We start from the raw sequence: 288,358 nt of genomic DNA on the forward strand, positions 1-288,358 counted from the left end.
AACTTTTGAGCCCAGTCCCTAGTTAACAGCAGGAATGCTTGTGGACTGAAAACAAAGCCAGTTAGTAAGCTGTAGCAATGCAAGAGGCCACAGCTACCCTGACCCCAGAGAAAACTCTGGATTCCCCTGTCTGGTGGTCAGACACCAATGTTTGAAGCCTGCCTTGGGTTAGGGTGAGATCCCATCACCCCTTGATGTGGTTATTTACATGCTCTAAGTTGGTTGGTTCTTGTTCTCCCCTCTCTAGTTTTATGTATAAGTTTGTAAATATTCATTCCCCTTAGTTAAATACGTATCAGTTCTAGAAAGTTCTGTGTTACTGGATACCCCCATTGGCTATCTCCTGTAGCCCCTCCTTTAAGTTTTCCCCACTGGTCACCTTATTGTAAATCCCACCTCCTTCACACTATATTGGCTGGATCCCTTATCCCTGTTGGGGTCCCCCCTCCCCGCCATGTGGTCCTGGGAGAAGGGCCCTGGAGGGGAGACACGGGGTTTCCCGAGCCCCTGGTCAGCCTTGTTCCCCATTGTGTTCCCCTGCATGGGCAAGGACCCTTGGGTCCTGTGATTGCCTCAGTTCCTCGGCAGATACTCGGCCATGCAGCTGGAGAAATAAACATCTCTGAAACATCTGTCAGGAATCGGTCCATGTATATTCTTTCCACGGGCCTCATTGTTTGATACGCATGTTGCAGTTTCCCCACTGTAACAAATGGTGGAAATTGCGAGCAGAATGATCCCCGATCCCTAAGGACAGTGACTGATTTGTGAGTAAACTCTGGATTTCTCTTCTTGTTTTTGTTTTGCTGTTCCATCTCTAAATTATGGAGGAACCGTGGAAAGACTCTTGGCTCTCAGAGCTGCATATGGACATTTATCTTTAACTTGAAAAGATTCCTGAACAACAATTTGTAAATTTTAGCTTAATTCAAGCTCAAAAGCAACTGAAACATTTCCTTTCATGGTTGCTTAAGAACTTTTTCTACGTTTCTTGGGATTTAATTTTTACCAAAGGCTTTTTTTTGGAAGACCATTTGGACACAGTTAATCTCTGAGTTAAAATATATGCCGATGGAAGAACATTTTCGTGAATATTATTTAATTACCGAGACTGTTGAGCAATGTCAGCTGTGTCTCGGCGAAGGGAAGCCTGCCTCAGGGACTGTGCAGCCTTGCCCACGTGGGCCGAGAGCTCTCCGAGCAGCAGCAAGGCAGTTCCTGCACACGGGTGGAGCGGCACGAGCTGCAGTGTCGGCAGCAGAATGAGGCGCGGCGGGAGCGATGCGACCTGGAGGTGGCCGCCTGGCCCCACGCAGCATGTGGTGGAGCAAGCCCTGTGAATGCCCGACCGAGAGGGGCGGTGCGCAGGCGGCGGCTGGTGGCGGTGGAGTGGAGCCACGCCCAGCCGAAATGTGTACTGGAGAAGGGCACGGGGGAGTCATTGCTCGGGGGCCTGGCCAAGACATGTGCGGTGCCAGGCAGTGGCAGCGCAGCTGCAAGCAGAGGCGGCAGCGTGCGGGGAGCTGAGCAGTGTGGCCCAGCCCGGCCCGCATGGCCCCAAATGCAAACCTGGGAAGAGCGCACAGGAACGAGCAGCCCCGATGGCCCCGGCAGCACTGACAACCCTGGCAATTCCAACACAGGAGCGAGCGAAAGCAAAAGAGAAAGCAAAAATGCAGTGAGACAGAAAACAGCAACCACTCGATTAAAGGAAAAAATCACTGTAGCTAAGGTTTTAGGAATAGTAAAAGGGTATAATGTTAAACAAAATTATGGTTTTGTAACAAGATGTGACAACCAAGACATATTCATTCACAGAAATGCTATTAAAAAGAATAACCCTGAAAAATGCATCCCAAGTTTAGGAGATAGAGAAGTAGTCGAGTTCAAAATTGTGCAAGGTAGAAAAGGGTTACAAGCAGCAGAGGTCACTGGGCCTGATGGTGTTCCTGTGAAAGGCAGTATATATGCTAAAAATCGTAGTCATGTTCGACAATATCCACATTATAAGCCCCTCCTACAGTCTCCCTTTCCTAATCCCACCTTTCCCTTTTATCCTATATCCTCTTACCCCCAGTGTATTCCCAATCCATTTTTTCACACATGGTTTCCCTCACAAAACCATGCCTTTACCAGTTGTTTCCCCCAAAATCCCTTTCCAATGCCGAGTGGGGGATGAAGAGGGGGAAGGAAGAAATTAACTATTGTTGTTTAGAGTTCCAACAGGTACAAATGGAAGAAAGCCTCTCCTGCCTCAGTTTCCCCACAAACATGCCCGGAGAGTTCTGTCTCCCTTCTGTCAGCCTTAAGATGTTCCAGAGAATCTGTTTGGACATTTAAAGACTCAGGAGGGTGTCTTGTTTTGTTTTGAAACTGTTCTCGTTATGTTTATCCAGTTGTTTTCAATGTTAAGTTTTAAATCTCTTTTTGTTAAAAATAAATGGGTGAAATGTTGGGGTCTCCCCCCCTGCCATGTAGTCCTGGGAGAGGGGCCCTGGGGGGGAGGCACAGGGTTTCCCTGGCCCTGGTCAGCCTCGTTCCCCATTGATTGTTTTGTGTTTCCCTGCGCAGACAAGGACCCTCAGGTCCCGTGATTGCAGCAGCTCCTCAGCAGAGCCCGGCCATGCGGCTGGAGAAATAAACATCTCTGAAACATCTACCAAGAATCGGTCCATGTATATCCTTTCCATGGGCCTCGTTGTTTGATACGCATGTTGCCGTTTCCCCACTGTAACATATCCCCACCTTTCCTGCCCTGAGTATAAAGTCCCTGGACCCTCTCCAAAAACTGGCTCTTTGTCCCTAGTCCATTCACTTGCAATAAACCTGCTCATGGAACCTATATGAAGAGTCCCCTCCTTCCTTCTCTGCCTCCGCCGGCACGCCCCAACAGCTTGCTCAGGACAAGCTCCTTTGGGTGAGGAGCTCACTTTCTCCTTTTGGTGTGTGTGGAGCCACGGACATAAAGGGTGCAGCCAGACCTCTGGGCTTCTTGTTACCTGGCTAGCACGCCCCTCAGTAAGCCTTGAAATAACATTCAGAGCCAACTGCATTGGAATTAGCACTCCTGGACTGAAGTCAATATCTAGTTCCTGAACTGTGCAGTGCCCCAGGAATTCAAATATGGAATAAAAAGCTTGGAGTACTGCCTTACCCAGGAGCACACTCTGCACACGGTAAGGTGAGCCTCACCTCTATTGTCATGGTAACTCTCCAGCCTTTCTTTTTCTTCATGAAGGTCATGAGGAAGGTGGAGTTGGTGGACTGAGGATGAGAATACACATTTTTTTAAACATTGTGAATGTCCTTTCAAGGACCAGGGGTAAGGCCGATAGCCTTTGAATAATCTCTCAAAAATATCTGGCATTTTTTTTTAAAAAAAGAAGATTCTGTGGGATTTTTTTCAGTTTCTGCATTATTAAGCATTTTTTCACCTTTTCCACTTGAGCTTTTCACCTGCCATGAATAGTCAAAATTTTAGGAAATATTTCAGATATCCCATGATGAGCAATAAACTTCAGACCAGTTTACATCACTGCTTCCAACAGCACTACTTCTAAGACCAGCTTTGCCAGCCAGTGGTTGGGCCAGGATTTGAGTCAGGATCAAAAACCCACAAAGCCACACCCTGCACGCAGCACAGTATTCTAGTTCTTCCAGGACAATCCTTTTCATCTATCCTAATCTTCTTGCTGGAAACCCATGGGGTTTGCTGATGCTCTCTGGGATGCCCAAAATAAACTGGCTCAGGAAAACCAAGGTTAGAGGATCACTGTGCTGTGACCACTTCCCTGGAGAACCTCTTCCAGTACCCAACCACCCTCTGGGTGAATAACTTTTCCTGATATCCAACCTGAACCTCCCCTGACTCAGTTTCATGCCATTTCTTTGGGTCCTGTCACTAGTCACCAGTGCAAAGACATCAGTGTCTGCCCCTCCCCTTCCCCTCACACGGAAGTTGTAACTGCAATGAGGTCAGTTCCTCAGTCTCCTCCAGGCTGAAGTGACCTCAGCCACCTGTCATATGGCTTCACCTCTTCACCATTTTTTTGGCCCTTTCTTGGACACTCTCTAGTAGTTTTATGTCCTTTTTACATTGAGGTACCCAAAATCCCACGCAAGACTCAAGGTTAGGCTGTACCAGCTACACTCCAACCACATCTACAGCTTTGGTTAAGTCTGTAGATTTTTGCCTGGGAAGATATGGTCTCCATCATCAAATGAAATTTATATGATCCATCTGTTTCTGTTCAAAGGATTATCTCTCTCTTTCTCTCACTGTGCATATAATGAGTGACCATGGATCCACCCTTCAGATTTTCTTTTCTGAATGAAATTATGATGTTGTAATGAGAGGTCTCAAAGTCCCCTGAAGGAAATAAAATGTAGCATTAAAAAGTACAAACCAAGTCCATCCTCAAAAGTCTGAGTCCCACACATGCAATGCTAGCAAATATTCCATTGGAAGCAATCAGGCCTGCAGCTCTGTTCTGCACAAGGGAACTCCTACTGCAGTGGTTGAGAAGGGATACCTGGCACCTCCTTGGGACACTGCCTTTGTCTTGTAGGAGACAAGTGGCCAGGCACCTCCTTAATTGTCTTCCACTTCCCCATTATCTCTTCCTGCCTTTCAGGGCTAATATGCCCTTATAAATGTGAACCCCTCCCTTCTGCTCCAGGTCATCAGTATCTTTTCACTATCTCTATTCTCTTTCTAATGAGTAAGTTTCTTCCTCAAAAAAAGCAAGGTTATTCTTTGTTCCAGAAACAATTATATGTTTGTTTCTTTCCAATGGTTATTAAAGCCTCAGATTATTTTCATACCATTTATTTAGCAAGATTTAACTACACAGTCCTTCCTAGAGAGGGTGAAGTCATCTTTGGCTGCTTTAACTAGTTACTTTTCTAGAGTAATTGGCCAACTCATTTCAGACACTGGTATTTCCTCTTTCTTTTGTCCTCTGTGCTCTACCTCCAGTTTTCTGAGCACAAACCTTTACATTTTCCCCTTTTCTGCAAAAGGGCAAGATACCAAATTCACTGACCTAAGTAGGTGCAACTTCTAATTAAGTCAATGAATTTACACCTGCTTATGTCAGCAATGAGTTTGGCTCAACATCCCTAGTGAGCAAAATGTCACATTACCTTTGCTGAGCAGGATATTTCAAATAAAACATTAGCAAAAACAATTAACTCTAATCCATTAATCCCACTGAAGCTACTTTCAGCCTCCTAAGGATTGAAGTCAATTCTCAGTAAATGTCTTTGGCTTAATAGATTGTGAAGCTTTGGCATGAAATATATTGTTGAATGACACTGAATTAAGCACCATCATATTGTATTTCTATATATAAATTATATTCTAGAACACATCTGACAACTTTTAACTATAATACTTAAGGAACTATTAACAATGGAGGAGATCATGCAGATCTTTGCATTCTATAACACCTTCGAATTTTTGCAGAAATACATATGACGTTGATAGCAGTATAAGTTTAGTTCCCAGATATGGCACACTTTTGTATTTCATTACCAGCTCATTTTATATCAACAGACATAGAAGATTTATAATAGTATTGTTCCCTAATTAATTCTATTTGGCACAGAACAGGTAGTATCAAATTTGGGTGAGTGAGAGGTAGGAATGAAGTCTTGCTGTGAACACCTTCGTTGCAGCTACAGAAGGGGTCAGCATGTTATCTAAAGAGATTTAAAGCCCAAGTTCAGCTCCGAGCGAGATTTCCCTGAGCAGCACATGACAGCTCACAGCCAGGTACATGTGGACCAGCACCTCCACTATTTGCATACTTGGGTGCGTTTTGCTTTGCAGAGTTAATAAAACCCAGATAGGGTACACAGCCTCCCACATCAGAAAAAGGTTAGAATTACCAATTCTTGTAGGCCAAATCTCACTGTAGGCAGACAGAAGGAAAAACTGGAGATAGAGATGGGTGTCCCTGGGGATGAGGGAAATAAATTTCTGCAGGAACAGAAGATTAACAAAAGACTTCCAAAAATGCAAGTTATCAGTTATATTTGACCCTCAGGTGAAAAATCTCAGCTCCCAAGTCCCTGAAGCGGCGGGGGAAGCCCCCCCAGGCACCCATGCAGCACCACTGCCCAGGTGCCAGGATGAGCAGGTAACAGAGGAGGGAGAGGAGCATGTGGTCTCAGATTGGTCCAGGGGGCCATGGGCAGAGAGACACTCCAAGATGCTGCAGTTTCAGTGCACACTGACAGCACAGGTCTGCCTGGTTAAATCAATGAACACTTTGCAATTGATTTCTGGGGTAGCTGCCGTAGGTTTTATGGTTTCATGCCTTGATTGCTTTAGTACTCACCTCATTTTAAGCACATTAGCAGCTTGATTGAAGTCAATGGTACAGTTCAGGTACTTAAAATTATTTAAGTTCTTAAGTTATTCTGTTGCATTGAGGCCTTAATGAACATTGTTAATGAAGATGGGATCCTCTGAGATTTGGAACATCTTCCAATCTCACAGTTCACACTGCACAGTCACTTGAATTCAGCCGAAGTCCTTGTTGTCACCAGAAGGAATGTCACTCCCTCTTTCCCAGAAGCTGGTCTTCGCCACATTCCTGGTGTTGGGACCTGCAATCATGTGGTTGTGCAGTGTGACAGTCTGGACCTGTTCCCTGCACATGGCTGGGCAGGCAGCGCACAGAAACAAGGTGCTAAGGGTGGCAACAGAGGTGGTAGGTGGTACCACCTCCTCTGGCAGCAGAACAGGTATGTGCTAGTTTGAAAGGATCATATAACCACAGCACCACCAAATCAAGGAATAAAATAGCTTGTCAAACCACTGGAGGGATTATCTGGTAACTAAGTATGCAACAATTACATCAGAGGTTTAACAAGCATATCAAAATTCTGTACCAGGGAAAACTTAGAGACTTCAGCATTTACAGAAACTGTCATGAGTGCATTCAGACCAAAACTTAACTGCAAAGAGTATATACAACTAAGAAACAAAATGTTTTATGTGTGTACCACCTAGTGGCAAAGGTCTGGGATTTCAATGTTTTATTTCTGATTGAAATAATATGCACATTCTGGGAAGAAGATCCTGTTAAGCAGCTGTCCAACTATTTTGGATTTCTCTGGATAAATGTTTAAATCCATTAGCCTTTTTCATGCTGTATGCCTAAAACCTGCACTCACATTGTGAGAACATTTTAATGGTTCTGGACCCCCTGGGTATGGTGCTGATATATGCTACAGTGGGGAAGGAAATTAGGTAGTAAATGTGGCAGAATCAGAGAGAAACATACAAAGTAAGGCAATCAGGTGCATACAACAAGCCCAGTGGTTTTAAGGTCAATGCCATTGCACACCTGTGGTTCATTAGAGGCACGTTTCTGGGTGTCCAGCAGCTCAGATGCAATGGAAGGAAATTAAGGGAGAAAGCACAACTATGTTTTCAGCTGGATCAGGAGAGCTGACAAGGTAGTAAGAGAAATCCTGTTTTCTGTATGGTAGCCCTATGACTGTTTGATTCATGTGTTATCCTGATGATGTCTTAGGTTTTAATTTTTATATTTTTCAAATCCTGTACTGCCTAGTGTGTAACACTGAAGTTTCGTGTGGCCTGTTAACTGCTGTTCTCTCACGCTGGTGAGAGGTAACAAACCTCTCTAGGTTTGCACATCAAGGACATCAGGCCCCAATATGTGCAAACTAAAAAGCCTCTGAAGGGGGGCAAACATGGGGTAATTACACCATGAACTAAAGTTATAATTGGACAATTAACCCTGATATGCAAATGAACCAAACTTACAAAAGTGTGAAGAACTCGTGACCCAGGGCTCCATCTTGGGTGTAGCCTTTGGCCTGCCCAGGGTGTATCTTGAAGGCCCTTCAAATAAAAACCTACTTTTATTCCCTTATTCTTATCTAGTCTGTTTTTAGGTGGCTACCCCAGGCATTACTGAGAACTCAAGGGTGAATGCCATGTTCTTTGGATCCTTTGCAATAAAATGTGAACAGGTTTTCAAGTGGAAAGTGCAAAAAGAAAAAACCTCTGGATGAAAATACCTCCAGACATGGCACATTGTTAGACAGGAAGAGTGAGATCATAACCCAAGAGAAAACAAAACTCATCATATTGCAGACATTTTAGCTGAAAAATGTTCCACTTGAAAATCATTAGACATTAATTTTTATAAGCTGTACAATAAACTTTTCAGTTATAAAAAGCATAAAAATTATGCTTATCCTTCACAACCATCCAGTCACTCTATTCCGAGCAGGTAATCCCATGCCCACACTTTGTGACATTTTCAGTGTCATCAACTAAGTGGAAAAGGGCCCACAGATAGACAAAATGGTGTGGCAACAGACTGTCACTTGGGTCTGGTAATGCGCAGAAGCACAGCAGTTTTCTCTAAACAGGATGAGGAAACCTGCAGGCAGACCAGGCAGTGAGGATCTCCTGGCTCTACTGAGCACCAGTTTCTCACTGCAGATAAATCAGTAAAAAGTTCCTCCTGAGACTAGGCATGAAGTCCAGCCATGCTGAAGTTGATACCAAAACCTCTCTTAACTGCACTTGTGGCACAATTTTACCTGGTGCTTCCAGAGATTTACAGCACTCCTGAATTGGGTTCTGGATTAATATGTTTATTAGTCTCACAAAGCAATTTACAAAGTGAGGCTGCTTGATGGGACTGCAGCATGCATTGTGTGGGGATTATTCCATACCCGTTTCATCATTTCAATCCTGTTGTTCATTATCATGTGAATATTACCTTAACTTCAGCTTTGGAAAGCTACTAATAGTTGCAATTCATGAAGTTGTCAGCTAATTCTATATCAAATCACTTTTTAAAGATCTATACACCAATAGGGGTGGAAAATCCCACAGCTATAGGTGGCATTGTAGCACCCTGGGCCAGGGCATCAATGCAAAGAATTCTTGCACCAAGGAGAGCAGAAATGTAAGAAATTTACTTTCATATTTAGGAAGGACCCATGGGTTTCACCTTAGATTAACAAGAGTCAAGCTCTCTGCTGAGAGCCTGTCTGAAAGAGATTTGTCATTTAATGACAAAAATAATGACCTGCATAAGTTCATTAAATTACAGGTCCACTAGGGATATATGCACTGCAGAACAAGAAAACAGTGTATTTCTTCTGTGACACTGAATTTCAGATCTAAGTGCTAGACAGTAAATAAAAGTTCTTTGAAAAATAAGCTAAATACATCACTCAGAGTCCATCCATCAGATCAGCTTCCTTCACAAGCATCTGCAGCATATCCTGTGGATCCCCACATACCCTCTCACAAGTGAAGCTCTCAGAGAGAAAGAAAGTAGGTGAAATAACAAGGGTACATTTATGAAACTGCAGAACTCTTGGTTGAGAGGATATATGCTCCTGATAAATGAAAACAGTCTTGTTCTATCTTGAGAATAGAGAGTGGATGAAATTAAACACTTTTCTTGTAGGAATCAAGAGTCTGTCTTCATTAGCTGTGTAACAAGAAAACATGAGTTTTGCCTGAGATTCAGAATTACTGAAATCTGTCAAGTTTCACGAAATTCAGTGGGTAAGGCTGCCTTTCAACCATATGATGAGAGACATTTCTGCATTGTTTTTGTCTGAGTTGATTTTCCTAAGCTGGGTCCCTATATAAATATTTCTGCCTTATAGGTAGAACCTCTTCTTGCTCAGCCCTGATACCTCCTGTCAAGGGAGAGTGGATTGAGTTTGTTGTGGAAAAGGGCATGGCTAACACTTGTGCAGGCCCATAAAAGTGATCCCATTGCAGGCTTCTGTGTCACATGTACATTCCTACACATCCTGAAATAAACTGTGTTCGGGTCTCTGTCCTTTTCTACCTGCCCACTTTGTTGTCTTCCTTTTCTGGTATTACAGATATGGTGACCTCAGACCTGATGGCATTTAAGACCTTAATGTCAGACTGAAAAACAGCACCAAGTATTCCATTCATGCAAAGAGGCACAACCAAAGTATGTATTGATTTGAAACCATAACCACGGAGCAGCCATGCAGAGTGTAGTGTTTTCCTGAAAAAAAATACTACATGAATATACTTTATTGAAGCTGCACTGCAAGTGTCAGTAATGGTAGGAAATAGCTGGATTGATAAGTGTGACTTCTGAACTGCTCCCTTCAAGTATAGGAGAAAATTTCCACAGAATCCCACAATTCACCTCACATTCCTGTCCTGGAAAAAAACATTCTTCCAGCAGTAAAGGACTACCTGTTTTGTCTGGACAAGCAAAATTGAAGTGCCAGACCATAAGGTGCCTTCCTACAAATTACCTCGAGTTTAAGGAAGCTTGGAAGCATCTCTCAAGTCAAATGTCAATACTGTCACTTGGCTCTGTCAGTTTAGCAACATGTGCCTTTCCAAATACAAAAGAATGTTTTATAAAGTTTTGCACTCCTCAGTTACATAAATACATTTATTTTGTTTATAACTGATAGCTTGATAATACTCTGGTATTGCTTGGAGAGTGTTCCAACTGGTTAGAGTTTAACACAAAGATGTGAATCAAAACTCGGGCAAAACAATAACTGTCTCTCATACCTTTTACTGATTAACAAATAGTTCTTGGCCTGCTAGTGCCATTCTTAATTGGACTACACTGTGAGTAGCAATTAAGACTAAATGCCCACTTGCTGAGAGCTGGTGAAAAAGAAACTGCAGCTTTAGGCATTCATATTCTCCAGATAAAGTGTAGTTGTCTTACTTTGATGTTAAAGAAAGAAGCTTAATTTTTTAATGGCTTAATATATTAAAAAAGAATTATTCGATTCACAGCAGGGAAATGGATTTTGGGTGGGATTATATTTTTTAAGGTCTTTTTTTCTCTAAGACCACTTTGTAGATTTAAAGGCTCCTGACTGACAGCACTGGAAGTGGGACTCTCCAGTCCTAGAGAGAAGCAGTGACAGCTATAGCTGCAATAATCTTGCCACACTGACTCACCTGTAACTTGACAAATTCATCCCAGAACTGGAAAGAGATTTTCTGATGTAGTCCATGCACTGCTGATCGTCAGGTAAATAATAGATGCATGATTTAGCAGTGCAAATGAAATCTACATAACTATTCACATCTCTAAATAATCCTAAAGGCCCTATCAGCCCATGTAAGATCCTCCCTCTTCACATATAGACCAGTGTGAGCCATACCTCATGCCCTTCCTCTGTGGTGGTTAAAATAAATGCCAGCAGTGAACTAAATTATCTTTGGAGGATCGCAAGTCATTATTTGAGAGAAACATCACATTCACTTCCCTATGGCACCAGAGGAAGGAATTTGCTGCAGTTAAGAGAAAATTTTATATTCCTGAATGGTTAAGCCTGAGGAGGACCACTGACCCTCACACCTGGCACTCTGCTGACTTTCACTCAAGCTAAAGCTGGGATCCTGACAGAGTTTCCCAAACTGCTTCGTCTTCTAACCTCAGTGCCACCCTGCCAACATGCATCCTTCCAACTCTGATGCTAAGCCAGCTGCCTATCACCCAGCTGCTTCCATTCCCAGGGCACTGCTGAAAAGCCAGTGCCTGGACACTTTCTCTGTGGTTTAGCCACCACAGCCCTTATCAGGGCCTTCAGCTGCCGACTTCTCAGCCTGCCTGAAAGGATTTTGTCACTGGAAGCCTTCTGCAGTCCTCTCTAACTGGGAATAAATCCCCTTGTGGGAGACACAATCAGTGCAAACTGGATGGATGGGAACAGTGAAAAAGGCAGCTGTGGTTTCAGATGCTTGGTCTAACCCTAGACAAAAAATACAATCAATAGGATATCAAGTTTTCTGGGAGGGAAGCCTATATTTATAAATGGATAAAGAGTTCAGTCAAGCTATCAGCTGTAACGTCTAAATGTGTTTTTGAACTCTGAATGACAACTTTTCCTCATTGGCTTGAACATAAGGAGATCTGATGGTTTTCTAGGAAATGAAATTGTTTCTCTGACACATCCTTACTGAAGAAAGATCTTTGTGAATCCCAGTGCTCGCATCACTTCCATATGGACTTTAAAAGCCTGAATGCCTAAGGATTTGTCTAAATCAATTTTATGTCACATGCTAGGAATTTTTAGCATGAGTTTTTCTTTGCATAAAACATTTAGAAATAGGTAACATATCAGTTCACAATGTTGTCTGTATGCACATTTACATACCTTTTACTTTCCATATCCATTCTCTCCCTCCACAGAGACCAAGATCTGAATGCACTTTAACCACCACTGCAGGAAGTCTCAATATCATCCTCGTTATTTCATCACAGAGTATTATCTAGCATCACCACTAGATTGACTTAGCCTGATGAGATAACGCTAGCAACATTGGTATTTCATTACTCCGTTCCCCAAAAGGTATTTCTTTACAATTTAGCTACTACTTGGCAAAAATACTGTTGAACACCTGCAGGAAATAAAACAAGCTTAATCCGATTTATTTTGCAGGTGCTAAGTGCAAAGGTTCTCTGACACTCATGCAGCTTAGAGATCAGACTTCGGCACATTTTAAATAAGAATCAGGTTGTTTGCCTTGGTTGTGGTAGTGATGATATAAACAAATGTAGCCTGTCTTTCGATGATGTTGTGTGCCTGGGACAGGTCAGAGCCTATGTGAGGGAGGTGGAAACACAAATGTCTCAAAGAAGCCAGGTATAAATCAGTAGCAATGGAGAAAGAGGCTGCTTCACTGTCTGTTCCTCTGACCACTTGTGCATCTGATGCCAGTCAAGGCAAAACAGAAGGGATCAAACAGAACGCCACTTCTTAGAGCAAATGATGTGCACTGGGAACTAGATTCTGAAATACACTCTATTATCTGCTCTGACTCTGAGACTGGATGCAGCTAATTGGCAGAACTCCTTAATTAGCACAGAGCTGGCATTTCCGCAGACAGTGTGGGAGTGCGTGCAGTGTGCTGCAGTGGAGCACAGCACCTGTCAGTCAGGAACCCTCTCCTCCCACAGGGATGCCCTGGCTGAGAAGGTTGCTCTTGGCTAGAGAGGAAGACTGGAGGCGAAAGAGGAGAAACTATGAAATGGGTCTTCCTTAAGTGCAGGGGCTCATGCAGCTGAGCAGCTGTCATGGTTCTCTCCAAGCTGTACAATAAGGAGGCTGTCCCCGGAGGACTGAAAACAGGAAAGCAATGTGCAGGTGTTTTCTTAGACTTGTTACCTCCTTATTACATAGGAAAAAAGGTGGTGCTTCCTTTGACATGCTTTCACCTACATTCTCTAAATGCATTCAGCAGCACAAACCTTTCATGTCCTGGAATGGGCTGTTGTTTTCACCTTTAACCCATAGATTTCATTGTCACTTCACTACTGCCATATGCAAACAGTTGTTCTGATCACAAACCAAGCACCTTTAACTAAAAGTTTTTACTAAGCAATTCATAAAGTAGTGAGCTACCTCTTCTAAGAATAACAAAATATAATATAGATAAGGCAGCAAATTTTTCCTATCTACCAAAGCAGCCTTAAACAGGCAAAACAGCATTTTTTTCTTTTTTTGGTTTCTTGGAAAGAGGAGAAATTTTGCAGAATACTTCTGAGGTTACATTCGCAGAAGCAGTTACATGTTCTGTTGTCCAAAGGGATCCATCCAAAGTGTTTTCTGCCACCCCTCCTTTTCATGCTTACTACTCCTCCCAGAGCTACTGAGGCAGGGGAGTCTCCTGACACTTATGGTGATGGGTAAGGATGCAGAGCAGTGATGCTTCCAGGGCCTTATTCAGAGCCCAGTCACACTGTGGGAAGGCCACTGGGATAACTCTAGTCTAGTTAGGTTACCCCAAGGCATCTCTCCCTCACAGAAACAAGGCAAAGAGATACAGAGGCACTCACATAACACGTATCTTGCAGGCCAAATTCTTTACACTGTTACCACTTAAAATATCTGCAATAACTCCAGTTGAACCAGGTTTCAATGTTTAGTTACATCTCTCTGCTGGGTTATTCTGAGTTGATGTTGCTGCATGAAAACAGAATTTGGCCCTTATTATAAGCATATTTTTATACAGAGGATGACAAATATCAAACATGCTTTTTTTTTTTTTTTCTGGAAAGAGCTACGCTGTCCTTGAAGGGAAGACCCTAGGAAAGCTTCAGGCTAAAATAAATTTACAATTGTATGAGACCTTCTCCTTCTTTCTCCTGGAAAGAGTCACTACATAAAATTACAGTCCCATATTTTAGGCCCAAATAGCTTCCCATATTTACAAGTCTATGTACCATTGGTAGGAAGTTTTTATACATGAAATGCCAGTCTTTGTAGCTTGTACTGGCATTTCTAAACTGGGACATAAGAGCTATGCTTTCCAGTTTTTATCCAGAAGAGATAATGCTGCCAAGTTAACAATGTGGCTGTAAGCTTTTCATTAATTTTCCAGTGTACTTCATCTTAGTGGGCACTGTAGAGCTGAAGTTCAAAATATTCATGGAAAGAAAAAGCCTGCTAGGAAGTCACCAACTAATGACATAGAGCAACACAGTTAGCCCCAAGTTTTTAGGGCTATAACACAATTACTGTAATTACATGAGCTGTGTGCAAGTATATTTGCACAACAAATCCCAATGGACTGAGATGAGGTAGGCTGTGTTTTGGGTATTTTTTAAATTTGGAACGTTCTTGGTGGAAAAAATTCCTCTCTCTCTTGCTGGAGTCCTTTACACACATACAACTCCCAGACCTTATGTGCTTCATCCCATTTATGCCATTGAGGCTGCCCATGTGCTTAGGGATGGAAGGGCATTTGTGTAAGAATCTCTGCAAATGTAAGCCAAGCAAGCAGGCTTGGTTTGGTTTTCAGGTCCTCCTACTCATGGGCTGGAATGGTAGGTACTGAGAAAATGACCTGTGGCTGCATGAGAGTGTGCATGAGAAAATTCAGCAGGAGTTTTCCATAATTTAAACAGCTTGGTATGCTCTCCCTCATCTTGAAGGGTTCAGGTGATTCTGATGATATCCAGGGAAGGGAAAATAAGGCTTGGGGGAATAGGAAGGACCTGGCTCATCCTTCCTGGTTCCTTCAGATCCAGTACCAGGCTGGCTGTTTCAACATCTCCCAAGTACCTAATTCCTATCTGTGAACCTATCTGTTCAGATGTGTTTTTTCATAGTCTTCTGAAAAGTTCAGGGTACTCCCACACCCTAGACTGTATGGTAAACTCTTTGTGATAAATATACAAAGTCTGCGTTATGTCACTCAAACAGCAATGTCTCAATTCTGATATCAGCAGAGTCACCTGCCATAAAAGCAGTGTGATGGAAGTGAGAAAAATATATTTTTCACTGGCATATTGCTGAGGATTGTGAAGATTGTTTCAGGCTGATGATAATAATATGGCAAAACTAGAGACACGATTTACTGCTTGTTTGAAAACAGTGGAAAATGTAGATTGCCTAGGGAAAAGGTGAACTGTTTCACATAGATTAAATGGAAAAACCACTTTGGGGTCCATTATATCTTCTATCCTTAATGTTTTATGGGTTGTATTCTGCATTTTAAAACATTTAACATCCTGGGGCTGGCTAACTCTACAAATGTCACTTCCTGGGTGGGCTTGTCCTTTTGCAACTAAAAATAAAGCAAAGAACATCCATAGCAGATGGAACTTCCACACAGAACAAAATCTCCTCTATTCTCTCTTTTTCCTACCCAAATTCTGTTTCCAACAGAAGAGACTTGAAGTATGGAAAAAATGAGAGCTAATCAACCACAGCATTTAGTAATTAATAAGAAAACCACATCCCATATGGAATGATGGAATTTGACAACCTATTGCCACGCCTGTGGCTTTTCCACCCATTTATCTGCGTCTAACTCTGTTTTCTATGGAAGAAGAGTAAGTGAGGAATAACTCCACTGAAAGGCATGGAGTTACTCCATATTTATATACTATAGATATAGGTCCAGAGCCTTTTTCTGAGTAGCAGATGCAGATTCAAGACAATTCAGTACTTTGGCAGCCCATTACAATGGACTGTTGGAGGGGCTTTACCCTGCGGTCCAGTCTGTGTCTCCTCTGAGTGCTCCCACTGGTGTCACTGCATCATTCCAGCATCATTAGTTCTGCTGGCCTCCTGCTATGCGAGAGCAACAGGAGTTGAGGATGTAGTAACTCCCTTTGCTAAAGCAAGGTCCCTCTAAAACTCTAGGAAAAAGCATGAAAAATGGAGGAGCTCCCCTTACTCCAAATTTCCCATGTGAGCAGTACCCAGGCTCACTTCCCTCCCAGCAACTACAGAGAATTCTGCTGCAATCCTGAGATAACGGGGTGTCCCAAAACAACACCACCTGTGCTCTGCATCAAGACCTCCTCTGTTAAAAAAAAGAGTAGTTACAATGGGAATCTCCTTTCTAAGAGGAATGGAGGCCAGACCCAACTCACACGAAAATCTTCTGTCTCCCAGGACCTGGGGTAAGGGACATTACTGAAAAACCTCCCAGTCTAGTAAGGCCTTCTGATTACTATCTGTTACTGGTTGTTTAAACTAGCAGCAACGAAATAACAAAGAGAACTCTGAGGTAATCAGAAGAGACTTCAGGGCCCTGGGGTGATTGGTAGAGGAATCAGGAGCACAGGTATTGATTTTCAGAGATGGGAGTGAAAAGTATCTGACAATATTGAGAAATATTAAGGCAGAATCCATCTGATAAATCTCCAGACAGCTGAGTATTCAATTCACATGCACTTTGTTTGTTTATCCTTTTACCTTGCATTGTCCAGACCACCTATTTCTGGATGCATACTGTGCCACTGCATTGCAGAGATTTTCTTCTGGTGCTTTGTTCAGTTTTGACTGTCTTCTAAGCAGAAGCAGATCAGTGGAGATATCATAATGTTTATTTTAAAACAATTTGTTCTTTTATGTAAAACCTTTGGGAATTCCAGTAAACTGGCATTACCTAAGAGCTATCTTAATATTTCTCCCGAGGCTGATAAGTCTAAAACATTCTACCTGAGTTGTTTTGTGACATAGTTGTGGTAATTGCCTGAGCACGAAGACTTAATCCTTTTTTAATTTTTTCTTGTACAGGAATGACACTGCAAAGGACTCTTTAATTTATGGGGAAGTAAAAAAGTATCTGTTGGTAAATCACATCATGTCTTTCAGACATACAAACTGAAAAATAAACTGATGCACAAATGGCTTCATTAATGACAGAATTATTGAACACTTAAACCATATATTGAATGAGACCAAAACTGTAGAAGGCTTTGTCTCTCGCTTATTTCTAAGTTATTTGCTTCCTTACAGAATCATTTTCTCTAAATGAACTTCTGATTTCTAACAGCAAGCATGTCTTCTGTTGGCTCAAAGCAAACAAGAACTAAAAAAAAAAAAAGCCCTATCACATTGGTTTATATTTGAAATGCAACATGTTGTACATAAATATGTACAGAGTCAACAAAGCAGTTGCATTTTACAGAAGAGACATGAGAGAAGTTCCTAGAGAACTGTTGTTCTGAGGTAATAAATTTCTCAGTAGCTTTAGAGTACTTTTCAAATGGATAGAGATATTCCCTCTACTAAAATACTGAACTAATCTAATTAGTGTCCATCATTTTCAGGACTTGTCTTACTCAATTTAATGGGAATGCTAATGGCAGCACTAGTTTTAAAATACTTCCAGGATATCTTTGTTTTTAAAAAACAACATGATCTTTAAATCAAATTTGTTGTTTCTCCAGACGTGTTATGCAGATTTCAGCTGTGTCTACCACCCAGCCACTGTGAAAAGCCCTGTCATTCTCAAGGATGTGCCTGGAATCCCAATGCAGAAAGAAAATGCTATCCAACTGTCAGTTGTATTCTTTTTTGCAAACCCCTTGCCAGAATGCAAATCTATTTATTTGGAATAAAACACACTACTGTGCTCCATAAATTTTAGGATGGGTCATTCTTCTGGGTGTAATTCTACGGCTTTTATAGTGAGATCACTGTTGCTCCATGCGTGGGTTGCTTTCAGCCATTTCAGAAAGGTCAGAGGAACCAAATAATGTCCAGCTATTCCTGCGCTGAGGCTCTCCTGCACAGGCACCCCTACCTCCCTTCAGTACCTCCATCGCCGAGCAAAAAGCCAGAAAGTGAAAAGGAGGTTTAATCATAAAATATCCCGAGTTGAAAAGGACCTACAAGGATCATTGAAGTCCATCTCTTGGCACTACACAGCACAATCCCAGAAATCGCATCATGTTCCTGACAACATTGTTCAAATGCTTCTCAAACTCTGTCAGGCTGGTGCTGTGACCACTTCCCTGGGGAGCCTCTTCCAGTGCCCAATCTCCCTCTGGGTGAAGAACATTTTCCTAACAGGCAACCCACACCTACCCTGTTTCCCTGGGCTCTGTCACAGGTCATCACAGAGAAGAGAGCCCTGTCTCTTTCCCTCACAGGGAAGTTGTCAACTGCAATGAGGTGTCCCCTCAGTCTCCTCCTCCCCAGGCTGAAGAGGCTGGATATTCCTTGTAAGGTTTCACCTCAAGACCCTTCACTCTCTTCATGCCCTCCACTGGACACTTTCTAACAGATCTTTGTCTTTCTTACATTGCCATGACGAAAGCTGCCCCCAGCACTGGCGGTGAGGCCACCCCAGTGCAGAGCAGAGCAGGAAAATCCCCTCTTTTGCCTGGCTGGCGATGCTGTGCCTGATGCCCCCAGGACACGGGTGGCCCTCCTGGCTGCCAGGGCACTGCTGGCTCACGTTCAACTTGCCACTGACCAGGCTTCAGGAGAGTTTTTGACATAAAACTGAACATCCCTGTTTTAGATGTGTAAAACTGGAGATAAATTGGGCTATTAAAACATACCAGTATTAACTTCAGGGAAAACACAGCTGAACCAACCTGAAATCTAGAGACCAAGAAGTTCTGGGTTTTATCTGGATATTTTAGTGACCTGTTTTGAGCTAGGGAGGGGTAGACTTTGGTCCTCTGAGAAATTTTGAGTCTTGTCTCCTGCTCCAATGAACAGAATTTTGGTATTTATCCAAGCAGAAATTGCAAATGTGCAATAATAACATGGGAAAAGACAAAACATGGACAAAAGTATTTACAGATTGAGGACAGAGCTTTTCTTCTGAGAAAAAGCCTTAGAAACAGTTATCTTTAGTTTTGCGCACTCATGGGCCACAAACTATCACCAAAACCACAGAATGATATTCCAGCAACTTAGTGTTTAATGCTGGTTTATTAGGGATGGGAGATAACTTCCTACTCTTCCCATTCAGGACCAGCTCTGCTGAAGACTACAGACATTAATTATAGCTGTAGCTTCATTGTTTTTTATGGCACTGACATACAGCTGAATTTTTGTCGCAGAATGTGACTGCAAGGAAGGCAGCTGCCTTAGAGAAGTGTAGTGGTTTGGCCCAAAATACTCATTACTGTTCATTTTCTGTGAGATAAGAATTAGGAGAAACACAAAGCAGGCACCAAACTTGAAAGAATATAAAGAACTTTATTAACAGACCTAAAAGAGGGAAAAAAAGAAAAAAAAATTATACCATACCTTTAGAACTCTCCTCCTCCCCCCACCTTCCTCCCTTCTCCCACTGACAATGTAAAAAGACAACCCTTAAGATGTTCAGTCTGTTTACCACTTCCATAATAACCTTGTTCAGTCCATTTAGAAAGAGAAGTCTCTTCTTGCTCGTGCTATGAAAACAGTATCACAATGAGACAGCCGCCCACTTCCAAATATTGCTCAGTCCATTTAGGAAGAGGAGTCTCTCTGCTTACAATGTGAGTCCCTTCCCCTGACTTGCAGCTTTTCCCACAACTGCTTTCGAGGGTCCACTCTTGAAGTTTTTTGGGGTACAATTTTAAGGTTGAGCCATTCAGAAACAAAAGTTCTCTTCACCCATCTCTGGGAGCATTTCATCTCTAAGAACAGAGGCCCTTCTCCTTCCCTGAGAGCAAAGGGTCTTCCTCATCTTCATCTTTAGGACTGTCTCTGGGAGCATCTGTAGGAACTGAGGTTTTCTCCTTTCCCATTTGGAGCAAAAGTCCTCATCGCTTCCATCTCTCCCTGTCTAAACTTCTCATGAAATTCCAGCTGCTTCAGCATCTGCCCATCTCAGCGCAGGTGCTTTTGCTCACAAGTTGAACACTCCACCCCCCATATCTTCATGAAATTACAACGGGATACTCTGATATATCATAGCTTCACAACAGAATTTCAGCTTTAAGCATCTCCTCTTTCTCTTCCCTCAGGTTTTCAGCTCTTCACAGCACTAAAAGGGTTAATCTCACCTCAGCCTTGCAGCTGGAATGTGGCTTATCACCTGACCTCAGCGGTGCCGGTGACTTTTGCTGAAATCTTGGCTGCAGTGGGAAGGGGGGGGGAGAAGCAGAGCCGCACTGGCTGCCCATAGCCCTGCTGGGGGGTTCCGCGGATGGTTCCATTGGCTCCAGGATGGCTGTGGCCCGGTCCGGCCTGGCCCTGCTCGGGCCAGGCCCACTGGCCCCCACACAGGGCCTGCAGCCACCTGTCCCAGCACCAGAAACGAGAGAGAGCTGTGGGGGCTTTGTCTATTCTTAAGTGTGTATCACAGAGGCGGTCACAACTTTAAGTGGCTTAAAGAATTGTCCATATTCAAACTGGCCAGCTGATAGGTTCTGTCAGGTCATAGAGGAAGCTGTAAGAAGAACATCGCTTCTGAGACTCAGCTTGCTAACCTATGACAAGAAGCAATTCAGTTTATAAGAACACCACTAGTGGTCTTGCACAGGCATTGAGCAATTCAGGCAGAGTCCTGCAGCTATTTTCACAGACAAAGTTTCTACAGAAATTTTACACAGAAAACACTGTACAGCAGAACTGAGGTAAGTATAAAGATAATGGTAATTATCCAAATATAAACAGAAACTGTTAAAGAAGCATCCCCTGTGATAGATTTTTAGTTGACAAGTATAATCCAATTACTCAGATTTTGTGCTAGCATGATTCCAGAAGATATTACACAAATTAGAGTAATTTTTCCAAGCTGTTATTCCAAAATAGGTGAAGTAATTATACAAGCATCTAAGCTAAACTTCTCCTCTCTGAAACCTGAAAACCTGTATAGGACATGGGTTTTCTTTCATGTGCAGAGAAATGAGAGAGGATGAAGTGAAGAAAGGGTCTGGGTAAATGAGGAGAACCGGGAGAGGAATGACACAGGGATAAAGGCCTGAGACCAGAAGGGAAAACCACAGAGAACAGGAAGGGGTGAAGATAAGCAAGAGGTAAGGCACATCCTCCATGTTTAAAAATTCTGATGAAGATATTTCCTTGAAGAGAGCATGAGCTTAACATGGGACATCAAGAACTATGTTGAATCAGGGCAGTTGTAGATTTGCAGGAAGAAATCAATACCTGGTGCTCTACCTCCCTTGAATCGCTACACCTCATACATTCAAGCTGTCTCAGATTGTCCATGCTTGTGGTGCCCACAGGGAATAAACAAGCTCTTTCTAAACTGTGTCAGACTACCTGACTTGTGTCTCACACCATGCAGGCAATTGTACACCGTCTGCAATTGTACACCTTCTGCCATTTATAAACCTTCTGCTATACAGAATATCCCCAAATCCTTTTTAATAGAAATAATTTCTAAACTGAAGTGGAGTTGAGGAAGGGGTACAAATCGAAATGTGAAGGTAGTGTTCTTGACTTTCAGTTAACAGGAAATAATGTTATTGAAGAAAACAAAATTTCTCCAGTTCTGTACTGGTACAATTGAGGGCAGCCCCTGACCCTGTGCTGTACTCACCTAACATTTAAGAGGGCATTGTGCTCTTCTCCAGCTGTAACTTTCATGATCTTTAAGTCTAACAGAAGAGGCTCGACAACTTTGAAGGATATTTTCTGGTCCAAGATGGAAATTGAGGCAAAGAGAAGGGAGGCAGGCTTGCCTGGAGGTAAGATCACCCAATTTATTAGCTCAGTTCCACTAAGCTTCTGAAGCTAGCTTGAACATTCATACGTAACCTGAAAGAAGAAAGTTAAAACAGCTACTTGCTACTTCAGAAAGGAAAAAAAAAATATTTCTGTATTATGCTGACTAGCTGCACCTGGCAGAGGTCAAAGACAGCATAGCCATGATACTGTTGCTCTCTTCTGAATCTGGAATGAAATCTATTGTATACACTGCATTGCACTCAACAGTGAAATTACTTCCAACTGGGTTGCTGCTATTTTTGCTAATCTCAGTTAGACTTTAGCTGTCTGTTTGCTCCTGAAGAATCAGTGTAAAGAGGGGGAAGATAATACTCTGATTACTGTTTCAGTTCAACATCCTATACTCAACAGTTTTTGCTAGGCTCCTCTAAGTATAGCAGTACGTTTGGTAGTAGATGCCGTACACACTGTTCAGATTCACAGTGCTGCGTGGGAGCAGTGACCTTCTGTTGGGGTGTTGGGAGTTCTCCTTTTGGGTTTTTTTCTCTCTTAAGGAACTTTCCCCCATACATTTTGCTAGGAGACAATAACAACTGGATACTTAAGAGAGACAGAAGACCTGGCCACAGAGAGAGGGGTCCAGCTGGCTACTCTCTTTTATCTGAGGTTTTCTCGTGTAGGGCAGAGATCTTGCAAGATTTGGACTGGGAAAAGGGGGTTGGATGGAGCCCCCAGCTCTCTTGTTCTCTCAGCGTTTGGAGGGGAGAGAAGCTGTGGTTGCTGTGGGGAGACTTCATCACTACTGCGGGGCTCTGCCTTCTGCTGCCTTCCTTCTACTGTGAGCAAAGCTCTGCTTGCTGGAGCAGCTGTTACACTGGGACCCTATTTAACACCCTACCTCACTAAAAGAGGGACCTTTTCACCATCTGCTCAGGTGCCTCAGGGAAAACCCTGGGATTCCCAAGCTGGCCTTTCCCTGCCCTGCTGGGAGCTGGGCTGCAGCTGCCCTGCCCCTGTTGCTGCTTTGAGCCTTTGCTACTCTGTAGCCCTGCACTCCCTGCCTGCCCAGACCTCCCAGGGTTCCCGCCGCAGCTCCGGAGTTTGATACATCTCCTCTGCCACCAGGGATTTGTGCTCATTCCCGCCATTCCAGCCTGCTGTTCCCGAGAGTCCTGCTGGGGCACTGGGATCAGCTGCCCAGGGGTTTGTGAAGCCTTTGTCCCATCCCTCCCCGGGATCCCAGGGCACCGGTGCCGCGTGCTCCCCGAGCTCGCTCCGGAGCGCCCCCTGCAGCCGCGGGGGAACCATCGCACCTGCCCTGCTCACCGGGAGCCGCCAGCGCCCCTGCCGGCTGCGAGCGGAACTGCACCCGAGGGGAAAGGGCCCGACAGCCGAGAGGGCTGGGACTGGGTTTGGGATTGTTTGCTGGTACTGCCATGGTTATTGCTGTTTGTTTGCCCTGTCATACACATATAGATATATAATAGTAAAGAACTGTTGTTCCTGTTCCTCATATCTTTGCCTGAAAGCCCCTTAATTTCAAAATTATAATAACTCGGAGGGAAAGGGGTTGCATTTTCCATTCCAAGGGAGGCTCCTGTCTTCCTTAGCAAACACCTGTCCTTCAAACCAAGACACCTTCCCAAATGCCTTGTGTGCAAATCACTTCCACAGCCTTCCTCATCATCAGCTGCATCAGTTTCTTCTTCTTTAATAGTGAAACAAAATTGCAACAGGGAATTAATTTTTACTGGCTGTGTTCTTCTGTCTCATTCACATATTTTTCAGTTTTAAGCACACAAGTAAATAGGACTCAGACAGACTTGTTATTAAAGTGACTGAAGATCCAAGGATGAGTCAGATGTGTATTGAGGAAAACAATTTCCACCAGAAATGGCAGTTAACTGAACCTAGATGGCTTCCTTCAAAACACCTCAGGATGGTCCTTTTGCTGCCAAATTATGTGCTAGTTTGAAAACAAACCAGTGGGAGGCACCAAGTCAGAATAACAATTTAATGGAAATTAAAGGAAAGGCAAAGAAAGTAAAAGAAAACACTGACAGAGTCAAGATACAACCTGAGTCCCTGTTAGGCAGGGTGGTGGTAGCAGTCCTCTGAAGTGGTGATCCTGTAGTAGAAGGGGTCTGCTCTTCCTCAGAAAGTCCAGTGGTGGCTGTGTAGCTTCTGTCTTCTGGAAATCCAGTGGAGAGAGTGTCTCTGGTACTCAGAGTCCCAGATTATATCCACGATGGGATGCTTGGTTCCTCCCTCTGGGTGGAGCATCTCACAATGGGGTAATGAGTCATGAGGCCAAGTGTTGATTAGGCTCATTAACAGAAGATAGTCTGGAGGGAGTTATCTCTGAGTCATGGGGCAGGACAATGATGGGCCATTAACAGCAAGACAGTCTGGGGGGAGGAGGCAAGGAAACACTGCCCCACCTGATTTCCACTGCTCATGAGGATGGTAATAGAATACACTTCAACCCAGGACACCCAGAAATAGATTTGGTGTTGCTATCAGCTCCTGCGAGGAAACCTGGAGCAGTGTAGGTGCCCCCATGCAGGAGCCAGGCCCCAAGTCCTGCAGTAGGTGCTGCTGGCCTGCCCATCCCCACTGAGGGTTGCTGGATGTGTCCAGTACCTCCTGGCAGCAACTCCCAGTTTTGCCCCAGGGCCACAGCTGATTTCCAGAGCCCGTGTCCACAGCAAAGCTGACAGTGACGGTCATTCCTGTGGCAGGCCGCTGGGTTGAAGGAGCCTCTGGTTCACATGAAATTTGGGTCCGAGAAAGATTTTCTCTCAAAATACATGAAGCAACTACAAATCCATAAAGCTGCTCACTTGGTTTCAGGACAGTTCTTGTGTCCTTCCAAGGTATGAAAATCACACTGTCGGTATCAGCCATAAGCTTTGATTAAGAGACTAAGGGGAATCTTATATCCACATGCAAATCCTCACAGCCCCAATCCTGCAGTTCATAATGCTCAGGCAGACCACTGTGCTCAAGTGGAGCGCTATTAACTTTAATGTGAATTCCAGCCACGCAGTTTAAACTACCAGATCAGAGGCTAAAATTATATGCATACAGGGGCAGGTGTTGTCTACTGCATCTTCTACGGTGTGAAGCACATTGTGAGCATTTAGCAAAGGATAATAAAAATATCATAATAATAACGACTATAAAAATACCTATAGTAATTATGATATTTAAAAAATAGATCACATTGTCTACAATATTCAGGTTAAATTTTCTTTGAGTAAAAAACATACCAATTTTTATTGGAGTAAACTAAGATTTGTGACCCACTATGCATGAAGCTGAGCCCAGTTTGAGAATATTCTTCCTGGAATATGGAATTATTTTGCTGAATAGGAAACGTCTTCGTACAGAGTTGTTTAAATAAGAAACTTTTTATACCTCATGCAGCTTCCAAATTTCAGATTATAGACTAGTGATGGACTTTTTCAGGGCTGGAGGGACTCATCTCAGATTCAGCAGACTCATGGCTCTCTCCTCAGCACCTAGGCCTGGTCCATTCACCCTCCCCAGGGCCTCTGGATCATCTTTCCTCAAACTCCGGAGGCATGCGGGCAGCCCTTGGTCAAATCCCTCCTCTGAACCTCTTGGTCTGTTCAGCCTGGAGGAGACTGAGGGGAGACCTCACTGCAGTTACAACTACCTTGTGAGGGGAAGAGGAGGGACAAACACGGATCTCTTATCTCTGGTGAGCAGTGACAGGATTGAGGGAATGGCCTGAACTTGTGTCGGGGAGGTTTAGGCTGGATATCAGGAGAAGTTTCTTCACCCGTAGGGTCATTGGGCACTGGGACAGGCTCTCCAGGGCAGTGGTCACAGAACTGAGACTGACAGAGCTTGAGAAGTGTCTGGACAACGCTCTTGGACAGACGGTGTAATTTATGGGACTGTCCTGTGCAGGGCCAGGAGTTGGACTTCGGTGATCCTCACGGGTCCCTCCCAACCCAGAATATTCTGTGATTCTATAAAATGTAGAGAAGCAAAATTTTGTAGCCATGCCACTCTGTTGTTGACTCTCCTCACTGTGAAAATCTGAAAGTAATTTGAATCCAATTGGTTTCAAGATAACTGTATCTTTTAACTGGATCTTTCTCTGGGAAACTCAAGCAACTTATAATGTTCTGTATTTTCTCCCCTGTAGGCACTTATATACCAAATAATTTTCAATAATAATTTTGGTAAGATAAATAGCTCAGTCTCCTGAAGTTTGTTCTTTGCAGCATTTCCTCTGTGCTTTTTCTGGACCTATTTCTGTATCTAGGATGCTAATTCTCTTCTCAGAGGAATGCAACCAGCCCCAGCAATGCAACACTGCCAGTTGGGTTTATCCTCTTATCTGATACATTCTCTTATCCTCCTATCTGATACATCTATGCTTGCATATAAGGAACAGCTCACAGTGAGAGACCTCTTTTTGTGTCTGTCCTTTGTGTCTTTTGTGTCTGACAGTTTTATCACTACTTGCTTTGCCTTCCACAGATTATGGATTGTTGTAATGCTACACTTGTCTACAGTTGGTCAAGAGAAAATATTCAATAAAGCAGAAATAATCCTGATTTGTGCACAATTACCCTAGAAACTCCCATGATGTGAAGATCCAGAAACTTGTAAAAATATGCTTGTTTCTGAAATATCCATGTCCTTAAGAAAAGAACAGCTGTTTTTCAAAGCTGGTGTTAAACTAGCTTTGAAACTAGTAGGTGTGTGCATATATATATATATATATATATATATATATATATATATATATATATGTATAAAGATCTTGGAAATTATCTGTAATTTGTGACCTCTAGTCTGGATAGATTCAATGTACTCATTTTCAGGCTTCAGGAGAATATTGCTTAGAAATATAAACTAAGACAAAATAGAGAAATTCCCTTTGGCATGGTCTAGGGTTTAAAACCGGAGAAATTTTCTCTATCTATATAATTTACACGTTTACTGGAATTGCTAAGAGGGATTATATGTTGCCTTGCAGACCAACTAAAATTTGAAATCCTGGAAGATCACTTCCTTAACCACATCCTATCACAGCAGATTGTGACACATTACAAGAGACTCCAGACATGAATTCATCAGGTCTTTCTCAAGTGTGAGATATAAAAGGCTTCATAAATCTTTATTAAATACTAGAAATTACTTGTATCTTTATTATTAGATTACTTATATTACTTAATATTGGACTGGAATTTCTATTTCCTACTTGAGCCCTTGAGGGTGGGCATAAGGACTTATATGGAAATGAATAAGCCAAAATGGAAGAGTAATTTTTAAAAAACCTCAAACAAACAGCAACAACCAAAAAATCCCAAACAAACAAACAAAACAAAAAACTAAACAAACAAAAAATAAACCAAACCTAACCGAACCAACAACAACAAAAAAAGAAACCAAACAGAAAATCCCCCCCAAAAAAGAGTAAACTCAAACAAACAACCAAAAATAAAATCAAACAAACCAACAACCCAAAGCCAAACAAAGAAGAAATTCTGTTAGGCCTTCGTACTCTTGGCAAAGGCCATGACTCAGAAGGCCAATTCCCCAAGAATGTGAGCAGTGCTGGTACTGCTGGCTCCTGGGCAGTCCTGTCCAGTCACTCAAATTTTGCTTTAGACAGCTCTAGACTTGTTTTTGTTCTTGTTCAGAGCTTTAATCTCATTTTGCTCACCAGTCTGTCTTTTTGTAACTTTCAGAAAACCCAGGTATAGTCTGTGAAGCTGTTAATCGCTGACTCATTAGTATTAATGTGTTTACTACAAGCCATTTGTTATAAATGTGAGAAAGAACAAAGTTTTTTCTAACCTATCTCTAAGCAGAGATAGATTGTACTTCATAATTTATCTATAAAACTAAGTTTCTTGCAGACTATTATTTTTTAATAATGTATGGTATTTCTGTAGGAACATGTTGCCCATTACAAGTCCTTCTTAAAAGCCATAATGTAACTAGGTGAAAAAAACCAGCCTAACTTCATCATAGGTCCTAACCTTTGAGAAGAGCAGCATGACCTTGAAGTATTGAAATTATGTCTGTCTCTATTATGTCTTAAAGAGACTTCCATAAAAAAAGCAGGCTTGATAAGTACAAGCTACAAGAAAGAGTGCATTTTTATAAGCACAAAAGCAGCACAATACATAAAAAGAAATTTCAAAAACAGTGAGGCAGTTGAAGAGAAGGCAGACCGTCTTCAGTAAGCTGCTCAGTCCATCTGGTAAATCCTATAGATTTATCTTCATCCCAGTGTTTACTGCATAACTTCCCTGTGAGTAAAGTTAGCTCTAAGTTTTCCCCCTTTACTTAATAGCAGCAGTCATCTACTGAATGCAGGTCCATATTTGGATTACTCCCTTCAAACATTTAGAATCTCTTATCCTTTGAAAAACAGAGTCTCCCTTTCTCTCTACAGACTATGTGTTCTTCCCTCCACATCAGTAATGTAAAAGAAAACAGAATACATGGTCTCATGGGGATGTAATAGTTGTTTGCTAGTAGCAAACCCAACCACATTATCATTTTCTCACTATTTAAAATATTTTTACGTTTTCTGTCTTAAATAACTGTTTGTTGAGGTGTGTAGCCATAGTCCCCTGCAACATGTTGACTTGATGAAGTAGTATATGTTTAGTATTGGGAAAGAGATATCAGTCGCTTCCTCTTAAATGGCTTGCAAATATCTAGTGAAGGATCCTACTCTGTTCAGATTTTTATCCTCAATAGAGTGCCAGTGCACCATCTAGGAACTGATGAAGGAATGGAGCTAACTGTTCAGTGACAGAGGGTTCTTGTTGCATTCTTGACTGGGATGACATTTACTAGCCAAACCATAACTTGTTTGATCTACTGTTGTGATTGTCTAGATTAACTCGTATGTTCTGGCTCCCTGACTACATCATTCAATTCATTCATTCATTAGTTTCAATAATTTCCTGTTTCTGAGCCATTTACAGCATTATATCACATTATTGATTGGGCAGAAAGCCCTAGGTTGCAAAGACTGTCTACTTCACCCCAGGAAATCTGTTTAGCTTTTGATACGATACAGACTGTCAGAAGTCACAATTTCCCTTTTCTGGCTCATTTGGCTCAGGAAAACCTTGACAGCCTGCTGAGATGAAATGGAAGCAGAAACACAATAAAACAGAAGGAAACGATACTGGGCTACCATTATCAGCTCATGGACCAAGCACAGGTTCCCAGCCAGTCATCCCCTTAAGGTAAAGCCATTAGCTGGAAACAGAGTGCCAGGGGCTCTGTGCTGAAAGCTTGTGGTCTAAGACACAGTGAAGATAAGCATCAATGGCCCTGGTGTACTTCACAGAATTTGTTTCCAGCCTCTTAAATAAAAAGGAAATTATAGACAAAGTGAATAACATTTAGATTTGTGAAGTCAAGAGGTGAAACACCTGATTGAAGGTAGTCATGCAGTGCTATCCTTTGAGACAGGTGTTACACAGAGGGCAGACAGTCAGACCATGGCTCTGGGGCAGGCTCTGTGTGTGGTACAGGTGTGCATTGTGAGGTGCATGGTATGTGGTGTCCAGTGTGCAGTGCCCTTTCCAGTAAATTGTTCTTATCTCAACCCAAGATCTTTACTTTTTGTGCCTCCAATTCTCATTTCCAGCCCTCTGCAGAGAGGGGAGAGGAAGAGGAGAAGGGGCAAGGGAATGGCACATGGTTTGGAGAGTCTCAGTGGGAGCACTAAACTGGGGAGTACCATTCCTAAACCACAACAAGGTGCAATGGTGCCAATATGAAGATTTAGATGCATGACCTATAGGGTCAAGATACAAGTATTAAACCTATTTGAGTTACTAAAGATCCTTGGTCTTGTTCATTGTTTTTATCATCAATTCAAGTTACATGCCCAGATACTCATCATGCACAAGGGATATACAGACAGGGGTTTAAAGACCTCAGCACTCTGAATGTTGAGGTTTTTATTTCTTATTAAACTTTGCAAGCAAAGCAAAGGGCACAGAAATGCAGAACAGGTGTGATGATAGCTGTCCTGGTAACCATGGGCTGCGCCTTGCTTAGGCCTCCCTTGTATTAAGGACTGTGCAGCCCTGAAGAGGGATACAGCCTCTGCTTATGAGAAATTCTTAAATATGACTGTCTCAGAGGAAGAAGGGTATGTGAGTGTGATAAAAAGCATGCGAGGAGAAAGAGTCTGAGATAACATTTGAAAGAGCAGTTTTACCCAAATCCATGGTGATATTCCTTCAAATCTTCCCCTGTGATTCACATAGCATGATGACCTTTAAACACAGCTTCCTTATTCTGAATTGGGCAGTGATAAACTAAAATACCTATGTTTAGCATGTTCCTTTGTTTCTGCTAATAACACCATAAAAGCCCTTTATCTGGTATAATCATCAGGCAAACTGGCTGTGTGACTACTAAAGACCTCTGGCTATCCCTTATGTCCTGAGCCTCTTTTGTTTGTTTGAACTGCAACATCTTTTCTTACCTTAAGGTTCTAAACCCTTCAAAGAAGGGGTTGTCTTTCCCTTTTTTATTCTGGTTGTTGCTTCAGTCTATTAGAAGCTAGAAGAGACTGCATTAGAAAACTAGAAGAGGCTTTATTAATGAGAATGAGAATCCTTTTTTACTTGAATGTGTTTATTCAGAAAACACTCACAATATTCTTGGCATACTTTTAACTGTACAGGAACAGAAGGGAAACAACCTAAAACTTAACTAAAGCAGCAGCATTTCATCCTCAGCCCCCATCATTTTGTTACTATCACAGTTTTAACAGTCAAACACAAATAGTGGCACCCTGTTTTAACTTAAAACCCACTTGCAGTAAAATTAACTTCATCAATAGATGGTCACACAGTTGGGTGTGTTGTGAAATGTTTGGAAGTTAAACATGTGAGGGCACATCAGAGAGTGGGAGGATACATGGCCTTTAAAAGGAAGTAATAAAACCTTGATTGCAAAGTCATCATTCTGAATCATTTGAAAGCTCTAAAGTACGTAAACCTTATACCCCTTGGTAAATAAACTAAATAAAGCTTATATCCCCATTCAGGTGACTTTGTTATTCTGTTCTTTTTTCTGGTTTTATTTAGATCTTGGTCCATGTATCTGCCATGCTTTCCTCTTTAATTTAAGGCAGCAGTTTGAGTGCAAGAAGCAGTAGGAAGCAAGAATGTGAAGGGCCTTCGTATTATCGAGAAATGGGATTTTCAAAGCAGTCATCACTAACACAATGAATATAAGGCAGATGTGAAAAAAGGAACTTTAAAAAAGAACTTCCATATGATGGTTAATAGAAGGATAAGGAAAAGATTCACTGCAGCTGAGAAAAATGAGTTTATCTCTTGAGTGCTGTATTATTAAGTGCCAGTGCCACTTGAGTGCCAGTATTATTAAGTTTGGGAAAGGCCAGAAGAAGGGGAGTATATCCAAGATGTATGCAGGTAATGATTTGACTGAAATTGTTGAATAAGAAGAGCAGATAGGCAGGACTACAGTTTATAAAGTACTGGGAGGGTAAACATGGCTGAAGGTAGGTATGCAGAGAAAGTGAGAAAGAAGTGTTAAAAATTGCAGTTCAACTGGGAACCAGAGTAACAGAAAACAATGGTACTGGTGTGATCGGTGCTTAAGAAAAGCATGGAAGTTGGCAAAGGATTAAAAGGAGCTCAGTTTTGACCAAGTTGATTTTAAGCTAATCATTAGCTATCTGAAGAAAAGAAGAGAGAAATATTTTATTTGATCAAAGGAGATTACCTGTGGGTGACAGAATAGTTTAAAATAGTTGTGTGTTTTTTTAAGGTTAGATATAGTAGTTCAAGCATATTAGGCAGAGGATGTCATCAAAAGAAAGGTCATAGAGTCGACAGGACAAAAAAATGTTCTTCAAAGGAGAAAAGGGGGGAATTACCTAAAAGAAATCTTGAACTGGTGTTAGGGAGGATGAATAGACACAAGAGAAGACAGCAGCACAGCAAGGAGGGTCAGCAAGAGCTTCAGGTGTGGAGTGTATTCAGCGACATCAGAAAGGGTAGAGAGATACAGATAGAGGATGAGGTGTTTCTCTGTGAGATGGTCGATACAGACCTTAGTCACAGGCAGGAAGCGCAGAATGAGGGCTAGAGCTGAATATGAGTTGAATCTTTACAGTGCTAGGCAGGGTGCACCCCTTCAGTGACGTGCCAGCTGGTGGCAGGAAGACTGTGAGGCACTGAACGAGCACTTTGTGAAGCTTGCCTTCTGCTGACATCCTACACTTTATGCTTCTCCATTTCTAAGCACTAAGTGCTGCATCCTGGTGCTGCACTCATGCTTTCAAAAAGCCTTCATAAATGCATTTCCAGATGTACCACTACCTGTGCTTTTCATGTTCTTGTTCCTGGTGGTGGAATTGTAGACTGGACCTGCGTGGTCCAGAGCCCTCATGTCCTGATGAGTCCTCCATTGTCCAGCATGGTCATGTAGCAGTGTCTACCATTTCTGCCACTGCTTTCTGTTAAAGTCACTTGGAGACGGATGTGTTTCCCTGGAAGCTTGGTCATATTTTGAAACTTTTTGGGACTCTCACTCACTGACATCATTTAACTAACTGTACATAATTTGACAACTTCAATAAGAAATATTGTAGTCTACATTATTTGAATTCACTCTTTGGCAGAAAGTGTCCTTATTCTTTCAGCTTCTGTAGTATATTTTCAATGGTATGGAACAATTTTGGGTACCATATTTATATATTAAGGAGTGTTTTTACAGATATTCAACCTGTGAAGGTGTCAACATACTGACCATTTGGCAGGTCTTCTACTGAGATGCAGGGTTATAAATTCATGGTTAATTTGCTTAAGCTCTTTCTGTTGCCTCACAGTGCCCTTTTTCTGCTTATTGCCTGTCATCAGCTAGTGCTCTTCCTTACATTCCCCAAAATTTACCCAGCCATAAAAGGAACTGTCAAGTGAATCAGATGTGTCACTTCATAATTCAACAACTTTGTGAACAGGTTACTGTTGCAAAGAACACCCAATATGCAAGATGAAGTGTTCATCTGTGGGTACAGAATCAGTATGTGAAGAGCTAAAGCTGATGATGAAGAGATCCAGCCTTGCCATAAAAGGGACTAAGACTAAACACAGACCAAGCAGTGTTTCTGAAATACTCTGACACTGGGAGGCTCAAGCACTCCAGAAAGTGCCTTATTAAAGCAGGAGGTTGCCCAGTTATATACACATGATTCTGCTTTCTTGATAGTCCCCTGTTCAGAGTAGTAAGTCAGAATAGGAGACATGGACAAGGCAGAGCTAGACAATGGTGCTTGCTGAACTCAACAGCAGAACACCTGTTCATTTACAGAGAAAAGAAACTGCATTTCCAGGCAAATTTATTGCTGACATTGGCAGTGGTATAGGGGAGAAAATATATGTCTTGGAAACTGTTTTCCACTAATTTGCTTTTCTATGGATGGGAGCACTTGTGTGTTGTTTTATGAAAAGAGGCGATGACCTAGAAAGAAATCAGCAGGAAAAAGTAGGAAGTAGCAGAGTTTCTTTTACTCTTAATTACTACTTTCTTGCATTTTCTCCTTCTGTTCAGTCAACAAAGAAATTGCAAAATGATAAGAGTGTATTTGAGATAAAAATTAAGCTGAAGAAGCATTATGGGATAGTAGAAAGGCAAATGTGCCTCACAGTGGAATAAGATTGGAGAACCAGGAAAAAAGTCAGAAAAGACAAGTATTTCGAAGTGTAAATTTTGCCAACAGACATTATTGTTCTTTATTGCAACAAATATTAGCAGGTAAATATTTTATAAAGAAAGAAAGTAATTGACTAACCTATTTTTCCAATTTTAATTCTTGAATGTTTATAATGCTTCTATGGAAAAACATGGTCCACAGTATCAAAAGGACATATATGGCTTGAGCCTACACCTGAGCATTCAGATGACTTATAACAAATTTATTACTTCAAAATTGCTTCCTCTGTTACATAAAAGCCATTGCTATAGGTCAATTAACAGAATAATGATCAGGGAGACAATATCTAATTGGCTTAATTTGTTGCACGGCTGGCCAAATTTCATTGTGTTTATTTGTCTGAATTCAAGCTTTGAGTTTCACAGAATAGAGACTATGACAAGTTATTACTGTGATTCTCTCATACAGTAACCTTCACTTCATTTCAAAACATGAGCATTTTAAAATAAGCCTAACGTTGTGCAAGCTTTCATGCAGCATCAAAATCACACAAAACACACTCACAAATAAGCACTGATTTTTCTGCTACCAAGTTGCTTAATTATTCTGTGAGGTAGGGTGACATTCTTATTCCATGGAAGACATTGTGTCTTGGGGTGACTTTATGATGTTGTATCCCATATCACTGTTCTATGCCCAGAAATTAATTTTTTGCCTTTCTATGCCTTTAAACTGAGCCTGAGAGGGGGAAGAGAGAAAAACTGAGCAGTACTTTCAAAGCAGCGTTTCAAGTACACGCAGAGGCAGAGACGGCTCTGCATTCTGCTGCGGCAAGAGAGAGAGCGGGAGGAAGCACTGCTTGCTTTCTCAGCCAGCTTTCAGCTCTTTTTCTCCAGACAGAGACAGAGTCGAACTTTGCTTTCCTTCAACTTTGGTTTGTTTTTTTTCCCCTTCTTCTTTTTTGGACTGTTTCAACATCAGAACACATCAGGACTTTTTCCACTGAGGTGGAGGCCCTAGAGGAGGGGGCCCCACCCCGTCCCAGCTCTGAGGCGGAGGAGAGAGGCTACCTACAGAAGGACTCTGAAATTTTCCCAGGTTTTTCTCTCCACAGCAAGAGGTTTCATTATTTAGCATTATTATCCTTTTCCTGTGTGTTTGTTAAATAAATAGTTTTTATCTCTTTCACTTTCCTTCGAGGAAAATTTATTTTTTCCCAAACCTGGTGGGGGAGGGCTGGTTGGAACCTGCCTTCTCTCAGAGGATATATTTCCAAATTTGTCCAAACTGGCACACACTGGAAACATTCAAATGGATTTGCAAAACACTGTAGCTTCACTCTGCTATTTCCCTTGCTACACACAAGTTTAGCTGCCTGAAGGATTTACATTGTCACTCACCACCTTTGTTTCCCGGTGACATCCAAATCAAATTTTGAACATCAGTGAAATACCTAAAGGAACCTCTGTTTCAGTAAGAGAAGAAAAAAGTCAAGTATCTGTCTCCAAATGACTCAATCTCACTGCAGAAACACCATGGCTTAGGAGTATTTTTGTCCATGACTCTTATTGTGTTGTAAGACCCCTGGTAAAGTTTATTAGAATGACTTCCAGTTCTCATACATGAGGAAGGAAATAAGCTTCCACTCTCGTTTTCCTCTCCTTTGAGTTCTTTAACCTGCGAAAAAGAAACATATCAAATTAAATTCTCATTGGGTAAAAAATGGTACATTCACATAGTGTTATTTCTAGTTGCTGGATTAGCCAGAGACAGCTGCATGAGATGTCTGTGTCCCTCATCTGGAATTCAGCAACAACATTTCAATCAGTGCAACCAGCTTCCTTCCACTGTCTGCCTTGGAGGTCACTGCCTTAGAAATAAAGCTGGTCATTACTATCCAAAATAAAACATATATAGCAAGAAATACCTTGACCAAAGGCATTTTATTTAGCACGGGGCATTTCATTTAATATTTATCTCCTGTTATCCTCCTTGCTAATCTTATGTGCTTATATTCTGAAAAATATTCTGTTGACACAAACTTGCACTAAAATCCACAAAGGTACAAATGCTGCATGTTTTGTATTTCACTGCTGATCTTTATTATTTAATCCTACCATGGAGTACCATGTTTTCATAGCTTAGCTTTTTGCTGAGCCAAGTTAATGAAAAGATTGCCGTGAATTCAGAATACCTGGAAACAGCACAGGAGAAATTTCATTTGTCAGCATTCATTTCTAGTAAAATTGGTGTGGTTGCACCATTCTGCAGCAGTGATTTTTGAAGAAATTGGTGAGGCTAAATGTACTGAAAATCTGATGCGTTCCCTGAGCAACAAAGGAACTCAAGGCAAATGTTACAGTGTTACTGACAACACCAGTACTGCTTGTTTAACCATTTGCTTCATAAACAGTAAAATGAAGTACTAAAGAAAAAATCATGCAGGCCTCTCTGCCTTTTCTTTCTCCTTGGATCAGTTTTCTTATGCTGTTTCTCTTTATTCTCTTTTTAATTAAAAGCTTGTCTGCAGTAGCTGCTTATGAACTTTGGCGTTCTCTTCAGTGGCACTTCCTGCCAGATGCCCTTGTCCTTGAAGGTTTTCTCCTTGACATGAGGGAGATTTTTATTATTTATTTACTGGCCTTGCAATATCACCTCCTGTTCTCAGTAACTGCGCAATGAACAAACCATAGGGAAGTTTCTGACCTGAAGACAGTGTATTCTGTCCTGTAGCACTGCAGAAAAGGCACATTACTGGCAGGTGAGAGTGTTGGGTTGGTTCATTCATGGGGGTTTGTGCGGTTTTGCATTTTATCCAGTTCACTGGCAAACTCAGGCTAAGGGATCTGAAGTCCCATGGTCAGAGAGACTGGATATACACTTTGCTCGGTGTCAGAAAGCCTGGGAGGGACCTCAGGTACTGTGAGAGACTGGACTACTCATGGTAAATGACTCAAACCTTTGACCACTTGCAGTGACCACACAGGTGCTGTAAGAGACTGGTGCTCTTGGTGCTAATGGTTCAAACAACTGGCTGGGTGCTTTACTAGGGATGCACAGAGTGGCCTCTCAGGTGCAGAAGGGCCTGAGGCTACAAACTGGGTTTCCAGATAAGGGAAAAGGGTGATGAGAGGCAAGTCCTTCAAGGTGAGATAAACCCTTCCTATCATGCCAGTGTTCTCCCTTAAACGACTCAGCTGTGAAAACTCCGCTCCCAAGTACTGGGTCATTCACCGGTGGGATGAAGGATTCACCTAGGCTGATGTGCCATGACTGATTCAACTACACTAACTTAAGAGACAGCAGCAATATCTAGGAAGATATAAATATGCAGGAAGTGTCCTGTGATCCAGTATTACCTCATCCAGGGGAGGTACAGGGCATTCTCACCTTGCCTCAGCATAGTAAACCCCATAGACCTGGTGTTTTGCAGACTTTTTCCCCTCAGCACTAGATGGATACAGTCTACAACCACCATCTCGACAAGATTGCAATCACTGAGAAAACTGGAAGAGGACCAGCAGCATGTTGTTGGAACCTATAGAGTCATGATATTTTTTCTACTTCACCTGTTTCTCTGTCACTCTCTTTTTCTTTCCCCTCCACCCCTTTGCCTATCTCTGCCTCTGCCTCACATTTACTGTTAAAAATAAAGCTGTGCTGTTGGCTTCAGCATATCTCATTTGTACCTTAATTTGGGCAGAAGCATCTCTCTAATAATTGGATCTTAACAGATACCCAAACTCTTTGTCTCTTGGTCTAACTCAAGAGATTTTTTTCAGATAAAATACTTCTCTGATTTCTCCCTTTCCTCACTTTGTGTTGTCTATTTGCTTGCTTGCTTCCGTAAGTTCAATATTTTCACTTTAAGTAGTTGTCCTTCTTCCATATTTTGATAAGAAGTTTCTCTCCGCTTCCATATAAAATCATTACCGGTAACCAGTCCTGGAAGTCCAGCTCTCGGAACCCCCACAGTGAAGTCACAAGACACTGCTCACCTGAATCTCTTGCAATTCCTTTGGTTCTAAATTAGGTTTCCTCTCCATCTTTCTACCTCTTGTCTGCTATCTTTCCTACAATCCTTAAGGGCAACTGAATCATCAAAAGATACAATTTTGACTCAGATACAGCATAAAAAAGACCCCAACCTTCACATTAACTCCTGTTCTGGTGACGTCTGCTTGCAGAGGCCAGGTGAAATCCTCAGGTTTCACAGTGTGATTCTGTAGTAGTTTAACACCAAGTGTTGTGTTACAAGATTATAGTAAAGTGAGAGACTGAGCTTATTTTGCTTTCATTTCCTGTCAGTTCTGTCAATATTCTGTCTTCAGTACCCTCATAGATTTTATCCAGCTGGGATTCATGACAAAGAATGTGGAGGAAAACCTGCTCTCTCCTAAAGAGATGTCAGCTTGGAAAAATCTGGGGAAGTTTCCAAAGAAAATTGACAGGAGAGTTTAGGTCATTATTTGAAGTGACAGGAGGTAGATATACTCATTACAAAGTAGCTGCAGTGGCTAAATCTCTGACTGTCAACATTTTCAAAGGAAAGAATGACTACTTTTTCTCATATGAGTTTTTGAATTTAATAACCAAGAAAAAGCAATGGCAGCCAAGCACCATTTGTGGCAACTGTGTAGCTGCCTATTGGTACCCACAGGAATAATCAGAGTAAACTGGAATGCTAAACATCAAGACTAGGGAGACATGTACAGAATTTCAGTTGAAAATTTTAAAAAACTCTGTTACCATGAAATAGATTTCCAGTGCTCTGAAGGAATCATAATCACAACACACATTTGAGCATATTAGAAGTGGCTGAAATAAAAAAAGAAATGAAACCTTATGTTTTCAAGTTCCAAGAAAATAAGTTGAATGATAAAATATATAATCCTTGAGGTGCTCTGAGGCTCCGGGCTGTAAAGCTGCACAAAGAAGTAGCAAGTCTGGTTGTGGTTGGAGCCATAGTTACACAGAGGAACCATCCAGGGGACACCCAGTGCCAGCACGGCTCAATCCAGACAACGCTCTGTGCCAGAGAAACCTGCAACAGCTCACAGCTGGCAGGAAATGATTTTTGTTCTTTCTACATTTTTTTTAAGGATAAAAGTGAGGGCTTCTTTTCTAGACATTGAGAGAATGTTTGAAGAAAAGGTTTGAAGGGCAGTATTAAAAGTGAAAAAGAAGAAAAAAAGCAAAACACTGACTTCTCCAGTTCTGGAATGTCCTTTCAAAACATCTTTCTTGTATTTCTCTGCCACTGAAGAAGTAGCTACAGCACTAAAGCCAACAGTAATTGGAGTTACAAAGAGAGCAGAAACAAGACCAAACTAGGCATTATCCTCAAAAATTAAACCCTAGAAAATAAGATATCCCACAGGTATAAAAGGCCTAAATCTCAACAGCAAATCACTACCAAGCATGTTGTGTGCACTTAGTGTTAGCAAGTGGCAAAGGAAGGAATAGTTCCCATCACTCCCAGCTGCAGAACTCAAGAGCAAAATCAAGAGGAAGGAGGAAAAAAACAGTTGGAAAGACACCAGTGGCCATGATCACCTGGTGTACTACAAGACCCTCCTGGCCAATCTCAGTTATTTGACTCCTTATTTATTAGGGTTCAGGTACACCAAGGTTATTCTGCTTTTGATAGAAGTGAACATGACTTCACCTCCAAAAAGGTGTCTGGAGTGATGTTCTGGATGACACCCTGCTCACTCTGCAAGCACAGCGCTACCTCTGGCATGTGAGAGGAATTGTCTATTACTGATAGCAGTAACATGTTCCATCAGCTTGTACATCCTATGGGCACAGTTTGCCTTTTGACTGGTGATGTTTGTGTGCATGGTCTCATGCCTTCAGAAAGGAGCCCTACACCCTTTTTCAACAACAATGAGCTAGAAATGCCAGAAATTATGAGAAATTAGGTAGTTGCCCAAGCTGTAATATGGAGCAAAGAGGAATATTTTGTGAATATTTAAATGTAACAATTTCCTTTCTTTTCTTGTGAATATCCAATATGGTGATCTCAGTTTGAAGTGGTAAGTATTTAAAAGTGCATGTATCAATTTGGATAAACAAGTGAAAAACCTACTGGGTATTACAGGATTTGTAAATAACATGATTACAAAAGAAAAAAACTGGTTTAAGTTAGGGCTTTTTTTGTTTATTTTTTATTTTTTTCATAGCATCTTAAAAACTAGAGAAAGATGGGCATAAGTATTATCTTTCTCACTGACCATGAAGATGGGATTGTTCCCTACTGAGACACTGAAGGGTGCCAGTGCAGACTTGGGTACACTGGGCTTCCAGTACATCCTGGTGGACACTGCTGACCAATATTGCACGTTCACAAGTGCAGGGGTCTTTCTACTACTAGCTCAGCTTCCAGTTCTGATTGTCACCACCACTTCTCTATTTACATAAGTATAACATTTCCCAATGACCATACTTTTCACAGGTTTTTGTTTGTAATGATTGCCTAAGCAAACCATACATGTTTACCTCCACTCACCTTGCCTGAAAATCTCCAGCACCTTTGCTTCTGTTTCTTCTCAGGCTAGCCCTAATGATTTCAACTATTTGAGAGCATGCAGTACTATTCTACAAACACATTTCTGGCTGTGGGAGTCCTAGTAATGTAAAATCTGTACTGTTTCTGCTTTTGCATTTGCTTTTGCAGATTGAGAAATGCTTCTCTCAATCTATATCTTTATGTGAATCATGTGCAAGTGGAAGTCCAGATGAGGCTTTGGCAGAAAGGCAGGATTTCTTCAAGTGCTCTACAGCATCATGACATGCTTAATTTGTTTCTTTTTTATTTGTTTCTTTATTAATTTGTTTTTTAATTTGTTTTGTGACCTGCTAAAAGCTGTCGATCCTTATCTGTGGTACTGCTGCCAGTTTTATTGCCCCAGGCCCCTCACAGCACTGCAGTTTATTTTTTCAGTCAGTGGGTAGAGACTTTCATTTATCCTCCTTGAATCACAGCCTATTTATTTCAGTCAATTTAGACTCATTTAGATCTCATTTTCGTTGAGATCCTTTTGAATGCCACTCCTGTTATCTAAAGCATTTGCAATCCTTTCCAGCCTTGACTTATATGAAAATATGTCAGGCATCCTCTCTCATTTTTCAACCAAGTATTTATTCAATGGTAGGTAGCAAAAGATTGAAGCCCATGCCACTCAATATATGTGACCAAGCTGGAGGTGACCCAGTGATTGCTATTCCCTGTGAGTGGTTTTCTCAAGACCTGTGTCATGGTTTTTGGTCGTTTCCCCTTGACAGCACTGCACTAGTCTGCCTATGAGCATGCCATGGGGACAGTGCAAATCAACACACTAAAGCCGAGATATTACATCTCCACTTTCTCCCGTAACCACAAAGCTACTTACAGTGTCACTGAAGGAAATTAGACTGGTCTGACATGGTCTATTCTTCGCAAATCCATGTTGACAGTTACTTACCACTTCATGAACCTCTTGGCACTGCCCCAGAATGTGTACATTAGCAAAATCCTCATAGCACAATTTGGCTGTATCTCAGTGGCAGTAAGTCAAAAAAGGACTTCCAGCATCCTTCTGTTTTTCTATATTTGTCATCTCTATTGATAGCATCACGCAAAAAGCCCCATGACTGCACTGCCTCCCCTCTGTTTGAAGAAGAACAAAGTGATGTGGACAAAAATTTTAGTGTGACTCTTTGCTTCTCTTGGCTGAATGTGCTCACCCACACATGGGTCACTTGTACTACTAAGGGCATCGCTATTCTGTGTGGAGAGACCTTCGTGTGTCACTGGTTCAGAAAAATCACAGCCTACAGTCTGATGTTTTATAGCATTAATAGTTTGCCTGACAGCTTTATTTACTTCATGTTGGCTGGAATTGAACCAGCTGTGTAAACTGTTTTCTGATGGTCTGGGGATAAAGATGGGAAAGAGGGAGTATGAGGAGAAAGGACAGGATAGTAAAATGTTTAGGCACAGGAATGTGCAAAACACATGGGTAATGTGCGTCATTAACAGAGATATCACAAATGCCTATGGAGGGCACATGAGAAGACAAAAATGGCCAGATCTGTGTGTGAACTGCAGAAGTGCAGTGAACACAACCGTAACTCATACTTATGCTCATTTCTTTGTTCATTTAAAAAACGTTGTACCCAAATGTCTGGCCTTTACCAGAGAGGAGAAAATACTTCACGTGAATCCATGTGTTCTTGTGCTTTAACAGTAATGGCAGACAAACCAAAGTGGGTCTGGAGATGCTTGATCTGCCTTCTCCATTTAACAGAGTTGTCATCCCACCAGCATAGATGAGAACATGTGAACAGTGGATTGTATTTATACTGCTTCTAGTCAGAAAGGCCATGGGCACAACTCATGGGGTTCTGAGTTTCCCAGGTACATCTTGTTTTTGTCCAGCTGAGCACAGTATCAGAACCACTGTGGGTGCCAGGACAACAACACGAATAAAATCAGTACTGCCTTCTCCCCACTGTCATTCCCCTCTGTAGAAATTTTGAAAGAGGGAGTTTAAACATGATCCTAGTCCCTTATACAAACATTCTGCCTCTCCTCTTTTTTTTTTTTTTTTTTTTTTTTTTTTTTTTTTGCCATACTACAGTGTTTTGCAATCCTTCCCATCATTAAAACATTTGCATGAAATACTGAACTGATTAATGTGGCATTTTCCACTAAACTGTTTCAGGAAATGCTGCACCTTACCAGTGGGCTGCTTTTGAATAATTTAATCTTCTTAGTATAATTAAAACTACGTTCTGAAGTTAGTACCTATTTTCCCTGGAGGCATTCATCAAAATGTCAAGTGTTCCTTCTAGTGGAACGGCAATCCCATACTACAAACAAATATATTTATCCACTGTTGCTTGCAAGAGCAGGAGACCTTTGCCTCTATTCTCTGTCACTTCATTTTTTAACATAAGCAAATAGTGCATGAAATATTAAACAGTCTTTATGCACAGAATGATAGAATATTTTTAAAAGCCTGAGGAAAAGCAATGAAGTACCATCGTTAACAATGATTAGAAGTCTTTTTTTGTATTTTACTAATGATTTAAGTGTGGCTCTTAAAATGAAGTTTAAATGCTTATTTTAAAATGGAACAAATATTGTGAAACAGAAGATTTGCTTCGCTTAGCCTTTTCAGGGTACTAGTTCGCCTTAGAGAAAAGCAAGGTTGTGGTGCCACCACCTGGAGAGTTGCAGCAATATTGTGTGTAGATTTCAAGTTTCTGACGGTTGTTGGGACTGAATCCACAAATTTACAGCTGAATCTTGGGCAAAACTCCAGTTAAAAGGACAGAAGAATCTATTCAAATTGTGTTTGAGAAACGCCAGTGGCAAGAAGATGCATCTTAAAAATCAATCACATGTATTGTTATATTCACTACAAAAAACCCTGACTGTGTGCATGGCATGCACAGCTGGTCAACTCACTTGCTGTCCTCTCCCCCATCGCTGAGGTGCTCTGAAAGTGAGGACTGGCCTTTTCCTGCAACCCTCAGCCACATGACAGTAATTTTCTATTCTGAAAAAGTACCAGGTAGAATGCATGTCCACAGCCACATTACTTTGTACACTTGGCCAGATTTTACAGAATGTATTTGAGATTCTTTGCACTGTTTTTATTTACTTTTCTTAATTTAAATGAAAACCCAGCTAGGAGTTATGGTATGCATTTAAGGAACTGAATAAATTCCAGCTAGAACTCATATTATATATGAAGGATTTGCACTTGTTCAGCATGTTATCATTATTTATAATTGCTCTTCTTGTTCAATTTGGATATAAAGTACAGTACAGTGTTAGCTAGAGATAAAGATAAGACAGTTAAACATCTGTTGATCATTAACTTCCTCTAAACTGAGCTAGAGATAAAGATAGAACAGTTAAATATCTGTTAATCATTAGCTTCCTCCTCCTAAGCTGTCATATATAAGCCATTGAAGTTATTATAGCAAACAGTGTTTGTTTGTGCAATAAGCAAAACAAGATCAAAGCTTATTATTATCCTATCTAACCAAGGCCACCTAGGAAGTATGCATCTAGTTTAGGCTCATCAGGTAAGATCCTCTATAATCACTGGGGACAGAGAGACGCTGCTGGAATTCTTTCCCCCGCAACAATTTCCTAAACCTCATGCAACAAACTACCCTCTGGAAAAGTCCATCTGTCCCCACCAACCCTAGACACAGCCTACATACCCTTCACACACTACAGAACTCAACTTGCAGACAGCCAAGTGCCTGGTGGTTGTACCTCACCCTGTTTCTAACAACATAAAAGGATTCATATAAGCCTAGTGGAAGCAATTTCTCCGTGTTGTACAAGAGAAACTAAGTGAATGAGAGATTTCAGATACATCTTTGGAAGAAAACAGCTCTCTAACCAAATCTGCAAAGATGTTGCCTTTATTCCCAGTGGTGCCATTTACATACATATGTATTAGTCATAACTACTCTGCGCCTCCTGCAGCTAATCCTCCTGTTTTTCGCTTCGCCTGCAATGCTCCTATTATAAGATCACCAGACACGGGGGGAATAACTGTCTGACAACACTGATTAGTTTAATGCATAACATAACTTCATTAGTATCTCGTAAGTACACTTGATGTTTAAACAGTCCCATTTCATAGTTTGCAAACATTTCAAACTTAGCACATCAATGCCATACAAGGTTAGTTGCTCTTACTAATGCACTAAAGGCAGCCTCTTGCTTTTGTATTTAATGGAAAACCACAACACGTTTCTTTCATTTATTGGTCTATTGTATCAAGCATGCATAGTCTTCAATCTTTTAACAAAATTTTAAGTTGAGCCTCCTTAAACCCTACATGTTCTTATTTTGTATATGTCCATTATCTATTAAGTCTAAAGCCCACAGCATCCAGCAGTTGCCTATTCAGAGGCAGACAGATAGCAGTGCAGCCACTCAGTCATCCCAAGGAGCCTTTGGGAGACTGTGCCACCAGGCATGAGCTTTCTATCTTCTGATAAGTCAAAATTGTCAAGGATCAGTTTGCTGGGGCTTTTTAACCCTTTTTCAAGAAAATAAACCTCTATGGTTTTAGTTGTTTAATAAATCTTGAGAGTGTCAGTCATGTACCATTGTGGTGTCCAAATGCCTGTGTGTGGGATGATTCTGAAGGATGAGTTACATGGTATGGTTCCGGATTCAGAAGTACCACAAAACCTGTTCATCACAGCAGTTATTAGCTGTTACAAGAGCCCCTACAGGGCTTCTGTCATGGGCCAGCCTATACCCTCCTAAAGGGCTCCTGGAGCAGGTTCTGCCATCCCTCCTGTCACTCTCCTGAGTCTCTCAATTAGTCCTGGTCTGTACGTCGCTGTCCCACATCTCTTCCAACCCAGAGTGCAAGATGTGTCTTGGCTGGCACGGCCCAGGACCAGGCAAGCCAGCCTGCCTTCATGGGCAGATCACAAGAGAGCAGCTCCAGGTGAATAGTCCACTTGGGTAGTCTGAACTGCAGGCTCATAATAGCGATTTTTTCATTCCTCAGCTTCATCAGTGGGGTAATTTATTTATTTATTTGATAGCATTTTCTTTATCTGTAGAATGAAGATTACAGTATGTCCTACTTACACAGCTCCTGTGGAGAGCCAGGATGATTAAAATAGTGGATATTTGTGAAGGGATGTGTCATGATTTAACCCCAGCCAGCAACTAAATACTACGCAGCCATTTAGTCCCAGTGGGAAGGAGAAGAGAATCAGAAGACTAAAAGCTACAAAACTCATGTGTTGAGATAAAGACTGTTTAGGTAAAGCAAAAGCCATGCACGCAAGCAAAGTAAAACAAGAAATTAATTCAGCATTTCCCTTGGACAGGCACGTGTTCAGCCTTCGCCAGGAATGCAGGGCCCCATCACATGTATTGATGGCTAGGGAAACAAACAGCATCCCTCTGAATGTACCTTCTTCCTTCTTCTTCCCCCAGCTTTATCTGCTGAGCATGATACTGTATGGAATGGGATATCCTTGTGATCAACCATCCCTGCTGTGTCCCATCCCAGCTTCCTGTGTGCCCCCAGGAAAGGATGGGGCAAGGTGTTTTTAAGATTTATTTTGCTTCATATCCTCCTACTCTGATTTAATTGGTAAAAAATTAAATTAATTTCTCCAAGTCAGGTCTGCTTTCCACATAAGAGTGATCAGTGAGTGACATCTTTCTGTCTTTTTCCCAGCTTGTGAGACTTCCATTATAGTTTCTCTACCCTGTCTGCTTGAGGAGGGCAGTGATACAGTCTCTTTGGTGGACATCTGGCCTCTAGCCAGGGTCAAACCACCACAAGCACAAATCCAAAACACAGTCATATACTAGCCGTTGTGAAAAAAATTAACTCTAGCACAGCCAAAAACAGCACAGTGTGGTATGGAAATGATGGACTTGAACTGTGGGGTAGGGAACATTGAAGTGGAACATTTTCCTCTTTTCATCTTCCAGTAATCAGCAGTACCTGGCAGGAACAGTAATCTGTAATACTGAAAATACCATGCCCTCCTTTAATATAAAATAAATCTTAAATATAGAAAGGCCCAAAATAATAGCATCCAAATTCATAGGGATGTCACTGAATGTGGTGATTCAACTGATGCCTTTTCCTGGTCTTAAAATCAAGAGTCATACATGGTTAGAAGGGGAAAAGGGATTTTACCTTGGTATTTATTTTAAGGATCCTCAGGTGCACACATCCAGGTCATATGCATCGAGATGCACCCCGCCAAGTCTGCCCCCAAAGATCAGGTATAACATTATAGGTTTTACTAATTAGCATATCTATCAAAGATTCCCCAATGAGAGGCTCGAATGAGCCCCCCTCCCCAAGGAACCTTCCCCTGGATGGTTCTATCTTAGTTTACAGAATGTGTTCTGGAGAGGACCTTGGAGTCTGGGGCACACTGATCACTAACTACGAAGCTTCTAAAATGTTTAGTCTCTTAGCTTGACAAACAAGTCCAAGAATGTAGGCAAAAAGCACTAGGAATACAGAAGTTGTAAAAAGGTATAACAGGGGTATAAAAGAAAAGGCAAAAAATCTTCATGGCATCAAACTGTGATGGAAAATAGTCTTTCTCAAGGGATGTGAATGGAAGCATCAATTACCTGCAATAGTTACACCACTTTTTGCAGCAGAGGAGAACTGCAGATACACCTACCATACTAGTGCAAATTTATTTCATCCTTGAGTCTCTGGTGGAGTTTGTAAAAGCTGATTCTGCCTATATTTTTTACCAGACACTACACAAACTGTTAGACTTCTCAGTGTCACACATACAGGCTCACAGTATGAAAGAAAATGGCTCAAATTGCTAAACATAACACCAAAAGATCTAGGGAGAGACAATACACCAAAATAAACTCTCATTAATTTAATAAATGGACTGCATATGAAGTACTCCTTGATGTTCTTAGAACTACCACTGATACATGCTCATAATCTCTGAATTTACAATATAGAATGAAGAATAATATAGAAATGGAAGGAGTTGGAATGAAAAAATGTTGTAGGTAAAAATCACTGCAGGTGCTGTGACCAATATACCTTTAGTTATTGTGTTCTTATCAAGAAGTATGATATGATAATTTTCCTCAGTAAGGACCCAGAGAAAGAGCTAGTCTTGACCTTTAATTTGAGGGAAAGAAAAAAGAAGTATGAATATTTTCATTAGGAATACTGAAATGTATTTCCTCTAGAATGAGGTAAGTGCCTATTTGGCCTTCTGCAAAATTAATTTTAGTATTTTAAAAGATGCTTAGCTTGCATCTGTTGACTTTTGGTTTGGTTTGGGGTATTTTTTTGTCTTACAGGTATTATTAATTTCTAGACTTTCAATCTCTTGAGGCTCCTTAATTGCCAATTTGCAGAGCGTGCTGTAATTAGCCCTGCTGGGTAGCATCGTGGTGATGGCAGTGCTTTTGCAACTAGGAAAAACAATGTCAGGGTGGACATAATCCCACCCATTTCCAGAGAAGGGATCTGGATTACCACAAAATCTCTACTGGCCAGTTAGACAGTCACTTTTTATAGACCCGTCTTCACCATTTTGGCACTCTGCAGTTGATGTGTGGTTTGGAGAATGAGTATTTCTACCTCATCCAGATCTGAGACCTCTCTGATCTGGAGCAATAGATGTTCCAATCTCAGGAAACACTGAATACTTCTTAACTATGATAATGCTCTCATCAGTGCAGTGGATGTCTGTTTTAAACTGGGATCTTTTAAACTGGATAGAGGGATGCAAAGACTTTTACCTCAAAGGAGTTCATACATATAATGTGAAATAGCATTTTATTTTTTCAGCATTTTGTCCCCCCTGGATTCTTATCCTGACTTCATTTTAAAGATGTTTCCTTCCACATCATAGCAGTGTCTGCCATGCTGTTTTTACAACCCCAAACCATCTACTTTGGCTTACTGCTGTGCATGGACAAAAAGTTCAGATGCCAACCCAGCTTGGCCAGCCCCTCTCCACAAGTTGCATCATGTCCTCAGACCTCCTCACACTGTCCCCACTCTCGGCTGCTTCCACGTGCTCTGCGTCACCCACACAATCAGCCACCCACGCAATCAGACTTCCGCCTTTGTTTACTCATTGCTCGGAGCCCTTCAATTTAGCCTGGCTGCACTTTGCACAGATTTACGTGGGCACAGCACAGAGTCACTGCCAAGCAGCCAGGCTCCTGCACTGCACACAGGCAGGATTGCTTGCCTGTCTCTTCTTCAGTCAGTATCTGCCTTTATGTGCATGCAACAGTTTTCCTGTACTGCCTTGCTCACCAGGGAGGACCACAGGCTTCCTGAGATATTAGGTTCTGCATAAGGTTGGTGGTAAAGCTTTGGTTTGTGCAGAAAAAAAATATCATGTGAAGTTCCATGTGGTATAAATCAGTGCTTAGATACTGGGAGGGTGAATGCCATGAAAACATAACCAAATCAGCATTGAATCTGACCCTTTTTTTCTTTCCACGTGGCCTGTTGGAGACTCAAAGCTTAAATCTATACCTTCACTAAAGTAAACATCTGCAGCCTGTTATAGGGCTGGTTTATTATAGCACTGCTCATAAGCATTTAGATTATTAACATTTAAAACATATTTTTATTTTATTAAATTTACTAAATTTGAGAAATGAACCTCTAAAAATGACATTAATTTTGCCCAAACATATTCACATAAATAACATTTCTGGCTTTAACAAATTTAGTTTAATAAGGAATTTAATAAGGACATATATGATTAGGTCATATATCAAGAAAAGAAATCTGAATTACTTAATTGGGCATATTCAGGAGCATATTCTATGATCCTGAAATATTTAAGTTCCCACTGTAGTGGTTTTTTGAGATATAAATAAAGAAATGATTTGAAATGTCTATAAAGCTATCATTCCAAATGTTGAATTCAGCTGTGAAAAACGGCTTATCCTAAAAAAAATATGGAAGAGTTTCTGAGAACTGAAATATGTAGCTCTCTCAGTTCCAGTGTGGAATATCACAAGCAAGCACGTGCTTAACAGCAGCTATCCCTTTCCAAACATAAAGCCAATCCAAGAGAGGTCTGACACCTGCTTTGACACTGGGTTTGTACAAAGCAATTGAAATGGCTCGGAAACACACCCATTTCCACTCACAGTTTTCACTGTTTTGCCACAGCTGTGCATCAGCACAACCAAAAATAGATCTTATCCCTTAAATTCTGTTTTGATTGCAAGTACCTGCCTGTAAGAGGAAGCAACTTGGAACACCTTTGAACCAAATCTTTTGCTCTGCTTTTGAAAAGGTTGAACATCTAGAGTTTAATTGGCATCATTCAATGCCACTTTGGGCCTGTAACTCTTTGGCTTAGAATATATTAACTGGGGGGGAAATGACCAAAGGGTTTATACAACTAGCTCCTGAAGAATTTATTTAAAAATATACGAGAATGCTTAACTTATTGAGCTTGAACTTGCTGGATGGGTTTGAACTGGCAAGCAACATGGGATTATAGAAATGAAAAAGGTTTATTGTGGATACAAAAATGCTGCTAGCAAGAATTTTTCTTGCTATTTTCTAAATCCGTGGGATACTTTTCTCTCTCACAGAAGATATTTGCAGAGTTTATAAACCACGAACACCTGCGACCTTGCTGAGCTTTGTTTATAGTACAGTAGGAAAATATTTTGACAATGGATGTTTTAGGTTTCTAGTCAATCACCCCCAAGGGGTGGCTGATCCTTATCCAATTAGACTATGAAGAAAAAAGTCTATAAAAGAGTTTGTAAAATAATTAAATGAATCAATATTGCTGCACAATTCCTGCCTGCTGGATATCTCTCCTCCTCTATATGGCTGCAGGATGAGGTAATAGTTTATCTCAGTATATTTTCTTTCTAAGGATAAATAGTGATTACGCTAATAGAGACTAAAGTTCCAGAAGAAAATACAACCATAAGGTTAAAAACAAGATGTACAGGTGAATTCTGACATAGTGTCTCCTTTCAGCCTGGGCCAGATATCTTCCTTCTCACAAAGAGGTGTCAACATGGTGAGTGACACTACAAACCCAGTGCCAGTCCATCCTTGTGCTCCTTCTCACCTGACGCCAGCCCTCATCCAGCACCCACCCAGCTGCTGCAGGGTGGGTATGGAGCATGTCTCCAGGCACACACCAGAGCCAGGTGGCGCCTGTGTGATGCACACAGCATCCCCCTAGCACTGTGTGCATCATCACAGCCTGTCACGTGCTGCATGATTTATCTGATGCTGGTGAGAATACTCAGGATCTTGTGAATCCAACTTGAAACCATCACTACAGACATCAGAGCTTCTATGAGGGAAAACCATGTCTGGAACTAGCTGTATTTCCACTGCACAGCAGCAGAGTGCATGATTTATGAGCCTGCATGGCATTAACGTTGTTCCTCTGGATGGGTCTGCTCAGGCCCCCATGTGCATCCTTTTTCAAAATCCATCCTTCTCCCTGGCCTATGTGGTAGTGTGCTCCCCTCAGCACCAACCCCAGCTGGCATTAGAATCACCAGTGGGGGCTGTGATGGCTGCATCCAGCTTACACTAGACTTTGGGGCATGGATGAAACCTGGCAGCCAAGGGCTGTCTGGACCAGTGACCCACACATCTGGCTGCTGTGCAAGTGTGACTGTAAGGCAGTCGCCTCACCCCATAAACAGTGGGCAGCCCAGGGTGTGGGGGCTCTCCTGCAGGGTGCTGGCTGCACATCAGGATCTCCTCCTGGGCAGGAATGCTGTCCAGGTTATGCCTCGAGGCTGAGCCATCCCTTGCAGCAGCACATTCTCAGTAAGTGATTAACTGCATGCTAAACTTTGACATCTGAGCCAAGCGATACAAAGGATTGATTGTGTACCTATGATCCTTCAGACGTAAACCACTGTCCAAGTCTGAGCTGCTAGGATTGGACACAGCCCTACCTAAACTCCTTTCTGAGAAGTCTGGAAAGCAAGGGGGCCCTGTCTGAAACTCATGGCTCAATGAATGGACCTCCCTAACAGCTTTGTCTGACTCTGCCCTCTGTACTGTAAATAAATGAGTGGACCTTGCCATCAAATCTTGTTAAAACACAGTCACATCTATCACTGAAATTTGTTGTATCAACAAAGCATATTGTGTCCTCTCTGTCACAAATGAAGTGCATCACTCCATCTGCAACAGACTACTCAAAAGTACAATTTCACAAATCCACCAGCATTTTCTCTTCTTTCCTATATTTCATGTTACCTGTGTGGTTTCCTACTGTATATCCTGCATCTGGAGTCCTTCAGGAGATAAGACTGACACTGGGGGGAAAAGACCCCAGTAATGTCATGAGGAGCAAGAGGTCACAGATGTTTCTGACAGCACAAATTTATTGATTGCTTCAAGAACATTACAAAACCGACCATTTTTGGTCAGACAATTGCTCTTGACCAAGAGACAAGCAATAAAAAAATTTTGAGGTAAATTGCATGTTACAAGCCATCATGGCAAAGTATTAGCAACAAGATAAGGCCAGAAGACGACAATGACACCCCCTTAGGAAGCCAGGAAACAAACATTTTCTACGTCAATAAGCCCTTTCCCTTTCCATGAGGAGCCCAGGCTACAGATAATATGTTTTCAGGGTTGGAGAGGCCACATATTATCTACTACAGCAGAACAAATCAATAACATGAACTTACATGACTAGTGTGAACTTGCCTCTAATAGGTCAGGTAAGATGTAATAGAGGTTCTTCATTTTACCCAAGACCAAACAAAATCAAACAGAGGTCTCTTGTCCCTTGTTTAAACCCAAAGGACTTAAACAGGACAGATTTCCAGCCTTTTTGAGTTTGCTGATCCCTCTGCAAGTTTCCCATGCTTCTGGATGCTAACGTAAGATGCCTGGCAATATAACTTACCTGCCAAAGATATACAAAAGTTACCCTGAGACCTTGTTATTGGTAGGTCTCATCTCTGTTCAAGTCCAGAAAAATTAAATAGAGGAGTCTCTAGACCAGGATTCTCCTCCAAATTACAATAGCTGTATGTGGCACAAAACTTGACTTTTCCAGTGTTGGAGCAAGGCTCAGTGGGTTGTTGTAATGTTGGGCAAGGTCCATTTTCCTTGATGGTATGCCATCAGCCAGTTCTCTCTTCCCTGGATGTCAGAGATGTCCATAACACATCAGAAAAAGGCCTCTAGCCAGGGAAGGATGATTCAACTCTTCATTTCAGAGTGTATACCTTCATGTTTTCTAGTGTCTTTTAGTGCCCTGGTCAACCAAGCAGCTGACCCTTCAAGAACTAAACAGACATGGCTGAAGGAACTCCCCCATACACCAGGAAGGGTGCCAGAATGTCCCTCTTATGAGAAGACTGTTCTGTATAATGATAAGGTTTTGAGCCCTGAAGTGTGGTCAGTATAGGGGCATACAGGAAGGGAAAAAGTCTAGAAAGCCAAGTTTCCATGGTGAGGGAGTCAGCTGGCTCATGCTGGATGAACTACAAGTGCAGACATGTAAAAAAAACAGTGATAATGGACTAAAGCAGGAGTTTGAAGCAAGTAAAGATGTATTAATTGAAGATTTTGACTAAAACTGTGACATCCCCTAAAAGTAGCTCTGCATGCCAGACACAGCACCAGGAGCATCTCCCAAACCCAAGAGGGTGATTACACATTGAGCATTGAAGAACTTTTGTCATGGGTTCTGAGTGCCTAGCCATGGACTCCTGGCTCATGGATAGAAAAGGATACAGCTTTTATTTTCTTGTTTGGAAGGAAAAGAATTAAGTCATTTCTCTTGAAGAGATCTACCACCATAAATCATAGAATCACAGAATGGGTAAGGCTGGAGGAGACCACGGAGGATTCACAAATGGGGTATTGCCATTTTACTCATAAGCCATACATGTGCCATACATGTGATTTTTTGTCATAGTCGGAAAAGTTATGTCACATGATGGGTTGTCCAAGCAGAGGCAATTTATAAGTGGTGGAGTTGCTTTTAAGTATCCATTAGTGTCAATTGTACTATTCACTATAATTCACAAATGATTTTTCCCCAGCAGCATTAGGATTTAAAGAGCAATGCTTCTATTCAAAGCAAAAGAATACACATGAAGGATGAGATACATGTTATTAAAAAGTTTAAATCAAAACAGAATAGTACATTTTATTTTAAAGGGTATGACTTGAAGAAATCTTATTCTAAGGGGTGATTTTATTTTACTTTTTGTCTCATGAAGAATGTATATATTTTGGAAATGTCCACAGTTCCAACAAAATACAGACATCCCAGGGTCAGGCTCTCTTGTCCCAGAGCTGCTGTGTTCTCTGCTCACCATGGGATGGGAGTAGACTGTGCCTGGCACAGCAACAATCTGGGAGGCTTATTTACTGCCTGCTTAAATGCAAACAACGTTTCTTTCTAAATCCTTTTTTAAACTGTGTCTGATAAGACTGAGCAATAAAAATTCTAGCCCAACCTGTCCAGACTTACACATATTTTATTGACACTGAGCACAGAACACTTCTAGGAATTAACTCCCCCCTGTGTACTTTATTTAAGCAAATTCCTATAAAACCAGCTCAGCCTTCAAGTGCAAAGTGAGTGTTAAGTCTAATACTGACACTCCAATGATTTTTTTTGTATTCACCAGCTCTTTTGAATGAATATTTTGCCAGTGTTTTTCAGATAAAGATCTTTCCTTGTTCATTTAAAAATTCTTGCGTGAATCAAAAGACAAGTGAATTCCAGGATTTTTAGATATCAGCAGTCACCACTATAGGTCCTATCAAAACAACTTAAAAACCAATGGCAAATGACAACAGGGATGATAGCTGAATTAACAGTTCAGTGAAATTGTTGTTTCCTTGTGAGAATTAATACAAACCTACTCATAGAATCAGTTATTTCCTGGAAGTAGGATTGTTCAAAAACATTAGCCTGAAATGTTTCAGCCATCACTGAAAACACAGAGTGCTGAGGAGTGATGGTCTCCTTCACAAGCTAGTTTTACAGAAGGGACTATGAGGTTGAACTAAGCAAGCTACCTAGGAAGAGAACAAAGACTTAGGTTCTAGATTTTGCTGTGTTTAAATCTTTCAGATCAGTGATTTCCAATCTCTTTCAAGTTATGGAGAACTACTAATACTCAAAACCTCTCAGGGAGCTTCAAGCTATTGACAGTAGTCTCCTGGACTTGAAACTGAAGTTCTCTTGTTCTGTTTTCCATGGCCTCCTGCCTGTCACCCTGCAGCAACACATTGAGCCGTGGTAGCCATCACAGGAGTGGCAGAGAGGAGGGAGCTGTTGGTTTTCTGTCAAGCTAGCCAAATGACATCTGCCTCTGTAAGGAATTCACAAAAGAACAAAGCATGCAGCTAAACAAAAAAGCATTCTCATAGATGTATGAAAGGGTAATATATGCTCCTTAGACTGAAGTCGTGATAAACTGAGATAACATTTTCTGAAAAACTTCTTGCTCACATTAATCCACACACATCTGGCCCTCAGTGAGAATAGCACAACATTTCATTTATTTTTAAAAAATTAGTTTAATTACAAAAAAAAGAAAAAAAAAAAAGTATGGGTATATCTGCACTAGTGAGTGCATGGGAAAATGATGGGCACTTTTGAAAGCAATGAAAAGGAAACTGGGCTTGCAGGATTTTCCTGTTAGTCACACATCTGTTTTTACAAATCCCATGATGTTCCCAGGTGTTTGGCTGAGTTATTTGCTTGGCCATACAGATGCCAAACACATGTCAAGTGACCTGATTATTCTTCTTTAAGGAATCCTGCCTACAGAGCCACAGCCACAGCTCCTCGAGCCTTGCTGCTGCTGTGTGGGATTACAGACAGTTCTTTATTACCCGTGACTCACATCATGACGGGCTAATTGTACAAATGCAGCCAGTGTATTGTGCAGCGCCTGTGGATCCAGCTAAGCACTCCTTTGTTCTGTGCTCACTGTTCTGTGCCAGGGCTGTTGTCCCATCTCTTGGGTAGTCAGTGTTGCATACAAATACCTTGCTTTTTGCCACTAACTCTGCAGCTGAATCGCTAAGTATGAGTGCTAAAACCTCAGTTAGCTACAAGTCAATGGGGTTTTGTTACTGCTTCCAGTGGGTTCGGGTGTGTGTGCACTCCTGGATGTTTCTTCCCTATCAGGCCATTGCTGCTGTTAGTCAGATCTTGTTTTCTGGGATTATCAGTTTCTATATTCTCTGTTATTATCACCTTAAGCATAATTTCTCTGTTTCAGAGAGCTGGAGGTTGGTCATTGAGACTTCAGAGCCTTTGAGAGAACAAGAATGAATTCTTCCCAACTGCAGAGCACCTGAGGGGCTTGGCAGGGAATATATGGTCACAGGGAGTGAGAACAGACTTCATTTATTAATGTACAGTATGCTTTGTCCATGGCCTGGTGGCCTTTAACAGAATCTCTGAAGTCACAGACAACCCCTGGAGTAAGATATTTTTTAAAATGATCAGTTTACTTTCAGTAAAGCTACAAAAATGTTGCTGTAGGGTCTCTGAGTCCTTCTTTCCCAGTGACAGTAGTGGTGCTGTCCAGTAAAAGTGGGCAAGTAGCACACTTAAAATTCAAGTCAACTGAGCCTTTTTAGTTTCAAATAAAGCACGTGCTTTATACATATAAAGCTGCAGCAATCCTCTGTGCATACCACCCCATCCCCAGGAAGATGCCCAAGGCCCAGGGAGAGGGCTGCCTTGCTGTCCCCTCATCCTGCCCAGCTCTTTGGCTGTGGAATTGTAGTAAAGGGTGAGAATTGTACAGTGTTGCTTTAAGACAGAGAATTGATGAGACTGATTGAAAAAACATGAGCTGGACCCCTTGTTTATCTTGCACCTGGCTTGAGCGAGGACTATCAACTGAATGCTGTCTGGAGCAAAGCGAGGTCTCACAGACCAAGGTTGTTTCACCTGCCCTCTGTACCAGTCAATGGCCACACTACCTTCACCATGAAAAATAAGCCTTGTTGGAAATCTAGTTCATTAAGAAGAAAATGATAGGTGCAATGACCCTCTGATGAGAAAGCCTTTATTGCCACTTCAGAATGTGGAGCAGGACCAAAGTGTTTTTGTCAACTATAAATCCTCAGTGGAAGTAACTGAGGTACTCATTAAGCCCCATTTAGATATTAATTTACATATCCCTCAAGATGCACTGAAGGAGAACATGGGGCATGTAAAGCACGCACAACATATGTCGCCAAACCCCACCTATAAGATTGTGAGATTGTTCAAAAAGCATTTTTCTGGCCTGTCCCACTCCCCTGAGACAGACCAGAATCTATGGTGTAAAAGGGGAGAACTGAACAGGTTGCAGGGAGAAAACACCTCTGGAGGAGTAAAACATCTCTCCTTGCTTGGGATCTGTCGGTGGGCCGTGTCTCTCCTCCACCTCTGAAGGGGCTCCTTTAGGTGAGCTTTTTGCCGCCAACTGTGTTCGTGTAGATCCATGAATATGCATTTGTGCATATGTATAGATAGTGCTAAAAAATCTCCTTTACTATACTTGCTGTTGTGCCACATGTTAACATTCTTTAATTAATACATGTATCACCAACAGTCCTGAACCTGCTTTCCGCTGCTTCAATAAACCACACTATTTATGAACCTGGATGGAGCAAACCTATGTTGAATGTGATCATACCTATAGTACTAAACTGGTAAATGGGATTATTTGTGCATCTGTGCTCATGCAAACTCTTCTTTTGAGCTCAACCAGACGTACAGCGCTAAACTGGCTATAACCACAAATTTAGCCCAGTCACATCCAGCACTTCTGATATCTGAAGACAAGCAGGAACACAAGGAGGTTTATTTTCTGCTAAATTCCTATACCCTTAATGCAACAGGAGTGAGAGAGTCCTGGCTGTGAAGTCCTGTCTTGCTGCCCTGGGAAATTCCTATGGTCCTGTCCCCGGGGAAGAGGCTAACCCTTACTGTGCCCTGCCATGTATAGGGCACAAGAAACAAAACCCATCTGAAATGCAACTGTTGTTCATCACTGGTCTGTGTCCAGCATCTCCACACCAGCTTTCTATTTTAGCGGGGGGGGGGGGGTGGTCCTGGGTGCAGGAGAGCCAGCTGGAGACACGACACGAACATCGATACGATTTGAGCATCGTGCTCCAGTTTTATTGTTTACCTTCACCAAGTTATACTTTGCAAAGTTCACACTCCTTTCCCATGAGAAAGCCTCTAAGCAGTGGGGGAGCTGACCAGTGTATACCTTTTCCCAAGCCTGTTCAAGGCTGCTGGCTAGCAGGTGCCTTGCAAGCCTATCTTCAGCCTGAGGCCCCGTCAGGGGTACTTCTGCAACAGCCCTGGGATGCCCAAGCTCTTCTGGGGTATCCCATGCCCCCGTTCCACAAGGAATTCCTCTACATTCTATCAGCTGAGGTATGGCAATACCCATATGCAGCTTGGTGACATCAAGCACAGCATAGTGAAAGGAGAAGAGGACTTCACAGATTCACACATTTTTAACCTTGTTTTAAATGGCTGTAACACTCTGATATGGCATTCTGTGAATGCCAAAGAAAACGGATTTGTTAGGCAGGGGAAAAAAACATTTAGCTTTCCTTTGTTTTTACTATCAATCGCAAGAAGAAAGCCCCAAGCATACCACAGACTTACATTATCAAAGCTCAGACAGAAATAAACCTCCATGACAAAATCTCACAAAACTTCAAAAAGATTCCACTTGGGGCATTACAAATCTGAAAACCTACCAGGATCTGCAGTGCACATTTTATTTTTATGGACTATCTCTGAAGTGGTGTTCCACAGCACAGCAGTGAGGCCAGTTTTTGACATCAGTACAAAGGATTAAAGAGAGGCTGATTCCAGTCACTGGCTCCACAAGACTTACATTTCAGAGTGTGACAGTTTACCATTTGCAAAACCACAGAGGATCTCACTGCAGCTTCTCACATGGAATCAGCTCTGAGGAACGTGATGTAGGGGAACATCCTTCTCACTCAACTCCTCATGGCAGTTCAAGAAAGATGGATGTGATCCATCCTACAGCTGTCAAACTCTGGTGCTGACCAGCAGGGATCAAGGCATGGCCCTGCTCTCAAGTCCTTCCTCATTAGGAAGTAGAGAGGTACGCTAATAAAAAATGCTGTCCTGCCATTTCCTGTTTGGACCCTCACAAGAAGGCGTAATCCAGCAGGCAAAGCTTTCTTCCCTGGGTGCCCCAACTCAAAGGCCACTTCAGTTACGGGAGAACGCTTCTGCTAATTGCAGTGAGTGCTGAATCACAGACAAGTGTTCTCAGGCACTCGGACTTCACCTCTTCTGGCTAGGGCTGAAACTGGGAAAGGGAAGCTGAACGCCAACCTTTTAAATGACTTGTTCTCTCCCAGCCAAAGTACAGAACCATGCAGCAGACTTATACTGTTACTGCCAGCAGAGGGAATGCAGCAGTGGACTGGGAAGGAACAACTTAAATCTTTTTAACCATATCGGACTAAGAAGTAAGTTGGTAAACTCCTAGCTTAATCCTCTCTCTACTGCAAAACCAGTCTGTCATCAACAGTTTTGGAGCTTTTACTTTTGTCATGAAACAGCAGTTGTATTTTTTGGCATTTATCAAAAAGGTATTGCTATGCTCAACCCCCTCTTCAAAAATTAAGTCTTCATTTAAAAAAAAAAAAATCTGACTCTGCCGGTGGTACTAAATGATGTTTCTTGCATCATTAATGTCTCCTTCTAGAAGATTGCTTCAGCTATGAGGGAACAACTCAGGCCAAGAGAGGCAACAGTAGTATAGTACTCAAACAGATTAAGTGCTGTAGATTTCCTCTTCGTTCCCTTATATTTATTAAAGTCTGTGGATTCTTTCCATATTAATCCCAGATCTGTCCACATTTTCCATTAAAAAGAAACCCAAAAACCCAAAAACCAGCATATCAGAAAAAGAGCCTGAAAGACATAGGCAAATAATCAGCCTCATTAAATATGTAAAAAAATTAAAAGGGAACAGAGGCAAGCTGGATGTAAAATTGTGTGCTGAACCAAGTTATTTTAAGCGTCCCAAGACAGCCAAAGGTTTTAATTTCACAGCAAATTTTGGTGAATCTAAATAGTAAATAAGCTGTAGATAACACCAATTACGAAGATGCTTCCAATGCTGCTGCTGCAGCTGCCAAAACACTTTCTAAAGCCCTATTCCATGACAATGTTTTTATCAAGAATTTGAAAGAAATAGCATCATTTCAACAGGTTGACTTACATGTTTATATGGCTATATTTAAACAGATACTGCCAAACTTCATTCCTACAAAGCTTCAAGAATACTACAGCCTTCTGAGTGAAAAAAGTGGAACACCTAACGGAAGTCACAATCACAGCAGAAAATAAAGACCTTTTAATTAAAAGATTCCTAGTCAACAAAGATCCACTGAGATATGAGCACACAAGCATATTTTTGTAATCCTTGGCCTAAGAAAATATCTGCCAGTTTTAAGTATTCTAATTGAGTCCACACAAAACAGAAAAGTCATTGCAAACATCCAGCTGCATATCTGGGACCAATTGTGTATTTCATGCACCCAGAAGTTAAATCACATTCCTTCCTACCTCAACAGTATTTCAGCAGCTACAGTGAGGTCCTACTTCTTTTGTGCATAAGATTTAAAGGTTTTATAACTGGTTGAAGGTTTTATAACTACTTTATAACAACAATTATGTTTTTCAAAGTTGAAAGGGATAGAGTAGCATTTTTCAAAAAATGAATGCATTATCAAAAGTGATATATTACTGACATTAATCTGTCATTGTAACTTCTTTCACTAAGCCATTACTTGTATCAAAGCACATTGGAATAACTCAGTAGCCTCTATCATTTACTGCATGGATTCCTGCCACAGTCTATGGGGGACACTCTTGCCTGAAAAGGCTCCAGAATTTTGCAGCAACCCCATCTTTTTCCAGACCATTATCCCCAGATGTATCTCAAAATCTATGGACTGACACTGTGTAACTCCTGATTAGCTCTGGCAAGGGTAAAAGTTAATTTTTTTTCATATTCTACAAAAAGATTGGGTTTTGACTAATATCAGACCTATTGTAACACAGGAAAATCCAAGTCAATCACAGTGATGGTTTTATTACATTGATACTTTGTTTGGGTATTTTTTCATTTGTTGTGAACTTGCTGTGTCCACTAAGTGATCATCTACAGAGTTTTAGAAAAGAAGGGATGGTGAAACTTTCAAGGTGTTCTCCTGTTGCTTTTACAGGCTCCTTGTTTAATTTTCCTAATTTACTCTAAGCAAAGGAAGTAGTAGAAGCAAGCTTCTCAGAAGGTTCTTTATTGCATTTCAACAAGATATAATTAATGAAAAGTACATTTGTGGTATACTGGGGAGATAGTTATTTATTCACAACTATTTTAACTTGTTATTATGGGATATCTATCCAAGGGCAGAAAGCAGGAAATGGAACTTTCCAGGCTCCACTTTGAAGATTTTTTTCCCCATATTGTACAAAACAAAGGAGGTTCATCATAACAGAAGCAAAAATACCCTCTTGACTATAGCAACCTCATTGTGCTGTGTTTTCAGGAGAGCTTGTCAGCAGCTGTCTGATCAGCTCTGATCTTGGTTCCCACTCTAAACATCAAAGATATTTTTTGTGGTTTACCATAAAAAAACCGTCAGACTTCAACAAGGGCTCTTTTGGGTTGTTGTTTTCTGGGGACAACAAACTGCAGAAGTCCTCTCTGCAGAAGCGCCAGAAGATATCCAAACAGTTTCTGCAGCTTCTGCTTTCCCTGTTCCAACAACCTTTGGTTAATTGTCTTGTTTCTCTTACCAAAGTTGCACCATTTAATCTTTTACACAGGCAAATTTATCTCAAAACCTGTATAGTGGCTTAAGTGCCAAACTTGAAATACTTAATAAATATCTGTCCAACTCTCCTTTTACATACAGCAGACCAGATCTTCAACAGACCCTAACAATACAGTGGCTCTATGGATTTTGTGTCAGATTCTGTACTTGGTTACACTGGTAATGTTCACTGGTAAGTGTTAACCTACCAGCACAACAGAGTGGGATTTGTACTGACGAGAACAGAACACAAACTCTCATTTTTAGAATTTATGAAAGCATCACAGCTTCCTTGAATATCTCTATAGAAAAGAATGATCTTAATGCTATGCTTGATTTAGGCAATACTGGCAGTCCCTACTGCTGACATCAATTCATTCCTCAGAGAAGACAATTAGAAATCTATTTCAGCCACAGTAGAATTGTATCTCTGTTGAAAGGTCTATCTGCAAAAAAATTGTCAAGGCTGTGACATCCCCTCTCTGCAGTCAATGTGAAGACACAAATACCCATGACCTGTGTACAGGGCTGTTAGAACACCACATATCTTAGTATCATTAGGCTGTTCTCAAAGTAATAGGAAGGCTCTCAGCATCACAGAATATCAAAGGCTTTCTTAAAACATTAATGGTATATGTACTCCAAAGACATGCTCCAAATCTGTCAAAGATGAGTAAAAAAGGAATTTAGGAAGAGATTACCTTTTTCTTTTACTGAACACTTCTGTGTAATCCATTTATTATTGTGATATAATTGTCACTTGGTTTAAAGAATCACATCCTGTGTTAAACTAATGAAACATCTACTAAATACATTATATATTTTTTATGCAAATTTGTTGAAAAAGTAGCGACTGGAACTTGGATTGTATCTGGTGAGTTGTGATAGTGGCATACAAGCATGACTGCATTTTACATGTGTAATGCATTGGCCAAGTTTGCTTGTATTTTTATAAAACATTGAATAAATAAGAACCATAAATAAATGGTATAGATTTTAGGTATTAGTGACCATAAAGACCTTTAAAATAGACAGCATTCATGCATAAAATAGACAAGATCAGCAGTGCTGGTTTGCATGTATTAAAAGTCAATGCACCTTTTCTAGTTGTCCCAAATGAGTGTACTTGGGATCGCTCAAAAAATCACTAGCAAGGGTGTGAGCAAAAGTCAGATTTAATATTAAACTACAAAGCACAAGAGATTCAATGACAAGATTTACTCTACTTACAAAGAGCAACTTTGTAACTAAGGCACAAGAGGGAAAACAAGCAACAACAAAACCAAACAAAATCCAGGAAATCAAAACAGAAATTAATTGAAACTACCTAGATATGTGTGTGTCTATGTGTAAAGATAGTGTAAACAAGGATGAAAAGCCTAAAGCTTAACAACACTTAAACGTAACAGTACTTTAACTTATACCTTAATTTATATCTTAACCTTAACAATCTAACAGAGAAATAACACTTAACAGCATTTAGCCTAAATTATAACTATAACTTAACTTCCAGATTTGCTATACCATGTGCGCAAAGGGTATGCACGGAGACAGAAAGAGTCAGTGCAACATAAGGTACCTGTGGAAAAATCTCCCTCAGAGGTCAGTGAAAATACTCACTTTGGATGCTTTTGCATCTCCTAATGGGCAAAAAATGGGGTATCAGTGAGGGTATTGGCCCAGGATACGTCGTAGTTCGGGGATCCTCCAGATAGAGCAAACCTGAGGGTTTACTGGCTCTGAGAGGTGTCCCACTCAGAGGGAGATGCTGGTCACAGGCCCACTGCGGTCCAGGAGAGCTCAACAGGCCCCGTTTTGGACTGCTGTTTATAGGGTTGCAATAGAGTGGGCTTCAGTCAGAACAATGTTTCCTCCTGGCTACAGTTTGGGTCCGCACTTTCTTTCAAAGTGTGAGAATAGGAATGTTATGCTATTCAGGCCAGAGAAATATTTTCCAGGGCTGGTCACAAGAAAAACAGAAGCTTGTTAGGAGCTCCTGAGAGCAGACAATGTTTTTTGATAAGCTCAGGAAGAGCTGAGCCCAGGTGGTGTTTCCAAGGACAAGGCCTAACAAGAATTTTCTCAGATCATACTGCAGCCTGGAAAGGAGGGCAGGGGGAGGGGGGGCGGGGGGGCAGAGGATGCACCACCACACTGGTAGAGTGATCATTTTAAATAACATGATCCCCATAGCACCACAAAAATGGGGATGTCCTGAGGGACTCTGGAGTAAGTGTCTCCATGAAGAAGGTTGCCTTGAGACTAGTCTTATCCTGCAGCAAGGGAGCAGTCTAAACACAATCCCTCTGACTCAGAGAGGATAGCTGTGAGCTGAGTTCACTGCCAAACCCTGACGTACTGGGGTTTGCTCTCCCAGGTGCTCACCAGGATGTTCTCCAGTGTGCCTTCTGGAAACACTGCTGGCATAACTGCCCAGCCCAGAAGGCTCCCCACTCACCATGCCATCCTGAGCTGAAAATCTTATGATGACTTTCATAAGAACAGACAGTTAGCACGGGATTCTAGGTGTCACTGCTGGAACAAGTCCCACAGAGGGTCTTATAGCAATGACTAATTTCCAGGTACCAATAATTACACTTTGTATACGCATACCGTTCCTGTAGGGAAGTAAACAAAACTAAGCCTATGTAGGCAGTTATCAGGTGTTGGGGTTTTAGTTTTGTCCTAGTTTTTTTTTCTGTTAGAGGAATTTTCTCCCATATGCATGTTGCTAGGGGACAAATGACTATACTTAAGAAAGACAAAAGCACCCCGTTTTTGGGGGTGGGGTGGGCCTGGCTACTCTTTGTTTCACCTGGGCGTGTTGGGAGTTCGCTCTCAGCGTCTGGAGAGAGAAGCCACTGAGAGAAGAGCTGCTGGTTCCCGTTTTTTCGGCGTCTTTCCTCTCTGCTGGAAACAACACCGGGATCCCAAGGCTGCTTTCCCTGCCCTGCTGGAGGCTGGGCTGTGGCCGCCCTGCACCGCTGCTGTTTCGAGCCTTCGCTACGCTGTAGCCGTGCTCGCCCTGCCTGCCTGGAGCCCCGGGGGGTTCCCCTTTTGGATACATCTCGTCTGCCACCCAGGATTTGTGTTTGTGCCTGCCGCTCTGGCCTTGCCATTTCCAGCCTGCTGTTCCGGGAGTCCAGGACTGGCTGCCCAGGGTTTGTGAAGCCTTTGTTTCACCCTTCCCCGGGATCCCAGGCTGCCAGTGCCGTGTGATCCCCGAGCTCGCTCCGGAGCGCCTCCTGCAGCCGCGGGGGAACCATCGCACCTGCCCTGCTCACCGGGAGCCGCCAGCGCCCCTGCCGGCTGCGAGCGGAACTGCACCTGAGGGGGAGTAGCCTGACAGCCGAGAAGGCTGGGACTGGGTTTGGGATTGCTGTTATTGTCATAGTTGTTGTTGTTTTGTTCGACTGGTTATATATCTATCTATCTATCTATAAATATATATATAGTAAAGAACTGTTATTCCTATTTCCCACATCTTTGCCTAAAGACCCTTGATTTCAAAATCATAATAACTCAGGGGGAAAGGGGTTATATCTGCCACTTCAAGGGGGGCTTCTGCCTTCCTTAGCAGACACCTGTCTTTCAAACCGAGACATCAGGCAAAATGCAAAGGGAAGAAAGGAATCTTTGTCTATACCCTTCATGGTATTTTTTCCTACATCTTTTAATAATTTTAGTGTTTGGAGTGCCAAAGGACTGCTGAAACTCATAGAATTGCATTGTATGAAGTTACTGCAGTTGCATTCATTATTTCTGATTATCAGAAAAAACAACTTTAATCTCAAAACATATACTAAGTGTTGAGGAAAAATCTAGGGCACAAGAGTGTTCAGAATAACTTTAAGCTACAAGGCAATGACAGTTTCTTCTCCATCTATAAAAGAGGATTTCTTTTCATGTATCCAAGATGATACTCTACTTTTCAGCTTTAAAATTCAACAGCTTTTTCTTATGAGAAAGAATAAACCTCTCAAATCTTTTTCTAAAATATTAACTACTAAGTGGATTGTCTTGAGGTTCTCTGAATCATCTCTTGGAAGATGCCATGACTTCCTAAGTTACACTGCTGCCAAATATTTTTGCCAAGTGAAAGGAGAACTGGCATTCACAGTCAGGAGCAGCACAAGAGATAAATCATCCTCAATTACTATGATTTAAGATTTTATAATATTCTGAAGTCAAATCTAATCTAACTAATATAAACACTTCCTTTCAGTGTAAAAAATATGATTCTTAAGGAATGCTTATTTATGAATATGTTACTGTTTTAACCTGGGCAATTGAATACAGCATCAATTTATCCTTCATCTCTCCTTATGCATGGAATTCACTGTTGATTTCAAATATGAACCTATTGGTATGGACTGAGTGTAACTCTATACTGGAGTAAAAAGATGCTATTAAGTTTGCCAAAATTCCATTTATTTTTATATTAAGGGATCTATTTTCTTTTTTTCTTAATTCTGGTAGTTTTTAGCTTTAATAATCCTTAGACTCTGTCTTGCAAATACTATCAAATTCTTAAAAGGACAGAATTAGCACACTTCAAGGATTACGTTTGAATTTAAATATTTAGCACTTCACATAAAAGTGACCCAGTTTCAAAAATATTATCAGGAAAATTCCACATATGGCTGCAAAGCTGGCATTGCTTTCTGTGTATGATTACTTATACCATGAGCAATATCCAGTCTAATTCAAGAGAATCTATGAGAAATACTAGAAGTATGTTTCTTCAAATGCATGTTTTAGGAACCAATTTAGGGTATTTCAGAAATGTGCAATCATAAGGAAACCAGGTTTTAAAATTTTTATTGATCCTGGGGACATCTTCATTTTGAATGTGATATGTGGCTATGGCTTTCATTGTCGTGTTAGTGATTATCCAGGAAGACTCCCAGTCCAAAAAACATATTTGATGGTAGCCTAGCTGAAGCTAATAAAAATAATTTTTGCTTTGAATAGCTAGGTTTGAGATGGAAAAATTCCGAAATGACAGGAAATATAAATCATTGCTCTGGTCTTTATAAAGGAAGTTACTGAAGAACATTATGACATTGCAGTTTTAAGAAAGTATTTATTACAATTATCACAGCGGATTTTGACAAGCATTACCACCAGGATTTTCAAAGGGGCTTGTCTCATCAGTGGCTGGAGCCTCATCGTAGAGGATGCAACATGATGCCGCTCAGAGTGACCTGGAAGAGCTTGAGAAGTGGACCCATGTGAACTTCATGAGGTCCAATAAGAACAAGTGCAAGGTGCTGTACCTGGGTTAGGGCAACCCCTGGTATCAACACAGTCTGGGGTTGAACAGATCAAGAGCAGCCCTGCCCAGAAGGACTTGGGGGTGCTGGTGGGTGAGAGGCTGGACATGACCCAGCCATGGGCACTCAGCCCAGAGAGCCAAACGTGTCCTGGGCTGCATCCAAAGCAGCGCGGCCAGCAGGGCCAGGGAGGGGATTCTGCCCCTCTGCTCTGCTCTGCTGAGACCCCACCTGCAGTGCTGCATCCAGCTCTGGGGTCCCAGCACAGGAAGGACATGGACCTGTTGCAGTTGTTACAGAGCAGGGCTATAAGGATGACCAGAAGGATGGAGCACATCTCCTACGAAGAAAAGCTGAGAGCTGGGGTTGTTCAGCCTGGAGAATAGAAGGTTCTGGGGAGACCTTATTGTCCTAGTACTTAGAGAGGGCAGATTCAGACTAGATATAAGGAAAGATTTTTTTACCATGAGTGTGGTGAAACACTGGAACAGGTTTCTCAGACAGGTGGAAGATACCCCATCCCTCGGGCTTATTCAAGATCAGGCTGGAGCAGGCTCTGAGCAACCTGATCTAATTGAAGATCTCCCTGCTCATTGAAGGGGGGTTGGACTAGTTGACCTTTAAAGGTCCCTCACAACTCGAATATTGTACGATTCTATGAAGAGAGGAGACAGACGGTGCTGCAGCTCCCTCAGAACAAGTTTCACTGTGCACATGCCCATTGTGCAAACAGGGATTCAAAGGCACCCAGTGAGTGTTGGAAAGGGGAGCTCTGCTGCTGAAGTTGAAAACTCTGAGCTGGCCCACAGCAGTATGCACATTATGTACACTGGTCACCCCAGTGGGGCTCCTGGGTAAAGCATGTTTTGTAAGTGACTTTTATTTCCTTAATTAATGTAAAATTGCCTGGAAAGGTGATAAGGTGACACAGTAAGTTATTAAAAGGACAGGTTGCCATATCTCAGTTACAGTTTTTCAGGGAGACAGAAGGCTCTAAATGCATGTGGAATAATTACAGACTATAAAGGAGGGTACAATGAAAATGCAGAGTTGCTCCTCACGGGCATCACAGAAAACGATTGGGTTGACTTCTGGACAGGGTACTTCAGGGCACTTCAGGATGAGGGTGAGCCTGCTGCACTTCACAATGCAAGGGCCTTGTAAGGTGACAGACAAGAAAGTAAGAGCTGAGAATTCATATGTACTGAATTTCTGATCATATGTTTTCATCTGTTACAAGCATACCATTAATCTCTAATAATAATTTTATTATTGGTATTCCATAGAACATTTATTCTCCTGTCCAATACCAGCAGCTTTGTTTGATAAATGTTTGCACTTTTCTTTGGATAGGTATGATTTATAAAAATACTAAGTACAGATCTAAAAGCTGGGGAGCAACATGTCAGAGAATCATATATATCTTTGGCAAGACCAGACGGTTTCTTACAAGGGAGAAATCACATTATTTTTTATCTGGTTGAAATCTACATCTTCTGCAGAAAAGTGTTATCATTTGCATTCCTGTTGACATACTCTAGAAGCAGAGAGAAAAATTAAAGCCACAAAGAAAAAGCTCAGATGAAAATCAAACTGAAGATTTATATCCACAAAGTGGTTAAGAAAGAATGTCCAAAATTACAATCTGATAGAAATATATTTTTTTGGAGAAATCTTTGAAGTGTTGATGGAATTCATTAAAAGGAAGGATCTTATCTTACCTAAATGATATAATATTACTCAGTGCAAACTGCTGAGCTTTGTAAATGGCAAAAGATGAAATAAAAATGTGGAAAAGCTCTCAGGTAATAAACCGCGTCCTTGAGCCAACAGGTACTATGTTTGTCCACTTGGACTAGTGAGATTCCTTAGTAAAGCACTGGACTATGATATGTGAGTATTTATCTCAGCAAATAGTACTCCACTGTACCATATCTATTACTGATTGTGCAGCAATAATAGGCTATATTGTCACTAGGATGATTGGTCTTTAACATACAGCTTCATATGTAGCACCAATTCCACACCAAAAGACATATCAGCTGTTAGGTGGACTGCTATGTTTGTTCAGCCCTTGGAAAAAAAAACAAACAAACAAACCACAGAACAGGGAATATGTGAAATGCTGACCTTCTGCATGTACTTGCATTTTCTTCTTACTCAGTTTATTTGGATTGAAGGACTCCACATGCCTCCAGTTTCCTGGGATACAAGAATCAAATTTGGACCATAGAAACAAATTCAATAATTAGCTTTGTTTTCTTAAATATCAGTGTAGGTTGGAAAGACAAGCTTTTCTAGTAGAAATAGGACATCAGAGATAACACTAGGGTTAATGGTCTTCTCTTTGGCTTCATGGAGGTCTGCTGAATGTTGATGGTCTTGTTTGGGGCAGGGGCATAACTCTGCACATTCCTGGTGTCCTAACACCAGCAAGGGTGTCTAAGTGTCATTGGTCTAAGTAAAAATCAGCTTATAGAGGATGCCTTAATCCCAAGAATGTCTTAATAAAATATTTTAGCCAGGCCTAGTGAGAACTCTTTTTCTAACAGCAACAATATTTAGACTTATCTACTAGGCAGCTTCCTGTGATGCTGTCTTATATTTTGCCTTTTTTCCTTTTATATGTTGGCTGCATTCTTCACACATATATTTGGAGCTCTGTAGCCTATTACTGTATTCTAGCTAGCTTTCCCAGTATTTTTCCTTGCCCTTTCCCTAGGCAGGAAGACAAATTCCAGAGCTCCAAGCCACGGGGTTACAAGGCCCCTATCCTATCTTGATTTTCCTGGGAACCAAGGCTGAGAACAAGGTCTTTGAGACACATTTTCATAAACAAGTACTCCCAGTACCGAGGAGAACAAGACTTAGAAGGGGCTCGACCCAGGGAAGAATTGCCTCATGACTTGTCCTCCTAACTGGGGCTTTTTGCCAATTCTGCTAATTTGCTAAACCTATAAAAACTGTATTCATTCCGTGTGGTTGAGCTTTTGAGGATATCTTTCCATAACTGCCCCTGAAGGCCTTCAATAAAGATCCACTTTTATTTTACCTCTTATACTAAATGCATCTTGAGTTTAATTTCCAGGTTGAAAACAGCAACACCTACATAAGGTACTGCTGAGCTGTCCCTTTCACACAATTTGCTTCAATATGCCATTTTGTTGCTTATTCAAAGTAAGCCTTTCCCACAGTCTTACACAATTATTATCACAGTCTTCCACTGTGGCAGGTATTTTGTAATGATGCAAGTTTTCTTTACCAATTATTCTAATGTGAATACTTTACACTTGCGTGTGCAGTGACACATCACTAAAGAGGATTATGACAAATTAAAAACATTTCTGTGAACACAGTAAAACTTCATGCAAAAAGAGCTGTATGTTGTTCACATTGGGTCTGCTAAGTGCCAGCACCACTCATTCTGTTTGCCTCTTATTTGGTGAACACTGGGAAATTATGGGAAGATGACTTAATAAATATGTGACAATCTATAAGATAGTCACAGAATGAAGTTATGAGATGATCTTTTATCTCTGGGGCACATAAATTGAGCACCTAACTACAATACCTCATTTTTAGAGTGTTTAGTACCTACACTTGTCTCCATAAGACCTATGAATCAAATTCTTCAAAGATATTTAATTAAAATAAGAAATCACAGCTGAGGGGAAAAAAGTTACAGTTTCTATAAATTAGCCACTGTGAATTAAACACCATTCTCTAAAATGTGTGGCAACTTCATGGATTGTAACCTATAGAATGGAAGACTGTATGTCCCCCATTTCAGAGTTTCTCAATATGTTGCAGTATTTCACTAATTTATTTTACTCTGAGGATGAAAAATTTGTGCAAAAATCACCTGTTTGTCTAAACCTCTTTTTATTTCAGAAGGAGATTAATATTAAAAAATTGTAAATTGTGAAGACAGGAAAGTTACAAGACAGGGATTTTTTTCTCATCCTAACTAGGTCTTGTTACTTTTCTATTTGCTTTGTATTGATGGCTGTTGACATCTGAGCAACAGAAACCAACTCGTCTGGGAAGTTTCTGATACAGGTGTACATGTACTGCATATTCTGGAATTGCCTGGGTTTGCCTGGTTTTGTCTGTTGTTTCTGATTTCCTTAGAGGAGATTATAACCTCAGAATCAGAAATGAAAATTGCTAGTAACTCTAACAACCTCAGTAATTACTAAGTAAGTTCATTTTAATGCAACTGAAGGGCACTTAGATGGTTTTGTATGTAATTATACAGAAAAAAAACCCTCCACCTCTTCTGCCAGCATATTGAAAGGCAGGGATTCTTTCTCCAAACTCCTGAGCTGCATGCTCAAGGTACCCAGTAAATCATTTGAGCGGTGGCTGAATACACAGCATTAAACTTGTTGCTAAAATTATAACAGCCATGAAGTTCAAATGAAATCTGTTAATCCAGGTGGGGGAGAAGTTCTAAGCAGGAGAAAAAGGATTTGTCATGATTACAATACAAACGTAAGGTTGCAAGGATCTGAAAGAGGTCATCTAGCCCATCCTCCTGCTCAGAGACAGGGTATATACCGTCTCTAAGAGATACTTAACCTCTTCTTGAATCACCTTCACTGGAGAATTATGACAAACACTTCATATAATCTGATCCAGCGGTTAACTACACTTAAAGAGAAAGGGATTTTTTTAATCTACCATGTACCCCATGCTATTCTTCAAGAACACATCCAGTCTGAACTGACCACTGTTTCTGCAACCTTGACACCAGGTTGTATTAAGCATGGTTATTTTATATATTATGGGAATTTTCAAGGCACTCTTATCACACATTTCAATATTTTACTTCTCATTTATGAGTTTGATATTTTGATTAAGACATTTAATCTTGCTGATATATTAATTTTTGGGAATTGTAACTTTCTTCCACATACCCAATATATCTTCTTAACAGCATGTTAAGTAGAAGAAAAAATGAAAAATGTCTCTTTTAAAATGAAACTTGGAAAAAAAAATCCTGTGAATGAGCTTTTGAGGGCACTCTACAGAGCATCATTGTTAGCAAGTCCAAAGGAGATAAAATGAAACTTGCTTATCTTTCAGAAGCTTTTCTGCCATTTGCCTGGATTTTCATCTGTGCTGCACTAAAAAGGAGAAATTCAGTTATACCTTTGTCAGAGGAAATAAGAAAAATAAGAAAGGATCTTTCTTAGGGTAAGCTTTGTGACTCAGCTGATGCTTTATGTCACTTTAAAAGTACATATCGGAAGTTTAGTAACCAGAACTTAATACTAATATATTTCTTTAAGCTTAAAGAAGAGCACAACTTCAAAACATTTCCTACCCACTTTCAGAGCTAAACATAAAAAGCAGTTTTCTCTGCAGTATATTTTCACTATCTGTATACTACTTAGTACAAGTATAAAAAGCTTAAATATATTTAAAGATATTTCATTAGGTGGACCCAAAAATCTTTTGTCATGCACTTGATGTAGTGAGCTTGGAAACATTTGAACTCAATTATGAATATTTAGGTGAAAAAACTTTACACCAGATTCACAGTGTATTGAGGCATGCTGTTGCTTTCAAATAACTGCTCTCCTGTGCCACCAGCAGCTGTCTGTGACTGTAGCCACATCAGGCCTTTCAGCCACTGGATCTTCTTCGGAGGTGCCTCTGTCCACAGTATGACAGCTGTTATGCCTCCAGCTTGAGAGAGATGGAGACCCTCCACCCCCTCATCCGAGCAGAAAATAAGTTGCCTAAGCACTGACGCCTGCTGGAGTCCTTCCACACAAAAGTGCAGCTTCTCCCCGTTTATGTTTTGATCCTGGGAGGTGTCTGTGCAGCAGAATCCATTTCAGTACCTCTTATTTCTTAAAAAATGCGTAGGATTGCATTGCCACAAAATGTCTGTGTTCTTTCAGAGTCGTCCTCTTACACACTGAACCTAAAGGAATCCTTGATTTCAAATGATCTCAAAGTAGCAGTTCAGCCTCAACTGTACCGAGGTAAACATCTGCTTTGACTGGGAATTTATTACAATAAGTTCTTCAAATCATAACATTTCATTCTCATTGCTTTGGCAAAGCAAGAAGTGGTATGACATTTGCCCAGGGACTGGAAGGCAATAGGGTTGTTCAATTTTATAAGTTTCACCATTTCTGAAACCCAAGAAAAAGGAACACAATTTGACTATAACCCTTCAATATAAAAAATAACACATGGGTTATTGTTGTGGTTTTTTAGGAGTTCTAGCTTTTTTCTCTGTTAAAGGAATTTTCCCCATACTGTTACTAAGACAACAAATCTCTGGATACTTAAGAAAACACCCCTGCGGGTGGGGTGTGCCTGGCTACTCTTTTGTTTCACCTGGGTGTGGGGTCAGTTCGGTCTTGGCGTTCGGAGAGAGAGGAGCTGCTGGTTCTTTTTCGTCCGCTTTTCTTTCTGCTGGGAACAACACCGGGATCCCAAAGCCGCCTTCCCTGCCCCGCTGGAGGCCGGGCCGTGGCCGCCCTGCCCCGCCGCTGCTTTGAGCCTTCGCTACGTTGTAGCCGTGCTCGCCCTGCCTGCCCAGACCTCCGGGGGGGTTCCCCGTTTGGATACCTCTCGCCTGCCACACGGGATTTGTGCTCAGCCTGCTGCTCCAGCCTGCCGTTCCAGCCTGCTGTTCCTGAGGGTCCAGCTGGATACCGGGATCATCTGCCCAGCGGTTTGTGAAGCCTTTGTCCCATCCCTTCCCGGGATCCCAGGGCACCAGAGCAGCCGCGTGCTCCCCGAGCTCGCTCCGGAGCGCCCCCTGCAGCCGCGGGGGAACCATCGCACCTGCCCTGCTCACCGGGAGCCGCCAGCGCCCCTGCCGGCTGCGAGCGGAACTGCACCCGAGGGGAAAGGGCCTGACAGCCGAGAAGGCTGGGACTGGGTTTGGGATTGTTTGCTGTTACTGCCATGGTTATTGCTGTTTGTTTGCCCTGTCATACACATATAGATATATAATAGTAAAGAACTGTTATTCCTATTTCCCACATCTTTGCCTAAAAGCCCCCTGATTTCAAAATTATAATAACTCGGAGGGAAAGGGGTTACATCTGCCATTCCAAGGGAGGCTTCTGCCTTCCTTAGCAGACACCTGTCTTTCAAACCAAGACAGTTATTTTACAAAAAAATGTGGGACATTAATAACTTTCAGCTCTTGTGATTGTTGCAATAAGTAGTTACAATGTCTATTTCTTTTAATCTTTGAGGACAGAAACATTATGCTTGCTGTGCTTATAAATTATAAGACCTCACTAAACACAAATAACGTTTATTACAATACTCCTAAAAGTCTTCATTTTGATACATACATGCAACTTAATTTGTCAAATGCACAATTGATCAGAATAATCTGCACGCATCGCTTCTCTCTAGTTTCCAAGATGCATATATAGGAAATGAAGTGAGATTTGCAACAGTATAAAGTTAATAAATCCTCTCAAATTTATTTTTTCTCTGATATTAATGAGGAAGAAAACATGCATTAATCCACTTACATGTAAATTTATTATTTTATCCAACGAATCTGTCAAATTATTAGACAACAAATGCATTTTAAGAAAATAATTTTATGTAGCAGTGATTTTTTTTAATAAAGCAACTTTCGCTGTTTTTTCTTTTTCTTAGAAGACTTGAAAGTTTGCTATACGAACAAACACAGGGAACAAAATCATGCCTGACTGTTCTGCAGGAAAGTATGGACGAAAATCTTTGGTATTATTACTTTGATTTTAAAAAGAGTTTATCATGATTTTTACTTCATAAAATCATACATCATTATAGTTACAAACGCACTCCAGTTGCACAGTCAGGGTACTAGTAGAAGGATATCTACTGTCAGAGGTCTATGCTAGTGCTTGGAAGAAACCTTGGGATTGCTGTGCCATCATACTCATTTCAATGTTTCTGTCTTCCAGGATTTGTGTAACCAAATCCACTGCCTGTCTTCCTTTAGAATAAATATACTTTTAGCTTGAATTTAGGCCCTGACTATCATATGACTGAGGAACTACAAATAGCCCTTCTTGCACTTTTTTCACTTGAATGTTGAGGAACAGGCATTTTCAGGATAGAGCTCTGAGTCCTCCAGGCATATTACCAAGCCCAGTGTTTGGGTGTTGACACACTATTATGCCATGAAGTTCTAGCTAGTTACACAAATGTTACACTGGATATATGAAAGGACATCAAAAAGGGGTGAAACCACAAAACAAGCACATTGACAACCTACATTAATTCAAATTTCAACATAACAATGTACTAAAGTGCTTTGTGTTCAGATGAAAATACCTCATGTATGAATATGTGGTTTTGCTAACACTGTGTGCTACTAGTACAAAAACTTACAGACAGCTATAGAATAACGTTTAAGGACAAGTAAAGAAATCCCTCAGTTTTTACAAGGCAGGATAGTTGTACATGATTTGTTGCAGAAGCCTTACCGGTGGTGCAAAGATGGGATGAAAATATTAGATTAGGCTGTAAAATAGATGCATACATGTTCAAGTTACTTTCACAGGTAAGATGTAACAGGGTATTTCCTTCTGACAGAAGAGTTAAATTATATAGTAGACGGATGTAAGAAATGTGTGTTTATCACTCACTCAAATTGCCTGACTGGAACACTGTTTTACCACAATCCCTCTGAGATTTCCCATGAAGACCTGGAGGAGAGAGCAAAAGGGAGAAAATGAAAAAGGAAGAGGAGGGTGAAGACTTAATACAAATATCCACAGTATAGTTGTTCTGGGCTAACCTGTAGGCAGCAAGAAGCTTGGACAGATGTTCATCCTCTCCTAAGTTTTTTTCCAAAGCAGTTTGCTACGTAGTAGGAATTCTGCCTGTCTGTAGTACAATCAGTAGGGAAGCATAATGATATATGACCCCAAATGTATAGCTCCCTTGGGCCAAACACTCAGCAGCAGCATATGGAATGAGTAAGAGGATATGCAATGTATGTGCCACAGCCATTATGACAACATTGCTGTCTTCTGCAATAAGTACACCCAGCTTTCTTATCCTTCAGTGCTTCCTCTATTATTCTGTGACTTTTGAACTAGTGTAGTTTTTTCTTGTACTGTCATTTTCACCTTAGGGACATATTATAACTAATCCCACCAAGTGCACAAGTAGCTATGAATACAGGGAAGAGAAAAAGATCTTGCCACCACTACTACAAATGCAGAGCTGGAGTGAAGGGCACGCTAAGAGAGGGAGGTATGCTTTTCCCAAAAGCACTTTTTTCCTCTCATGTCTCTTAGTTTGAAGAGATTGAAATACATTTACACTCTTTTCTCTTCTTGATTCATTTATCTAGTACCCAGCAGTGTTCCGATTTTCTGCATGCAGAAGCTCTTTAGAGTGCAGCTCAATCTGGAATAATAATGCAGTAAGGGAAATAATAATTTTATTTCTATAGTTGCATTTGCTTTGGGGACAACTTTGCTCAGTGTTTACTTTTCTCCACACTTTTGGCTGACCATTCAAACCAGTAGAAGTGTACTAAAACTTGTGGAGTGTTGGTCTTTGCACATGTGGAGTGATGGTGTTTGCAAGAGCAGAGATCAGTGATCTTGGGTAGTTTACTGATAGCTCTGTTAAATTAGACATGTGAGAAGCATGTTTGAGCTTTACAACAATGGTTTCAGCACCTACATTCTCAATGCAGAGAAAGCTATTATGCTTAGAAATATTTGTTTAAATCTGAAAATCTAATCATCTCTGTTGTTTCTAACACATAATTAGTTAATTATAATATCAAAAGCATTGTTACTCAAATGAGTCATTTGTTAACTTGTTGAGGATAACAAGCAGATTTGTAGATGTTTAAAACAATGGAATCTAGAATGCATGTGTGGAAGACAAAAGGAAGTGCTGTGTCCATCAGGGGGTAGTTTTAAACAGTGATACAATACAGATGAAGAGATGCTTAAAAGGAAAAAAGAGCAGGAAGGGATCTGTGAGACAGCTCAGCTGAACTGTTTTCACCAAGGTGAGGAAGTGGACAAGAAGAGTCTAAGTGGGCAACTGGGCAAACTACTTCAGGCTCTTCTTGCATATTTTCCTATCCTTAAGTGGAAGAAATAATCTATTATTATTAAATTTGCAATTTTTTTTTTTAACAGGTTCTCATGATGACCTGAGAAGATACAGTATAGTGTTTCCTTTTAAAATTTGTTTCTATATAATAAATATTTTGACTTATTTTTTTAATCTTACCAGTGACCACACATTCCTTTAACATGACTGTTGTCTGCCCTGCATACACATTTGGTACCAGATGCATTAATGGAAACAGAAAAATATTTTCCGAGTTGAGCTTTAAAAAGAAATAATTTCATATCAATATGATTATAAATGTGTACTGTGATAAATCATATTTGTTCATATGCTCTGAAATAGTTAATATGAAATACTAATAATGAAATACTTAATAATAAATGATTTCTAAGTTATCAAGCAATTTTTATATTGAAATACAGCAAATTAAAAATTTTAATTGTGCCTGTATGAAATGCAAGCAGATGCTAGTGTTTGTTAAAGACTGAAGAATTCCTGCTAACAGTTGAAACATAACTGGTGCATGATCGTTTTCCTCTATTTTGGGTGACTAGTCCAACAGCAGTCAAAGTTTTGAAGTGAATGACAAAGGTTCAGTAATTGTAATATTTTTCTGTATTGGCAAGAGCAGTATGTATTGATGCATAAAAAGTAGATACATATGGCTCTTGGAATTTTGTAAGCATTACTTTAGAAGCCATAAATACGCCTTCTAAAAAATGATTAGAGTAATTCTACGCTGGGGGCCAATAAAATTCTATATTCTATACAATAAAATTTTCCTATACCTCAGTTAAAAATGCATAACTAGATTTTGGAACTCAAAGTTTTCATTCTTCTATCTAACACTGGATTAAATATATATTAATATTAATGGCAAATTGGAAGAGCTATGTATTTAGTATACTAGGTAAGAAAGACCTGGTACTCAGGAGTAAGCTTAGGAAGTTTTTTCTTAAAAAAAATAATAAAAAGAATACATTCTTACAAAACCCCAACCAGTTAGGGATCTTTAATTCCACAGGAAAACTTCCTATAATGCTTTTTCATATATTTAAAATATTTTGAATTTATTCACTATTAGCCCTGTACATTTTCCAGGCACAAACTAGCAGTTTTCTGGACATTGCTGACTTGCTCTATGAAAGCCTCTATGTATATTTCATGACAATAACAAAAAAATCTCAGTTAACACAGCGTATACAGCAAAACAGTAATTGTGGGTTTTCATAAGTCAAATTCAAGTATGTATTTAAAGTTTAGAATATTTTAAAATTATTTGCTGGACTAAGGTCAAAGTGTTTCAGAGATTTCAGGGTTATGTCCAGATCTATGTGTGCTTAAGACCTATTTTATTTTAGAGTAGAACCCAATTTTGTAAACACTTAAAGTTGTGTATCTTTTTCTAGGATACAGCTTTGTTACCTCAATGGGATGATTTGTTTGTAAAAGTAGTCATCTATTTCTGCAATGACAGGAGTCAAATAATTTTCCAGAAAAGCATACATAGTTTACCACTCACATTTTAACATTTATGGAGTAACACAAAGCAAGTAATATGAAAAATAAGGTATTGTTTCATATTTAACTATTTCAAATGAGGCACTTTTCCATTACTCTGCATCTGACCAGATAATCTGAATGGTTTTAATTTCACTTTATATAAAAACATCAGGGAAGGTTTAATCAAACCAATCAGAAATAAAACAGTGCAGGTGAGCACAAATGGTTTCATGACCACTGTGTATAGGGTCACAAGACTGTGAGCTTTAGTCATAGCAATTTTCCATCCCGGCCACAATTCAGGTTCAATGTCAAAAGTGTTGTTTGACGTGGGTTGTTTTTCAGGCAATAAAAATAAGTTTCCAAGCTTATTGATTAAAACACAGGAGCTCATTAGACAAGGTAAGTTCCTGAGGGCAGGCAGTGTTTCTGATAAGCTCAAGAACAGCTTAGCTCAGGTGCTGTTCATCAAGGCCTAATGAGTAGTTCTGAGATCATTGTATGGTGGGGGAAGTTGTACCACCACAGCTGCTACATGAACAAAGGCTGTAGGAATCAGGAGCCCTGATTTCTTGACTCTGACTTTCCAGGTGTCATACTGATTTCAGTATAGAACTGTCAGTGAGGGCTGCGGGAAGAGGTGAGGCAAGGAGTGTGACAGGCTGACTGGGAGGGCATAGCTCTCAGTGGGGTGGCAGGGTGTCAGCTGTCATTTCGTATCACCCTTTGATGTGTGGATTGGGGGATTATTTTTACTAGACTGGCTTTTGCTTGGCAAGTAATTAAGGAGTTTATTGTGATGATGTTCAAGGTCACCAGAAGCTGTGCAGGAAGGACAATTTTAAACTGGAGGCAGAATCATCATATGTGGAACTGCCCTTGGAGGAGAAACCCAAGGGGCAATGTGTAACACAGTGGCTTGCCTGGGATGCAGAAGTCACAATAGGGAAATGTGGAACATGAAGTGTGTTTTATTTTTATTTAAGCTGTATAAAGACACAGGGCATGAGGCAAAGGTCATAGAATTGCAGAATGTTAAGGAGTTGGAATGAACCTTAAAGATCATCTGGTCCCAAATCCTCTTCCATGGGGCAGAGACATCCCACTAGACCAGGTTGCTCAAGGACTTTTTCAACGTGGCCTTGAACACTGACTGGGTTGGGACTTCACCTACAACCTCCCTGGGTAACTGTTCCAATGTCTCACCACTCTCACAAAGAATTTCTTTCTAACATCTAACCTAAATTTCCCCTCTTTCAATTTGTACCCACTATTCGTTGTCCTATCACTACAGTTCCTGACAAAAAGCCCTTCTCCGGCTTCCCTGTAGGCTCCCGAAATGGGTGGAGGCTGTTGACGGGGTGGCCTTCACAGCATCAGAGAGTATTCTGAGTTGGAAGGGATCCACAAGGATCATCGAGTCCAACGCTTAGTCCCGTACAGGACATACCCAGGAACCACGTGCTTTCCTTGGACACAAGAGGTGCTGGCAGGCTGGGGAGCAGGACGTCTGCTCCTAAGCAGCTCTGCTGTGCACACGGGAGCCGCAGGAGCAGGCAGCAGGTAGATAAAGCTATTACACTAGCGCTCCAGAGCAGCTCGGCCACCATCTGGTGCCGCAGGGGCGCGGGTGTGTGTGTGTGCCGCAGGCCCGGGCAGGGCCCCGAGGCGAGGCCGGCACCGCGGCCGGGCCGGGCCCCACAGCACGGCCGGAGCCTCCCGCGGTGCCCGCGCCCTGTGCGCGCGCCCGGGGCGGGGGGCGGAGCCGCGGGGGGCGGGGCGCGCGGGGCGGTGGCTGCGCGGCGTCCCCGCCCCCTCCCGCGAGCCGGTGCTGCCGTGACGCCGCGGCGGCCGCGCAGGCGCAGCAGCGCCCACAGCGCCTGTTGTATCCGGCCGGCGCCTTTTCTCCGCTCCCCCCCTCCTCCTCCCCGGCCGCCCGTCGCGCCCGCCCAGAGCCGCCGCCGCCGCTGCCGCCGTGCACGGCCTCCCCTCCCTGCACCCAGTGTGCCCAGCCGGCAACGCCTCCGATCTCCCCCGTGCGCCCCATGAAGCGATGGCAGCGGCCAACTTCGGCAAGATCCAGATAGGGATCTACGTGGAGATCAAGCGCAGCGATGGTGAGCGGGCCGGGGGGAAAGAGGGGGGGGCGGCGGCCGCGAGCACCCTTCCCCCCGTGCTCCCCGCATCCCGGCCGGGCGGGGCCGCGCGCGCGGGGCGCGGGGGGCGGGCGGGGCCGCGCGCGCCGGGGCCCATTGTGTGCGCGGGGCCGGGGCGGGGCCACGCCCGGCGCGCGCTGCGGTTGTCACGGGGGCACGGGCGGGGCCGGGGGGGCTCGGGGGGACCCGAGGGGGACCCGCCGGTGGGGCGGGCACCGAGACGTGCGGGGTGGCCGGGGGTGGGTGGGTGGGGTGGGGTTTGGGGCGTGGGTCGGTGGGAGGGGAGCCGGGGAGCTTGTGGCAGGAAGGTAGGAGGGCCTTCGGGGGGGGGGGGGGGGCGGGATGAGGTGATGGGGAGAGAGAGAGAGGGAGGGAGGAAGGAAGGAAAAGCCTTTCGTATGAAAAAGGTAACTTCTTGTCTCCTCCGGTGCTCTGAAAATGGACACCGGTAATGCCCTGACAGGAATGCCTTTGGACATTTCCATCACTTGGCAGAAAGCACGATGTTATTATTTTAGATGTTCTTTGTGATTAAAATGTAAGAGTACTTGCTGTTTATGCCCGTGAGTTGTAATTTTTCTGTTGGGGATCCAGTGTTTCTCGTCTTGCCCAGCTTCTCCTGGTGGGAGGATGTGTGATGATATCTGGAAATCCATGTGAATCAAGGAGGCGTGCATGACACATTTAGGGTGCCAGCTCTTCATATTTGTCTCTGGAGATATTCAAAGCCCACCTGGACATGTTCTTGTGTAACCTACTCTAGGTGACCCTGCTTTGGCAGAAGGGTTGGACTAGATGATATGCAGAGGTCCCTTCCAATCCCAACAATTCAGTGGTTCTGTATGTTAGGAGACATCTGAAATGGGAAGTTGACTGAATCAATGGCAGGTCACTCATCACTTCACCTCTTGGATTTGAGTGGGAATGTGTAGTCTTTTCTCAGCCTCTGTGAGGTCTGTGAAACCTGCTAAACTGGGGTGGGGTTCTGAGGGATTTTCTGGAAAATTTTTGTTGTTGTGTTTTTTTGTTTTTTTTTTTGCTGGGATCCAGGAGCTTGGAATAAACAGATGTTTCTAAGGGAAGAGAGATGTGGAAGTCAAAGGCTCTGAAGCTAGCATGTTTTTGTCATGAGGCAGGACAAAAGCAACCAACAAGCCTTATGTGGCTTGTCTTTCTTGTGTCCCGTCTGCAATTCAACCGTACAATAAAATAATGGTTGGTGTTGGCTGGACACTGGATTACACCCAACCCCTCAATTTGTGCTGAATGGCTTGTCTGCCGCGTGAAGAATCTGATTGGTCTGGCAATTATTTGCATAACTCCTGTGGGTCTCTGTCTGGCATTTCAGAAAGCCTCACAGTAGCAACTTGTAAAACTTTTTCTGATGTCTGTCTGAACTCCTAAGAAATGTTGCTGTTTGGTTTGTATGCCTTTGGAAGTTAAGGCACCAAAATGCTTTGTTGCTCTTGTTTTCCCTTCTCTAGGGTTCTACACACTTTTTAATATCAGAAGTGAGTTTGGTAACTCTCGATTGTAAAATATTTATTTTCATTGCTATTAGTGGTTTATGTATTTTGCTGTATCACTGAAAAAGGCAATGCAGCACATTAAGTATATTACACATCAGTAATATATACTAGGGAGATGTCTTCACAGCAGTTACTCAAACTGTAGGGTTTTGAGTGTTTGTGTTAAGTTGGTCCTTGTGTGAACAAGACTGAAGTATCATAACCAAGTGGTGGGTCCTGGTTATTGTGAGGCATCCTTGTTTTATTTTGGGACTGAAGGAGAGGTCCTGTTCTGTCTCAGGCTACTGCAGCTAAGTGTCATTCTCTTCCCATTAAACTGTAGGAGAAACTGTCCTAGGTATGTGGAAGGGAGCATTTTGTGAGAGGTATGGAAGGACAGCCAGCACTAGATTGCATTGCCTCATAGAAGGTAGTTTTCTAACCTCAGCTGTGGTTCCACAGCAGTGGAAATTGATCTTGTTCCTGTTGACAAGGGGAGGGTCTTACTGCCTGTGCCTCTATCAGCTGAGTTGTTCCTACAGGCTTTCTCCCATCCAGTGTGTCTAATGATTTTTTCCTTCTGATTATTTAATATGTTAATTGATGATTTGATTCACTAAACACAGTAGAAAATTTCTGGATGTGCTAGTTTTCTGCACAATTAGTGTGTTCCAGTAGCTTATAGAGGGATCTATGACCCCAGCAGTATGTAGGAAATACGTAGTCAGGATGACATGGAGGTCTTTACATTTGATATTCTGGATCTGGTCTCCCCAGAGCTGTATCCCAGGAAGAATCAGGGCTGTCTATCATATCGGCTGCCCTTGGCTGAGAAAGCACCATTAAAACTGTTTAGGAAACTTTTGGAGAGAGGGATGTGTTCATGTGGGTTTTTCTTTTTACATATTGTCTTGTCTGTAGTGATGTGTCTTTTTTAAAACTAAATATTATTTTGAGAGTTAGATATAGTAATTGTTTTAAGTTTTTCTTACTTACCTGTTTATTTGATGAATCCAGAGAAGAACAGTTTTACTTCGTTAGTGGGGTCAGTGAAAAAGTATGCAGGTTTTTTCATCTATCTACCATCTTAACTTCTGAATACAGAGTTTTATTAATTCCAGAGAACTATTTCTTTAAGTAAAAAGGAAAGCTAAAAGAAATGCATTTGTTTGGTGAATCATGATTGTTACAAGTAAGACCAGAACATTCTGGAAAGAAAAGTCGCATATTCTGTCATTTTGACGAGTTCTAATTAGCCTGAAGTGAGAGATTTATTATAGGACTGAATAGAAAATAAATGTTGTACAAAAGAAAGGCATTGTTAGAAGTTATGGCCAAAAGCACATAAAAACAAGTTTGGATAAACCCCAGCATTTTCAAGGACAGATGTTGCAGAGCTGCTTGCTGTTTTTTCTCAGTGGGTAAACATTGTTATAACTGTTGCCTATATGTACCATAGCTGCAGATAGTATTTCCAGTTACAACTGGAATAACTAGTTATGTTCATGTATTGTAAGAGGTACTAAGTGGTTAGCTAGTTCAGGTTTTTATAGTAACTTCTGATACTGAAATTTACTGCTTGGTTTAATTTATGTATATTGCTTGAATATGCCTTGGTAGTCTGTCTTGGAAATGGGAAAGAACAACTTTGTTTTAGGTTGCAAATTATTAAGGATGGGCTGCATTTCCACATTTGAAAAATGTGCCTTATCACATGGAAGCTTAGGGCAGCGAGGAGGAAACCAGAGGGTACCTGCCAGACTCACTGTAATGATCCTGTCCAGAAGATGTCCCTTGTTGAGGTCTACAGATGGGCATTTGTCAGTTGATGAATTCCCTTTACACAAATAATAATAGCCTGCCACTTTATGTGTGAACTTATACCTGTATCTACACTTTATTGTGCATTATTCCATTAATTATGACAAAGACCAGTATAACTACTTGGAGAAAGAATCTTTCATGTTTTGTTTCCATAAATGCAGTCTTTTGCTGAAATAAGATAAATCACTTCTACTCTGCAGCTCTTTAGTAGGTTGATTAATTTCTTTTTCTTTTTCTGTCCATTTCCTCCTCAGACTGTTCCTGTTCTTTCCATCTTTGCATATCTGAAATACTACCTAGAAAGACAGAGAAATTAATTATATATTTGCTCATTTTGAAAGTAGGGTGGGAAGGAGGGAGGAAGAGGCAAGTAAAATTCTGACATCACTGTGTCAGAAATAATGTAGAGGCATGAGGAGAAGGGACACTCTTGTAATCAAGAGAGTGACTTAAGATCTGACTGAACTTTCAGGAAAGGAAAAATCCTCAATTTCTAAGGATTAACCATCAACTGGTGTAAAAAAGATCATGATTTTATGCCCCTTTTTTTCATAATACAAGAATAGGAGAGCTGTCAATGTTTGAAAATGAAAACTTGAAATTGTTAAAAGGAGAAAGGACTAGGTACAGTTATCACATGGAGCTTGTTACCAGAGGAGATTGAATCTAGAAGCATAGCAGAATTTTAAGAAGGATGATAGGGATATCCAGTTTTGCAATAAAAACAAAAAATACACCAGCAACGGTAAACAGTAGTTTCTGTTTTTCCTGAGTCTGTAGTTTAGATAACGTCTTACTGATGTGACATAGGAAGAAATCTTGCCCGCGGCTGTGTTGTTTTTAACTGCCTACTTAAGAATTTTCTTCATTTGTGTCTAGAGCAGCTGGAACTGGTCATGGTAGAGAATAATCCATTCTGTCCAAAAACTACTGAGAGCTCCTCTCTCCTTAGTCTTGCTAAAACATCATGGTAACTGTTTTCACCTTCAGATACAAATGAGACTACATTTTGGCAACAGTAAGGGCTATACTTTGTTTCTTTAAACCCAGGTTCTGTGAAACTTTTGTTTTTCAGAGTTGAGAGGTCTGTAGCATCCTCTGCCTTCTGGGTAACCCTGTATCTTTATTTATGTACAACTCCCAATAGTAAGAATGATTTTATAGCAGGATAGAAGGTTTAATGATGCTATAAAATTTCTGTTCAGGTTTGGGTAGTCACCCTATTTTACAAGCTCTTGAGGATAGATTTAAATGGTAATGTGCTTTTACTCTTTCCTTTGGTGACGTACATCTATTTGTTCCCTATGATTAAGAGTTTTTTGTTACCACATTTAAATCATTTGACTCAATTACCTAATCCCTATGTAAGCCATACAGACACAATGTATCTTTGTGCTTCCATAATAGCCAGAACACACCAAGGGTTTCAAGTCTGCTGTTGCTGGTCCAGCTAATGGGTTCAACATTTAGGCTTATCCAGTGTAGGTTATCATTGTTACATCCAAAGTTTTTGGGGATTGTTCCCTCTGAAGAGTTGACCAAGGGGATATGTTAAATTTTCTGTGTCCTCTCTGAAATAACTTTTTAAGCGTTCTGCTTTCATTAAGCCATGAATTTTCACTGTAACTCACAGATTCTCAGATGTTTATATAGGCCTTTTGTATTTTGTGGAAATAGCTTTTTTGCAAGATGAATAACAATAGTTGAGTCCTAATCTTAAGAAAATCTTCTCATCTTTGTTCCATAAGTGTTTACTACAGCATTATTTACTGGCAGTAATGTCCTTAGAACTGTACATGGCAACTAGGATCACAGAGCTTGTATTGCATGTTTTTCCCCCAGTAATCATGTTGTGGAGGAATCTGTTCTTTGTTTCTATTTAATAGGTAGAATTATTGTTCTTTGCACCCACACTCTATGGTGGCCTGTTGTCTGGGCCCAGTGCTGCTTGCCTATCACTGAGTCCTGCTGTGGTAGGGAGGAGAAGAGAGATCCAACAGGCAGCAAGATTCTTTCATTTAATTATTTTACAACTCTTTTATAGACTTTTTTCTTCATGGTCTAGTTGGTCAAAGGATCAGCCACGCCTTGGGGGTGATTGGCTAAAATCCTAAAACATCCATTGTCAAAATATTTTTCTACTGTACCATAAACAAAGCTCTGCAAGGTCACAGATGTTCTTGGTTTATAGAACTCCACTAATATCTTCCGTGAGAGAGAAAAGTATCTCACGGGACTGGAAAGAAGCAAGAAAATTCTTGCTAGCAGCAGTATTTTATCCACACTCATCTTTTCTTCTTATGGCTTTATGAATGGAAGATTTTGGTGTGCTGCTGTGGCACCAAGCATCACTTTTCCCCTTGTTGAAGTGGGACGAGACAATAAATCATGAGGAAGAAGTCATGCTTGACTGAAGAGTAATGTCATTGCAGTAGTATCTCTTTCTGTTTGCTGTAGGAGATAAACTAGTCTTTTGAGGTTTTTTTTATACATCCACTTACTGTGGAACAAGGTAGAGAAATGAGTGTGAAGTATTTACCAGGTGAGCTCTTTTCTCAGAGCACAAAATCATAGCATATTTATTGTCTTGACTTGTACTAGGGTGGGGTTTTTTTGATTCAGTTCAGTTTTGTTTTCTTTTTATGTTTTATTTTTTTGTGCTTGAGGAACAAGTAACAGTAAATTGAGTAAATTAACTTCATTGCTCTATTACTGTTTAAGTTCTTTCTTTGTAAACATTTATTTCTCATGAAGGGCGATTTTTTTTCCCCCAACTTTTCTTCCTGTCTTATATTTTGCTGGGTTATCTTTTCTTCCTCACCATACTGTATGACAGGATTTGGGATCAAGAAGAGAATGCTGTGGTCAACCCATGGTGAGCACTAAAATGTGTTCCCTATAATTGTTCACATTATGTCTATTCCAGAGAGGAGAAGAATTCAGTTACTTTTGATACATAAAAGGTTTATGTTAACTTCAGAATTAAGTTAAATTTCTAATGTGATACAAGAAGTAAGATACAGAATTTCACAGTAAGGACTGTTAATCAGTCTTTACATTATCCACTAGTGAGAATGTATATAAAATATAATATATGATCAGGCATGAAGGTGTTTGTAATTTGAAATTGAAGAGTTTTTAAGAAGACATTGGATTTTAATAGTAAATTTCTCGTTATACCTCTGTAGCATAGATAAAGCTATTTGGAGGTGTATATGCTTTCAGTGTGTATTTCCAGATGTAGGATAGAAGATTTTTGTGTAGCTGCAATACATTCTTTGTTATATCTCTTTATCTATTTCTAAAACACAAAAAAGCTTTCAAATATATGAACAGTTCTTTTTCATTGCTTGAAAGCTTACGTATGTTTTCCAGATTTACAACTCATGTCTTTTCAGACGTCTTTTTATGTTTTTGAAATTCCTTCTAACAACCTTTTAAAACATTTGCTTGTAGTCGTATATTCCAAACCTTTAGGTTTTATTGTGACCTGGTATTTGGGGTTTTATTTAAATCATTCTCAGTACTGCACTGAATATAGACATGAAACCAAATATTCCTAGCTATAGTGTTCGGAGTAATTTTTCATGGGTTTGGGCAGATATTTCCTTACTTATGTAAGACTGTTAGACACTTTTCATAATTACATTAGCTACAGTTAGTTTTGACTATTAGGATGTTTAACTTTAGACTGCTTTGCTCTGCCTGCTGCATTGGCTTAGCTTTTTGTTAAATGTGTTGTAAGGAAATGAGGAAAGGAGGGCAGGGAACTAAAACTATGATTTAGATACATTGTTTAGATATAGATTGTCTAAAACTGCTATTAGCTATATCCTCAAACCTGTTCGTATTGTGTATGTACAGGCTCATGTGCTGTTTTCTTTTCCTGCCCTCGTTCCTTTCCTAAAAACATTTACAGTTTTATATTGCTTTTGGATACAATTTTTTTTTATTTTCACTCAAAGAATGAAGCAGTCTGTATTTTTCTATAGTGTTCCAAATGCAGAGATAGATGGGTGATTGACATGACTTTCCTACACCTTTGACTTCTGTAAAGGGATGCTTTGAATTCTGTACTAAGCATTTAGCCATGAGACAGTGTTGACTGTGCTTGATAACCTGAAAACATGCTTTGTTCATAGCCCCAGAAGGTATCATGATAAGGTCAATTGTGACTTTAGAGTGTTCACATACCATTGATTTGCTAGAAGTCAGTGAATTCATCTACCACCATTAAATGCTTTCCTGGCATGCAGTCCCCCATGGAGGTAGAACAGAAGGCTTGATGATTACTTGTGCAGCTCTTCTCCATGCCTGGTAATTGCTCTAGGGAAATCGGGCAGCCACAGGTAGTAGTTCTCAGGGAGGGTGTTAAAAAGATGGCATTGCCATTTCATCATTAAAAAGTTCTGCAAAGCTAATTTTACTGCATTTGAATTTGGTCATTGCTAAATAGGTAAAACTAGGTTTTACGTTTGTTAGACAAAAGGCAATAAAGCTGTGTGTAAAAATACATTAGATTTACCTTTCCTGGAAAAAGTATGAATTTATCAGACTATGCTTATAAGTTTTTTTAAAAATGTGTGTAGTGCACTGAACCATTGAGCAGCACATGCCTAGAAGACTTCTGATAACTCTACTATTACAGTCTAAATTCAGTTATTTCTTGTTGCTAGGAACCCAAGTTAATTTTAGAATTGCTTAAAAGGAGTGGGTAAGGAGTGGCTCTGAAAGACAACTCTGTAAAACTGTGTCTAACCAAAACTTTTGAGGATCGTTTTCAAAAATGGGAATTACCAATTAGATTTAATTTAATTAAGCCACTTGATCAGTTTTTTTCTTTTTTTTTTTTTTAATTGGGTCTTGTTTAGCAACCCTGGATCTGATACTGTATTTTGACTCTTGGAAGAAGAATGGGGGATTTAGTTGCTTCAAAGGCTTGAATGTGGTAGTAGAGTTTTTTATTTTGCTTTATTCAAATAAATATGCTTTCAGAGTAGCTTAGTTTTTATTTAGTGGAAGTTCTTGGTTCCATCAGGCATAAGCTGCTTTTGGGATTCCCAGGCTTGCTAAGGGGCCAGTCTGCTGCATTTTCTGTCACTGATGTAACACCAACACCATGTGAAACTAATTGGCTTATCCCAACCAGTAACAAAGTAACTTGCAGATAACAAAAAGTCTTTTATTTTGTTTTAACTTTTAAGAGTGTGTAGTAATGCTGTTAACTTAGTAGAATGTTACTTACTTTCAAGTTGTTGGAAATCTCATTGCGGCTTTGCCGAGTTTCCTAAGTTTTGATGTTCTCTTGGCTCCCTTCAAGCGCTCAAAGATCTGTATAATTCCAGGTATCAGAAGTGTATTTTTAGTCTTTTCTGTTAATGACAGAATTGTTTATTTAAGAGCTGTCTTCAGTGGATGAGCACACTGAATGTGTGGGTGGAGGCAGGTGGATAGTGGGGTTTGTTTAAAACTTTCTCTTTAGAAGCAAGGTGTGTTGCATCTTGTGCCCTTGCAGAGTTTGGCTCTCGAAATTTTGTTGCACAGGGCTGCACATTTTGTAGTCACTAAAATGTATTTCTTTTATTTTGTGGCTAAACTACATACAGAGTTTGAGGAGTATTTCCAGCTGGTGGAGTTTGCACAACTGATCTGTAGAAGGATTTCATCTATAGAGATGTAGGAATGCATAGTGATGTGCTAATGAGTGTCTCTGGCTCTAGGAAGAGGTCAGTGGAAGTAAAATCAGCTTGAAAAGCATATGAACACTTAGGTTTTTGAATACTCAAAATTTCTAATCCTGCTTTGGGTTATATTTTCTTGTACTTCTGTATTTTTATGATCTGAACTTCAGTGTAAATTTTAGCATTTTAGTACAATAGGAATTCAGGTGGTGATGAATGATGTCAATATTTTAATCACGACCAGATGATTTTTAAGTTACAATAAGCTTTCATCAAGCACAGAAGAATTAAAATACTACTTAAAGTTTTCTTGTTGGTTTGAAGTTTTAGAACCTTGCTAAGATAAAATACAAGCTTTAAATCTGTGTGAGAATAAAGTCTTCTCACTTTTAACCTGGAACAACAGTTGGCAGCTCTGTAATGAAGTAAGTAATGGTACATGTTCTTCCTAAATATAATTTTGTAAAGCAAAGAGAAAAAAAAGCTCCAACAAACCTCTGTCTGACAGGATGGGTCATGAAAAGCAAAGGCTACCCTTTGAAAATATCTGTAGAAGGTGCTGGTAAAAATTTTCTGTGTGATGCAAGAAGCTATTGTTTTTAGACAGGTATGGTCAGCTTCAGAGAAAGTAGAGAAAATCATGAAAAGGATGTCTCTGCCATTTATTCAAACAACAAACAATATGAAAAAGGAGGGAAGGGAGGGAGAAGACTGGCCAAGTCATGTCAATCTTTTGCAGATTATATTCACCACACTATTTGAATCCACCACAATCTTAAATCCTGTTACTAAGCAAATTTCAACAACCACTAAATCCAAATGCTGTTTGAAAGGCTATCACGGTGTCCCGCAGTGGTGGGGAGGAGAAGAGAGATCCAACAGGCAGGCATTTTGCAGCAAGATTGATTTATTTTTAAATTAATTATTTTTAATTATTTTTAATTAAATAATTTTTAATTATTTTAAAAACTCTTTTATCGACTTTTTCCTTCATAGTCTAATTGGTCAAAGGATCAGCCACCCCTTGGGGTGATTGGCTAAAGTCCTAAAACATCTATTATCAAAGTATTTTTCTACTGTACTATAAACAAAGCTCGGCAAGGTTGCAGGTGTTCATAGTTTATAGAACTCTACTTGTATCTTCCATGAGAGAGAAAAATATCTCATGGGACTGGAAAGAAGCAAGAGAAATTCTTGACAGCAGCATATTGTATCCACAAATGACTGTCTAGGTTTAATCCCAGATAGCAACTAAGTATGACAGAGCTGCTTGCTCAGTCCACACACCTCCATCCCTGGTGGGATGGGGAGAAGAATCAGAAAAAAAAAAAAAAAAGGTAAAACTTGGAGGTTGAAAAAAAAACAGTTTAATGATTGAACACTACTACTACCACTACTACTAGTAGTACTAGTGGTAAAAACAGTAGCATACTTGTAATGAAAGGGAGACAGCAGTAGGAGAGAGAGAAGTAAAGCCCTAAAAAGGCAAGTGATGCACAGAACAAGGTCTCACCACCTGCTCACCAATGTCCAGCCTGTCCCCATGCAGCAAGTTGGGCCCTCCCAGCTGACTCACCCTGGTTTATGTACTGGGCATGACATTCTAAATATGGAGTGACAGGATCATAGAATGATTTGGGTTGAAAAGGACCCAAAAAATCATCTGCTTCCCCTACCTCATCACCCCTGCTGTGGGCAAGGATGCCTTCCACTAGACCTAGTTGCTCAGACCTCTATCCAGTCCGACCTTGAAAGCTTCCAGGGATCCACAGCTTCTCTTGATAACCTGTTCCTGTGCCTCACCACCCACACAGCAAAGAATTTTTTCTAGATAGCCAGTCAAACCTACTCTCTGTGAGTCTAAGGCTGTTACCCTAGTCCTGTCACTACATGCCCTTGTAAAAATAAAGAATATCCCTTTGGCTAGTTCTGGTCAACTCTCTTGCTTATGCTTCCTCCCACACTCTTGTGCACCTGCTCACTGGCAGAGCATGGGACACTAAAATGTCCTTGATTTGGGGTAAGCATTAAGTATTAACAACCAAAGCCTAAGTGTGTTTTCAACCCTCTTACTAGACCAAAAATGCAGCAGTATACTGGCTGCTAGGAAGAAAGATAACTCTATCCCAGCCAATACCATATAAGGACATACTTGAGCTGAATCTAATAAATAATAAATCTAATAAATGCAGTGAAATTTATCCTGAACACAGAGGTCCTGGATCTGCAAAAATATGTGAAGAAGTATTCTGAGAGTAATTTTGAGAAGCAGTTTTAGAAGTTTACAGAAGCTGCCTGCAAAGTTGTTCTAAAGGTCTCCAAGGAACTGCTGACTAAATACACAAAAAGATGTCAAATTATATTCAGTTTTACAAACCTATTAAAAAAATATATAAGATACTGAACTATTCCTGAAACTTGTTTACAAGTTATGAACTCATGGGACAGGAGGAAATGTTACCAGGAATTGAATGGAACCTTCACTTATGCTGCATCAGTAAAAGAAAAATTTGCTAAAGGACAGCAAATATGATCATTTTATACATTGATGTCTTGTTCTTATTTGAATAAAGTTTGCATCTCTGATTGCTTAATCTTTCTTAAATACGAGAACTGAAGGAGATTCATATGGGCTGTGGAAGGGACCAGCAGGTGCTGGAAAACCTCACAGGAATTTTGAAAATGGGTAGTTTATTATTGTTTCGTTTTGGGGTTTTTTTTACACTTTAGAAGGGGTATTGCTGTGGGAATATATGACAAAATTTTTACTTTATGAAATACGAATGAAAACGTTTTGCCTACTCTCGTTATAAGACTTTTACTGACATTGGAGAAAATTGGGTTGTTTGGTTTTTTTTTTTTGTTTTTTTTTTTAATCTTCTGAAGTGTTTTTGCTTTTTTTGGAGGTTCCTCAGTCTCCTTACTACTTACAATACTTCAGTAAGATCACCACTTCTGTATAAAGTACCCTAGTGGATCAGATGGGTGGTTCATGTAGCCCAGCAACCTAGAGGCTATTTAGGGGAATCACATCAGCCTCGTCTTTGTCCAAAGTCTTTGTCTTCCCCCACTGTCCAGAATGATATCTAGGATGTTAGAAGTACGACTTTGCCTAGTCCTAGCCATTTATAGACCAGTCGTCTGTGAATTTACTGAATACGTTTGTGACCAAACTTACACTGTCTGCCTCTTGCAGACACAAGATTTAGAAGTTCCTTGCTTTCTGCATACAAGAGGACATTACCACTTTCATCTGTCTGTAACCTGTGCCTTAAGAGACTACTCCCAGCTTTAGTCTTCCAGAATTTCGTCAATAATAGTTTTCACTCATTTTGTCCTTTATGGATGTAAAGTTCAACTAAGTCCACCCTCAGTCTTCTCCTTAACAGTGAACAGTCTTTACCTCCTTAATATCCTCATTCTCTTTGTCTTCTTAGTTGTCTTCTCTTATTCCACTACGTCTTTTTTGAGGTGTGACTTGTGCCGCAGTACTTGAGATGTGGGTGTACCAAAATTTTATTTATAGTTTGAAAAGGATACTGGCTTTTAAGTTTCAACAGCTTTTTTTGTCATTGCGGGTGCATGGTTAGGCAGTGATTTTTTAGAGAGCTGTGTCAACTTAAGGATCTCTTGAGCTGTAAGTTCTAGTTCCAGATTCAGCATTGTAAAGCCATAATTAAGATTCATTTTCTCTGAAGGTGTTATCTTTCCTTTGTTTTAATGTTGAAGCTCATCTGCCACTTTTTTTCTGTACTCCTTTATTTTTGGGAGGCTCTTTTGGTGTCATGACATATAACTACCCAAAAAGCTGTCTTGTCAAAGGATCAGATGGAAAATTCAGTGTAATACAGAGTGTTACTAAACACTAGGCTCAAGATGTTCTGTAAGTTTGTAGCTAATGTTTTGAAAGGCCTATATAATAAAACATGCTTCTCTTTCCCGATGCCCTACTTCATTAGTACTTGTTTGCATGCAATCTTCTCATACAGAGGGTTAAAATATTTCACAATTTGTACTGTTTTGACTGTGAATTTATCTTGCACCTGATTTTAGTCTAGTGTCCTGGTACCATGATAATTCTCAGTGCACATGGGTTAGTTCACTTCTGGGCTCCCATCTGGAGTGAACCAGATGACCTGCCTCCTACAGAAAACCTGAACTCCTGTGACTGGTTCTTGAGGAGAGGCCTGAATCGCATCATTTTGTCTGTCACTTCTTGGACAGTCCTTTATTTTAGTAAGCATCATACTTTCATATTCTTGTGCATGTATGTGGATATGCAGCACATGCGCCTATTCATGCTCTTAAAAGCATCATAGTGGGAGATTGCAATGCAATTTTCTCATTTTTGTTTAGGTCAAGGTGAATTAAGGGGTCTTGATGCTCTAGATGTACCATTTGAGACCACAGGGGTGCATCTGTAATGAGGATTTCAGTTCATATAGAAAATGGACTTTGGACACATGTCTTCTGATCATCACTTAACTTCCTTCTGCTGTGCTTTAGTTTGTTGTTAAAGTAGCCAGGGAGCACACCAAATTGCTTTTGGATGAAATGTAACTGGAGGGTACATTCAAGATAGATGCATGGTGTGCTCTGGCAAAGGGTGTTCAGACTGTGGTGCTAGACCCACCCCAGTGCCCTGCAAAACGTATGGTATGAGACCTCTCTGCGCCTGCTGCAGCAGTGTGCTACTTGCTGCCACAGGCACAGCTGAGGGACCTGGACTGAGCACTAAAGTGCTCATATCCAAGCAATATGCCATGAAAGATGCTGTTGCAGGGCAGTTGTGAACATGAACCAATCCCATACCAGTTGTCTTAGGGTTTCTGTCCATAGTGAGGTCTGAAAAAAAGGCACAGAAGGGATTTCCAGGACATTTTCTGTTACATCCTAGTACTGCCTGATGCTTGAGAATGAAAATGTTGGTCATGGGTTATGCCATGGCTCATGACACAATCTACTTTGTCAGCAAATGCTAGATCCTTGTAAGAGTTCCTTCCCCTCCCCATCACAAAGAGAACAGACTGTTGTGGTACCCCAACAACAAAACCAGCATAAGTGAATAAAAAGATTTTAGGCCATGGAGCAATTTGCCATCACATTAATATTAATTTCAGAGGAGATTACAGCTCATCCTAAAATAAATGGAAAAATAACATCTAATTGCAGCATTCTAGGAATGTGCAGTGCCTTGACTAAAAGTAGTAGCAAACAGTGGAGGACAGATGCTGAAGTGCTTTTAGTCTCTGTGTCCTGAACTAGTGTGATAGAGATGAAGCAAGTTAACATGATATTGAAACCTGGCGCTGAGGTTGGCCATGGCGGGGCATCAGGATGAGAGGGGCTTTGTGCAGTATTGCCAGTGTCAGCCATTTTGTGAAGGTTAGGCTGAAGTTTCTCTGAACTTAATAAACTGTTTTGTAGAGTATGAGAAATGATTCAGATCAAGTTTAACACAAGAAAGGTAATGTGCTTAAGACAGGCGATGATAGTTTACCTAGTAATTTTAACTAACAACATACCTTCTGGAATCAGTTTTGGGACTGGCTGGCTAGTTTTTTCCATTCATTAAAGTTATTAATTCCTGGTCATAACACAAAAGGTAACACTGCTTTTGGGAGACTTCATTACTTTGTTGGAGTGTGATTATCATCTATCTGGAGATGCATGTTGTGCTGAAAGATTAAGAGGTGTGGAGCAAAACAACTGGGGTAAAAGTGGCACAAAGTGAATGTGCTTTTGCTATAGATTAGGAGATCATAAACTGTAAATGACAGGCATAAAACCTTGATATTCTAGCTAGTCACAAAGTGTGGAGAGGGTAAAGTGCCAAGGGGAAAAGTGAGTGCTATTTCAGAATTACTGTTATTTGACAATGAGTGCTCCTGTGGAAAGTGATCTGGAGCTTTTCTGGGATATTTCACCTCCTGGTTGATGGTGTTGGAAAAGCAGATGCTCTTAACGGACTGTAACAAGTAGAGATAATTCTTGTACAGGTGTGTTTGTACAAGCCATAAAGGAGAGCATAGAGTACTAAATTACTGTGAACACATGCAATCTTTTAAAAACTTTGTATTTATTGACAGCAAGGTGCTAGTGCAGCTTTTTGAGTGAATAGCAGAGGCAGACCACTTAATAGCATGAAAGTGAAATATTTTCAGTTTATTGAAAATTTTCAAGGGGACTTACAACAGCATGTATTAGATATGACTAGAAGGTGCTCCCTTCCAAATACTTTTCTCTGTTGGTAAATTAGTAAGTTGAGAGCTCATACACTCGCATGGTACAGTTGAGGTAACTTGCTGGTAAATGTCAAGATATCAGTGCATCTGTTGGCATCACAATGGGACAGTTTGTTATAATTCAGCTGCTTTAGTAACATGTATCCTCTTCTGCTCTGACACTGACACCTCCAGAGGCAATATGTAGCATGAACTTCCCAATGTTACCATGGTGAGATGCTATTGAAAACCTCTTGTGAAGCCAGCGGTATGACTGCCATTGATTACACTGGCAGCTGAAGCTTCTGAAAGCAAATAAAGACAAGATGTTTTAAGCAGAGCTTATTAATGTAAAATAATGCCCTTTGAAATCTGCTTAAAAGGATATTAACACCCCACCCCCAAAGGAGATTGGACCTGCCTTGAAGGGAAGCAAAAAGCAAAGTGTTCCTCCAACTGGGGAAACCACAGAAAACTTGTTTTGAATGTAAAGGGAAATTTTAGAGATCAGCTTGCAAAATGAAACATCAGCAGAAAAACCCACCAAATCACACCATGACAAGACTGGAGATAGAGAATTATTAGAGAAGCAAAAATCACAACAGACAAAAATGTGAGGATGCAGCTCTTAGTAACTTCTTTAGAGAAGGTGCTTCAGTATGGACAGCTAACAAGTTCAGCTAGGCTGAGCACAGTGAGCTGTAATTTCGTAGTTCAGAGTGGAGTGGCTTTTTGGTGTTGGATGGAAGGGGAACCAAAAAGTCACTTACATCCTGTTTGCTGTATGAGGGACATTAAGTGTACTATTTGTATTTTGAAGCTAAATATTGTACACAGCTCAGTGACATGTCTGTGTGTTGTTTATTTCTCCCCTTCTCATTTCTTTGTGGACTGTCAGTAATATATGTGAACTCTATTTTTCTAAAGCACTATGTTTGATTGGTACTTGCACAGAAATTACCTGCATATCTAGCTTGGGATATTTCTGAGTTTGGTAGCTTTTTATGTAGGGGCAAGAGTAGATTAAGTTGGATTTTAGTTCAAAGCTGGAACATACAGGCAGAAATGGGAAACTTGATTTGGGTAATACTGCTTTCTGTTCTCAAAATCCCTGTCTGTTACACTGTAGATCTTTACAGAGATGATAAGATGGGGTTGCAACATATGTGTCATATGAAGGACTTGGGTATTGCTGTGATAATTTTGATAATATAACAAAATGAGTTGGTAGCAGCTAGGGATCATTCACAAAAATAAATATTAAAATATATATTTAATAAATTATATGTTATTTTTAGTATTTAATAACTGTTTTAGAGATATTGGAGGGACTGTGCATGTTTGATGTCCATTTGACAGTGTGATAACACTCTAACTAAGGTAACAGACAAGACAATAGGGCTGGCAAAGCTGAAATAAATATGATTAATTAACAAAAGTTGTGTAACACTGGTAGATACAAGATTAAGTAAAATGAAAGTGGTGTTACAGTGGTAGATACAATGAAAATAAAAGACTATATCCACTGGTTTGTGGATAAATGAAACTTTGAAACAAAATAAAATCAAATACATTTGGTGTTGTGGAGGAAGTAACATCAGTCAGCAGTTACTGCTGTTTTTTCCTTGGAGGATGAGCAGCAGGACTGTCTGTGTAGTGTGGGGAGGACCATGACAAACGATGATTAGTCTGAATAGGGACATCCCCATAGTTGACGCTGAGGGAGACACCAAGCCAGGAGTTCTCTTTTTATTTGGGATTTTTTCCTTAAAGTTCGCTACAGGCATTATTTGGTGATTTTTTTTTTCTACCTCCTTGAGCTCTGTGAGAGCAGGAAAGCCCCAGAACTGCCAGGACTGGAACCTGTAGCACAGAAGGTAATTTTATGGACAGTAATTCTGTCTGGTAAGTGGTGCTTCTGAATTTGCAGCTTCCTGCTTCTCCTAAACATATTTCTTTTTATATATGTAACTTGGAGTTTGTATTACTTAAGAAAGAGTGAAGAAAATAGTGTTCTTCACAATATTAATTTTTGACTATCAGTTGACAGAGGGTGAAGGTCAGTCATGTCCAGGTGTCTCTAGATGAGGTAACATTCACATTAGTCACTCATGAACATGAATAGGAAAATCATGGCTATTTCACAAATGTGTATTATAATCTTCTAGGGCGTGAGTAGCATCTGTTGCAGTGGTCATCCTCAGCAAGACTGTAGTAGGTGTGAAATTGTAGTATATTTTTACATTCACCTAAGAACATGTTGTGTTGATGCCCTTGAAAAAGCTAAGTGTTTGGTTGATGGTCACTGCCAGAGCTAATGTAACACATTTGTGTTGCTGAAGATGTGGCAAGTACAAGGGATGTAACGTGAGCAAGCCATGAGCCAAGGTTAGGTCTGTTAACACTGCCGTAGCCTGGTCCTGCTCAAAATAGTTGCCTGGGTTTGGGCTAACAAGGCTTAAACTGTATGATGGTCATAATGTAACACTGCTGGGTAGGGTCCACCTACTGCTTTGGGTGTGGAATGAGAGGATCATAGTGGAAATTTTAAACCTCTCTTCTCCATAGCCCAATCCAGAGCTTGAGTGTAAATTTTTAATTATTATGGCTCAAAGCTATTTTTAAGATTTCATAAAGCTTTTGCATGAGATGTGTGAGTACTATATCTTTTGGGGCAGGCACACTTCAATTATGTGGAAGGGTGGGGAAGAATGCAGTCCAACTCCATGTCTTGAGTCACTTGGGAGAATTCAAAGGAGTTTGTCACATATCAGCCACTGCTGTAGTCCAGACTGTAATTTAGACACCAACTCGTATTTCACACTGATAAGTTATGTTTCTGAAAAGTAGTAGGAAGATGAAAGGGTCATGGGTTTAGTATTGATCACTGCTTTTGATTGATCACTGCTTTTTTTGACTGATCACTGCTTCAAAATTGTGGCTTGGAGAAGTTTGGCAGGTAGAAAATGTTCTCTTTGCTTACAGGTAAGGATCCAAGTACATTTGGTATTTGCAATGAGCTGGCATTGCTACCTAGGCTAGGGGTTAATTAAAATGTTTGATTAGCCCTGGTTATTTGCTTGCACTGCTGTTCCTGAACCTTTTTGTGCACCACTAGCTGCCCTAAGAACTTTTACAATAGAGGATATTTATATCATATGTCTGCAGATCAGATCAGTATGCTTGCTTCCGTTTGTCAAGTGTTCATCAGATGACTAGAAAAAAAGGGAATGGTGAGTTGATATTGTAACGTCTGTGTATTTAAGGTAATTGTAAAGTGTTGGTGTCACACACTTTTCTCTCGTACTGCTGTATTGGCAGCAGCATTTTTTATGCAGCAGTATTTTCTGGTCAGTAGGAGATTAGTCAGATGTCATGTGCTATATGACAGAACATACTTACTCAAATAATAGCTTTTTCAAATAATTTCTCCATAAGTTTTAGCCCTATAGAATCACAGAATATGCTGAGTTAGAGGGGACCTGTGAGGATCACTAAGTCCAACTCCTGGCCCTGAACAGGACAAGAGTCACAACATGTGCCTGAGAGTGTTGTCCAAACACATCTTGAACTCAGACAGGCTTGGTGCTGTGACTGCTTCTCTGGGAGCCCTACAGAAATGGAACAACTTCTCCAAAAAAAAATGTTGCTTGTGATCTGAATTCTAATCATGTGAGGAGAGGCACTAGAAATTAAGGAAATGCCAAGTGAAGAGTTGTATCAGCTCTACTTCTTCTGGTTTTAAGGTTGTGTGTGAAGATGGTCTTGAATCACTTGTTACTTCTTCAGCTTATAAAGCTGGTTCATGTTTACATGGACATGCTTACATGTCAAATTTTGATACAGCTCTAGAAAGTGCACCAGAAATTAAGGTCATTGCATTGAAACATTCTTGGCAGATTGGCTCTTACACTTTAGCATTTGTAGCTTAGTCTTGCTTTATATGCTAGACGAGGTTTATGCCAGCCTAATTGGTTGCTGGCATTCCTGAATTTCCCAGCTGCTGTATTCAGCTGTGTACTAGAAAAATATAATGGAATACTGTTTCCAGAGAGCAAGAGGCAATTGTAAAGATGTAAATGCTCTATCTGGCACTTCAGTAGCATGTAAACTTCTAGTAACACAAAGAATTTTTAGGAACAAATAGTATGAGTACCTTGCCAGTTTAAACACTGTAATGAACATTTTCTGTTTAAGCTCTGAGTATTTGGATGATGGACATAACTTTTATTTTTGTTAGTATGTGGGATTTTGTGTTTTTTATTCAGCCCTGACTTTCTTGGCCAGGGAAGGGATGAAATCTGGCACAGAGATGGAAGATTTATTGTGATTCTTTTGTTAAGGCATGCTGGCTTACTGTGTTTGTTAGACTGTGGGGTATTTTCTGTTCATTCATCAGCCTGCTTTGATCTCTTTTCACTTGTTATGGCATTGATTAAACCTTTTTTAAATATTACTTGTTCTCTGTCAAAAGTAACAGAGCACAGAAGCAGGTAGTAGGACTTACATGATGGCTCTGTGACTAATATAGTGTCACAGGTTTCAGCTGTGAATAGTGGTTTTCTGCAAAATTTTTAAAATTTGGTAATGAACAAAGTATTATTGTAATATTGTATAGAATATGTTTTACTAAACAGATATTTTCCATTCACTGTTTTTCTCTTGATTCTGAATTGACAGCTGGGCCAAGCCTTAAAACAGCAGCAGAAGATCATACCAATGTAAGCTTAAATTCCCAGTTCCCAGAGCTTTTGTGTCCATGTGGCCTGGTCTCAGCACACTTTGCAGAAGAGGCAGGAGTGACATTGCTACAGGAAGACAGCAGCTTCTGTTGCTACTTTGCTGAAGGACCATATAGCTCATCATACAACAGTGTCCTTGTACAAAATTAAGTCCTGAGAGGTTATTAAATGCTGAAATATTAATGGAGAGGGGTAGTGAGGGTAGCGAGAATGGTGCGCAGGAAGCACAAAGGGAAGGATTTGTTCAGAAAAAGCATGGGTCAGGGAACTAAAAACAAGAGAATGCCAGAGGACAGAAACCAAGTGAAGCAAAAGGGGAGGCTTTTTACTTAGAATGTTAAAAAACTGCTTAACCTTCTTTAGTGTGGGAGCAACTGTTATGCTCTGGGCCCTAAGCGTGGAGGCTGTAAATGCAGCAGCAGGGCGAGTGCGGCGATGCTGCCCAGGGCTGCTGGCTGCTCCGCGAGTTCCCTGAGCACTACGCCTCGCCTAAGCTGCAGCTAGGCTCTTCCTCCACACACCGTGTGACAGTACAGGGATTTGCTGTTATCTTCCATGACACTTCCCCATAGACTCTCTTCTTTCTGAGTCTTAACTAGATGTGAATGTTTAGGCAGTCTTTGTAATAAAAGAAACATTAATGGTATACATTTGTTAGTCTCACTGTTAGCTGAGTTAATCTGGGATATCACTCAAGGTTTTTCTTTCTTTCTGTCCTTCTGCAGGCCCTAGAAAGCTTAGACTGTAAAAATCCTTTTTTGTTTGTTTGTTTGGGGTTTTTTGTTGGTTTTTTTTTGTTGTTGTTGTTTTTGGAAAACTCTCAAATTGTGACTAAAGTGGCTGAAACAAAAAGTTGAAACAATCAGTGGAGCAGAAAACTAAAAGGGATTTGTGGGGCCAATAGCTTTAGAAAAGAAGAGTAAGTACAAGGCAGAGAAGGCCCAGACTGAAGCATGTGTGCTGATTGTGCTGTATTTCACCCTGAGCAGATGCCCAGCAGCAGCATTTGCACAACTGCTCCAGGATGATCACTCATGTTTTGGGAATTGCATGTAGTCCTAGGGGGGCAGCTCGTGGCAGGTGGAGTAAGGGGTTGCTTCTCCATAGTATGGACCCTCATTACAGCAGGGTGTGAGAGGAGAAGTTGTTTTGGACTCGTGTTCTTTAGAAACCTGTTCTTGGTACTTTAGGGCAAAGCATGGATGTGAAATCAGTGTGACACTTGGTTCTTGATCCTTTTGTGTCAGTGCATGGCTATCCTGCTCTTCCAGTTGCTCTTTTCACTGTGCATAGGACACACAAAAATTGCAGTGTACTACATTTTAGAAGAAAAATCCTTATTCCTACTGAAAATTTACTGGTTTTATTTTACTCTGTGGGGGCTTGCTTCCTTTGAGTCTTTCATTGGAGAAGTCAATGCAAAAGCACCTTAACTCAAGCTCAGCAGTCAGTGTAAGTAGCTCTTTCTAAAATAATGGTTTGTGTCATTCCAGGCCGTTTAATTTTAGTTGGACTACCACCTGATTGATGCCTTTAAAAAATATGTATCAGAACACAATTTCAAAGGCCTTAATTTCTGTGTTGAGATGTGTAATGTTGTGTCAGCCTAGAAGGGGGGACAAACAAGACATTGTGAAGTGCACTTCAGGGGCCTTTAGCACCTGTGGGTATCTTCTGGTATTGGAGTTTTCTGCTCTCAAGGAGAGAGAGTCTATGTGGTGTGGCTTTCCTGAGGTGTTCTGTTTACTTACCACTCAATTTTCTGTTCATTGTGCTTTTCGCTTGGATGCTGACTGCCCAATTAGAGCCTCCACTGGTGGGTCAGGTCTGAGCCACTTCACAGTGTGTGACCAATCACCTTCTATTTATCACCTCATTTTTGTCAACCATCTTCTTCCTACTTCTCTCTATATGTCTCAGTGCAGGGATGAAAATAAGTTCTGGAAGTTTTTTCTACCAGTTAATAAACGATCACTTGTATTTGCTTTTTAGGCCGAATTCACCAAGCTATGGTAACATCCCTAAATGAAGATAATGAAAGTGTAACTGTTGAATGGATTGAAAATGGAGATACTAAAGGGAAAGAGGTAAACTTATTTATTTAGAATTTTTTTAAAAAATGTGTAATCTACGTGACTATTACTTTGGAATTTGCGCTGGAAACAAAAATGAGACATAAATCTAATTACTTGATGATTCTTTGGTTATAGACTGTCTTGAACAGGAAGTGTTGAGTAAATTCTGTTTTCTTTGTACCTGAGCTCTGTGTCATAGCTTTTAAGCTGTTCTTATCATCTGTGGATTTTGAACCAGGTTACAAAGGCTGACTTTGTTATCCTGTTTTTACAACTAGAAAAATCAAATTTTTAAGACGGAGAATGACACACAGTTCAGACAGGAAACTGGGAGGAGAGGTAAACTAGACATCGTCTTGTGTTTGTATTCTTGAGGAATTTAACTACCAGTTTGTTTGTTTATTCAGTTATTCTTGGCAACAATTTTCCAGCCTTGCTTTCCTTATGAAACGGTGTTTTTTTGTGTAACACTTTCCATCTTCCTTTAAATTTTGGACTGTGTTAGCCAGTTTCAGTTTGGAGAAGCATGTCAGAAATAATTACATTTTACACTTCACTGGTTTTGTGAAAACACAAGAAAAAGAAAAAACAGCCATGAGAAAGTCCTGGTGATTCCATCAGCTGAAGACACCCAGAATCTATACAGTACGGAGGTCTTTGAAAGGTCCAGCCAAGAGAAACAGAAGTCTATAGTGACCAAAGCTCTTGAACATTTTTAGAAAATCATATTTTTAAGATCTTGCCCCTCCTCTCTTACATTTCATAGTAGTTTGAATTACACTTAATAATACTAGAAAAAAAGAAGCATGATAAATTAAACATGGTTTCAGCTATGGTTTGATTTTTTTTTTGGTCATTGCAATTTGTTTCTTTTGCATTGTCTGGGAAATTAAAGATAACTGAAATGTCCTTCTTTTTCTGTTATGGAATGTCTTACATATTTTGCAGTAATTGTCAAATTACCATAATAATACTAGCTACTTTTCTCTTAGTTTGATCACTTTACAAAATTATACTATCTATTGGTCATTTTTAATTCATCCCTTTACTGATTGATGTGTTTTCAAGTAATACAAAGACCAAAAATTAGTCTGTTTTTAGTGAACAGAAAATAATTCAGGTCTTAGAATGAACAAATTGTGGGGCAAAATCACTAAATATATTAACTGTTTATTGTCAAACATAACAGGAGATATAGAAAGGATTTATGTTAAGAGTCATTAATGTGTTTTATGCTCTTTTTCACAGATTGATTTAGAGAGCATATTTTCACTTAACCCAGATCTTGCACCTGATGAAGATATTGAACCTGGTCCAGAGACACTACCACCACCTGCTTCATCGGCCAAAGTAAACAAAATTGTGAAGGTTGGTAATATCTATGCAACATGTTCGTGGTAACTGTACAGGAGCTCTATACGTGGTGTTCTGCTCGAATTTGTAACTTTTGTGTCTGTGGTACTGTTTGATAACTGTGTTCCTTTCTTTTTCCTGTAGTGAATAGGGATTTCTAAATTTTTTTAAGAACAGGTTTGGCAGAGAGGGGCTTGGGAACTAATATTTTTATAACTAAATATCTTAATGAAAAATACATAAAAGGTTTTGGAGTTTTCTGAAACAGTACATACAGTTCAATCAGCCTTCACCCCTTCACTTTCACAGAAAGTTTTTTCTGTAGTTGTTTCCATGTTGTACAGTGAGCTGGCCTTCACTTGGAGTGTCATCTGATCGAAGCTGATACTTTCACTTTTGTACTCTTCTGACACACTCTTTTAGAAGTGTGTGCAGGAAATGGGTCAGCTGAAGCAGAGCTGATCGAAACAACTATTTTTCATGGTGCGATTTGGCAGCAATAAGATCTCTATTGTTCGTGTTGTGTTATTTTCATTCACTGGAAAGAAGCAGTGGTAGGGCTGCAGTTTATGTTTTCAATAGTATGGTGATCAAGTAAGAGAGACTTCTTTCTTTATAGAGTCGACGAACTGTGTTACCTTCTAAGAATGACCCTCCTGCCAGAGATAATAGAGGTAAATGTTATCTCTTTCCATTTCAATGAAGTAAAAAATGTGGTAACATTTTAACCTCCTGCTTATCCAGTATTCTTTAATAATTTTACACTTCTCATTTGGTATGTATGCCTGTGACATGTAAAAGACATGGTATATAATTCCTAGAATTATTGCTATGTATACTTAGGAATTCATACAGTACAAATAATATTTATGTGCAAATTTAAGCAATATAGCATTATGAAAGTTAAGCTGAATTACCTGAAGGTGCAAAAATTTGAAGATAATTATTCAACATTAAAACATGCAGGGACTTTTCATATAAGTGTCCTCAGCTTATTTGAATGTTTCAGTATACACGAAGTAGTGCACTTTAAATTCTTAACATTTTCAATTTTTTAACTTTTTTTGTTAACAGCCTGTTGTTTTGTAACAGCCTGTGTGTAAACAGTCATTCAAAGAATACTTAAGTCCTACAGATTTTTTATCACTCTACAGTTAATAGTGAAAAAACCTGAAAAAAATTGCTGAAATACCACAGGAGAATAGGTGAAAAGTATGTATTGGATGAATACAGATGTAATGCATCTATAGCATGTGAAAGAATAATTACTGCTTATTGTTTTCATTTTCTCTCCTATGTTCAGCTTAACTAACTTGTGATGGTGATGATGATGATGACTCTTCTTCCAAACATTAATCTACTAATGTTACTCGAGACTAGATTCCAGTCCATCTGTTTAAACTTGGAAAACAAGTGGGCTTGCATATCTTTGCATGTGATCAGACTCTTCTGATTGGGACCACTTTTGCCCTTCTGCCATTTGGCTCTGGGGATATTAAGGAGATTGAAAATACAAGAGTGGTTTGGTTTTTTTCCCTGACCTGGTATGGTTTAAATATGAGATGTCTTACTGATGGACTGTCCCCACATCCATGCATTTTGTCATTTGTAGTAAATTATCTGTTTGGTATGAAATAACCCTGTAACTTGTATTTCAATAAGTACCATGCCTCTTACTATTCACTGTTGGCCTAAATATTTTTCCTTTTTGGCCTTACAATTCAGCTTTTCTCAGCACACTGTCTTATTTTGTGTAGTCAGTTTGTGCTATAAGCTACATCTCCTATGATATGTGGAATGATCTGGGCATTTGTCTTGTCTGTCCTGTTCAAAACCTGTTTCTGTAGTTGTTTCCATGTTGTACAGTAAGCTGAACTTCACTTGGAGTGTCATCTCTAGCTGCTGATCAGAGCTGATACCTTCACTTTTGCACTCTTCTGACACACTCCATTAGAAGTGTGTGCAAGAATGGGCCAGCTGAAGCAGAGCTGATTGAAGCAACTACTTGAAAAACAATTTAAATCACTCATCTCACTCACAGAGGCTTGCATGCTCGCCACTCCCACTGCATTCACTGGAAAAAGACATCACAGCTTCTTCAGAAACTGTCATTCTTAGCACGTATAGAATCAATGCATAAGTTTAGACATATTGATTGTATCTGTATCCCTTCCAGTACTGAGGCAAAAAGGCTTGTTTCTTCTGCTTACAGATTGTGCTGCACTTCACTGGCTTTAATTCCTAGTGCTTTACTCCTCCAGAGATTGTAGGCTCAATGGGGTTGGAGCATTTTGTAGAATCTAGTGAATTTGAAACAGTGGGGCTTCTTTTCTTACTACTTTTTTGGGTGTAACTGCAATATAAATAAAATAGAAGCATTTTATGCTTCAGGACTGTATATCTCCAAGTAAACACTTCATTCTGTGCACGTAGTAAGTTGTACTAATTCTGCAGCATTTAAAAACATGCATGTGCAGCATTGGCACTTAATAACTATGTTGTGCTAGTGTACAGCAGTGGATAAAAAAGTCTGCATACCAGATGTTTTTATTAATAGACTTTCTGTGAGTATGGCTCCTCCTCATCCACAGCAAATTGTTGTGTCTGGAAAGGGGCCTCATTTCATCTCATCTTAACAAAGCATTTCATAAATGTGTGGAAAGGTTAGTCCTCCATGTCCAGACGAGCTTTGTGCTTTTCCTTTGCAGTGATTGGTTCTGCGCGTGCACGACCTACTCAGCTTCCCGAGCAGTCTTCCTCCTCTCAACAGAATGGTACTGTTTCAGATATATCTCCAGTTCAAGCTGCAAAAAAGGAATTTGGACCCCCTTGTATGTAAACCGTGTATCAAGGACTCGTTCATTCTGGGCATTACATGTACATTCTCTTGGATTATGTTGTTATCCATAAATGACAAATAGTCTACACACTCAGTTGTCTGTCAGCTTCCTTGAGGAGCTTTAACAGAAAGCTGTGGCTGAACAAATGTTCATTTTTGTCATAATTGTACTAGTATTTGGAATTTGTTTTTCCTTTATTTTCTTTTAACCATAGTGGTGTGTTTATCTTCTTTTTTTGTTTTCTTAATTTTTTAAAAATTTTTGTCTGGGCTTACTTTTATTTCAAACCAAGAGATCACATGTATCTGTCCAAATATATTTTCAAGTTCATAGATTTTTGTTTGTGTAATTATTGTCCCATTCTCATGACATTTTTTCTAATAAATTTTACACATTTTAGAAATTTAAATGCTGTAATGATTCTATACTAATACAGATTTGCTTGAAGATATAGTTGATAGTTTATGCATTCTAATTATTGATACATTAATTAAATTGAAGTTTACAGTGTAAATACAGAAAATATTTTAAAATTGCATCTTTTTCTTTAAGCACGTAGAAAATCTAACTGTGTAAAAGAGGTAGAAAAATTGCAAGAGAAGCGTGAAAAAAGAAGGTTACAGCAGCAGGAACTTAGAGAAAAAAGAGCTCAGGTTAGTATTTTTAGCTCAACTGGAAATCACATGTCAGCAAGAGAAGTTTGCAATATCACTGTGCTTTTTTCAGTGTTCAAGAATTTTTATGAATTATGGTAATCTTGAAAGTAAATATTTTCATTCTGTATACAGGTTTGACAAATATTTTGGTGTTTGGTAGCCTTGCTCTCATAACTACTACTTTAGATGGTTTTCCCCCTCTTTTTCTTCCTACAGAAATCATTGCTTTCAATTGCTGTCTTGCTGCATGTTCTTCAGAGAACAAATACTAATGATAGCTATTTCTTAGGGAAAATATATTTTTGACAGTAACAAACCTTTTGACTTTTAGAGAGATGTGTTATTCTACAAGAGGTAATACAAGATTATGATAAATTGTTCTTTATGATCTTTGATGCTTTATAGATCTACTTGAGGGTCAAGTTTTAACAGTGACTTCTAATGTTTCTTTCCTTAAACTAGTCTATGCATTTATAATTTCATCATGCAAGCAGCTTGTCAGACAGTTGTTTAAAACTTGTATGAAAGAAATGAAGTTGCTAATCCTTTGAGAAAAATGTCTTAATATTAAATGACTTTCTGTCACAATGGTGTAAAAGCTTTAGCAAAACTAGGAGTGTAATCTTGTTGGCAGCCCTGTGCTTATGTGTTAGTCTCTAAAGACATAGTACCAATCTGCTGCTGACATGAGAATTACCATGATCAAGTAAATCACTCATACAATTTACTTTTCATGGTTTAATGATGTTTCCAAGTTGATCTAAAATCACCTATGTTGAATTTGTGTTTTATAATTTACATCCATTTACACAAAACATTAATATGTCTTTATGGGTGAGGAATGACCATTTTAGGCTTTATGTATTAAAATACTTTGAAATGGTGTTAGTTGTAAAATTTTCTTCTTATTTCTCCTGTGAACACTCCTTTTGCATCTGAGTCTTAAACTTCTGTATGGGTAGGTTGTTGTGAAATGTAGCAATAATTCACCAAGCTCTGACTTCTAGTATGCAAGAGCTTTAAACAGGGCTTGAAGAATTAAGGTAAATGCTTTTCTCTGTGATAAGCAATACTCTTTTCTGAATGTTACAAAGAAACATTTTGTGAAGACTTACTGTCAGCAGTTTTTAGTTCACTGTAGTCAGAGTGAATGACATCAAGGTACGTACAGTCAGCTTCTGATTACCAGGGCAGTTTTTTCTGAGGTGAGGATTGGCTGTGTCACAAGTTCAAAGAATGAGCTGGCTCCCTTTCAGCTTAGTAACCCCAATCCAGTGCTTTCTGAGAGTGCCTACACTGTGTCCACAGCCAGCTGTGATTCAGAAGTTTTGTATCATGTGGGGGTAGCCATGCAAAACTTAGTAGGGTGTGAGCACCAGAGTTGGCTGTGTTTGGCATCAGCAGCATGTCCTGAAGTGTTGTAGAACATGTATTTGCAAGGAGACGTGATGGGAAGTTGTTAAATCAGTTCTTCAGGGAACAGGGTAGGCTCAGACTCAGCTTAGTGGTGCTTTATGCATGGCCTCTTACATGTCAATTCACTCTGGTACTGATGGCTCCAGGTTTAAGCATGGGTTGTGTTCTGAGCCTGTGTTGTGGGGTCAGCTGTCCTGGCTGTATTGGCCACCTTGCTGGTGGGGTCGGGTGAGGACCAGGAAAGGACTTTGCTGTGTAAATGCTGCTCAGGAATAGCTAAAACATCCATGTATTATCAACCCTGTTTCCAGCACAAATCCAAAACAGTGCTGTATACCACATACTTCTATGGAGAAAATTAACTCTATCTCATCCAAAATCCTCACAGCCTGGATGCAGCCTATTGAGTATCCTTGGGATTGCTTCTGCTTTGCTGGGGATCTGGGACCACCCTTGGAAGAATTTGTAATGCATCCAAGTATCTGTATAAATTAACACAGAACCAATAGTTAGGACCAAGCTACTTTAACTGATTTGTATCCAGCAAGATTGTGTTTAGAGCAGCTGGGGTTCCTGCACAGTGCCATATCTGATTAGGTGTTGACTGTATGTTTCTTCAGTATGAAGTTCTGGCAAAGGCAGCAGTAATTTCTCTTTCTTGAGTAGACTATTAGTGAGTCCTCAATTTAGAAGTATTTTCTATGATATGCCAACCAAGAGCATGACATAGGAAGGATTTAGCTGTTTCTTTTATGGTCAGTAAATTAGCTACATCAGAGTGGAAAAAGGCATTAACCTTATGTTAAACTTGCAAGAGACATTTCTGATGTTTTGCAGAAAAAGTAAGATTTCAGTTAATGTGTATTTTTCTTACAGATTATTAATTTAGGCTTTTTCTGGAAACAAAAAGTATAATAGAAATTCGTTGCTTTTTCTTAGGATGTTGATGCAACAAACCCAAATTATGAAATTATGTGTATGATAAGAGATTTCAGGGGAAGTTTGGATTACAGACCACTGACAACTGCAGATCCTGTAAGTATGCCAGCAACATGGAAATGTGATATCCTTCTGTGTTTTTGCTGTGTGTTTTCATCTTTTTTCCATGTATATTTCTGTCTATTAATGTGAAAAGTAGGTATTTTAATATACATTAGTATTCAGTATAACATGAGTTTATTTTTTCAGAAATTTGTTGATATTGAAATGAGTAGGTTTTGGAAGTCCTAATTTACTGAACTATTGTTAAGTTGTTTAAGTATCTTTTTACTATTAAATAATGCCAATATGTACTGAGTAGTTACTCAGCCTTTGTATGATAAATTTTCCTGGGATACTAGGGGATGTGCACACAAAACCATGAAACTGATTTGAAAAACCCTTTTCAGCATAATGATTAATATTTGACCTTTAAAGGTGATGTGATCTTCTGGTTTACAGACAAGTCTGAGGAGCAGAATCCTTAAATGATGAAGACTGTCAGATTCTATGGAAATCAGAGAATGTGACAATTTCTGTCAATAGCATAGCTATCCTGTTAAAGCTGGATTTGCTTGCAATAGTCCAATACTACCTGTTGCTCTGTAGGATTAGATCACTGTCTGCAGAGAGTTTTGTTAATGTCTGGTTCTCCCTTTTGGGTTCTAGGCTACTGTGCAGACACAAGGGGCTTTTACATGCTCACATGACTCACTGTCTTAGAAATTTCTCTTTGTTTAAATGATGGGTTATTTAACTCAAAAAGAGAAGTCAAAGTTAAATATTTTGTAACTGGAATTGGGGTATAGTTTACTAAAAGACTTTGCTTTGCAGATTGATGAGCACAGGATTTGTGTTTGTGTACGAAAACGACCACTCAATAAAAAAGGTATGATCACTGAAGGTTTTGTTCATTTGTTTATCTGAAAAGCTGCTTCTGGTAGTAACATTATTTGTGTTAAACAACTCAAGAAATACTGATCAAAGGTGAAACTCTTATATATAAGACAATATTGTGACAGACCTAGAAAATTTGTAGACTCATCATAACCTGCATAGCGATGGGGAGAAAAGTAGTTTAACTGCCACAATTTTATGTATTAGGAGCTGAGGCACAGGGAGAGTGTGGTTTTTTCCCAAGGTCATCTAGGATGTATGTAGTTGATCTGGAAATGAATTCTACTCTAATTCCTTCAGTATTCTTACATTGTGTTAGGATCACTGTTATTTTAAAGTATCCTTCAAGTGATCTCCTGAGAAGAGAATTACACAGTGAAAACTTTCATACATGTTTTTGTACATATATTTTTATACTTTCAAGTGGTCTTGAATCAGACATTGAGGAAGTGTCTTATGACATGGTAGGTGCCTAAACATGTTCAAGACATCCTCACAGGGCTAGTGGATTACAGACGAACAGAAGACTTGCACACCCTGGAGTTGCTACTCTGGGCTGGCAGAGTTACCCTAGAGCATATCAAACGCCACTAAAGAACTGTTAGGTACTAAAAGAACTCCCGAATGACTTTTTTTTAATGTGATGAGTGTTAGAACTATTTTTCTTACTGCCTGCTCATCAGACTGGAGTCTGTATTCAAAAAAACCAAAACCAAACAACAAAAAGCTGTTCAGCTTTCAATTCCAGTTAAATCCCAATCTTCCTAGGAAGTTCTTTACTGTCAGTGGGAGTTTAGGAACAGAAATGGCTACTGGATTGCAGCCCATGTGAATCCAGTGTTGTAAGATGTTTCTCTCCTTCTCTTATATTCTGTTCAGTTGAAGGACTCAAAAGAGCATCAGTCTGATGCTGAAGCAACTTGGGATGCCATTTATTGTTTTTATACTGTCAGAATTACACATTTAGGATTATCTGAAGCATATCCAGAGGAAAATGGGAAAAATGTTTTCCCTTTTCCCATACATATGTTGATACCAGTATATAGTTAGGTTTTGTCTTATTTTTCTCCTTCACATTGCTGCTTCTATTTTTTTTTTCATTTTTACTTTTACTGTTGGGAAAAATGTCACTTTCTACCTGTGCTGAAGGTGGACAAAGTGAAATTGCAGTAAATGAAAACAAATTGTTATGGGACGTTAATTGGGATTCAGAAGTAGGATTGGATTTTGTGAAAGTGGCATATCTTAGGTATTAGTGGTTGGGAGCCATTAAAACAGTAGATCAGAGGTGTTTGTAGAAAGATGAATATCTAAGTAAAAATGAGGTTGATACTAAAGCCATTTTGCATTTTTAAGAATAAACTGCAGTAAAAAAGGTGTTAACTAAATAATCTGTGCAGGGGATGATAATCTAGTACCCACATGATAAAATCTCAGTTCGTAACAAACAGTATTTCTCATAAAATCATAGAAAAGTATAAAAGAATTAAAGATACTAGACTGTTGCCCTATGAATAAAAGAAATAAAATTAATTTGTTTTGTCATCTCACAAATGCAGAATTATGACCAAAAACATTAGATGTTCTCAGCACCAATTTTTCTGCAGATTGACTTTGCAGGAATTAGGTGTTCAGAGTGACACTTTAAGATTTTAGTTCAGTGACATGTATTTATAATTGTGAAATGTGTGGTGGGTTTCAGAGACACTATTCCTAATTTTCATCAGCAAGGAATGCAGGTTCTCATACCAAATAGCTGGCAGGAAGTAAATGTCTTATTCCAAACAATTGTTAAAGAAAAATCCTTTTCTGACTGGTTAAACTAAAAAGTTTTTGCTGCAAAGAATTGTCCATCATACATTTTTTTTTGTCACTGTTCCTTACTTTTTGTCTGTGATTACTGCAGAATAACTGCATTTTATTTTATTGCAGTGCAGTTGAAAAATTGATTATACTGTAACTAGAATGTGTGTTTCCATTGGTGTGTAATGTAATGCAATGGTAACCATGGTACTGTTTGATCAGGATGTTAACTTGTGAAAGGGTTTCTATCTGGTTGTATAAAGTCACATCAAATTCTTGACCTGCATGCCTTAAGAAATTTTACATAGAAATGCAAGTAGGACACATTACTGAATCCCAACTGTACACACAAAGGGTCTTTATTTTTGTGCATATTATGGATCACTGGGTTCTGTGTTTTGCTGACTCATATACCATACAACAATTAGCAGTAAATTGCAGTGCTGTATAGTAATTATAATCTGAGATTTCACTGTTGAAGTCACAGTCATAGGAAGGATCATTATTATTTTCAGCTTTTTCTGCTTACAAGGTAATCTTCAGAAATGATTTTACTCTAGAGGAATTATATATTAAAGATATGTACTGTAAGTTCCAGGAGGAATACACAAATTAAGATGTCTATGAGGAATGAAAACAAAATTTAAAGAAAATATTTAGATAAAACTAAAATAAAACATCATAAGGATGATAATTTCTTTGTGTTTTCAACTTTGACAGTCGAAAGTATAGTATAGACAGTATAGTACTGGCATCTAGTTTCTCCACTACAGAAGGTATTTATAAAAACTCAAAGGATTCTTACAGTAAGCTGTAAGAAGACTTTGTAGTCGCTGAGTAGTAGGACCTCAAATCCATGAAAAGTGTTACAGAAGACATAACGTGTTACAATGATAGTGCTGTAATTAATGATCATAGTCTTTCTAAACAGTTTTTACCTCTCTTTAATTTCTAGCAATTGGTAGGATAGGATGAACAGACTTCCAAAATGAAATCTCTTCCTTAGCAGATTACTATCTAGGCATCAGAAGCCCTAATCCATTGCAGTGTTGTTACTTGGAGGAGCTGTGTTATCTGAGATGTTATAAGAGTGTAAACAAGGGGATAATGTAAAAATAATGATGTGTTGTTAGTTAAATATATATTTCACTTATTTTATAGAAACTTTAATGAAAGACCTTGATGTAATAACAATTCCTAGTAAAGATGTTGTGATGGTACATGAACCAAAACAAAAGGTGGATTTAACAAGGTACCTAGAAAACCAAACTTTTCGTTTTGATTATGCCTTTGATGACACGGCTCCTAATGAAATGGTTTACAGGTATGTGTATATGCTTTTTTTTGGTGAATCTTTTTTGTCGTGTTTTTTCCATGCTAATAACTGTCACACTTACCTTGGTCATAGACTTTCTTCTTATTATCTGTGTTACCAGATGGTATATTACTACCTCCATTCTTTTACCTGTTTACTTTTGTTTTAACTCTTTATCCCTAATTCTTCACCTGCAATGTCATCTCCACCTCTGTGACCTCAGTCCTGCTCCCAGTCCTTTTCCAAGCCCTGCTGCTTTCCAGGCTCTAGCAAGTATTGCCTGCCTCCTCAGCTGCTGATTACTTGAGCCACATAATGAGTTCTCCATCTGCTTCCGGGTTATTGTCTTATTAGTGTGTGTGCAGCACCTGAGAAGCCTGAGTGGTGGCTTTTGGTCATCAGGAAACCTGGAAGAAAAGGAGAGCCCTAGCACCAAAGAGCTTGCAGTTTGAATATAGGATAATTAAGAGATGGAAACAAATCAGTAGAGGGTGAGAAAAGAGTTCAAATAAAGTGAGTGAGTTTATATTGCAGTATTGCCGAGGTACCTGAGCTAACTTACCTTCTGGAAGCAATCTGGCTGATATAACACGGGAGTGTATGGAGCTAAGTTATCTTGCTGAAAATGCCAAATCTTCCTAATTTAAAAACCAACAGCAACAAAGACACATATCCACTTTTAGGCCCAAGGTAATTGGATCTCCATTTTGTTCTTTGCTCTTCTGTTTCATTTCCACTGTTGGTACAGAATAATTCACACAGCATTTTTAAAAGCATGTTTAGATTTAACTATTTCCCTTGAACAAGTAACTAAATGAAGTACATACGGTTGAAGTACAATGGCAAGGTTAGACACTGTGACATAATCTTGGTCAAAATCTTGGTATGCATCTAAATACTGTAAAGCTTTTTGCAGGGAATATTGATATTAAAAAGAAATTTGGTGAAGATAATTTTTCTTAGGCTTGGGAACTGCTTCCCATAGTCTTAAAGAGTATTGACAGAGAAATATCTTAATTCTTGTTTTTAATCCAGAACTAGGAAGTGAAAGTTAGGATCATGACATGATTGATAGTGGATAACAAAAAAATCATAGTAAAAGAACTCTTAAAAGGTTGTGAAAATAAAAACTTCTGTCTTACGCTTGTTATAATTAGAGAAGGGGGTGAAAGGAAAATCTTATAAAACTAACACTAACAAAAGAGTTCTAAACAGCAAAGCTGTGTCCTTGGAGATTTCTGTCTCTGCTGGTTGTCTGCTAGTAGCATCTTTCCTTTCCTTGATACTGAAGAGCTGTGGGAGAGCTTGCTGATTCATGATGCATGAAATAATTCTCTTGCTTGACAATCCATTCTTCTAATCTCCCTCCTTTCTTTATTTATCTGTGTGAACATAATGTTTAAATGTGAGGGGTGGCTTTGGTATACAGTGTTGTTGTATTTTTGTGCTGAGTTTTTTCAGCTTTTTTATTAGTTATGTAATATATTAATGACAATATAGCAATATATTTTAAGATTATTGTATTCATACTGAAACAGTGAATCTCTAGTCTTTTTCCCTCTCCCTTATATGGCACAATAATAATTTTTACTTGAAGGCCAGTCTGCTTTAAGGTCTCCTGTAATAATAGAAGTAAGAGCAAGATAGGTATCATCATGTGCTCTCATCAGAGCCTCAGGGTCATACTGAGGAAAAAAATGTGTCAAGATGCTCCAGTTTTCTCCAATATGCTAAATTTACTGTATGTCTATACTGAAAAAATGTTGTCCAGTCCAAGGTAGAAAAATACTTCTCTATTATTATTATTACTACTACTGCCATTAATACCTTTATTACTACTGTTATTATTTTGCTTAACCTGTATTTTAAGTATTTTTAATCCATGAGGACCAGCCCTGAGTTGCAAATTTTTGTTAATATTAAAGAACACTCACTAGTTGGAATGGGTATGCCTTATGAGTTTTAAAGGAGAACCAGTTTATATTTCTGAAGGACCAAGATTACAAATAAAATTTCTGGTAAAAGTAAAGTTGGACTCTTTTGACATACTCATTTGGAGTTGTGTAATCCTTTACAAAAACTTTTTTAGATATGTTTATATTTTATCTTACTTTAAAATAGATACCTTTAAGTCCCTTTTTAATAAATCAGTAAAAGAAATAGTTTCAAATTCAATCAAACAGAAGTAGTGGAGTGTGCTTCTAAGATGGATAGACTGTGAATTTTAAAATTTTTATATATAGAAAGAACAAACATCAAAATATGGGAATATCCTCTTGAGAAGACAGGAGGTACATACTTAGAAGAAGCAAAGAAAGAAAGACTAAGGCTGTTCAGGAATCATCTAGTATATTCTTGATGAAAATTCATGATTCAGCTAACATAGATTCTTTACATAACCCTGGGTTGCTGCTGAATGGCTCAGTCTTGCCCATATTATTTTTGTAAGTGATCTTGTGTTTGAAAGCAGAGTGGAAGAAGGTTGGAGCATCTCAGTGCTTCTGTAATTAATTTTTTCTTTTGTTGGTCACTTGTAGGTAATTTATGTGTAAACAACTGGAAAAAGTTTAGAAAGAGTTTTGCAGAGAGACTCATCTCTATGTGTAACTCTCCATTAGTTTACCCTTTGCCTTTGGAATGTACAGGGAAATAATGGCAATAAGCAGCTGAAGTAGGAACAATAACTGTGTTTCTTAAAGTAAAAATTAATTCTCAAAAAAAAAGAAATGACACTTCAGAAAATAATTTTGACACAGCAAATAGTGCCTCAGGGATAACTAGATTTTTTCATTCTTAAGAGCTTGGGTATCCATTATCTTGAGCCCTTTTTTAATGTATGCATGTTCTCAAAATTTGAGATGTGCAATGTTGTTTTGGCTGCTTGTCTTTCAAATTTAATCTTGGAAGTTGATTTGGGGAGAAAAAAAAAACCTACAGCAGAATTTTAGTATTGACGAAACTCCTATCTACTACACTGTCATACGTCAATATCTTATTCTGGCATCTTTAGGGAGCTCCAGACTGCATTTAGTAAACTGTGGGGTGTTGGATTATTAAAACAAGGAAGTCATTGTTTTGGGATTTAAAGAAGAGTAATACTGTTGCAAAATGAATGAGAGAGATCTTGTAGCTTACGATGGTTTGGAAAATTTTAATACCTTAGAGCTGGTAGTCTCCTTACTTCAGAAAGTAAAGTAAGAATGTCCTTTGACCTCTCAAAGTATAGGATATAAAGTATCTATTTTGTAACTTTTGGCCTTAACATTTTAATTTTCCTTGTGGTAGTGGCATCTTAAAATACTTCAGTTTCTTAAGTACAGATTTTTTTGCATTTAAGGTTTACAGCTCGACCATTAGTGGAGACCATATTTGAAAGGGGAATGGCCACTTGTTTTGCATATGGACAAACAGGCAGTGGAAAAACCCATGTAAGTAGCTCTACAAGTCAGCAATACTCTTTTTTTGTAAATGACATACTTAAATGAGTTCTAATAAAACAGAAATATGTAAACTACAGTTCTGTGATTTTTATGGTGCTTTCCTTTTCTTCTTTGTTTTTATTTTATTTAATTTAGACTATGGGTGGCGACTTTTCGGGAAAGAACCAAGATTGTTCTAAAGGCATATATGCACTTGCAGGTGAGACTTCATTTATCAGTTGGCTTCAGGCAGATCAATTGAGATCTATAAATTTTCTACTCTTTGTCCTACAAATATAACAGTTTACCTACTTTACATTACAGTGGAGCTTTGATAACATCAAAAGTTGTTCCTAGATGTGTATCCTTTACACAATAATGTAAATATAGATTATTTAACAAAAATGCAGTAGCAGATTATGTAAGTTTATAATTTTGGTGTCTTCTGCATCTTCCAGTGTAATGTGGCAATTTAGACTGTGTTGTTTTAGACTTGGTTGACTGACCCTATCTGTCATTCTTGGAAAATATGAGATTCTGTAAAACAGACTGTTACACATGAATGAATCTTCACTAAATGAAAACACATTATGAGATTACTTTTTATTCTGGAAATGTATTCACAGCTCGAGATGTCTTTCTAATGCTAAAGAAGCCAAACTATAAGAAGTTAGAACTTCAAGTATATGCAACATTTTTTGAGATCTACAGTGGTAAGGTCAGTACATGGTCTTTTTCTAAGAGGGAATTTCTCATATATAAGATTTTGAGCTTGTCACATAAAAGATTTTTTTTTCCTCTTTGTATTAAAAGCTGAATTTCAAAGAATTCTTTACATTTCCCTTCCAATCATGTATTTCCATGGAATGCTTTGCATTATTTGAAATGGAATTTGAAACAGGAATTTGTTTTAAAACTCCTCTTCTAACTATTCTGTTTTCCTCCTTCCCTAAGGTTTTTGACTTGTTGAACAGGAAGACAAAATTAAGAGTGTTAGAAGATGGTAAACAGCAAGTCCAGGTGGTGGGATTACAGGAGCGGGAAGTCAAATGTGTTGAAGATGTGTTGAAGCTTATTGAAGTAGGCAACAGCTGCAGGTATCTTCCATAGCTTACACCAGTTTTTCATTGTACATTAAAAAATCACAACAAGATTTTTTGGGAGTATCTTTGTTTGGTATTTAATATGCAATGGATTTTTTGATGATGTCTGCAAGTAAGGAATCTACCTATGTTTTAAATGGAAACATTTAAAGTTCTCTGTCTCCTAAAGAGAAATAACTGATTTTTCAGGAGGATGTGAATTGCATGCATTATGTAAGCAGCTTACTGACTTAAATTCACATCATTTAAAAACTGGAATGCTGCCAGGTTCTTCATCTGTAAAAGGCCTTGATGTGTACTGGCAGAGGTTAAGCACTTTTTTTTTTTTTTTTTAAGACTTCAGCTTCATTGTTTTTAAAATTAGCCTTGAGCATGGACTGCTGCATGATCAGATAAAAGTGCCATCAGCATTTTTTGTGTAAACTCTCTGATAATCTGAAATATATGAAGATATAATTTTAAAAGTCAGGCAAAATGTTACTAACCTTCCATTTCTTTCAAAGAGATGGAAAAAGAGGCATAATTGTACTATGTATATCCAATTATTAGGGTTCTATGTCTAGTGTCCACAAGAGTGTTAGACGTGCTGTCAACAAGTAAGAAAATACAGGAACCTGGCCTGAAAAACCTATCATTGTGAGGTTAGTGTTTAATATGTATGGTCCTCCATCGGTTAATATCTTTCCCTGCTCTTTTCTTGTTTAAAGGACATCTGGCCAGACATCTGCAAATGCACACTCATCTCGAAGCCATGCAGTGTTTCAGATTATTCTCAGAAGGAAAGGGAAATTGCATGGTAAATTTTCTCTGATTGATTTGGCTGGCAATGAAAGAGGAGCAGATACTTCGAGTGCAGATAGGCAGACTCGACTGGAAGGTGCAGAAATTAACAAGAGCCTTTTAGCACTCAAGGTAACTGATAATGTTTCTATTGCCCTTGAGTAGGTGGAAGCCTACATATAATAGCAGTGACAAGTAAAATTAGTGGTTTTGCAGGCTTTGCTTGTCTACATTGTCTACTGATATGACAGATAAAACAGTGTATTGATTTTTTCCTCTGCATGCCTGAGGGAACACTTAGTAAGTCCCAAGTAGAAACAATGCAGAAACATTGAGCTATCAACTTACATGTAGTTTTTGTAAAATAAAATCAAAACACCCCACCATAACCAACCAACCAACAAAAACAAAACAAAACAAAACCCCCAAACAAACAAAACAGAAAACACCCCAAATGAAACAACTTCACAAGTCCCCAGTGGTTGAATTTGCAGACATTTCTGATATATATCTGAAATAGGAAAGCAAATTAGTTACTTTGGTACTCAAAATATGAAGTACTAACAGGAAATATTCTTACTGATCTCACTATTTATTTCCCTTTTAAATAAAAAATAAAACTACACTGACAACATATTTACTGCTGTTAATATATTGACTAAAGCACAGCAACAGCAACATGTCCAGAAAAACTAGCAAATAATTAAAATAAACCTTGAAAGGTTAAATCCATTTTTGACAGCTCTTCTTCATAGCAAATTGTCTGACACAGTCACTTTACAGATTTTCATACATCAGTCCAGGACATATAAACAGAGCTAAGAAATACTACTGAAATATTCATCTGCCTTTTTTGTATGATGTTTTATGGTGCTTAGAAAAGGTTCAGTCTGAATAGGGAAAGTAATTTTTTTATTTCAAACTGGAGAAACAGTAGTTGTGAATGTCTCAGAATTTATCTCTGGTTTTGGTTAGTTTTGCTTAGGTTTACTACTCTCAGCACCAACACTGGTTTTATATAAAAAATCTGAGCCCGAAGATCACTGTGGTTACTTTTTTATTCCCAATATAAACTTGGGAGAAAACTGGCATCTGACTAAACAGATCTCACAACACACCAGAAAATAGCGACGTATAATGTGTCATTACAAAATTGTATGGCATGTTGAAAAACTGGAAGCAGCAGTCCCAAAACTGGGGCCTATTCTGATTTAGCATCTAAGTAAGCAATGAAGGGACCATTGGGTTGATGTTACTACTAGTTTCCAAATGTAACTGAATAAAGCTGTCTTGTTTTGGGGGTTTGGTTTTTGGTTTTTTTTCCAGTTTATTTATTTTGTACTGGATAGTGCTCATACAACATATTTGGTTAATTTTTATACAACTTGTCTTTTTAATTATAGCAAAAGGTTCTGCTGCTGCTGTACCAGTGATTTTCATACAAATTCTATGGGGGGAGGGGTAAATAAAAATAAATTGAGGTCTTTCAGAAGTCTAAAAGGTGGTACAAAAAGATAGAAGTTTCTCAGTGATATGTTTTCCATTTTTCATTTCTCACCAAAAGCATTACACAGCCTTTTCCATTTGTATTTAGGAGCCATGAAGTTATTGTCAAATTCCAATTGAACTTGTATGTTCTGACAAAATGGTCTTTGTTGCTAATCCAAGATTTGCTCTTTCCATCTGTATATCAGTCCTGTGTTAACCTGTTCGGGATTTTGGCACGGGAAGTTGTTTGTATAATGTCTTTTCATGGAAGTAGTGTGGTCATTTTGTTACCTGGTTTTCAGAGCTGTAATGAAAACCAAAAGTAGTTTAAAACTCTGTTTCAAATTTAGAAGTTGGTGGTGTCTTTCTATAATCTTTTACTAATAAGGAGATAACCCAGTTCTAATTTTTCAGGAGTAAGCAAACTAAAAATCATTATAGTAAATTAAAATATCTTAATTAAACTTGCTGATTGCCATATCAGTAATTCAACATAGGATGTGTCTGCAGCTGGAGGATTAGTTGAACTTCTGTAGAATTATTCATGTAACACAGAGGCCATTCCATCATTAGTGCAGCTAAAAGCAAAGCTCTAATTTGAAAAACAGTGTGGCTGGTTGTAGGAGCTCTGTGTGTAGATTTGTTAGAAGTGCACCAAGGAAGCCTTCCATCTGAAGAGATGTCTGTTAAGGCAAAGGCAGAATCTGGAATTAACAGTCAAAATATTATGATGACAACAAAATCTAAAATTAAAATTTCTTGGCTTATTAGGCAATCTTGGAGTGCTGAGTGGACAGAACTGATGGTTAGATTAATGGTATCTTGGTTTGCACTGTTGTACTTTGTTGCTGCTGTAACTTCTGTAGTAATTACATCTATACAGTATTGCTCATTGGAACCAAATCAGTTGCAAATATTAGTGCCGCCTCTTGCCTCTGTGAATGGAAGAGAAGATCTTATCCCTGTTTCTTCGCATAAAGACCATTTTAGAACAGGGAATTACCTTATGTTTTCAAGTGTCTTCCAATGCTAAGTAGAGAGCTTGCTTCCAATAGAGAGCTGTGCCTGCTTGGTTTGTGACTTGTGGAAGCTTTCAGAAAGTTTGTTTTCTTCTAAGCTGTAAAGAAAGACTGTGCTAGAGTCAGAATCAAAGCCACTGCTTTTAGCTGATACAGTTAACCCATGTCCCTGTCCATACTGCTGCTGCTGGCAGAGGTTGTATGTCATTCAGGCTTTTGTAGCTGATCATCAAGAATAATTGTAAGCCTGAACATTTCACATCAACACTGTTTAGTTTTGTTGTTGGGTACAATAGATGTAAGCAATTTGGATGACATCGAGACAGTTTTTAGGCTTCTAATCCTTTTTAAATTCCTTCCTCTCTACTGAGCTTAATGAGAGGTAGAAGCCTAACACTTATTGAATCCAAGCTTCAGTGGTAAATTTTAATGATATTTTTGGGGGAGACCATCAAAGATAAGGCATGTATTTTCTGATTCTGAATTGCATTTTTATTATGTTTATTTAACCCATGATAAAGAACCTTTTTGTTCTTTTAGGAGTGCATAAGAGCCTTAGGCCGAAATAAACCTCACACACCCTTCAGAGCAAGTAAACTTACTCAGGTGCTAAGAGATTCATTCATTGGAGAAAACTCACGTACCTGTATGGTAAGTTGATTTGGTTAATTACAAAGAGAAAAGACACTGCAAATTTAGGCTTTTATGTTTAAAATTGGTTGCTTGCTACTGGCAGTGTGTTGGACTTAAATATATTCACTAATTGACATTGTATGTGGAGGGGGATTTCAATAGAGACATTTCTCAATGGTTTGGATTGAATATTAGGAGAAATTTCTTCACCAAAGGGTTTGTCAAGCATTGGAACACGCTGCTCAGGGAAGTGGTCTAGTCACAATCCTTAGAGATATTTAAAATGCATAAATGTTGAATAGCTGTAAATGTGCATTTGCACCAGTCTGAAAACCAGAATTCTTGTGACAGATGAGGGAAAAGATAGATAAAAGTCCTGATGTCCAGTTGTTTTATTTGTGCATCCTTAACATTTCTCCTTATGAGAATGTGAACGCTCTGCAGTGCATACTGATTACTAGGCCTGTTTGTTTTGGTTACTTTTCACAAACTTCTTTGAATTAATTAGTCTAGAGGCCAGAGAAGTCTGCAGACCACAATGTGAAAACCATGGTCTTAGGGCAGCTTAATCTTCCCTTTAGGTGTTAGGTATGGTTCTAATTTGAAAACAGTGGTAAAATAGCATTTTATTAACCTTTTTTACTCCAGTTTTCTAATGAAATGGCAGGATATTTTTTTTTTCCGTTGAGACATACCTGACCAAGCTGAAGATGTCCCTGCTCACTGCATGGGGGTTGAACTAAATGACCTTTAGAGGTCTATTCCAACTCAAATCATTGTATGACTCTATAACTTCATAAATCCTATGCGGGATTAGATAGCTAGATGGTGCGATTCTAGCAGGTGTATCCACACTGCTGAAGGAGGTTTGAAAAATTAGCCTGTTGGAAGTTACTTTCTGCACATGGAATAATTATCATTTGTGAATATTTCATGAAGTTCTTAATTAATAAAAAGAATCCCCTCTGAAAGTGGAAATATGCTTGAATTATTTTTTTTTATTTTCTCATTCACATAGCTACAGTCTCTTTACAATTAAGCTTAAGAAACCCCTTTGATGATAAGATACTGCTTTCAAATTCATTTTTCTGCTATTTTTCTTAGTAGTAAGACCACTTGTGACATTCTGGTTTTAGTGTTTGTTTACATGAATTTTTTAATTAAGAATTTAGTCAGCAGAGTTTCATCTTAAGATATTGTTGTGGTTTAACCCCAGCCAACAACTGGGGTTATTATTAAGGAATTTGTCAAAAGACAATTTGATCCAATGTTCAAATGTGCTTTTTGAATAAGACATTATGTAACTATGTGGTGCTTTTTAATATGGAATGTGTATAAAATGATATAGTAAAATCTTGTGATTTTTAATTACTAAAAGATTCCTGAAATAATAAAATACCTGTTGCATGTTTTCCACTTGCTTTCTGACGTGAATCTGTAAGGAGGATATTTGAGTAAAACTCATTGGGTAGATTCTACACTTCATTTTTATGTGACTCTTCCTTTTATTGTTTCTGGGTATATTGCAATTGTAAAAGTTACATATTTAGGGATGGAGTATTCTCTCTGTATATAACACTGAACTATGATTTGGAAATTTTATTTTTTCAAATGTCAGAAAAATATTTTGAAAATAACTTCATAACGTGGACAGTTAGGACTAGGATTTGCTTCCTTCAAAACAAATCCAGAGACTTACAGTCAGCATAAATAAATTTTTTTAAATTTTATCAGTTGTTGTAGTTTTAATCTTAGTTTGAGAAACCATTTTAAGCTGTTTTTGAACAGTTGCATGGTAGGATAATGTATCATCATTTGAAAGTTGCAATGTGACTACACAGAATAGTCTCATTTTTTAACCAGTGCTACTCCTTGACATGTTGCATCCTTGATGTGCTGCAGTCATAGCTGAAGTCAGACCCCTCAGCCCTCCATGATGGGAGTAGGAACCTGCAGACTTCCGTGTCCCAACAGGGCCATTGATCCCACTGTGATGGCTTATAAGCAGTGTAGACACATTCAAAATGGGAAGAATGGTTATTACAGGTCTATGGATACTCCTGTCCATAAGTAGTGCAGCTTTTTCCATTCTCATTTGGAATTAGGAACAAGAAAGTGAGCAACAGAGAGGTCAGAGTCCTTCTGTCCTGCCTGGACTGGGCTTGTTGGGGCATGAGGAGAGGTCGTACACCAAGACTTGTGCACAAGTTCATGTGCCCTGAACAGGGTATCCACACAGACCAGAATACCTGCAATGACATTTCCCTAGAGCAGCTGCACCTTGTGCTCTTTAAAATGTTGAAGCAGTCTGCTAGTCTTACAGCACAGTGGTAGTAAATAGGTAAAGCAAAAGCCACACACATAAAGCAAAGGAAAACATGAAATTCATTCACCACTTCCAACTGTCGGGACAGTTCAGCTGTGCCCAGGCTGTATCACATGTAACAATGCCTTGGGAAGACAAATGCCATTACTCTAAACATCCCTGTCTGTGGCATGCTCTGAACACTGAACTGGTGGAAGAGATGTATGCATTTTTCACGTTATGTGAGTATGGAAGGGAACTCTTAGGTTTTGTTAATTAACACCCAGAACAAGAGACATGCAGTTGTGTGATCTTAAATATAAGCTTGTTGTTTTCCTTAGTAACTGATGCATACCAGTATTAGAGGTTTAAACATAGGACTGTGTGGTAACAGGCTCTATACTTTCTAACCCACTTCCACCACATATTTTTCCTTTCTCCCCAGAAGGAGAAATTCCTCTCAGGATGACTAGCTGTACTTTTATACAGGAATGTCAGCAGCAGGATGAAAGAGAAGACTGGGATTATTTAATCACCATCAGTTTCAGTCTTCTGAGTCTGTGATGCCACAAAAATGTTAGTGTGTAGGATCATAGAGGTGTTTGTTCTGGGTAGAGCCTTTATGACTCTTCAGAAAAGAACACAGGTGGAAAAATTGGGCTACTGAGAGAAACTAGGACAAATAGTGATCCCAGTTTTCCCAATCACTGTTTTAATTTTGCTGATTTCAGGAAAGGTGGTGGCATCTTCAGAGTATTTTATTTGACTGGAAAAAGAAAGACCTTCAGATTCCAGATAGGTCTCATAAAAGGTTTGCCATCAAGTATTGTTTACAGATAATTTCTAATTGAGAAAAAATACATCTCTACTTAGGAAAATAGTTAAACTCAAGCTTACCTTTACTATTATTAAGTACAGTTTCTGATGTGGCCAAAATCAGCGTAGAATCTCCTTGAACAGAGGACAGCCTAAAAAGATACTTAAAAAAATAATGGCATAATTGTTTGTAGGATATACTAGACTTAGGGTCTATAGAGTTGCATATTTCCATTTTTGAGGAGTTTATTTTTCAGTTAAAATTTTGCATTTACACAGTATGTTACCAAGATGGTTGGGGAAATTGAATTTCTATGAATTCTTGATATTCCTTGTACAGTTAAAAAAATTAAATTGAAGCTTTGGACATCTGTGTCCTTTAGATGATGTTGTACATCAGCTGTACATAGTAGACATTTTTTGTAGAAGTTCAGAAATTAAACTGGAGATTAAAAAATATATACATTTAAATTCATCTACCCTTTCATCTGTACAAAGTGATTTACCAATGTGTGGATTGTTTTCTCCAGATTGCTACAATTTCTCCAGGAATGGCATCATGTGAAAACACTCTCAATACATTGAGATACGCAAATAGGTATGAAAAATGTTATTTCTTAAATCTATACTATATATTGATGACTGACATTTGAAACAGTGCTGTTCCATGATGTATTAATTTAGCTACTTGAATAATTTGATTGTAGTTGTGTTTCTTAATAAGATTAAAACCAAATTATTGATCCAGGCTCACATTTAATTTAAATTGTCACTTTTCACAACCATTAGAAAATAATCTATTGAATCTGCATCTGTGCCATTATCCAAAGATGGATAATGTGGGTTGCAAGGTATGTGGGAGATGCTACTAGTAGTTTTGCCCTTGCTTTGAAGGGACCATCTCTTGCATTAGGGATAAGTTGCTGTTTATGATGATTCCCTGGGGTGTTGGCTAAAATACTTTTCTGTGATGTGATTTTTTTTCCATCCCTTTGGCGGAATTGTGTGCAGTTGTACAATCCGTATTATATATACATATAAAATTTCATGCTTCCCAAATTCAGGCAAATATTTGAGAGCCCTAAGTAAAGAAGCAGAAAATCCAACAGGCTTTATGGTCACTCCAGGGAAATTAGCACCTCCAGAGGCAGATACATCACTTGAGACCTGTACTGCTCTAAGAAAGTGTTCGACTCTCTGCAGTGAGTGTGCAAGGAACCTTCACCTGCTGCAGTTCTCCTGCATTTAAAGTCTATGGAGATGGGGCGATCAGGTCCTGTGTGTCCCTGCAGCCAGTCCTGTGACCCAGAGACACGCTGTGCTTTGCTCCAAAGGACAAAGGTGGCAGATAGCCTCTGGGCCATCAGAAGTCCTGGCTTTGCCAGAAGAGGCCACCATCTGGGGGCCTGCTTGCCCCAGTGAGAGGTCAGACAGGACCACAACTGCTTCTGCTTGGCTAGGCACAAAGGCTTGCTAGGAAGGCTTACTGCCTGCTCCTGTCAATCTCCAAATGTCCCTATGTCTGGAGCTAGTAGTAAACCTGCTTGGCTTGGACCAGTCTGTGTCATTTCCTCCCTGAAGAGAAGGAGGCATCTACTCCTCTGCTTAGAGTAATATGATGGAGGACCTTGCACATTCAAGACTTGTTGGAACTTCTATCCCTTACAGAACTTAGGCTGCTGAAGTGACTCCATGAGAAGTCACTACAAAACAAATTAAGCACCTCTTTCTACTGTACTTAATAGTTGTACTGAAAGTGTTTTCTTCCCTTAGTGTTAAAATTGTTTGTTGTTATGGAGTATATACTTGTCACTGTAATGTTGCTTCATATGTTTTGTGTAGGTTTTTTTTTTTTTCTAACAATACATCATTTTCATAGTACAGTTAGTTTTTAGGTGCTGGACACTAGTGTGTGGGCAGTGACAAGAGGAGGCGAAATAGAATTTACACTTTTGTAGCTGTAGTGATTAGATATTTTAAAAGGAGCCATTTAGTGGAATATTGAGTGTCGACCAAATCATAGTAACTGTACAAATGAAAATCTGGAATTACTTTTCTCAAAACACGGCTATTATAGTCCCCTGCAAATTAGCAGCACTGCTTTTGTTCAGTTTTGTTAGTGATCTGAACTGTTTGCAGAGTTTAAATATGTCAACACACTTGTGTTATAAAAATAATTTTGTAGTTAAACTATTAAAGAAGTATGCTAAACAAAGAGTTGTCATTTTAACTGTGTTTATGAGAACATTTTCTTTTAATTTGCCACTGTATTTTGCTGCTGCAGAGTAAAGGAATTTGGAATTAGTCCTTCGGACATTCCCTTCTCACAGGGTAGTGGCAGTCGCTCTGATCTCTCTCCTTCCTATGAGTATGACGACTTTTCTCCTTCAAACACCAGGTCTACTTCATTCTATACATGGAACTATATTTTTAAGTTTTCTTTTTCACTATGTAATTTTACAGACGAACCTTTCATTAGTCCCCTTGCCTTGAGTCACACATACTTTGTTTTTATTTTAGTTTGGCAGGTGATGGTTCTGCATGATCTGCAATCATCTTCCCAGTATTTTGTTTACCCTCCTTAAACATCCATATTCTGTATCCAGGCTTGCTAGTTTCCTTCATACATTTAAAAAAAATAGAAATGGTGATGTCATCTTTCTAAATTTAGTGGACCACATCTAAGAATTCTGAGTTTAGGGTAATTTGAATATCTCTGAAAGAGAACATTTTCTTACTTATATATATATATATATATATATATATATATATTTTTTTTTTTTTTTTTTTAAAACTTTTCAGCACTCTGAAGATAAATGAAAAATATTTTCCATTATAGTAAATAAGTGCTACTTGACAAAACATTTTTCCCATTAAAGAAATTAAGAATACATTCTAAAACTTGCTTTCAGACTTTCATGCATCTTTCATAAACTTGCTTTTAAATGGTTTTTTTTTGACAGAATCATCATCAATCTTTAAACTACTTACATGCTGCAAGAGCTGACCATTTCATTAAAATATTTTCACCTTTGAAATTAATGAAAGGATCTATTTATTCTCTGAATATATTTGGTTGCAAGTTATTATTTTCCTCAGAATTTTTTGGGTGATTTGCTTATAACAGCTAGTGCAGAGCTGATTGGCTAATGTTTTAAAAGTACTTTTCAAAGTGTATGCAGAAAAAGAAAGATTGTCAGGTCTAGGGTGCTAAATGACCTTTTCTTTGAAATATCACTCATTCTTAAAGAGTTAATGTTGAGGAGTTTGAAATTTTTGCCCTCCTAACTGTTAACAAGAAGTAAGATTTCAATCAGAAAATACTTCTAGATTTACTTAAATTTACTTAGATTGCAAGTAGTAAAAATACCAGGATCCATGCCTTTTAGGAACTGGACTAACATATTTTTGTCAGGGAAAGTACATTAAATTTGTGAAGCTGACATCATCATCTTCCTTATTAAATGAATTAATTGCGCATAAACCCGTAGAGTTTTATTTTTGGTTGTGACTCTGTTGCACAGGAGGTTACTAATTTTCAAATGGAACATTTTCTGCCCATAGGGTAAAGGAGCTGACGGTTGATCCTAGTGCCACAGGAGATATTCGTTCCATTATACACCATGCTCCCAATCAGATGGACGACTTGGAGACACAGTGGGGTGTGGGAAGCTCTCCTCAGAGGGATGATCTCAAACTGCTCTGTGAACAAAACGTGAGTGGTTTACAGAATTACATGGAAAGAGATTATGACATACAGTGGCAGAACAAACCCAGATTAATGTGTATTTATAGCCTGTTAGTAAGAGCTTAAATACATACAGCATACCTCTTCACCTTTTCTCTTCATGGTATTATGTTCGTTTCCATACAAAAGAAAAACTAAACCCAAAAATGTTTCTTGAAGGGTTTCTTTATCTTCCTTTCTGATTAGGGCTTTTAATATCTAGGTAGGCTGTTGTGGATACAAATATTGCTGCTAGCAAGAATTTTTCTTGCTTCTTTCCAGTCCCGTGAGATACTTTTCTCTCTCACAGAAGATATCAGTAGAGTTCTATAAACCATGAACACCTGCGACTTTGCAAAGCTTTGTTTATGGTACAGTAGAAAAATATTTTGACAATGGATGTTTTAGGATTTTAGCCAATCACCCCATGGGGTGGCTGGTCCTTTGACCAATTAGACTATGAAGAAAAAAGTCTATAAAAGAATTTGTAAAATAATTAAATAAATCAATCTTGCTGCACAGTTCCTGCCTGCCGGATTTCTCTTCTCCTCCCTGCCACTGCGGGATACCGTGATAGGCTGTGGTGATGAACTGTAGTATGCATTTTTCCACTATAGCATCACATCTTTTTAGGCAGTTGGAAATCATCTGTTTTATTTAATACTCTTTGTGGTTTTGAGCATTATTTTCCCTGCATGCAAACCCCATTTCAGTTGAATTTGCCTTTCCCTGCATGTAGAAATCTGGCTACCCATCATTCCTCCTCCTGGCATCCTGGTTTTCCTAGGGTGAAACCCCAGAGCACTGTTTGAGAAGACAGACATATGATGTTCTAGTATGTCTCCCTGGGCTGGAGGACTAGGGAGCTGAGAGGTGTCTTCTGAAGGGCATTCTCCCTCATTGCTGATTATCAGCTTTAGTCCTGGTTCTTTAAATATTCAGAGGGGATTAAATCTTGATGAACATGCCAAAGAAAATAGAAAAGAAAAATAGAAAGGAAAAATTCTTACAATCCTGACATTTTTCACAAGACTCTCTCCAGGACTCTGTTTCATAAGAACATGCTAGTGATTCCTAGAGCTTCCCATTGGACAGTCCTTCCTATCACCAGATATCCTTTCATATCACACTTTTTCATTGCTCATGTTGAATGAATTTAAGCCTTAATGTTTTAAAAAATACTTCAAAGGCATTGTATAAGGAACTACACTGTCGTGCTAAACATTAATTACAGCCTACCTAGTACTTTCCTCTTCTATTGTTTACTATTCATTTCTAAAGAAGCCTTCTTTGTCCTAGTTTGTAAATTCATGTGTGCATTCTTCTAATTTAGCAATCACTATTTACATTTTAGATTTCTGCCTTCACATTTATTTAACTTTTTTTTCCAAAGGTTTAATTTAATTTTGATTTCCTGAAATGTATTGAATGTAATTGTTCTCTTTTTTTTGAAAATTGTTGCCTGTCTGTTGTAGCATGCACAACAAAATGCCCTCACAGAAACCCGAAGTTTTCTGAGAGTACTAAAATCTATTATAAATTATAATTCTTCTGTTGTGACTTCCTCTTCCCCTTATTTTAAATTGTTTTTTTTTAATGTGGAATATTCTGATTTCCAGTATTTGCTAGGATCAGTGACTGGAAATTTTAGTGAAAATTAATTAAATTTAACTCTGTAAATATTTTGGATTTATTGCCCCATCTGTTCATTGCTGGAGATTTTCTTGATACTTAGAAGTATTAAATTCTGTCTTTGACAGGTTTTGCCTTCTGCATATTTTTTTCTATGTTCTGTGATGAAATGGGTGACATTCAGTATATTTCTGTAGCTACAGTTCTTTCCAGGCTAACAAGGTTAACTGTTGTTTCTAGGAAGAGGAAGTTTCTCCTCAGTTGTTTACTTTCCATGAAGCTGTGTCACAAATGGTAGAAATGGAAGAGCAAGTTGTAGAAGACCACAGGACTGTCTTCCAGGTAAAAGATTGAGCTCCACTTTGTTTTATCCTAATTCAGGAATTCAGGTTTTCCAATGAAAGTGCATACACATGAAGATGGAGGAGCATCTGATCTGTAGGAGCCATTCTGTCTGTCAAAGATTCCTAAATTGATTTCTATGTTAAGCTGATTGTATCAAACAAGTAGGAACGGATCCCATAACAACTGATCTTTGTCCCCATGATGAAAGAGAAGTATATTTCTGTATCATTCCAGAAATTTAGTAGAATTTCCCTTTCTGGGCTGGCAATTAATAATAATGTCTCTGTCACCACCATTTCTGCTTGGTCATCTCCCTCCAAATACTGTGTCCGAATCTGAGTATCCTTTTGTGACATCTCCCTCTGAGATCCAGAAGAGACACATGTTTTTCAAACTGCCTGTTTGCTTCCATGTTACAGCTATGTAAAGATTTCACTAGCTATTAGTCAGGGCTTTTGGAAGGAATACTGCCCATGTAGTGCTGGTCAGTGCTATGGAACCTTTTACATCCACAAAATAAATAGTGGCTATAAGTATGAGTTACTTGTGGATTGCTTCTGTTCATAACCTTAAAGCCTTTAGGCAGGCTGTCTGTTTGGCACATCTGTTCCTAGAGAACAGCAGACCATCAAACCTGTAGGGTATACCCATATCTCCTCAGCTGAGGTGTCTAGCTTAGTGGAACATTGATGTGTGTCCATAATACAGCAAGATGCTAACTAAAACATCTTACAGCGAGTGTAGAGATCTAGTTATTATGGAACATTAGCCCTGAAGTAAAACATAGAGAAGTGTGAAAGTCATGTGCCATATGCTGTGGCTGTGTTCTAATGAGGCTTCTGGAGAGACAAGCTGCATTAGTCTAAGATGTAATTGCCTCTGTGTGTCCATCTGGCCTTCTGCTGGAGATTACTGCTCCTTCTGGCAGTCCCTGGGAGGAAATGTGTCCAAGCCTCAGATTCCTTTGTTCACAGCACGGCTTGTTAGTTTATGCTTTGTGTGTAGGTGGGCTGCAGCGATACAAAATCCAACAGCTGTACCAGCCATCTTCTGTCAGTGCTCTCCTGGAAGCAGCTGATACACAACATTTTTTCCTAACAAAACTGGCTGAAATAAACCAACACAACTGTGCTCTACATGTTCAGGAGGCTTTGTCTTCGATGTACAAGGTTCTGTTAGATGAGATGAATCTCACCCCAGTGTAAGCTCCATCTGTCCTGAAAGCCAAAAAAACAAACAAGGGGTTTGGACTACATATTCAATTTTGCTTGGGCTATGGACTACAGAGGGAAAGACTTCATTTTAGTATGTCAGACCAAGTTTTCTAGTATGCCTAAAACTGTCAGCTGCTTTATTTTTTAAAGCAAAGCATTTCCAGTTGAATCAGTTATCCTGATCACAATTTTGCATGGTTCTGTAAGGTTTAAACTCCTGGCTGCATTTTTCTTCGCTACAAGATTTTTTTTTTAACTTTTTTGCAATGTTCAGAGTACATAGATGAGGTGCTTTAACCAACCTTTATTGTATTCCTGTGTGTGGATTTAGGTCACACAATAGTGAGTTTAAAATAGGTATTCTTTTATACAGCTTCTCTGAAAACAGGACAGAATTATCTTGGCTCCTTGAGTGTAGTAATGACTGTGTGACTACAGTGGTAAGCAGCCCATACTTAAAGCCTGACTTCAAAGTTTGACTCTTGTCTAAGGAAACACAAACATGACAAAGTTCTGTTCCCTAAATTTCTTAGCTTTACAACCCCCTAATATTCTGAATTTGAAGAGGACTGGGTACCTGGGGTTTACCTGCTGCTGATGTGACAACTGAAATTAAAAAATGATGTAGAAAACATGCAATTTCGCTGAATTAGGAATAAGGTTTCGTTTTTGGATTGAATTCTGTTTTATTTGAGGTGACTAGACAGTAAAATGTGTGATCATTGTGAGAAAAAGTCTGACTCAGCTCTTTGTCTTAAAACTTTGCTGATGTATTTTGTTGTATTTTTAAACTTTTATCTAGGAGTCCATTAGATGGTTGGAAGTTGAAAAACTCCTTCTTGAGATGACAGAAGAAGTAGACTATGATGTGGATTCTTACGCTACCCAACTTGAAGCAATTCTAGATCAGAAAATTGATATTCTGACCGAACTTAGAGGTAAGTTGTTTTTAATCACTTCTCTGTGCATTATTAGCATATGCCATGGAAACTTGCAGTAAGAACAAGGGGAAAAAAAAGTGATTATATTCTAGGGTCTTTTTTCCCTGCTTATGCTGGCCTTCAGTGGAAGGAACATTTATTCCGCAGTCTAAGAATAAGTTCACATCTGTGATCAGTCCATCCTAATGTAAAAGAAGAGTCTATGCTTTACCTCCAGGAAGTACAAACTCAATCCTGCAACTTTTCTTTTTTTCCGGAACACTAAAGGAAGGTAAGAAAATCCAAATGAACTGTATAGAATAAGAATAGAAGGCCACCCAAAGATGAGGAAAAAGTAGTAGGAATTCCCAGTCCCTGCTGTTGCGTTGTGAAATGTAATAGGGAGCCTGCTGTCATTTTTAAGACTGTGCTTAAAAGCAGCATCAAGCTCTGAGTATCTTAGTTGTTAGTTTGTGGGGGCATTAGTTTACTTTTTTTTTCAACAGCCTTTGCTTGAATTTTGTCAGCCTGTCTTTGTTGAGAAACAAACTGCAGCTAATTCTTAGTGCCCAAAATTAACTGTTCCACTTGTCTTCTAAAATCAGCTTGTCAGGTGGGTATATAGTGGAGATGAATTCTCCTTTTCATTTCTTGTTAACTGTTAAGACTCCAGGAGACATACTGCTATACTGGCAAAAGTTCAAGGGTAGGTTTTGAGACTGATGGAAGAGTTTTCTTGATCTGTGTTAGAACACTGTAAGTTAAAATCTCACTTTTTACTCAGTCTGAGTATCTGCTCAGAATACATCAAGCAGATCAGACTACTTGCCTCCTAGGCATGCCAGTTACACTTAGCTTGGAGTTGGAGGTTCCTTTTGTTTTTATGAATGATGGCTTTCTCTTCAGAAGATGACAATTTGAGACACCAGCAATGAAAAATGCAGTTTTGGTGACTACCTGTTCTTCAAAAACTTAGTAGATACTGGTTTTGAAAAGGCTCCTGGAGGTGAAAATGCTAGGAGATCTCGCATCTTTACAGCCAGCTTAATACAACTGTAGTTTTACAGGAGGGAACACGCGTCAAGTCAAGAATTCTCTCTCGGTATCTTCTGTGTTCCGCTCATGATACATAATGGTCACGGAATTGTTCAGCGTTTACTTCTGTCACTGTGGGACTGACATATTTTTGCCATCATTTTAGTTTCCTTCTTCCCATTCTTGGGCCTATTTCTGAAGAATGGAAGGGAAGGGAATAGAAGTATGAGGATGCCACACTTCCTTTCTAAGATTTCTCCCATTCTTTTTGAATTATAATGAAGCAATGCTTTTAACTATTTACAGTGAATGAGTTCCAAAACTTATTCACAAATGTTTTTCACATTCCTAAGAAAACAGAGGGAATTAGAATTTACTCTTCTGGGTCTTAGAATGTACTGAAATGGCAGATTGTACACTAAATATAATTTTTTATGTCCCTAAGAGTGATTTGGAAGGTGCTGGGAAGGAAAAGGGTAATAGGTAGTAATTCTCCTCTAAGAGAGGAGGAGAATGGAAGTATGAACAGTTTACATGCTGGGAATACAGTTGTGTCATTTACAAACCTATCCTGACTAGAGACACGGGTATCCAAGAAGAGACTAAGTTGCTAAGCAACTTGTTTGTATGGTTTTGAATGTAAGCATACCGCAATCCTCTTGTAGTTTGTAGTGTCAGCTATTTTTGTGGAGGAATGTTCTTTGTTGTGCATTAGGGCTGGGATGTGGAGGATCAGGGCTTAATTTCAAGATCTGTTGAGCACAATCACATCAGTACTCTTTCTTTTCTTTTTTTGTTAAAGACAAAGTGAAATCTTTCCGGGCAGCTCTACAAGAAGAGGAACAGGCCAGTAAACAGATCAACCCGAAAAGACCACGTGCCCTTTGAAAAGGGCCTCTGCTGCTGAAGGAATCCATGAACCCATACTGCTGTAGCACACATTTGTTACAAAACCTAGTGGCCGAGAGAACTCAACTACTTGAAAGTGTAAAAATGTTAGAAATGTTTGTGGAAATGTCCTGTTTCTTATTCACTTGAATGACATTTTCAGTTTTATGTGAAATGCTCCTATGATGTCTACAAAATGCTTCTAGACCAGACAGCACAACCACGCAGGGTTCAGATCTGTGAAGCACTTTGTTTTAAATATTTCATTTATTCAAATAGTGAAATGTTTGGAAATACTTGCCATATTTTTAATAAAGTAAAACTGTGGCCATTTAAAAGTCACAGCACTTCCTTCTGACCATGTTCAGTTTTATGACAAAGACCAGCTGTGCAGTTTAAAATTGTGGCGTGCATGCACACCTCACTAGTGGTTTTATGTAACTCCTCTTCCACAGACAGCTGTGCTTACTTTTCCCATTCTGTGCCTTGATGAAGGCTATTTAACCCTAAACATCCTCTTTTTGAAGCACAGCCTTAAAAAAATACATTCCTTATTTGTTGATATAAATTACTTTAGTGTGTGACATTCTTGATGTGTTTCAAGACTTATTTTTTTGGTGACTAGTTTCATTTCATAGATGTGCCATATCATTTTAAGAGGAACTGCAGGCTGTTAAGAGTGGACGAACAGCTGGACATTCCATTTTCCTTGTAAAAATCTGGAATCTTGATTTATTTCAATACCATAAAGAATGGTTATATAATTCTAACATTTTATCTGTAACAAAAAAAGAAAAAAACCAAAAAAACCAACAAATCAACAAAACCTGACAAAAATATAAATTAGTTGATGTATATTAAAAGGTAATGTTTTAAGTACTGAGGAGAGTTGTATCTTAGGATAATGGAGATAATATGATATGTGGTATGGTGTGATAACGCTATGTATGGATAAGTTAACTATCAAACTTTGGGGATAAAATACATCCATACTGGCCTTTCACATACTGTTTTAAAACTTGGATTTTGATGCATGACAAACTTACATGTACATTAACCGTAGTTTGCAGGTAGTTTGAGTAGTTCTGTTGCTTTAAGAAGTAGCTAATACCTATTTTTCCCTTTGTACAGTGCCAGCAGCTGAAAAGTGGGGTGAAATTGCATCATTTGACGATTTTGCACAATACCTCTACCTAGCGCTAATAGAAATCCCACAGGTACCTAATTCTCACAAATGGCGCCATGTGTATCAGCACTTTTTAGGTGGTGGCACTCAAGTTATTTTTGCAAGTCAGTATCCAAAAAAGATTGACCTTTCATGTAAGAACTTCTTGTCAAATGAAGAACTGTAGACCTCTCTAGGAGTTCTCCCTCTTTCCAGGAGTTTGTATCAGCAGACTTGCCCTTGGAAATGTTTAAAAATTACTTTTGGAATACAAGCCTGTTTGTTTGTGCCGGGCCTGGGGGGGGGGGAAATAAAGGGAAGGCAATGAAGAGAGTTAAATGAGCCAGAACTTCTTGTAGTGTTTAATGTTTGTATCTCCCATAGAAAGGTAGGCTATGGGAAGCTCTTGTCGCATCATGGTTAAAAATAAAAAAAATCTTCCTGTGTGTAAACATGAAAACTGAAACAATGTAGATTTTACATAATGTGTTTAATAAATTAAGCTATTAAATGAATTACATCTGAGAATTTTTGTTATGCTTTGGGAAGGGTTTCAATTTATAAGCCCATTATATTTTGGAAAAGGCCTCTAACTTCAAAATGAAGCCAACTCTTCTGTGCAGGTTTGTTATGTAGAAAGAAGTTCCCCAGACCACCATCCTGACTTTAGTTTTGCAGCAGATCGTAAAAAAAAATCACACCTCTTCCCGAACATTTTTTCAAGATCATCACCCATCACAGCTACAAGAAAAAAACAATTGAATGGAAGGCAGCAGATTGTGTTATCAGGTGATAGTACAAGTTATAATATAATGCCAGAGGTTTTCTCTGAAGCTGCTCTGGAGAATTCTTATTTTCTAAAAAGCTGAGGCATCCTATAGGAGTAACAGTGGCTTCCATACTGTTCACTCATGCAAGCCTAGCATCACAACCAGGCTGTGGCTTATTGTGAGTCCAAAAAGGAGAGTCATCTTTCAGCACCTTCTTACAAAGCCCTGTAAATTACATGTGTCCTGGCAAGTAGCACATGCAAGCTGAAACTGTGTCTACTGCCAATCTTTGTGCCAGAGGCTGCTCCAAGTCAGAGCTACACTGATACTGAAGCAGTGAGAATCAAGAAAAATTGACAGGACTGGTTGTGGCACTTGAATTCCTGCAGCCCATTGCCATAATGGACTGAAATTATTTGAACAGGATTGGAAACAGCTTATCCTTAATTCCTCTCCTGTAAAACAAAAGCATTTAGGAAGTGTGACACATATCTTCAGCACTTGTTCCTTCTGTATTAGTCCTTGTGGCTATTTACCTGACTCATCATTTGGTTCTGCATGAAGTGAAGCAGCACTAGAATTACTGAATTATTAAATTGTGAAATAAATGTGCAATTCAGTTTATGAAGTCAATGCTTCAGGATGCCTGTAAATTTGAGTGCCGATTTCTATACATGCTTCTGAATCAATGACTTTTAAAAAATCGACACAGGACGTCAGTGGGGCTGCTAGCTGAACTCAGTCTTCAAACATCTTTTCCAAACTTCATTCAATGATGCGAATAAATGAAGACTTTCTTAGAGGAGGTTTTGCTAATTTGCATGCATTGCTGTAAATGTCACTGAAAGCTATGATTCATGCTAAAACTTCTGCCTGCCTTAAGGGTGAAGCAGTTACCTTAAAAAATAGCTACTTGAACTTAGCTAACAAAAAACCCAACCCTTCTGTCTGTGTTTGAGCCCTGGCCCATTGGTGTTTTTTTTCCAGTTCCTGCAGTGGAGGAGAGGTTAAAGGCAATTCTCTAAGTGATATCAAGCCCACAAGGTAAATTCTTTTGTTTTCTGAGAAACACTAACTGGGATTCTCTAAGAGAAGCAGATTACTAACAGGCTTGGAGTGCTGGTATTTACCACAGGGATGGGAGACAGGCATCTCAAACCATAAGGAAGTGTTTAAATAAATGTTAAACACACAAACAATTGATACCATAAAAATGAATTACTACAACTTTCTTTTTGCTGTCCAGACCCCTTATAGGTTGTACTGTGAAGTACTGTGTGTGAATATACTGAGGTGAAGTCTGTGATCAGAGAGCACAGATTTCAATTATCAATCCATGTTTGGGGTATACTTAGAAAAACACTGTCATGAGGTAGTCCAGCACCTCACTTCAGCTCTGAAAGATTTACTGCTTTTAAAATACTGAGCAGCAGCTTCTTGCCTACTGTCTGTGATAAAACTGCATCTAACTTTTTATTACAAGTCCAAGCACATAAGCCGTATTCCGTTCATTGCTTGTTTGAGAAGAGCTTGTCCCACTGCTCTCACTCTGGCTTGAGTAAAACTTGGGTGAAAAAATACAGCATCTTTCATTCTTCTAGCCGATCTATGAAAAATGGATGCCTTCTGAATTGAAGCCATGTAGTAATCTGAAAGAGTGAAATATGTATATTACAATTCTAGCAATTTAAACTTCAGCTTGAGGCATTTCTAACGTGCTGGCTGGCAAAGAAAATAGCATGAAAGCAGCCATCACTGATCAACTGCAAAGAAAGAGTTTTTACAAATCTGAAACTAGAAGTTATTATCAAATTTGCCATTTTAGAGATGCAGGTTTATTTTCAGTGCAGTTACTTATGTTGGATCCTACCAGGTTCACTGTGTTTCTTCAGAGAGCAGCACCTGTCTTAGTTCTCCCAAAGAGAAACACCTAGGAACTTTAATCTCGAATTAAGAGAGGATTCATGATGCCACCAGAAGAATGGAATGTAGCAGTTAATTGCTCATGTTTAAAATTATGCTATAGACTATGACCTAATCCTCAAGACAGAGAAAGGCTGTCTAAGACTCCAGGGAAATTTTAAAAACTAATTTACATTATGGCCATTTTTAAAGGAGACACAGAAGGGTCTAGTAGACGAACACCTGAAACAGGGATTCTTAGCTAGTTGTTCCTCAATATTATTATCAGCATTTAAAATACTAAGTGTTTGCTCGTGTTCAGGACTGGAAGCAAGGAGTGTCTGGTACTGAGAGGGAAACCCTGCTATTCCTGTGCAACCCAATACTAATCTGTGCTATGTAGGTACAGATGCAGATAGAATTTAAAAAAGCTTAAAAGGAAGGCATAAGAGAAAAAAAAGAATACCGAATGAAATCATCTATATCCATTGAACGGGCTCGTTTTTCAGAGTAACCCGTATCTTTTAGGACTGTCTGTATTTTCTCTGCAATTTTGAAGTTTTCAGGGATTTCCTGTCAATGAAAAATGGGATGGAAATTATTTTCTGCTCATAACACAGAAAAAGGTTCATTTAAGTAATTTCTTTCCTGCTCTTAGAATAGTTCTTGTTTCAAGTGATAAAAAGTAAGTTATACTTTTTCTATTATGGATTATTGTATTATTCTATTGTATATGAATTTTTTAATCTCAGTTCATTGACTATATATGAATTGCAACAGTAATGCAAAGCAGACACAAAATGTTTCATTGAATTAGTAAAAGACCTTGAGACATATATATATGGACAATATTTTAATAGCATACTCAATTTTAAGCTTTTTCACTATGATTTAATGACCTTTTTAGATTTTTCTCTAAGGGAAGAGGCAAGTTCCTCCTACCTTCAAACCCTTTTGGAAAACCTTTAATACGCTAAGCTTTTCAATGTTAATTTTTTACTCTTATAGAAGTCAGTATGTAGGCCACACTACACAGAAATAGAATGTAATAGATGTAAAAGAAACTTACTGTATTATGTAAGGAACAATGAATTCGGTAATTATGATCCAGCAACTGCTCTACAGCACTTGACCTGAAAGAAATACATGTTTAGTGTGAAAACTGAGCTGTAACTATTGTTCACTTGATTGGTTGTTGAAGTCTACTACAAAAAACTGTAATGACTACACAGAACTGTTCTTCTTAAACAGCTGCCTAGTTTTCTTCCAAAAGAAAAAGTCTGTGACATCAGCATAAATCTTCCATTATGGTTTATCCCTGACTGTGCTGGTATGCATGTAACACTGCTAAGCATTTGCAAAAAACAAACGGTTTACTGAACAGGCTTTCAAACTTCAAAAATATTTCCTTTGATAGAAGATACTTACTTAAATGCTGCAGAGAGTGTCTTGTTTTTCCTAACAAAGGCTATCCTTACCAGACCATCCCACTCCTGAAATCAACAATTTCAGAATTTTAGAAAGTAACATACAGCTACTACAAACAAGAACAGTCACTACTGACAACTTCAGAACAATACTGGACACAAAGGAAAATCCTTCATGAAAATGTCTTTCTAAACAACACAAAACCAGTCCTGTCTTGGACAAAGCAAGACAAAAGGAGGAGAAAATACTTTGCCCCCAAAACCCTTTGAATTGTACTTTTTTATGTCTAGGTGCTATAGGCCAGATCTTACATGCAGAGAAGGCAGATACTTGAAGAAAATCTGGCTAACCTTGGGCAAGGCTGAAATGGTCTTGAAGTGTTTTAAAAATTAAGAATACTCTTCTGTAACATTTGTCTTCTGAGATTACACAAACTCATCGGAAAATAAATCTTATGGATATTCCTTTGACCAAAACCTGCAAAATCATCAGCCAGAAACATCTCTGGGAGACATAGTGACGAAATCTCTTTCATCAGCCATGATGAAAGAGACATTACTAGCAGCTCACCAACTGACCTTGGTCTTACGAGAAATAGTGTACACAAAGCTGCACAAAGTTGATGGTGGCATGTTCTGTTAATGTCCTAACATAAGCCTGATCAACAGAGGAATAAGTATTTTGGAAACTCCAGTGAATAGCTGGTAGTTTGTACTAGAATCAGCACATGGAATTGATTAGTAGGTGAAAAGAAAAATGAAACGAAGTATTATCACTAGCATGTTATGTTGAGTATACACTGCTCACCTGGAAGTTGATAGGTGGTGGGGGATTCTTTGGCTCTATTCTGACAACACTGGATTCCACTTTGGGAGGAGGCCTGAAGTTGTTCTTTCCAACCTGTTAGTCAAGAGGAGTCAGGCAGCTGTGTGAATAAGCAGCAAATTCCTCACATCCCTTGAAACACTCTTCTTCTGCCTTTGATAGCTGAGTTACCTAAACGCAGAATGACGTACCTTCATCAGATGGTCCACTCGAGCTAATAACTGAGTATTAATAGAGAGTCTGCAGTACAGTTTACTTCCTGGTTTTGCAACCAAACGAAGTGCAAATTCCCTTTGAAACATAAGTATTGCACACCTGAGAGTAACAGGAATGAGAAAATCAATTCTAAGTAACCAATTTTTACATTAGAAGCCAACTAACACACTTGAAAACCACACAATTTGTCCCAGCACTTAGAAGAGTGAAAGTTTATAATAAACAAACTCCACTTTGATTAGAGCATGTTGAGAAAAACCCAAAACGCATGCTAAAACTTGGGGAAGCCATCTAAGTATCCTTGAAGCTGTTACATAATTTGATTATTCATACTGCTAAATGGATCAGGATCAAAGACACAGTGTAGTCTAGGAGTTGCTTGACTGTAACAAACCATTTTGAATAACTCTATGGTGAGTTCTTCAAATCCAAACTTTCCAAAAATTTACCAGTAATGTCACCAACATTCATCTTAGAGAAATCAAGAGCTGCTGACATACTGATGTCTGACACACAGACAGGGCAGTTACATTTTTAGACCAGACAACAAGGAAGTAACTTGGCATTGATTCTACCCTTTCCACCCTAACTTTTTTCTAGGTAGGAAGGTATTTGAAATGCTTTGATGCCCTGCTTATCCCTGCAATAATAATTAGTTGTAGTACGGAAGAGGCATAAGTCCTGTTTTTATCTGCTGGGCACTCACTGTTGCCAAGTTTAAATATCCTCTTTATGCTCAATACATTGCCATAAACTTAATTTCCAAGCATGGTCAAGCTATGTAATAGAGAATAATTTTGGTGCAGCTCTGATCCATCAAACTGCTATTTTAGAAACTAAAAGAAATATTGGATTTGAAAATATTTTTAAAACTATTTTCTTTCCTACCACGTAATATAGAACTCTCTTCTTCCACTTACCTGAAAAAAGGTCTGTGAAGCAGTAACTTGAAAACAAAAGGTGAAGAAATCTGAGCAAAAAAATTAATAATGTTAGTGTAATTTCTGGGAAATGAGCATTTAAAAAGAACATTTGCTATGTTGTTGTACGGTATGTTGTTTGGCCCATACCTGGTAAGGCAAGTTAGCCACACATGCATCAAAGAATGGTAAGTCTGTTTTCAAGATATCTCCAACCTTGATTTCAAGTTTGTTTGCTAGACACCTGGGGGAAAAGATACATTGTGGTTATCCTCAGATAAGGACATTCCAAAATTTTTTGCTGAAGTAGCACCACTGCTTTAAGTGCTCTGTGTTTCCACAATTGATACTTACGTGCCCTGGACTCTCTTCTGAAGCTCACCAACAAGTCTAGGGTCAATTTCACATGCAATAACCTGAAAAAAAGTATATATTTGCAACTCCTCCTAACTGGAATTTAATCATAAAAGCCTCAACACTGTATCTATTGCTATGGGTTTAAAGAATCCTTTAAAAATCCCTATTAGGCTATGTACCTTGCTCTCTCTCCAAATACACACAAGCTCTACCACACAAATGGATAACAGCAATGTACTTTGATAAAACCACACAAAATTTATGTGATCAGCTAAAAACTCACTGGGATTATTCAAATGCTAAGAAAAATATCAATGGAGTAGTTCTACTTACGTGCATCACACCTATGAAGACCCTTCTGTTTGCCATAGTCTAAGCCACAGCGTGGTCAGAGCTTGGGAAGATGGTGTGTGTGGGGGAATTTGCACTTACTTTTTTGACTTTCTCCAGCATCTTTACTGTTAGATTCCCGGTTCCCGGGCCCACTTCCAGAATGACATCCGTGCGGCGCAGGGCAGCCTAAGGACAAACAGCATTTTGGGTACTTCCCTAGCACCGATTTCGTGAATCAGTTGACTGTAGAATGAAAGTATGTGCTTTTTACACAGTAAAAAGCTGGAATTTGCTATCAAGGGGGCATGAGAGTCGTTTAGAAAGGAACGACTGGGAAACGGGGAGAACAAGAACGTCCTCGCACTGGTTTATGCGGGATCGCTGGCCACGCGTAAAGAACCAGCGAGCAGCCACGTTAGAGAAAAACAAACACAAAGCCCACCACACACACAAGCACGCAGCACGATGGCAATAGCCGCGGTTCCGCAGCGGGTCCTCCCGCAGCCCGGGGCAGGCCGGAGCCAGGGCGGGGCCGCGCCCCGGCCGCGCTCTCCCGGCACCTCCCGCCAGCCCCGGCTCCCCGGGCCCGCCGCCGCTCCCACCTTATCGATGATGCTGTTCACGACGAGCGGGTTCTTCAGGATGTGCTGCCCGGCCCCGGTGTTGAAGAGGACGCCTAGGGCAGAGACCGGCGTGTTACCGTGGGCAGCCGCGATCCGCCAGCATCCCGCCGGCCCCCGCTCGGGTGCGAGCTCGGCTCTCGGGATCCTGCCCGCCCGCCCGGTCCACACTTACCGCCGGCGCGGCCCTCCCGGCGCTCCGGGCGCTTTCCGGCCCGCGCTTTGGGCATGGCGGCGGCTCCGCTTGGATCCCTTCAGGCCCGCTCGGCTCGGCCGGCCCGGCCCGGTCCCTCTCGGTCCGGCTCGGCTCCACTCGGCCCCTCTCGGGCGGGCTCGGCTGGGTTCGGCCCCGCTCGGTTAGCCCCGGTCCCGCGCCCCACGTGCTACGCGGCACCACAGCTGGCGAGCGGCCCCGCGTGCGGCCGGCGGGCGGGAGAGCGCCGCCTGGCGGGCCGGCGGACCGCCGCGGCGCAGCACGAACGGCGCGTCCCGGCCCGTGTGCTCGATCCTCCGGGAGCAGCGGCTCCGTCCCACCCTTCGTGGGAAGGGAGCAGCCGTGAGTCGTAAGTGCCAGCGGTCGACAAGGACGGCAAAAGTCAGCAGGTCCACAAAAGCCTTCAATTACACACGGCGGAGAAATGGGTGTGTTAGTACCCGGACCCACTCCACAAGCACACGTCAGTGGTTTTGGGTAAAGGGGCAGGGTGGAAAAGAGAAAAGGAGAGATGAATGAAAGAGGGGGAGAGAGACAAAGGAAGGAAAAAAAAGAAGAAAGGGTTAGAGAGAGAAAGAAAGAAAAAAGAGAAAAAAATGGAAAAGGAAAAGAAAAAGGAAAAGGATTAGGATTTTTCAGGGCGACCCTCATCAGTTTCTGCCGATAAGGTAACAGGGCGCTTTAAGCCCCCGACTCTGCACAAAGCGCCTGTCCGCTCGTGGTCCAGAGCCGCAGTGCCGGTGCAATCATTCCCAGCCGCTGGCACGCCAATAAAACATACTTTCTTTTTTACATATTCTTGTATTTTTTGATTTAGTTTCTTATATTTTTTGGCGTTACGTACTGACATCGATACCACGCACGTGGGCCGTGACGCGCGCAGCCCGCGCGCACAGCGCGTCAGCGGAGCGCGGCACCACGCCCCGCACGCCGCATCCGCGCCGCGAACACGCAACCCGCGCGAGAACGGCCCGCACGCGCGCAGCCGCCCCATGACGTCAGCGAGCGGCGCGCGCCGGGCGCCCCGCCCCCGCCGCCAAGGCCCCGCCCCCGTCGCGCCTTTGCCGGCTGCGCGGCGCGGGCACCGTTCGGGTGTCGCGGGGCAGTGACGTCAGGGCCGCGCGCCGGGGAGGCGGTGGTGCCGCCGCCGCGTTCGCTGGTCCCGGTTCGTGGGAGGCCGGGAAGGGACGGGGAGAGGGGGAAAGGCGGCTGCGGCTTCCAGCGAGGCAGCGCTCGGGGCACGGAGCCCCGGGGCTGTGTCGCTCTCGGCGGCGCTGTTCCTCCGCGCTCGCCTGGGCTGCTTCTCCGCCGGCTGTGCCCCCGTTTGCGCTGCCCGAGCCGACGCGGCTCCGGCGTGGAGTGCCCGACGCGGTGCCGGCTCCGGGGCGCCGCCCCCGGGGTTAAGGCAGCGCGGCCTTCCTTACCTGTTATACCGGCAGTGGCAAAGAGCCTGCTCGGAGCTGGAAGGAAATTACTGTTACCTAATTCCTGGGAGCAGTTTCCCGCTTCTCCTTGAAACAGTTTTTAGTCAGGATAGAATTCATGGGAAGGCATGGGAGGAAGATGAGGCATTAACCTGACAGAACTTGTGTTTTGCGGGAAGGGGCGTGTTTTGGCCTTTATTATAGGTGGTTGTTTTCTTCCTGCAGGCTGAAGAACAGCAGTTTTTCTGCAGAGCAGTCTTCCCTTAATCAGAGGCAGGCTCAATGCAGCAGTGGTGAGTTTTTTCTCCAGTTTGTTGCCTTAGAAGACAGCAGTGTGTGTAAAATAAAAGAACAAGGCCCTAAATGCAATAGCAATGCTGCTTCCCACTTAAGCTTCCATGTGCCTTGCTTCCCATACATGAAGTCATGTCTGTAACGTATTTAACATGGGTTTTAAATTAGCCCACAGAGTACTTCAGCAAAATGCTGCCAAATTAAAATTATATTCATAGTATATAAGATACACCTCAGATTTTGCAAATAGTGTGTTCCTTATGGAGTTTGGTTTCTTGGAACTTCATGGCAACACCAAGTTTGTCGCTGCTCTCTGTTTTTCTTCTCTCATTGTTTCTTTGGACTGTCCTCATCAAGGGCATTTACTGTAATGCTTATAAATGATAAAATAAAGTTTTTTGTCACCCATCCTTTACATATGACATTTTGAAACTATCATTAGAAGTGGGGTTTAACTGTAGTTAAAATGAAAAGGTTTAAACCTGTTCCAGACTGTGAGGGCTGACTGCAACTTGCATTTCCGTCTCAGCTGTTGGGCACTAATTTGTTCTTAAGTGGTCTGTCAGGTCTTTTTGAAAATCTCTTAAATTAGGTAAATTAAGAAGAAGTCAAGGGAATGAGATCGACCTTGTAGTATTGGCCATCCTAGAAATTTACTGTTAAACATTAAATATATCTGTACGTTGTCTCTGTATCCATTTGGCTTTTCCTATATCATCAGTACCGAACCCTGAAAGTGGCAGAGTCTTTTCTGAGTTAATCCTTGGAATTGTCTCACTCATTTCTTTACTGCCTGTTTTTTCTGTTGGGAATTTTTGGTCACTTTGGTGGTTTTTGCTTAATGTGAAAGGTCATTCTTCTCCTCACAATTTTTAACATAATTTGATCGCCTTTCCTTAACGTTGTCAGCCTTGCTTGCTGCTGTCTTGTGTTACCATGTTCCTCATTGTTCATTGTATCCTTCATGTTTTCTGCATGCTTTTTAGGTTTTAGTTTCAATGTTAAATTTTTGTAAAAATGAAATTTTGGAAGTTCTACTCCTTGATTTCTGTCACCAACAGTATGGGAAAAAACCACCTCTGACTCTTTCCTGCTCAGACATTTTTATTTGTCTTTTTTACTGTGGCTTATATTGGGCAAACTATAGATAGCCTGGTTCAATTACATGAAGTAAAATTAATGTGTAGGTTTTGAAAAATCTTAGTGACATTTAACATTAGTCATTGTGATGGTTTTGATGATTGCTGTAGTTGTTAGTGAGTTTAAGTAGTACCTTCAATAACCAGGATAGTATTAGTTCATTTGGGTTCACTCCTCAGAAGGAGTACTAGCATGTGGCATGATTGATACAGATACTGGAATGCTGGAGAAGAGATTCATGGAAAAGCTTGTAGAAGGCTGGAGAGACATCAGTGTAACTACCAACTTTTCCTGAAGGTGACAGTATACTTGCCAATGTATCAAATCTGTGTAACTGTGAATGCCAGCATTTGTGTTACTCATTTCGGGAGTTCTTGTGGCTTTTCAGCATGGAACCTTTGTTTCTCCTGTTTTCCTTGAAACAAATGTGCTGTAAAAGACAGTCGTAAGTTTCTACTTGAGCCTTCTAAGCTGCCGGGTGTAGCAGGGTGTTGTTCATTAGTTGTATAATCTGCTGGTAAGATGCAGGAAGTCCTCTTTGTAAGCGCTGTTCAGGGAGTTATTTTTAAGTGTCTGCAGAGTCGTCCTCAGGTTCCACTGTCTTAAACAAGTCCTCAAATTCTCCTCACAGTTAATTTGCTTTAGACCACAGACTGTCCTAGTAGCTCTGGTGTCTCTCCAGTTTTTTCCTTCTTGAACTGAGGAAAGGGGGAACTGTGAGAACCGTGCTGGAAATGGTGTTCTAGAAGCAGTCTCAGAAAGATAATGACATCCACAGAGCCATTTTTGCTCTTGAAGTAGCCCAGCATGTGTTTGCACTATGACCAGGGAGAGCACACTGTATTTTGTGTAATATGTTTACTGCTTTGTCTCCTAATTTCGTAAAATCTTAACTGAATTTATTCTTGCGCCTTCTTACAGTGGGAAAGAATTTATTGAATTCTTAACAAAAGAGAACAAAAATACACAGAATTAATTGTATGGATAGGAGTGAGTTGTTATACCATGTTCTCTCAGAAAAAGTGAAGTATGGAGATGTTTAGTGATGAAATCCTTCGTTTTGTACCCCTTCAGATGTTTAGCAGTCACCGATTTCTTTTCATAGTGATGCCATGATGATTTTTTGTCTTTTATTTTTATATACCTTTATGTATCCTCAGTATTCTTAACATGCATATTTGTAATTCTTTAAGCCTGATATCTTAGCATAGTCCTGGTATTCCGCTAGGCCAGAAGACCAAACACCCTAAAGGCCTCACAGCTGGAGGCCCGAAAACCTTATGCTATCTTGAGAAACCAAGGCCCTCTCTAGAACATACTCTGTAAACTAGGATTAAGCCCATCTGGGTGGAGATGCTTTAGAATAGGGAGATGTCATGCAATCCATTTAAACCTCTCATTTGGGTATCTTTGTCAGATATGCTAATCTGTAAGGTCTATAAAATTGTATACGCAATATACGTGGGTGTGCATTTTGGCATATTCCACCTTGACGAACTGTTGCACCGTAGGGATCCTTATTAAATACTGAGGTAAAAACCTTTTTATCCCTTAGTCATCTCTGGCTCTTAGTTCTAGGAGCAGGGAAACGGCATCAACAGCTGATGCGATTTTAAAATTAGGATATATTTTAGTGTGATGGGAAAAGTACCTAGAAACTTCTTTGTACGAAAAGCATTGACTGTTCAGAAAAAACATTAAACTGGCATGGCTAGTATAAAACCAGAACATTTAAGACACTTGAAATATTTTTGGAAGTAAAACATATTTGCAGATACCTCCTTAGAAAGGGAATTAAAGAATAAAGAATAGAACAGAAATGAGACTTGGGTTTTTGCCACTTAAAGGAGATAAAGGAGTTTGAAAGTGGGAATGGAAGTGCAGAACACTGGATGATAATGATGAGGAACTGGTATTGGTATTTGTGGTCCCTGAAGACACTAACTCATTGTGCTAAGGGGTGGCATTTGATGTGTTTATATTCTAGGTGCAACTGTGTTTGGTTTTTTTTCCTGCCAGCTGAGACTTGAGAATATGCCATTGTCTAGTTCAGTACTGTTGTATCCAGTGGGATCTTGGAGAGCAGCTTTTTCTTGTTCTGTGTGGATATTCTCTTTATCCTTTCGCAAGCCGGAATTCTGGCATGACAATATAGTCATGCCAAGGTTTGCAGCTGACAGCATTGAACACTTTCTAGTGAAAGGGATTTCCTTCCTTCCAAAATGTATGTGTGCAGTTTGGTTATCGTAGCAATGGATGTGGACCAGAGAAAAGCAGGAGAAAGCAGCCAACATTCCTGATATTTTTCAGTGTTTGTTGTGAAGACACAGTCTGACATTAGTAAGTAAAAAAGGGAATTGATACCCTTACTCAGTAATCAAATGTGGAAATTCTGGCTGTTGTGACATGAATGCAGACCTTGCTTTCCTTCTAGTATGTGTTGTTTATAAGGTTGACAGACTCTGCCAAAAATTCTATACATGCATCATGTCTCTGAAAGTACCCAAAAGACAACAGCTTAATTAATTAAATTAATACTCACATTCTGAGTTTCATCTCTAGGACAGTCTTGAAAAAATAGCTCAGTAGTGAGTAAAGCTGTAGAAGTCCCCATAAACTATGGAGAAAGTCCTTGTCCCTGTCATTTAACCAATCTATGGGGTAACCTATGTCCCTTTGCCTTTCCTGTGCAACAGCGAAGTCAGATATGTAAGAGGTGAAGATTGTCTCTATCCCGTATATTAGAGCCCATATTCATAGCCTTTGCAGTTCTGTGGAGTCTGAGAGCATCTGTATGTCCTCTGCGTAAATTAGGTGTGAAGAGCCCTGGTTCATCGGTTAAAAAAGGAAAAAATGAGGGCAGTGTGAGGGGATCACAACAAGCTAAGATTGGAGAGATAGATCTGGCTTTAAACTCCTGAAGTACAGCTGTGTCTGTCTGCAGGAATAAATTTCACACATGCATCTGTACATGGCAGTAATTAAAACTGTATTTTGAGCAGGTCCTGCTGAGATAGGAGCTAGTGCCCTCCTTGAGTCAATCGTCTTCAGAGGGAGCATGCAGAGAGTAAGTTCCCCATAGAAATCATGAGAAGGGAAGGTAAGGACTTTGTCAGAGTTGAAATTACGTGCTAGGACCTGAGTCTGTAATGGCTTGACATAGTTGAAAGTCACGTATTCCTCCTTGCTCCCGTAGTGTCCTCTGGTGTCTGTGGAACAGTGTGCCTCAGATGGCTTGACTTCTTGGCTTGTTTGGGTTTTTTTTGTTGTGTGTGCCCCCAGTATCCCATCCCTGCCTTTTGCCCTTTGGTGGGCAATTATGGCTCAGTCACAATGTGTAAGTTTGTTCTAAGTTAATCACATTTTGACAAGAGCATGATATAAAAGCTGCTTGCTGTTCTGTCTGCTTTTTTTTGCCTAGCATGTTTGCCTGTCTAGCAATGTGGTGTGAAAATGATTGGAAATCTTGATCCAACCAAAACCTGCGTTTTTCCCAGTCCTTCCATCTTCGGGTATTTAAGGGATACAGGGAGAAGCAGAGGGTTACATTATTTATTTTGGTGACCATAGCTCTTTGTTTTAGCTTAACTTATTTGTAGTTGCGTTGAATTGCAAATTTGAGTTTTGTGCAGTAGGGATTGATTCAAAATAGGTTTTTGAAAACTTTTTATTTTTTTTTCTGCTTCTTTTCAAAATAGAAATTAATTGTACAAGTAAGACTAGTGACTTTCTATAATAAAACAAACTGTTCAGAGGAATTTTTTGAAAGTAGAAGCAATAGACAGCTTTCTGTTCTAATGATAGATGTGCAATTGACTTTGCAAAATCCCAGCCATAATGAAGCATTGTTACCTTTTTTGCATCTCTGCCATTTGTATTTGCTACACATTTATTAGATGTTTTCCAGTTAATTTTTTGCTATCCAAATCATACAGAATATACCACTTACTTAAATATTTTACAGTATTTATAAACTTTATCTAAAAGTTGACCCATCTTCAGGGAGATTATTAGTTTTTAGTTCAGTTTTGCTATTTGGCTTGTGACAGCCTCATCCAATATTGTGTGAGGACTGTTGTTTGCATGGGATCAAAAAGCAACTGTGCAAATTCATCGAAGACTAAATCTTGAGGGCTGTTAAATTCCCTGCCTCTTAATAGAAAATCCTCAAACCAGAGTTGTCTGGATGATCGGCTAGAATTGCTTGGAAATGTCCTGACCTGGGTATCTGCTGTGGTTTTGACAGAGAAAGAACATTGGGTTAAATTAATTTTTGTTCTGACCCACTAAGCTTAGTTTGATTTTTCTTGAGGTTTTTTTGGAGCAACAGTAGCTGCTCCAGTTTTTACATGCAAATACAAACCTTTTCAAGAACGAGAAACATTAATTAAAAGAAAGAGAATATTTCACTTTGATTTTTGTTGTTATTTGTTGTTGTCTTTAGAACTGCTGGTTAATCATTTTGAAATAAGAAACTGCAAAAAAAGTCACCTATTTTTTGTGCTTGCATTCTACTAACTTAAATGTCTTCTAATGAGGACTGTTCTAGATGAAGTATATAAGTTTTCAGTAGAAGCAAAAGCCTTCAGGTTTTTCCTCCCCCTTCTTAAGCATGTTATCCCAGAGGTGCTACCACTATTGTTGATGGGTTCAGCCTTGGCCAGTGGCAGGTGTGTCTTGGAGCCATCTGGCACTGCCTCTGTCAGACATGGGGAAAGCTTCTTGGCAGCTGTTCACAGAAGACATCCCTGTAGCACCGCCCCCCTCCCTTCTGCTACCAAAACCTCTGCACAAGTGCTTAAAGCAGAAAGATTAAAAGATTCTTCACATGGCAAGTGTAAAGCAGAGATGGAGTCACCTGTTCAATTTTTCTGTAAAGAGAGATGTGATTTTGTGTTTCATGGGTTTGTAAGTAGCCTGTCTTTAGGACCTTCAAATTTTAGTCAGCTTTTGTTGAGGATGATTGGAGATTTGGAGATGAAGAATTTTTTTTTAGGGGTGTTTAATTTTTTTGAATTGTGCATTGCTATTACTGGTAGAAAAGGTCTTCAGTATTTTGGTTAGTTTTGTTGTTAAGGTGATTTTTTTAAAAATCAAAATTTTAAACCTGTATCAGAATAAATCTCGTTTCTCCCACTTCCTTACCATTACTGTAAAAATTTTAATCTTGATCTTCTTCCTGAGGAGAGAGAAATAAACCTTTTTTTCCCATTAAATACAAGCAAGTCATAGAGTCATTAAGGTTGGAAAAGACCTCCAAGATGGAGTTCAGCCTTTGACCTATCACCATCTTGTCATCTACACCACAGCACTAAGTTCCACATCCAGTCATTTCCAGGGATGACAACTCCACGACTTCCCTGGGCAGCTCATTCCAATGCTTAACAATCCTTTCCGTGAAGAAATTGTTGATGCGCCACCTGAACCTCCTCCTCTTTCCTCTTTGAAGAGAAGCTGTTTTTTGTTGTTTATTTAGAAAACTTGAGTATATGAATATTTAACTGTGTATGCGTTGCTAAAAGTTAACATAGGCTTTAAACAGTCTTTTTTATAAGCAGAAGACAGACTTCATAGTTTCTTTTATATATGTATCTTTTTCTTCTTGTGCCATTGTTTCTGTGGTCATTATAAATGTAATCTCTGTCATCTGGAGAGCAGTGTTTTGTTTTGTCTTCTTAGAGTACAAGAGTGTATAAGGGTGTATATACATTGGAAATTTGGCAGTACACATTCATAGTTCAGTGGTTAGTATTTGGGTGCTAAATAAGAAGGAAACCAAATACGTTGAGAAAAATTCTGTTTCATATAGGATTAATTGTGAGACTTAATTTTCTTTTTTAATTGATATAAGCTGTTTCAATGAATTTGAATTATAGAATTTAATTATCTAAATGTGTAATTTTCTCTCTTGAGGGAAAAATAAAATGCAAAACTGTTAATAATCTGCATCTTTGCCTTTCAGACACCCCCATGGTTTACTCTGCTTACAGCTGAATAATCATCTCTAGTTGCAGTTTTGCTCTTAGTTGCTCTGCTTCACAAGAGAGGTAACTGTTTTACAATCAAAATACTTCCTGCAGTTCTGCAAATCTGGTAAATATGCTTGTAATGATAGATTTAATGCTTGCTCCTTTTGCTGAGAGATTTCTGAAAGCAAATAGTTCTATCCCTGTACTTCAACACTGCCTGTGAGTGGGTGTCATGCTATCTTTACAGTGTGTAGTCTAATGAAAAATGAGCGTAGGGTGTTCAAATAATATGAATGGAAAATACCTGTCTGTATTTGCTGGTTTTTTCTCCTTAAGTTTTTTCTCCTTTTTAAATGTTTTCAGATTTTCATGGATCTCAACAGTGCTAGCACTGTTGTTTTGCAAGTCTTGACTCAAGCTACTAGCCAAGATACTGCAGTGTTGAAGCCAGCTGAGGAACAACTGAAGCAGTGGGAAACACAGCCAGGTTTTTATTCAGTCTTGTTGGTAAGATACAGTGGAAACGTGCTTCTAAGTAAACTTTGAATAATTTTGAGTACTGCTCTCTAGAACACAGTTGAACCATGACCTCTGGTTGAGGGAAGCCCCGAGTTTTCATGATCCAGCCACTAGCATCCTTATGCTGAAGGATATGCTAGGTAGGATACGACAGTGGTAGGCATTGTCATCACTATGTCTCAAAGCAAGCTCTTTTCCCAGCCATTCAGAAGGTGGAAATCCAGCCTCTAGCAGTATGAGTGGGCAGTGGTGCTAAATCTTTTATTGGCCTCTTGTGAGTTGTATATGGTAGAAGGCCAAGACGGCCCTTGTAAAAGGAATTACCTTTACTGCCTCAGGAGGCAGGGACCCTTCTATATACCAAGGCAGCAATCACCTTTTCTTTTTTGTGGAGGTGATGCTTTATGAACATTTTAATAGAAGTTCCCTCATGCTTTCCATTGTGCTGTTTTATACCTCTCTGGGGTTGCTTTCCTTTTTGTTACGGGAGAGAAACTCTCAGGCAAATTAGCTGACCTGGCTGTGGTAGTAAGATCCTGGAATGGGGAAGGTGAGTACTTCCAAAAGTATTCTAACTGTTGATGAAATGGATGCATTGATATGGTCAGAGTGATGACAACACAGTCAAAAAGGAAACCACTGTTTCAGTAAAGACACTTAAAGTTGACAGTATTGTTATTCTCAATATCTATGCATATGTTTATAATAGTCTTAAAAACACAAATAAAATGCTTTTTTGCTTTTTCTAGAAATGTCTGCCCTCAGTGCATAGATTGAATGATTCGTAGAGTGACATGTTCCGTTCTCTGTAGATCCTCTCTTTCATTTGTTTGGAAAGTTGAAGGCAAGCCAGATGATGTAGGGAAAGGAGTAGAAGAAGATAAAACTTTTGAGCTGTCAAATTGCCTTTTACCCACTGCCTTTGCCATAGTGTTGCTGTGGTGGTAAATGATCTTGATAGAAAACAGCAGAAATTGCCACTGGTGACATTTCTTTTTCTCTGGATATTTGCTGTGAGAGCTGACACCTTAAGGTGTAGACAAGTTGAACACTCACAGGTGTAACTGGAATTTATATGAGTGAATTTTAAATATGAGGGCTAAAAATGCAGAGGTTTAAATGCTTATCAAAGAGGATCAGATGCTGGTATTTCCTTTTATGTGGTTAAGTGGATTTGTTGGGGCCACCTCAGCCTTTCTTTAAATGTGAAATATCAACATAGTCTTCCAAACAAAAAAGAAGTAAAGTGTCTCCTTCTTTGTTTAATGTGATCATGACAGGTGGGCTGTCTGGGAGAGAAAATAGTTGGCACCTTCTTGGTGGACAAGAAAAGGGTGCAGGGAAACAGGTAATTGTAAATGGCGAGTGGGTAAGACAGCTGATATCTGTGGGATGTGGCAAGTAATATAATTACTTACTGTGATATACACTTGCTTCTGGGACACTCAGAGTAGAGAAAATGACAAAGAAACGTAAGACATGCATCTTTGATCCTACCATTTTTAGTACCTAGTGGAATTGCTATCATTACTTTCTTTGTTTCTCTTTTGAAGGTATTATGTTTCTCTCTTTCGATTCAGAGATAAATTGGGTGGTTTTGAAAAAAACCTCTGTACAAGTTGTATCAGTTTGTACATTGGCTTAATTCCTGCTACTTCTGTGACAGCATTACTGTGTTATATTAAATACTTCAAATTTTAGGAAGTTCATATGAAGATGCTGAATATGCAAATAAGTTCTACTTGTTTTTATGTAGGTACTTTGGTCTTCTTTTTCCCATTTTTTATCTAGGGCCTGTCTAGTTTTAAGGGTTTTTTTATCTGTGGCAGCTTTTCTTCTGATAAATATTTTAGCAAGGAGAGGAATAGTTGTTTGTAAGATCAGTGGAAGTTTCAGTATGAGTAGTTTGGGTTTTCTATGTTTCATTTATTTTGAAATGTTTTTTTGTCATGCGGAAGTGATGTTTGAGGTTACCTCTTTGTATTTTGATATGCTTAAGTTGCATTGGGGAAAGGTCAAGTCTTCTAGAGATTCAGTCTGTCTTCCTAAATAAGCTTTGGGGAAGAAGGGCATATTACATAGGGATCATTTTCATGTTGTGTTGTATTTATTGGTGGGCTACCATCTTTCTGATATTTTTCTACAGTTTGCTAGTTTTGGAAGTCGATATCGTTGTTGGCATGTAAGTCTGTTTGCTTTCTAGTGATTGGAGTGTGTTAGGGTTTTTTTCAGGTTGGCTGTTACCTCTAGAAAGCTGTTACTATTAATAGAAATAGATTTTGAGAGAAAGTTACATTTTGAATTCATAGTGAAAATAAGATCCCAGGTTTCTACAGTGCTGTGTTATTTGAAAGGTTTGTTTATAAGTCTGCGGGCATGGTGCTCAAAGGTAACAGATGCTTTTGACCAGAATCCCTGCATTTTTCACGTCCCTTCATACTGGACTTCTAAAAGCAATGAGTACAAGTGGTGTACTCTTTCTGCAGTGTACTGTATAGTAAGAACACTGAGCTCACACATACTTGCTCCCTAAAGGAGGGAGTAATAATGTCTTACCCTCTTGAGAAGGATCCATCTGATGCAGTAGAAAACAGGAGAGCTGCTGTTCAGAGTAGTACCCATGTTGAGATTCAACAACCTACCTTTAATTTAGCTTTTCTTGGTTGGTTAATTTTATGACATTACTGTACAAAATAACTCCTCTGTGTTTGTGTGTATATACAGATACATAAAAGCATATGTAGATGCATATGTATGTATGTATCTATAGATACATAGCTTTTTATTGGTAGAAACTGATTTCCTAGAATACGCATAGTCAAATTGGAGAATTGCAGTCCTACCAGGTTACTGTTTTACACAGTATTGATAGACAGGATGGTTCTTGGCATATGGGAAGGTAATGAAGAAATAACCTGAACACTGGATTCTGACTAGAATAAGGAATTATCCTGTATTCTGCAGTGCCACAGACTTCTGAGACCCATGTCATTAAAGCGTGTAATAACTGTCTGGTTCTGATAATTATTACCCTTATATTTCCTTCTCTGTCAGACAAGATTAGCAGTACATTTGCCATATAAGTTGGATTTTTTTTAATAAATCAAAATTTGGGCTAGTGATAAACCTTTTTTTAATCTCTAAACACATCTCAGTGTTTCATTTGTCTGTCAAATGACGATTAAGACATTTTATGTACACCCATAGCACAGAGGTGTGTGTATTTCTACATATACCAGGTCATGTGTTGATACAATTCTGTCTTGCTTGTGATGTCTTAAGCAGTTTTTGACTTAATCTTTTCTTTCCTCTTTTTTTTTTTTTTTTTTTTTTTTTTTGTAAACAGAATATTTTTACAAATCATAGCCTGGATGTGAATGTAAGGTGGTTAGCTGTGCTGTACTTTAAAAATGGAATTGATCGCTACTGGAGACGGGTTGCACCACAGTAAGTTTTGGGTTCTTTCATTTAACTGTCTTAAAGTTGGCTTTGTTATGGCTGCCAGACTGGAAAAACACCAGATCCTTAGTTCTTAGAAGTTACTTTAGAATTTATGGTGAAAGTGACAGCATCCTTCAACTTCAGGACTCACTGATAAAACATTTTGTCTTTATATTGCTTCTTACGACTCTGTTCATGATTTACTTTTGAAAACAGAGTTAGAAGGCTGTTTCCTAGATAAAAGGTTTTGAAGTGATGCAATAAGTGTTCCAACACTAACACCTGGATTTACTGACAGTGATGGATGTTAAAGATAGTCAATCTCTTAGAGAGTGAGTGAGATATTCCATTTTGTTTAAGCTGCTTTGTTTTGAATGTGTACTTGGGAAAGAGGCAGTAGTTACTGTACTAACAAGTTCTGGTCTTCATTTTTTTGTTGTTCTGATAATGCAGGAGAAAAAGTTCTCCAAAGAAGATGAGAAATATAAGCAGTTTTCATGAGCACCATGTAATTACTTAAAAATTACAAAAAGTGCCATTTTAATATGTAACACCTAGAATTACATCTCAGTCTTTTGTGTGAAGGACTTTTTTTTTTTCCTTTAAAAACAGGTGTGCTTTCATGAAGAGTTTCAATTCCAGAACTCATAAAAGCTTGCAAGTGTTCAGTGTCTCTGAATTGTTCAGGCTTTCTTAAATGCTAGTGAGATAGGTGGGACTGCCACTGTCAGATTATGGATATTAGATGGAATTCTAGGTACAGTTTTTCTGGATCGCTGTTCTGGTTTGGCCAAATTTAGAAATATATACTCTGAGAGAAGGCACAACCACCCCTCCCCCACCAGGTTCAGGGAAAAAATAAATTTTCCTTGAAGGAAAGTGAAGGAGATAAAACTATTTATTTAACAAACACACAGGGAAAGGATAATGATGCTAAATAATAAAATGTTTCGCTGTGGAGGAAAAAACCTGGGAAAGTGTCAGAGTCCTCCCTTTGGTCTCCTCGGAGCTGGGGCTTGGCCCAGGGCCAGGCCCTCTGTGCCCGATGGAAAGTCCTCCTGATGTGCTCTGATGTTAAAGCAGTCAAGCAGTCCAGTAGAAAAGGGAAAAAAATCCAAAATTCCAGGGAAGGAAAAATTCAACTCTCAGTCTCTCTCTGGAGAAAAAGCAGCTGAACCACTGGCCAAAAAACTGTCCTGGGAGCAGCAAGCTTCCTCCCTCCCCTGCCACAGTTAGGAAAAACCAATTGCTATCTCTGTGTGACCTTGAACAAGCTGCAAACTGCTTTGAGAAAGTTTTGCTCATTTTTTTCCTTCTCCCTTTCAGGCTCAGTTTAGAGGCACAGAAAGGCACAAAAATTAATTTCTAGGCATAGGCATCGATATGGGATACACATCATAACGTCACCCCAAGACAATCACAAATCTAAGTTAGTGGTATGGTATAAAGTATGATTTTCATTGTTTGAGATAGTTCAATGTATTTTGCCTTACATTGTAAGCTTTTTCAAAGATTACCAAAAGAGGGAAAAACTACAAAATTCTGTATCCACAGCATATTTAAATAGTACTCCTTCATTATTGCATAGAACACTACAGTATTTGTATGTGTAAATTAGTATATAATGGCAAAACATTGGCAAGCATTTGGATTCTTTTTTTATATGAAAGGAAAATACCAGTTTTTTTCATGAAAGATAACATGTATCTTTGACATTTCTGGTTAACAGGATTCTGCTTACAATACTGGTACTTAGCAAGAACTGTTGGAAGAAGTTAAATATTGTTTCAATTTGTTAATATTTTTAGACACTAGTAGCATTTCTGGTGAAAAAAGCCGGGTTTATTTCTTGCAGAACTAAAGACTAAAATGTTACTGTTTGAGGTAAAAATTAAATATCAATCTTGTAATGTAGTTTTCCTGTAGTTTTAAAGGAAATGTAATTTAAAATTAAGTTTCTCTTGGCTATTAAAGATTCCATGGGTTAAATCTATATTAAATTTCCAGTGCAACGCTATTTTTCCCCATTTTTAATTTTTCTGCCACTAATTTAATGCAGTTAAAGTATAAAATAAATTTTAAAAATTGTTGGCTGCTGTTAAGGATTCCATGGAGTAAATGCCTAGTAAATTTTTAGCCTGTGTTCAACTGTTCCCCCGTTTCTGTTTTTCTTTCTAAATTTCTTAGATGTGACATTTTGTCAGCACTTACCCCAATCATGTTTCTCTTAGAATATGTTGAGACCATTTTGAGAAATTTTGATTTGAACTGTGAATTCTCGATTGTTTTGTGAACCAATCATACTTTGAATGTCATGATTTTTGAAGGCTTCATTGTAGAGGCTGCATTTTTGTTGTCCTTGCAAAATTCTTGTCTTTTATCTTGTGTCCCATTTCAGCAGCTGTCCCCTCTCCATCCATAGGAGTACATCAAAGCATGTTTTGATCTACAGATCAGACTTAAAACAGCATTTTTCAGTGAGAGTGATTTTGAAGATGAGCCTGTGAACTTTCTCCCTCCTGCTTTTTCAGGCAGCTTTTCATGTAGCTGTGGAGAAGAGCCTAGAGTTGTCATAGCCTCTTTTCAGGCACAATTTGGCCTCTTTCTGAAATTTGTTTTCAGCCTCCTGAGGTGGTTTCACAGGATGATTTTGTATGTGTTTTTATTTTCTTCAAAAATTATTTGTCTTGAATTCAAGAGTTGAACATGTTTTTGATTTTACAGACAATTACTTTTGTATCCTGTCTCTTGTGGACTTTGTTCTCTTATTTGAGTACCATGTTAGCAACTTTAACAATACTTTTGAATACATGTTTTTGCTTGAGTGATAACTCCTCATAAGCCAGAAATCCAAATACGAAATATCAGACTTTTTAAAAAAAAGGTCCAAAATTATTTTTTAAGTATTTGGATATATATTTCTCTATACCGCAAACACAGAGAAAGATCAAAGTAATGTTAAATTGCAAATTGTGAAAGACTACAGCAAAGTAGATAGTACTTAGAAGTTTATGTCTAGATGAAGTTGTTTTAATTATTGGGCACATATAATTAATTCAATGCTGAAGGGAAATAACTTGCTGAGTGAGACACAGTCTTCCTAACTTCTCGCCTGCCTATAACTTTTAAATACGGGATTGTGGAATTGGCTTTCTTGCAGTGCTTTAAGGGAGGCTGAGGACAGTGGTGCCGGTCTGTCTCCTTCGGGGGCTGAGGGCATCCCTGTTCCCCGGCAGATGTCACTGTCGTGTTATTTAAACGGTGAATTCCTCCACCCGCGGTCCGGCAAACCCTTAGGGACCCTGTCACAGTGCTGTGTGACACTTGCATCGGCATAGATTTTACATTTTTTGTTTGCCATTACTGTTTTCCAGTTTTGCTCATCACGAGCTTATGTATTTGAGGCGTTCATCCTCATGAATCTATATCTTTTCTTTGTCTGCAATAGCAAAAGCTCAATTACAGCGTTTTTATTTACAGTAAGTGATGAACTAAATTCTTGCTCATCACAGACTGTGCATATAAGTTTAATATGAAAAAGTAATTAAGGCCAGGGGTGTCTTGTGAGCCCATAAACAAAGTAAACGAAGTAATATAGTTAAATAGGATATTTTTTTCTTTACAAACCAAGTTTTAGGTGCTTTCTATTATCTCTGAAAGTGAAGTATTATACAATCTACATTTAATTGAGAATAATTTTTTAAATTGTATTAACAAGAACTTTTAAGTTTTAGAAACCACTTAGAGTATGCCTGTATGTGTGGAAATTATATACTCCATTTTCATATTAAAAAAAACCCTACAAAAATTTATTCTCCTGAAATGTCATCTCCTGGCTTTAGATTAATAAATTAAATAGTTACCTGCAGAGAAACTTTTCCTGTTGCAGATATATTTGTAAATTTTAACCAAAATGTTTTTAGGCATAATTTAATTTTATGCAGGAAAAAAACCGTAAAGCCTAAGTCTTGATTTTAAAAACCAAAAAATAAAATCATGGCTTCTGAATGCTGTAATTACCGTTGAAAATAAGACTTAGCGTACAGTTCTGAGTCGCCAGTGAAACAATGAATTGCCACCCTTTTGTACCAGGAAATAGTGAGTACTTGTGTTTTGTGCAGGTGTGAAGGGAAAGTGAAAACTAGAATAGTTTTGCAAATTTTATGGCAAATCCTGCCTCTATTTTTTTATTTTGTGATTAGTATTTGTCTAGATGAGTGCAAAACCTATGCTTTAGGGAGATTTAGACATAATTTTAAACCTCAGTATATAAAACTAGCTGGTTAATATCAGTGCCTGAGGTCAGGCAAGAGGAAGTGGTTGTGTTGGTGTGTTTAATCCTAATTTCCAGGCACTAGTCTGCATTGAGATGTGATGTCTGCATGTATGCTTCTAAGTCATTGCAATGTTAGGTGAAACTGTTGCATCTGAACAACCTTGGATGATAGCTTAAAGGATTTTTATGAAGAAGAAACAGCTTTCTAGGTGCTATCAGTAAATGAAAAAGTTGGGGTTTTTTGTTTGGTTTGGTTTTGGTTTTTTTTTCCCCTGATAGTGTACTCTGTAAATACCAACAAAGTGTTTTTCAAAGCAGTGTGTTACGTTTCCTGCCCAAAAATTAAAAGAAAATTGCATGAATCATTTAAAGTCTGAAGTAATACAGGAGCGATATCATACTGCAACTTGCAGTCTTAAACTGATAGAGGTCACTTAAAACAAAGTTAAGATACCACAATGCTGCACTTGAATGAAAATTAACCTTTATGGCTTAGAATTTGCCCTGCTCGCTATTTTCCCCTGCATTTTATGGAGACTGTATCCATGTACTTTTCACACAAAGTTGTAATTTTCAAAGGATATGTACTTTTAAGTGTAACTATATGATTTGCTTGTAGAAAAAGATTCGTAATAAAAAAGACTTACTGCTTTTACAAAACAAGCTGTCATCTGATATGGTGATAGCCTTATTCTGGACATTTTTTGGCCATTGTCCATTAGTATACATGGGCAAATTCACGTTCAAATCATCAATTCTGACAGTTATAACTGTGTAGTAATTGTGTAAGAGCAATCAGTTTGTAATTTGTACAGTTTTAAGTTTTTTCACTATTTATCTGCGTATCTGACTCAATGAACTCTCTTCTGTGATTTATCTTTACAAAGGTCACCCCAGGTCTCAAAACCTGAGATTAAAATGCCTTAGAAGTATTTCTTTCGCTGTTCCCTCTCTTTTTACAGATACTTGAGGTTATGGAAGAGCAAAGGATGTTATTTTGTTAATTTTGATAGTGTTTTTGATAGTTACATATGAATTGATAGTAGTTTTTTAATTGAAAGTAAGTAATATTTTAATAAATATATCCTGACAGTGCTCTTTCTGAAGAAGAAAAAACTTCATTGCGTGCTGGACTTATCACCAACTTTAATGAGCCAGTGAATCAGGTCAGTGGTTGATTGTTTTTCACTCTCCCAAGAGCTGCTTGTATTGACAGAGAGATTGATTTCTTTCTTTACAACATATTTAACAATAATAATAAAGTTGCAGTTTACATATTGCTTTCCAGACAGATCTTAAAGTGAGATCTTTTACCATAGATCATAATTCATTGAATTATAGAATCACTTTGGTTGGAAACAACATATTTTGTCTCTGTGGTTTCTTTCTTTTGGTGTTGCAGTGGCAGTTTGTTGTCCCTTGCTGTTTATGCAACCATTTGGTGAAATGGTTCAGGGAATCGATGTAGTGCAAAAATAACATTCCCCTGAGTGATTTTTGGTTTTTTCAGCTGAGTGTGTTCTCTGACCTGACTCCCACTGTGGCCATACAAGGAAGTGTGATGGTGGCGTAGCAGGAGTGAGCTGTTGAGGTTGCTGCTGCATAAACCCACCTAAGCAGTATTGCTGTTGCATCTCTGGTTACAGCATTAGTGAATTTAAATAAGCTTAATAAAGCTTCAGTGTAATAGTGTCCTTTCTTACATAAAGTGACTAATTGTAAGCCATGATTTTGATTAGAATAAGAATTTATTATTACATTGAGTATAGAACTAAGGTTAGGGGCACAGAATATGCCCATACTGGATAAATCAGTCTTACTTCTGCTAACTTCTTCACGTTATAAGATTCTTCAAGGAAGTATTTGCTAATATTTTGAGCTAGATCTTAAATAACTTTGTCAAGAAAATACAGAAATGATTGGCATAAGATAAAGATTTAAAAGAAAAGGTTTTGGAAATAAACTTCTGTTCTGCAGACAGTTCAGTTTTAACTTTTTAGGATTTCTTGACAGGATTAATGTAACTTCTAGTATTAGAGCAATTTATCAAAATTAGAGTAATTTTGTCTCTGTAGAAGCCTACTGTGAAATGACAGTTTTGACTAGAATTAAAAGTTTTCATAGCAAATGCAATTTTTAAAAAAGCAGATACGTATAAAGTGTTTTAAAATTTGTTCTGCACATATAGTTTCAATGTAAACAATACCACCAAATATTATTCACTTCTTTATTTTAACCAAGAAGAGCTATGAAGTAGGTCAAGCTGAACCATAAAGCATGTGTACTTTATGCTTCTACTAGGTAAATATTTAATTTTGAAGAGTTTGTATGTTTTTTGCATGTATAAGTAGGTAAATCAGTTATAAAATCGTAATATTAACTGCATTGTTTGTAAAACAATTTGAACTGTTTATTAATAGTTTTTCCATACCTTCATTACTATTTCATCAGTTTGCCTGCTAAGATAATAGCATAGCATGTTTTATAGCTAAAAATGCCGCTGCTGATGAACAGCTTGGCAGTTATCAGACCATAGTTGCAGTTGAGATTGGAACCTTTCTAACTGACATTTTAAAGACCAGTGGCTTCATGCTTTGATCTGTGTGTCCTTATGATATTTTTTGGGATGTCATTTTTTTAGGATGCAGAGAATTTTGTTGGGTTTTATGGCAGCAGTCTAAATAATTGCCTGAATAATTATGTGCAATATTGAAATATGTTAACAGAGTCCAGCTCCCTTTTTCTTCTTGTTCCCCAATCTATGTTGTAGGTATCCTGAGGTGTCCTTTCAGAGGAACCTTTCATTTAGTTCCCAGACTGCTTGATACGTCTGAGTTTTGATATCCTGTGCTCCTGATAACTGCACTTTTCCAGTCATAGATAGTTCATAACACAGTTGCTATCAGCTTGTGCTTTTTGCATCACTGAAGGCAGAAAAATTATGACTCTTGTATAGAAAGAAAAACAACACAAAAAAGTGAGAAATAGGCATAGTATGGAGATGTGATGATACAACTTGACTTCCAGGGGAGGTGAAGATGAAAAAGAGAATATACCATCTGCTGAGAGCATATTTCCATGCCCTCTGAAAATATTTACCATATGGAGGGAACAGTGGAACAAAATACTTCTTCAAATATATGACAGCAATTTTTTTTTTCTCTCAATTAAAAAGCCAGTCCTCAAGATAAAAGTACTTTTGGCCTTCGTGGGAGGTTGCTTCTTGCTATATGATCATAGGAAGGGGAATTTATTTGCTCCCCCTGCCAATTTGACATAATTTGATCTGGTAATAAGTAAGACTCCCAGTTTGTCCTTGAGAATATTGATGTCATTTTCCTGAAGCAATTCTTCTCCCTAAGGAGCATGGTAGGAATAAATAGTACGGAAAACTTGGTGGGGTTGTCAGACTTCAGATGAAACATCTCAGGAAACAGTAAAGAAGGAGAAGGGCATAGCTATCCCTCTTGGGCCTGTAAATTACTTGGATTCCTTCTGGGGGCCTAAGAACTTGACTTCTTCCCCAGGCTGGAAGTGTGCTTGTTACTAGTGTGTTGATGGAGAGAGTATCTGCTTCACTAATCCAGTCAAGGACCTTTTCAATTAGGATGGGGTAAGAACAGGGAAAACAAGAATGTGAAATTTTTGGATATTTAAGGTGGGGTTTTGAGGGACCATACAAAATATATTAAGGAATGTTTAGGGGTAGGGAGTTGCACAGCAGTCGAGTGTGGAATAGACAGAAAGAGGGCATAAGAAAGGCCAGTCTTATGTAAACCATGAGTGGTCTGTACCTGTGTCTGAACAAACCCTGCACCTGATGACCACTGCCTGTCCTGTGTTCTGATTGCATTCCTCACCCATCTTGCTGTGTAATCTCACTCTGTTCATCCTGCATGTGTGCTGCAAGGATCAGGTTCCACCTGCTGGCAAGACTGGTGCGAGTGGGATTTGGGCCCAACGACCAAATTCAGAATGGTACGAGTGGTGCAGGTGTCCTTGGCCTGTGGTGTGAAGATCTGGAGCAAGAAAGAGTCTGTACCGGTTTGGCCAAATTTAGAAATATATACTCTGAGAGAAGGTACAACCACCCCTCCCCACCAGGTTCAGGAAAAAAAAAAAAAATTTTCCTTGAAGGAAGGTGAAGAAGATAAAACTATTTATTTAACAAACACATGGGAAAGGAAAATGAGGTTAAATGGTAAAATCTTTCGCTGTGGAGGAAAAACCTGGGAAAGTGTTAGAGTCCTCCCTGTGGTCTCCTCAGAGCTGGGACTTGGGCCATGGCCGGGCCCTCTGTGCCCAGTTGAAAGTCCTCCCGATGTGCTCTGAGGTTGAAAGCAGTCCAGTAGAAAAGGGAGAAAATCCGGAATTCCAGAGAAGGAAAAGCAAAGTCCAACTCTCAGTCTCTCTCCGGAGAACCAGAAACTGAAACAACTGGCCAAAAGCTGACTGGAACACAGCAAGCCGGGTGCTTCCTCGCTCCCCTGCCGCAGCTGGGGAAAAAAAACCTCCTATCTTTATGTGACCTTGAACAAGCTGCAAACTGCTTTGAGAAAGTTTTGCTCAGTTTTTCTTCTCCCTCTCAGGCTCAGTTAGAGGCATAGAAAGGCACAAAAATTAATTTCTGGGCATAGGCAGCGATATGGGATACACATCAAGGCAGAGTCTCAGTCCCATCTACTGGGATGGGGTTTAGACTGACACATACATGTGCCTGGGGCTGGGGATGGCTCTGTCTAAAAGTCAGGTAGAGTAGAATTAAAGGTAATATGTATTCAACAGTGTATGTTCATGGAAAGTGATAGAAAAGATCATTAAATAAAAAGTGGTTCCCAAATATTTGTGTCTTCTTTTATGTGACTTCTAGAATAAATACAGTTACTGGTCTTTATCTAAAATTTAAACCAGGTGTCAAGTTTAGTATTTTATGTAAATACTTGCTACAAACATTAAATACAATATTTTTTCTCCAAATTTATTTGCATTCAGCAAACGTAAAAATAGCTTGAGAAAAAGCACAGAAAAATCTAGCAATCCATCCTAGTCTTTTTTGATTCAGGTTTTATTTGGCTGTTGATCTCTTCATTATTCATTTCCTAAATGCCCTTCGACTTTGTGGTGTCTGTGTTTTTTTGCAGATAGCAACTCAGATCTCTGTACTGATTGCTAAAGTTGCCAGAGTGGACTGCCCAAGGCAGTGGCCAGAACTTATACCCACTCTTGTAGAATCCGTGAAGGTGCAGGATGATCTTCAACAACACAGAGCGCTACTTACGTTCTACCATGTTACAAAGACCCTGGCATCCAAACGGCTTGCTGCAGACAGGAAGCTTTTCTATGATGTAAGTGATGTAATGCAGTATTGTAGAGCATGCAAATCCTGTTTTGTACATGCTTGCTTCTTCCTAAGTTTAGCTGGCAGGGCATTAATGGCATGTTTGTGGACTTTAATGTTTGCCCTTGAAACAAAAGTTGTCTCATGTTGTGGGTATATGTATACTGTGGAATAACTGGAAGTCAGTTTCTGGGTGAGCTGCTTGAGATCTTTATTAATTTTGCATACAGCTTGAATGTTGTTAATTTGTGTAAAGAAGCAGAGCTTCGTCTACGGAACAATATTTGCTTATCAGCCTTATGACATACATGATCTTACTTTTCTAGGAATTTTTGGAGGTTTTTTGGAAGTGTGTTCTGGATTCATAATTCAGTATAGTCTTTTAAGAAATACTGGGATTTAGACTTCCATATTACCATACTTTGGATTTTTATCATCAGCAGGAATGTGTTTGAGGTTTTTGTAGGCCACTTCTTCAGGTTAATTAAAAGGCAAGATGTGAATGCAAATGCCAAATCTTGTGTCATTCAGTTTACATTCTCCACTGTAAAAATCCACTGATTAGAACACAGATTTAACTTCGGCTGTAGGCTATGCATGTCCAAACACATTTGGAGTTGGACAACAATGTAGCATAGTTAACTGAATTTAGTGAGTTAAACTTTTTTGCCAAACATGTTACCCTTCAATTTTTGAAATTTTAGTGAGCACAGAAAATGCAGACTGTTTACAGAGGTTTAGCTATTTATCTGTGTAATCAATAAGTAATAATAAATAAATTTTAACCATCAGGAGTCTGAGGTATTGAAGACTGACTTGTAAATAGAACCTTTACTAACTTTTACTCAAAGCAACTAAATAAACAGGTCACGTGCTTGTGACTCCACTGATGTAAGGTGTAGCAGACTAGCTGCAGATTTCTGTAATTATGAAGCTGTCAACTGCTACCGTAATTGAGTGAGAAAAACTTTATCTTATGGTTGTAATTCAGATATCTTTATCAGCTAAGCACTGTCTGTGAACTGTAGTGTGAATTAAGTTTCAGATTTGTTCAGTTCTACCTGATTAGAAACTATTTGTCATTCTGTATTTTAAAAGAATTGAGGCAAAAAATCGGTGTTTGCAGCTATCAACAAAGTAAAGTTAGTTTTGGAGTATGCATTGTTCAGTACTATTGCACCTGTAACTGCTAAGTGTGTCCCAGAGTAAGTTGATTCAGACGTTAATTTAACTGTAAGATTGACAACTTGTCTTGTGGGAGAAGAGGTGATGAGGAAAGCTTATAATTTTTTGAAGCATCATACCATATTATACCAGCAGCTGTATTTACAGAAAATCAGGTAAGAAGGGAAATAGTTTTCTTTAAGGTAAGAGTCATAGACCCAAGTAGTCAGGGAAACCAGTGAGTCTATCGTAACATCTTCAAATTAAGGCAAGGTGTTTTTCTGGAAAACGTCTTTAGATTAGTACAACTCAGTACAAAAAGAAACAAATTAAACATTGTGGCCCATGATGCGTACAAGAAGCTGGATTAAATATTTTAATAGTCAAAACCAGCCTTTGAAATGTAGGGATTTATTATGCTATAGCAAAATTCAGGAAACAAAATATATTCTTCATCTTCCTTTTTGCAGCTTACATCAAGTATTTATAGCTTTGCGTGTTCCTTGTGGAATCATCATACAGATACATTCCTACAGCAAATTTGTGCAGGGGATGAAGCTGCAGCTGCAAATTCACTTGAAAGGACCTTGTTGTCGTTGAAAGGTAATACTATAGAATGATGTTAAGTGTAAGGAATCAAATAATTTTCTTCACATTGTAGAATGTGTAGAAATTCTTTGGTAAATAGTTCCCATTCTCTAACAAAGCCATGCCCATTGGGAGTAACTATATTCTTGGTTTATTTTACCTGTACTGTAAGGCAGAAGGAGGATTAATCATACAGAAGGGGGAGAGAGAGTATTCTTGTTTCTCAGTATGTGAGAAACTGTGCATTCCACTGTGCATGTTGTAAGCAGTCAATGTCTAGGAGGCTGGAAAGTGGAGGGTGTAACAGGATGTTTTCTTACATGTGTTGTAATGTAGGCTTTTATGTCTTTAGCACTGAATTGAGGAAGCTGAGCTACAAGTTTCATTCCATTAGGTTCCACCTGTGTCCAGTGAAAAGCTAGCCTTAGCAGTCAGTTTATATTTTAGTTGGATGCTCAAAGGCTTGTGAGTGGAGTAAACGCGTATCCTGACTATTTTGCTGCTTTGAACAACTGACATTTTTGTGTGCAATGCTTGCAATGTAGATAATACATGTCCTGAATTGTTTCAGAGGATGCAGCATGCAGTTTTTTTGGGTTACTGACCGTGATAAACCTGAGAGAATTCACAAGTGTCTTAGGGGCCTTACTTGACTGTACTTGGCCCTTTTCCTACCGCAGAATCATTCAGGAGTTGAATACTTAGAGTTTTGGCAGAATTCTTCCTGATTGATTAATTCTTGGAGTTCTCTTCATGATTTTACACAAGATGTATTTTAAAGTAATTTCAACAAAGGTGAATGTTAGGTATGGATGAGGCATCCAGGGACCTAAAATTATGTGTGTTTTTTAAAGCTTTGAGTTGAAAGAACGGCATGGCAAGTGGAATTGTAATTGTGTTCTGAAATTTGTTGAAACAAGAGCTGATAAATAGATACACAAGTAATTTCTTTTTCCTAGTGCTTCGAAAACTAACGGTCCATGGCTTTGTAGAACCTCATTGGAATGCAGAGGTGATGGTAAGTGACGTGTGCATTTCTAGTTCTTGATTAGAAGTCTTTTGTGTTGATTTCAGGTCTTCTTAGAGCTATGTTTGAAAATCATTGAAAGGCACACATTTTTATTATGCAAAGGAAGATCAAGCAACAGTCTCTCAAAGTTGTCCTACCCATAGTGTAGAGCTGTCAGATCCTAGATAGATTCTAAATGCTAGGACACTAATGTTTAAAAAAAGACGACACCTTTTCCAATTTACACACCACATGATGGTGACGCTTGTTGCTTACTGAAAGATGTCTTACATGTGCTCTCTTCCCTCTAGTTAAAAGCATTTTGTTTAGTGATAAATGTGATGCCATACTTGTCCTATCATATTCTTTTGATAAAATTAGTTTGATTGAGATAAAAGCCTGTGGTATGCGGCCCATGGAGAGGGTAGGGTCTGAGAAAGAAACCTGAGCACCTTCCTTAACCGCAAGTGCTGCCTGTTTTGCTGGAGGAATTGAGTACCTACAACCTATGTCCTCTGCTAGGAAGTTGAGAAGAGGGTAGAACTGGATAAGCGTATTTTAAAGGATATGTCTGTAGCTGCCTATCCTTCCTATTACTACAGTTGCTGTGCTGGTTATGTAATACTAATAAGGACTGTTTGGATCATCTATGCAGTCTGCTTGCTAGCTAATTATTAATTTCACAAGGAAATTGTTTGTTCAAAATAGTCAAAGAGTTCAGTTAAAAGTTGTGAGGTCATGTTTGAGCTGATTACACACCTGAACTGACTTCAGTCTGACATAACTTTGTTTTCATAATATAGTGCAGAATAGACTTCATCTTTAAAAGACACTCTTTTTTTTTTAGGGTTTTCTACATGCCATATTTGAACGGCTGAAACAGTTTCTGGAGTGCAGTAAGTATCTGAATATTTGTCTTCACTGTTAAACATTAGAAGCTGGGTGAAAATATACAGCCTAGTGCATCATCAGTAATCATTTAGGTGCAAGGTATTTTTGTATAAGTGGAAGCTACTTCTTTAAATGCTACTGAAACTATCAAAGAATTCAGTAAAAGTGTCTTTTTGTATCCAGAGTAAAATCACACCACAATTGTATTTGGTGTCATACTTCAACAACACTTTTTATGAGAATAGATATCTAAACTGAATAGAAAGAATCTTTTTAAAATAAGTTATGTGTATTTTGATATTTTGGTGAAGTTCCTTTTTTCAGAAGCCTGTACTTCAATAAGACGGCTGATCAGGGCTTTGAGCCTCATTTTTAGAAGAGATGGAAACTGCCACTATTTGCCACTTTTACTAAACAGTCAGGCTCCTTCTGGCTGTCCTTTCATTTTTGACAAGAAGGGTGCATAGTTTCAATAGAAGGAATTGAAGGCCTTCCTGTGCTGAAGTTTGGTGGTTATTGTAGTCCCCTAGAATATGAGGACTGTGGGGTTTCTGTGTCCTAAGACAAGAACTGAGCTGAACCTTTCCATTTCCACTTTTCTAATCAGTCAGTTGTTTTGCAAAAGCAGGTACAACTACCTTGCAGGATTAGTGTTTACATTTATTGTATCGTGTTTCTGCCTGTACTCCTTCAATATGCCCCTTTTTGGTTTTTCTTTTTTTTTATAAAAGTTTTATCTGGTTTTTTTTCTAATTCAGAATGTTTTCTAGTGTTCATAATAAGTTATTCTTTAAGGTGCAGTTTCTAGGAAAGCACATGATATTATGCAGTAATAGTTTTATTAAAAGGACATTTTTATATTTTCAATGCATACTTATTTTTTGTGTATACTGGCAATTGCTTACATTATTTAAACAGTGTTAGTCATTGAATTTTCTGTAATGATGTCACAATTGTTGTAGCCTGATTGCGTGCAGTGAATTTCAGTACAGCTGAGAGAAATGTTTTAAGATTTTTTTGTTCCCAGTAATCATTACCTTGAATTTGACTTTGAATTTATTCTGCCCTAGAACTTTTTTCTGCTGACATAATCTCTTAATTACAGTAAAAATAAGTTCTTTTCCAGTGTTAATTTTTAAAAATTTAGCTATCCAGAAAGAAAATGAAAGTCTGAAAATTTATAGTTGTTAAATGTCTGATTTACCAGGTAGAAGTATAAGAGCAGAAAGCATATGCAGAGATCGTCTAGAAAAGACCATAATTTTGTTCACGAAAGTGGTAAGTAAGATCTCCATCTCCTTCCAGTTACTGTATAGTTTGTAGTTCTGGAGGAGCAGTCCTCATCCAGACACGTGCCTTAAAGTGAATACATTTCTGACCTTTCAAAGAAATGGAAGGTACTGCAACTTAAAACTTTTTTAACAGATGTATTTTTGAAGAGAAGGGTGTCTGTTTACTGATGCTGATGTAGGTTGCAGCAGTGAAGAATACATTTTCATAGCTCAAACAAAATTAAGTGCATTCCATTAAGTAAATTATTTAGCAAGGATTTGTTTAAAGAAGAGTTCCGGAACTATTGGTAAAGCAATGGTAATAGTATTAAGGATTAAAGAAGATACAGGCTTTACATTTTATTTTTTATAGGTAGGTAGATCACTATTTCCAAGGCTTTGTTAGGTCTATGGAATTACTGGCCACACTAGTTAATTGAAAGAAAATGAACAAAAAACTATCTTGCCCTCTGAGACTTGTATCATGTAATACACTTGGACTTGTCAGCTGGTTCTGTGTAACTGTTACATGCATATTGTATTGGAAGGTAATTTTAACGTTGACACTTGGTCTGGTTTTTTTGGTTTATTTTTTTAAGTTAACCAAACCTACAGAGTTCCTATTGTTTCCACATTCTGTTCTATGTGCTCTGACACATTATTTTTGGTCCTTGTCATAGTACTTACATTGCAAATGTGCATATTTTTTCACACACCTGAAGAGAAAGTAAACTCAATTAATAGGTAATCTACCACCTCTAGAAATTCAGATGCAAGAATATAGGTTTAGGCATTTTTGCAGTACTAAAAGAGATTAAAGGAATCCACCAGTGTATTTTAGACCATTAAATGGAAAAGCTACGTTGAGGAAACAAATACTTGTACTGCAGTGTTGGTGTTGGGCGAGGGGAAGTTATATATCCCTCATACCTCTTTTACTTACACTGAGTCTAATAGGGATGAATTATCTGCTGAAATATTCACTGTTTTAAGTATGGCTGATATACTTTATTTACTACTAGCAAGCTGGTCCGTTTGAAAATGGATATTGTTCCTCATACTTAAAAAAAAAAAAAATTGAATCCAAATCAATAATTTAGCTGTTAAATAATGCTTCATTAACAATTGATACTGATGTCTTCCTAATTTCCTGTGTTCAGTTTTGTATAATTTTATATAAATTGGCACCTGTTTTTGATAACTAGTTTACTAAAGCATTTAATAAGACTTCACTAAAAGTGTTTTGATTTCTTTTTTTCTACTTTCTTTTTTATTTTAAGCTTTTGGACTTCCTGGATCAACATCCTTTCTCATTCACTGCTTTGATTCAGAGATCACTGGAGTTCTCCGTAAGCTATGTTTTCACAGAAGCTGGTGAAGGAGTTGTGTTTGAGCAGTTTATTGTACAATGCATGAATCTCATTAAGATGATTGTAAAAAATTATGCATACAAGCCATCCAAAAATATTGAAGGTACTGCTACTATTTACTAAAATAATTTTTTATGTCTTGAGAAACATTTTGCTAGCTATTCCCAACAATTTAACTCCTTTATTAATGTTTTAATAATTATTGAACTATTTATGATTCTGTCTCTATATTGACAATTGTTATTGTAATTTTTATAGTATTAATGTACATAGATAATGACGTGCCAAAGGAATTTTAAATGCAAAAGGAGCACAAATATCTTTTCTTTTTTGATTGTTTTAGTTTCCATTGAACTAATTTTAAAATGTATTGAGGTATAGAGTTTGGTTTATTTTCAACAACTAGTTTGTTGCATCTTTGCCGTGAGGTATGGGTGACAAAATGGTGTGTTTTCTGTAATTAACTGATACCAGTACAATGAAATACAGAAACACAGTGGATTGGAGATGCAGTTGAATATAAAGAAGTTCATATGTTCTGCTTGGTAGGACTATGTTTAATTTTGGAACTTCATACACTGCAGTATGTATGAATTAAAAAAATACCGCAACCTTTCACGTTAGTTTTACATGTGGCAGTGACTAGATAACAATTAGCATTCTCTTTATGAATTTGAAAAAAAGTTTCATAAACATACTGGTATGTGTCAGAATAGATTCCTTGCTTAAAAACCTGCTTACCACCTGAAAGTCAGTTAAAGTCTGCCATGAAAATACACTTTTTTTGTTTTTCCTCAGAGGATAGAAATTTTTTATTCATTGATTTCTTTTTAATTTTATTTGACTAGTCTTTGATCATTAAGCCACTTAATTGTAATCTGAAATCTTCATGTTTTATTTCAGACAGCAGTCCTGAAACTCTTGAAGCACATAAGATAAAGACAGCTTTTTTCACGTACCCAACATTAATGGAAATATGTAGGAGATTAGTCACTCACTATTTCCTGCTGACAAAGGAAGAATTGACCATGTGGGAAGAGGATCCAGAAAGCTTCAGTAAGAAACATGCTATTCAGTTGGTTGTAGTTTAATTAGATATTTGTGTATGTGCTTCATATCCACATGGTCTCTACAAATTGCCTACTGCAATATTGGCCATTTTATTTCCTGCAGTCTTACATGGACAAATATTCCCGCTAGACATTCTTTTCATAACAAGAGATTTCTCAGTAGTCTATGATATCCTCATATCCAAATGCTAAACTTTGTTTGAGCCATAGTTGAAATAATACTTTCTTCTTTCCCTTTGTGAAATAATAGCTGTAGAAGAGACTGGAGGAGATTCTTGGAAGTACAGTCTCAGAGTAAGTGTTTCAATTTGAAAGAAACCCATTAAACATTCCTGAATGCAATTCTTGATAGTCTTGTAACCCAGATGGGTAATATTTTTCAAAAAAATCCTTAAGTTTCTTTAGATTTAGTCAAGTTTAACTTCATTCTTTTATCAGTGTTCAAACTTGCTGAAATACACGGGATTCTATGCACTTCATATTTTAAGAGGGAGGAAAAAGGAGCTTGCTTCAACATTTGAATTATGTAACATCTGGTTAAAGTTAGCAGAAGCTGTCTCTTAAACTGATAACTGATGTAGCCACTTACGACTTTGTTAGTAGACAGTAGACATGATGAGTGAAGGAAGTTCCAGGTGCATCTTTATTAGTTAATTTTATTCATTAATTAATTATTATAGTAGTTAATTCAGTTCAGATCAGAAATATGCTCTTGTAGCGTATCTCCCAGTTGTAACTGCTGTGGTTTCCTTTGCAGAGAGATCTCAAGGTTTTTCTGCTGGATTACTTTTATTTTAAAACTACAATACCCAGCGTGGTGCGTCTTGTATGTTGTTGTAAAAGGGTGTTCAGTCCAAGTCACTGACCTAGAGCCAATAAGCCAATACAAAAACAACCTGTGACACACCTACAGTGTAGTCACTGGCTGCACAGCACCAGCTGTTTCATTCCACAGATTCATTGTTCTGCCACAAAACTGGTTGATACAGATGTAACCATCAAACTCTTGCTGGAGTTAAGCACAATGTATTGTAGAAAGAGTGGTATTTCTTAGAGTACTAATTTTGCTACAATATATTGTGTTTTAAATTACGACCTTCAGTGTGAGGTATTCAGCACTGAAAATTTTAGCATAAAATGTATTTTCATTGCCTTTAATAGATTCTAACCAGATCTTTTAATTTTTCAGCCATGCACAGAAGTTCTTTTTATTGATATTTTTCATGAATATAATCAAACTCTTACCCCAGTTCTTTTAGAAATGGTTCACAGTCTACAAGGTAAGAACTTTAAAAAAAAATGAAGGACATAAAAAATGTAGAATTGTTTACATTCATAACACACTCTTGTCAACTATTAAACAAGTTGACCTTGTAATACCTAATTTTGTATAGTGCGTTCTCTCTGTATTTTTGAAAGTACATATTAATATTTTAAAATTACTTCTAAACTTACCATAATGAAATGCATTGTGTATCTAGGAGGAGAAAGTCCTAAAGGCTCTTTGCTTTTCATCATAACTGTTTTAGAGGACTGACAAATGTGGCATTTCTAATTTCATGAGGTTTCAGACTTTCTTGACAGTGATCCACAAGCGTAATGAATTCTTTGGGTTGTTTTTTGTTGGGAACTTCCTGTTCAAATATTGCAAGGCAGTTCATGCTGTGTCTCTGCCAACATCCTGAGGGGAGAAAAAACTTCAAAATAAAAAGTTTGTTGTACTGTCACTTTGGAGAGTCTAGAGGACTTTCCAAATCTGAAGAATCTACTTTAAAAATGTATGGGGTTTCTGTATGAAGACTGAATTATTCATAGGTTGGGGAATGATTCATATTTTCTTTGTTTTACTTTGATTCTTTGTCCCCAAACTAAGTTTTATAATGGCCAGGAAAGATAATAAGTGGGAGTGGCTTATTTTTCCCTGTCATTTCAACTCAGGTTGTTTCCCCTAGTTGTGCCTTAGTTGACTTACAATATTTTGTATTCGAGGTTATCAGAAAGGATCATTAAATTTTATCAAAATAAAGTAAATACTCATTTTCTGAGTTTACAGAATTTCTTCATAAATTGCTTTGTGCACATAGGTTTTGGGATGGCTCGTTGTGCTGTAATATGGGGAGTAGTAAAAGATTCCTTATCATAGGGTTGACAGGTAATGTGTTTTGTTTTCCAAAAATTACATGAGTTAATACTACCATGATAAAAGGTATATCCATACTTTTTTAACTCTCCTGGGGCCCATAGCAGCTTTCTTCTGCTCTTCATGTTTTCAAATTGAGATTTACTGTTGAAGTACTAGATGATATGAAGAATCCATTAATTCTTAAAACTTTGGAAAATATTTACTTATAGGCATGCTTATATAAAAAATAAGGGAACTAGGTCTAGGACCCTCTTGGATGTAGTACTATGTGGTTGACAGTTGTCTGCAATTTACAGGTTTTGAGTCTGTTCATTTAAAATACTTGCTTCTGACTTATGTTTATGTTGCTATTAAAAATGTTCATCTCCAAAGAAGTAAGTCAAAAATAGGGTAGGAAAGCAGAGATTTGCTTTTGGTGTATTCACTGAACAAAGTATCAAAAGTGAAATGACTGAACTTGTAAATGAAATAAAAGCAGTGAAAGCAGTCTTAAATCATGTCTTACTTTCTTAAAGCATTTAAGTGCTTTAAATGCAAGTTTCTTGCATTCCTTGTTTTAGTGACACTTTTTTATTTAACTTTGGTTTGTAGGATCTACCAACATGGAAAATACCAATGCTATACTGATCAAAGATGCTGGTAAATTAAGTTTTACTTTATCTTTGAAGTAACAGAGCCACTTTTATGTATGTGTTTGACTTCTTAAAATTTGCATGAAGAATTTGCAAGATTTTTTTAAAGTTGTTTGGAAGGTGATACCTAAATCCTTATTCTCCTCTGATTGATGCTGGTCTTGACCTTTGAAAATGTATGTGTAAAAGTACACTGCTTTTTGGCTGTTTTCTGGAGCAAGCAATGTCCTCTGCTGAACTGTTCTTTCTGCTCTGCCAAGTAAATGGCTTTCAGTGCTTTCATGGAGATACTCTGTCTATTTTACAAGTGAGGAGATTTTATGTCAAAACATAATAATTGTTTCTTATGGAACCATCCTTGATGATAGAATAAGATCCTTATTGTTCTTTTGGCTTCTAGCTCTTTTAAAGAATCTAACCTTTCTTCTATAGTGTCTTTCTGCTACTATTTCCACCAGAGTTCCTTTCACCATGGTCTGATAAAACTTTGTAAAGAAAGATATGCTTTAGTTTTGTTTGCTTTATTATGTTCAGGTTACCAAAATGTGGTTTGAATATTAAATTAATCTAATTATTTAGTATTAAAAAATTAACATTTAAGCAAACAATAAGCATAACTATTGTTTTTCCCCAGTGTATAATGCGGTTGGACTGGCTGCTTATGAACTATTTGATAGTGTGGATTTTGATCAATGGTTTAAAAATCAACTATTAGCAGAACTACAGGTTTCTCATGACAGGTAAACATCTTGGTTTGTTATGCCTTCATAATTTAAATACAAACTGTTGATACAAATCTGATAAGATATAATGTCTAATAATTGCTGAGTTGAAAAATACTCAACCTTGAAACATATCCACTAAATGAGTAGAGGTATGAAATGCATACAGATAACTGATACAGTCACAGAAGTGACAGTGCTCTTGACAGTTTATGTTTAAATTACTATGTGGTGGATACTTCCAGGGTTCTGTAAAAGTACATTGTCTGTCTTCTTGCATACCTTAGAGTTGACAAAACCTTCTCAGGATAACCACCTTCTCTCATTTAAAGAAAGCTATTTAGGCCTCCAGGGACCTTAGAGTCCTCTAGGCAGCAAGTCCAACTGAAATCTGTGGAAATAGTCCCTGTAAAACTGTAGTTTTATAAAACAGCGATTTGTTCTTCTCTTTTAGTTTAAATACAAGCCTTCTGTAATTCTGTTCTGTTAATTTTGCTGCAATAAATAGGGGAAATAAGGATTTGGGTTGTGTTGTAAAGAGTGAATGATTGTGGGCTTGTTCTACATGAAGAGTTTTTTACAGTCCATCTGCTGTGGTGTTTCCTTCTCACCAAGGTCACCCTCACTTGGATGGCCTTCACACGAGTACCTCTTATTTAGCAAATATCATGGGGTACTTTGAAAGATCATTTTTGGCATCTCAGTACAGACTGAGCTGTCGCTCTTTGTAGCTATCTGGAAGACACTGTTCCTCCCTTTTCCTCAAACTCACTCTTTCCCCAGGGGAAGGACAGTGACCACTATTGTGCATGCTGATCCTTATCAGACAAGTTCAAATCAGCTAGTGACTCTAAATAAGTATGTCCTGTTTTTCTCAGCACAGTCATTAGTGCTGACCCGAATGTCCTTTGAAGACTGTTACTATGTTTTTCTTCTACATTTGCAATTCATCTTACCAGTGGCAATCTTTATGTGAAACATCAACTAATTTGTTTCCTTATACCCTTAGGAGCTACTGTAAATTGTAAATTATTTCTGTAATGGGTCACTAGTCAGCTCTTTTATTTCCAAATGCTCTATTTACATAGAGAGTTTGTGTAGAGTGGAAGATCCTGTTAAAATATTAAAATGCTTCCTTTCACTACAGTATACTTTAAAAAAAATTAATTGCTTACTTTTGGATGTATAACCTTTATGTTAGTGTCAAAGAATGATTGCCACAGTTGTTTACCTGCTGTTTCCTAATGCTTTTATTCTTTTTCTCATTAGACTATTTTTTTTACTAAGATTTCACTTACTATTTACAAGTGGCCAAGTATTCTAATGGTTAAGCTAAATGTCAGAAGAGCAGGAAAAAATGGGAGATCTTGTATAAGATTGTTCATTTGCTGTTGTGCTCCACCAGAAGCAGTCTCTAAATAAAGCTAAATAAAGCTTTGCAGCACATGATGGCCAAGGCATTTTTATGCTATTCACCCATATGGCATAAGTAAAACTTACTTTGTGTTGTGACAAGTTTTGTGTTGTTGATACAGTTGTATTACAGTCAGAAAGGGACCTGATATAACCATTTGGTTGGCATTTGCGATATCCCAGGATGAAATTCCTGTGGGGCAGAAGCTTGCAGTAGAAATTGTCTGGAATTTTGAAGCCCTGTTTGCTTAAACTGCTTTTAATCACTTCATCATTGGAGACCACCATGGCAATAAGGGAAGGCAGTGGTTTGAATGGAGTGCTGCTTTACCAGCAGCTTTGGAATACGTATGCAGTTCAGATGGAGTGGGTTGAAGGGTATGACCTACTGTCCCACAGAATGTCCCATGGTGACTCATGCTTGTTCAAGAACTAGTTGATATTTGGAAGCACAAACCTGTATGTTGTCAGCAATGAGCGTGGAGTTTGCAGTGTTCTGTTTTCTCTGAATGTTTCATTACCTATTGATAGTAAACCCATCAGCCATGACCACAGCAGTAGAAGAAATATGGAATTAATAAAAAAAATTCTAAAATATTTTTAGAAATAGTGCATTGCCAAATTTATCACTTGCCGTGATCCTTAGTTTAGTACTGATTAATGAGAAACTTTTCCTTAGTATGAAAGTAGTTTACTGAGTACATTCTTTTTGTGGTAACTCATTTGTAAAGCAACATTTCCGGCTGAGAGACAAAGTAAAATAGTTTTGATTTGAATGTCTTATGCAGTCCAGACTGCCTTATTTTGGAATATGGTCACTTTTCCCATGTGAGCTTTAGGTCCACCAGGCTTAGTGGTAGACCTGTGTTGAGTCAGTGTGTGCTCTTTCTGTGAAAGCTAATGTTCTGAGGCAAGCTTTTCCCAGAAACAGTGAATGTAGAAAAAGTAGGACCTCAAAAATGAGCACCTATGAGCAGAAGAGTTCCTAGAAACTTAAGTATTAAAAAGCAACCCCCCCCTAAACAAAAAATCTTAACCCAGACAAAACCCAAACACACACCTACCCCAAAAAATCTCAAAAACATGCTGTATTTTCTCTATCATGGAGACAGAGAGAGAAATAATGTAGAGATGCAGGCAGGACGTATGGATCGCACAATAGATACCAGCAGACCTGAAAATCTGTCAGCAGACAGTTACGTACTTAGATCATGTCATTTATAACTTTTATTTGATAGTGGTTTGAAAACTATCCAACTCCAATCTCATGAAAATCACTTAGTTTTTTAATACTCTGATGTTTACAAGATTATGTGTCAGATACAGGCCTTCTAAGAGTAGAAAAAGTTGTATCATCACAGCTTCTTGAACAATTCAAAGGATTTGTTAATAAGGCAATGTCTTGTGTAAGTCATGCTTCAGTCATGCTTTACTGCCACTCAGTAAACATCGAGCAACACTGGACGTTATTCCTTGTTCGATCAGTGTTCCAGTCTAATGAATTGCTTTATATATGCTATTTCCACAACTTTCATGTTCTCTGAAGATGTTGTTTATAGTCTCCTAGTTATGGGAATGTTTAATAAAACATACTTACTAAATGTAGAGAAATCTCAACTTCATTTTAAATGGTATCTTGATGGCTAACAAGACATTCAAATGAATCAAATGAAAAATACATTTACAATAACAATAGATTAGTTAAAATTCTATAAATATGGTTCATCTTTCTTAACTTCATATATCTGCAAGTTAAATATATAAGTCTGAGTTATTTGATCACTGGGGAAAAATAGCAGCTCTGTGAAATGTTTTTCTCAATCATTGTTCTGGTTTGTTCTTCCCATTGACTCTAAAGCTGTTTGATTTGTGTCCTTGTCATGGCAGTAGTGCAAGATTAGGTAATGTCTGTTCTTAGAATAGTTTTAGACTGATGAAGTGAACTACTCTGACAGTTGCTGTAGTGCAGTCCTTAAGTTTGCATTTTTAAATTGTATCTGACTTAAAATTTTTGAGCATAAATAGAATGTCAAGGGAATTGCTGGGAACTATAGTGAAAGTAGATACCATGATTGCAGTAATAAATTTAACATTTATTTTTATTTTTTTAAATTGGTGTGCTGTGTGCAGAATGAACTGTATCTTCAGGGAGACATTCAAGATGCAGTCATTTAGGATGAAAATTATCTTTTTCAGACTAAGCTGGCTTTTCCTGAGCCCTTCTTGCGAAGAATTTTAATGGAAAAGGTTTTTGCTCTGAAGTTGATCTTGACAAACTAAATCTGTTTTGGGCAATAATATTTGCATCATGATTCTTGGATATCTTTTTCATCAAAATATTCTATTATAACTAGTGTAATGAGTTAATGAGTGCAATTTTTTTCCTCCTACTTTTAAAGGTATAAACCAATACGCCGACGAGTAATATGGCTGATTGGACAGTGGATTTCTGTAAAATTCAAATCAGACTTGAGACCTGTTTTATATGAAGCAATTCGTAACTTGCTTCAAGACCATGACTTAGTGGTAAGTATAAATAACTAATCTTTTGGATTACACATTTGTTGTAATCACAGATGAAACAGAAATACCTTACTTTGTGTAAACTTGATTGAGAATTTCATATCATCATGCCTTAAAGTCTGTTGTGTCTTGCAAAAGATTAACCATTGGGAAGATGTGGTGATGTTTAATTGTGGAGATACTGAACAGTAATGTCAAAGACATTAAATGAGCCCTGAAGATGTTCAGTTAAGTGATGACTTTGGTGGGAAAATGAGTTCTGAGAACAACAATCCGTTTTTTGTAGGAATAAAATTATGAAATGTCTTGCAGTAGTTTATAAATGAATGGATACTTTGTGTAGTTAGAACAGAGTCATTCTGTGACTAGTCCCTTCACTATACAGCATTGATTGATTGAGCTTGCAGATGACACCAAGCTGGTTGGGAGTGCTGATCTGCTGGAGGGCAGGAAGGCTCTGCAGAGGGATCTGGACAGGCTGGATCATGGGCTGAGGCCGATGGTGTGAGGTTCAACAAGACCCAGTGCCAGGTGCTGCTTTTGGGTCACAACAAGCTCCAGGCAGTGCCACAGGCTGGGGATGCAGCTGAGGGAGCTGGGGATGTTTTGTCTTGAGTAAAGGAGGCTCAGGGGAGACCTTATCACTCTACACCTGCCTGAAAGGAGGCTGTAGCCAGGTGGGGGTCAGTCTCTTCTCCCAGACAACCAGTGACAGGACAAGGAGAATCGGCCTCAAGCTGCACCAAGGGAGGTTCAGGTTGGACATTAGGAAAAATTTCTTCACTGAAAGAGTTGTCAAGCATTGGAACAGGTGGATTCGCCTGGAAGCGTTTCAGTAGTGTGTGGATATGGCAGTTAGGAACATGGTTTAGTGATGGTGGTGCTGGTTTGATCGTTGGACTAGATGATCCTAAAGGTCTTTTGCATCTGTAACAATTCTGGGATTCTATGATTATTTAGGCATTAAAATTACTTGCTGGCAGGATATGATAAAAGGCATTGGTTGCTAAATTGCTTGAGTACAAGTCTGTGGTTTTAAGCTACAACTTCAGTTTGCCAACAGGTGAGATGAAGTTGAGATGCTGGTTTTGCTGTTGTTTATTTTGTTTTTATTTCTGAACAGGGTTAGCAGCCCACAAAAAACCCCCAAAAATAAACTTTGCTAGTTTGGTAGGTACGTATTAGTTAGTAATTGCCAGTCCAGTCATAACAATAATTTCTGTGATTCCAGACAGCTTTAACAGAGTAGGTTGTGTTTCTGTGTCAGATGTTTTTACTGAATGCTTTCTAAGGCATTTCTAAGCATCTACAGGAAGAACAGTGTAATTTGCTGAGTTTATTTGATTCTGTGCTTCTTGGTTGACAGCAAGCCATGAGATAATTCCAAGTTAAACTCCTCTATTGCAAGAGTTTTATCACAGTCTAGATAGATATCTTCTTGTTTAATTACTTCTTGTCCTTGAAGGTTTTGCCTGAGTAGCTTTTTCAATTTCTACCACTTTAGCAATGACAAATAAAATGTAAAGGGTACTAAAATAAAAGTGAATGAAAATGAACTAACTGCATATCTTAGAGGATGATAGGACACAGAGAATGATTCAATTGCGAAAACATCAGCTGATTTGGTATTGTCAGATACTGTGTGGATAATCAAAATGCTTAATGGACGTATGCATGATGCTTCTTGACTTTTGTCTTTCAGGTCCGTATTGAGACAGCTACGACACTGAAGTTAAATATCCTTATTTGCAAAGCTGTTTGATTAGTTCTTAATTCTGAGTTACTGAGAAACAATCAATTTTAAACTTGCTACCAAATTCTTCACATTATTATTTTGCTTATTTGAGTCTTGGTATCCATCTGCAATCTGTATTATTTTTCCTTAATGTTTGTTTACCTGTAGATGACTTTGAGTTCAGGACTGACCAGTTCTTACCAGTAAGAACATTTATATGTTCTGAAGAGTTGATAAATCCATAGAGAAAAGCAGGAAAAAATACTTTCCCATTTTATTTTGAGCTACATTGTCTAGTAATTTGTGTGTGTGCATGTTTATATTGTATGTTCACTCTTCATAGACCAAAATATATACTCATACTGCTACTGTTAAGGTTGCTAATGTGTAGATACAAAGTTCAGAACATTTTAATACTATGGCTGTTGCAACTTCATAGCAGTGGGTTTAGTACTCTATACTGAATGTTGCCAGATAGTAAGTTTCTTTATGATAAGAAAATATTAAAACTGTATCTAACAAACACATCTCCACACCACTGTGGCTTTCCATATGCCCGTTTCATGCAGTACTTTCCAACCTGCTGCTTCTTAAAAATATTAAGTACAAGTGTGTGGTTAAAGTAGTGCCTTAAAAAGGTGATACTTTCTGGTTCTCCTGTATTTGTGTTCTTTACTGTTGTCATTAAGTAAACAGTGAAAAGAGATAAATAGATCAAAGTTTTATTTTCATCACTCAAATTTAGTTTTTTCTTATTTTATTATGACTTCCATGTTAATTTCAACTCGCTTGAGAACAAAGAAAACAAAAATGCAGAGTGCATGTAGACTGTAAACACTGGGATTTTTTTAACATGTCTTTTTTAGTTCAATATTTAACTTTTGTCTACTGCCCCAAAAGCTGGAAGACTGTACCTTTGCTTTGACTCTAACAAAGTGCTCCTTCTGGAGAGACAGCCTGTTTTACCTGTGAAATCATGTTTACACTTATCAAAACACAAAAATTGTATACGTTCAAACTGATCGTGTTTGAACTGTTGTGTAAGAGCATATCTGAATATTTCTGCCTTGCTTAGGCAGTGATTGGCTAATGTGCTTTTTTCCAAGTGAACGAGTGACATTTTGCATGCTTTGTAAGTGTTTTTCAAAGTTTATGGATGTCGTAGAGTTTTAAGCATACGGGAAAATTACAAGTTCATGTCACCAGTTGTATTTTTGATGGTCTAATCTGCATTTCTTTATTTTTCTTTTAGTACCTAGAGTCCATGTTTACACTCCTCTTTCAGCTGCTTCAGGAAGTAACACAGTGTGACACCAAAATGCATGTTCTTCATGTTCTGTCTTGTGTGATTGAAAGAGTCAATATGCAGGTATTTAAATATATATTTCAGTTTTAGCTTTGTCATAAGAACACAGAGGAGGACTTGATATGGAAAGAAAATGTCATCAATTAAGACTGGTTATTCTTGTCAGAGATGCCTGCGCTGTTGGCATTACTTGGTTCTCTTTTCAAGTGTCATTTATCTTTCATGTAAAATGTTAACTTACTTTTCCTAAGTTACTATGTATTTTTTGTATTGAATCAGCTTTTGGAGTACAGAAGGATTTTCACATCTTGTGGCGTTTCTTGCAATTTTATTTATTTATTTGTGATTTATTTTAATTGTCTCAAATCTGAACTAATATTTTAATCTATCTTACATATTAAAAAAGATGGTTTTTGGGAAAAATGCTTTGCACTCCTAAGGAGTGTACAGTTAAATTTGTAATTTCTTGTTAGTACTGGTCTGGGTCAGAATTGCCTCTACAGCACTCTCCTTAACTGCATGATAGGTTTCAAATTCACATTATGAAAATTCAGTACTTCAGTGTTAAAGTATGTGCTTCAGCTTTTGCATAAAGAATTTGAAGATAGTTTTGCAGAATTAAACTGAATAGCTGACTGCTTTTGTCGCAGGTTTTGTTGTGGTGGGTTTGGTTTGTTTTTGGTTTTATTTTCAGTATTACTGTATTAAGGACAGAGATAATGCATGTTTTTGAGCTTATCTCGTCTTTCTACAAATAACTCTGTCTGAGAGCCAGATGAAGCTTTCATAATTGTCCCTTGCAGGAAAAGTCAGCATGACAGCAGATTTCCCTGCTGTTTAGATCATCTAGAGAAGCAGCATTAAAAACAAGTTGAGAAAGAGCCCTTGAATATGTTTAGGTTAATTCCTAATTAAATACTTTTGAAGACAAATAGATTAACCTTTTTAGTACTGAAGAGCATAATAATAAAAAATGTAGGCTAGGACAAATCTCTGGAAGTTACATAGTCTAAATCCTGCTCAAAGGATAGGTAACTTCAGAGGTTATTCAGCTTTTTTTTTTTTTTTTTTTTTTTTTTTTTTTTTTTTTTACTGGGACTGTTTCTGGTCTTAAAGTACGTTGTTGTTTAAGAATCCTGTCTAAGTGAAGAATGTGTTAATATGAAAATATCTCTGCGTATCAAGTTTTAGATATTTTTAGTGTCCTATTTACTACATAATTGATTGCCACACACAAATGTCACCGTAAGTAATATGTTCTTTTCAAAGTACTCTGTAGTCAGAAGTTACTTCAGTCACAAAGTAAAGAATATGGTGTTTTAGTAAGATTTAAGCAAACTGTATTTTTACTGTGACAAAAGCAGCTCCTACACTTTTCAGAAACTATGCTTGCGATAAATTATTATTCTTGTTTCACAACTAAGAAACCAATTTGTGTTCTGAACTTTAGATACGACCATACGTAGGATGTTTGGTTCAGTATTTACCACTCCTTTGGAAGCAGAGTGAGGAGCACAATATGCTACGATGTGCCATTCTAACCACCCTAATCCATCTCGTCCAGGTAAGGAATCAGTCACATAAATGTTGTCAGTATCTCCTACAGTTCTTTCTTGATGATAAAACAGTACGTAGCTATATTGCCTGCAGAATCCATGCTATTAACTACCTCTTTAATACGGATTCTGTGCCACCCTACCTTTCCAACCCCTGCTGCATGTCAAAGAAGATACAGTAGGGCTAGCAGAGACCAAGAGAAGTGCTCCTAGGACAGTGTCTGTACAGGAACAGGCTTAATATGTGTGCAGTCTTGATATTGTGGAAATGCATGACCTAAGAGGATGGTATTGTAGAGGTTAACAGCGGAGAGAAAATGAAAGGGGAATGACAAATATTATTATAAAAGGAGAAATAAAGGTTCTTTAAAAAGTGGCATAACTTTAAATGAAGAGGAAACAGATTTTTACCATAAATAAATTGTGGAAATTCTTGTTTCTGTCCCCTGTGGAGCCTGAAATATCAGTATTTTTTTACTAAAGGTTTATCTCTTGGTCTAGGTAGACACAAAAAGATGAGGCAAATTTATAGAAGAATCTTTTTCTTTTAAAGCCTGTTTCTTTAAGTAAGTAGATAAATCCACAAAGAAGCTGCAACTTAGAAACATCAAATAATTAAAAATTTTCCATAATCAAAATACAGGAATTATGCAAATTCAGCATTCCACTAGCCTCAGTTCTCTTAAGCAGTAATATTTCAATATTTTGTAATGCTATTCAGTAATTGGCAGTAGTTCCCAATTTACTCTTCATTGTTCAGAAGTCTCATGGATCATTTAAAAGCTAAATCACTGTCATCAGTCTGTGAATCTTTGTGTAGCTATAAAAACAAACCCTTCTTCTGATTATTGGAATATGTAAACTATTTTGTAAATGATAAGAACCAAAGAGTAATTACTTTCTTGATCTGTAAAACATTCAGCTTTTAGTCATTTGGTATTTGTTAGACTTGTGGCTCTTCCAAGAGAGAATGTTTTTAGGAATGTATGTTCTTTATCATTTTTTCTTGCAGACTGTTGATAAATACGCTTAGGAATAACAGACTATTTTATTGTTGTACGAAATGGAAGCAAGTTCAACCTCTGATTTCTTGAATGCATGTTAACGAGTGAATATAACAGCATTGTAGATCTTTTCCATGCTGATTTTGAAATGCTTGATTTAAGGTTTTTGACATATTTTATATTTCTTACTTATTTTGTAGGGACTGGGAGCAGACAGCAAAAATCTTTATCCCTTTCTACTTCCAGTTATCCAGCTGAGTACAGATGTTTCTCAGCCTCCACATGTCTATCTTCTGGAAGATGGTTTAGAGCTGTGGTAAGAATGTTTTCTATCCGATTCTAGTTTTGAAACAGTTATTTTTGTATCCCCGGAAGAAAAAATTGTCAAAAGCTTTGAATATTAAAATTGATATATTCTTGTTACCCTACCTTGACATCATCTATATGACTCCTTTTCTCAGAAGACAGGAGATTAGGAAATTTATATACTCAGCTATTTTTAGTTGTGTTTCTTTTATAATTAATTTTCAGGCAGTTGATACCGAAGATACCATTCTGTAGTGATAATGAACAGCAAGACAAAAAGTCTAGATTCACTGTAATGTGCATGCTAAACTAACAATTTGGTGTGCTTGACTTCAGAAGAACAGTGAGCCAATGGATCTCTGAGCTAGTTACAGGAATTGTCAAAAGTACAAGGATAAAATGTAGAAGTTACTTTCTATATCTCAGACTATTTGGTGACTGAACATAAAATAAGAAGTGACACTCTCCTCAGTTTGCCATGAGCCTGATTTATTTGTTTTTGGTGCAGCTGATGCTGTAAGAGGGAAGAACAGTTACTTGGACCAAAGTCAGCACATACTTTTGAAGAATTGGAATTCATAGTTTGTCTTAAAATAGTAAGCAATTCCTTTGATCTGAATTGTAGTAATGAGATCTAAATTGTGAATTTCAATTACAAATACTTAACCTACAAATGATATGTTCTTATGTACAGCAAAACTGAAATTTATAATGCTGGTGGCAGCAAGTCAAAAGTGCAAGAGCTTCTCAAAATTTAGGATAGGGGCCTTTTACATGTATCAGTTCAGAACCTTTATATATTCTTAATAATACTGATCTTGAGGTTGCTCTTCTGATGTCTGTGCAGAAGAGTATTTTTAGATGTCCAAAAGCATCAGGGAAATCTGGATGGAGCTGGCAGAAACAGTTGAGACTCTAATGGCTTCTTCAGCCAAGAGCAGGAAAACAGCTATTCCACATGACCAGATATATTATTTAAATATGGTAGTCCCATGCCTAAGATCTAGGAAAAAAAATGGAATTTGCTGCTGTGCCTTTAAATGCAAGCTTAATTTATAACTACTGTTTTCAAACCTCAGGAATTTTAAATAGTTATAAACAATGTATGGTAATCAGTGCATCATTTCAGGCATGAAAAAACCCGTAAAGGTGTGAGCTGGTCTAGCACATCTTCTCCTTTGAGGTGTAGAACACAACATGTGTTGTCCTTGCACGTTTCTACCCACCTTCTCTGAGTTCCTTGGCTGGCTACTTAGACTTTCCCACTGTTGCATTTCAGAGCTTATGTTGTCTTTGTTTTCCTACCTTGGCACGACCTGTGCCTATACTGATGAGTGTGTTGCAAGGACTATTGCTCTGCTTGAAGTATGCTTCTGGTAATTGTTACACATTGTTGATAATATAGATGGTTTCTGGAAGTTAAAATGTTTACATCTGTCAGAATGATTGCTCAATGTTACTTGTACATCATCTGAAATATTTGGCTTAATCTGTTTGTAGGTTAGTGACTTTGGAGAATAGTCCATGTCTTACACCAGAACTCCTGAGAATATTTCAGAATATGTCTGCCCTTCTTGGTAAGTCTTTTGCTAATAAAATTTCAGAGTTTTTCCTGCTGCTTGTTGTTCATGCAGTAAGCAATGCTCCTGTGGCTGCAAGTACTATGGGAGCTTGCAAAATTGTAACAAAAATACAGGAACAGGTTTCTGTTGTCTGACTGTCTCATCTTTTTTAATATTTATCATCTACTTACCCTAGTTCTCTATTTTTAATAAATTGGAGCTGCTGTACCCAAAAGATAATACAAATTTCAGTTTATCATTTCAGAGGTTATTTTAAGAAGTTTCTGAACTTTAACACCAAATGTGCCAAGTGTTACTGATATTGATTATGTGGGATACTTGTCTGTTCTGTTTACAACCAATATGAAGTTATTAGCTTTTCCCTTATTCAGTTAATAACAATGTAGGATGTTTTCAAACTACCTAAATATGTCTATAAACATTTGGGTCAAGCACTAAAATTAAAAGCAGCAGTTCGTTGGCAAAATATAAACTTAATAATGAGAATTAAAATTCAGTGCTTAGGAAATATTGATATTTCAAGTGCTTTTGCTTCATAATTAAAAGGAGTATAAAAAGTCTGTAGTTTAATTTTATTATGTTAATATGTTTGTGTTTGGATCTTTAGCTGTGCTTTTGTAGGTTGCAAAGCTAATAGAGCAAACGGGTTAATTTTTTTAGGGAAATGTGTTCATAGACTTACAGAAGTTAGCCTTTAAATTGATAATTGTTTTCAGCACTTACTATTTTATTCTGACTAAAGGTCAGTAGAAAGTTACATCACGGTAGGTAGGTGCAAGGTGATGTCTTCTGTTATTTCTCCTTGTATACAGGATCTCTAATGACAAAACTGCTCTGTTAAGTAGTGGTTTTATAGTTAAATACTCCAGAGCTACCTCCAAAATTCTGAAGCTGCTGAGTACTTACTGTTGCCATCATCCATAACTACACACCTACTGTTCTGCCTTCCTGTTGTGTGTCAGTCAGAGGTAGTATCTGCTACAGGAAGCATGCACTGCATGAATGGCTGTGATTTTCATAGTTTGTCACACTGCTAATCTGCTTGAGTTAAATTCAGAAATACTCGGTATTTGTGGCGTGTCTGTTGCTACAGATGTTTTCTCCCCAGTTCTCATGTGATACTTTTCAGAGTGGACATGAGTAGGAATGGCAACCTTGGCATACTCTGCTAACAAAAGGTGGAGGTATTCAGGAATATTCTATATGTGTGGTGACTTCCTTAATTTATGAGTGAATCCTGGAGAATAGTGATGCTCTCCTTTGGGAAAAAAACCCAATGTTTTTAAATAAATGTTATTTATTCTGAAAAATAAAAGCTGTATGATGCTGGTACAGCAAGCACTACAGTTAAGCTGGGTGGGGTTTCCTTAGGACAAGCCTTCAAACATGCTTATGTCAAAGTGTTTTTTATCAGTGTTGGGAGTGAGAGGCAAAACCACAGCAGCTGATGTGTAATCACAGAGTGATTTCATTCTGTAGGCTTCTGTACTGCTTTACTTCCTGAGCATTTTTCTAAGAAACTTTTTTTCTGAGTGTTGAGTTCGTCAAAAATTTTGATTGCTGTAGACCAAAATGACTTTTTCCCCGGCACATTTTGCCAGGAAGTGGAAACCATTCTGGTATGCTCTTCGCCTACAAATTCTGTCTGTTGACATCAGGAGAATCTGACTAGACAGCCTCCACATAACACAGCCATGGTATTGTGACGCTTAAGTAGAGCTGGAATTTTGAATTAGTGTTAACCTTATTTTAAAACATGGTAGTTAGAAAACCAGTATGATACTGCCCTCAGGCAGCTACTTAATTCACGATGCTTGAAAAAGAGATTCTTCACTTAAATCAAGTGCAACAGTACAGTTAAAGGTGTAGCATCTTGCAAAAGAAAATGTATTGATCAGTGATGATCAACTGTGCTAGTTAATTAAATAACTAGCGCAGTTAATTAAATAACTGTTCAGTCTTAAACCTGTAGCAGAGTTTTTCCAGTGTACCAGTAGCAGTACTCACCTGAAACTTCCAGCACTTAAAGTCAGACTCTTCCTGTCCTTCTTAGCATGATGATGTAGCTGTCAGAATAAGGTGTTTCAACAGGGAAGTCAAAATTGCAAAGTCTTGTGTGACTTAACTGTCTGAGATAAGGCAAAAAAGATAATTTCGCAGACACTGGTTTTCAATTCAGTTTGAAGTCGTCAAGGTAAAAGTCAAAGGACAGATAAGATGAAGTTCTAAATAGATAGTTACCATGCTTATGTCTTTTGAAGAAGGGTGGAGAAGTAGAGACAAGATGCTCCAGAAATAAATTCTTGAAAATACAATGTAAGGAATGTTTACCTTCTGACCTTTGTTTTCTGAATTTATTTTTACTGAATGGAATTACTGTAATAGACCTTAATGTAATTATTTTTCTGGTATGTTTAGCTTCCACATCAGCATGTAAGTCATTCAGAAAAAATGTCAGAGGTCAGCATGGATGAACTAAAAGAGCTGGAAGGCAGGGAAAGAATTCATTTGTGAGATTTTTGAACTGAGAGGGAAAAAGTATATAAATATTTCTGATTTTCCTTTTTTAACTAATCTGAAAATAATATGTAGTTTTTCCTTTCCAGATATAATTGTCCTTATGAAAAGATCATTTTGTACGCATTTCAGGGTACTACTGCTGTTGGAAGTGGATGTCAGAGGAGTTACACAAATCAGTTAGATTTGCCTTCAGGAGCAGAATGTTTCATTGGATATGAAGGCTTGATTTCACTTGCATAAGTGACCAACCTTCAAAGATTATGGTGCTATCACTGATGTACAATCATTATTCACAGCATAATTATCATACTTGATTTTCAGTTTAGCACTGCTGCTACTGTTTAAATTCTGTTGAAATGTAATTGCCCTACAGAGGGGTTGCAGAGTCTCTTTAATACATGTCTTGCAATGTATTGAATAATGCGGAATGGAGAAGCATTTCTGCACTGAGGCTGCTTAAAATGGCAGCTGAATCTGATACAATTTCAGGTTGAGAATATTGTCAAAATCTAGACATACCTGTTCCAAGAAGCATCAGGTTTAATGTGCATGGGCTGTATTTTTAAGGGTACTAGCAAAAACCATATTACTGGAACTGGACTAACTTCTCTGATCCAAAAAACCTGGCAAGAGAATTAATGTATAATTAGCTTTTAAATGTAGTTAGTTGAACATGAGATCTTTCTAGAAAATTTTGGTAAACATTGAGCTACAGATGAGTGAGGGAAGGTCTGTCATTTCCATTGCATCTGTCGTACCTGTTTTTTCCTTTTGACCTGAAGTACAATTTTTGCTACACATATTACCTTTCATCAGTTATCACAGAATCACAGAATGGAAAGTTACAGAAAACTTAGTAGTACTTCATGTTTATATGACCATTTATTTACAACTGGTCTACTTGCTTCAGTGTCTGAAACTTCAAATATGGTTGTATGCAGTAAAGAAAAAACCACAAATGCAGACCTCTAAGGAGAACGCAGTGTGTAACTCTAATATGCTACTAAAGCTAAACTCATAGATATATTGGAATCTTTTGATGAGCGTATTGGATTGATAGGTGGTATCTTTTCAAGTCAAGAGACATAAATACTCAAGATAAATAATAACAAGAAGTGACCTGAGTACTGACATATGAATGTACTCATGAATGCAAAGCTGTCCTATGGCCATGTAAAATGGAAGAACATTAGTTAATGTTCTTTTTGTTGGGTAGAACATAGAATGTTCTACCTCATGGGTGGGGGAAAAAAAGAAAATCTGCTGAACCTCCCCAGAACTTTACAGATGTTATAATGGAAAAGCAGCCATGGTCATGGTGTTCTGTTATCTGATAATTTTTTTGGTAGAAGTTTTTATATATAAATATCACTAGGTATAAGCCACACTTTCATACAGGCTGCTTTCATCTAAGCCACGGGAAACATACGAAGTCTTAGCCAGATGCTGATTCCATCTGGTAAAGGAATTTTATGTAAAATTCATATAAAAGAATTTTCCTGTTTTCTCTCCATGATGATTTTATTAGATATTTTAAAGATGATGGAGCTGAGGTCCACTTCCTTAACCAAGAATAGTTTGTCTCCCAAACTGGTTTTAAGAAAATTTATCCCTTTGAGGCTTTTTGGTCTCTTTTGCCTTTTTTTTAGACAATATGGACTTTCTGCACTAGTATCAACATCCATGTGAAACTTTTGAAATTTTTCGTTTTGCTGTGACTTCTGCTTATACATGTTCCAGAGTAATATTTTTTTTTTTTTTTCTTAAACAGTCTTGCAGGTAGTGCCTGAGGATATATCTTTTTTTCTCTCTTCAAGCTGCTGCTGTACATCATCTTGTGTGTATGTGTCTCTGATATGGGGATGCTCTCATCACTGAAATAACTAAGCTATGCCCTACAGCTCAGTGTTTGTCAGCTCAATGCCATTTGATGTGGCATCTGGGTCAGACAAGCAGAACTGCAATCTTTATTTCATTCTTTCCGCTCAGCATTTACTGACTCAATGTAAGAGAGATCATTTATCAGTAATTGCAAGTCTCTAAAGTATGTTTCATTTATTCTGTCGTTAACATCTTCTTACCCCTGGTATTACATCCAAAACCTGACTTTCGTTTGTTTGCTTTTTGTTTTTAATTAGCATTGGCTTTTGAGGTCATAGGATTTCTTGTGCCTCCATTTGAGCACGAGAGCTATTGTCATCCCACTTCTGTAACTGTCTCTGCAGGAAGAGGGAACCTGATTGGCACTGGATCCAAGATCTTTTTTCTACTTATTGGCATCTGGCACTATAAGCTGTGAGAGGAGAAGTACTTTTAGAAGCAAATCATCTTGGTTATGCTTCAGTTTGGTGATCAGGTTCTGAATTGTGATTTCTGTTTTTTCTAGAGCTGAGTTCAGAAAACCTCAAAAATTGCTTTAAGATCATCAATGCTTATATTTTCCTATCATCATCTGAATTTTTGCAGGTATGTTACCATTATATAAAGATTCATATTACCACCTCAGTTCCTTACTGGCAAACTGGTTTTTCTCTCATCTTGGAACATACCATACATGTTGGGGTCTCTTCCCCCTGCCATGTAGCCCTGGGAGAGGGGCTCTGAGGGGAGGCACGGGATTTCCCTGCCTCTGGTCGGCCTCGTTCCCCATTGGTTGTTTTGTGTTTCCCTGTGGGGGAAGGACCCTCAGTCCTGACTGTGGGAGTTCCTCGGCAGAGCCCCGGCCATGCGGCTGGGGAAATAAACATCTCTGCAACATCTATCAAGAATCTGTCCACACATATTTCCTTTCCACGGGACTCCTGGTTTGGTGCATTGTGTTACAGAATCCCTGCTGTAACACATACACACAAACATTTATACTCTTATTCATTTACAGGTATACAAATACAGTGTTCTAATGTTAGCTCTTTATGGTGCACAGTGGACGCTCAAATCAGATTTGAGAAATATTATTATTTAGAATTAGTGTTTTGCAGATTGATTTAGTAGTTCGGTATCTGAAAAGGTCCTGTTTTGGGTAATAATAGTTACTCTAATTATCCTACCAGATTAAAATTATGCGTATAGATTCTAGCGAGAGTTGAATTAGAGCTATTATGCCTTGTTGTCACACCTTCTTCATTAGAAAATTCTTTGAGATTGATTGTTTAAAAGTCCTGCAATATTAAAAACTCAACAAAGTGCTTAGATTAGATTTTAATTAATTTAGGAATGATGAAAATTTTAGCAGATACAATCTTTGAAGAGAAACTGGGTCTTTGGACATATGTAAACTATAAGGATTGAGTTTTTAAATACATACAAATATATAAAATGCTTTGCATAATACCTTCTTTTTTGTTTTATTTCAGATGTATGCTGCTGACTTATGCCGGTCATTTTGTGAGCTTTTGAAGGACATAACTACTGAAGGTCAAGTTCAAGTTTTAAAGGTGGCGTATAATGAAAATAATATCCAGATACTCAGCTCTGTACATGTAATATTTTCAAGTAGAATGTAGAGCATGTAGAAGAAACCAATGTATTTAGCAGAACTTGACATTGGAGTCAGTGGTGGTTTAACTTATTTATTAAAGTCTGTGCATGTGTGTAGAGACCTAGTGAGTATAGAGCAAACTTTTCCAGTCTTTATTGAATGTTGTATGTATGTGGTCGCCATGAAATTCCTTTGCATCCCATACTTCCATTTGTACCTGACACAGAGTGCAAACAGTCTTTGTTTGCCTTTTGCATAAGTTGCTGTTACAGTAGCCAGAACTGCTTAAATAGAGTTGCTCAAGGTTTTTCAAAGTACCAGAAAGTTATATTTTCATGTAACCTTCTGATGGTGTTGTGGAACTCATAAGCTTTTGAAATATTAATAACAGTACTTTGAATGTGTCTTTTGAAGAATTTCAGGAAATAAAGTTGGAATATACATTGAAAGATGACTGAGTAGTAGCTATAGTGTACTACTACTACTTACATTTCCAGTGGTTGCACTAACAGGGGGGGCTCTGCGTTGTTTATGAAAACTTGGACTGGAATTCAATTAACTGTAAATGCAATGGAGGATATAAATAGGATCCCACCTGTCTCTTTGGTGGGTCACACAACTGCTTGCAGAATCCAGGACAAGAAAACAGCTGGTGAAGTTGATAGCCTTCCCTGTTTGTAGTTACTGTTGTGAGGAGCTTAAGGACTCTAGTTCTGAAACTTAAAATGTCAGTTCCAGGCTATCAATGGTATTATTTAAACTCTATAGCTGGGCAAATGTTTTATGCAGCAGCTTTTAATCAGATTTCTAAAATGGAATTATGCTGCTAATACAGAATCATTTATTCATTCACTTGGGTCTCAGTGTGGTCTTGCATTAACTGCAAGATTTGTCTAGTAAACTTTCAACAATTTCCTAGTATGCCCTCTTGATTCCAGAGGGATAAGTGAGCTGTAATCCTTGTAAATATTTTTAGAAAAAGCAAAAGTTTTGTCAGGCTTCACTATGCTGATTTGTTAAACAAACAAAAAAATTATCTAAGATAAGCATTGGGAACAGAAGCACCCAGGGGTGTTTTCTGTAATAGTTTCCTACAAACAGCTTTGGCTGGATTGAAAGTAGGCAATAGAACAGTAAATAAATTAATAAAGTTTAAAAATACTAATTTGGACTGATAAGACAGTTTATTGTAAGATTGCTTGGGCCCGATGTGACTTGGTTTGCTAATTATCTCACACAGACAATAAAAGGTTTGAAAAGACTGTGCAAGGAACAAATGAGTTGGCCAAAACTTCTTGTACCCAGAAAGATGAGTGGGGGAAAAGTTATGTTTACCTCTGTATATAATAAGCTTCTTTTATACCTCTGCATATTAAAGGTCTACAAAATTGAGAGGCACTGAAAAAGGTAAACTGCTTAACACTTTTCTCAAGGCAAAAAATAGAAATTAAATTAAATTAAACTAGTAAATTAAACTAGTAGAAACTAGGTTCAAAAAGGAGAAAAAATATTTAGGAGAGATTGGACAAGAGCACAGAAGAGTAGGTCTTTGTGGAAATTCCTCCGAGATGGAAGTCAATGGAGACTAAGAATATTTGAGTGAGGTACCTTTATGATATCTTTATGTGCTTTATAAACACATCAGCGTTTTTATACATGTGTGGTCTCTGTCTTTTCCTGGAAGTAGGAGTGAGCAGCTCTCAGCCCATTATTCTCAAAGCCTCTTCCCATCTCCGTCTTGGTACGAGGGGAGAGTGCAAACATCTGGGCAAAAGGAAAACTGAAGAAGGCAGGAAACAAGTTAGTTCAGGGAACAGCACATGGTGGGGGAAAGGAGCTGAAAAACAGAGTAAAGAGTTTAAACATTGGGAACCAGAGCAGGGTACACAGAATAGAACCTCTGAGAGCACACCTGCAAAGAGCTGGTAGGTCCTAACCAGTGGTTTCTCAGAAAAGCAACAAGACAAAGCTATGGAAATAAGGCCTGAACTGCTTGTACTTTGCCCTGTCAGCCACCTCAATCTGCTGCTTTTCCTGGAGCATGAACAAGGTCCCTTCTTCCAAACCATCTCATCGACTTTGCCTGGGCTGTGAGGACGCTTGTGGGGTGCTTGGCTAGATGGGTTTTATTGGCATGTCACCTTTCACCATGTGTGTTTATGCAGATCAGGTTTGCAGAATACTAGAATATAGTTTCAGAAATCTGGGGTTTGCTGGTATTTAACAGTAAAATCCTATACATTTATATACCAGTACACATGGTTTTAAAGCTTCAGTTAACATTTATGAATGTACTTTACTAATTGTCTACTTTTCTTTTGTTCTTAAGGTTGTAGAAAATGTCTTAAAAGTCAACCCTGTGTTGGGTCCTCAAATGTTTCAACCCCTTCTGCCATCAGTATTCAGGGGGATTATAGATGGGGAGGTAAGAGTTGCTTTAACTACTCTACTTTTTCTTTTGAAAATGACAGTTCCTTCCATTATCTGGCCCAGTCTTTTCATATTGATGTTGCATTTTCTCTTAAGAGCATCTGATGGATTTTTGACATCTATTTTAAAAGTCTGCCAAAGTAACCCAGTAGCACAAGATAAAAACCAACATACCCATCACTTGTTTTGTCATATAGCGTTTATTTTAATAAAACAGCACAAATTTTATTCTGCTGTTCTGCCGTTCCTTCACTATTAACACTTTTAAGGGCTGTAACTCTATGCCTAGTTTAATCCTTACTGGGTGTTGGAGTTTTTTGTTGTTTTTTTTAAAAGATACATACTATTCCTTTTTAAGTGTACCTGGACCAGAGAAAAACAAACTGGACCAGGAGAGGATCAACTTGACCATCTATTCCTAATTGGCATATCTAATATGAAGAGCTGAAGGATGTGAGAATGCTTTGTGTGAGATAGAGGTTTTAAGATTTTGCTGGCTTAGATGTCTTAACTTCTCCCTTTTCTCTCTGTGTATTTAACAAACTTCCATGCTGGATGAAACTGAGTAAAATCCAATATGCTTTAACTGTGTTGAACCTTTCAGTTCTAGCAGGAATGAGTGGGTGGAATTCTTCATGTTTTTTAGCTTCTTTGATCAAAACCTGTGGTTTTTTCCAGTTGAAGACTTTCAAATATCAATATGTGGCTCCAATTATTGAGTTAAATAAGATTTCCAAACTTTAGCCAAGTAATACTATGTAGCAATGTACTTTCTGCTGTGCAAAGCACAAAGATAGTGAGTGGATTATTAAAATTTCTTCTGATTTAAGACTAATAAACTCATTATACCTTATTCAAAATGTATTAATCTGGGTTAGCATTTTCAGGTAGATGTTGGCATTTTGTTTTTTAAGTAGGCTGTTCTACAAAATACAGTTATATTCTTATGTGCTGAATTTAATATGAAAAAATCTATAGCTTCTTTTAAAAGTAATAACCAAAGATAATAAACTAATGAACTTATTACTGTATCCAGTTATTTTTGAGACACCTGCAGATTACTTATTGGCAAATGTATGATAGTTTCTATCTGAAAAAGTAACGACTTCAGTAATACTAAATGTTCTTAATGTTACTGAAATTGTAAGCAGTAATTTGGAACCATAATCAACTTCAAAAGTAATTTTTTAACCGTACAGTAAACTGTTAGTTCCTTAAGATACATGTTTTAAAATTTAAAGTGAAATCAGCTTGCAAGTATTCTTGGCTGTTTGGACAAAATCTACTTTGAAATTGCCATGGTTTTCATATTGTAAGAACTGAGAACTCTGTAAAGATTGCTCACTCAGTTTTCTGTTCCTAGAGGCTCTTAAATTGCAATTTATAATATAAAATACAGTAAAAGACATAAGGGCTGCATACAAGTATTTTCCATGTATTGCTGCTCTGTGTGTCAAATACTTTCTATTAGTTAAACTAAGCACCTTTTGTTTTGGTTCATTTTTGTTTCAGAGATACCCAGTGGTGATGTCTACTTATCTGGGGATCATGGGTAGAGTTCTACTACAAAATGCAAGGTTTTTTTCATTACTTTTGAGCCAGATGGCATGTGAATTGGGTCAGGAGGTAAGGTTTATTGTCCTTTTTTATCCTTTTGTGTTTTTTCTATCTCAGTATTTCAGCTGTATTACATAGGGAAGTTGTGCCTTCTTTCGACCTGAAGAAACTTTTGCCTCGATTATCCAAGCTCCTTGAAAAGGGGCTCTTCCCCTTCCTGTTCTCTTTTCCCTGAACACCCTGTAACAACTTTTACATGTTCCCATAATTACTTAAAACATCCCATTAAAATTTTTGTATAGTCCCTAAATTCTCTTCCTGCTGCATCGCACAGTGTAAACCTCCTTAGTTCACATGCAATTGTAGGGTGAGAATTTCTTTCCCTATGCCATCTTGATGGGTCTTGCAGGGTGGAGAATGGTCTAATCATTCTCCCTTAAGTTTCTAGAGTATCAGGTTCATTGTACTACAGTTTCCCTGCTGAAGTTACTGAGGTTCTTTTGCTACAAGTGTTGCATTATGTCTTTAAGTGAAATTTTAATAATTTTCTTTTCTGGGGTATAACACAGTTTTCAAACAGATAATGACAAGTCTTTTTTTTTCTTTTTAAATTTGTCACTGTGTAAGTAAAACAGAATAAGTCCATGTGCTTTGTCTGTATGAGACTGTTAGGGGAAAACTGAATAATTCACTGTCCTGAATTAGTTCCCTCTCTGTAAATGAAATGCAGTTCAAATATCTAGGTTACAACTAATGGTATGGAGGGTTCAGCGCCTGGAAGCATTGTCATAGAAAATTTAAAAAGTACCTGTCACTTGCTACTTCTGTCAGATATACAACTGTATAGTGTCTTTCCAAGACTAAATAATGTATTCAATTGGTAGAAAAATTAAAATAAATTATTTCCTAAACATGCTCATGTACTCATAACTGAAAAGGACCATTGTTTCCTGTTGCAGGTGGACCAAATTCTTGGTAACATGATTGAAATGTGGGTTGATCGGATGGATAACATCACTCAGCCAGAAAGAAGAAAACTTTCTGCTTTAGCATTGCTTTCTCTTCTGCCATCATTGAATAGGTAAGCAAATGTACAATGCCTTAAATAAGAATGCTTCAAAGGCCCTTGGTATGGTTTTTAAAGTATTTCACAATTCTGCAGCTAAGTATTCCAATATGAGTAGTTTTATTTATTCTTTTTCTTTCCCCCTGAGAGAAACTTAAAAAGATAGAATTTCCATATTACATTATATTAACTTCTTATTTGGCTTCATAGCATTATAGTAACCTTTCTTCTATTTTATAGGAAATATCATTTAGTAAAAGTGAGGAACTAGCACTGCAGATTTATTGTCGATTCTCATTAACTCGGAACTGTCTGCTTCTCTCATCTGTGATTAAGTAGTTGCTTTAGTTGGCATGTTAGTATTTTGGTGTCCCTTCCAGGGAACAATGTTCAGTTTTCTTTCCTGTTGTGAGTGATCTGAACTTTCATCCTGGTTTTCCCCTTCATGACGTTAAAAGGAACAGTTGCTGTGAAACAGTTTTTGCACTGTAGATTTTTTAGCAAGCAGATGTTATTATTGTCCTTTCAGTAGCCATCATCATTGCTGGATGTACATAGAAAATGAAAGTTTTAAATGCAAATGCTGAATACACTGACTTGTAAGTTGTCATTACTAGAATTCATGCATAACACATGTTTAAGTGAGAGTTCAGTCCATAGTTACCATCAGATTATTTTTATCTGTTTGACATTCAGGAAGACAAAACTGCATGAGTTTACCTTATTCTGCTGGGTTTCCTGAGCAATCTTTAAGTGTTGTCTGTTGGGAATTTAGATGTTGCTCCCAAATCGTAAAAGCTGTATTGGTATCTGTAGAATATGTAGTATTTGTCAAACCTGTAGACTATGTAGTCACTATCTAAAAAAAATCAAGGAACACTTATGTGTAACTTAGAGACTTCATTGCTTTTTACATGCACAGAAATTTTCCTATTTTTTGTCACGTAGATAATCAGGATAATCATCTAGCTAAAGGTGAACCAAGCAGTTGCTTTATGAGAGGCTTTTTCCCAGTAAATGTAACAGTATTATGTTGTTTATAAGTATATTTGAAATGTGTTTAAAGAGGTGTTAGCTAAAATTTAAGGTGCTGAACTATATCTGTCTTCCTGTGAAGTTTCTTTTAAAGAGAGGAAGGAAAAAAAGAAATTCCTTTAGATAACCATGTTATTTTGGACTACCTTCAGCTGTTCCAGATTTCCTGCTGTAAAAGCCAATTATTTCTGGCAGTCCTTAACATAATAAAACCTTCTGCAAATGACAGCTTTATTTTTCAGTTACTCAAATCATTTAAGAAAGCTGCTTCTCAAATAAAAAGCCTCTCTTTAGTGGACATATTTATGTCAAAGCTATGAAAATTTCACTTATACAATTGATAGACTGCCAAACGTACCTTCAGACAGAGTGTGTGAAATGGATTCTGCCAATTGATTGTTTCTTTTACTAGAACAATGTGAGTCACTCTGGTTTTGCTGTATCACAGGGATTATACTTGCTGCATCCTGTATCAGTAGGCTTCTTGTGCAAGTCCATTTGCACAGTTGAAGCAAAAATGTTTTAAATATAATATAGTATTTAAACAAAATGTTTTGATTCATATAAGTGTTTTCAAGAAGAGCTAAAGTAATTATTCCTGTTGGAATGCCTCACTAAGCAAGTTCCGGATTAGGTTTTGCTTTGGATATCAAAGGTAAGTTCAAGATTTCTCAGCTGCAGAGGCAGAACAGAATTTTGTCTTCTGAGAATGATGGGCTGTCTTGGGAAGGCCAAGGTGAGGGTGAGATTCTTCCCTCAGCTTTCTGCTCTGTGATGGTCAAGACTGGTACCAGTAGCAAGCTCAGACTTTCAAAGTTCTGCTATAAGGAAAACAGGCATCTGTGTTGTGTCTAGCACTTTGTGAGAATTTTCCTCCTTTTGCCAGTTGCTTCCTCTAGTTTATAGCTGAAGCACTGGTTTATTTTTGAGAGGAAAGAGAGGGAGCAGACAAAAATAGTGGGAGGAAAAATGAAAGTAACATGTATTTTCATTCTTCCCTCAGAGTTGTTTTATGGATAAAATGTTAGGGAAAGTATTAAACAGTGACCTTTTTTATTCTCCATCTAAACTCTATAGTATTACTTCATAGATATTAGGTATTTCTCTAGGTAGTGATCATGTTTATAATTATAAATATGTGGAACTTGGGATTTTCTGCATTTTAGGGGAAGGTAAAACTTCCATCATTATTAATTTAAAATCAGTATGACACAAATAATTTTCTGTTTCAAGTACATCACCTTTGACAGTGTCATGAGTGAAGGATTTTAGAGCAGATAATACAAGATTCACTGCAGAGCAGCGGTTCACAGTGGCTCTTGGGCTGACTAGTTTGACTAAGCAGGTTATAAAGTGATAAATTATTAGCCACACTGTAATTTTCTTATGTAGGCAATACCATCCAGAGACAGATGCAATGACATGCTTTTGGTACCAACAGTAGTGCTGCATTTTAATCATGTATGCGTGTCCTTCGATCTAGCATCCTGTTTATCTTCCCACAGCTGCACATTGTGTCAGTGGTTAGAAATTCATATTAAAAAAAGAACAATGACTGCTGCTTTCCTGATTAGTGTGTTGCAGCACCTTTTCACTTAACGGTGATTTCCTGGTATTACTTAGGAGTTTGCCCAAATTAAATTATATGTAACTGTCTTCATTTGCTATCCAAGTGTGGTCAATCGATGTTAGCACTTTCTTGTGTTTGACAGATATATGCATTGGCAGTATTTTCCACATTTTGTATTGTTACTGCCTGTTTGTCACTCATATCCATCCATGTCTGTTTTCATTCATTTATTTAAAAAAATCTTACTATTTCAAAACATTTGTTGAAGACCTTTGCCTTTACGCTGTTGTATATAACAGTAGGGTGCAGTAACATTCAGGCAGTAAGGATGCACTTGTGGAGTTACAATGTCTCCATGTTCAGTACATGAGGAAAGTGTGGATAGACAACACAGTAGCTCTAACAGGAATGGCTTTTAGAAAAACACGTGAGGACTTGAAGTTTTTTGGAGGAAAATTGTATCTGAGCTAGAGGGTTAGACATGCAATGTGACAGCAACATGGATGAGTAAATTCACAAATGTTATGATTTCCTGGTCTAGTTCAGTCATACTCAAGCTTGTCTACAATTTTAATGGCTTGCTTGTGAACATTCAGCTTCAGGAGTGCTCTTCAAGACTGAATTGAGTTTTATTAGATGTGCCCCTTGTCCCTAAAATAGTGCCTAGTGAATATGGTCAATAGCAGCATTCTACCTCGTATTTATTGTGGAAAATGTGTGGGGGCCCCCACCACTATCTAGAGTCCTGCATTTTGAGATTTTCAGCGTCCTTTTTAGCTCCTGATGCGAAAGTGGTTAAAATTGTATTATGTTCCCTTCTACATATATATATATGGAAATAATTAGCTTGCTTACTGCAGTATAATGTCAGTACTAGTGTTTTGGAATGTACTTCTTTGGTGATATAGAAAGCTTTTAATGATTTATTTAGCTAAGTAGGTTATCTTTTTTATTCCTACAGTTGTGTGTATTTTAGTAGAACAGAAACAACACTGAAGGATGCTAAAGGATAGGAACATTTATTCTCTAATAAAGAAACGGAAAGAGATTTTGGAAAGATTATAGTGTCAATGATCAGCTTGGTTTGGGGTGGTACCTAACTGTACCCACAGGTAGCATTTGACACCATGCTGAAAGCTAAGCACTCCCCTTCTGCAGGTGAGTGTTATTTCTGCTATGTCTGTCACTCTTGAATGGGAGGTTGCCAAGTTTGCTTTTATTCAAAGTCAGTCCTTTCCAAAATAGGCCACTAATTTTGGTCCTTGAGGATAGGCTCATTTTTGGTGGACCTACCTGTGTAGAGTGGTACCACTCTAAAGTAGAGGAGACTCTAAAATACAAAGTATTTTAATTTATCTTTCTTCATTTTGATTTCTGCTACATGAGTAGTGGCAGTTTTCATTTTACCCCTTTGAGTCAAATCTGTTTATGTATTGTGGGGAAAGGGTTAAGAGGTGCTCCAGGTTTCTAATTTTTATGTAAATGAATGTCTGCTTTTTCTCATTGTGTATCAAGTCTGATATGTCAGCCAGTATGAGTTCTGCCAGTTAGATAGCTGGCATTTTGTGAGTGTAGGTACTTGCAGTATGCAATTATAAATCTTCATTAGGTTATTATAGAGTTTTGCCTCTGTCATTTGTTAAAATTAGTTAGAAATTTTAATTTTCCTCTCAAAAAGTTGTCTATATGTAATGTTAGTAGATGGCAAGAAAGTGCCTAATAAAATGTCATGTTCTCCTCAGGATAGTTATGTCCTCATTTATGAAGTCAGAATTTCTTACTTAATTACTTGTACATCCTCCTTTCTTTATAGGGATGATACTCTGAAGCTATTTTATCTTCCTCTCCATTTTTTAATCCCTCTAGTTAAAGGTACGCTCACCCACGCCTCTAATAGACTATTAGCATTTAAAGGAGCTCTTTAAATTACGATTTTGCAGTTGTCATCACTGTTTGGCTTTGGATTTATTTAGCTTGCCTGACAGGTATCAGTGCAGTTTTAATGATAAGAGTGAAAATTGTGGCTTTGGTCTTAGTCTGACTATCAGAGTCTGCATAATTCAGAAGGTTACATGGAGCACTGCCAACTTCTTTAATTGCATGTCACATTATGGCACTGGCAAAAGGATGCACTCATTAAACTTCTTGTTCACAGTGTCCATCATTTTTTCTCCTACACTTGATTGCTAGTATGGTCTGGTCAGGAGCATATTATCTTTTCCTCTAAGACCCTTAAGCCTTGATTTCAAGGAAAATTGTACCAAGCGGTGGCAAAGAATTATGTCACTAATTGCAACTAAACTGTTGCAAAAAACTAAACTGCAGTCATAAGGGTTTGGTTGCTGCTGCTATCTGGTTTTTGTTTATGACCTATATAAAAAAATTTCAGAAGTCTTTCCTAAAACTATTTTAATTATGATTTACCCTAAAATTTAACATTTTAATTATATAAAAGACAGTGAAAGATAACAGACTAACTAGCTTTCTTAAACTCTTTGCAATGTATGATTTACATGTTTGCAAATTTGATATTGAATAAGTAGTGACTGACGTATAGCATACTGCTAAAAATGTGTAAAAATCACAAGATTTTAACAAAAGTAAAAAAAAAAACCAACCCAAAACATAGATTTACAGCTATTTTTGCAGCTGGGTTTGTTCTGAGCTGTTTTGGTACATCTGCTTATCTCTCTGTGCTATACTGTGTGAAATTTGAGACTGCCAGAGAGCAGCTGAGATTTTTCAGTGACTTTCTTTAACAGTGCCAGACTATTATGATAAGATACCAGAAGCGATAAACACTACAACCCATGTCTCTACAAGAACTTCTGCAAATAAGTACTGTCTTGAAACAATAATGTTTCATATTCAGACAATTTAATGAGAAAGTGAGGGTTTAAAACAAAGCATCAAGTTTTGATATTAAAAAAGTGCCTAAGTATAAAGAAAGCTTGTATTTTTAAGAAATACCTTTTGTATTTTGTGTGTGGGTAGTCTCTGTAGTAGTTGTTAGGAATTGTTGAAATTTTCTCTTTTTGTTAAATATCTTGAGCTATCAGTTGCTGATGCCAAGTGTATGCCCATCCTGTCTCCTAAACTAGCAGGCAGAGTGTGGTTTTGCAATTGGGTTTAGTTTTGATTAAATTTCTGGAAGTTGAAATTTAGGAAATTACTTTGAGTTCTTTGGACCTGTTGGTTTGAATTGCTTTCATATTGAGTACATTAATGTTTTTTTACTTTGAACAGAATTTGCTGAATGTTGCACTGAATAGTAAAGGCTAAATCTATAGTGTTATTGTCAGCATATCACATCTGTGGGTTACATTCATGGCCAACCTTCTTTATGTTACTGTTTTGTTCACAAACTTAATGGTTGCTCCATAGAAGACTTAGTTTTCTGAATAAAGAGAAGAAATTAATTCTAACAATTTCTCAAAGTGAGCTTTTAGTTTCACGAGAGCTTTCTGTCATATTATTTTACTGGAGTCCAAGGTCAAATTAGATTTATAGAATGGAAACTTATTTTCATATCCTTAATGGGAAAAATAATTCTGTAGTTTTCATGCTGTGGAAGAGAAATTTTCAGGAAACAAAGCAGCAAGTCAGAAATATGAAATATGAAATACTAGAAGGAATCTGCAATAGTGGAAACAATCATAAATTTTTAGATAAACTAGATAATGAGAAAAACTGAAAAGTGTTTTGGGATCTGGTAAGTTAATAAGGTGTCAACAGTTCACCTGTCTACTGGATGTTAATTAAATGTTGATGTCTGTGCTACCCAAGCAGTAGTTTAGTACCTGAATTATTTTGATATGTATTCGTATCTAGAGATAGTGTGGGCAGAAGGAACTAGGTATTTGAAAAATAAAGTTGTACAATAGCCTACCTGTGGGGAATAAAAGACCTGCAAGAGGAGATAGTTGCTAAATATGCAACGGGAGGGCAATAGATAGTTTCACTCTTACAAGCTTAAAAGAATAATTACAGTGCTAAAAATTGGTTGTCCTCATTCATGAGCTTTACCATAATTTTGTAGTTATTATGAGCATGAAATCCCTTCTGAGAAATTGACTTTTAACCCAGTTTTTGAACTTTTTGCATGTTTTCTGCTATATGTAAGTGGGATTTGGATGATTATTTTGTGCTACCTAATATTCATTATATTGGCTTTAATATAACATGGGTAGAGTGCTTGTATGTTCTTTCAATTACTTTGAACCTGTCATTTTATTCACAATTTGACAAATTGCTGTTATTCAAGCTTCATGCTTGTATTTATAAGGAGTCACTGTTGAACTAGATTTTATTGTTAAAAAGCCAATAGCATTAGTAACTTCAACAATATTAGTATATTAAGATAAAATTCACTTGTGGGTTCAAAAATAATTTTCTCTGTTACCATGTGAAGCTGTATTCAGGTACAAACCTAGCAGTTCTCTCACTGCAGAACAAAATTTGCAGTGAATAAAATGTACTGAGAGCTGCCTAAGCTTGTTGTGTTTCCTGGGTTTTTTCATACAATTTTCAAAAAGTAATGTATTTTATTGTTTAAGTACAAGCCAGTTTGAGAAATGCTGATCCAAGTTACAAGTGTATCCCAGCCTTTTTTATGATTTTCCCCAAAATGGTATCAGTTATGTGGCACATAATTTTGCATCTTGTTCTTAACAGATACTACTTTCAGATACTTTAACAATACATAGTATTAATGAAATAGTATCTTTAAATTACATTGCAGTCAGACCTGCAGGCCTTCAGGTGCAGTATTTACAAAGTGTAAAACAGGACCTTCTCTAGATTTCCTAGTGCAGAATGGAAGAAGCCATGATCTTGATTAGGACATATTTTTCCCCCATTTTGGGCATGGGATTCAACAGCAGAAGGGTCAGCGATGTGCTCAGAACCACAGTGGAGCTATAGTTCAAACAAAAATTTTGTGAGTATTCATAAGGTACTTTCAGTACAAGACCACAGAGACATTCACTAGTCATCAGCTTTCTTTTATCTGGCCACTGCCCTACTGGTTCCTCTAAATTTTCATGCTGATGTACCATAGAGCTTCACTAATTCCTTTTGTTTTTCAAAATGCGGTGCTTCTGACATTTTGCAAAAAGAGAGCTCTATGAACATTTGCCTTCTAATTTTTTTTTAAATTTGACTTACTTAGCTGTAAAGGGTTGTTTCATATAGCACACCTTGGAAGAATAATTTTTTGGGGGTTTTTGGTTTTTTTTACACATATAGGTATCCGTATAAATAGACTATAGGTAGTGAAGCTTAGGTAGAAGATAATAAGTGTTTGAAGTCACTTTCTATTTTTGGTCAATCTCTGATTATCCCCTCATCTGACTCCATTTGATCTGGATAATCCTTTTCAGTTACTCTTCTGTCCCCCACATCCAGGATACTTCACCAATCTTCCTGGGAACTATACAGTGTTTTCCCATTAAGTAAATGACATGACATCTTATTTTACTTTTCTCTATGTCAACAGTTATGTTAAATACTGTGAAAAATGTAAGCATGAAAATAAATATTCAAGTCTAAAGAACAATTAGTTTTCCTATTGATCTACTGGTCTCAGAAAAAAATAAACAAACACAGTTCTAATTCTGGGTTGTAACTGATACAGGCTTTGTCTGAAATGGCCCATAGACCAATTTTACTTGCTGATTTCTTATTTTAGACAAGATACTTGCAAGAAAGCTTCTACAAAAGCATGTCCTTGTCTATTCTGCGTCCCTTTCTCATGTGTTTCCTGCCTTTCAGATTGGATTATATAGACAAAAACATCTGGGTTACATTTCACCCCGTATGTGAACTCATGCTTCCTGTGTGAGATTCTCCTGCTGTGTTGTGCCTCTTTTTTGGCTATGGCTACTGATGGGCTTTGTCATCTTTCTTTTGCTGAGCAGAAGGTCTCATTGAAGTAAAATAATGGGATTACAGTTAATGTTGCTATTTGTAGGCTTAATGTCTCCCTTCCCCCTTTGATGATGTGACTGGACTTTGCGAGTATTTCTTCCCTGTGATGGATAAACTGAGGGTGTAATCTCCGGTCCTTAGGGAAGAGGGATATTTATAGCTTGTGTAGCGTTTTTCTGCAAAGGGGACACTGCAGGAAATGAAAGCTGTGCTCTGAAGGTGTGGCTCTCAGAATCAGAAACCGTCCCATAGTCCTCTGTGGATAAATTTGCTTTAAAAAGGGTGGCCTAAAGTGAGACTTAACATAGTGCTTGGGTCAAGTTGGAAATACAACAAGTGCATAGCAGTTTAGTACCACATCATATGGGTCTCATATTCTAAGATTTCACAGGTTTCTCTGGGATTGCTGGCAGGTTGTGCCTTGCCAGGAGGCAGGAGGCACTGGGCTCTTCCCCCCAGAGTGTCTCTTTTCCCTCTTAGCTGGACCACTGGAATGTGTGTGCATGTGGCAGCAGTTTGGCTCTGTAGGCAGAGAACAGTGTACATGTTGCTACTGACTTAATAAAGGGTTTCAGATTCTGGCTGAAAGATAAGGGAGTTACAGGTAATGCAATAGTGCTGTTACAAATAGCTGTGCTTTATTCTGAAAGTTATACCTAAGATGAAACTCCTTCGAGCTCTCCTAGTTCAATCAGTTTAAAAAAAAAAAAAAAAAAAAAATCAAACCAAGCAACAAAACCTAGCAGTTACAGACTAAGATAGTTCTTGGTTTTCTAGAAACAAATCATTGAGATTTCCTTTCCAACAATACTTCTGAAGCACAGATAAAATGGCTTCCTGTCCCAGGGTTTCCTGTATCCATGGCAACCTGACTTTAGGCACTTCTTTCTTAGTTTCCTGAGCAAACTGCTGCAAACCCCGGGGCAAAAATGTGAGTGCTGTAGTACGCAGCAATACTGCCTCTCCAAAGGTTTCACAGATAAGCGTAGTCAGTCAGCTTATAACTTAGTCCAGTGGACTGCAAACAGCAAAATAACGGAAACAATGAACTTCAGATTTGGGGTAAGGAATTGCTTTTATTTATTTTAAATGTAACTCAGCTGTATAAAATTCAAATTGTCAGTGAGCTGCCAATGAAAGCTAACTTGTTTACAGTTGGCATTTCTACCTGAATGCTTTTGAAACATTTCTTAGTGATGGTTAACTATAAGAAATAGTTGATAAACAGTATTTTTAATTTAATAGAAGCTGTTATTTTGGCAGCTTAGATGCTTTTATGCTTCAGCCAATTAAATATTTTCTGGCTATGTTGGCAGTACATTTATTTAATTGTCTATTTACTTTGAAAATTTTTTTCAGTGTAGTTCAGTTAGTAAGTTTAAGTTTCAAACTGCTTTTTGGCATGAAAGGATAATATGTAAAATACCAATCTTGAGAGCAATGCTAATATTTTAAAAACTGTACACATATATTTAAATAATAGTAATTAATAAATATAATGAATATATTTGAATTAATAATATTTATATACTTCTTTTTATCTCTAATAGTGAAGTCAGAGATGAGTAAGAAGGCCAAAGACAGGGATATGTGTGTTCTGCAAAGTTCTCCACCCTGCCCAGGAGCATTCCTGTATATATTTAATTGTTTTCTTTTGTTGCTGCTTCAGAAGGAGGCTTTTGGCTGTCCATCTGCTTGTCAGCTCTGCACAGGGAGACAAGTTAGCTGTCGTAATGCAGGGCTTTCAAGCATCCCTTGGAACCTTCCAAAAACAACAATTCTTGTTTACCTCAGTGGAAATAATATATCACATGTCACTCCAAATGGACTAAGAGGCCTTCAGAAGCTTGCTGCACTCTACATGGATAACTCCAGTATTTTGTATGTACACCCAAAAGCTTTTATGGAAGTTCCCAAACTGTGCTACTTGCATCTAAATAACAATAATATTAAACACCTGGATCCAGGAATCTTTGAAGGCCTTTCCAGTCTTCATTGTTTATACCTTCAGAACAATCAAATAGCTTTTCTTCCCAGAGGATTATTTAGTGATCTCCTTTCTGTTAGGTATTTAACACTTCAAAGAAATCGTCTCAGTGTCCTTGGAAGTGGGACTTTCTTGGGAATGATAAGACTCCAAACACTAAACCTAGCCAATAATAAGATTTCATGGATATCAGATTCAGCATTTCATCATCTTGAAAATCTTGCATATTTGTTTCTTGAAGGTAACAACTTAACACTTGTGCCATCAAATGCTATTGGAAGGCTCAAAAATCTTGAAAGACTTTCTTTGTCTCACAATCCCATTGGATCAATTCAGCCTTTTGCATTTAAGGGACTTAACAAGCTTAGATATCTGTCTTTGAAAAATGTCAAGCTAAAATGTATTGCTGTAAATGGATTTTTTGGATTAAACAACCTTAGCCAGCTAATCTTAAGTTATAATGATTTAGAAAATATAAATTCCAGCACTTTTACTTTATTGCACAATTTAATGTATCTACAGCTAGACAGAAATAAAATAGCCACTATTAGCAATGGTACCTTTAAAAAAATGGGGCAGTCACTTAAAGTACTCAGTTTAGCATTTAATAATATCACAGAGTTACAACCTGAAGTGCTCAAGCCCTTAGTATCTTTAACTCATCTACAGGTAAGTTCTAATCCTTGGAACTGCAGCTGCAAAATGCTTGGGTTACTTAATTGGCTAGCATCATCTCTTGTTTCTGCAAAAATCCACTGTCAGAATCCCCAGAGTATGCGTGGAAGACCTTTGCATTATATGAAATGGGCTCGGTTTTCAAACTGCATTGGCCCCACAGCCAGCTTGGGCTCTACCCTGAGTCTGGGATCCTTCGGGGTGCGTCACAGCACTACCGCTGTGATGATGGCTTGGCATAAAGGCAACAGGCACAACACACTGGAACAGTTTGTCAGTGCAGAAACTAAATATGTTACTTTCTGGGAAAGAACTACAGCTACATCTTCTACCCCATTGCCCTATGAGGAATATGCTGTTGAAATTCCATCACAGGCAACTAAACTATTGTCAACATTACCAGTGCAAATACCAGCAGAAATGATACCTTCTAATAGAACTGTAGAAGGAGAACAGTTACTTACAACAGATGCTGCTCCTGTATCATTAAAAACAACCCTGATTTGTACACAACAGGTTGAAAAGCTGAATCAAGCTTTTGACATTTTACTAGCCTTTTTCATCCTGGCTTGTGCTGTTATCCTGTTCTTAACCTGTAAAATTATTCAGTTTAGGCAGAAACTAAAGGTGCTGGAAAACTCAGGGGAAAAGAGTATAGAATATTATGGCTTTTATCAGCCTGGCAGATACAACATAACTGACTCAGTGCAGTCCCTAACTCAGAAATCAGTGGGACATTCAGAACTGGATCAAATAAGGCTGCTCAAGCGAACAGCATCAGAAAGTCAGGCACAGGTCATCTTGTTTGAACATTCATCACTGTAATTTAACTCATTTGATTTGGTGTTAACTGTCATATGAAAGGTCAAGAAATCAAGAACTCAATTTTGTAAAAATACCTCCACTGATTAAAATCAACTGCTTGATAGAACTGTGGAAAATGGCACAATTGGGTTCTGCATCATCATTTGCTTCCTGAATGTTTTCAACTTTATGAATTACTTCATTATATGTCATTTAAATCTGACATGGATAAGTTTATTAACCTCAGTCCCTATTTGTAGGAATCTTTCACCTATAGCTCAAGTATACATGCAGTATAAAGTACCCTGTAATTTATTTTGCTTAATAATGATGTAAATTCCTATAGAAATTCCATAGCTATTGTGAAGCAAGCAAGATATCAGTTCTTAGTAGGATCACAAAGGCAAGAAATCTTGGAGAATGAGAAAACAGTGCTTCATGTGTTTATTGTAATAGAGTTTGTACTCTTCCTCTATTAAATAAAGCGCAGTAGAAAAAAGTACATGTACAGCTAGCATGTTCAAACTCTTGAGTAAGAGAGAAATTTAAAACTATACAAATTCTGTTAATACTTATAGCATATTTTAATATACGAAGTTGTGTGTTCAGTCTGTGTAATGAATATATTAAAGTGACTTTTTTATTAGTGTGTATCTGTATCATTTTATGAAATACCCCAAACTGGAGTTAAGAAAAACCAAAGTTGAAATTTACCAAAGTTTAATGACCAAATTTATTATGTCTAAGGTAATTAGACATAATTACCTTAGACACTGGTTAATTATTGTCAATAAAAGATACTTTGGCATCTACGTAGTAATATTTTGAGGGATGTTTTAGCTAGATAAGAGGTACAAATTGAAGAAATACACTACACTGTAAACACGTAATGCTAAATTAATGGCTGAAAACACATATTTGGTTTATATTTGGAAGTGTTGTCAAGGTATGTGTTCTTAGTAAGGCTTCATCTTCAAATACAGATATTTTCTTATATAGTTTGCATTTAACTTTTTACTTCTGTTTCAAATATTGGTGTTCCCTTATTGTCAGGTTATGTCTAGTATGTTGTAGCTTTATTTTCAACCTGAATTTCTGTGATTGTTTTTTTTTCTGGTTGTTACTTCAGTAATTCAAACTTTATTCAGGAATTAAAAGTCATAAAACTATGTTCCAAATAGTCCAATATTGTAAAATTTTCAACTAATGGGACTTAGTTTTGTAGATACTGTTTATCTTCTCCAGGTGTGTGCCCTAAGATTTCAGCTGTGTTGTTTATAAGTTACATGGTTTACAGTTAGACCATTTTCTTCAAGAAAAAATGGGGAACAATGCTTTGACAGACTTTCCTCCATGGTGTTGATTTAAATTGTGTAGAAGTATGTTGCTGTTCCAGGCTTCAGCCTGGACCCTGTGGCATTCTCCAGCTGAGCCAGAACTGCCCTCAGCATTCTTATTCTATCCCCTCTCTTTCCTGCTCGTGTAACTCGTGCGTGTCCCGGCTGTGCAGCTCCCAGTCATCCTGTTTGTCTATCTGCAGTTCTTTTCCAGAAGGGAAAATTTATTATCTGCTTCCAGGACATGCATAAATCTTGACTGCTCTGAATGGGTATGAATGTGCAAGTGTGCCTTCAGTGTTGTTTGTTAGTAATGTAATGAAATAATACTGTATTTAACTGTAATTTACTGTATAATAGATCAAATACTTCTAGGGAACACTTTGGACAAAAGCTTAAACTGTTTTGTACTACCTGAGTAGAAACTATTTTTTAAAATAATTTTCTAACTTAAGATCAGTTGTTAAATATAATGGGCAAATTCTTTTAAGAAGGGAAAACACTGGATGTAATTTATGCACTTTTTTCCAGAGGCTAATCCACTGCAGTCTCTTCCTCTTTAACCCATTTTTGTTACTTAGTCTGTCCTACATAATTCCTTGTGATAAATGCTAATTTTGTTTTCATTTAGTAACAACTGCACAATCAATGGTTGCGCAGTAGTAGGTTCAGCAATTTTATGTGCTGTATTTCTAAATTTTTAATTTTACATGGGCACCTTCAGAAATAATGGGCTTCAAATGCAGTAGAAACTAGTTAAGTTTTTCTTGCTGCAAATGCTGCTATGCCTTTGTTACAGAGGAGTTTTGGGAGTGCACAAAGGTTCAAACTGAATAAACTTAATTCTCAAAGAAATGGGGCAGGGAGCAGCTGTTATTTTAGGCTCTGGTTTCCTACAGAAAGGCATGAGAGGTTCTCTCAGAAGGTGCATCTTTTTCACTGACAAGCTGTTGTGGGAGTTGTTTGCCAAGTATGAGTCTCACCATCTGTAGATGGAGCATGAAAGGAAACTGGTGTTGTAGCTGTTTGTGCAAGCAGAGTTGGAGCAGTTGAAAGCCATCCTTTGGAGTGGAGACATTCTCTAATATCCAGCTTGCCAACACAGGGATCAGACTAAAAAGGAACTGAGAGATTTATTATGCAGTTGCGAGGGAAATGCCTTTTTTTTTAGCAGTCAGTATCTTTTGTATTTAAATGTTCACTCCAGGAAACTGACCCTTTCATGTATATGTGTGGTTCATATGTCTATTAAAATCATTAGGGAATACATTAGAAGACTTAGCTGAGTCTGCCCTCATGAAGCAAAGTGGTGCTTCATGAAGATCAGGTTTATGGTCAGTCATAGGACTCCCCTTGAAAGATTGTCTTAGCTGCTGCTTTACTGCTATAGGAGCTCCTTAGTACTGTGCAGCTCCTAAGGGGTGTGTGTGTAATAATAATTTACGTCACTTACAGTATGTGCAAAGTAATCTCTATTTGTCCCACTCCACCTCTTTCCTTGGCTGAGGTAAGAATAAAGAATTAATTAAGCTTTCTCAATATGTACACTAGTAAAGATATGAAATGAAACTCTTCTTGGTGTTTATTGCTTCATCCTGGTGAATGTAGAAAAGCAGAAAACATTTTCTCTTTCTTTTAATCTCCAAAAAAGTATTTTTTTCTCCCTCTCTGAGGGATGTGCAAAGCAGATAGGGGATCCGTTTTATTTAGGCACCACTAAAAATTTGTCAAGACATGTTTTAACATGGTGATAGAGCTTTATCTACAGTAGTTAGCTACATAATTGAAGTAAAATTTTGAATTTTCACATAAAACCTCAGGATAATAAAAAAGTTGTATATGTAGCTGAGTGCATTAGAAATTATAGACAGAATGAAAAAAAAATCCTGCCTTTTTTTTCAGAACAGATGTGGTCTGTGTTGTCCTACACAAAGCTTTTATTCTTTTATCTAAAAAGTATGCAAAGTTTGAAATAGAAGGTTTGAGTTTATTCATATGGAAGCTGCACTGAATGCTAAATTTTGTTTTTGTTACTGGTAAGGTGAATTTTATTAACAGGCAGCATAAAATACCCTTTCTGTCATAAAAAAAAATATATAGTCATTGTATCTTTGAAACTGGGTTATGGAGTGTTTTAGGTCCTAATTGTGGGTCTTTTATTTTTGCTGCATACCAAACGAGGCTTTGTCCCAATAATTTAGGAAAACTGCATAGTTATAAAACCAGTTATAGCCTGATGCTTTTGTTTGTTTCATTGCTAATCTGGATTATATGCAATTCAAGGGGGGAACTGCTTAAATGCTGCCTTCCTCCAGGTTCAAGATTTTAGTATGAAGCATATTAACTGTTTGAAAATTCATCTGAATACAGCATTTGTCTTCTTTGAATCTGCTCATATGACTTCTTAATTATTTCTTGAAATAAGCAGGCTAATTTTAGTCTCTTTGAAAAGGTATTACATTGAGTGACATGGCTTGCTTTCTCATGTATGAAAATAAGGCCTGATGTATTTTATATTGCCACTGAACTTTAATTGAGATTTCATTTTTTAAAGCATGAGTCTATGGTATCTTTATTTTTCACGTGCATGTGTCTTCTTTTCTAGGAATAGTTGCACTGTTTAATAGCTCCATGCTTGGTAAATATTTCAATGGGTTTTTGGCAGAAAGAAACTGTATGTCCCATTTAAAGGGATGACACTGACCATGCCATAATTATGCCTCTCCTGATGGGAGAGATCTTTTAAAGTCCTTGCCAGGGGTTTGAGAGACAAACGGGACTCTCAGCCTTCGCTGCTTCTTGATAGTTGTTTATTAAATTTTATCAGAGAAACAGTCACTAGTGTGATCCAGACATAGCACAAAGCAGAGAATACCGGAGAAAAGCCGAATTACCAAGATTAAACAGCCTTTTTAAAGGTAAATCAACCAATGGTTACTAAAAACGTACATTATTTTTACTTTTCCGCCAATTATCTAATAACACAGCCAGGAACTGCGGAATTCTTTGTCCAATCATCCCAAACTACTTTTGCTGCAGAATATGGAGTAGAAGAAGAAGAAGTTTTGGAGAACAGCAACAATCCTCCATTTTGATGTTTTTTGCTTTTATTTATTTACTACATTAACAAACCCAAAACCTCTAAATTTCTCACCCTGTGAGAATCTTACATAGTAGCCTGTCACCTAATTTACACTAGCGTAGTTTCTAATTCTTCTCTAAGAGTAGGCAGTTTTTTTCAAGGACCAAGGTCAAAAGCAGTGTGGTTCAGGGGGGTAAAACCCTTCAAAACAGGCAGAGAAGTATTCTCTGCACCCTGGGTTCCTACAAGGGGGAAAAAAGAAAGGGGAGAAAAGAAAAGGTATTATGTTTACTGAAAGCTTCAGGCAAGCAGTTTGAAAGGTGTTATACATACTTTGTTTTCCTTAAAAAAAAGAAAAACTGTCATGAATCTTCCACTAAAGAAAGAAGTGAAATACTATTTCTCATTTATATCATAAAGTAAGAATATCCTTCCCAAGAAATTAATTATTTCCCTATGTGCTGTTGAGGAATTATCAAGAAAAATGGTTTTGCCTCTCTATTCTGCTCTGACAAGACCCCACCTGGAGTGCTGCATCCAGTTCTGGGGCCCTCAATATAAGAAGGACAGGATACTTCCGGAGTGAGTCCTGAGGCCACAAGGTTGATAAGCGGAGTGGAGCACCTCTGCTATGAAGACCGGCTGAGAAAGTTGTGGCTGTTCAGCCTGGAGAGGAGAAGATTGTGTGCAGACCTCACAACAGCCTTCCAGTATCTGAAGGGGCCTACAGGGAAGCCAAAGAGGAACTGTTCCATCAGGAACTGTAGTGATAGTATAAGGAGGAATGGCTTTAAACTTAGAGTAGGTTTTGATTAGATGTCAGGAAGAAATTCTTTACTGTGAGGGTGCTGAGGCACTGGAACAGGTTGCCCAGAGAAGCTGTGGATGCTCCATCCCTGGAAGTGTTCAAGGCCAGGTTGAATGGGGCTTTGAGCAGCCTGGTCCTATGGCAGGAGGGTTGGAACTAGGTGACCTTTGAGGTTCCTTTCAACCCAAACCATTCTGGGATTCATGCAACTTGGAAGGAAGAAATAATACAGGTAGTGGACAGCAACCTCTATTATTAAATAGTGCATATGAATGGGGCATAGTTTACTTTTCCAGGGTGTGAAATGTTCACATCTGTTCTCAGTTGAATGGCTCTTGTCTACTATTGACGTGAATCTGAGGGCAGCTTGTTGGAAAATTATTAACCTTACTCATGTTGGAAAATACTAACTGTGTTAATGGCATTTTCCTAGAGATGTGTTTCAAAGAGGAGGATGAGGCAAAAGAGTCTTAATGGGAGGTGTGCTAGGCAGGACCTCTGACTTGGTGAAGAAACCTGCTGTGTCTTGGAGGGCTCATTGTGCAGGCGGCTGAGGTACCGTACGCTTTCTCAGCTGTGCTGTGAAGTCAGTAGGTTGTTTGCTTGCTGTCTGCAGAACCTCACAGGGATTCAGTCTCACAGCGTTATACTTGGCTCTTCTGAATGTGATTGGCGAAGGAGTGTCTTTTAAAATACATAGCTGACAATCAGGCAGTAAAAATTATGTCAGTTTTCATGTTGTGGAAATCAGGAGTTGCAAGACTGATGATACAAAATGCACTTCAGATCCTGGCATACAACAGTAGCTGAATTTAAAAAGCAGAAAAAAACTAATCCCTTTGAAAGAAATGATCATGAGTGAAATTACAATTTTATCAAAACAAATATAAAGAAACATTTTCTATGCTTTGTATTCTAACTTCATAAGCACTTTTTCCAAGGCATCTATTGCTATGTAACTGTTTGTCATATGTGTAAAATTATGTTGTGTGTCTCACAAATTTTTCAAAAGCAGTTGCTATTGTATAAGAAGCTACAGTTTATGCATGTCTTCAGTTTTCATCCTAAATAAGAAAAGGAAAGAATATTAAGAAATTGATGTGTCAGTGTTAAAACAATGATCAATTACAATCAAACTACAATATATGAACTTTGTGTTCAGTGCCTGTAAATAAATGGAATATGTCTGCTTCTGCATCTGCCTCTTAGGGAGCAGCAGCCTCTTTTTGGGAGAATTAAGCCTGAAATCCAAATGGAGCAGTAAGGGGCTTCAGTCAATGGGAGTCCCAGGAAAAGAGTTGTAGTTTACCATCACCAGTTAGGTCCTTTCTCTTTCTTTGCTGCATGTAGCTAGAGGTATTCCTGAGATGAACATCTTTTCACTTGCAGTTTGTCTTCACCCTTTCGCAGTTCACAGAGTAGGAGTCCAAGAACCAAGGTTCCACAATAGCATGTCTCTGGCATTAAATCCACAGCGGCAGGAAATGGAGCAGAAGCAGCAGTTGGCTGCTTTCCATTAACTAGCACCTGGTGGCACCGACTTTATCCACCATGGGGAGATCATGTTTCTATGCCCTTACCCTACAGGCACATCCTTTCTTGAGGCAGGGGTAAATGTAAATATGTTTAGTGCCAATTTTGGGCATTGTAGACCTATCTAGGCCTTCAGGTCATGCTGAGTAAAGGTGCTTATGCCTTTTAAGTCCCAAGTGATACATATCAGCCCTTTGTGTTAGTGTTAAATAGCTTTGTGTGTCAAATGGCAGGAGGTGCCTGTGTTTAAACAGATAAATCCTGTCCCATCTTGCTCTGTACAGTCAGGAAAGTGACATTCCTGTAGAATTGGGTGTGTGCAGGGTTTTTCCACCCTGTCTGAAGAGTTGGCTGCCTAAGAGGGTGAAGAAATACTGGTAAATAGGGGAGTGTATCTTCTTTACAAGCAGCCATTGCTCAGGGGTTGTGTAGGTTTATGCATTGAATAGTGATGATAGAAAAGGTGTGTGTTGGGAATAGAAGCTACTACTGTCTTCCCTGCTGGCAGGAGCATGCCCTTCCCACTCAGTTCTTGACTCCTGTGCTAATGTTTATTTTCTTCTATTCCATTTGCAGTTACTTCTAGGTTTTCAATGGCACATTAAGTTTTATTATATTTAAGAATAATGTTTCTTGTGTATTTTGAAGCCTTTTTGTAATTAAAGAAAAATACTGAATTAGTTGCTTGATAGCATGCTCAGCTAAGCAGTAAGCAAGGAAAATACCTCTCAGTAAATGTACTCTGCAGCTGAGTAAATTTCCTGTGCAGTTCCTTTAGCTAAGTCACTTTCCTGTTCTTTCCCAATGTTATCCAAAATAAATTTTGTTCTTTTGCAGTGTTATCCAAGATAAATTTTGCGGTATCATCAACATTTCAGTGGAAGGACTGCACGATGTTATGACTGAAGATTCTGAAACAGGAACATACAAAGAGTAAGCAGAACATCTAATTTTGTTGGGTTTAACAGTAGCAATACTGTTTTATATGAAGTGTTTTGATTTGAAAAATCTGTAGGCAATTAAAACGTGCTTGTTAGAGTTCTGTTTCCTCAAGAGTGCGTATTTTATGAAGACAGGAAACTTTTGGTCTTAAAACAATTGCAATGGGGAAAGAGTGCTTAAAATGACAGTATAGTTTTATATTGTTCATTAAGTTATCTACTAAATGATGTCTTAAAACATTCAAATGCTTAGATTTGCTTTTTGTTTACTTGATAAAATTTCAATACAACAAGCTTGTGTGTTGATAGGGACCACCCTAGCTCAGAGGTAGCTCAGAGTTTCTTTGAGTATGACATGAACATTGTTTGAGTTTAGCTAGTGTACAATACTTCATGTCCTGGAGAACTTGAAAGCATATCCCACAAGGACAGTTCTCCAGTTGTTCCATGTAACACATGTTCTGCTACAGGATATTATCTCAAAAGACAGTTTCCCGAGCTAGGAGCAAGAGCTTGCTTGTGGCAGGAAGGTGTTGGGGGTGTCCACAGTGCTATGCCTCCCAGCCCCACACTCGTTCATCTCCTGAAGGTTCTCTGGTTACTGGTGGTAGTCCATCAAAGCTGGAAAAAAAACCAACCTAATGAATAGTAAAATATTTTTTGGACAGAGATCTTAATGTCATTTTTATCTCTGTAATGATTACACACTTTTAGAATGGAGAGTTGTAAAACATTAAAAACAGATGCCCTGCAGGATATTCTTACAGACAGTATATGCTAATAACAGAATTTATGGATGCTCTGATGCTAAGAATCAAGCATTTTCTTTCAGATCATTACATGCTGAAGGAACAGACTGTATCTGAACTAGTTAAATAACTGCTTAAGGGGATGTTTGCTGCCACTGAAACCAGGTGGTACAGAACAGCCAGAATGCAATCTATTAAGTTCTTCTCCACTTTAAACAGGTGGTACGCACACAGCTGTGTGTTGAGAACAGTCCACGCTCACGCTGAGCCTGAACTGCCTAAGAGCTGCTTGCCAAAGTACTTCCCACCAAACTCTTTACTCTCAGTAAAGAAGATGTAACTCCAAAGTCTGGGAATATGCAAAATGTCTGGCACCGTGTTTTGTTTACCATTGGAGACAACGTTACAGAGTCCCTTTTATTTCTAAAAATGTTGCTTTGCCAGCACTTGTTGAAAAGAGTTCTCACTGAGAAATAAATAAACTTTATCTTAGTTTAGTTCGTATTTTAAGCCTGAAGGCTTGTAGAACTTGTCACTACTTTTCTGAACTCTGGGCATTGTTTTTACTTCATAAAATATAGCCACACTGAACCAAGGACATATTTATGTTGACAGGTACTGAAAGAGCTGTTTGAAAGAGTCTGACATTTGCGTAATATATTTTGACATCATTTGGAAGTAAAGCGAGAGCAGTCATCTGAAATCATGTGCATTGTTGTGGCTCTCCAGACTGAAGAAGAATGGCTTAAATCCAAACTGGTTCAGAAAAAAGATAATGTGTAGTCCACTGATTATCATATTAGCTAATTACTGTAGTGCAGGAAATCTACTGATGTGTGTGTTTAACACAGGAGGATCAAGGCTGAAGCAATATAGAACTTCAGCCACTGAAGGATGAAGAGAGGGTAAACATGTACAGGGAAAATCGTAAACAACAGCAATGGCTTAAGTGGCTTAACTACTTTACATGACTACATTTAAACTGGGATTTTAAAGAAACTGTTATAGTTAAAGCAGTGAGATTTTGGAAGAGGTAAAAGTCTTATCATTTTTTAGATTTAGATTGGATTTTAATCGGGTTATGGAAATGTTTATACCATCTTACAATACAAAGGGATTACACTCAGGTTTCCTAATGTTCATGTTTCTCATTGTACTGATAATTACAAGAGAGCTTTACAAACCTCATATATTTTGGAAAGGGGAGCATTCCATTGCTCTGGTCTTGTCTCACCAGTACCCAGATTTTTCCGAATTTTATCATCATCTCTTCTTTTATTCTCTCCTCTCCTAGTGTTTTGAATTTTATGGTACCTAAAATTTATGAAGGTCTGAAAAAGTTAAGTCAATCTTGTATGTTTTGACAGTTGACATTTTTGTCTCCTTTTCCTTTAATAAACTGAGATGTAAGAAGCCATTTGTGGGCAGAGGAGATATGCAATTAGCTGTATTATTTTGAAATAACTAATCCCTTTACTAGAAAGGGCTTCTGTGTTAGCATTTGACCCTGCTTGCCATGCTGTTTGGCAAGTGTTTCATACAGCTCTAAACACATGTTAATGGTAAACTATGTAAACAGAGTAAGTCTGAATATTTTAATGTAAAATCATGTAATACCACGTAAAAAAATCACAACCGTTTTTTCATTTTAGTAACTTCAAAATGGGTTATTCATCTTAACTGATGGAGCATTTCACATGCTAGTGGAATGCAGCAATTAAAAATGTGCAGGACTGAAAATGAGCAATAATCTGCATCTGTCTTGGTGCTTTGTAATATGTGAATTATGTGTCCTTCGTGTCTTAAATCATACCTGATGCATGGTGGCAAGCAGTCATTGCCTGAGTGTTTTTTAAATCCTTTTGGTTTTTAAGGTAGAAATTCCAGGAAAAGATTTGATAAAGTGGTGGAATATTTGTCAATTCTTTCAGCGTAGAGCATGTAAAGAGAATGAAAGGCATGTTTGCTATAGGATAGCTTTTATCAATGTCTTTATAAAGTCCATTCAGACTGTTTCAACAGACAGGAAAACCTCTGACTTTCAAACTGGGTCTTTTTCTTCATATTTTCTGGTTTTATACTTACTTCAAAAATAATAGTTAAAATATGGCTGTTACTTGCACATATGGGTACTTGCCAACTGATGGTGAAGCAAAACAAAAAATGAGTTTAAAACCTTCATTCAGTGTCTTGCAGATTTTATTGCAGAACCAATAGCACTGTCCTTGTAAGTTTCCAGGTCCTCTTGTCAAAGATCTCACAGAAAAACATGAATGCCATGAGACATCTTTACAATCTTTGTATATGTACCACTTTGACTTAGCATAGAGTGCTTGTCTAGCACTTTCTTGAAAAGGGGGGAAAATTCTTGCTAGGAACAGTAGGTTTTTCTCTATTATTTTCTTTAAAGCCATGTAGTCTGTTTTATATATGCACAAATGCATTTTTAACCCACAACTTAAGCTACAATATGAAGGATAACTGAGATTGTTACATGGTTAGAGGTGACAGAGAACATGCATTCAGGCTTCATTAGATTCACTGTTCTCAGAAAAAAATTACTTGTTATTAGATTGCCTGACTTTCAGAAAACTGTCTTATCTGTTCTGTGTTTTAAAAAGTGCTTTAAAATTATTTTTAATGGTAGTATATGTTAAAACGGTTCTTATTCCCCTTTTTAGCTGCATGTTAATGTCTCATTTTGAAGAGCCCAAGGTTACAGAAGATGAGGAACCTCCCACAGAACAAGATAAAAGGAAAAAAATTGTAAGTTTTGGATCTGTTATTCAGTCATAGACCTGATTATGTGCTTCACTTCTGTTACACTAAATTGTTTTTAGGTTTGGTTGATCTATTGTTCTTGGAAAATATATCTTTTGGATCAAAAAAAGAAAATTTAATGCCAAACGTTGCAACAACAGCACTTACGCTTCTGCTTTCCTTTTGCATCTTGGTAACTGTTATCAAAATAAACACCATCTGTTCACAAAATCTGAACATTACAATACTAACACAATATAGAAAGAATTTATTGAAAAAAACAGAGAGCTAAACTTTATTGAAATGTCATGGCAGGCTAAATTTCTCATATTTAAAAGAATTCATGTGCTTGCATAGAATTTTTTTTCTAGTGTAAAGAACTCTTACAAAGAAGCCAGTGTATACTTGTGGTTTGTTAGTAGATTTTTCTTTTAAATACTAATAAATATATAGGAATATATTTATAAAAGCAATATAAAAATATATATATATTTAAAAATATGCAAAAACACTTCCATATTATTCTGCTATTAGAAATGCCTTAAGAGAAATTCCTAGTGACTTGCAATTTCAGATTTAAACAAAATGCAGAAATATTTTCTGTGGTCCTTAAAAATGTGTTACATAGTTCTATAATTGTTACTCTTAAAAGCATCTCTGGACTCTGTTAAATTATCTTCTTGCTTGTGGGCTTAAATTCTAGCTGTTTGTTGCAGAGTTATAATATTTATTCTTAGTGGTTTTGAATAATCTCTCAGTATAGATATATATGTATATATGATTATCAATAGGGATCAATATATCTATATATCAACAGGGAGAGGGATCTTTTGTTTGTTAATCAGATTTAAAAAGCAAAGTAAATTTAAATCTACAATGCTTTTTTGTTCATAGGTTTATTTGAATATAGTCAGACTTCATTGCTGCCTGGCTAAAGTTTTAATGGCTTTATTGCAGATGTTAATTTTTCAGTTGCAGGTTAACTTCAATATTTTGGATATATGTTGAGGAATTTAGACTTGTTAGATTTGCTATGGACTACCTTCAGTGTGGATATGTCAGGCAAAATGAAAAGCAGGGTACACTGAATTATCCTGTATCATTAAAGGATACAACACACCATATATTGTCAATGAACACAGTCATAGCGAGGGAACTGTTCTGGGAATCACATGCGATACAGAGTCATTGGCCATTTATAGATAAATGTGCTTTGATAAGGAGGAGCTTCACCAAACTGATAACAACACCACAACGAAGGTCTTGGTTTACTTCCCTTGCATATATCTTCCTTTGCATATCACTTACCTTTTTTCTCTTAGGAATTGCTTGTGATTTGTTCCTCGTCTGCTCTTTAACAGTAAGCTTAAAGACCTTTTTTCAGCTTTTGTTTTCTTGGAAGGTTTACAGAGAATAAATAATCATACATGAACATGAAAGCTTCATTTTCGTTTTGGATTTCACAGTCTAAATTTTAACTATTTCCATGGTTGCTGTGTTTTCTAGATTCCTAAGCATTATGGAAATCCTTTGTTTTTCTCCTTCCAAGCCTCCTTTGTAAGAGTAACTGTCTATTTTAGTCTTGTTCTTATATTTAGTTAATTTTTCCAGATATATTTCTGACTTAAGCCTTCTACACTGTCATTTTTTCAGCTAACTCTAGTATACACTATATTCTTATTCTTTTAAATGCAATTTCTTGCAGCTGTTAAAGCAAGTGGGCTGTAGTTGTTATGAATGTTTGCTATAAATCATTCTGAATCCTAACTGAAAAAGCTCTGTATATAGCTTTGCAGATGGTGCAGAAATAGAGATGTGACACTTGGCTATTTATTTCAAAATTGTAGACATCCTTTGGGTAGGTCACTAGTAGCAGAAGTGTCAGATAATAATCGGAATTGTTAATCATGGCTTCGAAAGCACAGCTAGCATTTGATTTGAAAAACTGGATTAAAAACAAAACATCACCTGGGCCCATTCCTACCTACATATGATGCAAGTTTCTTCCTCTCTGTAGGAGCACCAGTCCACACACTCACCTGAAAACTGTAGTAGCAGATACCACTGGTAAAGTAAAAGAGGGAACAAATATGTAATGTGATAAGAAAATCAAGAACAACCTAAAGGGAGTCAGCAAAACCTCTGAACTGTTTGCTTCAAGCCAGTGTTTACAACCAGTGAGGTGGAAGTTTCCTTAGTCCAGCCCCAAGGTGGGCACCTTTACCCAGTTTCAAGATCAGTCTGTAAAGAGATTGAAAAGCTAGTCAAATCCAGGTTTTCACTGAGCAGCATAAAGCACATTTCAATAGTGCATAGTTACTGGCCAAATTTTTATTTCCTGTCTGTAGCTGTTTTGACTAAGAAGCTGTTGGAATTTTCTGGTGTTTTTTTAACTGGAAAATAGATTTGTTTTGCCTTATCAGAATCAGGCACATTTCAATAAAACAACTATGGCCACATGCCTAGGAACTCAGCATACATACTTAATATATAGTCCTTCGCCAGCTATGCTTACTGTTCTTCCAAACTTTAAATTTTGTTTGCTTAGTCAGTGAAGACTGCATCTCTCTGTCTAATATTGTTGACAAACTCATTATATCAAACGATTTCATTTGTTTTATTAGTTCTGAATATAAGTTCCAGAGAAGTAGAGCGAAAGAAAATCAACTTTGTTGTTGTTGCAGGAAACTCTCATTTACTTGAAATCCTGATGGGGACTATCTGAGTGAAAAACAAGTTAGTGTATTAACTCCTTAATTAGGTCTGAAGACTTCTAAGTCGCATTTGGTTTACACACAGCAGATGATGCTTCCAGCAGCAAGCATTAATCATACTTCAGAAGTCCCTGCTGGTTTAGAGTGCTACTGCTTTCAATGGTGAGGGCCAGGGAGCAGAGTGAATATATATATGTGAGAGCAACAACTCTGCAGACACCGAGGTCAGTGAGAAAGGAAGGAGAGAAGGTGCTCCAGGTGCCAGAGCTGAGGTTCCCCTGCAGCCTGTGGTGCAGACCATGGTGAGGAGGCTGTGCCCCTGCAGCCCATGGAGGTCAGTGGGGGAGCAGAAATCCACCTGCAGCCCGTGTTGGAGCAGGTGGATACCCAAAGGAGTCTGACCCTGGGGGAAGTGCACACTGGAGCAGGCTTCTCTCAGGACCTGTTGGCACATGGAGACAGGAGCCCATGCTGGAGTAGCTTGTTCCTGAAGGACTGCACCCTGTGGAAAAAAAGGGATCCACACTGGATTAGTTAGTGAAGGACTGCAGCCCATGGATGGACTCATATTGGAGAAGTTCATGGAGGGCTGTCTCCTGTGGGTGGGGCCCCATGATGGAGCAGGGTAAGAGTATAAAGAGGAAGGAGCATGACAGACAACATGTGATAAACTGACTGCAGTCTCCATTCCCCTGTCCAGCCCCAAGCTGCTCCAGAGGAGGTAGAGAATTTAGTGTTAAAGTTGAGCCCAGGAAGAAGGGAGGGGTGGGAGGAAGGTGTTTTAAGATTTAGTTTCATTTCTTATTACCCTACCCTGATCTGATTGGTGATAAATTAATTTCCCTGAGTCAAGGCTGTTTTGCTCATAGGAGAAACTGGTGAGTGATCTCTCCATGTTCTTATCTCAGCCCACAAGCCTTTTGTTATATTTTCTCTCCCCTGTCCCACTCAATCATATCCTCCAGTTGTGGAGGGTATGATTTATTGGCTTTGGTCAGGGTCACAAGGATAAGAACACTTGTATTTAAATACCTGTTGTTCTGTGCAAAATTCCTTAGAGTAATTTTATACATGACTCTTCAGAGCTATGAACTTACAGAAACTAACTGCAAATGTATTATATGTCCTAAATTACGATTTTAGGTGAACAAATGCAAATCATTCAGAAACTGGTAGATTCTTTCCTGATCAAGGCAATCTTTTTTTTTTAATTAAAAAAGGATGCCAATAACTTCAACAAATCTTGGTTAGAGCAGTTGTGATGTACGAATTTCATTAGAAAAGTCTATTATATTCTAGAGATTCAAAATACATTTGCTAAAAAAAACCCTACAGAGTACCAAACTATTACTGTGATTACTTCCCCTTTGAAAAGAGTGTAATGGTAATAATAGGTAATAAAATGATCATGTTTTACCTTGAAACAGCAAAATAGTTTCCTGACCTTCCAGGATAAACAGTAGTGTTGTTTGGGTTTGACACTAAGATGAACAGATCACAGGTCTGCATTAATTGCCATTGATTTCAACATCCTACTTCTTTATGATGCAGGAAGTGCCAGGTGTCCCCATCTCCCATCCCCTTCCATCCAGCCTGGTGGACTGAGGGACAAATGCGGCATAACTGCCGGTATCCTGAGCCCTGCCCACGTGTCTGCTGACACTGACATTTGCAATATGTCCTCTGTCAATGTAGTCTCTTTTACTTGTTTTTACCTCCATTAAAAGGCAGCTAATGTGGGAAAATAGTGACAAATATTCTGTCCTTCCCTTTCCAAAAGAAAATTGTATAATCCAGCTGGATTGATGAGGTTATAGATATCAGTACAGAAGTGTGTCTATTCTTTATACATATGAACATTTTATTTTGTTTGTCATGTAGTCTAAACAAGTTCAGCTTTTACAGTGTTTTGTTTTGTAAAAAAATAAAACTGACCATAGTGCATGCCATCACTAAAGTCCTTGGTAAGATCTGATCTGATTTTTAGGAATTACAGGAACCTCATTGAGCAGTAACTAATAAAGCAGCTTTGAAATTGTTTTAACTTGTAGAAGCGTGAAACCTTAAAGTGTAAGATGCATGATTTGACATGGTTTCAAATCGTTTTAAACTGTATTTGCTTTGATAATAATCAATTTGATCTTTGTTTTACACAAGTTTTTCCTCATTTCTCAAGTAAGTACAACGAAAATAAAAGCAGATTTCTTTCTTGAGCTGTGGTTATAATCAAAATGCGTTAGTCATAGAATATTTTTTAATGCATTTTTATATATTTTTCATTTACATGTTTTCCACAGCTTGCATTGAAGGACCCGGTACACACTGTGTCATTGCAGCAGTTCATCTATGAGAAGTTAAAGGCACAGCAGGAATTACTGGGGGAACAAGGTTTTCATGCCCTTATGGAAACCGTGGATACAGAAATAGTTGCCCAACTACAAGAATTTTTACAAGTCTTCTAAATAAGCAGGAAAAAGATTTTCTATGTCAAATTTTTCTTTCAAAAAATATGAAAAGACCCTAGCCTTCTGTCTTGTATAGATGAGTCTGATGAAAGGTGAAAATAACTTGTGACAATAGAATAAAAATAAGTTTCTGCTGTTGCAATTAAACTGTGCTCTTTGGGGTTTTTTTAACAATAAAGGGTTAATTAAGGGTTTTATCATTAAGCTAACATTTCCATGATTCATAACATGATATATGCTGCCCTAGGTAGTACCACTTTTTAGTACCTTTATGTTGTAACTGCTGGACTCTGCCTAGCAGGCTGCAGCTCCCTGAGAGCACAGTGAGGGTTTCCTAGGGCCATGTGATCAGTCGCATCCTGGAGTCCCTTTCCCCTCGATCTGGCTCTGGCAGCCAGCAGCGTTACAATGCAGTGGTGATGAAGAGGATAGAGAAAGGTCTCCCATGAGGGTGGTAAGATGGCTTTATTCACATCTTATCCCTGCGCCCTTGGAGGCAGAGAGAGAGACCTTGCGGTCTGGGCGTGGGATGGTTTTGCCAAGGGCCCAGGGGCAGTCCCTGGGCAGGGTTGGGGTACAGGAGCAAATAGGGAGAGCCTGAGGGAGGGGCCAGGGCTAGGGCAGGGAACAGGGGGAACATGACATCACAGAATCGGGGGGTTAACAGGCTACCATGCCCTTAACTGTCTTTTTGGTTCACAAAGGTATGTCATAAAGTCAGAGGTCTGAAGGAACTTACTTATGTATATTAATGGAAACATCTGTTAATGCGGCACTGTAATTCAGTATCAGGAGCTGATTCCTTTAATGCTGTAGATCTTTGGCTTTCTCCCTTTCTATTGCTCTTTCTAGACTGTATGTTCAACCATACAAACAGAAGGACTTAGGAAAGCAGTAAGACTGTGAGCAGAAATAGTCCTTCATGAGAGAAAGATAATTCCCATTTGAATTATCTGAGAGAAAAAGAAACTTTGATTGTAACACTTAAATTGTATTTGAACTGTTAGAGAACATCCATGTATATTTCTGTCTGAAGATGTGAGTTTTCATTTTTATCACCAACTTTTCTTTATTTCTGTTATGAAAAAATTACTTTCTTGAGTTCCTCCTATTTCACTTTTAGCTGTCATAACACAGAGAAACTCACTGGAGGCAGGTGAGTAATTAATTCTAATTAATTTGTGGCTGTACCTGGACTACTTAAAATTACCATGTACAATATCTCAATTCTTTGTATTTTTTCATCAAAGACATGTCATGAGGATACTTCAGAATTGTTGCTAAAACTATTAAGCCCAAATGGTCACAGTTAAAACAATTACTTGCAAACATGAGGCTTACTTTTAATTACTTATTAGTTACTTGCAGGACTCACAGGTTAAAGCTGCTCCTTTCTATGTGCCTTTGTCTTTTGTACCTTGCAGGTGGAAGGGGCAAGAAAATGCTGGTTTCCATTTTCGTTTTTTTGCTTTTAAGTACTGATCTTCCACCTTCAAAATTGAAATTAACTTTGCTTCACTAAGGGATGATTCAGCTATTGAATCAATTTTTTTTCCGGAGGGGATTAGCTCTTTAAAGACAACTACAAGTTTTTGACAATCTTACCAGATAACCAGATGCTTTTAAAAATCTGGGCCTTTTTTTACTGACCTTTTGGGGAGTAATCTTTTTTGAAACCTTCCCTCTGTTTGTAGAGGCAGGCTAATCTTTCTCTCCTCCTTTGGCATTAGTATCAAAGGCTGTTGGGGCTCTCACAGTTCTGAATGCAAAACCTCCCCTGTCCCTGCTGCCAGCATTTGTCAGCAGAAGTTGTGTGATAAGTCATTGTTTCCTGCATTTTACCTTGGCATAGGGAGGATTGCCAGAAGAATTGCTACTATTTGTTTGTGTGTTATGTGTATGCCATTTCCTCAGTCATCCACCAACATAATCTCATAATTAAGATGTTTATCTGGTTACATTTGGTACTTGCAAGGGAAGAGACTCAGTGTGCTGATGGTCCCGTTCAGCTGTATACGCAATTGTCAGAACCGGGTGCCTTCCGACTAAGTTTGGATTTGTTGCACAGTTAATCTGCAGACACCCATAGCTTTTGGCTCAGTGTGCAGATCTGGTCACCCTTGCTAGCTTTGACCCCACCTGGGACGACTGCCTGGAGAAACACAGAAACACATCCTGGCAAGAAGCAGTACTGGCCTCCCACCATTCTGCAAAATGCCTTGCGCAGTGCTGAGTGGTGCTCCCCGATGTTTCAGAGGGAGGCAGGTCCTACCTGCTGTAGTCCAGCCCTGGCCTAAAGGCTGCTTTCTGCTGTGTGGCCAAACCATCCAGCTCCCCTGCAGCATCTCACTGGAGGTCAGATCTGTCATCATGGCTGTGCACAGCTGAGACAGACCGACCTGCCTGCCTGCGTCATTCTCGGAGCAACTCCACCCCCATTACCTCCCAGGTGGAGTGCTAACTGCAGTTTATGTTAATGCATGATGTTGGCAGAGACCCTGTCAAGAATGATGGACATACTTTTGGCTAATAACAGCATGATAAGTTGTGATTAACTTTCTGAGTAATGTCTCTGAATAACTGCATGTGTTCACTTTCATATGCATTAGGGAACAAGTTAAATTTATTACTAGGTGTTTGGCTTTTCATCTTGGAAGCTTTTCTTCCAAGGCTTGGGACTATAATTGGAAACAATCATCATTATCATAACTGTTTATATGACAACCATTGTCAATGAGCACAATGCCAAACAAGTGCCCATCTGCAGCCAGCAATGATCTAGTGGAGATCAAAGTGGAGAAATTTCAGCTTGAAACAGCAGAAAAGCTCTTACATACTGTCATTATATATTAAACCCTTATACGTAGGATTAAATTTTCACTGGAAGGGTATGGATTTGGACTGCAGCAAGCTATAGCCCTTTTTGACTTTGATGTTAAAATTTTTAACTTTAGGGAAAGAACAGAAACCAAATATAGCAATTAGCCTTAAACCGAAGTGGTAAAATACAGTTCCTGAAATTTTCGTGAGGAAGGATCTTTGATTCTCTTGTTCTCTAGGCTTTAATTTTCAAGAGAAAAGTAATTTAAATTGGGGTATTTTTTTTTCCTATGGCACAACTGAATATTTACAAATGCTATCAGTTTACTTTTCAGAAAAGGCAATGATAAAGGTGAGGACAAACTTTCTGTTTCTGATAAGAGTTAAATGAGAGGACTAATTCCGCTGCTTTCATCTTCAAAACGTTAGCTTTGGTGTATCAATGATGACCATTTTTAGCTTCTGGCCTAACTGAAGTGTTAATAACTCATGTGATCTCATTGCAATCTGTTAAATCTTTTTCAGCTTTAGAAACGAAATTTATCCAAGCTATAACTTATTTGTATTTAATAGTTGAGGTGTTTATCTCATAAAAAATATAACTAAATTAACTTATAAGGACGTTTTCAGGTTAGATAACGTGGACAGGGCCTTGTGCTCTTGCAGTGCTCGTTGCTGTGCCAGGAGTGAGTCCATGGCCTCCCACCTTCCCTGCAGTGAAGTGGTGGAGAATTTTGCATCATTTGTGAGCAAGTGCAGGGGCCAGGCTGTGTGCTGGAGACCTCAGCCATGGCAGTGTCCCAGGAGGTGCAGAGGGAGTGCAGGGTGCCTGTCCCAGCAGCCCAGCTGCTGGAGAGAACCCTGCTCCTTACCAGTGAAGTGACTGCTTGCGGCACAGCTGGCAGACTGGCAGGAGGCGTTCTGCCCACTGTGCCTATTAATTTTCTCCGTTTCGTTTCTTTTCTTCTTTGCCTCTGTTTCGTGAGTTCTTGTACTCAGAGTTCTGATTAAAACACAGGAGGCGCTGAGTTGTTCTTCTAATTTGAAGTTTATTATTTCTTATCTCTAGCACAGCTGCACAGAGTGTGCCTCTTAAGTTAACAAGGTGGAAAATGGCCCCGAGTTCTAACTTCCAAGGCCATTTAAAGTCCACACTATCCAATTATGGAATGCCAACTAATTTATTTTTACTTATAATCCAATAACTAATTATTCATGATCTGCACAGTGGGTTTTTTGAACCAATACCAGAACACCCAGATTTGTGAAGAAGGAGGAAAGAAGAAGAACAAACCCACACCCCAAATCCTCCATCTTGTTACTAAATCCCATAAACCTAATTTTTCTACATCTCTACATATTCCACCCAGTGATATAACTTTAATTACACAGCAACAACCTCAGTGTTACCACACAATTTGGGAAACCTTTCCCAAGGCCTCAGGTCAAATGCAGTGTGCTTCTGAGGACCGTTGCCTGTCAGCACTTAAAGACTGAAATTCTCTGAACCCAGGATTCCAACAGTGCCTTCTCTGAGAAGGGGTTCCACCATTCCAGGGAAGAACACACATGCAGGCCATTCATGTCTAGTTCTTTCTCCTCAGGGTCTTTGCATAGGCAAATGACTGATCAGTTTTTTCCAGTGTATTTCCCCTAAATTACTGAGACTATTTCAGATGGGTCTCCCAGCACCCTCGTCTAGTGGAAGGTGTCTGTACCCATGGCAGAGGGGTTGGAACAGTGGTTTTACGGTCCCTTCCAACCCAAACCATTCTATGATTCCATGATTCTAAGCCTTAGAGGATTTGCTGGAGGGAAAATCAGGTATTCAGACATGTTCTCCCAGGGTATCTGGAGTGAAGGCCAAAGTCCTAAGCAGAATCCTAGCTTGTAGCTACAAATTGTAACAGATGTGCTCTTTTCTCTGATGATTCAACAATGATAAAAATCACTTCTTTACATCATATTACTGCAGATACCAGGTTTGCAGTTAATATTCAATAGTGTTTAGTATGCTTGCCTTTTTTCCTTAGTTTTTATTCAATTCCAAACTCTAGAAATGCTCCTAAATTGCAGTTCACATATGGAACAGTGAACATGGCACATCTTCATTTAGCAGAAGCAACACCTTTCTAACACATACACATTTTGAAGGCTCTTCAGACTCATTTACTTGTCTTGCTTCAATGCTGCTGCTTCAACAAATAAATGATTACTAATTTTAAAATGTTCACAATTTCCAGCGTACTGCTAACTACAATTAATAATGATGACTAATCACCAGGTAATCAGATTTGACTACTTCAGTAGAAACATTTCATAAGGTTCAATAGCTTGTTCATAACACGTTTTGCTGACTCTTGGGAAAATGAAATCAAATTAAGTGGAGACAACCCCTGTAGTAGTGCTAGGTTTAGTTTAGCGAGCTGCAGCTTTCCCTGAGAGCTCAGCAGAGCTGCTCAGGGCAGTGTGACCATGGTTGCCCTCCCGTAGTCCATTTCGGACGGCTCCGCGGTTTTGCTCCGGCAGCTGTCAGCCTTACAGCCAGTGATGGTGAAGGAGGTGAGAAGGGTCTCTCCATGAGGATTTAAGAGGATCTTTTAACAGTCACATCTTGTCCCAGTGATCCCCACAGGCAAAGACCTCATCATCCGGGCGCAGGGGGGTTTTGTTGAGGCTCAGGGGCGGTCCCTGGGTGGAGTTGGGGTACTGGAACCAATAGTGAGAACCTGAGGGAGTGGCCTGGGCGAGGGGCAGGGGAGAGGTGGGGGGAACAATATGGGATTAGAAAAGCAGTGGGTAAACAGATCACCACAAACCCCCTTTAAAATTTAATTGGGTATTCATAAGAAGTGCTTACAAGTGTTACATCCTCTGCTCCTCACAGTGGCGAGGCAGCAGTTTGTTAGGCTGAGTGTGTACTACTGCACTAACTAGTTTATACTGCATGCTTGAAAATACTGGTCATGAAGGAGTTAGTTTTCAAATTTACACAGAATGGGTGATTGGTTTTGGTCTAAAATGAAGTGAAAAGGAGTAAAAGAATTTGCTGCAAAAAACCAAATTCCACCAGCAATACATAAATGTAACTAGAGCATGCCTCTCAGAAGCTGATTATAGGGAACAAAATCACAACCTGCATCAAGGTGTGTGTCATTTCTGAAGTAAGCAGTGGATGTTGGCAAGTGGCAAAGAAGTTTACCTGGGCTGGAGTTGTGCAGGCAGTTGACTTTTTGTTCTCTTTCTGAAGAAGGGAAAATGTTCAACAGAAGTATATTACTTGACCTAAGGTTTAATGCTGTATTTTTCTCTTCTTAAAGATTTCTTAACCTGCTTTTAATAAAGTACAAGCCGATTTTGAAGTAAAGCTGTCGCTTCTAAACCTGTGAAAAGTCCAAAACGTTCACAATAAATATTCTTAGGTAAAACAATTTGGTGAATGTGCATATTGATTCAGATAGTAGGAAAGTTTTCAGTTTTCAGGTTTTATATTAATCTCTGGAAAGCTTATCCAATTCTGTAACGGAGTGTAGTGCTAATGAAGAGACACTGCTTAAAATGAGGACAAAAAATTAGTCATGTTGACTGTGATTGCAGGTTGTCATCCTCTCCCACTGGAGTTTTAACCAGCAAAAATTATTATTAAAGCAGCATTTAAAAAGCGACAGAAAATGTTTAGGTGAAGCGAGTATTTGACCCAAAAGTTGCATTTGTTTTTCTGATATTTGCACCAGAACAATCTTTGGTGTTAATCAGGGAAAGTAACAGAAGGCTGTGGGGCCTGCCTGATGGTTGGTAGTTGTGATTTAAACTAAGAATGTTTCATCAGTTATTCAGAAAACAATTGAATTGGTCATATGATATAGACAATAACTTAGCACTTTGGGAAAATGGAAATTGCTGATAGGTAAATTCTGAGTAGAGAAAGTGTACAGCTGGTTATTTTGTTGCATGGCAGTGTTTCAAAACTACACCATGAGTAATTTCAGAAGTATTTTAAACCAAGTAGTCTTTATTTTAATGGGAAACAATCTATTTATTAACTGTTTCAATTTGTTGTTTTTTTTGGTTTTTTTTTGTTTTTTTTTAACTAAAATGACAAAGATATCTTGCAGATATTTTTATAGGATACTGAGAAAAACTAGAAATTCTCATACATCTGGATTGTGGGAATGACTCCTGACTCACTGACTGAGCTTGCAAAGGAACAGAGACTTTAAAAACTATACCTTCACCCTGATGCTTTACCAACTCAACTTTAAACCTCAGGCAGGTATGCAAGGAAGTTTACATGCAACAACTACATGCACAAACAGCTTTTCACCTCGTTCAGCTGCTGAAATGCTCTGCCCTGTATCTTTCCCACACTCTATGTTAGCAGGTGTTGCTTTTTGGTTTAATATGTCTGTAGCAAGTGCCTGCTGCTTCACTAGCAATCGTGTTTTTCAGTTCTTAAATACATAAATTAAATCCTTGTATGTTGGCCATCAAGCACTCTGGTCAGGAATAAAAGATGCAGATTGTTTATTGAACGGCTGTGGGTGTAGGAAGTGGTGAGAGTCCCATATTCTCTTATCTGGCTTTAAAGCTTTAAAGCATTTTATTCAGTGTTACTGTAATGCCTCATGTGCGGCTAGACCCCAGATCCCAAGAGTCCTCATCTAGGTTTTTGCTGCTAGCTGTACTCATTTGTTGAAGCATTTTGATGTATTGTCTCTCTCCTGAGGAATTGTTCTGCTCTCCTTTTCATCCTCCACCTCCTGAAGGACTTGTGAAGAAATCAACAAATTTATTTCAGCCTCTTTCTTGATATTCTGCAAGTACAGTGTCAAATGCATGGCTGAATGAGAGGAGTTGGTCCTTCAGAAGGCTGCGGTGCAGAGGCTCTCAGGGAAGCTGGGTGGTGGTGCAGTCAGACTTTAAATGCTAACATCTAAGTAACAGGCAGAAATCAAGAGAGTGAATAAGCAGTTTTCAACCTGGCTAAAGCAAGATTCCACAAAGCTTCAGTATTAGGACTGAGTTTTATCAAACTTTATGGATGGTTTAGGAGCACTGATGAATAGTGAACTGGCAAAAATTGCCTGTGAAAGTGAAATGGCAAGGTACATAACTGAGCAGGGTGGAGTACTGTTGTGGTTTGACACTGGGCAAATGCTAGGCACCCATGAAAGCTGCTCACTAGCCTTCCCCTGCTGCAGCTGGGCAGAGGAGAGGAAAATTTAACGAAGGGTTCCTGAGTTAAGTACCAGGAGAAAACACTCCAAGGGCAAAACAGGCTCAACTTACAGATACAAAGTGAGTTTATTAATAAAAATTCAGAAGAGGATAAATAGAAGTAAAATAAGCCCCTAAAGACACCTTTTCTTCACCCATCCCCTCCCTCCTTTCCACCAACAGGGCATGGGGGTTTGGTCAGTTCATCAGCTGAGATTTTCTTCCACTTCTCAGGGAGAGGAGTCCTTCCCCTGTGACACTGTGGGATCCCTCTCATAGGAGACAGTTCTCCCTGAACTTCTCCAGTGTGGCCCCAATCTCACGAGCACAGTCCTCCCAAAACTGCTGCAGCATAGGTCACTCTTTCCACGGGGTGCAGTCCTCCAAGGACAGGCTGCTCCAGCCTGGAAGCAAGGACCCTCTCTCCACTGGCTCTCCCACTGGATCACAGCCACCTCCAGGCATCCACCTGCTCTGGCATGGGCACCTCCCCCACAGGCTGCAGGTGGATCTCTGCATTCCCCACGGACCCATGGGCTGCAGGGGCACAGCGGCTTCACCATGGTCTGCACCACGGCCTGCAGAGGAACCTCAGCTCCAGCGCCTGGAGCACCTCCTGCCCCTCCTTCTTCACTGACCTTGGTGTCTCCATGTTGTTTTCCCTCACATGTTCTCACCTCCTCTTCTCTGGCTGGAATTAAAATTGTGCAAAAACTACTTTTGTTTTAATTTCTTCTTAAATATGTTATCACACAGGTGTTACCATCATCTCTAATTGGCCCAGGCTTGGGCAGCAGGATGTCCATCTTCAGAGCCATCAGGGATTGGCTCTCCTGGACATGGTGGAAGCTTCCAACAGCTTCTCACAGAAGCCACCTCTGTGGCTCCCCTGCTACCAAAAAACAGGCCGTGCAAAACCAACGCAAGTAGCAACATAAAGGTGGATGAAGCTGTAGTGCTGGCAAATGCTGATCTGCCTCATGACAGATGGTTCAGAGGCAGCCCTTGTGTGTCATGTTTTGCTTGGGGCTGGTGAAATGTAAATCTAAAGAGTCCCGTTGTTGAGGGAGAGCATTTGAACAAGCTCACACAGCTGGAAATGAGATTTCACAGAATCATCCAGGTTGGAATATTCTCATGAGGTCATCTAGTTTACCCTCCTGCTCAAGAGGGTCAGCTGCAGCAGCTTGCCCAGAGCCATGTCCAGTTGCCTCTTGAGTATGTCCACAAATGAGATCTCCACAGCCTGCTGGGCAGCCTCTTTGACCACCCTCGTATCTTGCGTTCAAATGAAATTTCGCATTTCAGTTTTTGTCTACTGCCTCTTGTGCTGTCAGTGAGCATCCCTGAGAGGAATTCTGCTCCCTTTTCTTCATGTCTCTTGTTGGGTATTTATATCTACTGCTAAGATCCCTCAAGATTTGACAATCTCTTTCTGTGGAGTTGGTTTGCGGGAAAAATTCTCTCAAGGAAGATAAAATGGTGAAACTCAGTGGATCCTAATGTTACTTGGTGTGGAAAAGAAACAGGATTGTTCATGGGCTAGAACAGAGAACTGGAGACTGGATGGACCCATAATAAGAAGAGGATATGGATTTCCACAGACTGGAGAGGTCTTACAGGTACTCTGTCATGAGGAAGTAGAAATATCTGAACCTTCACAAAGAGGATATGTCAGGAGCAAGACCAGAAGGAGGTGAGGATCTCTTTGGGAAAGATGAGATTGTGTTTTATTTTGATTTCCTGTAAAGGGAGGGCTAATTTGGAGAAAGGCAGAATTTGAAGAGACTTTCTGCCTTGAGTCCTACAGCTGGCAAATTAGTTGTGCAATAAGTGATCCAGTCTTGTAATATTTAAGGTTGAATTTGCTCACAAAATCTGTCCTGAGATTGAAGAATGAAGGACAGAATCATTTTGTCCCATTTTTTTACGTAAACTTGCACAACTGGAGACAGATGAATGCTGAATTAGTTTGGAAGCATCACAAATTCCCAGCCATGCACATATTGTATTACAACAAAAACCAGCAATGTTGGCTCGGACCATTTGTAAAACAGCAAGGAAGACCTTAATTTGAGATGGGGATGTTGACTGTTTTTCATGATAGCATGATATCTGGAGTTCAAGGCTCTTGTTTTAATATATAGGCATGTAAGTCTGAATTAAGCACCAAAGACATAATGAAGTCTTTTATGTCTTATTGCCCACAGGCATTGAGTGGAATTATCTTAATTTGCACTTTACGTAAAATCAGTTTGTAAACAGGAAAATGGTGACAGAAACTGGCTTTAGAAATGTACCAGTTTTATTGTGTTGAGTCACTTCTTCACTGTTTCAAAATAACATCAGAGTGGTACAGAACACTTAGACCTAGCAGACCATATCAGAGGCTGTTCTATTTTTATATTTTATTTTTAACCTCCTTTACTATTTATTGTGAAAAATACCAGGACACTGCTCCTAACTGACCACTATGTTAGGCATTTTCCTATTCTATTTACCATATTCAAAAGCCTTTTTTTTCTTAAACAGAGTTAACCTTCAATGTGTATTTCTTAGGCCATTGTTAGTATGTTGCATTACCTTTACAGACATATAGAATAAGCAACTTAGTCACAAGCTGCAACTAAATAAAACCCAGTGGCATTCAAGAATTCTGCTGGCCCTAAATCTTGGGAGACTTTGAACTGGTAGGTAGAAATTGAAAAGATTTATTTTCTCAGCCTTTCAGAAGTGTTCTGTGTTTGCTTCAGCTGGCACTTGAAGAAGATAGTGATGGCAGTCAGATGAAGTCCCAGGTGACTGGAAAAAGGGAAACATGGTACCAATCCTAGAAAAGGGTAGAAAGGAAGACCCTGGGACCTACCAACCTGTCAGCCTCACCTCTGTGCCTGCGAAGATCATGGAACAGATCTTCCTGGAAGCTGTGCTAAGGCACATGGAAACGTGCCTTAAATCAAGAGGTGATCCAGGACATCCAGCTTAGCTTCACCAAGGGCGAGTCCTCCCTGACCAACCCAATGCCCTTTTATGATGGAGTGACTTTTCCACATCAGTGGAAAAGGGGAGGGCTATGGATGTCATTTATCTGGACTTCTGTAAAGCCTTTGACACGGTCTCCCACAACATCCTTCTCTCGAAGTTGGAGAGAGATGAATTCAATAGGTGGACTGTTTGGTGAATAAGGAATTCATTGGATGATCATATCCAGTGGGTAGTGGTCAACTGCTCAAAGTCCCAATGGACATCTGGGACAAGTGGTGACAGTCAGAGGTTCGTATTGCGACCAGTGTTATTTAATATCTCCATTAATGGCATAGAGGGGTCAAGTGCACCCTCAGCAGATTTGCAGATGGCCCCAAGATGAGTGGTACAGTTGACATTCCTGAAGGATGGGATGCCATCCAGAGGGACCTGGACAAGCTGGAGAAGTGGCCCATGGGAACCTCATGAGGTTTAAGAAGACCAAGTGCTGGTGCTGCACCAGGTCAAGGCAAACCTCGGTATCAGTCTAGGCTGGGGATGAAAGGTTGAGAGCGTCCCTGAGAGAAGGACTCGGGGGTGCTGGTGGGTGAGAGGCTGGACATGACCCAGCCATGGGCACTCACAGCCCAGAGAGCCAAACGTGTCCTGGGCTGCATCCAAAGCAGCGTGGCCAGCAGGGCCAGGGAGGGGATTCTGCCCCTCTGCTCTGCTCTGCTGAGACCCCACCTGCAGTGCTGCATCCAGCTCTGGGGTCCCAGCACAGGAAGGACATGGAACTGTTAAAGCAAGTCCAGAGGGGAGGCCACCAAGTTGATGAGAGGGATGGAACATCTCTTCTATGAGGAAAGAATTGGGATTGTTTAGCCAGGAAAAGAGAAGTCTTCAGGATGATCTAATTGGAGATTTCCAGTACCTGAAGGAAGCCTACAGGAGAGATGGAGAGAGACATTTTACATGGTGTCCTGGTTTGAGACAAATTTGGAGGAATATCCAAATTTGAACATCCTCAGATAGAAGGCAGGTTACAGCCAGCCCTCCCCCACCAGGTTCAGGAAAAAAAAAATTCCTTGGAGGAAAATGATGGGAAAAACCTATTTATTAGCAGACACACAGGAAAAGAATAATAATGCTAAATAATAAAACCTCTCACTGTGGAGAGAAACCTGCTAAGATTTTAGAGTCCTTTCTTTGGGCGTGGTCTCTCTCCTCCTCTTTGGAGCTGGGTCAGTGTAAGCTCCCCTCTGGGCCAACAGTGTGTTCTGGTCTCCCGGTGTGTTCTGGTATTGTTGAACAGCTCAGAGGAGAAGAAGAAGAAGCCAAAGTCCCAGGGAAAAAACTTTCTTGCCTCAGCTCGCAGACTAGCTGAAAAGCAAAGGAGTGTAACTCTCCATCTCTCTCCTGAGAAAAGGAGCCAAGAGCTGTGAAAAACCAGAAGGTGCTTTTTCCACTCTGACAGCAGCAGCAGCAGCTATCTCTGTGTCCTTGGAGCACAAAGTGCTTTGAAAAGTTCATCTAGCTTTTTCCTTTCTTTCTCTCACACCTAGTTTTAAAGACACAGAAAGGCACAGGAATCATGTCTGGGCATAGAGCAGCGATAGGGGATACACAGACTATAGTCACCCCAAGACAGATGGGCATGTAGTCAAAGGACAAGGGAAAATATGTTTAAACCAAAAAAGGGTAGATTCAGATAAGATATTAGGAAGAAATTCTTTGCTGTGATGAACCAGGTTGCTCAGAGTAGCAACCTGGTTGCTGCTGTGGATACCCCATCCCTGGAAGTGTTCAAGGCCAGGTTGGATGGAGCTTTGAGTAACCAGGTCTAGTGAGAGGCGTCACTGCCCATGGAAGGGGGTTGGAACTGGATGATTCTTAATGTCCCTTCCAACCCAAACCATTCTATAGTTCTATGGTTCTTAGACTTCAGGTGCACCTTTGTATTTACTGTCTTTTTAAATGAATTCTCCCTGATCTGGAGTCTGGGATGATAGCATGGACCTCACAGTGTCACTCATGCAGATTAATTTTGTCTGAAGTGCACATTAGTGCGAGTGACTCAGCAGAGTTTGACCACAACCAGGTTATGTTGTCTGCTATGTGATTTCTCTGCATAGCTTTGGGGTAGGACACTTTTAACTGCCTGCTTACAGTAAATGGGTGAGTACAAGATTCCCTCAAGTAGGAGCTGAAGAGAAATGGACAGCCTTAGGGAGGAAAATAATAGAAAAAGTGTGTTGAGGAGAAAAAATGTAGTGGAAAAGGAGAGAGAAAGGTGATGAGAGTTGACATGAGAGATAAGAAGTGAATGATACTAAATTATGGAAGTGATAAACACAAATGGATGGAAAACAGGAAAAACACAGGTAACAGTGTCAGGGTAATAATGTTCTGTTCAGTGTGCATGCACTGACCTGTGTCTCTATCACTGTTACCAGGATTATTATATTTCTCAGAGCTTGCCCAGTGAAATAGGCCCCTGAAGCTTGCATCTGGGTGTTCAAGTTTGCCAGAACTTCTCCTTTGGAGAAAGAAGCTATTTATTGCTTGCAGCCATATTTTAGAGTAGCAGTAGAAATCATGGCAGAGTTGGTATGCTGTTGGTGTAAGTTGTCCTCCTGTTTTAAATAAGAAACACAATGCATCATGAACATCATGAACTCATACTAAAGATGCATAGGACTGAAGCTTCAGAGCTTAAGAGCAGCAAATCAGTGGTAAGTCACCAAATGGCAATAACACAATTATTCTTGATCATTTTTCCACACCCTAAATATAGATGTAAAGCCTTACTGTAGGCATCACCAATGAAAAATGTGACTTTGAAGTTATGATTAAGAAAAGACAAACAAACAAACCCCAGAAGTACATTTGCCTCCCCTTCAGATAGTGGGGGTTTTTGTGTAATCTTATCTCTGGAGTTGTCAGTCTACCAAATACTAAATTTGCTCGAAGTTATTACTTTAACACTTCTTTCAGTAGAAATTATATTAAAATCTATATTATTTCCCTTTGCCCACAGTTATGTTTGCACTTCAAAGTCAATAAAATCTTACAGCAATAAAATCCTAAGCAATCTTAAGTTCAGGCAAGTACAAAGGACTTTGTGTGCAACTTCAGATTAAATTGAAGTTCTAACTCAACTTCATTTTGCAGTAAATTTGGATAAAGTAACTAATATAAGCTCTAGTGCCCACAAATAGGATACAATTTAGTCAAGGCTCTAGAGACACAATTTAAAGTGAAAGGCTCTGACATTAATAAGTTAACATACACTCTTACTATAAGAAATTTTTAAGTACTCTACTAGAGGCAAATGATACCTAACCCAGGGCATCCTTTCCTCTCCAGTCCTTTATGATGTGAAATTACAAAGCATAGGTCAGGTATAGGCAAATTGTGTGTTCTTGGGGTAAGAGATGGGAAGATTTGATTTTTTTCCCATTGACTTGTTTAGGTGGCCCATATAGCAGAATAATTGTAGTTTACTGCATGGATAATGTTACTATTGGAGAACATAGTGAGAAATGGTGCAGAAATGTTGGTTATACCATGTGGAGCTTTAGCAGGGTGTTAAGGCTCCAACTCAAAGCTGGCTGTTCTTTTTTCTGCAGACCTGCTGTCCTTCTAGGGCTTGATTTCTGGAGTTCTGCTGTCTCCATGTCCGTGTTGGACACAGCCTCCACTGCTTTGTGCTTTCCCAGAACCTGGTTCATATGAACAGACTCTGCAAGAATTAATGCGGCTCTAGCTTGAGCCAAAACTGATGATCTTTGTTGCACCAGAGCTGACTTTGCTACAGATACCCTTGTGCTGTTGCATGCAGCATTCCCAAGAGAAGAAAGGTGACCAGAAACACCATGTTTGGATCTGCTAGCACAGGCTCAGACAGGGGCTGTTAGTTCTGGCTCGTCACAGCACTGATGCAGCAGCCATACTTATCTAAATTAGCCTGTAATTTATAAATTATGCTCAAATTAGTCCATATTTGAGCTAATAAGACTTTGTCAAACCACGTTCAGTCAACAGCATGGCAATTAGGGTGTTTCTATTCCTGCTGCCTTCTTAATCTGCAGCCTGAATGTTTCAGGGGTGTCTCAACAGCACTAAAGCCCAGTTAAAAGCACCTTGAGGGGTCTAATTTGTCCACAATTGACCTGCACTTGTAGGGCATAGGGGTCCAGATAACATGTAGTGTAGTCCTTTCATCTGCCCAATTCTGTTTGGGATCTATTTTTTTTCCCCAGAAAGCACACTGAAATTTAGAAGACCAGTTCTGTACAGTGGCTGCTTGAAGGTGTTGAGATGACTGGGAGGTTTGTGAAGAGCAGTCATGACTCAGCTCCTAAGGTGGGACACCCTTCCTAGAGAAACACAAGCAGTATGGATTGGATGGACAGGGCAGAGAATTAGAACACTGCTTGATGCTCACTCAGACCGGTGCTGTGTGGAGCTTTTTTTTTTTTTTTTTTGAGTATTTTACTCATTGCTGCTGCTCTCAGAAAGGCATGTGTTGGGCACTGCTGCCTCAGGCTAGGCAGAAGCAGAGTAGTGCACCATGTGGTTCACCCTCACTGTGACTGTCCTGGATTTAGCTAGATGCTGTACAGAAATGCTGCTCTCCTCATCTTTTTCTTTGGCCTCAGATTCTTCTTGGATCTCATAGCTGTTCCTGGGAATAGTATGTTGCGGTCTTCTGTGTGTCATACTTCATAGTAAGGGTCGTTAGTGTTCAAGAAAGATAGTCTAACTAAAACTATGAGACTCTTATTTGATGATGCTTCTTGCTTTCATAGAATCATAGAATCCTTTAGGTTGGAAAATGCCTCTAAGATCATCAAGTCCAGCCATATCACCATGGTGTCACCACCAAGCCATGTCCCCATGTGCCACATCCACATGTTTTTTGAACGCTTCTAGGGACAGTGACACTACCACTTCCCTGGGCAATGCTTGACAACCCTTTCTGTGAAGAATTTTTTCCAAATATCCAGTCTAAACCTCCCCTGGTGCAACTTGAGGCTATTTCCTTTTGTCCTGCCACTTTGCTACCTGGGAGAAGAGCCCCACCTGGCTACACCCACCTTTCAGGCAGTTGTAGAGGGCAATAAGGTCCTTCCTGAGCCTTCTCTTCTACAGAATAAGCAACCCCAGCTTACTCAGTTGCTTCTCATCAGATTTTTGCTTTTTATCACATTAAACTGACAAGCAAAAATGAACTGGAGTGTGTTAACTCAAGAGCTATTAAATGATGTGGCACTAATGATGTCTACTGAAAAAGCTAGAAATACTAAGGCAAATTCCTCTTTTGGTTAAATTGCTATAATTTTGACCAGACTGTAAATTACAGAGAGAGTGTCTGATTTAGGGGGCGACATACGCATTTGTCCTGGATTTAGCTAGATGCTGTACAATTTGCTGAAAGCATATGTTTGCCTGGTGATACTGTGCATAAGCAGAGAACAACCTCTCTTGTGACAGGAGAGCCTCACTTGAGCAAAGCTTTCTGCTGAGGGACCTGAAGAAAAAAGAACAAAAGCAGTATAAATGGGATAATAGTAGTTTTTAATGGTAGTACACAGGAGGAGACGGTATAATCCTGTATTAAGTATAATTGTCATAACAGATGAATGCACACCTTAACCTTAACCTTAACAATGTGGTTTTCTGTCCTTGTAACTGACAAATGCTCTTTTTTCGGGTGGAATCTTTCCAAATACAAAATAAAAATTTTACCTGAGAGGTTATTGTTTTGGTGTTCAGGAAGGAGGAAAGGGGATAAATCTTACAGATTTGCTTACCTTAGCAGGCTTTACCAGGCCTCGTTATTCAACTCTACAGCTGAATATGGACAATTCCATTAACCTCAAATATTACCAATCCATCATATCATGCGTTCCACTGTTGTGCTTCTGCAGTAATATAGAGGCTGTTGGCAGAGCTGAAGTTCTGCTAATTAAACAAACACATCACCAGTCCCTGAAAAGCATCAATATTAGAAGCCTATACATACTTTCCTCTATCTAATATTTTATGTCATAAATTAGTAATTTTTTCATATAGGGGAAAAGTACATAATGAAAAATTGTCTCATGAAGATTTCATGGGTAGGGGTTTGGTTTGGCTCTGTAAGTATCAAAACAACTGCTTTTTCTGGAATTAATATTTGAAAAAGGCAAGTATTATGCAAATTATATTGCAGAATATATGTACTTGGTTTAGTTTTGGTTTGAGGTTTTTTAAATTTTATTTAGAAGGTCAGATGTACTAGCTGATATAACTTCAATTGTTCAACTGTTTCAGCTTGGTTTTTGTTGTTTCTTTTCTTTCTGTAGTGATTTAATGACCTTAGAAATTGATATTTTGGGACAAAAAGAAAGCTCTGTGTTTCACATGAAGTATCATAGTTTGAGTTTTTAATTTCAAACAAATGGCATGAGACTCAATTTTACATTTGTTTCTCTTTCAAGACTGAATTGTGTGAGTTCCACATATATCCTTTTACTGGAGTTGTATGTAAATATATAACAAATATATATACAAACATCTGCTGTGAGCAATGAGAGGAGGGTTGTGGAGATATGGCTATACATATATCCTGTAGCATACATATGTTTGCAACACCATTGTATTACCTGAGGTAGGATGAGTCATGTAATCAGAGAAAAAACAAAGGCTCTGGGGAGACCTTCTAGCAGCCCTTCTGTACCTGAAGTGGCCTACAATAAAAGCTGCAAAGAAACTTTTAATAGGGACAGGCAGTGACAGGACTAGGCATCCTTTCAACTAAAAGAGGACAGGCTTAGATTGGATATTATGAAAAAATTCCTTACTGGAGGTGTGGTGAAGCGCTGGAACAGGTTGCCCAGCAAAGCTGTGGATGCCCTATCCCTGGCAGTGTTCAAAGCCAGGCTGGATGGGGCTTTGAGCAACCTGGTCTAGTGGGAGATGTCCCTGCCCATGGAAGGGGGGTTGGAGATAGATGATCTTTAAAGCATCTTCCAACCCATACGATTCTATGATTCTATGAAACACAAATTACTAAGTCTATCACTCTCCTTGCTCCAGGTCTCCTCCAGTGTCTGAGTTACTGCAGGGTCATCGTTTATCCTAGAACTTTGGAAAGAATATACAAAGAATAAACAGTTGTTCTTGATAGTAACTTTTTAAATCCTCAGTATATTTACAAATCTCATTTTTAATCTTTAAGTCCTGTCATCAAGGATTTCCCGTCTCATTCAGTTGCACAGCCTGTTTGCACACAGTGTGTGAAAACAAATGATGAAAACGGGCTTAGAGATACTGAGCTGCCTGCTGTAATGGTGTAAGATACTTCTACACACAATGAGAATGTGTCTCTGAGTTTTCAAAAGAAGATTTCAGCACTTTGCTTAGGCTCCTTGCAAATGTCAGTTCTCTGAGCTTTAATGAGGCAATAACTAGGTTGAGAACAAAGCTTCTGGTAATTCTGGTGATACATTTGAGGTAAATATAAGGAGCTGTGTTGGGTGGAAGGAGATATGTTTCTCTGGGAAAAATACTTGTGTCAGAAAAAACATTAGGCAATGTGAACTAAGCTTTTCACCACCTGCATGTGTTTTTGGAAAACGTGCTTAAAAACAATAAACTGAAAATAGAAGGTAGCATCCCACAGAATACAATGGACATTCAGGAGTGTCTGCACTGTTCAGAGGGAATCTGTTCTGTACAGCCTTGTTGATAAACCCTGGATGAAGGCTGGATCCCTGTTAAGTCTACAGCTGTTACAAATCAGAGAGATGGTGTTTATTAGGCAAAGCACTTTAGACCAAGATGTCAGGCGTTTTTTTTCCCCTGCCACCCCCTGCACTCAGGAGTTCCTGACAACTGGGGAGAAGAGAAGGTTGTTGCAAGGGAGAGTGAGTTGTTTTTCATTTTCAGAGACTCATGACTCAGAATCCTGGGACAATGTGTGTGTATTTGTACAGATTTAGAACCAGTACATGGCATGTCAGAAAATAGATTTACTTTGCATAGTATTTTTTCCATCATAAGCTTAAGAGTATTAAAACAAGACTTGTCTTAGTTTACTTGATTTTTGGTTATGACTTATCTGGCCAGCTTTTTGAAAGGTGAGAATAGTTTCCATGTATGCAATTGCCTGTGAAGCTGCTAAATTCTTATTACAGGCACAAAGAGTGAGGTGAGTCTTGTAAGTATAAATACCCTTAGAGTAGATGTGCTTACATCAGAATTAGTCATTTTAGGTCCCCAGAAAGGGACAGTGTGAAATAAGTAAATCAGATGCAAAGGTGATAGTTTCTCTTCATTAGCACAAATGTGTTTTGAGTTGACCTGAGGTTCTTTCATACAGAAACTGGGATTTCCTGGGGTCAGCATCCCTGAAACCTGTGCAAACCTTAAGGCATTCACCTCATACTGATGAAATGTATTTGATTGTTGAGCCAAACATGAGGCTTAAAAAAAACCCCAGTTTCTGTTAGCATACAGAGATTTCTGCAGCAACTTTACTATACTTTGGCTGCTTCACGTTATTTTCTTTTTCTCTTGTTTCCTTTGCTTTGAATCCTCTTCTTTTCAAGGCATTGTACTGTAAAAATGAGAAAAGTAATCTGCATGCTGATGGCAGGTCTAATGGCATGAAGGGTTTCAAGGGTTTCAAAAAGGGTTTTAATCTTCTTCAGTGAACAAAAGCTGATTTTCATGTCTAGTAACAGGGAGGTTTTTTTTATAGGCTTTTAGTGACAATATGATAGTGTTACAGAAGACTGTGTAATGATGGCAAAGCTTAATTCAAAGTGTTCATGTAGATACAAAGAAGATGTGGTGTTTTGTTGGGAATGCTGGAGTTTAAATGTGCTTATGAACAAAGTCAAGACAAATAAAATGCTCTTTTTAAAAGCAAAAAAAATAGGTATCAATGGAAAATTGCACTTGAGATGGTGGAATTTGCCATCAGTTATTTATTTGGGCCAGTATATTAATATAATTCTTAAAAAAGGATGAACAAGGCAGTTTTTGGAGATTTGGAAGTTCAGCTCTTGTGGTGCACTAGCACCTGTTTATGGGATGATTCTTCTTAAGGGTCAATCCTTTAAAAAACTTTGTAAACACTTTGGTCTTCTTACCACTTGCAGCTTTTCTATAATAATTACAGTGTCTGTTTGTGCATATGTTGAGTGGGAGGTTCATAGCTGTTCCTCAATTACCTATTATGAACACTCCTATTTTTATAGTATTGCATTTATTTGCCGGAGGTAGTTCTGCAAGTTTCTAAACCCTTTTCTGTGCCTTTGCTTTCTGCAAGTTTCTAAACCATTTTCTGTGCCTTTGCTTTGTTCTGAATGTTTTTATGTTATGCAGGTAAGAACAGGAGGCATAGAGCCTTAATGAATTGAGTCTTTGTCCTATTTTTGGTCATCAAACCTCAGGAAAGTCCTATTCATCATCTGCAGTGTCGAGGGAATGGTGTTAATGACTGCATAGTTTGTATCATGTTCTGAGATTAATTTAGTTACTGCTGATGATGCTGTTTCAAAATAGCCTCATTTTGACTAAAGGACTTCAGGGATCACTAAATTTCAAAAGGCAATACAAGGTCTGAAGGAACCAGAATCAGCTTTGTTGTTGTTGAACTTTATGTTCACATTGAGTAAAAATTGAGCTGGGCTGATAAAATAGCAAAAGATAAATACAGGCAAAAGAAGTTATGATGCAATGCTGTATTCTGTCTGTAGGGTAGGGTTTCTGAAGTGAGAAAGAGGATATTAAAACGGAGATAAAAATTATACATGTCTGTAGGGTATGCCCAGCCACTGCCCTGGGGGGGATGTCTGCTGAGATTGCACAATCCCCAGCAGGACTCCCTGGGAAGGCAGCTAACCTTTTCACTCATGGTGAGAAAAGACAGACCCAGAATCCTCTGGGAGACCCTGTGCAGATCCTTTGTGACCCACTGGCCTTTACCCTCTGGCACCCACTCCCTGTATCCCTATAAGAGCTAGCCCTCTGCTCCTGCAAGAGAGAGAGAGCTCGTCCCTAGCTCCCCCATTTGCCAGACCAATAAAGCTACCTTTGTGTGGAACAGCTACACGAGCCTCTCATCTCTCTCTGGTCTGGCCTGGAGGCTGCCCTGCAGAGCTGAGCTGGAATCACGAGCTGACAATCACTAAAGAGCTGACAGCCTCTGCAAGGGCCCCTCTGCCAGCAGCTGAGGGAAGACACCGGGCCTCAGGAAGGCAATTCCTTTTGGGACCATCCCTCCGGACCGGTCATCTCTTCCTCGGTCAGAGCTGCTGACCCCTCACCAGCTGTAATACATGTCCTGTTGCTCTAGGTAATGTGGGATAGGAGAAAGGAGAAAATTTTAAGTTGTGTCTGGGTAAAGACAGAAAAAAAAAAAGAATTTTAGTTACAGCAAATTGTATTGGGATTTGAGTCCTGTTTTTCCAGAGAGTATGGTTGCAGTGAATTTTACGTAGTCATCCGAACTTTGTGATCTGTGTCTGGGTTCATTTCCTAAACTACTTAAAACTCACTGAGTAAAACCTTGTGCTTTTTTGAAGTATGGAAGCTGAATCATGAACATTTGTCTTTGTGACAGACCAGTTTAGGTCAGCAGGACTCAGGATTTAGCACCAAAACTTTCCAGGGATGCCGCAAAACATGCGTAAGTGCGGTTTCTCCTTATTTTTTTCTAAAATACAAAATACTCTCACTGTCTCTTATGATGTGTGGTAACTTTCATTCATGGTTACTTCTTCAATCTGTAATGCTTTTCCCTGGATAAAATTTTATTTTCTTACAATGCCTTCTCATACTAAATAATGCCTTGAAGGTTAAAGCTGAAGAAATTGTTGTTATGCTCCCTAGAGCCAGAGCAAGAAGCATTTAATTGGTTGAGTCATATATAGAGACACATATATACATTTCTCTCTCTCAAATTGTCTTGATTTTAAAAACAATGCTCTGTGAGTCAAAGGTATATAAAAAGTAATTATAGAGATTGAATGCTTTTCTATTATCTGGTTTATTTGATGACACAACACAATACAGGAGGAATATTAGGAACAAGAATTGTACAAGCCAGTGGTGAGTCCTCTGTTTTCCCCTGTATTCATTTGTGCTGCTGAGTTCTGGTTGTATTTCGTCAAACCCACTTAGGTTTGCAGCTGGCAAGGAATGGGTAAGTGTAAGACTGCCAAACTAAATCTAGATGTTACAGACACTAGCACTGCAGATGGTACACCTCCTTACAAATACTTTGGCTTCTTTATGTTGAATAGGGGGCTGTGCAAGGAGGTAGAAAGTGTGAAGGCGACAATGCAGTTGTCTAGGAAACAGGTTGTAAAGCTGGAAAGCAGGGGAAAAGTGTCAGGCTGATCCTGTCATACTATCTGTGCCTCCATATTGTCACTCTGGTTCAGCTGAAAGCTCACTTTATTGTTCTGTGATTTGGGATTTTTTTGCAAATGGCTTTGCTCCTCAGTGCTACTAGTACAAGGGAGGGAGCAGGAAGAGGTGGGGTGGGACAGACCTCAGCTGTGGGTTTGTCCCTGTGCTTTTAATATCCCTTCTAAATTTTCCTCTGTGGATTAGCATGGTCTAAGGAGCGCTCCCAAGCTGTAGAGGGTTTCCTGCTCCTGCTGAGATAGCTGATATCCCAGACTGACTTGCCTTCTTCCAAGTGCTGTGTTGCTGTCTGTGGAGCAGTGAGGACTGATGGCTTTAGTGCCAGGGAGAGCTCCCAGAGCAGCTGGCTCAGAAGTGAACAAGGGTGACTTTGACTTTTGGATGGGTGGTGTGCAATTGGTGCAGGAGCTTCCTCTGGTGCTGAGACCACATCTGGGAGGCAGTGCTTGTCCAAAAATACAGACTGAACAGTACTTTTCCTGCTTTAATATTACCATGCACAGTTTTGCTGTCACCATGAGGTAGTTGGGAGGCCCCTGTGCTGGGTACACTGAGAAAGAAAAACACTGCTTAGAGTTAGTATTCCTGTTCACTTCCTTACTTCTAAAAGGCAATTTCTCTTTTAGGGCTGAAACTGTTTCTCTTCCTATATCCAGGAATAGTCGTTCGCTCTCCCTGTCCCCACTGTTGCTTCCAAATACAGTCAGAAAAATTGTCTGTTGCAAAGATTGGTTCTTCTTCCGCACATCTGACTACTGACATATATGAAATTCATGTTGTGCTTAAAGAATTTAGGTGCAGCAAAACTTGACTCCTCTTCCACAAAAAAAAGACCCCTAGAGAACACCAGCTTTCATTCTTTTGTATCATTGCTTTTGGAGAGAAATAACCAGCAATTCTTGTTAGAGATGAATATTTTTGGTTGTTAATGTGAAATTTAACATATTTCAGAAGCAACGAGTAACATGTATTCAGCCATTTGTTTGTGGGCTTATTGAGCCTGTATTTCAACTTAGAGTGGTGTTTCTTCATTGTACCCCTGGGTACCAGCTCTAACTTTCTCTCAGAAATGAAGCATCTGCATTCATTAAGCATTTCAAGTGTTATGTTGACTTTACAGAAGACTCTTTTGAAATGGAAAATTAGGCTTAGATTTGTGTCTTTTGTTTTGTCTGAGAATTGCATTTTGTTCCTATGAGGATTGGTTCAGATCAAAGCTAGAAATTTCCCACCAGGGAATTCTTAATATTGTGATACCTGTCTTAACAGCCTGTACATTCAGTGTAGTTTTCTATAATTTTAATGTATCTGCATTGTCTGAATAACAAATTTTTTAGGTATTTCAGGTCACTAGGCTCCTTCATTTTGAAGGTATATTTTGGCTGACATAACTTACCATCTTCTTTTTCCTGTAATTTATGTGCAGATTAAGTTATTTATAAGTGAAAATAAAATTAAATTTGTAAACCACAGATCTGAACAACTTACAGAAAGAAGTGTCCAGAGCAGATATACCTTATCTTTTTTACAAATGATTAGTTTAAAGGTCAGAAAGCATCAGCACAGAACAAGTCATGTTCACTCAAAAGAACTTTGATTTTTTTTTTTTGTTCAGCTCAGAAATATAAACAATAGTAATGATTTCTGAAAATGAAAATGTTCTGAGTCAATCACCTGTCATTTCCTTACCATTTTTCTGATAAACTGAGATTGTGATTATAAGGGAAAGCAGACAGTTCTCTATAGATAAAGTACAAATAATTTTTACTGTTCCAAGTCATTACTCCTTAGTGTGCTTCTGACCTCAAAGGTGAAGAAAAAACCTGAACAATAAAAGTAGTGAGAGGTAATGGTGCAAGGTGCTGGCAAGGATATTGAGTTTTCAGGGGAATTAGCTGGAATGAGTGAATAGGGCATTATAGCTCTAATCTGTGTGATTGTAGACTTTTGGCTGCTGTTGCTTTGCTACCAGACTGATTGAGATATTTGGTTCAGAGGTCTGGCATTTCTTGAGCCTTCACTGCTCACAAACATGTTCTTTACTCATCTGTCTCAGCAGGATGAGTAAGGGTGTATTAAATTGCCAACTCCAAGCACTGTGGTTAGATTACCCATTAGTGGTAACTGTGGGCTGTGCTTGGAAAACCAGTATGATTGAAAGATATGTCTGCAGCAATATTTGTTTTTATCCAGCTATGAGCATCAAATCTTAAATTTGCATACCCATTCTTCAGACATACTGATGAGTATGCATTTTGCTTTGTGATGATCAGTTTTCAATTGGAGAATTAGGCTAAAATGAATTTTATATTTAGTTAAACATGATTTAATCACATGAATATCTAACCTTTTGCAAGTGCTAACTGGAATCAATTTATCACCTAACCATCTTTTACTGGCAAGATATATACATTTACAATATTATTTGTGTCCGTGTATGCACATACAGGTTTCTCAGATTTCTCCAAATTTTTCTTTTTTAGCCAAGGTTGATTTCATACTGATGGTTTGAAACTGGTGGAGTGGCTGATACACCAGAGGGTTTTACTGCCTTTTGGCTGGACTGTGGTAGGCTGGAGAGTTGGATGGAGAGAACCCCAGTGAGGTTCAACAAGGGAAGAGCAGGGTCCTGCCCCAGGGAGGAACAACCCCAAGTACCAGCACAGGCTGGGGCTGCCCCACTAAAGAGCAGCTCTGCAGAGAAGGACCTGGGAGTCCTGGGGGATCACAAGGTGACAATGAGCCGGCAGTGTGTCCTTGTGGCCACGAGGCCCAGTGGGATCCTGGGGTGCGTCGGGAAGAGTGTGGCCAGCAGGTCAAGGGAGCTGATCCTCCCCCTCTACTGGGCCCTGGTGAGGTCACATCTGGAGTGCTGTGTCCAGTTCTGGGCTCCTCAGTATAAGAGAGAAATGGAGCTTCTGAAACCTGTCCAGCGAAGGGTCATAAAGATAATGAGGGGTCTGGAGCATCTGTCTTATGGGGAGAGACTGAGAGAGCTGGGCCTGTTTACTCTAGAAAAGAGAAGACTGAGATGGGATCTCATCATTGCATATAAATACCTCATCCAGGTACCAAAAGGATGGTGCCAGACTCTTTTCAGTGGTGCCCAGACAAGGAACAATGGTCATAAACTAAAACACAAGAAGTTCCACCTCATCTTGAGGAAGAACTTCTCTGTGTTGAGGGTGGCAGAGCACTGGAACAGACTGCCCAGGGAGGTTGTGGAGACTCCCTCTCTTGAGAAATTCAAAACCCAGCTGGACATGTTCCAGTGTTACCTGCTCTGGGTGACCTTGCCTTGGCAGTGATTTGGACAAGATGATCTCCAGAGATCCCTTTCAACCCTAAATATTCTGTGACTCATCATGGATCAGCCTTCACCATGCAGTTATTTTTATGTTAGTGTTGAGCAAGGATGGATTCACTGTAGAAGGTAGAATTTCTATTGCTTTCTCAGCTGCAGCATGTTCTCTGACTTGCACAGTGAGGGAGAAGCAGTGCAGCTTTATCCATCTGAGGGAGCAAATGCACAGCTTGCCCTCCTCCAGGTGCGTCCTTAGCATGATGGTAGCACCACCATTCCTGCAGTTATCATCTTTACTGTGTGTGGAAGAGCAGGCCCTGGTGTCATGCTTGTGTTCTGCTGCAACAATAGAAATGTAATGCTTAGATCTGTCAAGTAAATGTTACCCAAAAGACTACCAGTTCTTACCACAGGGCTTCTGCATTCCTGCTGGCTCTGAAACTGTCCTTGAGAAAGTCACAGAGGTGTACTGCAAAAAAGGACCATGGAAATCTACTCTATGGCTGAAGGAAATAACCACACGGTTATGAAAGATGACTTGGGCTTAGTTTGGAGAGCAAGAATTGTTCACGTTTGTGACGAGGGTTTTGTTTCAATGAGTCCATCAGCTGTCCTCATATTACTCTCTACTAAAGTGTCATGACTCTGCTTCCTTGACATGATGCCTTTCTCTCCATTAATGAACTTGAAGTGTAAAAGGCTAACTTCTTAATCTGTGCTTTTAATGGTGCTCTTAAATTCAGAGTTCGTCCTGCACAGCCCTGAGCAGCTCTGCTTGGGACCTTGCCTTTGTGGTAAGGAACACATTTTCCCCAGGCCATCCTACTATGTGTTGTGGGTGTAAAGACTGAGATATGGGTCATTAGGCAGCCCTTACTAGCATAATTTCATTTGCATTAGCAGGATTGAGTGAATGTTTAACACTGGAAAACACAAATGCAAATAAAATTGACGCAAGTGAACTAAAGTAATTAATTAGGCTGAGTGGATGTTATGGTTGAATATTAGGTAAACATATTTTAGTTCAGAAAGTTTTTTTTTTTAATTTGTAGCTATGCTATGCAATCAATTTTGCTGATATGGGAAAAGCTTGTAACTTAAGAACATAGATAAGGCACCTGAGAGGTAGTCCATACTGTATATCTAAGGAAATTAATCTGTCATGACAACCATCAGCAGTTCTTCAGCTGTGATGAAGAAAAAGTTATTTAAAAGTTCTCTCACCATTTACTAAAACTATTGATTAATATTACTGTCATAATTCTGGGATTTTAGTGGTAAAGCTTCATTTTGATACAGTTGTGCTTGGAGAGTTTTGTCCAAGGATTGATCCAACACTGTTAATTTCCCCCTTTAAGACAAGACCCAGATTAGGCTTTGCTGTGTTGGGAAACAGGAATGAAAAAAGGGAGGAGATGTTGTTGGGTGGAGGTGGCATTGGGAACTAACCCACTGCCTTGATGGAGAAAGTAGGGAGAGGTGGAAGGATCAAGAGCCTGTAGCCAGAGAGGATGATGGTACCTCCACTCTGGCTGCTGCTATTCTTGAATCATAGAATAGAATAATTTGGAAAAGATTTCTGAGATCGTCAAGTCCAATCATTAACTCAGCATCACCATATTCCCCTCTAAACCTTGTCCCTAAGGTACACAGCTACACATCTTTTAAAACCCCCTGGGGAAAGTAAGCTTTTTAGACTTTCCCCTAAAATCTATCTCAAATGAATAATAACATATTCTACACTGTGAACTTATATCCTCAGTATTACCAAAATACAAATGTTTCCCTTTGACATTTTCCATCCAAAGTCTATGACATCTGTGAATTAAACAAGCTTATATGAGGAATAGACCAAAAACCAAATATCTAATATGACGCAGCCAGGAGTTATTCACCTGCAAGACATTAACCCCATTTTTGACACACTTCTTTAGAGATACATAAAACAAGCTCTGGAAGCATATAAACTGGAAATCTTTAATGTTGTTAGCTTCTTAGATTTTGAAACCCTTATTTTTTCATCTTTTGCAAATTGCATCTGCTGTGACTATTGTTAAGGGAAGTCAGCTGTCTTTTCTTCTTCAGCTGATGTCAAACCTACCAGGGCCTTTATTCCTATTTGTAGCCTTTTAAAACTTAAAGATGTAGCAGTAATACTTGGAAATATCAGTGTTTCAACATCTAGAGCAGAAAATTATTTCACTTAAAATAACAAAATACAAAATCTAAAAAATAATTCTTCCATATGGGAAGATCATAAATTTTTCAACTCCTCTGTCAGTACTATGGTGCATAAATGTTTAAAATTTTTTCTGACCTTTAAAATTTATTAAAAAAAAATTCAGAACAGGATAAAATTATTTGTTCAGAAAAGAGAAGTGAAAGCAATGCTACCATCATGGACTAAATGCTGCCCTGGTAGTCTGACAGAGATCCTAGCAGTGAAACACTGAAGTACCCAAAGAAAATTTGGCCTAGCAGTCTTCTGATTTTCAAAGTGCCAGGTTTCATCTCCCAGTTTTCTTCTACAGTCACTGAGGGAACTGCAGATCTAATGTTTGTCCTATAAACCTACTTGCTCATACACCTTTCTGTTGTGCAACACCTACACATTATGTTCCCCTGTTACTGACCCCTTATCTATTGTAGATCATAAAGATGGTGCTGAGAAGGGTTGGTCAAGACTGAGCTTGACATCTTCCTACGTACAGCCAGCACAGGTTTTCTTCTTCTCTGTCCAGCAGCTGCCAGAGCCATGACTGGCCATCAGCACAGCAGAATTCGTGAGGCACAGCAGCTGAAGCCTGTCCTTGCCATGGGTAACCTGCCTGTGGGTGTCAAAGGGATTGTGCTTGTAGTGACTGTGCTTAGGATAAACACTGAAGAGTTTTGTACATCCATTTGTCTTGATTTGCTCTGCGCAGCTGTCTCCATTGCAAGTTCTTCCAATACAGACCACACTTCAAAATTGTGCCGTATGGACGCTGGTTAAAATGTCACTGCTTCATGTATTTAATTTGATGTTCTTGTGAATCACACTGGACCTTCATTACATAGGGAGTTTTTGCAATGCAGCACTTGTCTTCACTGTATGGAACCTCCCATTAAACACAAAATCTCTGGTGTAAGTAGATTTATTAGCAGTTGCTGAGACTTCACCTTTAAAAGAGATAAAATTATCAGTAGGTAAATTAATTTTCATCATTTCTGTACTTGATTTATTAATAGTAAGACCCATTGGCTTGGCAGAGTTTGCAAGACCATCTGTCTTTTTGTGAATATCTTCAGCTAAATGCTTTTCTGTGCTGAGAAATCAGACTTGGTGAAGTGATCCAGCTCTGCCAATGTGTACTATAAATTTTGTTTGACTGATGAATAGGATAAGTCAGTTGTGGACAGAAGTGATGTTCACCTACACCTATGTAATGATTGGTTGAGAAGAAGGGGCGATATTTAACCTGTCCTTAGAAATCATTCACTGGCTCTGTGCCTGCTTTGCCTACCTGTTGGCCAGCTTGGCCCTTCTGAGTAGTGTTCAAAGGCTGGAGCTCTGAAGAGTTAGAAGGAAAAGGGTTTTCTCTAATGAATTTTGGTTTCATTGTGGGTGTATCTTTTAACGATTGCTATTTTTTTTTTTTTAATAATAGGTTTTAAGAGCAGGTACCTACATGTAGGTTTATGACATCACAAATTCCACTTACAGACCTAGATTGACTAAACATATAAACAAAATGTTATAGAACCATTTCTGAAAAATTCAATGTAGTAATTATGGGTAAAACACCTACTTTGAAGAGCACCTTTGAAGGTGCTATAAGTAATTCAGGAAGCAGCAGCTCTGATGGTCTTGACCACTTCACAGAATATTCTGAGTTGTAAGAGACCCACAAGACTCATTGAGTCCAACTCCTGGATCTGCTCAGGATGCCACAAAAATTACACCACATGCCCAGGAGTCCAAACGCTCCTTTGGCTCTGTCAGTCTGGTGCTGTGACCACTGCCCTGGGAAGCCTGTTCCAATGCCCACCCACCCTCTGGGTGAAGAACTTTTTCTTAGCATGCTTCCAAGCAGTTCAAAAGAGAAAGCTATTTTTCTGTCTTTATGTGCACACCAGTAGAAGATTAAAAATCAGAGTGGAAAATGCTACCTAAGTGCTAGTATTTTCTAATTAACATTTAAAAATTAGAAACTACAGATGATATGAAATTCTCAGTAGGTGAAATTCCTAGGCCTTTAAAGACTATATAGAAAGGGACCAACTTAAGGAACATTAGCTTCTCTGAAAAGACTCCCATGCTATTTTAAAGTCACGTGTTTTAAGGGATCAGTACATCAGAAATCATCTTTAAAATGACAACTTTTCTTGTAGCAGAGGTATATATTGCTATACATATTCCTCAATCTTTCCTGAGGAAAAGCAAACATTTGCAAGTCTTTTTAGCTTGGCTGCTTGTGGATTAGCTGTTTGTAATTTTAAACTACTACAGCCTGGTATTTGGGCTTGTTTTTAAGAGCTGGACCTACTTCTATAATGTACAAGAGACTAATATTTTAGTTTTGAAAAATACATTTGTGTAGGGAAAGCTGCATCTTGGAGTTTGCTTCCATGTTTAAGACCTGTCTTACTGGAAGCTGTTATGATAGTAAATTTATATAAAATAGTTCTTCTTCATGTGTTACTATACTGAGTAATATTTTTGACCTTGCAACACCCTAGTTGCTGCACAGCAGTGGTATAAACAGAAGTAATGCCCACAGACGTCTATTTTCAGAATATGCCATCTTTTGTAATAAAGTTTGCATCTGAGATGTCAGAGGTTGCTAATGGTTTTCCAAAAATCCTCTGACAATTCCTTTTAAGAAACATTGTCAAATTTTCTTTTTGTACACCTCACAGCTTTATGTTACTGTCTAGATTCTACTGAAAAGTTGTTTCTGGATGCAAGTGCTCTGGGCCCACTTTGCACCTAGTTATTCCTGCACCAGATGAGTGAGTGGCAGGCAGTTGGAAGGACAGCTGCAAAGGTAGCTGACAGAGGCACGACAAAGGCAGCTTTTAGCAGAAGGAACCCTGAATCTGAGCTGCCTCACTGAAGTACTGGGATGAGGTGTTTTACAAAGGGAAAGAAGATTGAAGGGAAAACTGACAAGTAGAGAATTCTTATTCAAATTGTTGCAACAAATTTCATAGGGTAAGTTAGATTATTAAAAAAACCCAAACCCACAGAAAACCAAAACAAGGAACTCCCCCCCAACCACTAATAACATCAATAAAAAAATCACTATTGCATAACCAAGCTAAACCAATCAACTAACCAGCCAACCAACAAACCAACAACTAACCAACTAACAAAACCCCCCAAAACAAACAAAAACCCCAGACCAAACAAAAAACCCCCCAAAACAACAGCAACAACAAAAAAAACCAAAATGAGAGGTAGAGCTATGACCTAGGATAAATCGTCTTACACCAATGGGTTACTTAATTTAAACAGAGATGGTTTTGACTTTGGAGATTTAAAATGTGCAGCTATTAAAAACTGAACAGTACAAAGGAGGTGTGTTTTCAGTCGAAAAGTTTCTGTGCAATTAGAAAAAGCCCACATGTATAATTTTAAATACAAGTGCATTCTTTTCAAAGGCTCATTTCCTGAGTGCCCTTTGCTATTGCATTACTGGCACCCTGGATGATCTCACCTGCTGCTCGCTCCAATTCTGTTTTGGTTTCTATGTTATGAAAATTTACTTTCCTATTCCCAGTTTCCTTGGTCTTAGAGACTTGCATATTATAAACAATTATGTTTTCCTTATGTAAAACTTAGTAAAACAAGCAAAGGATTATATGGAATTTATATAGTCTTGTTGGAACCTAGAACGCTTTAGGGGGAATTGGCTGTTACTAGCTATTTGGTGCAGTACTTTAGTCTACAACACTGGGTAATACAGGAGGGTTATGGTTTCTTACTCTTAAGGCTAAATTTATCTTTTTTCTTTAATGCTAATGCAAAGACAAAGTCCCTGGGCACAAAGGCTACCACCGGAAAGAAGCATGCAGATTTGACATATAATTTCCATTTGCTATTGCCCCAACGCGTTCTTGTTCAAAGATATTCTTCACATTCCCAGGACAGGAATGAATCACAGCCATTTGGTTTTGTATACTGGCTACTAAATAATTTATTCCCACTTAGCCATTCATTCCCAGCATGCAGCTATCCATTCCAGGCATTGTAGTGGAGCATATAGTTTTTATAACTGATGTCTATAATGTATGTCCAGGGAGTCAGCTGAAGGTGGTTGGATTTTTATTGGAAATGAAATAAAATTGCACAGCTACACTATTTATAAAAGGTCCTAAAAGTTTGGTCTCAGCAGAGGCTGTTCAGAAGAAGTATAGACCTACAGAGATGTTTAAATAGTAATCAGAGATTGATGGCAGTTGAGATTGTGAACAAAGAAAAAGCTTTATTGCTTCTGGTTTTGTGTTTTGCCAGTAATATAGATGCCTTTTCACAGAGATATTTCTCTAGATACTTGACCTCTCTGAATTTAAAGAAAAAAAATAGAGAAAGTAAGAAAACTTCCAGTCCCGAAGAACTGAAATAAACACTTGAAGTTAGAAAGGGACATTAAGTAATGTCAGCATTCAGGATTAGTAAATTATACTGATGTTACGGTACTCAGTTAAAGCTGAAATTCTTTCGTCATTGTTTAAATCCCACACTGTAAATGCTCTAAAGTAGCAAATGGAAGCTCACACCAAAGTAGGTCCCATCTTGATTCTTGTTCTTCCAGTTCTTTCTGGTCAGTCAGGTGATCATTTTGATTCTTGCTCTGGTCTTTTTTATTAGTGAAAAATAAAATTTTTGTGCCATCATATTCACTACAACTCTATCAAATTATGACATGTACAATACTTGTTTGTGATGCCATTTCATTTTAAAAGACCTTTTTTAGTAATTTAGAATAGATGTTTTATTCCACCTTTGAATTAATTTATTTATAACAACAACAACAAAAAGTATTACAACAAATCATTAGTTACTTGAAAGAAAAAAATAGCAATAAATGTTTTTCTTTTTTTCTGTGGGAATATTGTTTTGTTCAGAAACTTACATTTCCATTTCAGTTAAAAATCCTTATTTGTAGAAACAGGCTGCTGATATTTAGCTGGATGCCTAAGCCAATGGATTATCACTGAGAAAATGGTAACATTTTCTGAGATGATTGGCCCTTCAATAATGACCAGTGAGTGCTTACGACTCTGACAATGAATGTATCTTATTTAAATCACTAAACAGCATGTTTTAATAAGGAATCAATGTTTGATAATGGATAATAAAGCTTATTGTGGCGTCCTGTGACTGAAACATTTGGCGGATATCAGCTTTCCCATGTATATGCTTTCAGAGGAACACTGTAGGATGACTTATTTGAGTAAGTAGGTCTGTCAATATAACCACAAATTCATGCTATACACCCAAGTATCTGTGTACCTTGGCAGTTTTTACTAAAATGTTATCAAAAGCCTGGGGTTTGTATCATTGCTTGAGTTGTGCAAGAGGGAACATATAACACTGCAACTTGTCACAGCACCTGACTGCAGTTCTTGGTCTCTGACAATACCACTGAGGCTGTTTGTGGTAAGTGAGCTTTTTCTTTCCAGCAGCACCACAAAGACATTTACCCATGTCCAGAGGAACAAGCCAGTGCCTGTATGTCATCTAAATCCCATTTCAGTCTTGCAGAATGATGTATTAGTAGCAATGTTACGTGGAATGATTCTCTTAACTTTCTTGCTACTAGACGCTGCATCAGGTTAAGCAAAATTGACTTTATCTGAATGCATAATTACATTGAATAGTCATATCTAAGCCTGCCTGGAACTGAGCCAGATGACAAAACTACTGCAGAGGCTATAATCCAGACTGCTCTTCTCCCATTTATGTAAATTGTGTGAAGAGTTGGTGTGTTTAAGAGATGAAAGCTATTTATCCCAACGGGAAACAAAAAAAATGTTAATATTTAGTTTAAGCACCAGGCCTTCCAATGTAGAGCATAGTATTTTGTGCATAAAGCGTACTCTGGCAAAGGTCCACAGCAAGCTTTGAGACATTTTATAGTGAGTGGTACTGCCACACTGATATGTACTGTGCTACTCAATACTCATATCTTTCTGATTATTCTTTTGTATATAAGAAGTGGCTACTGAAAAAAAAAATGCAGCTAGGAAGCATGTCACATGTTTGAAATCATGTTTCTTCTCCACAGTTTCTCTTCAGCAGCTGTTCGATTCATGATCCTCTGTCTTCCTTTTGAATAAAATGTGAAGTATTCCTGCCACAGTCCACAGCATGTGACTGGTTTACGTTGATGTAGGCCACATGCATTCAGTACAACCCTTTTTTTTTTTTGTTCATATGCTTCCCATGCTGGTATATGAAAATCTTTACACTATTGCTTAATATAAAGGAAACAAATTTACTTGCATGAAGGGTTTGTTTAAAAAGCTGCATGAAGGGTTTGTTTAAAAAGCTAAGTATGAATTACACTGTGACCAACTCAATAATCTATCCATATTTATTATTGATAGATTTATATTAAATACATTATGACCACTGTTCTGGGCTCTATCATGCTCTGAAGAATGATGACACACAGCAAAAAATCCCCTTCAAGCTGTTTTAAAACATTTGCTTTTGTGTAACAGGTATGGAATTCCAAATATTTTTCATGTGAGTTTTTTTGATGGAGGCCTAAAGAAACCAGGTCATTTCTACTCTGTAGATGTGGCCAGTAAAAATATAAAAAAAACACCCCAACATAAAATTACACTTTTAGGTTTTGCTTTGTATAAGAGATTTTAAAAATTATTTCCCGAGAAACTTGCTACCCTACCTACAGAAAGAGAATGGAGTGGTTAAATAGTCGAACTTCAGTTTTTAAATCTCTAAATAGGAGTCAAAATCTTTTGTCAATATGTGTTACCCACTTATGGAAAAGTAAAAGCTTAGGGTATAAGATGCCTTGGACAGAACACGTAGATGGTAACTGTTGAATCAGTGTCTGTCCTTCTCTAGTGGCACCAGGTTGTTGGATGTTTTTCGACCGTGCCGGTCTGTAGTGGAAGTAGTGCAGGTGAGGGAAACGCCTGAGAAATGTTCTTTGACTGAGGAGGAAATCCCCCTCCAGGGATGTTCAGATGAAACTCCTATAAGGATGTAACCAATTCCCCAATAGTATCCACCTAAATTGAAGCCAGAGAGATTTCTTTCCCAGAAGGTATTATGGTTGAGAAATTCCTTTGGTTTCCATGAGAGGGTAAAAGCTCTGCACTGGTCTCACTGGCTTTCGGTCGTTGGTCACACAAACAAGGAATGAACTCTTATCATAGTACTCTTATGAAGAAATAGATCTTCTGTGGCTGGGGCTTTTTTCATGTTCCTGGAAAAATGTTCCCCTTCTTTTTTCTGTACAGCCTTTTGATATGGCTTGCTTTTCATCTGTGTATTACACTGTAGGAGAATATTTTACATTGTATCCTCATCAGTGCACAAATTTCAAGTTTTGTGGCTAGTTAGTTCAAAATTGGTGGTGTAATAATATACCAGAAGTTAGGAAACCTCAACTGATTTTCAGTTGTGAATGACTACTTACACTGTGTATCATTTTTTTGCAAACTAAGCATCTCAAAACTAGAGAGGAAGTTTGGGTCCTAAGGAACCAAGACACCCCTTGGGACCTGTGGTCAAATACCATACAGTTCAGTTATTGCCACTAATCCTATGGTAATTAAAATGATCAAGATCAGCCTTTGCAGTAAGAATGTATGATAAATAATTGTACAGAACATACAATACTGTACCAAAAAAAGTACACAATACTTCATCTTAAATATGAAACATGGCAGTGACTCTGAAAATTATAGTTACTAATGCGACAAGAATGATAATACATACAGTAAATATCCAAACTGTCTAACAATGAGTGTATGTCTTTGTTATTGAGTACCTTTTTTGCGTAAAAAGTGTCCTCCTTATCCAATTCATCTATGACCATTAATATTTTTACTTCATTACTGTTGCACTACAAAAGCTGTTAGCAGGAAGCAGATGAGTATGGAAATGGATCAGCTGAAAAGAATTCTCATTGTTTCAAGACAATATGTATAACTTATAAAGTTAAATTATTTTATTATTTATTTACTTGCTTTACTTGAATCACGTTCTATTCTTCTTTATTTCAAGGATGACCTGAAAGGAAAAAGGTAATTGATGTAACATAATTTTCAGCTCCTTTTTAATTTGTAGGGGAAAAACAAACATTCTTGATAGTACAGCTTTTGGGCTATTGCCTGTTTGTTCTGATATCCAGATTCTTCCTGGCTGGAAGATGCACATCTTGATGAACGCTTGAAATTATGGAAATAATGAAACAAAACTTGAACAATTTCTAGGGTAAAGGACTTAGATGTTTCGTCCCAAATTAAGCTGTTCAGTTCTCACTGCTAAAAATGTCAGGAAGTAAGAACAATTCAATTAAAAAAAAAAAAGAGGCATTTCATAATTTTATGAAACCTTCCTCAAAAACTAATTAAAATGTCATTCTGGGATGTCTTCTGAGATTTAGAGACTTTTATTGAAATCAGTGAATTAGATGCAAGTCAATGCAAGACAGGATGTAGGCACAAATGAAAAATTCCTTGTCGATCACTTGAAGGTCTAAATGTTTAGTTGTGAAAAAGAGATACATAACATTAAGTATCATACATAAGTTTCTTACAGTTCAGAAATACAAACAAGAAAATAAAAATTAATTTATTAATATACAATTATTACTTGTGGTACAGACTCTTCAGATAATGATGTGCAATAATTTTAAACCTTTTGGGGATTGCTTCTGACCTCACATTCACAAGTACACCTGTCAAGAAAGCACTAATTACCTCCATTCCTACAAATCGGGTTTGATCCCAAGTGCCGAGGATATTTGAGTTGGCTCATTGACTTTGAGTGAGATTATTTGCATACACAAATATAATACGTTGGTTAATTATGCCAAACTGAGCACAAGCCAAAAACACTCACAGAACAGAGCTTCAAAGGACATGCTTCATCAAAGGAAGAATATATGAAGGAGAGTTTTTAGAATTTTTTGGTGTCAGGATTCATGTCACTGAGAAAAATGAGAAGATGTCAGTGTCCTTCACACAAAGATAATGAAAAGATTATTCCACTGTATATAGAGCATTGTTTGGCTGTATTATTAAAGACCTTGGCTTGCTTGAAAAATGATCTCTGATGTTTCATTTTCTTATGATCTATGCACTGAATAGCAATCTCTTCATGGACTAGTACTCTTAATGAAGGTTCTAAATATATGGTAGCTGAATATATTAAAGAAGATTATCCTAATAATGGGTCATGGAAAAAGGAACAAGAACTTTTTAAAACTTGAATTGGTATATGACCTCTTGGTGGGAAAAGCACTGTTAGGTAAGTGATTTGCCACCACTGCAATACACCTAAAGAAAATAAAAGAAGTAAAGCTTCAGTATTTCTTCAGTCCGGAAACTTGTGTGATTAAATCCTCAAAGACTGAGCCTCTGTGACCTCACCTTTTTTTGGTGAAAAATGAGTCTGTTCTCTTTTCCTTAAGAGAGTTCCTCTGTACTGGGTAAAGTCAAAATTTTGAAGCCCGAGGCTGTTTACACCTATGTCACTAAACCCTAATTTGTCGGGAAATGATCTGGTAGGGCCAGGAGCACAGAGGTTAACTCTTTTCTAAAGGACATCTACAGAACTACTGGAGTAGCATTATCCCCATTAAAAAAACTCCAACAGACAAATGACAACCCCCACCCAAAAAACCCTCAAAATCCAACACAAGCAAAAAACCCCTCACAAACATAAATCACATGAACCTGGTATAATAACATCCTAGCTGGATACTTTTCCAGAACTTTGTATTGGTGCAGAGTGACTCACAGTTTAGTTCTTGACACTTCTGAATACCATGGCTACCATGTGACATGACCAAATTTATAGAGGAAAAATTACTTTTTGCCAAATCTTTGTTGTATTTGAGGGGAAAAGAGATATTTCCTGTTGACAAGTGGAAGTATTCTTACAGCTGGTTTTTCATGTTCATCAGCTTGCCAACAGCTCTTTTTTCATCAGCTTGTAGGGTAAATTAATACTTTTCTTGCTTTCTGGCTTTCATGCACTTGCAGCCCAGCAGTGCCATGCAACTGATGGATTGCCAGGACTCTGACGAAATCATGCTTGGATGAAGAAGTTTAAGCTCCCGTCCCTCAGCTGTTTTCATCCTGCAAGAAAATACCTTAAAATCTAGTTTTGTGGTGGCTAAGTGGGCAACTTTGCTTTCCAAGGTCCATAAAACCATTATCTTGGAAAGTAGTTGTTAAAGAATAAAAGTTGTGATGCAGTATTAAATTAATGCCCAGGTTTCTGTAATTTATTACAAATTAGGTGTAATTATACCCCTCCAGCGTTCACTTGTAAAGAAGATTAAAACTTATCTGACTGTTGGGCCAGGAACAGGTACAGCCAGGCTGAGATAAGTGAGAAAATTTTAAGAAATGGCTCTGTAATTTTCTTTCCAGTTTTGCAATTTTATTTATACTTGATTTAATTCACTTATTTTAATTTCAAATTGATTGCTAAATCAGACACTTTCTGCAGAACATAATATGGTAACAACCCAAGGAATTCTGTCTCTTTTGCAGAGCAGATGGAGCAGTGCAGTCACTGTTCTGTCCAGCCTTTGTGAAAGGTAAACTGAGAGGGCACGTTTCATTTCATGCAGTAGCTGCACACACAGTCTAATGTTAAACCTGAGACACTGAGCAATGTGCTAGGATGAGACGCTGCTTGGTGCAGTTCACCTCTAGGTCTGTAGGTTGGGGTGTGCATAACTCAGTCACTGATTTTTGGAGATCTTTTTTAAAGCTTATTAATCATTAAAAAGCATTTATCTTCCAAAGGAGTCCATTTTCCAAGGATAGAATTTTTTTAACTCCATTTTGGATTTAGGTACCTGAGAAATTTGAGTAAGGAGATGGGATGAACTCCGTGCTGAGCAAACAAGGGAGTTTTCTCCATGGTTAAGAGCAGGCACTGCTAGCTAAAAGGCTGCTGAGATCAGTAGACAGCTGAAGTTGTCAGCACTCCAGAAGATGATTTGCATTCCAGAAAATAATTTGTCTCTCTTTAATTTTTCTGAAGAAGTTAAGAAGCCTTATTATAATATCTTAAGTGATAAAAACCTATAGAATTGTTAAACAAACCTCTACTTTTCCAAGGATCTCCTTGTGTTTGCTTTTAAAATAAATTACTACTCTACCTTTCAGTAGAGTAATTCTCTTCAGGAGAAAAGCAGTTACATTCCAAAACTTTTTATGAAAATTCATGTATACATTAAAAAAAAAAAAAAAAAAAAAAGGAAGTGGTGAGTTCTTTGAAACTTCATTCCTAGGTGCTGAACATGGTCTAGTTGCTCCTGTCATCATGATATTCAATGAATTCTTCAAGAAATAGAAAACATGTCTTTGGTGGAGAAATATACAGAAAGACTCTGTAAGAGTCTCAGAATGCAGCTGTCCTCAAAAGAGCATGGGTATAAGTCAGTATACAGAAGAAAGCTGCATTTAATTACAAGAAAAAGCTCTGCTTGGCTGCTATCTAATGACGTTTCACAGTGATGCCATTGCTTAGTACAGACACTGCACTGTCTGTTCAGAAGTGCTTTGCTGTTCTTTCATTTTTTTTACCTTTTTCTTTTCTTAATTCCTCTAGGACTTTGTTGCTCCTCACCGTGGATCAGACTATTAGATTATGAACTTTGTTTTAGAGACTATGTGCCATTCTATTTGTGCATGGTATTTAACACACTAGGAGTTAAGCCCGCACACTTTCATGGAGAGCTGAAATTTTTCACATGATTTCAGCCATACAAATATCTAATAAACTTGGCTTTGTTTTCAAGAACTAAGAATCACTGTGCATAAACATTTGCACGTGTTTAATGTACATCTCATATGCTTCAGTTTGCACTGTGGTTTGGAAAGATTCTGATTGATATGAGGGCAGCGTGTCCTCTGTATCTACCAAAGGTATACACACCTATAGACTGTAACTTCTGAAATTAGGTAAGATCAAGCTCTCTGACTTACAATTTGCCCAGAGTATTTCTTCCAAATTTTATGTCAAATTTCATTTAAAATTCTCACAGCTGATCTTTAAATTTATGGAAATGCTAACGGACAGTTATTAGGACAGTGCGGGTGTTGCCATACTTACACTGATGCCAAGATTGCATTAAACCCCCATATACAGGCATTACAGTCCTGAAATAGTTGATGTTAAACCTCCCAGCTGTCAGCAACAGTGCTGTCTTACCAAAAAAAACCACCTGGAATAATGGCTAATACCTTGAAAGGGCACAGTGTGTGAATAATAATGAACCCACTTTAAAAAACACTGCTGATCTTGTGACAAGTCATGCTGGAGGTTCTGATGTCCTCTAAACTGTTGTCTTGGTACGTGATCACTGTTCATTTTTATCTGGTATAGCATGAGCAATGAGTATATGGCATGTGTTTGCAAACGCAGCACAGCACAGAAGAAGGAGGTGCAATCTCTGCTTCACTGTCCAGTCTGGGTGGCTCATTTATTTTCAGGCATTAAAATAGTAACTCTTAAGGGTACATCACAAAGCCTGTTCTTTTGAGAAAATGCTGGGGATAAGGGATAGCTGAAGTTGCTCTTGTTGTGGACTGGTAGTTTTTCAAGGGTTTTTTTGAGACAACCTATCTTGTGATGTCTGTTCTAGCTCTGTTGTTTTTAAGGCAGAAAAAGGGTAAAAGCTATCAGAAGATTGTTGGTTATAACTATACTGGTCTCCTTGTTTTCCAAGTGGAAGTTAATGACTCTCAACCATATCATAGAGCAAACTGATGTTTTACTATTTCATTACTACCCCAAATTTATTGAGATTTTGATTTTAAATGATATTATGATGTTTAAAAATAATATATTAATATTAATTATCATGTATTATAAGAGTTATTCTACTACATGTATTCCTGCTAAATTGAGATACTTAGACTTGATCCAGCTAATGCTCAGCTGATGTCTGTCAGCGAAAACAACTTACATGTTTCTGTGTTCAGCATAAATATGGTTTAGGATTTTAAAATGAGAATAAAGATTTGAGAGCAAGCTTTAGGGAGCTGCTGGGAATTAAGATCACTGCTTTATATATGTTCTCCTTTTTATTGGGGAAATTATAAGATACTATTTAAAAAATCAGTTAGTGATAGATGAATGAAATGGTGCCACCTTAGAGCACTTCTCAATTTATTGTCTTGTTTTCTTCGCAAATCTCTTCCTATATATATATATATAACAAAATTATTAATGAGTTGAAGTGTTTTGGCTTTTTTTTAGTGTTTCCAGAAAAGCATTCTGCTGAGAAAAAAGCTTTGATGCTTGTGCTGTATCCGTCTGGGAGTGAAGACCTGAAGCAGGTAAAATGAGGTGGCTCGGAGAATGACAGGTAATGTAATCACAGTGAAGGGAAGGCTCTGGGCACCCCTGAATCTCATTGCTGCAGGAGCTGTGCCTTTACTTCTTAGTAGAGATCCCAGGGCAATGGAAAATGATGGAGAGAGCCTGAGAGACAGTGTTCTGAGGGTCAGAAGTCCTGAGCTCTTCCTGCTCCTCCTCTTTGTATTGTCTTCAGCTGAAATCCAGTCTTTGTCTCACTGTGGTCCCTGGGCACCCTGGTACTATTTGCCTTCCCAAGCTGACAGCTGTGCTCTCCTGGGAAAGGGGCAGATCTATTAATAGAAAACACTTTACATGCTTGGCTTTCCACATTAGGAAAAGAGATGTATATGTGGAAACTTTCTTGATCGGATCCTAATGTCTCATTAATTTTGTTTCACTCCAAAGCATGGCCAGTATTTGCTTTGTGCTGACTATCAGAAAATGAGTTGAAATACAAGTCCTAATGCGAGCAACAGTCATTATTTTAAGTGTATTTTTGTGTTTAATTTATAAACACCAGTGAAAATCAGATAATGAAGTGATCAATCATTTTCAAATAAAAATATTATCTTGTAAAAATGTCTGATCAGTGAAATCAGAGCACTAGGGGTTACTTTTGCCAATAAAATGAGAAGCCCAAAGAACTATGACAGTCTTACTGATGGTGAAAATGCACCAGAACCACCCATCCCCATCTTCCTCTCTTTTCGTTACTCTTTTGATATTAAATTTGTAATTAGAGTCTTTGATTACCAAGGCAAGAAGTAGTCATAAACAATTCCTGGATTGAGTTACAATAATTTTATATAGATTTCTGAATGTTTTACTAAGGGCTTTTGTTCTTGTTTTATAAGCATTGGAATTTGTCTTATTATTGGGGGAAAAATGGCAAAGGAACAAACTACAAATAGAGTTTTAATATCTACATATAGAAAACTTGTCACAATTGAACAAATACAGGAACTGAAACAGGAGGTGTTGCATGTGGCAAATTGAAAGCTGATTAACCTACTATTAATGATGACCTCATGTGAGCAACACACAATCTTGCCAGGACTGACGTTATTCAAATCATATGGGAAATACTTGCTATGAAATAGTGGTGTATATTAAAAAAAACCCCTACAATCTAAACAAGCAGAAAGTTTATTCTGAATCTTTGTTGATCCACAGAATGAAGTAGTTAGATAATTTTGTAGGAATCATGTGGTACACTCAGATGATTTGGAGGAAGGAAAGATAAGAAAGAAAATGTGGAGGGTTTTCAGGTGAGGCCATGTGCATAGGCACATGCAGTTGTGGTTGGGTGGAAAGCTGCCTCTCGAGTTTCCTCATTTGTGACAATGCCCACATAGAGCTGTGTTTATCAATCTAGGAGTTCCATAGTTCAGACACAGATATTTTAACAGTCTACTGTAGATATTACTGGATTTAAGGATGATTTTCAGATCACTATGCAGGTAAAGTGAAACAAGAAAATAAAGGACATTAAATACTATAATAAAACTTTTGGTAGAGTGTTTTGTAGAATAACAGACCATCCTCCACAAATTATTTTTTCCTTCACTGTGGACACCCGCTTTTGTTTGCTACTGTAGGGTGCTTTTCAAGACTCAAGCCCTCCTTGGAATTTTGCTTTGATACAAGTGTGTGCAAAGAATTTTCAGATCTGTACTGAAGTGTTTACATTTACAAAGCTCCCGTGAGTTTTGTCTGACTTAACATTTTAGGCATCAAAAAATGAAGAAAAAACTGAAATATAGACAAAAGGGAATTCTGCATATTCCTCAGCAGAAAACTAGATTGGACCTTGCAATTTCTATCAGTTGAAATGAAATAAGGTACTTTTGCTTGTCTCAAATGTAATGTGGTTTATCCATGGCTTTATCATTATTGTCCTGTCAGAGTGCAGATGCTGCGTGGTTCACAGAGTAAAAATGGACTCTTTGATGTTGCTTGCATTTCATAAATTAATATCAGTGAAAATGAGAGTTAAAAGCTTGAAATGTCATCAGAATGTCCCTGGGGAGCAACAAGACCTCAGGCATGTTGGATCCGCAGCAGGTTCAAACACGGGGAAGTCAGGCAGCCCCATCCAATTCCAGATGTTACAACTGGATCGTCCTCATGTTCAGTCTCAGGTGTGGAGGGTCACAGCAGCCCATGGTGGAGATGGAAATGCACAGATCCCATCTAAAAGGGAGAGGAAAAAACCACAGAAATCATTAAAACAAAGTAAGGCCCAAATATTTGGACACTGATACTACTGATCCCAATGTATGGAGAAGTCCAGCAGGTCTTCAGGGTTTTGCACAGTGCTGATGTGTAGGATACCTACCATCAGCAAATGCAGAGACAATACATTGACCACATCTTCCACAACCAGCATCTTCCTGCTGCTCACCAAGCCTGATCTTTCCTAGGGAGTATAGTTATAGCCAAACCTAAGAAAAGGATATGAGAATCATCATCTGGGAAGAAAAAACAACGACCACCATTTCTGCCAGAGACCTTGTGCCAGTATTTAAAATAATATTTATCTAGCACTGGTTCCAGCTGGGACCAAAGACACAATGTTTCCACCTGCAGTCACCTAGGGGGTCTTTGCTATCTGGACAATTGTCAGTCAGGCGAGGATGTGTCTGTCTTCATCGACCCTGAAACATGGTGATCCTCAGCCTTGCTTAACTTCCACCTTAGCTTTGTTTTTCCTGCATGCTGTTTCCTTTATCCTGTTCATGTTGCATTTTACTATTTACTCCTTGAGATACTGACTTAAGTTCTGTCCTTTTTTCTTTCTTAAATGTTTTTTAATGTTTCATACATTGCCTGCTGTCAGGGTCCCTTCCCCCTGCCAGGTAGCCCTGGGGGGGAGGCACAGGGTTTCCCTGCCCCTGCTCAGCCTCATTCCCCATTGGTTGTTTCGTGTTTCCTGCGCGGGCAAGGACCCTCAGGTCCCATGACTGTAACAGTTCCTCGTCAGAATAAACATCTCTGAAACATCTATCAAGAATTGGTCCGTGTATATTTCTTTCCCACGGCCCTCCTTGTTTGATACATCATGTTACAGAATCCCCACTGTAACAAAATGGTAGAGAATTGCGAGCAGAACAATCCCCGATCCTTACAACGACTGATTTGTGAGTAAAGAAACTTTGGATTCCTCTTCTTGTTTTTGTTTTGCTATTCCACATCTAAACTATGGAGGAACCATGGAAGGACTCTTGGCTCTCAGATCCGCATATGGACATTTATCTTAAACTTGAAAAGATTCTTGAGCAATGATTGGTAAATTTTAGCTTAATTCAAACTCAAAAGGAACTGAAACACTTCCTGGCATGGTTGTTTAAGAACGTTTTCTATGTTTCTTGGGATTTAATTCTTACCAAAGACTTTTGGAAGACCGTTTGGACACAGTTAATTTTTGAGTCAAAATATATGCCAATGGAAGAACATTTTCGTGAATATTATTTAATTACCGAGACTGTTAAGCAATGTCAGCTGTGTCCTGGCGAAGGCAAGCCTGGCTCAGGGACCGTGTGACCCAGGCCATGTGGACCGAGCGCTCTGCGAGCAGCAGCGAGGCAGTTCCCGCGCATGGGCGGAGCCACGTGAGCTGCAGTGTCGGCGGCAGAGCAAGGCGCGGCGGGAGTGGTGCAACCCGGCAGGAGCGGCCCACCCAGCCCCGTGCAGCACGTGGTGGAGCGAGCCCTGTGAACGCCCGACCGAGAGGGGCGGCAGGTTGGCGGTAGCTGGCAGCAGTGGAGCGGAGCCACGCCCAGCCGAAATGCGTACTGGAGCAGGGCGCGGGGGGGTTGTCGCTCGGGGGCCCAGCCGAGACGTGGGTGCAGCACCTGGCAGCAGCAGCAAAGCTGCCACCAAAGGAGGCGACACATGGAGAACTGAGTGGCGCGGCCCGGCCCAGCCCATGCGGCCCCGAATGCGACCCCAGGAAGAGTGCGCAGGCACGAGCAGCCCCGACAATTCCAACATGGGAGTGACTGAAAGCAAAAGAGAAAGCAAAAACGCAGAGAGACAGAAAACAGCAGCCACTCGGAAAAAGGGAAAGATCACCGTAGCTAGGGTTTTAGGAATAGTAAAATGGTATCATGTTAAACAAAATTATGGTTTTATAACAACATGTGACAACCAGCAAGACATATTCGTTCATAGAACTGCTATTAAAAAGAATAACCCTGAAAAATGCATCCCAAGCTTGGGAGATGAAAAGGTGGTGGAATTCAAAGTTGTACAAGGTAGAAAAGGGTTACAAGCATCAAAGGTCACTGGGCCTGATGGTGTTCCTGTAAAAGGCAGTATATATGCTAAAAATCATAGTCATGTTAGACAATATCTCCATTATAAACCCCCCCTAGAGTCTCCCTTTCCTAATCCCACCTTTCCCTTTTACCCTATATCCTATTATCCCCAGTGTATTCCCAATCCGTTTTTCCACCCATGGTTTCCCTCACAAAACCATACCTTTGCCAGTTGTTTCCCCAAAAATCCCTTTCCAATGCCGAGTGGGGGATGAAAAAGGGGAAGGAAGAAATTAAACCCTCTCCTGCCTCAGTTTCCCCATGTCATAGGTTAGCAAGCATAGTCCCGGAAGGGATATCCTTGCTAAGGGGTGCTTACAGCTTCCTCTGGGACCAGATAGAACCTATCAGCTGGCCAGTTTGAATATGGACAATTCTTTAAGCCACTTAAAGTTGTGACCGCCTCTGTGATACACACTTAAGAATAGACAAACTCCCCCCCAAGCTCTCTCTCGTTTCCGGCGCTGGTAGGTGGCTGCAGGCCCCGTGCAGGGGCCAGCAGGCCCGGCCAGGCCCTGCTTGGGCCAGGCCGGGCCAGGCCACAGCCAGCCTGGAGCCATGGGCCTGTTCCAGCCGTGGAACCCCCCCCACTGCCTTGCCGTGGGCAGCCGGAGCGGCTCGGAACCCCCCCCTCCACTGCGGCCGAGATTCAGCAAAGCGGCACCTCTGTCCGGCAGAGGTCAGGGGACCAACAGCGATAAGCCACATTCCAGCTGCAAGGCCGAGGTGAGATTAACCCTTTTAGTGCTGTGAAGAGCAGAAAACCTGAGGGAAGAGAGAGAGGAGATGCTTAAAGCTGAAAGTCTGTTGTGAAGCTATGATATATCAGAGTATCCCGTTGTAATTTCATGAAGATATGGGGGGTGGAGTGTTCAACTCATAAGCAGAAGCACCTGCGCTGAGATAGGCAGATGCTGCTGCAGGTGTAATTTCATGAGAAGTTTGGACAGAGAGAGATGAACCAGATGAACCAGATGAGGACTTTTGCTCCAAAGAGGAAAGGAGAAAAACCTCAATTCCTAGAGATGCTTCCAGAGATAGTCTTAAAGATGAAGATGACCCTTTGCTCCCAGGGAAGGAGAAGGGCCTCTGTTTTTTTTCTGAACAGCTCAACCTTAAAATTGTACCCCGAAAAACTTCAAGAGTGGACCCTCGAAAGCAGTTGCGGGAAAAGCTGCAAGTCGGGGGAAGGGACTCACATCGCAAGCAGAGAGACTCCTCTTCCTAAATGGACTGAACAATATTTGGAAGTGGGTGGCTGTCTCAGTGTGATACTGTTTTCATAGCATGAGCAAAAAGAGACTTCTCTTTCTAAATGGACTGAACAAGGTTATTATGGAAGTGGTAAACAGACTGAACATCTTAAGGGTTGTCTTTACATTGTCAGTGGGAGAAGGGAGGAAGGTGGGGGGAGGAGGAGAGTTCTAAAGGTGGTATAATTTTTTTCTTTTCTTCTTTTAGGTCTGTTAATAAACTTCTTTATATTCATTCAAGTTGGTGCCTGCTTTGCATTTCCCCTAATTCTTATCTCACAGAAAATAAACAGTAATGAGTATTTTAGACCACACCACTACACTAAATTGGTGTTTCTGCCCGGTTACAAACCCAACCCGCGACACCCCACAAAGCATGCCCGGAGAGTCCTGTCTCCCTTCTGTCAGCCTTAAGATGTTCCAGAGAATCTGTTTGGAAATTTAAAGACTCAGGAGGGTGGCTTATTTTGTTTTAAAACTGTTCTTGTCATGTTTATCCAGTTGTTTTCAATGTTAAGTTTTAAATCTCTTTTGTTAAAAATAAACGGGTGAAATGTTGGAGCCCTCCCCCCTGCCATGTAGCCCTGGGAGAGGGGCCCTTGGGGGGAAGCACGGGATTTCCCTGCCCCAGGTCAGCCTCATTCCCCATTGGTTGTTTTGTGTTCCCCTGCGTGGGCAAGGACCCTTGGGTCCTGTGACTGCAGCAGTTCCTCAGCAGAGCCTCGGCCATGCGGCTGGGGAAATAAACATCTCTGAAAGATCTGTCAAGAATCGGTCCATAGATATTTCTTTCCCACGGGCCTCCTTGTTTGATACATCGTGTTACAGAATCCCCACTGTAACAAAAGCCTGTCATTAGCTTTATTATATTCTGTCACAGCTCAATAATTGTTTTTTCAATAAAGCTAAGCCAAGAGTGAACAGCTGTGCCATAAAGGTCATAGAAGCTGAATCTCAGACTAGGGATTACAGTGGCATGACAATAGAATTATTAGTGGCATGTATTTTTTTTATAAGTACCTCAGGTAAGGCTTCCAAAAAACTTTGAAAATTTATAACAAGGCCCATTGCCATGGTGGTTTAGTCGTATGATATATCCATGGTAATGCACATGAAGTAATGTGTTAAAAAGCCCCTGGATCTTAAAATGAACAGCACACAAGCAAATATAGCAACTATCAAAATTTAATTAATGATTTAAAAAAAGAGATAAACCCTCTTTTCTGGGATTACATTGTAGTTTACTTTATTGATCTGTGCTCTTGGGAGGATTCAGCATTTCACTGCTCAGGTGAAATATGGTATTGGTATTTGGAAATAGCATTTTTGAAAATTAGGATTTGAAATTTCAAACCAAAAAAAAATCAACACTACAATTGGAAAGGTGGAGTTCAAATGAAATCTCAACTCTCTCTTCATACCTGATATGATCTCTTGGGCTTTAGGGTTTTAGAAATTGCACACTGAATCCAATTGTAGCTAGAATAATGAAACTGTGTTGCCATTAGTAATTCTTTTGCATGTTTGCATAATAAGTTCTAGACTTGTTCACAAGGCAGATTATTATCTTGACTCACATACTGTGTTGTATTCCCTGTTGATTCTTGGTATAGAGTGCAAACTATAGCTTTCTGCTACACTAAACTCAGCCTGAATTGAGCTTAGAAGAAACTTCCTGGCAGAATTTCTGTGTTTAGACCAAAAGTTCTGGTTTAAATTTGTCATGGTTTTACATGGGATACAGAGTATGGCTACAGCAGGTAGCAGCTGTGTAATCAGGATAAAAAATAGCAACAAAAAATCCTGTGCCAGCCAGGCAGGATTTAACGCTTTGGCTGGCAGATGTCACAGCCTCTAGCATTCATAACACAAGCAGGTTTGATCAGTGAGGATGTTCTGATATTTTAACACACAACACTCTTGTTGATGTTATATAACCTAAAACAAGACAAACACAAGTTAAAGAGCAAAACAAAACAAAAATAAATTCATTCAGCAGGGATAATAAAATCTCTTCAAGGAAAATGAGCAGATTTATTTGTGCAGTTTCACAGGGACTTGCTGTTCCTTGCACATCACAGTGCAAGTGTGGCATTGTCCTCACTGAGCCATCCTGCTGCAGAGGTGTGTGGTGACGTGGCAGGTATCATAGAGACGTGTAAGTGCTTTGTGCTCCACAAGGAAAACAGAGTTTGCATGGACTGTGGCCCTCTGTCTGCTAGCCATGTGAGCTGTGATTTCCAGATGTAAGGAAAGTAAGTGTTTCCACTTTCTAGGATTTTGTACCATACTTAAGTTCAAGATATTTAACTGCTTTGGCTTGTTCATGAGTACTGTATGCTTCCTGGAATTAACATAGAGCTAATGCTGATAGGAAGAAGTTGTCAGACTCAGTAAAAGCAATTAGCTACCTATAAGGCAACATCATTTTGTAAATTCAGTTTCAGCTAAAATTTCAGTTCCACAAACACTGAAAAATCTATAGCCAATACAATGTCATTCATGTATTATGCATGAGATATAGTGTATTTCTCTTTGTGTTTGGAGTCGGCTTAATTTCTGTGGCTGTGGGATAGCACTCAAGGATACCAGCGAGAATGTAAACGTATCAGAATATGCCAAACATCTTTCATGGTCATAGGATGTAATTCTGGATGGAATTGTTTTCATAGTTAATTATTGCAGTAAAAGTAAAAAAATTAGGATGTCTTAATTAGAGTGACAGTATAGTTTCATATTCTAATGAAAAGCAAAAGGGCCAGCAGAGAATAAAAAAAATTGAAACAATAAACAAGGAAAGAAAATTATGTTGAAATGAAGCATTGTTGTGTTTCTTATTTATTCTCTGACTACTTAATAACAGTAACTCTAAGCTGCATCCATGTACTTATTAATGACGCTGTACACATCCATTGCCCAGTATTAATTTACAAGGGAAAACTTACAGAATGGTTGAATGAAAGAATCATAAATTAAGAACTTATTCTTACAAGCCAACTGGATTGAATACAAGTGAATCTTTGAAGCTTCATTTTACTAAATTGCCACTATAAAAAGGTGGTGTGCATGAGAAGCACATAATTTTATTTCTCCAAAGTAAACTCAACACAGAAGATATTAATGCAATTCCTATCCCTCTCTCCCATCAAGTTTGATGCTGCTCTTCTTCAGCTAATGTTTCTGAAGGGACTGGAAAGAAGCAGGTAGGATCTACCGAGTAGGAATTTGTGTAGAGTAACTCTTGTTTTTCCAGCCATGTGGAGGTTGCTGGTACTGTACAGTGATGTGTCTGACCAGTCAGCTGCCTTTGGACATTTATGCTCACTGTCCAGTGATGTCTTCAAACAGCAATGTGGACTGCAGCTGCCAAAGAACGTTGTAACACCCACCACTCTGGTATTAAGAGGAATAGGGAAAGTGCTTCAGCTTGACAATTAACAATTCCCTTGCATGCACGTGTTCCTTTTTAATCTGATGTACTGGCTCTGAGATTTATCATCTCCACTGCCCACAGCAGCTGCTGACTTGGGCTGCAGACACAGAGTTTCCCTGAGTGGCTGTGCAAGGGTACATCAAGAAACAGGAGAGGAAATTGAAATGGCAAGACTTCGGAGGTAGCTGATGAGGCTGGCTGATAACTCCCACTCTGGAGGGAACCATAGGGTGTACTTCCGCAGTAAGGGAAAAACAGGCAAGCAGCTTGGAGAGAATAATGGCAAACATATTTTCTTGACACATTTTGTAATTGTTAATAAGCATTCTGAATGTCTATGTTGGCAACTGTTAGACCATTTCAAGGACATGCAAAAAACCCCCTTCTGTTGTAACCAAGGAAACATACCTGAAGTTTAGGGTACACAGCTTCTGACAGTAATCCAGCTGTCCTTTCGGCTACCTATCCAGTGTGTGCATTGCAGCAAGTCTGCTTAGCAGGGATGAGCTCTGTAGGCGAGAGACCTGTTTTGCAAACCCCTTGCTTCTCCAAATGAACTTTGCAGGCTGTGGAGCTGAGAACCCATGAAGCATCAGGTTGTTGCTGGATGTACTAGTTTGAAAACAAACCAGTGGGAGGCACCAAGTCAGAATAACAATTTAATAGGGAAATTAAAACAAAACAAAACAAAACAAGGCAGAAAACACTGGTTTAAACTGACAGAGTCACGATACAACCTGACACCCTGTTAGTCAGGGTGGCAGTGGCAGTCCGATAAAATGGTGTCTGTGGTCCTCCTGAAGTGATGGATGTAGTTCTGTCCAAGCAGTGATCCTGTAGAAGGGTCTGCTCTTCCTCGGAAGGCCCAGTCGTGACTATGTAGTTCCTGTCCTCTGGAAATCCAGTGGAAAGGTTTCCATGGGGTTTGGAATCTCAGATTATATCCAGGATGCTGGAAATGCTTGGTTCCTCCCTCTGAGTGGAGCATCTCACAACGGAATGATGAGTCACGAGGCCAGGCATTGATGGGCCATTAACAGAAAGATAGTCTGGGGGTAGGAGGCAAGGAAACACTGCCCCTCCTGGTTTCAACAGCTCATGAGGATAGTAATAGAATACACTGCAACCCAGGACACTGGAAAAGAGTTGCAACTTTCAGGGAGAAGGAGGAGACCTTCCTTCATCCTTGTGGTCTGACTTCCCAAGTGGCAGGCAAGACCAGCCTCATGGAGCACCTGCCACTGAGAGCTCAGTTGCCACCCTTCTGAGGTCCTGCTTAGGTGGCTTCTCTGTCAGAAACTAGGATAAACATTTAATTTTTTCCTCCACAAGATTTGAGTCCAAGATACACCTGTTTCTCAGAAACCCATACTCTAAGGTTCTGTGACAAGAATTTTGAAATATGTATAGGGGAAAGAGTGTAAGGAAGAAGGTCCATGTGTGGGGGATGGGAGGCTCTGGGGCAGGGACTTCTGGTGGAGCAGGCCGGCTGTGTGCATTACCAATGCCAGTGCTGCAAGAGAGCAGGGGGTGCTGTGGCCATGTGTCGAATGGGGCAGTTTCTCCTTTCTGCACTTCTGTTTGATGAAATGGTCCCCCTCAACTAGCGATGTTTTCCTCACTTGCTGCTAATGTGAAGACCCACCTCACCCTCGTGAAAGATGGTGTCTTGGTTTGAAAGACTGGTGTCTGCTAAGGAAGGCAGGAGCCCTCCTTGAAATGGCAGATGCGACCCCCCTTCCCTCCGAGTTATTATAATTTGGAAATCAAGGGGGCTTTTAGGCAAAGATGTGGAAAATAGGAATAACAGTTCTTTACTATTATGTATCTATATGTGTATAACAAGTCAAACAAACAACAATAACTCTGGCAGTAACAGCGAACAATCACAAACCCAGTCCCAGCCTTCTCGGCTGTCAGGCCCTTTCCCCTCGGGTGCAGTTCCGCTCGCAGCCGGCAGGGGCGCTGGCGGCTCCCGGTGAGCAGGGCAGGTGCGATGGTTCCCCCGCGGCTGCAGGGGGCGCTCCGGAGCGAGCTCGGGGAACACATGGCACTGGTGCCCTGGGGTCCCGGGAATGGATGGGACAAAGAAGCTTCACAAACCCCTGGGCAGCCGATCCTCGTGTCTGGCCAGACCCTTGGGAACAGCAGGCTGGAACGGCAGGGACGAGCACAAATCCCAGGTGGCAGACGAGGTGTATCTAAACAGGGAACCCCCCGGAGGTCCAGGCAGGCAAGGTGAGCAGGGCTACAACGTAGCGAAGGCTCAATGAAACACTGGGGCAGGGAGGCCACAGCCCGGCTCCCAGCAGGGCAGGGAAGGCGGGCCCCGGGGTCCCAGGGCTTCTCCAGCAGAAGGAAAAGCGGCTGAAGAAAGCGGCCTCCCTCTCTGCCCGAAATACCAGAGACCGACTGACCAAACACTCAGGTGAAATACAAAAAGCAGCCAGCTCTTTTGTTTTTCTTAAGTACCCAGCCATTTGCTCCCCTAGCAACATGAATGGGGAAAATTCCTTTAACAGAAAAAAAAAACCAAGAGAGCTCCTAAAACCCCAACAGATGGGACCAAAAAGCAGACAAGTGAATTTCTTCTTTTTTAACAGGATCTTTCCCTTATCATGGTTTCATGCAGTATGTTATATTTAAATTGAATTCCAGGATAATTTTTTAAACTTGAAAGTCTTTTCAGACTTTTTTTCTTCTGCTAGAGGATTGAAAGTAACTAGAATGAAGTTATCAACACGAAACTTCTCAGTTTGATTTATGAAAAAAATGTTTGGGGAAATCTATTTTTATAATTCATTTGGAATGGGTAGGATTATTTTACAGCTTTGCATATAAAACACATCCATTTACTGGATAAATGTAGTATCAAAGTATCATTAGAGATATAAGTGAGAAGCTGGAACTGAGCAGGTATTTAACCATCTATTTTTAGCAAAAATTTTCTGATATAGGGAAAAGCACAAATTTTCTCATATAAAATTGAAATAGAAGTTTATAGCTGAGTGCAGCTGAACTGTCAGTCTAAAAAACTATATTTACCTAAATATTAATGTAGAAAGACAAAACCTAGGAAAAAAACAGAGCTTCTCTGTTTTCTGAGAGATTTTCTCAGAAGATCACGTCTTCTCTCGTGTGACCAAATAAAAAAAAACAGTCCATCTACCATGATAATCTTAAAAAATATTATAGGGAGAAGATTAGATGATCTGTCATCAGTACAGTGATCTGGCAAAAAATACGTACAGGAATCCAGTCTTGTCACCAATGAGGTTGCAACATGTACTAACAAAAACCAGAATTTTAAACTTAACGTAGAACTAAGTCATGTAACTAAGTAATCATGATTTTCCCTTATAATAAGACTAGTAAGGGGAAAGGTGGATTTGTGGTATCATGTTGAATAGAAGGAAACTATGACAGAGGAAACATAGTCTGGCAGTTTTAGTCAAGAAGTGAAATGGAAAGAGAGATCCAGTTGTGCCTAGTTTCATGTGCTCTCTCACAGATTGCTCTGGTGCATCCTGTCACTTGAGGAGAAGCCCTACTGTTACTTATACAGGTCATAGCTATTATTTCCACTGTCTTAAGCCCTCCTGAAAGTCAGTTGCAAATAAAAACCCTATTTTCAGCTTTTGAAGTCAGAGAAATAGATTCAAGTAGAATGAAGTAGTAAATTTAAGTGATATAGATAAACCAGTATGTCTGAAATATCATCTCTTTCAGTATTGTGTATTACATCTCATTAAAAGCGAAAACTACTTGCATAAGTATCTGCTTCCTTACTTTCCAGACAGGACTGATGCTGTTTACAACTGTAGATGCATTTTCTAAGCTAGAAATGCTTCTGATATGTAGTTTTGCAATGAATTAAACATTTTCTCTTGTCCCTTCTCCTGGACATCTTAGAATTAATATTTTATGGAAAGAAATAATGTGAGCTTTTCTCTCAAATGGCTTTGCTTTACATGCTTTAGAAAGAGACAATAAAATACTGAAGAAACATGGATGTTCTTTGATGATCTTAGGTTATTTATGAAGTAACAGGGTGGTTGATTTTGGACAAGTATGTTATTTTGTTCAAACTCCAGCACTTGAACTGTAGTGCTTTGTGAGCTTCTGGGAAATTCACAAAAACTTCCAAACAGAAACATTTTGAGATAAAAGAAGATACACTAAAGTTTTCTCCATTTTCTATTCTGTGTAAAGTGTTAATTTTTATTATTGGAAGGATGTTGAGCCTATACAAAAGCCTTCTTTTATGTTATGTTATTACTGTGCTGACATATAATCATTACATGCTCTGATTTCAGTCTTGTAAAAGTTACCTAGAGCTGCTGCTACCTACTAATTATATACTTTTTTCATTTGGATCTTCGTTCCTCCTTTGTTTGCTGTAGTGTCTCAAAGTTTTATAGAAATTAACCTTAAAATTAAAAACAGATAGCAAACATTCACCAAAAAATAAAAGGTTCTAACCATTGTGTCATAATATAGTGGGCAAAGAAATGACGTAAACTGATAAAAATGGAAATTCTTTAAAGCTGTTTTAATTTTAATTTCAAACTGGGCAATATAGATTTATAATTTTAACGAACATTTAGAAACTTCCAAACAAATCTTTTTCAAATCAATACAGGTAATATTATTTCATCAGACATATTGAACATTCATTTTGCATTTCATTCAAAGATATTTTACATTTAATTTAGAAGTGTCTTGGTTTGAAAGACAGGTGTCTGCTAAGGAAGGCAGAAGTCTCCCTTGCAGTGGCAGATGCGACCCCCTTCCCTCCGAGTTATTATAATTTGGAAATCAAGGGGGCTTTTAGGCAAAGATGTGGAAAATAGGAATAACAGTTCTTTACTATTATATATCTATATGTGTATAACAAGGCAAACAAACAGCAATAACCATGGCAGTAACAGCAAACAATCCCAAACCCAGTCCCAGCCTTCTCGGCTGTCAGGCCCTTTCCCCTCGGGTGCAGTTCCGCTCGCAGCCGGCAGGGGCGCTGGCGGCTCCCGGTGAGCAGGGCAGGTGCGATGGTTCCCCCGCGGCTGCAGGGGGCGCTCCGGAGCGAGCTCGGGGAGCACACGGCACCGGGGCCCTGGGATCCCGGGGAGGGATGGGACAAAGGCTTCACAAACCCCTGGGCAGCCGATCCTGGTGTCCGGCCGGACCCTCAGGAACAGCAGGCTGGAACGGCAGGGACGAGCACAAATCCCGGATGGCAGACAAGGTGTATCCAAATGGAGACCCCTCCCCGGGGGTTGGGGCAGGTAGGGTGAGCAGGGCTACAACGCAGTGAAGGCTCGAAGCAGCGGCGGGGCAGGACGGGGGCAGGAAAGGCAGGCTTGGGGTCCCAGGGCTGCTCCGGCAGAAAGAAAAACGGCTGAAAGAACAAGCAGCTTCTCTCTCGAGACCGACTGCCCACACACCCAGGTGAAACAAAAAGAGCAGCCAGGTCCTTTGTTTTTCTTAAGTACTCGGCCATCTGTTCCCCTAGCAACATGTATAGGGAGAAAATTCCTTTAACAGAAAAAAAAAATAGAACTAAACTAAAACCCCAACAAGAAGGTTTGTGGAAACCTGCCCTAAGCTGCCTGCTCTAGTAGAACTGCTTGAGTTGAAGCAGGTGAAATATCAGAGATCATGATTTCGCATCTCGTATGACCATTTTTCAGGTTGTGAGTTGTCATTCACTACTAGGAGCAAAATAAGAACACACTTTTCAGCTTATATTAGAATTTTCTTCTTTTTTTTGTGTACATATCCCCCAAGCAAATCCTGCTTCCTTGTGAAATACTGGCCTTGTGTAGAGTAGAAAACACTGAAAACAAAGCGATGAAGATTTTCCTTTTGACCTCGGATTGCTTATACTGGCCAGTTTGCACTGCTCTCTTCATCTGCAGGAGTTGGGTTGTTACTGCATCCTGAGCTGCTCTGACATATTCTTCACCTGCAAACTATCTTGCAACATCCCAGGTTTCTCCTGCATTGCCTGACAACTGTTTGGCTGGGGTACTTTGCTCTTTGCAGTGTGAATGCAAACCTTACAGTCTGTATAATTAATTTTCTCCTTTGATTTCCTCCCTCTTTTTCAGTAAATGAAACTGCTACTCTAAAAGATATTGGTAAGAATTTAATATAGATTTCGGTTCTGATATAGCTAGGCAGAGCTGTCATTTATTCAAACTGGTAAGGGAGAACTGCCTGCTTGTTCAATTTGGGCTATTCTCTTCCTTACATTCTACACAGTGAGGGTTCAGCAGACATGCAGAGGAGACTGCTGTAGATAACACTGTGGATGATGCTTTGTCATAGCAGCTTTCTCTGGAAAGGCACCTGACAAATACCCAAGCACACATAGTGCCAGATCTCTGCTGAGGGGTGAATCGACTCTTCTGCTGCTCTTTATTGGTCCCACATGACATTTGCTAGCTTTGACTTACTCTTAATTCATGAGTTAATGGCTTATGTCCTGCTGGCCCCTCTTGGCACCTTTGTGCATATCCAGTGTGTCTTCAGGCTGTTCCATTCTCACTTCCCAGCATCTCCCCTAGTTTTGCACATTCCTTACAGTCTCAAAATGGGCTTGCCGCTCATCTCCAGGAGAGCTTTCAAACATTTAAAACTGAACTTTTGGACAGGTTTTTAATCTCTAATAACTGTTTTAACACACTGAACTTCTGGGAGAAGCACTACATTGAGCAGGGAGGGGGGGTTGGGTAGATGTTTAAAATGGACTCTCTGAGAGGCTGCCAAAGCAGGTGTGTGCAGGGAGCAGGCTGTGAGCTGAATGTATAGAAATGAGATAAGAAAGATCAGGCCCACCTTCTTCTGTCTGGAATTGGCCGGTTCAGCTGCTGCTGCTGGAGGGCACAATGCCTGAACACATCCTCTGAACAGGCACATTTTTTCATTACCATGGGACTGAGATGCTATTACCCCATAATCTCTGAGTACTCGGGCACCTTTGTTGACATGCATAGTTCAACAAAGCCCTTTGTAATTGAGGGATTGGTTGCTATGAGCTGCTTTAGGCCTCTTCTGACGTGAGAGAACACAACACTGTTCAGCTAATGCTGCACAGAAACTTTCAAAATCCTTTTTATATTGAACTTTTAAATTTTGTATTTCAGATTTTAAATCCACTTAATGAAGGAAGGAAAAAGTTTAAAAATACTTCAGTAATAAAAAGCCTTAATTCTGCTGCATAAATCATAAATATTTAGCTCTCATACATGACTGTGGTGTTGAGGTTAGCATGCATTGTGGAAATGCATGCATTCTCTGAAATGTGTTCCTCATGACCTGATTCCTCAGTGTCTTACTGTGCTTCACTAGTATATCTCCTAGGTGTAACCGGAATTGTTGGTGACCTGGGCAAGGTCAAAAGCTTTTTTAGAAGATACACAACCCCATTTGTCACATTTGTGCAATTTGAGGCCAAGATGCAGCTGCCAGGTGTCACATCTGACCTGCAGCTTGCTACAAAACTTGTCTTCCTTTCTCCCAAACGGACAATAGGTTTCAGAAGAGATTGCTGCAATTCACTCGCCCTGAGGCTGACTGTGAAAGTAGAGAACATATCCCAGGTGGTACAGACACAATGAATGGGTCAAACTTCATCTTGATATAAAAAAAACCCTAAAATAAATTAGGATGCAAGCCATTGTCACAGGTCAAATAACTCAGATCATAGTGCCTCGGTAAGTGCAGGAAATTGCATTTGATGTCTGAGGAGTCCTCCTAATGAAATACTACAGGGAATGGAATTTTCACTTTTAGGGGGTGTTTCTTAGTTTTCCCTTTGGATTAATGCAAGCAAACAACTAATGCCACATTTTGTTCAAGAAACCCAGCTATTTAATAGGGCAATCGGTCTATCTTAAGAGCATTTTAGTATTAAGGAATATTAGTTATATTAAGGGATTATGCAATGCAGCATTTTTCTGTGTGTATTACAAATGCTGAGCCCTGTAGAGTAAATTATATTTTAATTTACAAATAGTCCCTTTATGGAACCTGCTGGTCTCTGTGTCCAGTGAAAACAGGAAAACTATCTGTTTTGTACCAAGAACCAGCACTGGCCTTTCAGAAACTCAGGCATACACATGCACTGATACAAACTCTTCTGTTTTCTTACTTGCCCAGAAGAAAAGGGCAGCAAAGCTTATTACTGGTGATTCACATATACACGCCCCTGACTCTGCTGTATAACTTCAGGCAGAACACCAACTTTTGCAGATACCTACAGCATTGATGCTACAGGAGTAGGGGTTTTTTTCTTAGTCTGTACTGCAATTTGTGACATTGAAGCTCTAAGAATGTTTTAATCAATTTTGCAGTTAACACATTTTCCATTATAAAATGGAAGAAGAAAATAATTGCTGTCCAGTTTCAAAAGCTCAACACGTAAAACTACAGAAGGAGAAATAGCAGTGTAAAATGCTCATCAGTATCTTGCACAATTTAACTTTGTACTAAGGACAAAAAAGGCACATCTGCTCCTTTTTCTCTCCATTTGTATTGCTCAGGATGGGAAGATATTCTTTTCATCTTCTACAAGGCTTAGGATGTCTTTTAGTCAATGTTGTGAATTTTCCCAATAAACTTCTTTCTGCAGCTACTTTGCATGGTTTTCTCTTCATTTTGGATAGCTGGCATTTTTAATCTGTTCCTTAGAGAGACTATTATATCCTTTCTTCCTCATGGCCTGCAGATTTCTTATTTGTTAAAATTTTCCTAATTCTGTAAAATTTTAAATGGTTTTGCATTTATGCTTTTGTTCCTGTATTTCTTTCTTTGTTTTACAAGTACTTTTTCTTCATCTTCCTCTTTCAGGATTTTTTTTACACAGACACATAGGATCTCTGATAATTAGTGGCAGCTCAATATTCATTTTCATTATGCCTCTGTACAAATTTTGTGATTAAAGCGAGGGAAATCATAAAGTTGCTCATCTTATAAACTTTGCATCACGTCTGGTGATTCATACATTACTTTTTTATTAATGAACCCTGATGACAGGACAAATTTGTTTTGTATTAACCCAGTCAGAAAACCTACAGAGCTAACAAGTGGAGATACTTGGGATAATAACTTGTCCTGTTTCTTGGTAAAAGCCAAATACTTTGTCTATGCTTAACCTAATGCTGCACAAGTCAACAAAGTGGCCAGGCATCATGTGGAAGACTGGATGGGGAAATGGCATGTTTCCTGTGTGGTCTGGTGTATCTCTGTCAAAATAACAGTTGTGTGAGACAGGGAGAGGTGTGAATGGTGTTACCTTTGAATTAAGCGTTGAATAGACAATTTTGCAATGTGTAAGTATGTTTTAATTTATAACTTTGCAGCATACATGTGATTCTCAAGCTAAAAATAGCAAATGGAAAAGTACTGCTGAACCATGAAGCTATGTTTACTTTGTATTGTAGCTTGATGTAACTCCATCTGTGTTACACTGCATATACTGGATTCTGACTCAGTAAAATATGGAATAGTTATCACTTCCATACTATGAAGACCAAAGAGTCAGTTTCCACGTGCACTTCAGTTTTTACACCTATAACAGTGCAGTTTTTCTGGCTTTCTGTGATCTTCAGTTCAAAAAAAAAAAGTAAAAACCTGGGATTTTCCTTAGGAAAACCAAACCAACAGTATATGCAGCCATGAATTCTGGACACTGCATGGAAACTTGAGCAAGCACTGAGTCCTTGCATTTTCATTGACTTATAGGGAAAGCAGTTGAAATTTATGAATGAGAAAATGCTTTTGAACTTTAAATGTAGATGAGGGTAAAATCATTCCCACTGTCTCTTCTGTGTTATGTCTCTGTTAGAAATCATCTCTACTGTATGAAAGTCTTTGGCATCTCATGAAGGCATGTGTAAATCCTCCCTAAATGTGTCCTTTAGGGCAAGGAAAGCAGAAAATCATGTCTGGGGTCCCCCTGCATTTTTCATTACGCATGCAATATGATGAAAAGTGTATAATGTTAAATATGTAGTTTTTGGGCAGAGAGTAACCTCAATATTATCCATGTTGGATCCCGCTTGGTTCAGCCTCCCAGAAAATAGTCTCCAACTAAAGCATAACTTCTAGTGTGTTAAGTAAGACCAAACAAGGCTCATGGCACCATACAGGATTTGTGTGGATCCTTGACTGTATGAGATGAGCATATCTACTCAAGTTGTTGTGAGTGAGTGCTTTACTCTAGGCTAGCATATGCAGTAGCTCTGCTAAGGTGGTGCTCAGAGATGAGTAGGTAATAGCCATGTTTCTTCTCCCCAGTTCTTTGGAGTGGCTGTTACAGAGGTTTCACTTTCTGGAGAAATGCAGCATGCCTGTATAGAAGCAAATTACACTGGATTTTGGTTAGTAAATGCAGAAAAATATATAAAGATGCCACAAAGTCCTTAAAGGTCAAGAGCTGCAGTAGTGTTTGCATAGGCATGTTACAAAGTATGCATTGAGCAGCAGATGTGTTCAGCT

The 288,358-nt window shown here is 38.9% G+C and overlaps 4 protein-coding genes across 10 annotated transcripts; 3 read left to right on the forward strand and 1 right to left on the reverse strand.

The window, feature by feature from the left end:
• The first annotated feature begins 79,721 nt into the window (after nt 1–79,721).
• On the forward strand, nt 79,722–136,348 carry KIF2A (kinesin family member 2A). Of its 5 annotated transcripts, XM_069001984.1 has the most exons (21): nt 79,722–79,990; nt 102,001–102,095; nt 103,332–103,451; nt 104,056–104,110; nt 106,145–106,267; nt 106,829–106,929; nt 109,288–109,383; nt 110,161–110,215; nt 113,188–113,350; nt 116,679–116,769; nt 116,917–116,980; nt 117,387–117,478; nt 117,715–117,857; nt 118,571–118,775; nt 121,691–121,801; nt 125,435–125,502; nt 127,189–127,302; nt 128,469–128,619; nt 130,504–130,605; nt 132,625–132,760; nt 134,580–136,348. In XM_069001984.1, exons 1-21 carry the CDS (start codon nt 79,927–79,929, stop codon nt 134,663–134,665), a joined length of 2,235 nt encoding a protein of 744 aa, XP_068858085.1. In that variant the 5' UTR covers nt 79,722–79,926; the 3' UTR covers nt 134,666–136,348. The 5 variants fall into 5 exon arrangements, with proteins under 5 accessions (XP_068858085.1, XP_068858081.1, XP_068858084.1 ...); XM_069001980.1 differs by lacking the exon at nt 127,189–127,302 and having other exon boundaries at nt 79,723–79,990; XM_069001983.1 differs by lacking the exon at nt 127,189–127,302 and having other exon boundaries at nt 79,723–79,990; nt 106,145–106,210.
• Nucleotides 136,349–136,444: 96 nt separating this feature from the next.
• On the reverse strand, nt 136,445–143,514 carry DIMT1 (DIM1 rRNA methyltransferase and ribosome maturation factor). The gene is made up of 12 exons (XM_069001986.1): nt 143,377–143,514; nt 143,184–143,257; nt 142,681–142,767; nt 142,246–142,307; nt 142,042–142,135; nt 141,892–141,941; nt 140,947–141,070; nt 140,738–140,830; nt 139,931–139,995; nt 139,572–139,635; nt 138,969–139,075; nt 136,445–138,249 (listed from the first exon to the last, which is right to left on the reverse strand). The coding sequence occupies exons 1-12, from the start codon at nt 143,429–143,431 to the stop codon at nt 138,207–138,209; spliced, it is 918 nt and encodes a 305-aa protein (XP_068858087.1). The 5' UTR covers nt 143,432–143,514; the 3' UTR covers nt 136,445–138,206.
• A 979-nt stretch (nt 143,515–144,493) lies between these two features.
• On the forward strand, nt 144,494–227,688 carry IPO11 (importin 11). Of its 3 annotated transcripts, none has more exons than XM_069001977.1 (33): nt 144,494–144,580; nt 145,065–145,132; nt 149,276–149,373; nt 152,236–152,320; nt 152,606–152,749; nt 156,108–156,208; nt 161,572–161,644; nt 165,620–165,823; nt 167,451–167,583; nt 168,528–168,586; nt 169,425–169,473; nt 170,676–170,746; nt 172,020–172,212; nt 173,013–173,165; nt 173,430–173,473; nt 174,369–174,459; nt 175,914–175,961; nt 176,589–176,694; nt 180,489–180,615; nt 182,315–182,348; nt 182,510–182,550; nt 183,600–183,716; nt 185,104–185,217; nt 186,414–186,529; nt 188,020–188,096; nt 193,009–193,088; nt 193,976–194,056; nt 196,430–196,525; nt 198,043–198,156; nt 199,047–199,168; nt 218,750–218,845; nt 222,284–222,368; nt 227,374–227,688. In XM_069001977.1, the coding sequence occupies exons 5-33, from the start codon at nt 152,612–152,614 to the stop codon at nt 227,536–227,538; spliced, it is 2,928 nt and encodes a 975-aa protein (XP_068858078.1). In that variant the 5' UTR covers nt 144,494–144,580; nt 145,065–145,132; nt 149,276–149,373; nt 152,236–152,320; nt 152,606–152,611; the 3' UTR covers nt 227,539–227,688. The 3 variants fall into 3 exon arrangements, with proteins under 3 accessions (XP_068858078.1, XP_068858079.1, XP_068858077.1); XM_069001978.1 differs by having other exon boundaries at nt 149,276–149,340; XM_069001976.1 differs by lacking the exon at nt 149,276–149,373.
• Nucleotides 208,610–215,503, forward strand: LRRC70 (leucine rich repeat containing 70). The gene is made up of 2 exons (XM_069001985.1): nt 208,610–208,748; nt 209,237–215,503. The coding sequence occupies exon 2, from the start codon at nt 209,248–209,250 to the stop codon at nt 211,171–211,173; it is 1,926 nt and encodes a 641-aa protein (XP_068858086.1). The 5' UTR covers nt 208,610–208,748; nt 209,237–209,247; the 3' UTR covers nt 211,174–215,503.
• Nucleotides 227,689–288,358: the final 60,670 nt, after the last annotated feature.

Source organism: Aphelocoma coerulescens (genome assembly GCF_041296385.1).
Source record: "Aphelocoma coerulescens isolate FSJ_1873_10779 chromosome Z unlocalized genomic scaffold, UR_Acoe_1.0 ChrZ, whole genome shotgun sequence".
NCBI classification, from domain to species: domain Eukaryota; kingdom Metazoa; phylum Chordata; class Aves; order Passeriformes; family Corvidae; genus Aphelocoma; species Aphelocoma coerulescens.

What these genes read in the sequence shown, in the direction of transcription:
- KIF2A (XM_069001984.1), top strand. Translation starts at nt 79,927, where the DNA reads ATGGCAGCGGCCAACTTCGGCAAGATCCAGATAGGGATCTACGTGGAG. An exon ending in AGGCATATATGCACTTGCAG is followed by an intron (nt 116,981 to 117,386) that starts GTGAGACTTCAT and finishes ATGTATTCACAG; the next exon opens with CTCGAGATGTCTTTCTAATG. An exon ending in GAAGTAGGCAACAGCTGCAG is followed by an intron (nt 117,858 to 118,570) that starts GTATCTTCCATA and finishes TCTTGTTTAAAG; the next exon opens with GACATCTGGCCAGACATCTG.
- DIMT1 (XM_069001986.1), bottom strand. Translation starts at nt 143,431, where the DNA reads ATGCCCAAAGCGCGGGCCGGAAAGCGCCCGGAGCGCCGGGAGGGCCGC. An exon ending in TGGCTAACTTGCCTTACCAG is followed by an intron (nt 141,942 to 142,041) that starts GTATGGGCCAAA and finishes TTTTTTGCTCAG; the next exon opens with ATTTCTTCACCTTTTGTTTT. An exon ending in CTTCACAGACCTTTTTTCAG is followed by an intron (nt 141,071 to 141,891) that starts GTAAGTGGAAGA and finishes TGTTACTCTCAG; the next exon opens with GTGTGCAATACTTATGTTTC.
- IPO11 (XM_069001977.1), top strand. Translation starts at nt 152,612, where the DNA reads ATGGATCTCAACAGTGCTAGCACTGTTGTTTTGCAAGTCTTGACTCAA. An exon ending in GTTTTTATTCAGTCTTGTTG is followed by an intron (nt 152,750 to 156,107) that starts GTAAGATACAGT and finishes TTTTGTAAACAG; the next exon opens with AATATTTTTACAAATCATAG. An exon ending in CTACAGGTTTCTCATGACAG is followed by an intron (nt 176,695 to 180,488) that starts GTAAACATCTTG and finishes CTACTTTTAAAG; the next exon opens with GTATAAACCAATACGCCGAC.
- LRRC70 (XM_069001985.1), top strand. Translation starts at nt 209,248, where the DNA reads ATGAGTAAGAAGGCCAAAGACAGGGATATGTGTGTTCTGCAAAGTTCT.